The sequence below is a fragment of the Herpailurus yagouaroundi genome, unplaced genomic scaffold (genome assembly GCF_014898765.1).
Source record: "Herpailurus yagouaroundi ecotype Mexico unplaced genomic scaffold, PumYag 183, whole genome shotgun sequence".
NCBI classification, from domain to species: domain Eukaryota; kingdom Metazoa; phylum Chordata; class Mammalia; order Carnivora; family Felidae; genus Herpailurus; species Herpailurus yagouaroundi.
Window position 1 is genome coordinate 13702596 of NW_024412414.1, and position 257095 is coordinate 13959690.

Below are 257095 nucleotides of genomic sequence, written 5' to 3' on the forward strand. Positions count from 1 at the left end.
TTCTATTCTAAATGACAGATTTGCTGGATAAAGCATTCTCAGCTGCATATTTTTTCTGTTCATCACATTGAAGATCTCGTGCCATTCTTTTCTGGCCTGTCAAGTTTCAGTAGAGAGATCCGTCATGAGTCTTATTGGTTTCCCTTTATATGTTAGAGCATGTTTATCCCTAGCTGCTTTCAGAATTTTCTCTTTACCCTTGCATTTTGCGAGTTTCACTATATGTCGTACAGAAGATCGATTCAAGTTACGTCTGAAGGGAGTTCTCTGTGCCTCTTGGATCTCAATGCCTTTTTCCTTCCCCAGATCAGGGAAGTTTTCAGCTATTATTTCTTCAAGTACACTTTCAGCACCTTTCCATCTCTCTTCCTCCTCTGGAATACCAATTATGCGTAGATTATTTCTCTTTAGTGCATCACTTAGTTCTCTAATTTTCCCCTCATACTCCTGGATTTTTTTATCTCTCTTTTTCTCAGATTCCTCTTTTTCCATAATTTTATCTTCTAGTTCACCTACTCTCTCCTCTGCCTCTTCAATCCGAGCTGTGGTTGTCTCCATTTTATTTTGCAGTTCATTGATAGCATTTTTTAGCTCCTCCTGGCTGTTCCTTAGTCCTTGATCTCTGTAGCAAGAGATTCTCTGCTGTCCTTTATACTCTATTCAAGCCCCGCGAGTAATTTTATGACTATTATTCTAAATTCACTTTCTGTTATATTATTTAAATCCTTTTTGATCAGTTCGTTAGCTGTCGTTATTTTCTGGAGATACTTTTGAGGGGAATTCTTCCATTTTGTCATTTTGGATAGTCCCTGGAGTGGTGCAGAACTGCAGGGCACTTCCCTTGTGCTGTCTTGAATAACTTGCATTGGTGGCAGGGCCACAGTCAGACCTGATGTCTGTCCCCAGCCCACCACTGGGGCCACAGTCAGACTGGTATGTATCTTCTCTTCCCCTCTCCTAAGAGCAGGATTCACTGTGGGGTGGTGTGGCCCATCTGGGCCACTTGCACAGTGCCTGGCTTGTGGTGCTGGGGATCTGGCGTATTAGCTGGGGTGGATCGGCAAGGTGCACAGGGGCGGGAGGGGCAGGGTCAGCTCGCTTTTCCTTCAGAGATCCGCTTCGGGAGGGGCCCTGCGGCACTGGGAGGGAGTCAAACCCGCCAGAGAGATGGCTCCGCAGAAGCGCAGAGTTGGGTGTTTGCGCGGAGCGAGCAAGTTCCCTGGCAGGAACTGGTTCCCTTTGGGATTTTGGCTGGGGGATGGGCGAGGGAGATGGCTCTGGCAAGCGCCTTTGTTCCCCGCCAAGCTGCACTCTGTCATCCGGGGCTCAACAACTCTCCCTCCCGTTGTCCTCCAGCCTTCCCGCTCTCTGAGCAGAGCTGTTAACTTATAACCTTCCAGATGTTAAGTCCCGCTTGCTGTCCAAACACACTCCCTCTGGCCCCTCCGCTTTTGCAAACCAGTCTTGGGGCCTCTGCTTGGCCAGTGGGCTGCCCCTCCACCCTGGCTCCCTCTGGCCAGTCCGTGCAGTGTGCACCGCCTCTCCGCCCTTTCTACACTCTTCCGTGGGCCTCTCGTCTATGCTTGACTCCGGAGAATCTGTTCTGCCAGTCTTCTGGCAGTTTTCTGGGTTATTTAGGCAGGTGTGGGTGGAATCTAAGTGATCGGCAGGACGCGGTGAGCCCAGCGTCCTCCTATGCCACCATCTTCCTCCCTGTTTAAGCCAATTATTATAAACCAAGTTCTCACAATGATTGGTTCAAGAGTGAGCATGCAGCCTGATTCTGGACAATGAGGTAGATGAAAAATTCCACTGCGTGGCTCATATATATTGTCTTTCTACTAACAAAAAGAAACCAGGAAAAGAAAAAAAGCTTGTAAGCTTGTGCTTCCTTTTATAGTATTCTCCCTGTAGGTGATTATCCCTAGAAATGGTATGGTCATCTTACTATCAACCTGAAGATGAAGCGAGAACATGAAGAAGGGCAGATTCTAGAAAAATCCAAAGGGGAAAAAGGAGCATCAGGCCTAGAATCACCTTTCATATATATTTCCATAAGTCCACAGTTTTAAGTTAACACACCCGTTTATGGTTTACACATTTGAGTGGTGATTTTTCTATTATTTGCAACCAAAATATAATTGGGGAAATATTATTAGAGATTTTTGTCCGTTGTTTAATTTCATTTTGCATGTTATTTTGTCTTAACCTGGTATGTGCCTTATTTTCCAGGATGAAATATGAAGATAATTCTAGATTTATCATTGGTTCATTATAAAATATGTGAAAAAAATCTAGATTTTAGACTTTTCTTCATTTTTTTCCTTACCATTTGCTCTTTGGTCATTTCACTGTTATTGGCAGTATTTTCTGGCATAGACTTTTAGGAAGTAGTTGAAAATTGATACATACAGTTACAAAGTTTCTGTGCAATTCCAATAAATTTCTATATGTGTGTAGAGTTGTTCTGTGTGTGGATAATTAAAATTTAGCAAAAGTGTTGGCTGAAAAGATACTGAAATCTTTTGTTGTGCTATAGACATAGCCTTACCATAGCAGGCAGGGCAGGCAGGGCAGGCAGTCCACACAGGGGAGGCCTCTTGAGTGCCTAACTCTGATGGCCACAGTAGATTGTGCTTCTGTGCTGTATGTGATATGTCCTACACCAGGAATCTCCTTCGAGACTGGAGAGGTAGTTCATTTGTCTAAATACAGAAACAAACACAGAGAGGCAAGCAAAATGAAGAGAGAGGTATTTTCCAAATGCAAGAACAATATAAAACATCAGAAAAAAATCTTAATGAAATGGAGATCAACAATCTATCCTGATAAAGAGGTCAGAGTAGTAGTCATTAAGATGCTCAGTGAACTTGACAGAATAATGGATGAACACAGTGAGATAAGCAAACAGAGATGAAAAATAAAGGGTGCCTGGGTGGCTCAGTTGGTGAAGATTCTGACTCTTGATTTCTGTTCAGGTCATGATGTCATGATTAGAGAATTAAAGCCCCGCGTGGAGCTCTGCCGTGACAGTTCGGAGCCTGCTTAGGATTCTCTGTCTCCCTCTCTCCTTGATCCTCCCTCACTCACAATCTCTATCTTTCTTGCAAAAATAAATAAATAAACATTTAAAAAAAACACAGATAAAAATAAGAATATTCCAAATAAATATCACAGAGCTAATGAATATAATAGCTGAACTGGAAAACACAGAACAGAGAGTGGATATAGAGGGAACATACCCACACATAATAAAGTCCATCTATGACAAACCCACAGTTAACATTATACTCAGTGGTGACAAACTAAAAGGTTTTCTTCTAAAATCAGGATCAAGACAAGGATAATTACTCTCGACCCCTTATTCAACATAGTACAGGAAGTCCTAGCCACAATGATTAGGCAAGAAAAAGAAATAAATGACATCCAAGTCAGCTGGGAAGGAGTCAAACTGTCACTGTTTGCAGATGCCATAATACTATATATATTTGGAAAACCCAGAAGGCTCTACGAAAAAAACTGCTAGAACTAATAAATTAATTCAGAAAGTAACAGAATCTGTGATGTTTCTATACACTAATAAGAAATTAACAAAATGATAAATTAAGAAGAAAATCCCATCTATAATTGGACCAAAAAGAATAAAATACCAAGAATAAATCCAACCGAGTAGGTGAAAGACATATACATGTAAAACTATAAAACATTGATGAAATAAATTGAGAAGGCACAAATGAGTGGAAAAATATTTTGTGCTCTTAGATTATAAGTATTTATATGTTAAAAGGCCCATACCACCAAAAGCGATCTATAGATTAAATATAATTCCTATTAAAATTCCAGTGGTATTTTTCACAGAACAAGAACAAATGATTTCTAAAGTTTGTATAGAACCACAGAAGATCCTGAATAGGCCAATCAGTATTGAGAAAGAAGAATAAAGCTGGAAATTTTATGTTCCCTGATTTCAAACTATATTACAAAGCCAGAAATATACACAGAGGTCAGTGGAACAGAATTGAGGACCCACAATTAAATCCAGACTTCCATGGACAATTAATTTACAACAAAAAACCAAGAATATACAATAGAGAAAGAAGAGGCTCTTCAATAAATGATGCTGGAAAAGCTGGACAGGCACATGCAAAAGAGATAATCTAAACCACTATCTGACGCCATAAACAAAATTTATGTCAAAATGGATTACAGACTTAAATGTAAGACCTGAAACTAAAAAATTATTACAGGAAAACATAGGCAGTAACTTCCTTGACATCAGTTTTAGCAGTATTTTTGTGTAACTGATTCCAAAGGCAAGGGAAACACAAACAGCTGCTGTGGAAACAAAAATAAATAAATGGAACAACATCAGAAAAAAAAGCTACCACACAGTGTAAGAAATCATCACCAAAAATGACCACCTACTAAATGGGATAAGATTTTTGCAAATCATATATCTACAAAGAATTACTACCCAACATAATAAAGAGCTTATAGAAATAGCAGCAGCAACAACAAAATAACCTAAATAGAAAATAGGCAGAGGTTTGTGAATAGACCAATTTCCAAAGAAGACATACAGATGGCCAAGAGGCACATGAAAAAGATGTTCCACAACAGTAATTATTAAGGAAACGCAAACCCAAATGTCAAAGAAACATCTCTTCACACAAATTAAAATGGCTGTTATTACACAGACCAGAAATAACAAGTGTTGGAGAGGATTTAGAAGAAAGGGAACACTCCTACACTGTTAATGAGGTGGAGACACTGGGAAAACAGTATGGAGACCCTTTTAAAAATTAAAAATAGAACTATGACAAAATACAAGTATTTCCCTTTGGGCTATTTATCCAAAGAATAGGAAAACACTGATTGAAAATGATATATTGATCCCTATGTTGACTGCAGCATTATTTACAACAGCCAAGATGCAGAAACAACCTAAGTGTCCACCAATAAATGAACGGATAAAGAAGATGTGGTATATATACAGTGGAATATTTTTCGTCTATAAAGGAGAATGAGGGGCGCCTGGGTGGCGCAGTCAGTTAAGCGTCCGACTTCAACCAGGTCACGATCTCGCGGTCCGTGAGTTCGAGCCCCGCGTCAGGCTCTGGGCTGATGGCTCAGAGCCTGGAGCCCGTTTCCGATTCTGTGTCTCCGTCTCTCTCTGCCCCTCCCCCGTTCATGTTCTGTCTCTCTCTGTCCCAAAAAAAATAAATAAAAACGTTGAAAAAAAAAATTAAAAAAAAAAAGGAGAATGAAATGCCATTTGCAGCAATATGGATGGACCTTGAAGTTATTATGCTAAGTGAATATGATAGATGAAGAAAGGCAAATACTGTAGGATTTCACTCATAGATCTAAATGTAAACAATAAGACAAACAAGATAAAACAGAAATAAGCTCTTAGATACAAAGAACAGATTGGTGGTTACATGAGGGGAAGGGACATAAGAAGTGGGTAAAAAGGGTGAAGGGGTCACTTGCATGGTAATGGATGGTAACTAGACTTAATGGTGACTGCTTTGCAGTTCATACAGTTGCCTACAATACAGTTCATATGGATGGTTATAATATTGTACACCTGAAACTTGTATAATGTTAAACAACAAGTTTACCCCCCCCAAAAAACTAAATAGAGGGGCTTGGGTTGCTCAGTCGGTTAACCCTCTGCTCTTGATATGGGCTTAGGTTGTGATCTTGCAGTCCGGAGATCGAGCCCTATGCTGAGCTCCATGCTGAGTGTGGAGGCTGCTTGGGATTCTCTCTCTCTCTCTCTCTCTCTCTCTCTCTCTCTCTCTCTCTCTCCCTCTGCCCTTCCCTACTTGAACACACATGCTCACTTTCTCTCTTGATCTTTCTCTCTCTCAAAATAAATAAATAAGTTTTTTTAATAAATAAATAAATAGGGACACCTGGGTGGCTCAGTGCATTAAGCGTCTGACTTCAGATCGGGTCATGATCTCACAGTTGGTGGGTTTGAGCCCCAAGCTGGGCTCTGTGCTGACAGCTCAGAGCCTGGAGCCTGCTTCTGATTCTGTGTCTCCCTCTCTCTCTGCCCCTCCCCTGCTCACACTCTGTCCTCTCTCTCAAAAATGAACTTTAAAAAAAAAAGAAAAAAAAAGGAGTAAATAAATAAAAGGGGGGGGGGTGATGCAAGAGAGGGACACAAATGCTTCGCAAAGGTCAGATGTGTTTTACTCCAGTGAAGAGTTGTTAGTGGCAGGAGTCTGTCAAGACAAATTAATCCCAACACTTGTTGATGTCTCTTGAGCAGAGTGGCTCCCCCACAAGCCACTTCCTCTGGGAACTGCTGATGCATAAATCTACATCCCAATTCCAATTCCAGCACGTTCATCAATCTAACAGACCACATGCTCAGTGTTCCCCTGGCAAAGCGTTTTATTTTATGCTACTTTAATGCACAGTGCAGCTCTGCTCTTGGGTAGAAATTACTATTCCTGGATTTTCAATGAAGAACATTTCTTCAGCAAAGTTTCCATAAAAAGGAAGATACTGAATTTAAGTAGTTTATTCTCCTGGGTGATATTAATTAGCTGAAGGTAAATGAATAAAATTCACCAAATTGAGTAGCCAGTCAACATAAGGACAAAAAGATTTTTTAAAAAATCCAATGTGTAATCCTCCATTAAGCATTCATCACAGGGTGCAAGGCTGGGCAATTTTATAAAATTCCCAGTGTATGATAGGCTTAAACATTAATATCTAATCTTTGCATTCATCAGAATTATTGTCCCCTTCTATAGCAACTAAATAGTGTTGACAACATTTAATCTTTTTAAAATTTTTTTAAATGTTTCTTTATTTTTGAGAGAGACAGAGAGTGCAAGCAGGAGAGGAGCAGAGAGAGAGGGAGATACAGAATCCGAATCAGGCTCCAGGCCCTGAGCTGTCAGCACAGAGCCTGATGTGGGGCTCGAACTCACAGACCACAAGATCATGACCCGAGCCAAAGTCAGGCACTTAAATGAATGAGCCAACCAGGCACCCCAAATCATATGATTTACATAGAAAAAGGTTTTCCTAACTCCTATCAGTCACCTTATACCATCCTTTCCCAATACCCAAATAGTATCTGGGGCTGTTCTTTAATACAATTAAGACTGCAATATCGTATTCATTAAAAATTGGGAGAAAACATGACTAAGATGTGTTGTGAAATCTATTTCACCATTAATGTATATCTAAGATATTTCAATTAAATTAAAATCAGACATTTTAAATGGCCTCCAAAACACTAATACCATACATAGTAGCAGTAAAATTGTTCAAACAACGCTTTCATTATATTCTGCTTGAACTTATTTCCAGTTCTGAACATTATAAATATCAATAGGTTATTTCTATCTTAATACTTCCAGCCCACTGTACCTGTACTTATTGGAAGATGCAGATATAAATTAGGATGTGTAGTGGTATATAAAAATATCTGATTTCCAAGTTTGACTGATACAGTTGCCAAGCTAGTGAGGGTTATAATTCCTGAGACCCAGAGAAAGTTGACCTGACAGACTCATAATTTAATAGTAACATGATTTGACTAACTTCCCTAAATCTAAGTAGCTTTGCAGTGATCATTATATTTGGAAAGTGATCACTGGCTGAACTACCTTCATGTTTGCATTCTTTTGCACATTTCTGTTTAATCATAAGCTCATTTTATGAACATTGGTGGGAATATGGATATTTACATAGGGGTTGTATGACATTCCTCACAAAAATTAGTTTATACCATGATGGCAAGGCATTTGCCCTCTGACTTTTCTTCACACACTCATAAATGAAGTTCTAACTAAACTAAGCCAAAAAGAATTATCTAAAGATTTGGAAAATAATTTATTATACAGCTAGCATCTTGTGTGAGGACATGTACTTGCCTCATACCTTCTCTTTCAGTCACACTAAGAGGACATCTCCCAAGGTAACATTAAAACATTCTGATAATTTACCTTTACAATCTCTTCATCTATTTTTGGAAAAGTCATATAAGTTAGCCCTATATTTAAAGAAACACCGGAGTAGTAGATATAGATCTGTGCTGATCAATATGAGAGCCACAAGCCACATTTATATTAATTTATACTTACATTATTTATAAATGTTATTAATTTAATTTAAATGAAAATTTAAGCTCCTCAGTCATATTAGCCATATTTTTTTTAATTATTTTTTTCAATGTTTATTTATTTTTGGGACAGAGAGACAGAGCATGAACAGGGGAGGGGCAGAGAGAGAGAGGGAGACACAGAATCAGAAACAGGCTCCAGGCTCTGAGCCATCAGCCCAGAGCCTGACGCGGGGCTCGAACTCACGGACCGAGAGATGGTGACCTGGCTGAAGTCGGACGCTTAACCGACTGCACCACCCAGGCGCCCCATATTAGCCATATTTAAAATGTCCCATAGTCCCATGCAGTTAATGACTGCATATTGGACCCTGTAGCCCTACACTATATAAAGCAATCATACAAATCCATAAGAAACAAGTAACCCAACAGGAAGAAAAAAAAAAAGGCTTATAAAAACATTTCCATCCTCACAGAATGTTCTATTGAACAACCCTAAAGCAGAGAGATCACACCTTACATTTTTTAATAATTTCCAGAGAAATCTAGCCACACCTTCCTTGGTGTGTAGTGATTATTGTTTTCTTTATAAGGAGTTCATTTTATATTTCATCCCCACTACAACATAGCTCCATCTTTTCTATAAACCAGCAGACATAGGGATCATTGGCAAGGGGATATCCTAGGAACATAATGATGGAGGAAAAGTCCAGTGTATCAAATGGTGCCAAAGTTAATAGAAATAAAAAGTAAAGAGCAGCCATAGGTGGACCTTTCTGCTCCAACCTCCTGTGTTTAATGAACATTGCAGACAAGCCACCACGTGACTACCCTTGAGCACGCTGGTCCACTCCTGTTCCCCCAGTTCAGTTATGCACTTCCTAAGGGTTGGCTGCATTTGTTTCCCAAACCATCTGTTTCAGTTGACTGTTAGGCTTTAAGTTTTCTTTAAATAGCTAGATACTAAAGTAACATGTATGTTCAATGAAATAAGTCAGAAAGGGCATCTTGCTCAAAATTATTGTACAATTGGGTATATAATACTTTGAAATAATTGGGGAAGGTAATCAGAAACACAAAGGACCTGGCTCTATAAGGAAACTACGGGTGGAAGTCTTAGGTGATGCTCCATGAGACTTCTTTTATGTGTGTATCTACTGTACGATCCCCTATGTTAGATGGCATTTTTATGAGTGATAGATATAAATGCCAATTTTGTCAGATGGCGTTTCTACTATATACTTTACCAAGTAAACGCTAAGAAAAACAACTACCAAAAAAATACTTGTTGAATTATTCTTTCGTTTTATTTATTTATTTTGAGAGAAAGAGACTGCCAGCACATGAGCAGGGAAGAGGAAGAGTAAGAGAAAGAAGAAGAAAGAGAATCCCAAGCAGGCTCCATGCTGGGCTGTCAGTGCGGAGCCTGATGCGGGGCTCAATCCCATGGATTATGAGACCATGACCTGAGCTAAAATCAAAGAGTCAGGTGCTCAACTGACTAAGCTACCCAGGTGCCCCAGTACTTGTAACTTTTCACACCCAGCACGGAGCCCAATGCGGAACTTGAATTCACAACCCTGAGATCAAGACCCGAGCTGAGATTGAGAGTCGGGCACTTAACTGACTGAGCCATCCAGGCACTATTCTTTATTCAGAAAGAAAACATTCACATTGTTGCCATTGTTCCATTAAAAATGTTCAAACCCTGATTTTCGTATTTTCCTTCCATATCCCTGAACCTCAGTTTCCTCGTTTGTAAAGAAGGTGTAAATGTACCAACCTCAGAAATGTATTGAGAGGATAAAATGAGATGATGTTACAAAGCATTAACCCTGGGCTTGGGACTTAGAATATAGTTCATAAGATCTACTTCCAGAGTACGTTTCAGAACTTATCAACAAGAGTCAAAATTTACAATCCCCAGGTCACCACTTGGAACAGTTACATTTAGCCAAGAAATTGGATAGAAAAAGAACAGCTGGGCCAGTGGCCAGCCATCTGGTTACAGGGCCCAGCCAGACCTGTTTTTTTGGAGGCTGGCACAGCTCTCTGTCTGAGGTGCTCAGCTGCTATCATCACGATGCTCAGCCCTCTTGGCCCACATTCACAGGGGGCCTCAACAGGGGACATGGACAGTGTGGCTACTGTCCAACAGCCCAGCACACCTGGGCATGGGAAGCACTGTCCACCTACTGCTGGCAACCCAAGCTACAGGTTGTAGTAGAGCGAGGGGGATGACCCTGCACTGTCCCCATTAAGTCCATATACAGTACTGCAAAATGCACATCTTTGTAATTCATTTTTCTCTCCCATTTGGAATCTTGCTCTAACTCCTAAGCCAAGTCAAGAACAGATACTGACAAAATGTTGGTACATATTAACTTTGATTGTTATATGTCCTTTCTTGATCTAAAAGACTAGAACCCTATGGCGTAGTAAATTAATTATATCCACAGAGATAGATGTCTGGCAGCTGGAGATATACTCAAAATTATTTGCCCCAAAACAATGCAATTGGCAATGCTACTGTATAAATAATGGGAAAAATACATAAGTGAGAGCAAACATTCACTGAGTGCTTGTTATGTGCCAGGAAACTTTCAGGCATTATTTCATTAGCCTTCATAATAACTTTGTGAATTAAATACCATGATTTCCACTTTATTTGGGAATTTATGGGAAAACTAGCCTAAAGTCACAGAACTTGGATTCAGTTTCACATCTATCTCATTTCAAAGAATGGGCCCCCTTAACAGTTAAATGAATACCTTCTTAGAGACAGTGAGAATGGAGCAGAAGGTGGCCAGCTGAAAGATGAAAGAACATAGGTCATGTGGGTCTTTTAAAACATGGCTGCAAATGTGTTGATATTCCTCCCGTGAGAAGTGAGGCCTGTGGCCCCTCCCCTTGAACCTAGGCAGTCTGTGACTGTTTAAAACCGATATAATATAGCAGGAGTGACTCTATGTATCTTCTTTTTTTTGAACAAAATTAGCATATTTTATTTCTTTAAAAAGACTTTTGGTTATTACAATAAATGCGTGTTGTTAAAAACAGAAAGTGCTATAAAATACAATAGAAAAATATCACTTGTAATCCCATCACTGTTGTAACATTTTGGTATGGTCTTCAATGTTTCTTTTTGCTTATGAGCATCTTTTAAGACTGCCTTGTACATACATCTAGGTATCTTCCAAAGCTGACTTAAAAGGCTGTGTATCTCTGCTCTGTTCACTGGAACACACTCCCTGAGCCACCATGTTAGAATTCACACTAGCAGAGTCCATCAGGTTGGAAAGGTGCTCTGGTGGACAGACCAGACACCCCTTCAAGGCACCAGTCATGTGTACAAAGCTATCTTGGACAGTTGAGACCAAGCCATCCACCTACCAGGTACCACAAAACCACATTTGTGACAGCCATGAAAATGCACGGCTCAGATGTTCAAGATAAATGCTTCGAGGCTTATATATGACTGACAACCACCCCTCCTGATCCCCCACCACACTTGTTCCTAGGCCACCTGGACTGCTGCCACATAATGACTGAGTACTGTGAGGCAGCTAGTAGAAGTCTATTCCTGGAGGACATACAGTTCTTCTAACAGGTAATTTGCAGCCTGCCCGAACTTTTCTTAGACCAACACTACAGTGTGAGAGTCTTCCTACCCAATCCTCTCTTCTCCTCCCTCTCTTTTATAGGTGTCAAACTTGCATGGCAGTCTTGAGGATTTTCCTGCTGATTCCCACTCCCCCCTTTATCCTTCACAGACGTTTTCCCCAGTAATCCTATGTATATCTAAAGTCTATTTGACATGAGCTTTGTGGGTTTTTCTAAACTTTTTTGCATGTGCTTCTTAAAAGACTTGAACTGACACAAGTTGGAAAAGAATAACCACCCAGGTAAGCCCTATCCAATTCGTGACCCACAAAGATTATGAAACAATATGAAATTGTTATTGTTTTAAGCAACAAAGTTTTGGGCTACTTTGTAATGGAGGAATAGATAACTGGATCAGTGATGTTTTAACACAAGTAGTGTGAAAATTGAAAAGGTTGTATGTGAAAGAGTGATGTGTTTCTGAAGCAAATACTCTTCTAATGACATGACTTTACAAGAAATGACCAGCTCAGGAAATGAAGCCTGAACTAGATAGTGACCACAAAACCAGTTTTTCCCAGGACTTTCTGGTTTTAGCACTTAAAGTTCAAAGTCCCAGGAAACCCCTCACTCTAGAGTAAACAGTTGCAGTTGGTCACCCTACCTGGAGATCCTCAAATACGCAAATAAAACAGGACAAGGTTTTCCTCTGATGAGAAGTGTTTCTCTTCCTCCGGAAACCCCATTATCTTAACCAAGAGTCATACCTACCACTTAGGGTAATTGCTTAGTTAAGAACTCAAGGTCATTCCTATCAAATTAGAATGTGAAGATAAGTTACTCTTATTACTGTGTCCTCTCTCCGTGAGTTCCTCTAAATAGAAAGTCCCAAAAGCATTCAACTTAACTTTTAGGAAGCTTGGACACTATATAGCACATGCCAGTGACTGCTTTAGGGTAGGCTAACATTTCCCAGAGAGGGTTACTACACTGAATTTTTGCACCTTAGTAGGCAAGAAGAAAGAAAACAAAATGTCCCATGGTTAGTTTGGGAAACATTGCATATTGCACCCCTTTCCAGAGAATCTCAATGCACATTACATATTAAGAATTGGAGTAGACCTGCACAAGGATAATCTTTTTGGATGATCACAAGCTCTATTTCATTCATCAGCCTGGTAAAACCAAAAATGATTTGTAATACCCACTCTTGGCAAAAGAACTGAGAAACAGTTTCTAGAATAAACCGTGACTGAAAACATAAAATGGTAGAGATCTTTTGGAAAGCATTTGGCGGTTATATTTAATAAATGTACATAGTCTTCTCTCTAGCAATCCTACCTCTTGGTATCCCTTTTACAACAAACACTCATCAGGGCATGAAGATGTGTATATAAAGGTTTTTCTTTCCACAGCTTTGTAACAGCAAAAACTTTAAATCAGCCTAAATGAACATTCATATCCTTTCTTTTACAAGGACTTATTGAGCGGCTGTTAGACTATTCTAGTCACAGGAGAGAGCCCAGTGAAAAATGGAAGTAAGATACTGATTGTCCATCATGGAGTTTTTACAGATGGAATTTATGTAAACAGGGGGATAAGGAGGGCCGCCCATAAGCAAAATAATAAACTAACTAAACCTAGTAAATATATACCACTGATATTTAGGTTTGGCTTGCTATAACAGAGGCCCCAAGTAACAGTGGCTTAAACAAGGCAGTGTGTTTCTTTCTTATGTCAAAATCTACATAGGTGGTAGAGGGCGGGTTTGCTGACTATAGTTACATGAGGCTCAGGCACTTCCAGCTGTCATCTCTCCCATTCCCAGGAGTAACCATCATCCTTAGGGACCAACATGGAACTGGAGCCATCATATTCACATTCAGGAGAGCAGCAAACAGTGGGAAGAAACACGTACATTGGAATTTGTACATACAGTGTTCGCTTAATCTCACGATCCAGAACCTAATCATATGGCCATGATTAACTGCAAGGAAAGCTGAAAATTAGTGCTTTTCTTTTCTTCTGAGCATTCGCATGACCAGAACTTTTGGTGATGAGGAAGTAAGAGCGAAGAAAGACATGGTGACAACTAGCAGTTTTGCTATAAAGATAGCAATAAAATATAAAGAAACGAAATGGAGTGATTTATCACCAAGGGTTGAGCAGTAATTTTACATTGGGTTGTCTAGGACAGCATTTTTGATGATTTATAATTATGTTAATACCTACATGAGAAGAATAAACCAATTGTATTAGTTATCCATTCTGAGTAATAAATTACCCTCCAACTTAGTGGCTTAAAATAGCACATATTTATTATATCACAGTTTCTGTGGATCAAGAACTTGGGCACGACCTAAGTAGGTCCTCTCTTCTCAGTCTATGACCAAAGGGTAGAATCAAGGTGTTGGCCAGAGCTTCAGTCTCATCTCAAAGGCTCAACGAGGGAAGGATCCACTTGCAAGTTCAAGGGGTGATTAGCAGAATTCAGTTTACTACATGTTGTTGGACCAAAAGCCTGACTTCATCACTGGCAGTCAGCCACAGGATATGCTCAAGTCTAGCTCCAACATGGCAGCTGACTTCACCAAAGCATAAAGGCCAGGAAGGCCACAAAGAAAGTCTGCTATCAAAATGGAAGTCATAGGCATTTGCAGCCTAATCTCAGAGAGTCTTCCCATCACATTTCGCTGTATTCTATTTATTAGTAGCAAGTCACTAATTTCAATCTATACCCAATCTTTGCATGGCTTTTGCCTTTATAAAGACATGCAAAAAGCAGGAGGTGAAGCCTTCTTAAGTGCCACATCACCTACGAAAATATATGCAGTAAAATCATTCCAGGCAGAGGGACCAACTAATACAAAGACCCTAATTATCTTACAACCTCAGCATGCTCACAAAAAGAATGAAGGGGCGTGCCTGGGTGGCTCAGTCGGTTGAGCATCTGACTTTGGCTCAGGTCATGATCTTGTGGTCTGTGAGTTTGAGCCCCGCGTCGGGCTTCTGGGTTGACAGCTCAGAGCCTGGAGCCTGCTTTGGACTCTGTCTCTCTCTCTCTCTCTGCCCCTCCCCTGCTCATGCTCTGTCCTCTCTCTCTCTCTCTCTCTGTCAAAAATAAATAAATGTTAAAAAAAAATTTTTTTTTTAGGGGCGCCTGGGTGGCGCAGTCGGTTAAGCGTCCGACTTCAGCCGGGTCACGATCTCGCGGTCCGTGAGTTCGAGCCCCGCGTCAGGCTCTGGGCTGATGGCTCAGAGCCTGGAGCCTGTTTCCGATTCTGTGTCTCCCTCTCTCTCTGCCCCTCCCCCATTCATGCTATGTCTCTCTCTGTCCCAAAAATAAATAAACGTTGAAAAAAAAATTTTTTTAAAGAAAAAAAATTTTTTAAATAAAAAAACAAAAAGAATGAAGGTGTAGGTGTATATTGTTGGTGTGCAGGGGAGAGGAGTCACATGAAATGAAATCAGTTGTCTGGACGTTAATGTGCTATGGGATCTTAGGAATATTTTGAGCAGGAAAGTGGTATTGCCTAGTTAATGTGTTAAAAAAGTTCACTTTGGGTCAATGTACAGGAGAAGCCAAGGCCACTAAGATGGCGTGGCCAGTGGCATCCATGAAGGCAAGAAAATAATTTTCACTGTGGTGAATATTCCTGAGAAGCCAAGCAAGGGACAGAGATCTGACCACTAGATTTGGAAAGATGGATGGCATTAGTGATACTGGAAGTGATTTTGGAGCACGGGTGGGTATTGCAGGACGACTGGACTGGGGAGATGATGAAGAAACAGTAAATGCAGACAGCTATATTAAGAAGTATTACTGTGAGGGTGAATGACATTGGAAACCAGAGGACGGTGCATGGTATCAGTTAAGCTTGGTGTCATTTGTGACACTAACATAACAAACAACCCCAAGAGTCAGCAGTTTAGCACAACAAACATTTTTATTTCTCCCATACTACAAATCTAAGTAAGGTTTTCAAGGGGCTTTGCTTATCATTCTGACTCAGGGACCCAGGCCGATGGAGACTGTAGAACACCTGCTTTCATGACCACCTGGCATGAGGCAGAGAACAGAGGGGGTCCCTCACTGGCTTTAAAGCTTCCTCTGGAAGTGACTGACCAAAGCAAGTTCTGTGTCCAAGGCTAACTAACTTAGCATCACATGTGTTTGCAAGGAGAAGGAAACCCTTGAAAACATATGGAAAGGAAGCTTAGGACCATTTTTAAGAACTTTTAACATTAGATACATTTCAGAAACACCACAAGATGACTACCACAAGCCCTGAGAAAGAGAAAGTGTTGATATGGGACAACGGAGAACTGTGAAGGTGAATGATTGTCCACATTCAACTTGAGGAAATATTCTTAATTGACTACTTAGGCTATTGTAACCATTGTAACAAAAGGGAATGCAGAAAGTTGTAAAAGGTTGGTATAGTATTTGATGAGAAGAACATTAAATAATGCCAGCACTGTGAGTTGTTTATGTAAACGAGCTATCAGCACACAGGTCTGTGCATGCACACGCACGCTTTTCCTACATGGTACTGTGCTGGGACTGGATGGTACAGGGAAAAGAAATCTGATGTTTACACATTAAACTGGTAACAGACCTTGTTACTTTGGGAGAGTAGAGTGGAACTGGGATTGGAGACATAGGAGAACTTTTGTTCAACTGTTATTTCTTGTTGTTTTTATAACACAATAGTCAAGTATTATTTGTATAATTATTTAAAACACCTAGGGGTGTCTGGGTGTGTCAGTCAGTGTCCGAATCTTGATTTCAGCTCAGGTCATGATCTCACGGTTCATGAGTTCACGACCGACGTGGGGGCTCTGCACTGACAGCACAGAGCTTGTTTGGGATTCCGTCTCTCTCTCCATCCCTCTCTCTCTTTCTTTCTCTGTCTCTCAAAATACATAAATAAACTTAAAAAAATTAAAAATTAAAAATAAAACACTATAACTTTCTTTAACCTGGCATTTCATAAATGAAAATCCCCTTAAAAAAACATATAGAATTTATTACAATCCCAAGGAACAAATTGAGGAAGCACGTCTGACTTTCCTGTCAGTGCTTACCAGGGCTTCCACGGGAGGATGAGGACAAACTTAATATTTCACGTCCTTATCTCTCCCAAGGTTTACCTTATCTCTCCCCTTTCAGTAAAACTGGAAAACTGGAGAATGGTTTTGTTTTCTTCTTCTTCATTCACATCTTTATAAATAAATGTATCTTATTTCTTTTTAAAATATATATCCATGATGTTCAATTTTGTCCACAAAGTTTGTCTGGTTAAATAAAATTACTTTCCTTTCCCTAAAAAAATGTTAGAAACACATATGCAAATCAGTGATATAATCTCAGTTGGATTTTTTGTGAAAGTGTGAGCAAGGACACCCAGGTGGACCCACACAAAGGGGGTACCTAAGGAGAATTCCCAGACCCAAAGAGCCAAGCTTCTAGGTACATGAATACTTGTGACAAGACTTGCCATTGACAGGGTCACCGACTTTGCTTTGTAAAGCTCTCTTATCCAGTTACCGAAGCACGTGAATTTCTTTAAAAACTCAAAGCAGAAACAGACCCATAAATACAGAGAACAAACTGATGGTTGCCCGAGGGGAGGCCGTTGGGAGATGGGCAGAATAAGTGCAGGGGAGTGGAAGATACAGGCTGTTAGTGATAGAATGAAGAAGTCACCAAGATGAAAGGTACAGCATAGGGAGTGTCATCAATGGTATTATAATAGCATTATATGGTGACAGAGCGTGGCTACACTTGTGGTGGGTATGGCACAACATACAGAGTTGTAGAATCGGTATGTTGTACCTCTGAAACAAATGTAAAGTGTGTCAACTATAGTTCAATTTAAGAAGAATAATAAATTAAACATTAAACATACATAAAATAATACTTTATGTGTTATTTTGAAGTAAGGCTTAAAAATCACTAGTATCCTGAGTGGCTCAGTTGGGGAAGCGTCCGAGTTTGGCTCAGGTCATGATCTCCTGGTTTGTGGGTTCGAGCCCTGCGTCAGCACTGTGCTGACAGCTCAGAGCCTGGAACCTGCTTCGGATTCTGTGTCTCCCTCTTTCCCTGCCCCTCCCCCACTCACATTCTGTTTCTCTCTCAAAAATAAATAAACATAATTTTTTTTAAAAAAAATCACTGGTATCTTTATATTTAAATGCATATTTCAGAAATTCAAATCCAAATATTTATCATCAAGTAATTGAATCTGTTACTGCAGAGATCTATGCATTGACAAAACAGATATCATTCTGTAGAAGAGATGATTATGTGCATTAGGTATATTTTTGGCTAGAAAGACAAAATTATGATGAAACTTAACCTAAACAAATAGTAAGTTATTTTCTCACAAGACAGTATTTGCTGGGTTGGTTCAGCAGGTCCCAAGTGACAGTGACCAGCAAGTCTGTGAATATTTCTTACTCTCTCTCGTTTATCACAAGATGGCTGCAGCATCTCTAAGCATCACAGTCTTTATCTCATTTAAAGGCTTGAGGTGAGAGATGGTTCTGAGCAGAGCATGTCTCCTCAAGCTCCCCTCTTGAATAAGAGAAGGATTCCTCCCGCCAGATTTCATCCAATTTATATCCCCTTATGTATCATTGGATAAAACTAGGCACCATTCTCAATATTAGAAAAGGGGTTTCTTTACCCTCACCCACAACATCAGTGTCCCCTCTACACACAACACAGAAAAGAGGCCCAGTGACTTCAGGAAAAATAATGACCAGAGTCTCCATCACCGACCTTAAGAATAAGTCCTAGTAGTACTAAGCACTTACATGTGGCCAGGCATCGTGGGGAGTCTTTTAGAAATACTAACGAAATTACTCCTTAAAATAGCAATATGAGATAGGTGCTGTAATTGTTCCCACCTCACTGATGCAGATACTGAGGAATGGGTAAATATTCCACACACAGTGAGTAAGTGTTCTGAGCCAGGATTTGAACCCTGGTTAGAGTCAGAGCTCTTAACCAGTATGCTAACTACTGTCTCGCAGAATACGATGCCTAAAAAATAACGCATGTGGAAGGTTCTCCTACACTACTGAACGCTCTGCCGTATATGCCTGGGAGGGCAATCTTGCACAGACCTTCCAAACCTCACTCACAAAGGCATCACTCAATGTAAAGGAAAAACTGAAATGCAAGAAAATACAAATCTGAAGAATTAAGCAAGGTTACCTGAATTCATATAAATTTTTTAAATGATGCTCAAAATGGCAAAATAGGTAAGAAAGTGGGCAGGAACTAACTTAAAAGAAAACCAAGAAACCAGCAAGTAGGAAAGAACTGATATCATCTGGGGACACAGTGACTCTGGGTTTGTTTTCCTCCTCATAGAACCATAGACAGAAAGGCAAGCTTGAGATAGAGACTCATCAGAGTGAAGGATCGGGGAGCCAGGAGAAAATGACTCACATTCTTTCTCCTTTAGTATCTGACAAAGAAGGCATTGTGATTCTGTCCTCATGTGGAGAAATCAAACATAATATCCCAATCAAATTCCCCTGCTGAGGACCCTGACCAGAGTTAACACAAGGGCCCCTTAGACCATAAATGATGTCTTACCAGATAGCTCATCATTTTAAAGACCACCTCTAACCTTCTGGCCCAGGTCACAAATAAGAAAAGCTGAATTTTAAAAAACCAACATTAAGCCAGACCTTCTAGGCTGAGTTAAGTAAAAAAAATTTAATACATTGACTGGATAATGTAGACTGAAAACTGGTTTTTAAAATTTCATTACCATACAAAATAATTTTTCACTTCTCAGAATCACTTTAAAATCATGATTTAAATTTAAATAATTGTTTGAGGTTATGGGCTAATTTTCACTCATTTATAGGAATAGACAAAAAAAATTACTCCTTTCTCATCAACTCACAGCCAAATAGGTGAGTGCTTAAAAAGCAGCAAATTCTTCATGTACATTAAATACTACACATACAGTCTTGCTAGGCAAAAATAGCTGTTTTGGCTTTAAAAAAAAAATAACCTTCTTGCTTACTTATAATTTTCCTGGGATCATGGTTTTTAATTTCCATCAGTGTGTTGGTTGTTCTAACACTGCGATAATTTTTCTTCCACTGTAGACTAATTTTTATTTCCTCTTGGGGGTCATTCTAGCTTTTGAGAACTACAAAAAGCTGATGGTGTTTTATTGATGTTTATAATATAGAATTGAGATCAGCAAACTTTTTCTGTAAAGGGCCAGATAGTAAATGTCTGGGATTTTGTGGGCCATGTCCTCTGTCATAACGTCTCAACTTTGTGGTTGTAATGTGAAAATAATCAAAGGCAATACGGAAATGGGTATAGCTGTGTTCCAGGAAAACTTTGCAAAACAGGAGGGGACTGACTGCTCCCAGGAGCAGTATTTGCTGACCTCTGATAGGAACTTCAGGTCTTAAATGACTGAAAGATTTAAATATGCATCTATGTCAATGCTATTTCATAGCAGCTTAACTAAAGTAATATATGTATAGTAATAAGTATGATGGACTGTCAACCGATGTCCTGTAATGCATATCTTTTGTAATTTAAGTTCTTAAATGTTTAAATATTTTTGAAAGAGAGAGAGAGAGACCACGTGTGAGTGGGGGAGGGGCAGAGAGAGAGGGAAACATAGAATCCGAAGCAGGCTCCAGGCTCTGAGCTGTCAGCACTGAGCTCGAACTCATGAACTGTGAGATCATGACCTGAGCTGAAGTTGGATGCTTAGCCAACTGAGCCACCCAGGTGCCCCAATCTTTTGTAATTTTAAACTCGGTTATTAATTTGCCTTTTTTCAGCAAATTGTTGATGACTGACTAATGGGAAATATGGAAAAATTAATAATTGCATGTTTTAGCTAGGAAATTATGCTGTAACACGTTGAAACAACAGTGGAATTCAAAATCCTTACAGCACTGCAGTAAAAATTGTATGTTTTGTACTATCTCCTCTTCTCAGTCATTCCTTCATAACTGTAACCAGCTTCCTTACCTGAATTGAATTGGCCATGCAATATTATAGAATAGATCTGCCTGTCATGATTACCAATGCTTCATGTGTGAAATTACAATGACCATAAAGGTTGAATGAGTTGCCCAAGATTCACAAACCTATGTAGTAGCAAAGCTGGGACTAGAACGCAAATGTCCTGACTTTTCCAGGGCTGTTTCTGCCACATCACTCTGCTCCCTTGGTAGAAATAATTCCCCATAGGTCCTGCAGAGGGAGTCCCCAGAATTTCTAGGAAAATATCCAGATTTGGGGAAGTGAGACAGATGAGGCTCCAGAGAGTCAGCTAATGCTGACCAGTGCTGAGTGGTACAGGAATTTCAGCTGGGAGCCTCAGTCTTTAGGAGCAGCACTCCACATCTTGGTGGTTAACAGCTGGAAGTTGAGCTCCAAGCATTTGTTAGGCGTTTGCCCAGGATTTCAGCCAGTATCTGAAACTTTGTGCATTAGATTAAGGTCTACTTAATACTCAAGTCAGGGATGTTCAATATGTGTCATGAGTCATTAATTAAGACGATGTATGCACCTGGAATGCCCATCTGCACCATGGTCAACATTGCTTACTAATCATAGAAGCCTTGATGTTCACATCAATGCTGCCTATGAATCTCAAAGAGATCACCCTACTACATAGGCTTCATTTGTCAATCTGAATTTTCACACCTGAAATCTATTCGCCTTCATAACCTTATATGACCATATTATTAGCTGTAGCTCAGATCTGAGACAGACACTGGTTTTAGTCTCCCACAGGGGTATAGGGATTTTTTGATAAGCATCACTTTGGGCTCAAGAGTTAGTAGGCTGGTAATGTTTTAGGTGGGAGCAAGATCATTAGTGCGTTCAGGAACGTGACTTCATGTAACCATAGTTCTGAGTCCCAGAAAGGGGCATAAGTTTAGAAAGGTATTGATCTCTTGAGCATAAAATTGTAGGAAAATAAAGGAAAGAGGAAAATAAGCTAAGGAAATGAAGAGAAGGGAAAAAGAAGATGCAACCACCATTCATTGTTGCAAATAGAAGCTTCTAGAGAATGGTGGAAAACAGTAGGGGATTTTCTGCTGTTCCTACTGAAGCTTGTTGGACTTATTTTTGGAATTAAGGACACTTTTCAGTGTTGCATTGGTAACTCAGCTGTCTTTTATTCTCTGAATAATCACAGGTGTTCAGTGAGTTTTGTACAATTCATTCTACATCTTTCCCTTAAGCTTGTTTATGTATCTATGACATGTAATGGCTTCCTACAAACCTTTTACCAAACATAATTATAAAATTGTGTGTTCACATTTTATAGAAATGTGATTTATCTACATTTGAAGTAGTGCAGTATAAACCATTAAAAAAATGTCTTAATTTGTACACCTTTCTCTCCCCAAAAATTATGTTCAAATTTAATTTGATTTCATAGGTACCTATGTAAATTGTAAACTGTGTTCGCTTTTGTTAATTGTCACTACCTTCTTTAGCTGATAAACATAAAACCCATTTTATCAGGATCAGTATTGAATTAGGCAAATTTTGAATTATATCAGGACTTTAAGAATACCTTCTGACATAAAGTGGAGCCCCCTGATAACCCGAGTGTATTAGATGGTGTTTCAGAATGTGAGTAACTAAAGATAGGGGAAGTATCTCAGGAAGTCTGAAAAACTATTAACTCTATAAAAACTCCTGAGCCCAGAGGAACTCAGATAATTATGAACACAGGCTCCATAGCAATGAGCAATCTTGTCCCTTACCTAACTACCTGGAAAAGCTAAAATATCACGGAAGGGAAGAAACTATGCTTTGTTGTTAATTGAACCAATAACCAAGTTTGTGTCTGTGGTTCTAGAACTGTTTACTCACTTAAAATACACTTGACAGCTGACACAGGATAATTGTTGGCAATTCCTAACAACAAAGACTCAATTATTCTAACAAGACTTAATCTGTATTTTTCATTTCAGAGAAATTTATCAAATAATTTTACTGGTTATTATCTTGATAATGAGAACAAAAGAAATCAGTATAGTCGTGTCAAACTGTCCAGAATGTGAAAAGAGAGATTGTGAGTGATTATTTTATTCAGACTAAAGCTGTTTATTTCACAGTGTTTGGATATTGCTTTGGTTTTGATTTCCCTTCTCTAACCTTTGGACTCCTTTTCCATTCTTTCTTTCTTTCTTTTTTTTTTTTTAAGTTTATTTATTTACTCTTTGAGAGACTGCATGAGCAGGGGAGGGGCAGAGAGAGAGAGGGAGAGAGAAAATCCAAAGCGCTCTGTGCTTTCTTAATGCAGAGCCTGACTTAGGGATCGATTTCATGAACTTGAGATCATGATCTGAGTCAAAATCAAGAGTTGGATGCTCAACCAACGAAGCTACCCAGGCGCTCTTCCATTTTTTTCTTTCTTGAGGAGAGGCTTTCCCTTTAACCAAAAAATGTACAACACATGATTGCCTAAAAGCTCTTCGTTTTATTGTTTTTTTTGATGAGCTGCCTTTGTGTTTGGAATCGTACTTCTCAGCCTGGAGACCCATGTCACAACAGTGTCTCTAAAATCATACAGAGAAATCGAAATTTTTTATTAGAAAGCCAAAATGGGGGCACATGGGTGGCTTTGTCGGTTGAGCAGCAGTTTTTCAGCTCAGGTCATGATTTCACCGTTGGTGAGTTCAAGCCCTGCACTGGGATCACTGTGTCAGTGCACAGCCCACTTGGGATCCTCTGTCTCCCTCTCTCTGCCCCTTCCCTGCTCATGCTCTTTATCTCTCAAAAATAAATAAATAATAATAATAAAAAAAAAGAAAGCCAAAATGATTGTTAGAGAGGTTGTTCAATATTGAGCTCTCCCTACAATTTTCATCAAATGTGAATACAACTTTTTTATTTTCTAGACAGGCATATAAAGTGAAAATATTGGCAAAAGGCACAGATACATGATGTTGAGACTGTGTGTTGGGCTACTGGCTTTGAGTGGGCTAACTTTGTGGGTGCTAGGATACAAAATGAGAAGGGGTTTCATAACGCGTGCTAGGTGGTAATTTTATTCAAAGGCATTTTGTGGATGTCACGATTAAAATTTTGTATAAAAATTTGCCATAAATAATTTAGCCTTTTCAATTATTCTAAGAAAAGCTAAACTAATAGTTATTCGTCTTTGATCCTCCACAATTTGCATCGTGTTATGGACTGAATGTGCATGTCCCCTGAAAATCCCCATATTGAAACTCTAACCCGCAATATGACTGTATTTAGAGACAGGGTCTCTAAGAAGGTAATCAAGGTTACATGAGGTCATAACAGTGGGGCCCTGATTCTGTAAGATTGGTGTTTTTAAAGAGAGAGACATCAGAAAGCTTGCTGTCTCTCTTTCTCCACCATGTGTGGACAGAGTTAGAAGGCAGCCATCTATAAGCCAGGAAGAGAGTTCTCACCAGGAGCTGAATCAGCTGGGTCCTGAATATGGACTTCTCAGCCTCCAGAACCATGAGAAACACAGCTGTGTTGTTTAAGTCACTCACTCTGTTGTATTTTTGTTACAGCAGCCCAAGCCAACTAAAACATACCCATTATCAAAAACCTTACACAGGGATATTTTATAGCCAAGAGACAAAGGCCTGCCACTCTCCCTCTGGATTAGGGCAGGCCTTTGGACTTAAAGAACTCTGGGTTACAAAATTGGCTGCAGGGGTGCCTGGGTGGCTCAGTTGGTTATGAGACCTTACACTCAGGTAATGATCTCACAATTCATGGGTTCAAGCCCTGCATTGGGCTCTGGGCTGACAGCTCAGAGTTTGGAGCCTGCTTCGGATTCTGTGTCTCCCTCTCTCTGCCCCTGCCCTACTCGTACTCTGCCTGTCTCTCGACAATAAATAAAACATTAAAAATAAATAAATAAAAAACAAAACAAAACAAAATTGGCTGTGAGAACTTGGGCTTCTCCAAGTGTAATTTTCCGTCTTTGACAATAGTTCTTATAATAGTAACAGAACCTTAGTGAGGCTGTCAAGATTAAAGAAGAAAAACAGTGTTTTGCATGAAGAAATCAGTAAATGAAAACAATTATTAGTATTGTATCCATCAACACTCAGAAGGGATGAGTAAACCCCTTAATATAGGTGAGGCCCCACGTTAATACTGTTTAAATGTAGCATTAAATAAAACCAGTAACTTGATGATTTCTGAAAATTAGTCTTAGATCTTTTCTAAAACAAAATAGCTCTTGATTCTATAATACAGCTTGGCACTTAACAACATACAGGCATTTAAGGTGACAGGCTGACTTTTACCTGAGCCCTGGGTCTGGAGAGCAGCCAAGACTGAGAAATCCTCTCACCCTTTTTATGCTCTGGGGAAGGGCTTACAGCAAAGAAACTCCTTTCCCCCGTGCAACTTAAGTAGCCTCGTGGTACCCCCTGGTTTACCCAAGCCAAGGCTGGACACCGACCCTCCACATTCCTGTTTTTTACCTCATTAATGATTAGCTGAATTGCTTTCTCTCCAAGGATCGTGTAACGAAGTATTTCTTGACCACATTTGGTTAATCTTCTTTCCTTCCTGAGGCCTCTGAGTTTTGCCCCACCAGTGCTCAGGTGGCCTTCATTGGGCCCCTCTAGGGAACGGGCTATCATCAGGGCAAAACATTTTCCTCCCTCCTTACACCTCCCCCACACCAGGTGCTTCCCAGCCTGGTTCACTCCTCCTTCCCAAAGAAAAAGAAAAACCTCTTTTCCCTCAGCTCTGGAACTCTTGCTGATCGACATTCAAAAAAAATCTCTCCCTATTGCAGGGGTCTAATTCACCACTTGTAATGATCTTTTAGAATAGTCTCTTTTTACCTAAGTCCCGATTTATTTTTAATCTGACGAAGGAAATTTGAATGAACTAAAATTTGTCCAGGTCGTTTGGGAGTCTTAGATTAATTGGCTCGTCAGACTGTGATGCCTCTTTCCCACTGACTGCCAGTGTTTTGGTCTCTGCTACTGAAATTGCAAATTGATGGGTAAAATAAAGTAATATATGACGAAGCGGGGGAGTTTTAACTTCCATTTAGAAAGATCTCCATCAGAGTTTTTACTATCTAACCCAATTCCAAGTATGTCAATAAAGCTTCCTGTTATTCAGCATCGTTGCCGAGCTGAACACTGAACTATTTTACCAAACAGTATTGTGGGGACTTAATAAGCTACATGAAACGATTTAAACCACCTTTACGCTAAAGACCGATGGATGTGATTAAATAGTCCCATGGTGTTCTGATGAGAGGTTTGCATATTAAAATGGTTGGGATTCTCTTTAGAGCAGTATGTTCTACTTGGAAATAAGTTGGGCTTGCATTTGTTGTCACCTGGGGAGAAATGTGGTTTACAGTCGTGTTGGTTTGTCCCCCAATTTCAGTTGGCTATTTTTCAGCAGCTGAGTGATTTAGGGGCTTATTTGTGTCACCTGAAAATTGAAAACACATCACTTGCTTTGCGTGGTTTTTGGGAGCATTGAACGTGGACAAAGCACTTAGCACAGTGCCTGGGACAGGCTTAATAAAGAAATAATGTTATTATTAAAAAGTCACTTCATTCAGTTTTCTTCTGCCCTTGTACTCATTGGAACAAGGTTTCTCCCTGTCTTTCGATGAAAAGTTAAGCAGTTCTAGGACATTTCTAGTCAGTTTAAAGAATTTCAAAGTGCTTGGCAGTTTAAGTTACAAAACACATCTTCAGTTTGGAAACGAGAATGTCTAGATTCAGATAATATTGATTTTAAAATAAGCAATGTAAGGGCCAAGGGCAGGCCGGCAAAAAACGTGCCACTTCGGCAAATTGATTATTGTGAATGAAAAGTCACTCAAGAAAGCAGCCAGTGCAAAAAGAACACTCCGACCCCCTCCTTTGTCTCCAGAAAGCAGTAAATAAATCTCTGATGTGAAAGGTATAGTCCCTGTACCAGGAAGAGACATTCTAATTATCAAATATAAGGGATTCAGCACTGAAAAGCTGCATAAAATAACTTTGCTACTTTACTAATTTACTGCCCCAGTTCAGATTCTGGGTAGAATTCCTTACTAATTGAACCTCCCAAACATAGTTTTCTTTGTCCTGTCAACTCCTCACAGATCTATTGTTCCTTTGTCTGCAAAGTATAAAAGCCGATGCCGTGGTCATTTCTTTAGACTTCAACTTCATTATGGGGCCTCCAGGTACACTTAATTTAATTTTTTTCCTGTTCATCTGTCTCCTGTCAATTTAATTCTTATACCAGCTCGAAGAATTTTGAAGGATAGAGTAAGATTGTTCCCCCCCACACCAACATATGGGATCTGGATGGATCCCATATGTGTGTGTGGAATGTGTGTGGAATACCTCATTTCTCTATCTCTTCATCTCTAAGTCTGACAAGTGTTGCTGATTCTTCCTCTCCTGGAGGGTTTTGTTGGTTCTTTGGACACCCACTGCCTTTGATTGCTGAGCAACTCTCACCTCCAGCTCCACTGACTATAGCAAATAGATTCCACTTCTTTTGGTCATTTACTTCTGTCCTAGTTCCTTTAGAACCCAGAAGTTCACTGCCAGCTTTTATATGCTGATGTTATTTCTCCTCCAGGAGAGTCTTCTTGGGCAAGATTTGACCACTACTGACTTTCCATCCCATGCTGCCGCTTACTCCCTCATGCCTCTCATGAAGGCCACAACGAACATTTGCCTATCTTGTGGCCTCAACAGAGTGGGAGTGCAACGTGATCCCAAAATAGGTTTCTTTCAGCTTACCTGCCCTAAATTATTCAACTCTCACTCTTTAGATCTTTCACATAGAAGTTAGACTCTAGTCTCTTGTGTTTTTTCAAACTACCATGACCTTTTCAATGTCTCTTTACGATTCTGTTGAAGTTATTTCCTCTAGAACCAAATGGTGAAGCACTTCCAGCCCTTCCCCATGAGGAAGAATGTTTGAGGTGGGACTCCGGGGATGCAAAATACTCCACAATTCTTACCCTCAATGTTGGTGAACTGCTTCAGAGACGTCTAACTGGTCCTTTTTTTTTTTTTTTTTTTAATATATATTTTGGAGAGAGAGAGAAAGTGCACGAGGTAGGGTGCAGAGAAACAATGAGACATAAAATCCGAAGCAGACTCCAGGGTCTGATCTGTCAGCACAGAGCCCGATGCCAGGGCTCGAACTCATGAACCACAAGATCATGACCTGAGCTGAAGCCGGATGCTTAACCAACTGAGCTGCCCAGGCGCCCCTAACCGGTTCTTGACCACCTAAAGTTTGCAAGTTCTATCAGATAGTCTCTTTTACAATACTCTTAGATGTCTGGCATCCAATAACTGATAGATTTGAGTCTATTTTAATATCCTTTTCCATTATTATTGGTTTATTAAAGCTATTCAGGAAGCAAAAAGCCTACTTTATAGTAATACATAGGATGTTTGCACAATTAACATTAGCCCAGCATCAGGAAGGATTCTGTCAGGTCATCTAGGGAACTCTCAAAAGGCCCAGAAGAAAAGGAAATAAAGAAAGCATAAGGGTGAGTTTTAATGCTCAGCCTAAATTTCAGACCCATATCAGCCACATGGGCATAAGTGAAGTGGGTGGTACCAGCTTTACAGTGGACATTTTTTTTACTTTTAATTTTAGAGAGAGAGAGTGTGAGCAGAGTGAGAGAGAGAAAATCTTACTCAGGCTTCATGCTCAACAAGGAGTCTGACACAGGCCTCAAGCCCACGACACTGGAACCATGACCTGAGCCGAAATCAAGAGTCAGCCGCTCAACTGACTGAGCCACCCATTTTAGCTTCCTTCTCAACATATATCCTTACTGATAGAACAAAAACCATAGCAACTATTAGAATATGATTTATTAGCAAGCATTGCAGTAAACACTTTCATACTCATTATCTCATTTAATCCTGTGTCATTCAGAATGCCAAAAGAATTTAATAATCTGTCCAAGAATACATGATTAACAAACAGAGGTACTGAGTTGATGCCAGATCTATCTGGATCTATAACGTGAGCCCTTAAACACTGTGCTGGTTGATGTTATTCCAGACCCTTTCTTAGGTTTTGTAGTAAACTTGTCCAAGGTCTGGTGTCTCTTTCGTGCCATGGACGCACTCCGAGTGTGAGGAGACAAACATGTCCTGAGAGTTTATTCAATATTTCTTTCTTTAGTTTGGCTGGAGAAGTATGAAGTCATTTACCAATGTAGAGATCAAAATTCTCCTTTAAGTTTTCCATATGGTCCACCAGGGATACAATCAAAATCCAAATCAGTAATTTGGTAACACATTCAAAAGGGACATGTTGTAAATATCAACAATAGAAAATAATTTTCTACTTCTTCTCTGGGGAGAAGCAGACAACCTACTGTTATCTAGAGTATTAGAGATCATGCAGTACATGGTTTTTAAATGCCCAAACTAAATAGATCTAAATTTATGGAGGGAAAGCACGCAAGCAGTACGCTGAAGAGTTGGAGAGGAAATGACTGATTTTTACAATGTCCTGCATAATGTGAATAGAGATTCCGTGAACCAGCTCTAAGAACAAAATAAGTCTGGGGTGCCTGGGTGGCTCAGTCAGTTAAGCATCTGACTGTTGATCTCAGTTCAGGCCATGATCTCATGGTTTGTGGATTTAAGCCTGGCGTCGGGCTCTGCATTGATGGGATTCTCTCTCCCTCTCTCTCTCTGCTTCTCTCTCTCTCTCTTTCTCCTTCAAAATAAATAAATAAACTTAAATAAAAACAAGTCTGTGATACACTGGATTAAAAGGACTTCCATCCTATTACTTTCTCATTCTTTAACATACATTTTGATTCTCCAAGACGGGATATAGTTTATAGTGGATTCACACTCCTTTGATCACAGGCTTTTGTTCTCTCCATCCATCCACCCTTCAGAAGGAACACATATTACAGAGTGGGCTGCCAGGGCTCTAGGGAAGCTTCTTTGAGACATGGTAATCTGGGTGGTCATAGAAAGGAAGCCACTGTCTAGTAAATCAATGTGAAGTGTGATTATTGGGAGAGGAATAGAATCAGAATTGCACAGGTCTTTCGGTCTAAAGAAAAGTCAAAACGGTTTTCTGGTGAGAAGGAAAGTGTCCAAGTCAGATGTTTCACCAGTAGGAACACTGCATAATGAGCTTTCACAGTCACCGTAACCATCTGATGTGTGTACCCTGAGACGGATGGCAAGACTTTGGCTTCTCTGAAATTTTTAAGTGATAAATGCTTATTTTTGGCACCAAAAGTCACGGTCTTTTTTAGATACTGATTTCCCAGCTGAAACAACTCATCATAATGATATGCACAGACTGTACACTACAGATAAACTTCCTTCTGCCATCTGTAAATGGAGCGTAAACAGTGGGAGGGCACTGTGGCTACAATATGCAGCTTCTTTTAGTAAAAACCAGAGAATAGCAGATGTTAGCAAGGAGAATGTTACAGTGCTTTCTCATTTATTATTTGACATCCCAAAGTGTTAAAGGAGTGATATTAATCTTATTTTGCATTAGAGAAACAGGAGACAAGCTCTTCTGGTTGGAGGAAGCTACCCATATGACTGTGGAAAATAGTGCAGTTATGATCCCTTTCACAGAAGTGGACTTTCCTGGATTCTCAGATTGACTTTACTCTTAGACCCTCCTTCCACATGACTGACACCAACAAAATAGTCACCCATCTAAGACTCATGTTGACAACTCAGAGACCAAACAACCTTACGCCATGACCCTTATAAGCTAATTCTGAAATCACTTGGCCATTCCTGATCTTCGTGGATGACCCTACAATTTCAGCAAACACTGCAACCATCAACTTTCAAATCTGTTAATTCTCCATGGGAATAGTTGCTGCGATTTCTTGAGAGCATGAATTATTTCCCACTGAATCTAAAGATTTCAACCCAAAGAATTACCTCCTGAAGAAGTTCTGTTGTAATCAGTAATAAAATAATCTTCAACAAATGTGACAAGAGGTTAATGTTAGTAATCTCAGATATTGTATAAATGGGTGTGTAGTATTCTTTGTTCTCTCTGGTATCTTTAATGACATTAGAAGTCTTTATTTTTACATACATATGGTACTTTTTAAATATAAATTACCTTTGCTAATGGGTCACAAGTAAATCTTAAGAGAAGCTAGCGGGGGAGAGGGGGAGGGGAGGTATTTGAAACGCAGCCATGTGAATGGCCCAAGAGCAATGTCTGAAATGGCAGAGTCTGAGTTCCTCTTGAGGCCCTACGCCTCAAAGGTCACCACGCCCTTCCACTGTGCCACAACATCTCCTTCAAAGGTTACGCTTTTGGGCGTTTATTTTTAGACCTCCTTGAAAGGGGTGACTTTGAGGGGTTAAGAGGATAAGGGATTGCTATGAATTCTTCATGTCTCCACTGACTAGTTACTTTTTCCATGTGTGATGCTAACAGTACTACCTCCCTTTATTGAATATTCACCTAAATGCCAGCACCATGTTAGAGGCATTTAATAACCATAACCATAAAGATGGATAAGGAGAGAGAGAGAGGGTTTTCTCAATTACAGTTGATGAAAATGAGTGATAGAGGCTTTGAGAGACTGGAACTCCCTCAAGGTCATTTAGTTATTTAGCTAGTGAGTGGTGAGGCCAGGAATTAGACCCAGGAATCTCTGACTCTTAAGAGCTACGATTGGTAACCACAAACCAGGGAAAGGCACATACACTGTGTACCTGCTGCCACTCCCTATTCCTATGTCCACGGCAGCCTTTGCTAATTGTGGCACTCTTCGTTGGCCTACCTCAGTGTGCCTTCCCTTCCGGACTGAAATGAGCTCCATTCCTTCATTAACTGTACAGACTTCACAGTTCACATTCTATAAGCCATTAAGACATACTTTGAGGAAAAAAATAGCTAATATTTTATCATTGATTATTATTATGCTGTCACTATCGATATCATGTAATGCCATATATACATATACATAGGAAATGAATGATTCTTCATTTGGTACTGCAACCCATGTGACATGAGAGAGATGATCCCATACTTTGTTTGATATAGAATCTGCATTTTTAATTATTTAGGCAAGTGTCATCACTGTGACTAGTTCCAAAGCATAAATAACATTTTAGGTACCATGTGTCTAACCATCTGCAGTATTCCAGCATAATGTGTGTCCCAGTGAACTTGACTATACAGGAGGGAGTTGTACAAGCAATTAGTTGCATTCTATGTATCTTCTGATCTCACCAAGACTGGCAGAGAAGGAAAAATTTTTGTAATGAAAAGAATAAAGAAAAATCTATACTTTTAATGGGTAGGATCATAAATGTTGTGACGATTCGCCCACAGTGACACAGAAAGTATTAAAGGTCCTAAAATCCTTGAAGAAGTTGAGATCTCCTGTGTTTCACTAGACTCTGAAAATCATCACTTAAACTGTAAAGATGTAGACCTACCCACTCAAGGGAAGCCCAGAAGTGGGCCACTAGGAGAATTCCATCCTCTACCACTTGTTTCTGTTATAATGACTCCCAGGTAGTTATCTGAGAAAGGCTGCGGGCAATGAAGATTTTTGACATAATGATTTCAATTGGAGTACAAGAGTCCCCCGTGGTTTTGCTTTTCCAGGTTTCAGTCACTGGCAAATCCTCCTTCCGAGGTATCATCCAAAGGTCAGGAGTAGCCTCACGCTACATCACAATGCCTACCTCCATTCACCTCGCTTCACCTCATCACATAGGTGTTTGATCACCTCAGATTATTACAGGAAGAAGACAGGTATTACGGTATAATAAGGTGTTGTAAGAAAGAGATAGAGGGAGAAAGAGAGAGCACCTAACTCTCATTACAGTATATCGTCATCATTCTATTTTATTATTAGTTATTGTTGTCAATCTCTTACTGTGCCTAATTTATAAATTAAACTTTATTATAGGTGTGTATAGGAAAAAACCACAGTATATATAGGGTTTGGTACCGTTTGCAGTTTCAGGCACCCACTTGATCGTGCTGGAACATATCCCCTGTGGATCAGGAGGGGGCTGTACTGGGGAGTGGCTGGTAGAGAAGTTTTACTTCGAGCAGTGGAGTAGAAAGACGTGTGACTTCTGGTGGGGTTAAAGACAGCAGTTCGACCGAAAAAGAGTCTTCCTGTAACTTACGGAACAGATAGTGGTTAAGATGTTAAGATATTTTATAAATAGCCATAACATAAATTATGAGGGATTCATATTTTGATAACCAGTTATGGAAGGCTCCGTTTTAACAACCACAGACATTATCTTAACTTGCTTTCACACATGACAATCATCATATCTTACAAGCATTTGTATTTGTTTTACAGTGTCCATCAACCATTTGGTAAGAGACCGTTTTGTACCTTGATATTTTTAGTTCTGGTTTTCTCATTCCTTCCCACAAACCTGAAATTTAGCTATTTTTACAGATGAGAAAACTGCATTTTGAGAGGCTTGCTAGGTCAGACAACTAGGAAGTGGGGGAGCCAGCCTTTGGAATCTGAAATATTGGATGCACATGTACCTAAAAAAAGCAGAGGCTACCTTTTGGCTTTCATCACTACAGACAAGCAACCTGACCTTTGGTACATCCCTTTCACTGGGCTCATTCTATAAAATAATGATATTAAACAAGATATCCTATTTTTTTCCTATGAAGGGATTTTAATTCAAACAGCGACAGCACCAACATAAAAATGTGTTACAGAGGCTTTTAATATAGAGAGATATATAGATACATGGATATAAATACAAGATAGGGAAATTTGCTGTATCATGCACTTTACCATGCAGGATAACTAGAGCAGTGCTGTTGAGAAACTTGTTTTTAGGCATCAGTTTCTCCTTTTATTAAATGTGGGATTAACTAGATCACCCAACGATGACCTAAGAATGGTGATCACCTAAGGCTTGACTAGATCACCTAGATCAACCTAAGGATGGTGAATAAACGGGGCTTCAGAGGATTCCCCAGAGCCCCTCTTTTAAATGCCAAACTGTGCATATGAGCAGCTTTGAGAATCTGATTAAAATTATTACGGATTTTTCCCAGAAAACACACATGTGCACATAGATGCACCATTTCTATATATGCCAGAGTACCGACTCTGGATTATGAACTCTAGAGGTTTCCATTATGACATTCTGTCACTATATAATGCTATTTTTATAACAGGCTTTATTTCAAAATGACGTTTTTTAAACTTTGCATTATATTGATATTTTCCCCTTACAGTTTAATATATATTGTGGGAAAATTCAGTATTCTTAATTATATTCCTAGAGTATATTTGGGGGCTTCGTATACATTTTGGTACATATTGCCAAATTGCTTTATTTTATTTTTTTACCAGTTGGTATTTCCACCAGGAGTTATAAACATTTTATCACTTCCCTTGCCAACCCTAAACATTCTAATCATTCTTGACCTTTGTCACTTCTAGGAGGACTAATAGTGTTCTGTGTCTTTAAATTTTGATTTTACTACTTTGTGACTGCACTGGGTTTACATGTTTCAGATTTGAATCTGCCACAGCTACGACATAAGTTGTACATTTTTTCTCACATCACAGAAAACCCAGAGAATGAGGAATATTCCCCCCGTGATAAGCTACAGTTTCAGGCACAAGTACTAATATAGCTTTTCTCTCTGTAGAACACAGTTCTATATTGGTACATCATTCTGCGTGGTAATCTGCATGTTTTGTTTGTCTTCCCATACACTAGGTGTCTCCATTAACACAAAAACATCCTCCAGATTTGTGAAACAGAGAAGCTTGGAGAATCCTGGGAAGTAGGATAATTTAGAAGGGGGTTGCATTATTAATCTCTTGGAGGTATGCGCTTCAAGAGCTGCTGAGAGTTAAAGAAATAGCAGATGGAGTGGGGTAGGAACTGAGTAAGCGTCATGCAGGATTTAACAAAGTTCTGTGTTGCTTATCCCAGGGCAGAGAGACTTCCTGCTCACACTGGGAGAGAACCATGAGCAAATATGAGATTGCTCTGTCACAGAACCAAAATGGATGCTGAAGCAATTTTCCAACCATTTTATAACTTCTCAGAGTCCATCAACATGAGCTGTTTCATTCGCTTAATTAAAAAAAAAAAATCTAATACAACAGGAGTTGAACAATTTTTCCTAGACCAGCATTTCTTGGGGTAAAAAATAACACATCTGTCAGATATTACAAAACATTGAATATAGATATTATGGATTTTAGCCATAAATCATGGCTAAATGGATTTTAGCCCATAAATCATGAAGGGAATATGCTATTACTTTTCATACTAAAAGTCAATTTGCTACGTCTATGAAAAGAATATCCAGAAAGCTGATGGAACATGATTTCATTCTTTCTGAATTTTTCTCAAGTTTAACCGATTCTTTCTTTTTTTTTTTTAGGTTTATTTATTTGGGGGGAGGGAGGGGCAGAAAGAGAGGGAGAGAGAGAAAATCCCAAGCAGGCTTCAGTGCAGAGCACGTCGCGGGGCTCGATCTCAAGAACCATGAGATCACGATTTGAACCCAAGTTAATAGCCGGACACTTAAGAGAATGAGCCACTCAGGCCCCCCTAACTGTTTTCAAATCTATGCATTGTTGTAGGTCAGTGGTTCTCAAGGTGCCATCTCCAAACCAGCAAGGGAAATAGCACATCTGGGAGCTCTGGGCCCTACCCTAAATCTACAGAACCACGAACTCCAGGGATGGACTCTAGCACTCAGGTTTTAACAAGCCCTTCAGGTGATGCTGATGCTGCTGAAGCTTGGGACTATTAATCTGAAAGGTGCCAGTTATATACGGGTATTATTTAACTTTTAGGTACGGAAGTGAAAGTTCAAGTTGACTTTGATATAAATGCTTCATTTAGTTATATGTCAACTCAGATTTCACCTAGTGACCTTTCTTGACAAAATCGTTTATTTCAAATGACAACCTATTCTTTACTGCAGAATTATCAACGTGACTATAACTACACCTTCTCAGTTAACAGTTTTATAAAATTATTTAATTACTACATCATAATGTGCAATTAGCACTTTTCACAGAGCTGAGTTATTTGCATATTTGAATTCATTTTTATCTTTAAAACAGTCCCATGATATGGCTACTACTATTAATATTTAGCTACACATAAAGTCATCAGAAATTATTTTATCATTCATTGTACCTGAGTTATTCATATATTAAAGAACTGTGAAATATCAAATTTGTTTTGAAATAATATAAATCATTCAGCAATCACTTTTATCTGTTTCTACCAGAAAGAAAAATGTTAAACTAAGAAACTAATTTTTTTAATGTCCTAAGTATTATAATTTATCACACTTTAAGATTTGAAAAATGCCAATCCCTTCAAAAGTAGAAGACTTGTGTAACTCACAAGACTTGAATTAATGAAGGCCAATAATAATTATAATGAAACCACAATTTAGAAGTGAAGGATGGAGTGTAAAATCCCTAAGTAATCCACACATAATACATGCTTAAATCTTGAAAAGTGCCAAGATAAAAAAAATGCCTTGAGGAAAGGGTGCTTGCTGTATGCATTTTATATTACTTTGAAACACTTCCATCTAGTGGTTGAGTCTTTTAATTACATATTTCATTAGAGCAATAGAATTATTGTAAGATGTTTCCACTGTTTAATTCATCAAAAAAGCATGTTTTTTTAAAAAATTAATTTTAAAACACAGCTAACTTTCATACTCTAAGTAGGAATTTATGGTTCATAATATAACATTTTCTCTGTGGAATTACAAACATACATTATAAACATTTTAATTATCATAATTACTCTCTATATATTGTATTGCAGTTAACTTCTTGGTATGTAACTTGTTGATGTTTACCCAAAAGGAAATTTGTACTGATTCTTGTGACTGGAATTACTGAGTTAATTACTGAGTTACATAACTGTTTTCACAAAACATTGAAAACTTCCTTTCCTGAAAGAAGAAGAAATGAGGGCTTGGTGTCAGCTTAAAAAAATTTTTTTTTCTTCTGTGGTAAGACCTGGACTGCAGTTTTTTGTTCTTGAGTTTATGGACATAACATTCTATTAGTTTTGGGTATACAACATAATGATTTGATGTTTCTATATATTTCATAATCATCAGCCCAGTAACTCTAGTATATTCTAAATGTTTTTAAAATGTAAAACTCAGGGCACTATGTTTTGATATGCAGATTAGTTATTTTCCCTTATTATTATTATTTGTTGCATTGTTTCCCATTTGGTGCCTTAGCTCACTCATTCACCGAACAAATATTTGTTGGGATCTGTTATAGGCTGGGGCCCATTCTGGGTATCACAGCAGTGAACAAGGCTGGCGAAGTTGCTGTTCTCATGGAGCTTACATCGTAGTGGGAGTAGGAATGGAAAAAAAAAAATCACACAAGAATATAAATTAATACAGCAATGATTGATATAAAGGAAGAACATAAACATCACCTGACTACTTTACAGTTGATAATCACAGACATCTTCCCTAAAGAAGTGACATTTAAACAGAATGGAAACCAGTTTATAGGAAATTCAGGAGAACATTCCAGACAGAACAGCAACTGCAAATGTCTTTAAGGCACATAAATGGATTTTAGCGGGCTCTAAAACACAGAGATGGGCAGAACGATCAAAGCCCAACTTTGGGGGGAACGCTGTATGAGATAAAGTTGGTAAGGCAGCAGGAGCTACCTCATAGATGGTCACAGGGCTAGGAATTAGGGGTTTTGGCTACATTCATTGAGTAACCATTAGCATACTCTGGTTTATAGGTTACTAAGTTCCCCGTGATTGTTTTATACATTGGAGAGGAGAGCAAAAAAAGAGAATACAAATACATTTAAATATATATTTTGGAGTTAGAACTGATAGGAGGTGATGTAGGACAATGAGGGAAAGAATGTACCCCAAAATGATTCTAAGGGCTTTGGCTTGAGTAACTGAGTGGATAGTGGGTCATTTATTAAGATGAAGACACTGGGTAAGAATTGCTTAGGGGTACCAATGGAGACTTCTTTCTAGACTATCTAGACTAGAATCTGCTCAAATGCATTCATTATTTGGAATTATTTGTGACTCTCATTCTTTAACACATATTTAATAAATGTTCACCAGAAGCCAGACACTATGCTAGATGGCTGGTATTTCCAGTAAAATTGACCATCCATCTCCTGCCTCTACAGAACTTTTACGCTAATTGCAGAAATAAAGACAGTAATCAAATAGCCATAGCAAAAAGTGAACTTGCAACTGTGTAGCACAAAAAAATGAGAGGTATATAAAATTATGATACACTAAGATAGTGATTTGACCTACTTGTGGAAGACTTAGAAGATTTCCCTAAAGAAACATTAAGCTTGATACTAAATCAGGGATTCTGTGAAGAAGAAGTAAGAAACTTAAGAGATGCAAAACAGGAAGGAATTTGCCAAATACTTGGAGCTGATAAAAGACAGAGTCAGCCTGGATTCCTTACTAACAGAACCTGCAGCAATCAGTATACAGGCTACTAATTTATTAGGGAGTACAATCCTAGTAAGTTAGCATTAGGCACGAAGAAAAGAGTGAGGCAAAGAGGAAGAAGCAACAGAAGGTACATTATTGGAATGGACACTGTTAAAATTCAAATGATTGCTCTGATCCACAGGACCATCCAGTATGAGGGAGTGGGGAGGGGCCACAAGAGAAGGTTGGAATTTAGCCACCCTCCCGTCTTTCACTGAATAAACATTTGCTCCATGGGGTATTAATTCCTCCATGTTTCCACACTGAGCACGAATAGGCACCAGGCAGGGTGTCATAGTACCTCATGCCAAAGTGTCAAGGGACAAGCCCCCCCCCCCCCCCCCCCCCCCCAGCAAGAGGTGCATCATGGGCACTTCTGTTTGTTAATTACCTTATGCAATTAGTCTGTTGTAGTCACTCGGAGCAGCTCATGCTACAAGTGGCTGGTACTATACAGACTAGGTCTGGAGAATCTGAGGTATTTGATATAATCATTATGTCAGAAATGGAGAGAGGAAGGAGAGAATGGTGAATGATGGGAGTGGGGCTTAGTAGGGGTCTGACCATGCAGAATGCTGAAGACTTACTAAAGATTTTTGTCATTATCTTAAGAACTGGAAAGTCATTTTGGGGAGTCATCATAGGGACACAGCATGAATAGATATGCACTTCAAGTATTATGCTCTCTGTATTCTGATCAAAAGTTTGTGGAGAGGAAGGCAATGCACACAGACCAGTTAGTATAAAAGTGGCTCAGCCAAATGATCACAGTACACAGCAGTGAGTAGATCCAGGAAATAGATAAGCCATCCTATCAACAGGATTTTGTCATGGATTGAGCACGGGGAAAGGGAGAAAGCTTGGTAAGGATAGGTTTATGGCTTAAGTACTGCTGAAAATCATTGCATTGTATGCACAGTCGAGGGGTGTTGGATAGGTTTGGAAGGGGAAAGTCATTCACTCACTTTTGAAACACTGAGTTTGAAATAGCCTTCAAACATTAGGAAAAGAAATGTCAAGCAGGAAGTCATAAATAGAAAGCCTCAGATAAATGGACAATCCCAGGCTAAAAATACCTTGAGGTCATGTGTCTGCACATGACAATCAAAGCCTGATGGGTAAGATAGATTAGAGAAATAAGAGAAACCTAACATTGAGTCTTCACAGAACTCCAGAGTCCAACAAGTTTGGATGCCATGTTTTCCTCTTGGCAGAATTGTAAGGCAGCAAATTTATCAATTTATTTCAATTACTGCGTTTTAGGCTACACACATTCAGTTGCTTTATATGTATAATGTTGTTTTCCCCTGTTGTACATTTTGATCACGTATCTTAAAACCAAGAAGTTTCTAAACACGATCACCAGGGCAATATTAAACTCAAACTTACCCTTCTTAGCATTTCTAAGATAAATGGTGGAGTGAGAGATAAAAGAATACATACTGGAATAAGGATTCTGAGCCTGGGTTTACAGTCAAACAGCACTGGGTTTAATTTCCACCTCGAGCCCATCCTGGTTATACTCACCACATTATTTTAACCATGTTGTGCCTTAATTATACGAACAGAAGATGTTTTAGAGGTTAAATGTGATAATGTATGTAACATGTTTAGCACACATAAAACACTTTTCAAACATCACACTTTCCAGTAGATTGTCTGGGTGTCCCAATTACTCGTTAGCCTTATTTGAAAGTGTAGTATATTGGGCATTTTCTTGAGTATTGACATGTCTACACTGTTCTAAAAACAATCAAATGAATATATACATTCATCTTAATTTCACATTTATCATTAAGTGCAGAATTATTGGCCTATTACAGTTTGTAGATGTTGTTATTATATGGCCTATTTGTATGTATAGTCCTTCAAATCAAAATGCTTTTATTTCTATGTCATTCATACTTAATCAATTTATACTTCATTCTGGGATCACAGGCAACTGAAGCAAGATTGATATGTAAACTCTGATTCTTCTTATCTGGACAGAAAAGTATACAAACATTTTTAGAGTACATGAAGTTGAACTTTTATTTGGAAAGTTGAATTTCTTGTATAATGAAAATATTTTTAAACCATACATATTCATAAGCATAATACAAACACCACCTACTATACAAACACATTTTAATAAAGTTCTACTACGAATATTAATCTAAGCCAAAAAAAAAAAGTAATCAGGTAAACCAGTTCTACATACCTTTCATCTCTTTTGATGATGTAATCAAACAATTTAAGACACAAAACAAATTAAGCTTTGGCTCAACCCTACTTATTTCACTATGGGAACACTAGGATATATACTACCACAGATTACAAACCCAGTCCCTTTATAATCAATTTAAAATTGTTACAAGAATCATATGTTAATGGCATGTAAACATATTTAGGGTTTCAATTGGCAATTATGTTTTAAATGCTTAGAAAAACACACCAACATTTCTCATTATCGTTCTCTCTCTATCTCATCTCTTCCATGAATATAAAATAGGAAAAAATATTATTTGAGACTTCCAGCATAATTTCATTGTGCTTTACACTTTTATAAACATGGGTACATCTAAAATATCAGATGCCTTTACACCAATAGAATAATCCACCAAATTCACATTTTCTTATAAATACACATGCAAAATTAGTGAAAAACACTTTTGTATAGCAAAGACCCTGCTTACTTGTTTTCTGATTAATAATTTTTGATGGCATGTGCAAATCATACTGCTCACTGAACAGTAGATTTTACTTCCTGTAGATTTGTTTTTCTATAAAAATATATTTATGTACTCACAGGAAAAAAGTTGAGTTGGTATGTGTGGGGTGACTTTTGATACATCATTGGATTAACGGTTTGTTTATGAAGTTACAAGGCATCTTAGCTTTTATCGTTTTCAAATTTTTCTTCATAAAAAAGAACACCCTGTGACAAAGGTAAGGTAACTGAGATAATCATTAGCACTTGATAGTTGAGACAGCATGAAGCAAAGGGGTCAAGCAACGTGCCTAAGGTTTATGTACAAGATCAGCGCTGGAACCAGGAAGAGAACTTGGATTTTGCCAACTCTTGGACAGTTCTCTAGGAACTCATCCCCACCAACAATCCTTGAGATTATATACAATCTATTACATTAAAATAATATTGACAGTTAACAGAGAAAGTTAGTTATGAACCAATTCTTCTGCACTGAAGATTCGTAGTAGAAGCCAAATGGTATTAAGAAAACATATAAAAAAATAACAGCAAAAGGCAGTCATAACATAATCTCAGGCTTCGTATCTGTAAGTAAGTTTTGGTCTTTGAGAAAAATAGGAGCAGGAACATCCCTGTTACTCATACTGCTAAAGGGAAACACTGAGGTCTAGGAAGATCAAACACTTCAGTATTTGTGTTAACTTCTAATTTAAAGATTATCAAATTTAAAAGAAATCTACTTCTAATGCTTTCTGGAGAGTATTTCCAACCTGCATGATTCTCTTAAAACCGTTTGGGCTGATGACAAAGAAAAGGAACCAGAATAACAGCAGAACTAAACGCAAAAGTCCCAATCTTGGCCTTATCAATGGCTGAGTACGAGAAATTCCTCCCAGGTATGTCAAAACATGAGGATTCTTCCTCCAGAAAATGCTTTAGAAATCTGATGGGGATGAAACTCAAGGTGCACTAATGGAAGTGTGGACCCTCACACACAGGGAGGACCAAGACGCCCTCTCCTTTGGAAACTCTGACTTCTGGGAGTTTGGTCAAATTCCGAGCCCATGACACAGTGTTTCAACTAAGACATTCTTTTGCTGCCTATGCATTTTGGAGGACACACAAGGTAAAAAAAAAAAATGACCATTAGGTACTCCATGTGGATTACTGCACTGACCACTATAAACATCCCTAATTTCAGTCCACCAGAAATACAGTGGGCTGCATAAATCAAAGTCAAGATTTCACAAGGTATGGCCATAGCTACAGTTCAAAACATAAAGGAAAATCTGTGAGTCACTTTCACTTAAACATAATTAAGAATTTCATGGTAGGGTTAAAAAATATTTCCATAAAGTGAGAAGTTGAACACCAGATTTTACTGGCACGCATGCACAGTCCTTCATAATATTTTTAAGCCATTTCCATGTACAATTTTAGAAGGACTAGTGGCCCACATGCCAGAAAATAAATTCCCTGAATTTGCGCTGACTTTGACAGAGGAACAGAGATCCCACCTTAAGGATGTTTAAAATGTGAAAAGCAAACCTCTATATAGAAATATCTACTGTAAACAGTTTTTCTTTTGGGGGCTGGGGTAGGAAGATACTCAACAATAAAAACTTATTTTGAAAAATATGAAAACATTTCCCTCAATATTTATATGATATTTTATTTTGAGACTGTAGGAAAAAGCAATATAAGAACAAAGCCCAAATGCTTTATACAAAGTCTTCAGTTTTGGAACCTCATGTTGTTGGTTGTAGCTGTGGAATGATGCAAAATGTTATCTTACTATATACTTTAGCTGTACAAACATGCCTGTTAATGTTCTTTTTCTCACTTCAAAATAAAACACATCTGTATTTTTAATTGTGTAAATATTAACATAATATGTACAATGCATTCATGAAATAGATGCAAGCATACCATTATATAAACATAGAAAAAAGGTCAAAGTGGTCAATTTAGAAATGAAGATATTAAATAGATATAGCTAGGAGACGCCAGCAGCCCGGAAACCTTGGCCTGTTCTTTCATAAGATAACCTTCTGACCACCACTTCCTTTTCAGCTGAATTTAGTCCAAGAAAAGAACAAAAAACAAAGATGGTTCTAGATGTCATAAGTGATATACCCAAAAAATTCGTGTTGAAACTGAAAAAATTAGAATTCTGTTTAAACATGACCATCTCTGGGCAAACAGTTAGGCGCTCAATAAATACGACTTGATTGTTTATCTAGGACTCCTGCTACAAAAAATTTAAATAATAGATTTAGACTGTATATATTCAATGAACCATTTTAATAAGACATTCATATTCCTCTTTACATTTTAAATAACCGGTTTGCTTCCCATCTTTTTACCTGTCGTGAAGCAAAGTCACTAAGACAGTTCTCAGAGACTGAATACAAATGTGCACACAGAGGAAAAACCACAAGGTAGCAATAACAATGCAAACACAATGACCAGTAAAACCAGGCAAACATGGAGTACACTGAATGGATACTTTGGATTCAGTTGAGGTGAATCTAAGTACAGGATTTGTTTTGTGTTCTGAATTTTCAGCACCTGAAAAACAAAACAAAACAAAACAAACAATACAGGCCTGGAGTGCTTGGTAGTTTACTTTTTCAAGGCAGTGCTATTTTCTCGACATGACTGCAAGATGTTCAAATTCTGGATGAAATCTTAAGCCAATACGTTTCTATTCCTATGTGAAAGTTCTTGCTCCCTTGAACAGATAAATATGGAAAGTTGATACGAAACCACTGATTTGTACATGTGGTACATTTACGCCCGGAGTGGAAATGTCGCTGTGGAACTGCCATTGCTTTCAACAGATCCTTTCTCCTTAGATCCAGCATAAGCGCCAATGAAGGATCCGTCTTCACTGAACAGACCGTGATCTCCTTCTCCATACTGGACTAAGCTGTCAGCACTTTCTGTGGCCTGCATATCCCTGTTAAGCGATCGAAGGCTTCCTTTGAGAGGTTTTTCATCACTGTCGCTACAAAATAAAAGACAATTCAGCAAAATCTAATATAAGATATTCACATAAAGCAAAACTCGTGCATATGTGCTAATATGTCTTACAATTTTCAAAACATTCACATCAACATTGTGGACACACAAACCCTAAATGGCCCTTTCTCAAATAAATGTTTAAAAAGTCATAACCTATTTGGGTCATTCTGAGGAACTGAGAAAGCATTTTCTATTATCCACAACACTTCTTTATCCACAACACTTTAAAAATGGGAGTTTTGAGACAGTCAGACATTCAATCTGTTGACGTATATAGATGATAATGTTATTCCCTTTGATTTCCTGAACTTTTCGAACTCCCAGTCATCAAATCTTGATCTCTCGTGTTTACCTTTTATTCTGTATCCTTCCAAAATTTTCTCTTTTAATTGGGTTAATCAATCAAAGTCTGTTTCTGGTAACCAGAGAACTTTCTTTAATACAGTTGATAAATTCAAGTTGGTTGAAATTTTTTTCTTTTACATGGCTGGCACTTTTAGAACATAAACACTTATAGTATCCTAAATTTATTACTAAAATGTCTATAAATGTCTATCAAGTGATACGGTATTCTAAATTTCTGGATCAAGATCTTGTTTAAGTACTATCACACTACAATGCTGGATACTAAGTTAAATGATCTTATAAAATTTTAAAAAGGAAGAATTTGGAAAAAAACTCTATAATTAGAATATGATTAGCACTTTATAATTTTTGGCAATCAGTGTTGTTCATCAGATAGGTCCATCTCTCGGCTGTCTTAGAGCAGGGCAAGGTGGCACCTTCCTGACCTTTCTGTGTTATACATTTCCATGTGACTTGCTTTCACCCAAGAAGAGTGAGCAAAGGCAGCATGTGTCACTTCAGTGCCGGCGCTCAGTTTGTTGTGTTCTATTTCCATTGCTGTGGTGGTCCTGGATGCTCATCTACCAGGCAGTGCTCCTAAATGATCAAGATGACCAGAGCCAAATGTGTGGGACACACAACTTGAGAAAGAAAACGAGAATTACCCAGGCTCTCCTGACTCATACAGTAATTGGCTCCAGAATCAGGAGGCTTATAGTCACAAAACAAAAACAAAAATGTGGCATGAGCTTAGGGACCGGGCAGCAAGTGGTGCAGAAACTATCACCTAGAAGCTGGAAGGATGACAAGTCATGTCATGAGCAAGAACATCATCCAGTAAAACTGTCTCCTGGGATGGCTTGGAGACTAGATAATTTTCCGGATGAACATGTTTTGGGAGAAGATGATGGAAAACATTAAGAGATGAAGTAGATTTAATTAAAATATTAATAAATAATTTTGTTAATGGGATGCCAGGTTAAACAGTGAAGTGGATGGCTTTATCAGGCAGCAAAGTATGGAGGAATGAGTTTTTGAGCAAGACATTATCATAGCTTTTTTCTTCCCTATAAAACTGAACCAGTAAGATCCGTATTTCAAATATATTTTAAACAATTGCCATAGGCTCCTAATGATTCTTGCCTCATGGAATCTGAGTCACAATTTTTAAATTTGTGACGTTTCAAGTTTTCCTCTCTCTCTCCCTCCTTCCCTCCATCTCTCTCTACTTTTCTCTCTCCCCTCTTTCCTTCCTTCTTCTCCCTTTAATGATCCTTATTCTGTAGAGAAGTTGAAGTGAGTAATCAAGAAATGTAAAAATATAAAAAGAGCTTTTGATAAGTGGACAAAAGAAAAATTAGCATAGAGCCTATAAGGAGGCTCAGATGTACATGGTTAACCCAGGTCAGCTAATCACATTGCTCCATTTCACTGAAATGGATCCAGGGATGGGCCAGTTAGAGTCAATCAAGTCTCTTTTCTGATGTGAATTCTGGCCTCCTGTGTGATAAAGGCCACATGAGCCTGGGCGTTGCAACTCTCTTGGCTGCAGTACACAAAGGACCTGATGGAAAACAATGCCATCTCAAGTACAAATGGCTAAGAAATGGGGAGGGTGGTGGAAAGAGGAAGATGGTGACCAAAAACAGCAGAATGAGAAGTTTAACACAATCTCAAGAACTCCCTCCCTCATTCGGATATCCTGCAATTCCTCCCAGGTCTGGCATGCTTTTTTTTTAATTTTTTAATTTTTTTAAGAGAGAGAGAAAGAGAGCAAGAGAAGGAGAGAGGGACAGAGGGAAAGAGAATCTTAAGCAGACTCCATGTTCAGCATGGAGTCAGATGCGGGGTTCGACCCCACAACCCTGGGATCGCGACCTGAGCTGAATCAGATGCTGAACCCAACCAAGCCACACAGGAACCCCATACACGTTTTTGTCTTAAGTTGGGCCATGCTCTACCCAGTTGTTAATAGTAACACAACCCATTTCATCTATAAAACCTATCTTATCTCTTTTGGATGATCCTTTATCAGCATCCCTCCAGGGCTGACAGAGCTGCTCTTCTTTTCTCTGCCCTCTCTTATTCTCTTTACTTAATTACAGTGATTTGCATAGGTAAGTTTTTCCTCTGCAGACTGGGTTCATCTAGAGGACAGGATGTGTAACTTACTCACCTTTGTAAGTAAATAAAGGTATACAGAATACATGTTTATGGACATAAACTGAATACAACCTGGGTTCCTAATGGCCATGCTAGAGATTTCAAGACGTTCTAGAAACTCCAAATAGATAATCACTCTAAATGAAAATGGTATCCTTTGCATTGCACACAGAGCTTTAAGAAAAGTCTTCTAACACTCACATCTACCTAGATTGCAGTTACGCCCACCTGTGCACCCAGAAGTTTGGTTACTATCACTCAAGTAGATCCTATTTTTACAAACCATTGCTTTTTTTAAAGTGTTCATTTATGTCGAGAGACAGAACGTATGGGTGCAGAGAAGTCACAGAGAGAGAGAACCCCAACCAGACTCCACACTGTCAGCACAGAGCCTAACACAGGGCTTGATCTCACGAACTGTGAGATTATGATTTGAGTGGAAATCAAGAAATGGACGCTTAGCTGACTGAGCCACCCAGGTGCTCCTACAAACTATTCTTTAAAAAGGCACTACAAGATAGTAGTATAAACTTTATTTTAACAAGAAATACTTGTTTGTTTTTGTATTTTTAAGCTTATAACCTCATGAGTGAATGTTTTAATACATTTTGAGAAAGGACACTGTTTACCTGTATTCACCAAAGGTTTCATCTTTTACTGACTGAACTTCTGGATCTGGATGCAGATCTTCCTTTTCTTTCACTAAAACACAAATAGAGGGGGAAGTAATACAAATAATTTTTAAAGACATATTAATAATGTAGTTAAAGATAGATCATCAGTAAGAAGCACTGCTCCAGTTCTTAGATACTAGGAGTCAAGGGTGTTTGTTTGTTTGTTTGTTTGTTTTTTGTGGTTGTATCTACAACCCATCAGTTACCTCTTTGTTTAAGCAAAAAAGGAAAAGGAGTTCCTGGATTCTCCTGATTTATCATCAGAATTACAGCCTGTTGCAAACCATCGTGTGGCTATTCAGTATTATGTGGGCAATGAGTCTTACTGGAAGAGTAAAACTTAAGTTACGGTTTCTTAGGGAAGACCAAATTACTAGATCTACATTGTACTAACCAAAACTTTTTGAAGATGCCACGGGATCATACCAGATCTATGTCACTAAAGTGAGTCAACCTTTGACCGTCCTCTTCTCACTCATATTCATAATTGCCTCAAATAATCAGAATATTCAGGTCTATCTACGGTGACATTTTAAATTTGATTTATTCTAAGTAGTGGGACACAGGACAACTAGGAAAACTCAAACAAAAATCCTTCATGGCATCTTGTACTTCTACTTGCAGAGACCTAAAAGATTCTTTTACCCATCCTACAATGTGAACTGCTGACTTTTTTTTTTCTTTTCCATCATTCTTTAAAATTTGGATAGGGCCACACTTCACAAGAGACTATTTGTTGGGGATACTCAGAAGAGGATGTTCTATCTCTTTAAAATTTCCAATTAACTAACTCAGACATTCATTAATTATTGAAAATCTACTTCATAATAATTCAGGGTTCACAGGAAAAAAAATGAGATGGATAATTACATAAATTCCCACACATACATTTTAAAAAAAATTTTTTTTAACATTTATTCATTTTTTTTGAAAGGCAGAGAGAGACAGAGTGCGAAGGGGGGAGGGGCAGAGACAGAGGGAAACAGAGAAACAGAAGCAGGCTCCAGGCTCCGAGCTATCAGCACAGAACCCGAGGCAGGGCTCGAACTCACGGATCGTGAGATCATGACCTGAGCTGAAGTCGGCCATTTAACCGACTTAGCCACCCAGGCACCTCTCCATGCATACATTTTGTAAAAATTTAGAAATTATGCTTTTGTTTGTTTGAATGTTCAATATACATATCTGTTCCCAATAAATATTTGCTAGATGAATCATAAGCCAATAAAAGAACTTCTCACTAATCTGAACATCATCAAACTAATAGGAGGAGGTTCTAAATCTTTCCCGTTATGTAAAAGCATCTTGAATGCTAATAAGAGCAACAACACAATATGGATAGCTGAAAAAGATCAAATAAATTTGAAAGTTGAATTAAAGCCAACCATTATTTAATTATGATGGTTTTTATTTATGTTTTATGTACATTAATGCAGGAGCCAGTGTATTCAATATATGTCATGGTCATAAGAAAAGCATTCCCAGCCATGGTTAACTCTAACAAAGCTGGCTGACGGAGTCACAACTGTTAGAATATGCTAGTGCATGCATTCTCTGCACCATAAATATGTGGCAAGGCTTGCTATAAATGGGTCCCTTCCTCTTAAGACAAACTGTATGTGTGTGGCGTAGTGATTAGTGTTCTCAACATCTCTGATACTTTACAGACAGAAAGTAGAAGCTTGGAAATATGATAAGCTTCCTTAGAGACTATCTAAATACTAGAAAGTAGAAAACAAGTAACCATCTGAAAATAATATTCTGGACCATATATCCTTTGGTTAGTTAATTTAGGATATTTTTTCCTTTCAGTACACTGCATATCTAATGTGCTAACATAAATTTGACTTAAATGTGTAACTTAAAAAACAAAAAATGTGTCAGAAGAACGCCTCCTAGAAAATCCTATTTAATAACTTCATAGGATATTAAGAAACAGCTTTACCTGAATACTTTCCACCTCTGTTCCTCTTCACAAAGCAAACAGTTAACAGGATTAGTGTGAGAAGAGCAATCGCACACATCAATCCAATAAACCAGCCTTGAGTGGAGATGTCATCATATAAACCAGCATATTCTGTTGTATAAAGAGAAATCACACATTGAACACTAGAAACAGGCTTTGGGATTATGCCCCTTGTGGGAATATGAAACATATTTTTTAAACATACAAAATAGCATCCGTTTTATTTTTCCTTTCATTGACCCTTGAGGCAATGTGATTTAAAGGACATTTCAATGGAAGAATACTGATAAATCATTGCAGTCTTTATTTAGAAAGAGCCCTCTCAAGCTACATTTGACTCAGAGGATGAAAACCAAAAAGGGATAGTGGAGGCAGATCAAGTGAAATACACAGCAGCACAAGCAAGCAAAAGCACAAGCTGGCTTGGTTACATGCAGATTGCCAGGGAGTTTCTGTGGGGCTTATGTTGTTTTGTTTTTCTTTTTAGTTTTTGTTATCAACATGTGTTAATTGGCAGGAGGTATTTTTAGTCAACTAGTCTGGTAAAAATGATAAGGAATATGTTGGAACTTTGTGGAACATTCTTCATTTTGATAATTTAAAAATGGTATGCTAAAACAAATGGAAACTATTACCTTTATAGCTAATGTACTCCACATTTTTATCTTTAATACAGGAAGTAGGTAAAATTTAAAAATCTACAAAACATAGATTTATTGTCTAAAATTGCCCCAAATACAATCTCATGTCTCACCTCTCCCTCTGGTCTCAATTACATCTTCAAAAATGCTATTGTTATCAACCCAATTCTTAGTCAAGAGGCGAACTATATGTTCAGCTCCAGGCTCAAATACCTCTACCGGGTGAGTCTTTTGAGTAAGATTTACTCCTTCTGATATCTTCCCGATACTTTTACCTAAGAAATGCACAGAGTTAAATCATATAAATTGTAATTGTTGAAAAACAGGACATGAAAAGTAAAAAAAAAAAAAAAAAAAAAAAAAAAGTTAAAAAAATCCTGTTATTTGAGAGGAAAGCCATTTATAGCACTTATTTCTCAGAGAGTTTTTGAATTATCAGGAGATCAAGAACATCAACATTTCAAGCTTTTCTTCCTTAATACACTGAAATTGAGTAAATGCAATGAACTTATTTCATGTCCTTTAAAGATGATGTACTTGTTGATGAAATGGCACTATATGAATGGTTCGAAACCAAACACAGATTTCAAAAAATTATACAATGTCACTTTGTGCATTATGAACTTTCTCAGACCTAGCAGGAAACTGAGTGTGTGTGTGTGTGTGTGTATATATATATATATATATATGCTTTGTTCTTCTCCATCAGTACTGATGGAATAGCATTATAACATGGTTATATCTTATATACTTGAAATTTGTAGACACATAAGCAGTTTTATAGGTACATAAAGTACAGGTTTATAGGTACATTTAAATGAAATGCACTGGGATTTTTAAAATATTGTAAGACATTAATACTTAAAAAAAAGAAACATGAGTAGGGCAATATATTAATTGTAGAATCCTACAGAAGTTAAAAATATGAGTCAAGTGTAATTAAAGGTACATTTGATTTCTGAAGTTGCAACAAAATATGCAAAATATCTTTATATTTGATCCACAGTTTTGCTAAGAATCAACTCAACATAATAAATGTAAACCAGAAAGTGTTAATAATTTACACTGGAGATAAAATACTGTAATCCATGTTGAGAATATTAAAAGTTATGAAACCCTGTTTCAAATGGGTATATGTCACACATTAAAATTTGGCTATAACTTTTAACCACTGAATACACATTGATGATATAGTTACTGGTAACAAAAGGGCTTCATTAAAAAATGTCACCATGGGAGAAGTAAGGCTAATTATATTAGTTGAGCAAAGCCTTTAAGATTGAGCACCAGTGAAATAGAACACAATTAATCTTGACTTTGAAAAACAGAAATATTAGTATAATATTAAGTAGTGCAAGCTTTTGAACAATAGAGCAAAGCAAGTGTTTTGTTCAAACCAATAAGGACACAAATATTTCTGAATAGCTCCATCATCTTTCCCCTCTTAGACTATGGAATGTGAGCCACCTGAAAATCAGAGTGACAACCAGAAAATAATCAGAAAAAAAAATGCTTGTGTATCAAATCCCATTCTCTGAACAAATGCCAGATGACCTTAAAATGTGCTATCTAGGCAGAGCAAGAAGAAAGATACAGAGAAATAGATTCTAATTTGCACAAAAGTTATTTTTAGAGTGTTGTGATATCAAGCTTTATCTCCTCAGTGGAAATATATATGTATGTTTCCTTTTTCAGAGATCAGGCTGAAATCCAGTGGCAAAAAGAGATTATAGTTTCTTTCCTGTAAATATGGCAAGATATGCCTATAGAAGAGAAATCAGTGTCAACTGGGGAAGGGGCAGTAGCTGAAAATGCAGAATCCTGAAAAAGAACACAAACATACTAGTAAGGAACATTTTCAAATTACTGAGACATAGGGCAGTGAAGAAATATGCTGTAAGATACTCAAGCACATTAGCTACATCTTTAATTTGCAAAGAAGATGCCACATCATTTATAAAATCATACCAAGAGCATTTTCCATTAGCTAAAAACATTTTCAACCATGAAAGTGACCAAACCCAAATTCTCTAAATAATTCCATATATGCATATGGTGACTATAACTCTTCTAAGAGGATTTTGTGAATTTTTTCTTACCTGCTGCAAATTAGCAATGATGGGATTAGCATTTCTCCTGGTCTTGATTCTAACAAAATTGATTATGGTCTTGATTCTAACAAAATAGAAACCCTCTCCATGCCTCAAACTCTGTTTTGAAAAATATGGAAGTTGCACATTTAGATTACTACTATTCTGACTTCTTTTCTTTGTATGGAACACTTGATGCCAGTTTGACCTCTTGAGAAATGAGATCCTTTTTGTTACTAAAAAGTTTTCAATTACCATTAAAAAAATTTTTTTTTAATGTTTATTTATTTTTGAGACACACAGAGACAGAGCATGAGCAGGTCAGGGGCAGAGAGAGAGGGAGACAAAGAATCTGAAGCAGGCTCCAGGCTAAGCTGTCAGCACAGAGCCCAACACGGGGCTCTAACTTGTCAACTACGAGATCATGACCTGAGCCAAAGTCAGAGGCTCGACTGACTGAAACACCCAGGCGCCCCTCAATTATCATTTTTAAATCTCTCTTTTGAGTTCTTCATTCAACATGGTGTCTCGTTTGTTCATGGGAATAATTTGTGGGTTTCTTGGGAGAAACTATTTGAATACATACACTTTTCCCATAAAAGGGAGCTTTGAGTATTTAGGGTATCCGAGGAAAACATAAAGCCTTCACCGTGTAAATACAGTAGGAACAATAAGGAGAAACAGATAATAAAGATCAGAGCATAACCATTCATACACAGTTATTTTACAGTGATTCATATACACTTGGATATATTTTAAAATAATATACATACTTTATAAGTTACAATTTAGTCTTTCCCATTGCTATTGCCTTTTTCTATTGAATCTACCTTTCTTTTCTGATCTAAAATTTGGAAAAGCATCCAGAGCAATGGCTAACATACAGTAGAAAATAAACAAATGATTATATTTCCCTTCCTGCCATCTCCTTTTCCTTCTTGTCTTCCTCAAATATCCTTCTAGGTCCAATCAACTTGAATCCTATACAAAGCCCTCTTTTTTAACTTATATCTGTGCAGCAGTTCCTCTGTTTCATTTCCATTTTTTGGCCCTAACTTCTTAATTTCTCTCCTTTTAAGCTTAGCAAAAACACTGCTAAAATTATAATTGCTGAAACAATTTGGGAAGGAAAATGGGTCTGAGTTGGAAAAAACAAAACAAAACAAACCAGAAAAGTACAACTGAATTCGCAGACTTACACAAATGAAACCAGAGATTGATGGGTCATTTCCAAGTCAGTATTTGACATCAACCAGTAAACAGTTAATTAAATTGATACATGAATCAATATATATACGTGTGTGTGTGTGTGTGTGTGTGTGTGCGTGCACGCGCGTTTGTATGTATGTCTATATATATGAGTCAAGACATGGAAGTTAAATGTATTAGATCATTGTTACAAAATGTCTACCAGGACAAGAGGCAAAATTTTTTCGTTATGAAAAATTTCCGAAAGAAAAATATCCCTCTACTAACCTTATGAATAACTTCATGGACTTACATACTCCTATTTTAATTAAGTAAAATTATAGTCCCTGACCTTATATACACTGAGGCTATAGTTTCATGCTGTTGTGTAGAAATTGAGTCAATGTGAACTTTACACACAAGAGAAATAAATTTTGTATCTGTATCAGTGGAAAACAAAAGGTCAAACAGATTGAGACCACAATCATTTCTAATTCACAAGGGATAGCATGGTATGTTCCCTTCAGAGCAATTTAAAAAACAGCATGCAGGAACCTCTTGCACTTACTCCCTTCTCCTAATGTGGAGCCTTCCTCTGTGATTGGTTTTCCACAGCCCTTTGAAGTGCAAGCCCTCAAGTAGAATTTGTACTTGGTAGTCGAATTGAGGTTTGAGAGACGCCAGCTGGGCTTTGATGGGGTGGTAATGTTGATATCATTTAGTTCTCCAAGTTCATAGGTGTCATTTACTAAAGAAATAAACATGAACAGCAATGCCTTAGATTTCATACTCTTAACACTTCAACTTGTGTTGTTCCTTATTTTTGATTCTGTATACACTTGTGGTATGCAAGGCACTACCTTAATGATTAATGGCCAACAACTTACTCAATTCTATGATGTGGACATAATTATTATTACAATATCATACATGGGAAAATTGAGGTCTAGCAAGAATAAACACCTTGCCTCAATCCAGAGCTAGTAACTCGCAAACCAAGATTTGAATCCAAACCACAGCCTTTCCACTCCAGAGCCCATGTTCTTGATCACTCTGCCACACTGGAGTGAATCACTCCACTGTCATTATACCTATTAAAAATGATGGACTTTCCTCCCATATTATATATTCATTGAATCTTTCACGTAAGCGCTTTTAGTCTTTTAGCAGAATAATTTGGACAATGTTTTGTCCAAATTCATTTAATTAAAAAAAAAATTTAATGTTTATTTATTTTTGAGAGAGAGAGAAACACAGAGTATGACCGGGGCAAGGGTAGAGAAAGAGGGAGATACAGAATCTGAAGGAGGCTCTGAGCTCTGTGCTGACAGCTCAGAGACCGACATGGGGCTTGAACCCACAATCTGTGAGATCATGACCTGAGCCGAAGTCAGATGCTCAGCTGACTAAGCCACCCAGGTGCCCCAATGATTTGTTGTCTCCCATGGCTTCTGGTTTAATATGAGACACCAAATAAGTCCTCATTATATGCAGAACCAATAAACTGATTAATAAATTATATATTATAAGATACCTACTATATACTAAGAACTATGCCAAGTGCTAATCAGAAAAAGATGAATTATTAGACAGCATCTTTCAAACAATTTGGACCATCAAGACCATGGGATTTATGGTATTACCATAAATGGGATTACCATAAAAATAGTCCAAGAAACGAAACATATCCCAAAATTGTGCAGCCATTAGTAGCAAGGGAAGGGCTAGATAAATCCTTTTGATGCTAGTCCAACATATCACATAGGTTAAAAATATATACATATATATACATGCACACACACACACAAACACACACACTCGACATAAAAATGCCTTTTTTTGGTTTATATAGTGCAATTAGATCAATGAACAAGAAAAACAAAGATCCACATGTTGGAAATTAGAAAAAAAATCACTCTTTACAGATTTGAGAGCATTCCTATAAAATACCACAAAAGTCCATTGAAAAACTACAGTAATCAATCTACAAATTTAGAGAAGTATATAGAGAGCTCTCATACACACAATCAACAACTATTTAGAACATACAAAGCAACGGAAAGAGAGAAGTTATCCAAAAATATTTCAATACCTTAACAGAAAGCAAAGTAAGTGTACAATTACATCATTTGATTAAAAATCCATATATCAAGGAGTATGATAATCACTGCAGTTGTTAACATTCCAGCCTTTTCTCTAAGAACTTGTTTTTTAACAAAAATTTAAATCTTACATACAAATCAACACAAAGGTTGAAATTAATGTTGAATTTCTTTACTCTTCAGATACATAAATCATACCTTTACCAAACAAATTAACAGTTTAAAAGTCTTCAAGTATTTCTTCAGTGCTGTCTATATATTTGAAAACCTGTTCATAGAATACTGTAGGCTTAAGAGCTCAGCATGGAGAATCAGACAGATTTAGGCTGGAATCCTGCTTAATACTTACTTTACTACATGGCTCTAGTTAGGTGAACTCTGCGTGCCTCAATTCTGACATCCACAAAGTAGTTAAAATACATCCCTCATATATTTTCCATTTTAATGAAAAAATATGGGGAGAGCACTTGGTACTGATCCTGCTACTGAGCAAACACTCAAAAAATGCTAACATGCTACCTCTACTGGGATTATGCCTGTATCTATGTAACTATATGGCCCAACTCAGAACAGACCTTAGGAGCTAAAACTCATACGTGCCCTGGATTGCTACAAGCTTTGAACTACCTGAACGCAGAATAGCTCATTGAGACCATCATCAAGATGGCTTTTGCAAGCAGCACAGTCCTAGGGTTTCGGGTATGGAATTCATGTCCTCAAAATCTAAAATTTTCTATGACCTCAGTTTCCTAATTTCCACTTTGAGATGATGCTTAGATGTAAAGACTGTTACACATGGAAGGCACTATGATTAAAAATAACCTGATTTTGTATAAGCGTGTTTTCAACCAAATGTCACAGCAGCACAAGGGCAGAGCCCAGTCTGAGTAATGAGGCAAAACAACTCAAGGCTCACAATACAATGTGCTATACCAGCGGGCTATCCACAGAGGTTTCTACAAACAGAAGTATGCTTAAGGTTGAGGCCAGAAGCATGTGTTGGAGACAAAAGAAGTGCAGGGTGGAAGTTACATGCGCTCTGAATCTCTGTTACCTCATTTACTAATGCTTTTCTTTGGCACATTTCTTAATTCTCAATGCTTCTTATGCATAAATATTAAATATATACCCTCTGGTACCTACTGACTTTTCCTCTGATTCAGGGATTGGTAAACCTTTCTGAAAAGAACTATATTGTAAATATTTCAGCCTTTGTGAGCCATGTAATCTCTGCCACAGCTACTCAATTTGGCCACTGTAGTGAGAAAGCAGTTATTGACAAATGTAAATGAGTGGACATGTATGGCCTGTTTCTGAAAACAGGCAGCAGGCTGGATTTGGTCTGCAAGCCAATTTACAAACCCCTTTGTTGTTAAGGTAGTATGCCAGCTTACAAACCACCATCATTAGATTCTCAGAATAGCAAACCAAATACTCAACCAATAATGAAATATTAATAGGTGGACCCAATTCAAATTTCTGCTTACTTATCTGATACTGTAATAGATAGCCAGTTAAGTTTCCATTCAGTTTCTTAGGTAGTCCCCAGGTTAAAGTAGCAGTGTCTTTATCAACTTTGATGACCTTCAGAAAAGCTGGTTGCTCAGGTACTAGAAAACAGAAGATCAAGAAGAGACACTTATAAATTGGTAAGTTTCTTTTTTTTAATATCCATTAGATTACAGTTTTTTATAGAAATTGAGAAGCTAACTCATATGGAGTACATATTAATTAACTACTAGTAAGGAAGGAAATGTTTAATTTGCCCATGGCATAATTCCCATTGTTGGCATTATTGTCCACTGTTATTCTTACCTCCTTCTGGTGTCTGAAATATATAAGGCTCACTCTCTGGACCAGCTCCTTTGGAATTATAGGCTAAGACTGTTAAATGAAATTCACTAAAGGCATCTAGAGAAGGAACCATTCCATAGTTTCTTTGTCCTGAAAACCTCAGAATGTTTACTTCTTTGGGATGTGTTCTTCCATCCAACAGACTTTTTGTTTTCCACCAATTTATCTGCAATGGAAATAGGAATGCTTTAACATTTTGGCCATGGTGGCAGATGCTCTTGTAGCTTCTTCTGAGATCAGTTCTTATTTGCATTTAAGATATTTATTCAGCAACAAGAAGAAAATCTATAATAAAAACCTGATATCCTTTTAGATGTCCATGGACTCTGTCCTTTGGAATTGTTGACCAGGAAACTTTAACTAAGGTGCTGTTTATAACATCCACACCATGGATCACTGGAGCTGTATCAGGATCTGTTAAGCACATAAGAATCATGAGTTTTCAATAACCTTTAAATGTGACTGTATCCCCTTTTCAAAAGGTGATTTTTCATAATGCTTAATCTGAGCAAAGCACTCTTAGGAAATCAATTCCAAATGGAACCAAGAGAATTTCTCAACTCGCAGGAGTTTCAGGGCCCTAATAGGTTTCTAGGAGAAATGCAGCTCTCCAGGCAGGGGCAATGTTACTAGAAACAGTGGCCAGTGAAATACTCTGTGGGTATCTCGCCTTTAGAGGCAGGTGAACTAAACAATGTTACTAAAATTACTTGACAATTTGATCAATCTTTGGGGAACAAAAGCTAACTGAGCATATGCTAAGTGTAGGCAATGTTGGATTGGCTCACATAATCCTGAAAACAATGCAATAAAGTAGTAGTATTATCCCCATTCTACAGAGAACTAAGTATAGAAGAATAAGCCAAATGCAGAGTAGCCAAGATAAATAATATCTTAGTTCACAGTGATGTTTCTGGTGTACTCGGGTAGAAGAATTTAGGTAGCAGGCAAATAAGGAGTTAAGTCATTTCACATTCTCAACCTTCCATTCTTGGATCAAAATATTACTCTGGACACTGGAAGAATAATGAGAGTAATGCCTTAATGACATGAAATAGAGCATCTTTCCTTTTTTCAATAACCTACTTGTTATTATGGTCTAAGTATTTAATAATATGAGCATATCAGTAGTACCTCAAAACTGTGTGTGTGTAATTCTATATACAAATCTCAGTTTGCATCTCATCTGCATGAGGAAGATTCCAGACATACAGTGAGTGAGGCCAGTGCATGGCAGCAGATGGTTGTTAGGAAGTCTTTGATAAGTAAGGACAAATGTCACTGGAAACCATATGACAGTTATACTGATCAACTAATTACAGTGATGATTACTCATCTTTGATTTTAATATAGAAATGGGTTTACTGGGAAGTTGAATAAAATTAAAACTTTTAACATACTTCCTTACCACTCTATAGTGATCAGCTATCCTACAGTCAACCCTCAAGTGTTATATTTCTGTTAATCTCCCACAGCTAGTATATCCTCTTTGCATGCAGTAGTTATCCTACAGTCAACCCTCAAGTGTTATATTTCTGTTAATCTCCCACAGCTAGTATATCCTCTTTGCATGCAGTAGTTGCTCAAAAATGTTCATCAATAGAAATGCAATATACATGAAAGAGGTGCTTGGCGGTTTCAGGTGTATCACTTACAGTCTTCCCCAGAATACAGAATCACTGACTGAGGCTCAGGGCCAGAGCCAAGGTGATTGACGGCTTGGACCTGGACATCATAAGGAGCGTAGACAGTAGGCGTCATCACGCGCAAGGTGTGGTTTGTGACCGTCTCTTCTTCCCACTCCACGGGGGCTCCCTGTGGCTTCCATGTCACTCTGTACTCTAGTCCTGGTCCATTCTGCTCCATGGATTTCAAAGGCTAAGACAAAAGGTAAGACTCATCTAGTGTGATCACAGATATGCTGAGTCAGAGACGGAGGCAATCCACCCTAAATTGCCTAAGAAACATTGCAATAGAGGGATCGGGTCTTGGAAGATCGTAAACCTCCCCCTGGCTTAGAAACGCTTAGGAAAATTTTTGTCTTTCTCTAAGTTGGAAAGTTATTCCTTCACCTACCTAAGTAGTAAGGAGCCACAATTTAGATGCCTTGATTATGCCCCTGTGGTTAAGTTTCACTGTTCGTATATGAAAGGATTTACTAAGAAATTCCACAGAGGACTTTTGCTTTTGTCTAAATTTTCCTCTACTATTTCATGACCAAAGAACTAGGAGATATAAAAAGGGCATGATCATGAACTGCATGATTGTGAAAGAGATCTCCCATGAATTTTCAGTCAGAACTCTTTCCACCTGACCCCATCCATCCTTCTCCATCTGCTTTTCAAGAGAAGAGAGAGATTGAGTAAATCCTTATTTCTGGATAATATGCATGTTTACACATTAGCGCCTAGAAGATATAGCTCTTCTCTATAATAAAATAACTCTCTAGCTTCTTGACTATTTCGTTAAGACAAAGTGCCCCCCACCCATTACCAGCTTCCACTATATTTTGCTGTAAAAGAAAATTTAGTGGAGGAATTTCTCGTATAGGAAATTGGCTATTTCCACTCTCATTTTTAATCAAGCATTACTTTAATTAAAAAAAGTTAAAGTGATTTAAACCACCTATTTCATTCCAAAAATGGGAATATGCATTTAAACGAATCTGTTATATAGAATACATAAAAATGTGACTTTAGTCCTAGAGTGTAAGGTTCACTTAAATAAATAGTAATTTTGTGGGTATAGACGAGTGATTCGGTAATGTGGTATGTAGTGTTTTCTTACAGAATGTGCAAAGCTTCTTGACTCAGTCCAATTTACTAAAATACTCTTTAGATGGATTGGCTGGAATTAGGTTGAAAGGAGTGCTATATCAGCAAAACAATTTCAAGTTACACGGACTCCAAGGTGATTCCTTAAATTAGTTATGAGGGGAAAAAAAATCAAAACAAAACAAAACCCTTCTGAGATTTCAGTCACTGTCTATACTTTGCATTCAAAGTTTTGCACCGAGGTAATTATTACTACCATCAGGATATAAATTCACCAGGGGCTCTAGCAGTGCCCAGATGAATCAGGCCACAAGCTTCTAGTTTCATACCGCAATCTGGAATTACGGTTCCTTCAGCCTCTACCAACAATAAATGTGCACAAATAAAAGTATTCAATTTACACATGTTTTGCTCCAAGGAAAATTGTTACATTTGATAAAGCTCTCTGGCAAATTTTAAAATAAACTGCCACCATAGGTAACACTTTTAAGAAAAATCTTATCTAAATCACCAGGCTCCTGGGTGCCTGGACTCCGGAAGAAGCTGGAGGAATATTTTGTATTTGGCTTTCAGACAACTGGCAACAAAACCACAGCAAATTCTCAAAGAGGCCCCCAACGAAGATAGCAGACGGGAAGGGCAAAAGCAGGGGTGGGGGTCGGGCCCTCTTTTCATCACTGACTCAGCGCAGGGCATCTGGGTAAGGTCATTAAAATGAGAGTCCCAGCTTCTCTGTATGAAACATACAGCTGATAGCATCAAGCTGCGGTGGCCCTTCAGGAGTGCGGACGACTAATGAGCTGATACTGGTATGCCATGGTGTGTTTCTCTGAGGAACCGGCCTGATCATTACATGCTATTATTTTCATCCAACCACTTATAACATCTGTCTGATGGAAATTTCTATGAAACTTAAGAGAGAAAAGGACAGAGACTCTACAAGAATAAGATATTAACATAATTTCAGATTATAAATTAAGTAATTATCAAGACAATGTAGTAGCAAATATGTATGACCACAAATTCAAGGAAAGAAATAATATTCTTGGATATATTTAGATTCTGTGTATTACCATTTGTCTTCAAATTTCAAATTCGCAAACTTTAATTGCACTGAAATGTGAATAATGGGTTAGTGTTAATATAAAAATATTGACTAAAAAACATCAAACTAAGGTTCATACATCCTAAAACCCTTCGCAAAATCGTATCTGGAAAGAGGTTTAGAAATAAAATAGTATATTCTGGCATACATGCAAGAATGTTCTACATTTACATACAATTCAGTGAATTTAATGTTGGAAGTCTATTATTCAAATCACAATGTTTGGTAATCTACTTTCAAGTAGGTTAAATTACTTGTTCATGAATATGTCCAAAAAAAAGGGGGGGGGGGAAATTACCCACTAAGAAGAAATTTAGAAATGACACTCAAAAAAAAGTCATCTGAGCAGATGTGAAATTTCATGCCAAATTCAAAGACGAAAGTCTACTTCATAACCTTTAATAGAGATATATAAAGGGGCAAAAAGTACAGTTTAAAGTCCACAGATACCTATGCTGATACCCTAGGTTTGTTGATGTCTAGTGCCAATCACCCTGACCTCAGCTCCTATATCTAGACAAAGCTGTAAATGACAAGGTTGTTCTCGGAATTAGAAAACAGTATACAAAAAGCTTGATCGTGCTTAGTAAGTAGTGGGTATTATTTGGCAGCCATCCTTTAGATATTCATAATGTTTATTAGACCATGTACTAAAATTTAGTGAAAATTTTTGAGTATATTTTTTACATGAAAGGATTGAGAATACTAGTTGTAAAAATACTAAAAAATCTGACAATTTTGATAATTGATCACAATTATATCAACCTTTATAAACTTTACATAATTTACCACTGTTTAACATTCTAATAATATTCTAATCACAAAGATCTGTAAAATATACAAATTTAATACATTTATAAAATATACAAATCTTATAAATTCTTAAAAAATATTTTCCTATCCTTACACATAGCATGCAGATCTAAAGGAAAGAAAAAAAAAAAAAAGAACACAAAGTAGTGTATAACACATTAAAGAATACATACCTCCCATTTTATAATCATTTCCTTGGGTTGAGAGGCTTGAACCCTTATGTTTTGTGGATTCTTGTCTGGAGCTGAAAAATTATAAGTATTAAAATTACACTTTCCAATTTTATGGTTCATAGGTAAATCAGCCTGTCATCCCTCCTCCAGCTAAAAACAATTTAAAATAACTTTGATTGTATTTGTTTATTTCTATCTGGCCAAGTCTGTAAAAAGACTTAAGGCAATTTTTCCCCCAGCTTTATGTAATTGACATGTAACATTGTGTAAGTTTAAGGTATAGAGTGTAATGATTTCATATGTGTGTGTATGTATATATATACATATATGTATCAAATACATAGATACACATTTTATATTTATATGTATATATTGTAAAATGATTATCACTGTAAGATTAGTTAACCTATCCATGAGCTCACATAAGGCAGCTTTTAAATATATATTTTATTTGGGACGCCTGGGTGGCTCAGTCGGTTGAGCATCCAACTTCAGCTCAGGTCATGATCTCATGGCTTGTGGGTTCAAGCCCCGCATCCGGCTCTGTGCTGACAGCTCAGAGCCTGGGGTCTGCTTTGGATTCTGTGTCTCCCTCCCTCTCTCTACCCTTCTCCGCTCATGCTCTGTCTCTCTCTGTCTCAAAAATAAATAAACATTAAAAAAATTTAATATATATTTTTATTTAAAGGGGTAAAATCATACACTTGAAGTAATATAATTATTATTTAATAGAAAGTAGACGGTTCATTTTAGGTATCTTCATTTTAAACCTGCTCTTTAAATTTTTAAACTTGCTTTTTTAAAATTCTTAAACCTACTTTAAAAAAAATTATTTGAGAGAGAGAGAGAGAATCTTAATCAGATTAAGATTAAGAGAATCTTAATCTCCATGCTCAGCACAGAGCCTGATACAGGCCTCAATACCATGACCCTCAAAGCATGACCTGAGTTGAAATCAAGAGTCGGATGCTCAACTGACTGAGCCACCCAGGCATCCCCAAATGTTAAACCTACTTTTTAAATATACATTTTAATTTTAAACCTTTTCCTTTTCCTATTAGAATTACTGTTAGTAATGTGTGCTGTGAATATTTCCATCTTAACAGACAAACACCATGTCTTAATTTCAACAGCCCAGTGTTAGGGACAACAAATAGGAAAGAGCAGGTAATGTGCCCATGAAATATATTCAGATGGTTCCATTTCATAAGAAAGGGCTAAGTGTAGTTTTAGTGCCAAATGCAACTTACACTTAAATCACACACGTATGTGTGATTCAGTTACTATCTCTTCTTGCTTTTCCTCAATCCAAAAAGGAAGCTATACCCTCGCGTATTTATTTTGCCCAGGGGAAAAAATAATAATGTCACTGTTATGACCACTCAAGCAGTCCTAGATATTTTCAAGTGTTGGGGCACCTGGGTGGCTCAGGCGGTTAAGTGTCTGATTTTGGGTCAGGTCATGATTTCATGGTTCGTGGGATCTAGCCCTACATCAGGCTCTCTGCTGTCACCTCAGAGCCCACTTTGGATCCTCTGTTCCCCTTTCTCTTTGCTCCTCACCCACTTGTGCTCATGTTCTCTCCCCCCCCGCCTCTCTCTCTCAAAAATAAACATTAGAAGAAAATGCTAACAAGGTGACTACAATGAATCAACTGTTTTATTTCAGAAAATTTAAATAAAAAGGAATATAAAGGGAGAAAGCTGATTTTCTATATACTGAAATTCAGTTTATAACATACTTGATACCTGATTTTAACATGATACTTACCTATCACAGATAATTCAAAGTAATGTTTGCTCATATACCTCCTTGTAATTTCCTGCTATCAAACATGCATATACTACTTTTTAATCTGATGTACTTTGGATATTTGTGTGCTGTTAGTTCGCAGAACTTTTCAAGCTGTCTATTAGGAGATATCTAAAACCCTACACCATAGTATCAATTTGTTGTTTCATATGTTGAAAGATGGGACAAACCTAAAATATTTTGAAACTGATGATATTTTGAAATATTTTATTTTGAAATATTCAAAATATTTTCAAAATATTTCAAAACCTGATGTGAGAACTCACATACCTGCTGGAGGTGTTTCATGATGATCTGATGGCTGGCTAGGTTGGCTTCTCCCTACTTCATTCACGGCTATGACCCTGAACTGATATCTCACATATGGAGCCAAAGATAATATGACTGTTGTTTCTTTTCCTTGGACTCTAGTCAGTTCCTCCCATCTTCCAGGTTCTTCCTTGTTTCCTTCAAATTCAACAATGTATTCTGGCAGTAGAAGCATAAGAAAAAGTAAAAATTAGAATGGAGTTAGTATGTTTAAGTTATAATAACACTCACATACAATATAAAAAGTCTGAAAGGATGGGGAGCCTAGGTGGCTCAGTCTGTTGAGCATCTAACTCTTGATTCGAGCTCATATCATGATTTCACAGTTCGTGGGTTCCAGCCCTGGGTTGGACCCTACACTGACAGTGAGAACCCTGCTTGGGATTCTCTCTCTCCCTCTCTCTGCCCCTCCTCAGTTTGTGCACATGCATGCTCTCTCTCTCTCTCTCAAAATAAATAAGTAAATAAACATAAAAAAAGTTTGAAAAAATATTTTAAGAAGGATAATCTAGAACTGTGGTAAAAAAAAAAAATGGCCTTAATATTAACTGTGACTCAGGAGCTTCAGGAACATAGTTACCCCAACATAGTATTCCCTACCACTAATACGGCTATTGTGATCATTTCCAGCGTCCCATGTCAGCCGAACACTCCTGTTCTGTCTTTCAGACAAGTGTAGGTTTTCTGGTGGATCCGGAACATCTAATTAACAATAAAAAAAATTTAAGGTAAGGAGAGTGCAGATCGTGGCTTTGTCCACTCAATTTTCTCCCTGAGGCACATTGCCAGCCCCCTTTCTTTCTCTCCAGGCCCAGGTCTCCACACCCAATTGTCCACATCTCAGCAGCCCTTCCAGTTCTGCTTCAAATGCAGCTTCCTGCACATATATTCCCTACCATAAACACTCTCTCCCTTCCCTCTGATGCCAGTTCTCAAAGGGCATCCTTGACCATGATCATAAACATTCTTTCAGAAGTAGATATTAACAATGAGGATTTGTTTCTGGGCCCTGTCTCTCTGGCTTACTGACGGAGCTGGGCCCAGGAATCTTCATTTCTAAGCAGTTGCCCTGCATTCCCATTATGTGCAATTTTGAGAAACATGATCTATCTCAAGAGGATCAGTATCTTCCTGCTCATATGTTTATTTATGTACCTGATTCATTTCCTGAATATGACAGATCTTCAAGAGTTATAGGGACTGCATTTTATTAATATTTGCATCACCCTCAGTGCTTTGCATATAAATGTTTTGTGACTAAATGAGTAAGTGAAAAGTATAATATCACTTCAATCATGCATGCAATTACCACATTCGAGCAATAAAATTAGGTTCTATGACTATAGGAAAATAAGATAAAGAACATGAACTCAGGCTTTCTTTTTTGTATGCTCTGGATTTTAATTGTAATTTCTAACAATAAATTCTCAGTATATAACAGCAACTTTTATACTCTCTTGGCCTAGAGTTCTGAAAAAGAGTAGGAAGTCTGTTTTTATTGGAAGAGAAAAATCTGGCACCAATAAATATGTCACAGACTAGAAAATTGAGTAGGTGATGATTTTTTTTTAATTTAAAAATTTTTAACTTTAAAATGTATTTAAATTCCAGTTAGTTAACATACAGTGTAATATTAGTTACAGGTGTATTACTTAGTGATTCAACACTTCCATACATCACCCAGTGCTCATCACAACAAGTGCACTCCTTAGTCCCCTCACCTTTTCACCTGTCCCCCTGCCCATCCCCCTTCTGGTAACCATCAGTTTGCCCTCTATAGGTAAAAGTCTGTTTCTTGGTTTTTCCTCTCTCTCTTTTTTTCCTCTTTGCTTATTTTTTTGTTTCTTAAATTCTATATATGAGTGAAATCCTGTATTTGTCTTTCTCTGACTGATTTTGCTTAACTTAATACTCTGGCTCCACCTATGTCATCCAAATGGCAAGATTTCATTCTTTTTTATTGCTGATAATATTCCAGTGTGTGTGTGTGTATGTGTGTGTGTACATACACATACACACACACACACACACCCCACATCCTCTTTATCCATTCATCAATCAATGGACACCTGGGCTTTTTATGTAATCTATTATAGGTAATGCTGCTATAAACACTGGAGTGCATGTATCCCTTTGAATGAGTATTTTTGTATTTGGGGGGTAAATACATAGTAGTGCAATTGCTGGATTGTAGGGTAGTTCTATTTTTAGCCTTTTAAGGAATCTCCATACTATTTTCCACAATGGCTGTACCAGTTTGCATTCTCACCAATAGTGTAAGAGGGTTCCCCTTTTACCACATCCTCACCAACACCTGTTGTGTCTTGTGTATTAATTTTAGCCTGTCCAACAGGTGTGAGGGGATATCTTATTGCAGTTTTGATTTGCATTTTCTGAGGGTGAGTGATGTTGAGCATCTTTTCCTGTGTCTATTGGCCATCTGGATGTCTTCTTTGGGAAAATGTGTATTCAAGTCTTCATCCCATTTTTCATTGGATTATTCATTTTTTGGGGTGTTGAGTTTTATAAGTTCTTTATAGGTTTTGGATACTAAGAGTAGGTGTTGACTTTGAGTGTTACAGTCCATGGAAATGTTTATCAAAATAAAGGAAGAGTGAAACAAAACAAAAAACCAAACTTATCCCTAATGGTCTTTACTCATGAAATTTGATTTCAATTCTCTCTTGTACCCAGGGACATTTGTCTTTTCTCAGTGGAGACAATTAAGTAATATCTCTTAGGACCTTCCCATGGGCTCCTTATTCCCCAAGTGGGAGGCATCATCTATGCCCCTGTGAGTATTTACCAATTTCTGGAAATTTACACTGGCAAAAAAAACATTGTTTTTTATTCAAAAGAGACTATTTTATTTTAAAAATGCAGTCAGTGACTGTGCAAACTTCAGGGCCTTAAATAAGAAATTATTTCCTCAACAGGTTTCAGATCTGTGAGCTCAGAGAATTTACATTTCTCTTCAACACTTCTTAAGAGCTCACTCATTTTTCAACTTACCTAAAGCAACCAATACAGACTGTTGCATCTGACATTAAAATCTGCTCTTTCCAAGAAGCATATGGAATTAGAATTGATGGAGTGCAGTTGATACTTAAAAGATTGATATAGTTAAAGGACAGTTAGATCAAGGACAGCTACTTCTGATTGCAACAGGTCAAGCATATCTTTTCAAAAATTATTTTCTGGGGAAAAGAAGTTTCTCTAAACTACACAGGGATCTATTTGTTACCATCAGTTAGTGAGATATGCTTCTTTACACCAGGGACTGGCTTCAAATATTAGAAGGTAACCTCCAAGAAGTGGTTAAGAAAGTGCAATCTTGTCATAGAATATTTTTTAAATGAATTTATTTTTATTCTTAGAAAATTGGTTAAAAACTTCATATGTAAGTATTACATGTGATCACAGCAACTCTATTTAAAATTATCAAAATCTAATGGTTTTGGAAGATAGTAGCCTAATCACATGACTCATATATTAAATTTTATAAGGAGCTTTGGGGGGCGCCTGGGTGGCGCAGTCGGTTAAGCGTCCGACTTCAGCCAGGTCACGATCTCGCGGTCCGTGAGTTCGAGCCCCGTGTCAGGCTCGCGTCAGGCTCTGGGCTGATGGCTCAGAGCCTGGAGCCTGTTTCCGATTCTGTGTCTCCCTCTCTCGCTGCCCCTCCCCCGTTCATGCTCTGTCTCTCTCTGTCCCAAAAATAAATAAAAAACGTTGAAAAAAAAATTTTAGTAAATTTTATAAGGAGCTTTGGACAGCATGCAGCAAGTGGTATGGTGTCCCAATCCCTTAGCTGGCTCCATTGCTTAAGATACTTAGGGAAAAAGTCCAAGGATTCTGAAACTTTCTCCTACACTTGCAGTGCCTGAGACAAACTCTACTTTACCTGAAGCTCAACTATTTTATCTGATGACTCACTAGTGGATTAACTACTAGAGGGTTGGGCCTTTCTGAGTGCAAACCCCTGAAGTAGCTAAATTCCTATGACCAAACATCTCACCTAAAGGTACAATTCTACTGAACCAAGTCCATACCCTTTACCACTTGGGAACTCGTGTGTATGTGTGTGTGCGCGCGCGCGCGTGTGTGTGTGTGTGTGTGTGCGTGTGTGTGTATGTGTGTGTAGAACCCAGTCTGATGACTGGGTTCACTTAAACATGATGGTCATTTATTTCCCTTGAAATATATATTTGCTTCTCTTGAAGAGATCTAGCATGTTTAGTCATTTTTCACATCCTACCTCCAAATACACTGAATTATTTCCTCTCATCCTGGATACTCTATTAGCAATCTACCTGTGGATTCCAGCAACCAGAGAGCTAAAGATACAAATCCTGTTACTAATAATCATTAATCTACATATGTAATAAAGGAGTTAGGCAAAATCAAACACTTTAAAGGAATATCAGCAAACTGGAAGAAAGACTAAATTGTTCCCACAGGGGGAAAAATTGTAACAGAAAACTATTTTTAAAAAAGGTCTCTATCAGTCAGGGTCCCAGCAGAAATGCAATAGTTCACACAATTTGGATAGTGCCAAGAGTTTTTAGAAAAAAAACTCTTTCAAAAGATGTAGGCAGAATATATGGAGTGAGGGGTGGAGGGAGCAGTTAATAGAATTTCATCAGAGAGGATTTTGTGGAGAGAGCCTCCCTGGGAGGAATCAATGACAATGAACACAGTCAGCCTGCAGGGAGGGAATATGGAGAATAAATACACCCACCCTCGTCTATTGCCAGGGCTTCCCATTGGTTGAAACAAATGGAAGTTTGAGGGTAAGTGGTTCGCTGATGTTATCCATATAAGTCAGCTTTCCCTATCAGATAGCTTATGAGGAGTGAATCTGGCAAGGAAACTGGAAGAGAGATGGTCTAAGAGATGGTTCAAGAGCTAAAGGTGGTCTAAGAAATGCACCAGAATGTTCTAAGAGCTTTAACCATGGGTGGGTAACCGGAGGAGTACATTCTTTTCTAATTAGCATTATCATAAAAAAAAAAAAAAATCAAAGGTATTCCTCTGTAGAACTCTTGAAGTTCCTCCACACCCTTCCCAGAACCCTGAGAACTTAGCCCCTGCCTTTGGTTTAGGGCATGACCACTGTGCCACCACCATGGGACTCCCAGCCTGATCCCTCCACAAAACCCGTCTCCATTCCTCAGCTGTATTTTCTCTGCATGCTAGGAAAGGGTAGCTCAAATGCCCTGACAACTCAAGCGTGCTTCAGTTTTCTTTCTGCTGATAGCATCGCCAACCTCCCACTGCTACTGGAAACATTACCATGCAGGGAAAAGAAATTAAGCATTAATTAATTTCTTTAAAGCCAGAAGAGGAGAAAGCATTTGAAAGTGGAGTTACTATTTAAATGAAAAATTCAAACTAACAGTATATGTACAGGGGCTCAAGTAATTGTTGATTTAATGGTCTAAGAACAATGGAATTTAATTCGAAACAAGAAAGAAATGAACAGACATTTCCCATTAGTAGTGCACTTACCGAGAATGGTTACGTGAGTTACATCAGCAACACTGTCCAGGGCAGTTTGAGCTGAACAAGAGTAAATACCTTGGTCCTCTGAGGTGACATTAGATATGGTCAAATTAGGTCCATCGATAGTTATCCTACCAGTAAAAATAAATGAGTATATACTGAGGATGAGAACAACAGAAACAGCAGAAATATATATTCAAAAATATATATTCCCTATAAAAATATTCAAGGAAGAGTTAAAGAAACACACACACACACACCCCTCCACATAATGCAAATTTTATTAGAGAGTGCCACAGGTAAAATTGGGGACATGGGGTTACTGGAGCATGCACAACTGTCTACACAGCCATGAAAGGGATCCGTTTGTTTTGTTTTAATTATCAACTCCAACCATCTGTGATGCATGGAGCAGTGACACAACTGTGTTGCCTGGTGTTTCTGAAGACTGTATTATTCATTATAATAGCTAAGATACATCTGAATAATTCTTAAGGTTTGTGAAGGGAATCACCTACATAGGATCAACTGGGGGCTTCTTCCAAAGGGGCATTCCTGAATCACCCCCCAGATCTACAGAGTCAGACTGTCTGACACAGAGACTGACAATCTGTTTTTGACAAGATTGCCTTTCTCCACCCGTCCACTCCCCTAGCACAATGCACATCCAATAGATCAGATAACAATTAAACCATGAAATTTATTTGAACAGTAGAGGGCAGACTAGCACTTCTTTTTGCAAATCATTTGCACCGAGCTTTTTATCATTCGCCCTATTTTGCCAATTTGTAATCCGGTTTACTACATGGAAATTTCCTTACTATAAATTACACTTTTTACCCTATACCTATGTACTGTCAACTTAACTATTTAAGCACTTTTAGAAAAATTAAGTTCCACTAAATATCAATTATATTTAAAGACTTTTGCTATTTAGTTGAGATAAATAATGTGTTTGCAGAGAAGGAGCGAAACTCATACAACTGACGTTTCTTTTGTATTTTTGAAAGAAAGAGGGCACAAGTGAGCGAGGGGCAGAAAGAGAGAGGGAGAGAGAGAGAAGAGGGGCTCACCAGAAGCAGGGTTTGCGCTCACCCAAAGAGGGGTAACTGACGTTTCTGATGTAAAACTCATTTAACCTCTTTCTAGATAAAAGTCTCAGGCCCCTCGCCTACCAGTAAGGAGAAGGTGTCCCAGCAGAAAGTGAGAGACAGAAGCTTCCTAATGGTTCCCTTGAAATTTAACCGAGACCTGTGATCTCTGCTCCCTGCTAGATGTCCATGCGTGCTCCTGGCCCCAGCCAACCTCAACAGCAAGAGTTACTCCGAGCCTTCTCCACTCCAGTGATCTCTTCTAAGAAATTCTAGCTGAGGTTACTGTTGCTCACCCATGCCCTAGGGAATACCGGCAGAATATCTGTGTCACTGGCTTAGTTTGCTAAGACAGCCAGAGGTTCATTTGAGTGTCAGCCTCAGCATCCTGCAGAACCTATTAAACTCGGCCATACAGAGGATGGCTGGAGTTTCTGGGATCAGGGCCTAAATATGCAGGTCACATCACCCACAAGGCACGAGTCTCTGACTCCCTTCATCACTGAAGCCTGGAGGTTATATGGAAGACACCAGGTAACTAGGCAGCAGTGACAAAAGAGGGAGAATATGGGGAGATCTGAGCAGTTGACAGATTGACTAAGACCTAACCTAAGGGTGAAGATCTCTGTTGCAATATGTAGTCTTTTAGGTCAATAATTAATCTCCTCTTGTTTCAGCAACAACAGTTCCAATACATATGCTCCTTTCCACAAATTCATATATACGGGAAGGATGAGATGGAATAAATTAAGTACCTAGCTGAGACCAATGCCTCTGCATAGTGGTGGTGTAAGCACAAACACACACACACACCAATAGGGGCCAAGCATGTCAGAGAAATGAGATAAACCAAATGTCTGGAGAAATTAGTACAAATCATGATCACTAAATTGGACTGAGTATTTTCTAAGTGCTTGGAATGTTAACTCATGATAACCCTGTGGAGGTATCTTAGAATGTAAAGTTAAGGCACAGTGAAGTTAGGGAGCCTGTCTAAAGTCATAGACACAATAAGTGAACGAGATGAGATTTAAATCCAGGCTGCTGGACTCCAGAGTGCACGCTCTTACTCACCACACGGCCGCAGTCTCACCAAAGGAATGCACAAACTATCTTCAGGTTTACTTTTTCAGAATAATGAATAACAACACAAAACTGCAGGGGAGGTTTGGCTAAGGATGGTCTATTTTTAACCCCTACTAGTCACAATGCAAAAGGCAGGAGAGCTAACCTCTACATGCTTTTGAAAGATAGCACAGGCATTCAGTAAATGCTGAGTCTTTTCTCTCTTTGATGGACTCTGACATTGTCCGATGCTATTCAATATTGTCTGATGCTATCCAGCATCTATTCACACTTCCTTCTACAGTCTCTCTTCTATATATTTTACTTTCTAAATATGTAGAATGTAAAGTAGAGAACTTTACATTCTCTACACAGAGATTAGGAGGCTTAGAAGCATAGCTGTCTGTACATTCTAACTGGAAGGACTGTAGGTATTATTTAGGTTCTGCCAATGAGATAGACTCATCTGAGTTTGGGATGTAAAAGGGTGATGGGGAGTGCCTCCTCTGGGTCCCTGTGAGCAGACAGCGACTCTGGAAGACCCAAGAGCTGGCATTGGTTGATGTCACTGCCAGCACCAGTGGCGTGAGGTGGCTGTAAAGAGCAGCATTTTTCAGACCTCTGGATTACAGCTGCAGTTCTATGTGACAAAGAACCCAAAAGTTTAGTAAGCAGCTTCCGTTAGGCCCATCTCTCCCAGTCTTCCCAGTGGTTTGGTAAGCATGCACACTCATGCAGTACCTCTGTCTCACACATCTGGAACGGACTCTATTTCATGCACTAACAGCAAGGTACACATTCTGTTAAAAGTCAGTAGCAAACAGAAGAAGATAACTATGTGAAAGAAAACCCAAACAGTGCACTGTATTACCTTTCAAATGCTGCCCTGATGCCAAGACTTTGGGGCCCCCAGGTGGCTCAGCCAGCTAAGTGTCCAGCTTGGGCTCAGGTCATGATTTCACGTGTGTGAGTTCGAGAGAGCATCAGGCTCTGCAGTCAGCGCAAAGTCTGCTTCGGGTCCTCTGTCTCCCTTTATCTGCCCCTCCCTTTCTCTCTGCCCCTTCCCCACCCTCGTGAGCACATGCTCTCTCTCTCTCAAAAATAAATATTAAAAATAAATACATAAATACTGCCTTGAAGACTGAAATGAATTAATCAGTTTTTATATTTTAATTCAACGTGAATACTTTTACAACTATTTGTTTTTCAAGTGCTAGGTGTTAATCCCAAATATGATGACACAGCATAAGACTGTACCTACCTGCCATCCTCTGTGGCATTAATTTCAAAGCCTTCTCCATTTTTACTCCAGGACAACTTCAAACTATGTTTTAAATATGGGTCACATTTGCTCTCACAATGTAATTCAAGTGTATGCAATTTGGGGACACGAGGATTCTTAGGAGAAACTTGAAGTTTTGTAGCATCTGTTTTTACCGAACAAAGAGACTCGTTAGAACCGTAAATCACAGCTTACTTCGTAATCAAGTGCCTGCAATTTAATCAACCAAAATTGTCAACGTAATAGTCATATCTTCATGCAATGTTTTTTTGCACTGTAATTTCTTAACATCATATTTCACTACTATTTTCTTTCCATCAGGCCCAAACATCTGAGAAATTAGAGTGGAAGTACTAATTAATATCTTAGAAATTCCCCGTACCACTTCTTGGGCCAAAGAGTAAGAAGAGTGTGACGAAATAAATGTCTCCACACTTGATCTTAGCCAAAAGGCTGAGAAGTGATGAAATAAATGTCTCTAGATGCTGAAAAAATATGATTTCTCCTTCTAGTGCTTTTGGTCATGTGATCAAAGGACTGTAAGGGGAAAAAAGGCAATGAGTTGATTTTCTATTAATGTGTTTATTAATAATTCAGAAACCAGAGGTATGGTAAAGCCATACATGGGTGATCTATCAACATAAAGGTGGGAAATGAGAACATAAGCCCTGTGAAGAAGGGGTTGTGTCTGTTTTGTTACAGGAAGTTTCCCCATGGCTCAAAAGGGACCCTGTACACAGTAGGCATTCAACACATATTTGTTGAATTTCTTGTTGAATGAGGTATGGTGAGTGATTTAGAGTGTTAGTGGTATTAACAATATGAAGCTCAAAAATGTAGCTACAAAATTAAATATATCAAATAAATTAAATTCAAATTCAAATCAAATAAATTAAAAAGAATCATATTTGGATGTCTTAAAAACATTTGCTCATTATGACTGTTTCAAAACATATGATCCCAGGGGTGCCTGGGTGGTTTAATTGATTATATGTCTGACTCTTGATTTTGGCTCAGTTGATGATCTCACCATGGTGAGATCAAACCCCAGTTGGGCTCAGCACTGGGCATGGAGCCTGCTTAGGATTCTCCCTCTCCCTCTCCCCCCACTTGCACTATCTCTCTTTCTGTCAAAAAAAAAGAAAAAGAAAAAGAGAAAGAAAGAAAGAAAGAAAGAAAGAAAGAAAGAAAGAAAGAAAGAAAGGGAAACAAAGAAACAAAGAAAGAAAGACAATCTACTCAGTTAAAAAATATGTACATATGATCCTTACCCTTAGAGGCCATACTAAAGGTTCTTTACCCTGCTGTGGCATTTGGTGACTTTCTCAGAGGCCAAATCTCATGAGCTGACCCCCAATTCCACAATTACATTTTAACATTTGCTATCTATATGATACTCCATGAGCTGATTAGAAATTGAAAGTGATAAAACAATTTGATTATTTGGTATCCGAGGCATGAAACTTGAAGATACTATTTAATTGAATTTAATTATAAGTGAATTATTAAACATCTATTCCTATTTTTAAATTTAAAGTCAGAAATCCACTTAATAATAACAGATACTACTTAATAAGCATTTATTCTATTTACGAGGACTCTGCAATAAAGTTCACAGTCATGCAACACTTTATAATTATAATAAGTCTATAAATATAAATATTTTCACCTTACAGGGAACATAAGGATAAAATGAAATTAAGTAACACCAAAGTTTACTAACTGGTAAGGGCTTTAAGCTGCAATTTGGACCTCAATTTGGCAGAGACCAAAGCTCTTGCTTTCAATCACTATGCTAGATACCCTTTTACTCAATTTAACTCTTGACATTTTTTATATGCAAAATTGTGTTCTTATATTTCATTGACAAAATTGCTATATATTCCTTACATATAGAGTGGATATTTAGAGCAGACAAAAAGTTCATGGCCTTGTCCATCCCTTTGTCAATTAGCAGTTCTGAGGTCCACTTTGCATCAAGTGCTGTGTTGGGCAAGAAGAATGTGAAGATTCATTTGGATTCGAGGCTTCCCTCTCCTTGACTTTGAATCTGGCTGAGTTGTTAAACTCTGATATAGGCTGGTTTTATTAAGTCTAAAAATATCACCTTCACTGACTTCACAAGGGCATTTTGAGAATTGTATATGACACTTAAATATGGGGGAAGACATCATAGTTAAGCAGACATAGTAGGGGTATATTTACATGCTTTAAAAATATAATCTGCAGGGTTGGTGTGTTGGATAACTTAGGGTACAAAAAGAAACAGATACTGTAAAAGAATATAAGACAGAAGAAAAACAAGGAAGGAAGGGTATGTGTGAGAAGAGAGACAGAATTATAAACACATCAGTAAAGACAGACAACTGAACAAATATACCCTATTCTCTAAGCAGCAGCAGTGATAGGCCATGATGATGATGCACCACAAGAAACAGATCCTCCCTACAATCACTGTAGGATCTTCCTATTATGTTTTCCTGAAAAGAATTTTCTGAGCAATTTTAAAATCAAAATGTCAGTGAAACCCAGGACTTTGTTTTGAAGAGAGAATAAACACAAAGCTGTTCATGAGGTTTTGTCAAACCCTTCTGATTCTATCATGCCCTAGTCTTTATGAAGCTGAAGTTTGATGAGTTCATGAAACTTTTAGCTCAAAGTGTTGATTGCTGATGACATTATGTTGAGTTGGTTATTGAAATAAAATAGTTACAAAAATACCACCAAATAGGGCATTTTAAAATCTTGCTGGTCATCCCCCAAACACTTAGGTCCCTTTTAAAATTATAAAAAGAGGTGAACATGTCATCAATATTTCCTATAATTTTAGTGATGGTCTTTCAGATGAAACATAATCTGGGAGTTTCGAAATACAGTCTAAAAAATTTTAATACGCACTCAAATTTATATCATATTGTCTCATTTGGGAAAAGGACAAACAACCTATGTGAGAATTCATGCAAAGTAAAAACAAGATAAAAGTACTTCTAATATCCAAATTGGCTGTCACAGCAGTTTTTCCTTTAGCATTTTCCACCCAACAAGAGTATGAGCCAGCATCGTCTTCTGTGGTTTTGTTGATCTGCAATGTGCCATTTTCATGGATATGGTACCGTCTACCTTCAAGGGGTTTTGCTTCATCCACCTTCTGCCTATGAATATAGAAAGCATAAATCATTTTAGATGTGAGAGTATTATATACTCTTTTTTGAAACTGGTTGCTGATGTCATTTAAGCTTAGCCCTTCCAGGAGCTCAGAAGACCTTATGTTCCATCAGGGTTTATATTTTCCCCCAAATGGGTCCTATCCTAGGTGTATATCATACTTGTCCAAACAGCCAAATAGGCTAGAGGAAATCCTGGACCATGTTCTAGGCTTCTGCTGTATTCCTGATAGCTATGAGGACTGCTTTGCATCTGTTCTCACAGCTTAATAAATATTTTCTGGTTTATTGATGGTGAGCTCTTTAGTTAATGATTGCTTCAGGGTACTAAATGGGAAAGCTAGTAATTGAAAGAGATAATGAACCTTCTGAACCTACTGCCGTCTGGGGGAAACATTGGTCATTCAGAAATATTACAGGCCAGGAAGTAGTTCCTGTCCTGTGGACATGGATTACATTTACCCTTATCAACCCAGAGCCATTTTCTCCTCCATTCATCCATTTTCTAAGCATTTGCTGCCAAAACTTGATTTATCCAGTGCATTTCAACATAAGACGCTGCTGGAGCAAAAAAAAAAAAAAAAATCAAAGCATAAACTCTGGCTGCTGTTCACAAAGGACTTTCTAGAGCTGAGATTAGGGTAAAGCCAGTGAGGCACAGAAGCAAAATGTAAGCGTGGCCAAAAAAACTCAGCACTCAAGATGAATCACATTTTAATGAACTATTTTTAAAAATAAAAATAATGCAAAAAATCCAATTTTTAAATCTTTTTTTTAAGTTTATTAATTCATTTAGAGAGGGGAGGTGGGGAGAGGGACAGATGGTAGAGGGAAAGAGAGAGAGAATCCCAAGCAAGCTACACACTGATGCGGGGCTTGATCTCACAAACCACGAAATTGTGACCTGAGCCAAAATCGAGAATCAGACGCTTAAATGACTGAGTCACCCAGGTGCCCCAAAATACCCAATTTTTAAAGAAAGATCTGAGCCTGCACTTTAATGACCCCGCCTCCCCATCTACCCTCTAGTCTTGGCCTTGTAGAGCAATAGCAGACTTATTTAAGAACAGTTTATCCAAGCTTTTCTGGTGAAGTAACAAATATGTCAGATTCACACAGGTGTTTGGACTGTCACACCAATCAATACATTGAAATTAAATTCAAAATACACGTTGGAAAAGTTTTAAGGGTATGTGTTTGGAATCAAATTCAGGCTTAGATAATTATTTAGAAAATACCCAAAACAACCACAAAAAAGTACAGTCAATTCTGGACAACATGGGTTTGAACTGTGTGGGTCTACTTACACATGGATTTTCTTTCAGTAACTATATTGGACAAATTTTTGGAAATACACAACAGTTACAAAAAACTCACAAACTATGTAGCCTAGAAATATGGAAAACACAGTTAAGAGAAAGTTGGCTATTATTGTAAGTATACAGTATGTAATACATATAACATACAAAATGTGTGTTAATCAACTGTTTATGTTATGGGTGAGGCTTCCAGTCAACAGTAGGCTTTTAGTAGTTGAGTTTTGGGGGGAGACAAAAGTTATATACAGAGTTTCAGTCACATGGGGGATCAACCTGTAACCTCCACAATGGGCAAGGGTCAGCTGTAATATACGACTTTTGATGTACCCAAAATGAAAACCAAGTCTATCTATATAAAATTGCCTCAGTAATCACTTCAATTCTTTGCTTTCCTTTGTAAGCAGAAATGGCTCTCCCTAATCTCCCCACGTGAGAAAATCCTACACATCTGGTCAATGATTCCAGGAGAGGTAAGTAATTAAGTTTGCTATCTTATTTCTCAGAGGCATTGGCTACATGGAACACCAGCATGTCAAATGATGGATGAAGACACAATGAATGAAATCTACCACTGACATTCTCTTAAGAAAACCCTGTACCAGCTTACCAGGACACTATGGCCTCGGGTGAAGCAAAGTACTCGCAGTGTAAGAAAGCACTGTACCCAACCACCGTAGCATAGTTTTCTTCATCTTCAGTTTGTATCAGTGGACGAACATCTATTTGAAAATAACATAAATACAGTTGTGAACGTTCATTAAGAAATAATGTGCACAAATTAAAATTTTCTACATCCTAGTCACATTAATAAAAATGGGAGACAACTGAATAACACAGTATAAGGTTTTGAGTTAGAAAAATATCCAAATTCAATACATTTTTGAAGGTTTAATTTTAGTAGGATGGCTAATGCCCACACGCTAGATTAAAGGTACTTTGATGTTTCTCCCCATGTTTTATATGTTGAGAATTCAGTCCACTTGTGTGTATGACCTTGAACATCTTCCTTTAGAAAGTAAACAGTCTGCTCCCAGACTGTTACTTACCTACAACATCAATATTGGCATTGGCAAGGATAGTTCCATGGACATTTGAGGCTTCGCACTGGTACACAGCAGTATGATTCGGTTGTAGGTTGGTAAAACTGATTTCCGTGGGGGAGACAACATCACCAGCAAATGGATTTTCTGCAAGAGATTAAAGAATGTCAGTATGATAAAAAATGTGATATAAAATATTTATACACCAATTATTAAATGTGTCACACAGTATTTATATTTTAAGGCGAGTTTAGGGTGAATAATAGTTCACTGAAGCCAATTTTTAGAATTTCTTACCATCAACCATGTTTTTTTTTCCCTGACCCTTCTCCAATTTCAATCTTCCTTCAAATTAATATTTATTGCTAAAATATTTGTTGATCTCAAGCTCATTGCCTCTCCACATCCATACCCATAAATAAAATTTCAGATATTCCATTTGTCGTTCAAGTCCCACTATAACTAGACCTTACTTACTCTTGTAAATTTAGGTCCTAATACTGCCCTGCACAAATCACATGAATCAACACAGAGTGATCTCCCCAACCCACCAACATTGGCTCCTCTGTTCCCCCTTTGACACTTTTATTCCTCTATTTGACTTCTCTGCCCTTGTGCAATTTTCTGGTGTGTACTGTTCATTTCAGTTGTCTTGCTTTGCTATTCAACCACTTTGGCTACACAACTTATATATTTCCTTTTCACAGTAAGACTAAAGCCTTCTTGGGATCAGGGGCTAGATTTTCTACTTTTTGGCAATAAATGCTACCTCAATCCTGATCCAGGCATAATTCTGGAAATACCTTTGGGAGTTAGGAACATCTAACATTTCTAGTAGATTTACAAACGGCCAAAGAACTCTGTTGGAAGTGGCACATGCATTGTCTCCTTAACTCTGCTCAGAACCTGCGGGGTCAGCACTAATATGGCCACTGTGGAAGAAGGGACTGGAGTCTGGACAAGTGAATGCCACCTCCTACAGCATTTGGCCACATGCCAGATCTCATTGCTCCACTATGACACTACAAACAAGCAGTGTAAAGGAAACATATTACCTAGGAATGTCAAGTGAGGGACACAGATGTTAAAATTTTTTACTTTAAATGATATGACAAGATTACCCATAAACCTAATTTTTTTTTCTTATTGTGTCTGTATTATATAAAATAGTGACTATACTAAGTTTTGGTTTGTAGAAAATGTTGAGTATTGTTTATTGAAATAGAAGACTTTCCGTATACATTTTTTCCTGATAGTCAGAAATGAATATATTTTTACACTTGACTGTGACTCCACGTAAGCAGGACTCTAACTGTGCATTATGTACTGTGTTCTCAGTGCCTGAAAAGCAGCTATCACAGAGGAGGCACTCGGGAAATATTTCCCGAAATGACTGAAAGCCATTTATGTTGGGTGGCATTTTATTCCTAGAAGGTCCCTGTGGTAGGCAGAATTGTAGCCCCCAACAGATACCCACATTCTAATCTCTATCAGTAAAAAAATATTTAACCTTACATGGTGAAAGCGACTTTGCAGAGGTAATTAAGGTTAAGGACCTTGAGATGGAGGGATTATCCTGGATTATCCAAGTGGGGCCAATGTAATTACAAGGCTCCTTAAAATCAGAGAGCCTTCCCTGGCCATGGCCAGACAAATGGAGATGCCTATCAAAGAGTGGTCAGATATGCAACGACACTGACTTTGAAAATGGAGAGTCATGTGCCAAGGAATGTGGGCTCTCTCTAGGAGCTGGAAAAGACAAGGAAAGGGATTCTCTCCTAGTTCCTCCAGAAAGGAACACACCATGGCTGACAACTTTATTTCAGCCTAGTGAGGCTTAGTTGGACTTCTAACCTGCGGAATTGTAAACTAATACAAGTATACTATTTTAAGTCACTAAATTAGTGATAATTTGCAGAGCAACAGTAGAAAATCGATACAATCCTGCAGAGTCGTTTCCCTCTTGAGAACTGTCAGGAAGAGGAGCTCTCTGAAGTTCTTCAAGGCTGCAAAGGACTGAGTCTCTGAACCGATTCCACATTCCTATACCTGATGCCCAGCTCTACAACTGTCAGAGCTAAGCCCATCACTCTCTTTAGATTCCTTATACCATCTTCCCATGGGTAAACCCTGAATCAAACACAGCCTTACAAAAAGAAGAAATGAAACCAGAGCCTCAGGTTTGAGATGAGTAACAGCTGAGCATGGCTTTGTGCCATCCTCTGGGATAGGTACCAGAAGCTGCAGCGTGCTGCTGCATACAGGCCAAGGCTAACAGGAGCTCCCAGGATTCAAGAAAGCCAGTTCTCTATCAGTATCAAGCAAAACACACTAGGTGTGCCATAAGTTGTCTTTGGTCAGCTCAGTGAGCGATAATGCAACACACTGGGAGCAACTTCAGCTCTGAGACTTAATCATTTCTGGGTTCCACGTTTAGCTCTAATTTTACTGGGGTTGGGGCACCTGGGTGGCTCAGTCGGTTAAGTGTCCGACTTCAGCTCAGGTCATGAACTTGCTTTTGTGAGTTAGAGCCCCATGTTGGGCTCTGCACTAACTAACAGCTCAGAGCCTGGAGCCTGCTTCAGATTCTGTGCCTCCCTCTCTCTCTGCCTCTCCCCCACTCATGCTCACTCCCTCTCTCAAAAACAAATAAAAACATTAAAAATTTTTTAAAAACCTATAAATTTACTGGGGTTGTGTCCTCAAGTAATGTGACCTCCTTGAGCCTCGGTTGCCACATGTGCAAACGAGAGAATTAAAAATATATATATCTTCTGCAGGGCTTATTAGGAGGCTCACAAATATTGGATGCAAAGCATTTGAAAAAGGTTAAGCCTGTTATCAATAAAAGTAATCACTTTTTTAATGATTATTTATTTATTTTGAGAGAGACAGCAGGAGTGGGGATGGGACAGAAAGAGAGGGGAATCCAGAGAGAATCCCAAGCAGGCTCCAGGCTGCCAGCACAGAGCCTGACCCGGGGCTTTGAACTCAGGAAACTGTGATATCATGACCTGAGCCAAAACCAAGAGTCTGACACATAACCAACTGAGCCACTCAGGCACTCCAAGAGTAATCATTTTTGTGTAATTTTGAAATACTACATATAAAGGATATGGAATTGCTAGAATTATAAGCTCAGAGAGACTTCAGATCATTCAGTTATCCCACTGTTACTGAGCATCCCAACCAATGAATGGCTATAACCCATTTGCAGGGGAGCAAGGAGAGCTATGGTCGACAGCTGTGGAAGGAACACTGAGCTTGAACACCAAGGATGTGGCTTTGTTTTCTATCCCTGCCATTATTCAGCTGTGCTGTCTTGTCTAAGTTTATTTTCAGCCTTGATCTCCTCATCCGTGAACAAACCTATTGACTCTTCTTTGGGAATACATCCAGAACCTAACCATTAATACTATCAACCTAGCCCTAGGTTCCAGTGTCTTCCAGGCAGCTTCTAGCTGGAGTAGTCGTACAGCTGATTTTCAACTCAGAGACAGAAAAGCCCTTTGTTAATAGATTAGATCATTCTTCTGCTCAAAATCCTCAAAGTGCTGCCCATATTATTTACAACACTAGAATTCCAAGTCCCCAGGTGAGCTTTCCCCTTTATGTATGACGTGGCCCCTGCATCTGCTGATTGATCTTGCATCTGAACACTGTCCACTCGCTCAGCTCCAGCCACGTTGGACTCCTGGCTTCCCATCAACACTCCAAACATACCTGAGGGTCTTTGCCCTCACTGACCTCTCTACACTGGAAGCTTTCCCACATATGGATGCCCCCTAAACTCTTTCAGTTCTTCTTTTTTTTCAGATAAATTACCACGGGAGGCTTCCTAGTATTATCTTAAAATAAAAGAGCCACTCTCGGTCCTGAACTTGTATTACACCCATCCCTTAGTCAGCTATTTTTTTATTTATCACACTACAACACAGATTTATGTGCTTATGTGTCTATTAATTGACTCTCCCCGCTAGAATGTCAGGTCCACAGGAAAAGGAACTGTTCATTTTATTCACTGCTACCGTCCCAGCAATAAGGCCGGTCAGTTCTGGCACAAAGAAGGCGTTCAATAAAAATTACTGAATGAACGAATTGATCTGTTAAATATGAATAATCGTACCTCCATTAAAAATGTTCATTTGGGGATTCAAAGCAATATATGAATGTCTTTCATAAACAGCCGAGTGCCATTCAGATATATAATTTTATGATTTTATGTTTCAGAGAATCTGCATTCCTTATTTTAGCATCCTTAACATTCTTTATAAACAGCAATTGATCTCATTTCCCTCTGATCTACCTGAAGCCTTATCTTTCATTTGTTAGTCTGCTCTCTAAAGAGATGAGGGAAAAAAAATCTCAAATTTGAGGATTTCAATAAAGAGGGCTAAGGTTTCCTGAGTGTGTGGTATGTAACAACAATAAAAGTAAAGAATACTTCAGGAATGTCCCTGTCGTGAGCATTTTCTGCATGGTCTTTCCTTTAATCCACATAACAATCCATGAGTTGGTACAATTTTCGTGCTCATTTTACTGATGAGGAAGCAGATCTTAAGAGTGTCAGTCATAGGCCCAGTCACACAACTAGTAAATGGTAGAGCCTAGATGCAAACACAGGCATTCTGGCCCCAGAGTTTATAAACTATCATAATGTTGCACAGATAAACGACTATCCTAGGTGGTTGACCACAATGACCTCTTTCCATCACAACCAACTATCATTAGCTCTGTTGTGCTGTGAAAAAACAACAACAAAACTAAACCTTTGAGACATTCAGTAAACAACTCAAGATCATATACCTGGGAAGGTGCACAGCCTAGATGGGACCCCAGGTCTCTGAACCACCAGATGTCTACACTTGGTATGAACGGTCCAGGACAAAAGAAACTTATGAAAGCCATATATATATGTCTCAATAATAGAAATGCTCAAGATTAAACTAGTCAGTTGACAAATAAGATTTGTTCTGTCCTATTTTGACAAAGACATTCAAAATGATAAGAGCTCTAGGTTCAAACTGAGGATTTTTGAACTTCTCAGAGTTCTTTGCTGGAACATGGTAGAGTAGGGAGAATCAGGCTTCAGCCCTTGTGCAACCCTGCCTTTCCATGCCCAGCCCATTTGGGATGGCTGAGAGCTGACTAGACAGGGATTTTTCTGATCTTGGGTACAAATGGAGCTCAGTCAAGAACATGCAGGGAGCCAGGGGTAGGGGGCATGTTTACAGTTCTCTTTGGCCTGTGAAATTCTCAAATAATGACAGCAGGCATGACCAAAGGATGGCCAGACCAGGTCCTTGTGAAGAGCAGAACCCAAAGCCGGGGTCACTGTGGCTTGGGTCTAAGGGCAATTCTGACTCTCAACCCATGTTCTCAACCACTAGGTCGCTGCACCAATTTCTTCTCAGGGAAAAGCAAAGGAATGGGCTTTTCTCCTTTTTCTCAATCAGCTGCTTTATCTTTTTAACCTAATTTTTATATAGAGTTAATATAATGACCCAACAAGTACAAATGTTATTTATCACTTCTCCATAAATCGAAGCATAAATCAAAGTGCTGGGAAAGATTCAACTTTGAACTTCCTGGCTGGATCTGTCTAGATGGCCCAGCCACTTCCCAACTCCCATCTTACACATAACCAGGGTGTCTGCCTATCAACCATCCGAGCACCCCATTGCCTTCAGCACCGCATCACAATTGGTGTTTCACTTACTGTCAATCGGGGAGCCATTGACTCTCCACTTAAGTGTGGGCTCAGGCTCTCCTTCTGCCTCACATAACAAGATACCGCTGCTCCCAGTGCTATACACACCACTCTGAGGTTTCTTTGTCCAGCGAGGAGGCTCTGGAATAAAGTGAAGACATCATAAGTGACTTTAACCATGTCAGGAGGTCCGAAAATTTTAATGCATGTGTTTCTATAATGTGCCAGCAGATGGCAGCCACAATAAAGTGTTTCACACTAGCTCTTTCTTGTAAATGTTCCGTCAGGCAAGGTGGACACTGTTTTTAGTTATAGGGTGTGTGCATGCGTGCATGCATGGTGTGTGTGCATAATCTAATTTGGACTCTTAGCATGCATAATAAAATTAACATGTATACAATCACTTTGTTCAGCATCACAAGTATCCACCTCATTAACAGAAAGTGAAGGAGGGATAAGCAGATGGTTAAGTTTATTTAGTGCTGGCTGTGGCTTATTTTCAAGCTGCAGCAAGGCGTCTAAAAAGGCTGATATTTGATAAATGTATCTGGAGAATTTTTAAATGAAATTGAAATGTCCAGCATTTATTTTAAATATTTCTTAATGACTTTGTATCATTTGTATACCCATACCGATATCTAATTATCTATCTTAGAAGTGTGGAAACATTATTTTCCTAGAGATTATTTTTTGTAAGACAGGGAGAAGAAAGCCTAAAAGCAGCATTTAGCTTTTTGTCCTGAAAACAATGGAGGAAAAATGTATTTAAATTACTTGCATCTTGGCATGTTCTACTGCTCCAATATTATAATTCTAAGTGGTGTTTCAGTACAGAATGAGACATTTATCTTTAGTGCAAATATTACTGCCATATCTTGTCACCTTAAGTATATTACTATGTCAGGAGTGAATAAAAGATTTAGATTAAAGTGTGGATGGTTTGGATAATTTGATTCCAGAGAAAATTGCACAACACCTGCAGGTAGTAATTTCCATCAAGTGTTGCTTGGTTATTTCCCCCAAGACATTCTTGGATTTCCATTTTTAGTCAAAAAGGAAACTCTTTTAAAGATACATATATGTGAAATGAAAAAATAAGTCATGTAAACTGCTTTTTTTTGTGTAAGTAAAGGGGAAACAAAAGGATTGTGTAAAAAGAAAATGCTTATAAATTCACCAAGAAAATCAAAAATATGCAAATAACCGTGCAAGTTCAACTCTGAGAAAGGGACGTGCCCTAGAAATTATTCCATACGGTGTGGACTTAGTTACTAAATCTTAAATTAAATATGTGTATTCATCACCTATAATCTGTAAATATTTAGTCGTTTCGGTTAAAATGCAATAGTCCAAATTATAAACTGCACATGATTCTCTGAGGTGTATGTATATGTACATTTTTATGTTATTGTTATTTTTTTGTCTTTTCACATTACCACAATAAAATCAGACATTTGAGTTAGAGGGAAAAAATTCCACGAACATGAAAATTTCCATGCTTACAACAGTAAACTAATATTGCTTTCAGAGCAAAAACTAAATGTAAAAACATAAATGATAGGGATATAATATACAGCATGTTGACTGTAGTCAATAATACTGTTTGCATATTTGAAAGTTGCTAAGAGAGTCATCTTAAAAGTTCTCATGAAAAGAAAAAAAAATTTGTTACTGTGTGGCCATAAATGTTAACTAGACTTAACCTGGTGATCATTTTGCAATACATACAAATATCGAATCATTATGTTGTACACCTGAAATTAATGTTATCAATGATATCTCCATAAAAATAATGAAATAAAGAAGATTATGTAATGATGACATTTCTCTAAATACCCATGCATCATAAAATACGGATTTTATCTCTACTCTCACCCTACAAATTTCATTAACCCCTGGTAACCATATTAAGCTTAAGTTATCAGCCTATCTGATTCTACCTCCTTGCAGACCAAGGACTGAGCTTGAGAGATACCATCTAACTCGCTTAGAGTCACCAACAAAAGAAGCCCTACTCTGTGTTCTGGCCACTTCATGGATCTGTGAACCTGTAAACTGAGTAGCACTGGGACTCCAAGGAAAATGTGATGTTATTACTAGTTAATTACTATTTTACTAACTCAGACCACTGATAGGAACGAAGTCCAAATTGCTTTACTAACTTTCACTTTGTGCTCCCAAATCCAAGTTCCTTCAACATCTATCCACTGGAGGGTGATACCAAGGCGTTTCATATATTCACTAGAAATCATTGCTAAACTTTAGCTCTTTTGAATAAGCTTTTTAAGTGCTCGGGTATTTGTTTTATGTTTCTCAGATAAATACAGAGCCATGGAGGAACCTTACCCTTCCTTGTGTCTCCTCTGCTTGGCACAAGGAGAACAGATACATGTGGAATAATTACAAGTTGAAGTGAAATGATTGATCCCCAAAGACTCTAGTGAAAAAGGCATAGGGAGGAAAGAAAATGTTGGATAGGAGGGAATCACTGACTTATAGTAATTCAGTCTCATCATGCCATGTCTTGGTTGAACATATTTAGCTAGTTGCTACTTTGTTCACAAAAGAATGTAGAGTGAGCCCGAGGACATTGGCTATGAATCAGGATATTTTTGGTGAGTGAAGTGAGTGAGTCTAGGGACACACAGGGACAGAGAACAAACAGATGTTTGCCAAAGCTTCAAACACGTAACTCTATTCCTGAAGGGTAAGATGTAGTTGAAAGAAGACGAAGAAAAACTCAAGAGAAAGGAATAAAAAAACCAAAACAAAACCAAAAACAGATAAAATGGAAAATCCTGGGAGAATACATCAGTGAATCCCATTCTTTTATCCATTATCCTAAAAGATACATGATAAGTGATGAGAATAACTTATGCTGCAACTTTACTCATTTTGTCATAATTATATATAAAGAAAGATGATAATTTCCCTATGTTGCTAAAAAGTGAGATGCAAATGACTAAGCATTTAGAATATAACAAGTTAATGAGAAACATTTATCACTGAAAGGAAAATGAAATAAAATAGGAAATTTGGTACCTATAAAACAACACAGAGGCTATTTTCTTAGTAACAGATTCCTACTAAATATCTATGTTCTATTAAATCAAAATTGTGAGGTTTATCAACCTTGGATTTAATTATAGTTTTTTAGAAAAAATAGATCATTTGAAACCGAGGCTCTCTTAAGTATATCAATGTCTGAATTGCACTAGAGTTCATGATAGCTTTTTAAAATGCAAGACAGTTATGGGTATGTAATTCTATGAAAATATTTTCCTACTACAGCAAAATTCAAAAGTTTAAATGGTTCAAAAGTTTACAACATGAGAATGGTGCAAGTTGGTGGGAGTTCATTTTTAAATAATCAGTTGAAGGGCACCTGGGTGGCTCAGGGGGTTAAGCGTCTGACATCGGCTCATGTCATGATCCCACAGTTCATGAGTTTGAGCCTTGCGTTGGGCTCTGTGCTGACAGCTCAGAGCCTGGAGCCTGCTTTGGATTCTGTCTCACTCTCTCTGCTCCTCCCCAGCTTGCACTCTGTCCATCTGCCTCTTTCTCTCTCTCTCAAATAAACACTAAAATAAATAAATAAATAAATAAATAAATAAATAAATAAATAGATAGATAGATAAATAAATAATCAGTTGAAATGTGATTGTGGTCATATTCTGTTTTTTGGATTTAGAATGCTTAGATGTCATTTTAATGTTTATCTTTTTATTGAATGTGCACTATTTGTATCATAGATATCTAAAAAGGATAGCTGTGCCTCATCAAGACATCCTAGCTGTTTTTATTTACCTGGATTAGACAATTTGAAAATGCACACGGTCTTCATATTTAGGATGTTGTAACTTAAATTACAGAATTTGACTATGTTTAGTAATAAAGAAGAACTATCACATCTACAGAGACTACAAAACAATACATGCTTTTACTTAAGCACAAATGGGTGTTTTCAGAATGGACTCAATTTTCAAAATTCACGGTTACATTGCTTTGTGATCATATGGTAATTCTTGTTATTCAATTTGAGTTGCTAAACAAGAGACAAAAAAGGGGAAAAGAGATAATAGGAAGGCAGAAGACAAGTGAATGAAAGTAAGCTGATCTGCGCATATGATAAATGAAGGTTGTATTTCTTGGTTTCATACATATACACAAAAAAGAAAAAATGACTTCTTGAGCCCAGTTTGCTTTTCACTTGCATGTGTGAAGAGCAACTCCTAAAACATACAACTGAGGGCACATTTAGTAGCTTCTCATTAAGGAGAAAAGATTAAATGTTCCTAATAAAAACATAATTTACATCTCAATAGTACTAATAGCTGTTTTATGAATAGTGAGGACAATTCGTTCAGGAAACCTGTATTCCTTTGGAGTCCTATAGTCAACATTTTAAACTGCGTAATTAAGTTTACATCCTTGATTTTTTATTTTTTTTTTTTTGCAATCCTTGCAATTCTTTTCAAAGCTTCAGTCTTATAGTCAAGAAAACCGTGGCCAGATTGTTAAAATATTCAGCTACCGTAGCAATGTTCCAGCCATCTGGAAGGATTTCTAACAGTCAGCAATTTGGAGTAGGAGCAGCTAACAACTAGACATGTCTGGTTTGTAGATATACGTGTTTACACTGGGGCAGGGGTAGGGGGTTACAGAAAAATATCCCTGCTGCATGGTGTAGCCGATTTATATAGAAGCAGCAAATGAAAAAAAAAAATGAAGCATCAAATGATGAATAAAAATATATATAAACTTCTCAAATCTTCCTTTTTGAATTTCTTTGTGAATAATGCCAGGTCAGAAGAATATATCACTGATGGCAAATGTTGATATTTATGCATAATATTAAGATGTCACCTATACCAGTTTTGCTTTTGTTGAATCAAGGAAAATGATACTCTCATCTTTGGTTTTCCATTCTTCTTAACTGAACTGACCATATACATTGTGGGTGAGGTCTTAAAAACATGGTGTTATTCCAAACAGCACCTAGACCAAAACATCTATCTTAACATTTACTTGTAAATGTAATCTGTGTCTAAGTCTTCATTTTTTCCCATTCATTAAAACAGCTTTTTACTTAGATGTTCCTTGTACAGATTGAAGGTTTAAGAGGTAAACTTTATTGGAATATAAATGGAAACCCTAGAGCATCACTTCACTAACTGGGACCCTGAAAGAGACAATTCCTTTCACTAGTTAAGCCCTCACAGCACTAAATGAGTACAAATGCAGTAATCAATCCATTAATTTGATCAATTCAGTCAACCAAACCATAGATAGGAGACCTCACTGTAATTAGACCCATAGAAATTAGTGTGCATCAATCAGATTCATAAGATGCCCAGATAAACTTTACTTGCAGGGCAGGTACAGCCCCAATATCCACATTGTGTGGCTTCCCCCCTTTTTAAATGATGACATCATGGCCTATTTATTTCTATGAATACAAGCAACAATAGCTAATCCTCTATTCAACAAAAGGCGTGGGTTTACAGAGATAAGTTTACTAAAATATGTATCTTGCATCTTTTGATAGAAAATTAGTATTTACAGCACTCAGTCTACTCCATCCCCATAAGTAACATATTGAATATCATGTGAACCCAAGATATGGACCAAAAAAACAAAACAAAACAAAACAAAACAAAACAAAACAAAACAAAAAAAACAACCGTATCTAGGAAAGAACTAAGACAATTTGCCTGATACCCTCTTTTTTTTGAGGAAGAAACTAAGGAACAGAAAGTCAAAGTAAATTGATTAAAGAGACAGCAAGTTAACCACAGGACTGGGAAACAAACTCTAAGCTTTTTTCCAAGCTCCTCAAAATAATTTGTCTTTGTAATGCTTACTTCTTCTATGATTTAATATTATGCAGTATCATATATATAATAAAAATTGTGTGAAAGTCAGGTGTGTTTAATACCTAACATGAGATCTTTTCTTTCCATTTGTCCCTTTTACAAGGTTTTGCAGGTTAAATGTCAAATCTGGTTAACTGAAGTATAATATAGTTCAATACCCACTCCAAAAACAAAAGTTTAAACAGCTTACCTGTTTTAACATATATGCTTTCGAATTATAGGTTCACCTTTTTTTTCTTTAATAGAAGAAAAATAAATCAGTATGGGGAAAGTACCTTCTACTACAACATGAAAATCATGAGAGGTTGATCCTAAGAAATTGTTGGCTGTGCAGCGATAATTCCCTCTGTCCCGGTAGGAAACGTTCTCTATCTTCAAAGTCTTGCCATAATTTTCTTTTGTTTCTCTTCCTTTGGGTAGATCACCACCTATTTTGTTCCAATCGACCTGTGGAGTTGGTCTGCAAAACAATAAATACATGATAAACATTTTTTAAGCTGCAAAATTAAAATCAAAGCTACTCACAGGATACATCACTTAACATATTGCTTTTACATATGCTCTCAGAGTTCCAGTAAGTAACAATCAGCCTTCCCAGGGCATGGACCTGTACTCCACCATCGATGGTGAACGCTGGATTGGATCAGGTCTCCTTTAATGCAAGCACCTTTAATAGTCTGCTTCCATGGAAATCATGCTTCTTCCATTAAGAGGACTAACTATCTATCATAGCTGAATAGGTATATATAGATAAAGGGTGGGTAATTGGATCCACAGAAATATTAAAAGATTTTTTTTCAAGGTTTTAATATTTTACTAGAAATATTTTAAGTGTGAAACCTCCTTATAGGTGATTTGGAGTGGCTAGAAATAATAGCCCTCCTCCCCATATGAGTTTGAAAAACAAGATAAAGTAGGACCCAATAGTAAGCAGAGGGAAGTGCTATCCTCTTAATACAAATGAAGCTGATAGTGGAGAACATGGCGCAGATGTGATAACTGTATGTGATGGCTGGACCAAGAACGGCCTGTTTTAGGGTAAGGTGGGCTCTGCACAGACATGGCTACCCAAGTGGCTTTCTTCCTTTGTTGGGGAATAGAGAAAAGTAGTGGGGGGGAGCAAGGAGGAGGGGGCAGATGAACCACATCTCCCTTGCTCAGAAAGATGAGATCACCCAATCAAACCAAACAAACAAAAAAACTGAACTAAACTAAAACCAAACTGCTAACGTGTCATACATCAAGAGAATAACTGTCTCCACCTTAAGGAGGAAAACAGTAGTGGGGAATCAAGCCACCTGGGTTTAAGAAAAATCCCAGCTCAGGAAAACCAGACAAGCAGAGGGTTGGTGACCTTTATGACTCTTGTGATTTACAAGTGATGTGGAAAACACCAATGGCTGGGGCACCTGGGTGGCTCAGTCAGTTAAGCATCCAGTTTTGGCTCAGGTCATGATCTCATGGTTTGTGAGTTCGAGCCCTACAGAGGGGCTCTGTGCTGACAGCTCAGAGCCTGGAGGCTGCTTCGGATTCTTTGTCTCCATCTCTCTCCCTGCCCCTTCCCCACTCATGTTTTCTCTCTCTCTCAAAAATAAATAAACATTTAAAAGAAAAGAAAAGAAAACACTGAAGGCTGATTTTAATTAATATATTTTTTTATTTCTCTTCTCCGGTTGGGTTATATGAATGGAAAAACTTAATTTTGCTATTTTTATTGATGCTGCTTTTCCTTGCTCTATTTATTTTTATTATGAATAGCTACAGGTTATTGACATATTCTAAAGATGGGCATTATCGTCACTTTATCAATGAGGATTCTAAAGCTCCAAGAAGTTAATTAATTCACTTAATGTCACTAGGGTAATAAATGACATGTTAGAACTTAAGTGTGTCTAACACTAAACTTGCTTTTTCCATGGCTGTGTTTTATTATACCTGTGCTTTTTCTATCCCTTTTCCTTTCCTAACTGTATATTCTTGGGATATATGCTTGTAGCCGAATTAATTAGTTAGTAGTTAATCACTGAACAATTACCTCATATTGTTTCTGTCAATTATCTCAGACTGTTTGAATTGCTCAGGCAAGCATTAAAATAATTCCATTATTATGCAAAAACTATATAGAAGGTAAAGAGGTAGGTCCCTTAATTTACACACTCTCTTCCCTTCCTCCATTCCAGGCTGAAGCCTGTAACGTGCCTTACAGATCTAGAACCACCACTTTCTATTTGCCCAGTCTGAGTACAGGGCACCCTTTTGTGGGAAACAGTAATGATGCTCCAACAGGCAGCTGGGAGATGATATTAGCTCTGGCTTCCTGCACACACTACCTAACAGAATGCAGAAACTCAAGTCTCCTAACTGCTTGCTTTCCACGCCATCTGTCAAAATGGCAATTTGCCAAATTACAGGCTGCTCTGGACCTAAGTTCCTCCAAACTGGTTTTTCTATGAGTTCATGCTTTAATAGTGCAAGCATCTCACTTTCTGCAGGCTTCTGCAGGATTCTTCCCTTCCTTTCCCTTCCCTTCCCTTCCCTTCCCTTCCCTTCCCTTCCCTTCCCTTCCCTTCCTTCCCTTCCCTTCCCTTCCTTCCCTTCCTTCCCTTCCTTCCCTTCCCTTCCCTTTCATCCTTCCTGCCTGCCTTCCTTCTGTCCTTTCTTTTTTGCCAGTCCTTGAAAACCAATCTAATCCTTTATACCTATCCCTTGAGAGAACAGAATAAAATGATTATCTACAAGTATCAGGTGAACATGAGACCTAATTTATCTAGTGACATATCTCTCCTATTCCAAGAATATCCAGCTGTATTCTTGTCAATTTTTTTCTTTTTTTTTTTAAATTTAAGGAACATTCACTAACAGCAGTTGGGCAGTGAAAATTTGAGGGAAAACATAATGCTTAATCCCTTTTTTAAAGAAGTTTATTTATTTTGAGAGAAACATGGGAGGAGCAGAGAAGTGGGGGGTGGTGGGGAAAGAGAATCCCATGCAGGCTTCGCACTGCCGGGGCAGAGCTCAACATGGGGCTCGATCTCACCAACCAAGAGATCGTGACCTGAGCTGAAACCAAGCGTCAGATTCTCAACCGAATGAGCCACGCTGGCACCCCTTAATCCCTTTTTATATACAAACATGCACTATCTCATACTCTCAAATTTTGTTCAGGTACTTATCCAGCCAATTTTTGTTAGTATACTTCCTTGCTCTTCCTACATTTTTATAGTGTAGCATCTTGAAGTAGAATCACACCTACCTTAAACTCAAGAATTTACAAGTTACAGAGGCAAGAGAGTGAAGAAACAGTTTGATACCAATAATCAACAGAGGGAAGCGACAATACCCCCCTCTACTTCCAATGAAGCTCCCACAGGGTGAGAGCAAGTGTGAATTGGCACCTGAATGTGCACTTTCCACTCAGTGCCTGCCCTTCTGAATGAGATTCATTGTTGCTTTAACTATTCCAAATTCCTGCCTTATTCACAGAATTTATAGAATCTAAACCCCTCCATATCAGTTTCTTTGTGAAAGTTTTCCTGTTTTAATGAATAGTATCAACATTTTCATTGCGACTAACCATTTACTGAAGTATAGACCTACAGCCACTTCTTCAGATTCAGAAACAATGCCATTCTTTGTGTCGGCCCTCCTCCACCTCCCCCTTAATTGAACAGACCATTCATTGGGTTGAACTGAAATACATTAAATCTAGAGGTAGTTTAGGGTTCTGGAGACAGGATGGAACTCCAGCTCCACTTTATACTGAGCTTGAACAAGTTCAATCAAGCCACTGGGTGTCATTTACCTAACCTGCAAATGGGAATAATGGCCGCCTTGAGACGTGGTGAGCATGAAGTGAGCTTACGCATGCCATTTCAAACACATAAGCAACTGTATATCTTTGCCAGATGGAGAGAGACGTTTACAAAGCTAAGGGGCTGCAAAACCATTAAAATTGGCTCTTTTTCTTCATAAACCAATTTAAAATAACTCATTCAGAATATATATTGAGTTATGAATGAATACAATTTTTAAAATTTCAAATCCCAGTTCACCAACCAGATGCCCAGCTAGAAGAGTCCCTTGACTAAGTATTAAATAAGATAGTCCTGATTTACAAAGGCTTAGGGTGTTTGCTCAACAAATGTAACAATTTCAAGACATGACCAAGTGACATTTTTTGGAGGATTTGGAAACCTGCATTGATTTTTCAGACGAGAAGAAGCTGAGTTAATTATATTCTTAGGTGAAATTCTCTGAAAGTACGTGCTCTGGACCTCTTTGTATGCAAAGGGCAGCAGGGTGAAATAATAGATAAATAAGGCTCCTTGCAACCTGAAAAGCAATCTGAACCCATAGCATAGCAAGAAGGAGTGGGAGAAAATGTGATAGCAGAGACACAAAAACCTGGCACCCATAGTAAGAGACTGGCAAGTAACAACTTCAAGCTCTAAGGATGGCATCCCCCTACTGACGTAGGTAAGGAGAATGTTTTCATTGTCACCTCCATTCACACTATCACAAACTGACAGAGCAATCTAATTATAAATCAATCTCAGTCACAGCCTGAAGTCTGTAGAGTGAAGTGCAAATTACTTCCTCCAGAAAAGTGGTAACAGAATTTTTTTAAAGGAAATCATTTTAAAAATGTGTATATAGGATTAACTGCTTAACTAATGCATTATTCTGTATAGAAAGGGATTGACAAAGTCATGAACGGGGTCAAGTTACTCACAGGCCTTCAGCAAAACACTCAAGCAGCAGGGTGTCCCCTTTGAGGATGGTAACTGAGGACGCACTGCCACTTTCAGTAGGAGGCAACAGCAATCTGGGTTTTCTTTGCTTGATCGAATTTGCTATAATTCAGAAAAGAAAAGTCACATACTTTTTTCCAAATGAAGACAGTTAAAATCCTGTGGTACTAAATCTTTCTTAAAACTTAAAATGTATTTACCTATATGCTCCTATGTATATATACAAAGATGTATTTTTAATATATTGCCATTTAAATAGTCTCCATTCTTACCACGAAGCATGGATGGTCCCTCAGAATCAATAACTTAGTGTAGCACCAAGTTTTAAGAAGGTCATGACTGAAAACACACCTTCAAATTTCACAAGTTCAAGTACAGTTGAAGATAATTCGTTTTTTTTTAAGTTTATTTAAAGACAGAGAGAGAGTGAGTGTGCAAGCATAGTGAGAGAGAGGCAGAGAGAGACACACACACACACGGAATCTGAAGCAGGTTCCAGGCTCTGAGCTGACACAGAGAGCCCAATGTGAGGCTTGAACTCACAAATGGTGAGATGACTCACAAATAACCTGAGCTGAAGTCTACCTCTTAACCCAATGAGCCCTCCAGATGCCCCAAGACAATTAGTTTCTTGAGTCCTTAAAAGTTAACAGGTAGCCTATGATTTTATATTCCACACTTTAATCAGACCTTGCCATGTCTAATGGCTGTGTATGAATTTGAATTTCATTTAGTATGCCTAAGTATTTTATAAGATGCTTGCTACAATATAGCTTCCCCAGCCTTGCTCCCAGAAATTCTGATTCAGGAAGCGTATGGTGGACACCATGCATCTATGAAGTGGGCAAGTTCTTTAAGGTGACTCTATTTACAATCTCAGCCCCTCAAAGAAACATAGTGCTTCAGGGAATGATAAGCAAACATTTTCAGTAACTACATATTGTAATGTTCCCTTTGTTACATGCTCAAGAATGCTTTTCAAATACAATGAAAAACGAGGGCTTTCATTTTCAATGTAAGTTTTAACATCATTTCCAAATGTTCTCACAAATTGTTTTTTGTCCATCCAATGTCAATGTGATTTGACACGATGTGGAAGGTGCAAACAGCTGACATTCAGCGTAGAGAAATGAAAAGCCCTGATAGCAGTGTGCACATGCTATAGCTTCCTTACAAGTATGTGTTTATCAAAAAATAATTGTTGAACACACAGTATGTGCTATTATTTTTAATAAGGGGTGTACAGACTCAAGGAACATGTCTGGGTTATTGACCTCAATAATGCAGTTGGGGAAGTATATTTAATCAATCCACCTTCAAACTGAGAAGGCACCGAGAAGAGTCCTTTTCCAGCCCTTCTGATGTTGCCAGTGTATCAGAAATCTAGATGAAGCCACTGGCTCCCATGACATGAAGAACATTTGTTGCATTCACATAAATGAACTGTGGAAAACTAGTTATATAATTCAGGTTCACTCAGGCATCTTCCATACAACACTAGTTCTAGTACCTGTCCTGTGGGGGAAAATTGTAATATTTCACAGACAAATGAGTTATGAAAATGCAGTAAACTGTATTCTTAGAGTTACAGCCCAATGTTAAAGTACTCTGAGAAGTCTTACAAGAAACATAACCATTTAACTTTCTTAAACCTAGTGTTTTCTCTACTGTTTCTTTCTTCTACGTACATGTAACAACTATCAACCAAAATGTCACTCAAAAAGGACAGAAGTCTTAGGAGACCCAAATATACATGTTGGGGGCACCTGGGTGGCTCAGTCCGTTAAGTGCCCCACTTCAGCTCAGATCATGATCTCACAGTTTGTGAGTTTGAGCCCTGCATTGGGCTCTCTGCTGACAGTATGGAGACTGCTTTGGATCCTCTGTCCCCCTCTCTCTCTGCCCCTCCACTGTTCATGCCTTCTCTCTCAAAAATAAACATTTAAAAAATATATATACATACTGGGGCACCTGCGTGGCAAGTTGTGTGAGTGTTCAACTTTTGATTTTGGCTCAGGTCATGATCCCAGGTTGTGGGATTGAGCCCTGTGTTGAGATTCTCTTTCTTTCTCCCTCAGCCCCTCCCCGCCAACTCTCTCTTTCTCTCTCTCTCTCTCTCTCTCAAAAAAAATACATATATGTGTGGGAGGGTATGTGTATTTGTCTATGTGAATTATATCATATATAAATATAGATACTTTTGCATAGTGAGGAATTTATAAATATCACTCTTTTGCATATAGTTAAGGATGGGGGGGTAATAGAAACCTCTATGCGAAGGGGTTTCCTTTATAGAAATATCAGTATTTTAATATACTCATGAACATAGTAACAGAAAAATTTAAGCTTTGAGATGACAATGAGTTACAAAAGGTAAAAATAAATGCCAACCCTCTTCACGTGATCAACTTACCCTTGGAACCAATTTCTGTGGATGAACTTGAGTCATTAGCATGCCTTACTGAAATAAAAAAAAATTAAAGAAAAAACTCACAAACATAATGGTAGATGCTAGTATCAATAATGAATGGAAAGTCACAGTTTTGTCTAAGAAAAATTACAAAATGAGATATAACCATGCTTCACTAGAACATCATCTTAGGGGATATCTTTGAAAACAAAAATATATAATGAGCTTAATCTTGAACTACCACAGATGAGTCCAAGGTCGAGAGGACACAGATTACAGCTCTATTACAGAGAACTGAGGCTGCCAAAAGCGATGCTATAGTGAAGACCTGGCAAAGTGTATCTACACATAACAATGAAAAAAAAACCATGAACCAAATTAGACAATGAAATGGTAATGCCAACTTTCGACTCTTCCCAGAGCCAATTATTCAGTCAGTGAACTGTCGGGGATTATCTCTGCCCTTTGAATCTTATGGTTCTTTCTCCCACTAATGACTTTTTCCCATTTGGGAACCCAGACTGGCATCTGCAGAATCAAGCAGGGAAGAGAAGCAATTCAAATAACTTTGCCAATTTGAGAAGAACAACAAAGCTTGATGTGATAAAAAAAAAATTGTAATATTCAATCTTTTCATTTTCAACTCCTATTTTCTTCGACATTTTCAGCCTTCTAGTTACTCAAGATCATGATGCATCAAAGCCTGAGACTTGCTTCAGAAACTTAGAATGTCATCGTATATTGCACCCACTGCAAATGACCAGATCCTGCAGACGTCAAATGAAATATACTTGTACTGTGAATTGAGATTTGATTTTCTGGCTCTGAGAGACAGAGCTACTGTAGGTCTGCAGCTGCAGATGTCTCTTTCATCTGGATGAAGTCTCTAGAGTTGAACTAAACAATGGCGGAAAATATCCACCCAGCTTTAACTGGCTTCAGCCAGAATGAAATTGCAGGCGCATTTGTATTCAGCATTCACGACGGAACGATAAATTATTTGGACTTACAACTGTTAACTGTTAGTTTCATCGGCATTTTCTGCACAATAGTCCTCAATCTTGGGAATGCAGCAAAGCAACAGTAATCATTTCGACTGTCTTTTTCTTCCACATTTGCAAAGTACAGATCTCCCTTTTGACTCATGTATACTCTTTCATCTTGTTCAATGTGTTCTAACTCTGGAAGGAAACATTTTGTCATTAATAGGAGCAACCGTCCTTTATTGTGCTTCATCCCCCTTCTTTATTTTCCTTTCTTTCATATTATTTCATTTCATTTCATTGTTCATGCTTGCTCTTCCTATTCCTCACAAGTCTGGTCTTAAAATAAGAGCAGTGAGTGAGAAGTAAAAAGTAAAAACAAAAATAAAAAACAGCAACAAATCCCCTGGGAACATACTCTCCACCATTAACCAAAGAAACCCACTGGTGGACAACCATTCTGTACCTTCTACCTCTCCTTACCACCTAGGCTGCTACTTCTATACTGGTGTATCTGAAAACTGGTCCAAATGGTTCAATCAAACAGATCTCCCCAACAGTCGTGTGCAAGACATTAATCTGTCTTTCCTGGATGCAGCTTGGAAAGTTCTAGAGTGATTGGAGTCTGGAATGTTTGCCTGCAGCCAAAAATAGTTTGTCTCGCTTTCTTCCAAGTACTGTACAAATATTATCATTTTTCTCTCTGCATTACAATGTGAAAACATTTAGGGCGCATTGTGAAGGCACATGCCGGAAGAACTATACAAGAAGCTGGAGTTTCAACTTGAGAGTGAATACAATTTTTTTGGCAAATGAAACACAAAGGTTCATGCTAATTTCTCTGTGGGTCACTCTATGTAGCAGGTAGAACATTATTAAATAGAAATATAAGGCTAGCAACACAGACCTAAGCCATCCTCAACTTTGACATGGACTATATTCCAAAGGTAAGTAAGTTGTTTGGAATGCAGATAGCATTTTCTTCATAGACATACATTACCATATCAACAGCCTCTACTCTTTCAGATATGATAAAATCAAGAGATATAGTTAAGGGTTTTCTAGTGTTTTCATGTATACACTTAATATAATATTTAAAACTTGAAACACACTCTACAGATGGATATAATTTTTTAAAAAACTATTTCATTCCACAATGATAATGTGCTTTTTCTTTTTTTCCACGTTGATAATCTTACATTGTTTTTAAATCTTTGTTCCGCTATAATATCTGACACGATGCATGAAATTAAAAGGTTTCCTATGTATGGAACAGAATGTTACTTACCAATATTCATCCAGTAAATGTGTAAAGGTGGAAGGCCTTTGGGAGGGTTGCATGGGAGGACGATTGGATCTCCCTCCTCCACTTCAAGAGGGTCAATTTTTTCTTTTGGGAATTTTGGAACATCTAGTATACAAAATTATTTAAGACAGTATTTTAAAATTAACTTTTAATGTCACAAGCAATAATATATTAACACCTTCTTTTTAAAAAATAGAGCATGCTTAACAAATTCAGTGCCCCAAATCTTGGTTCTTGTATCTCCCCTGCAGAAGAAAACACTGTTAAGAATCTGGGGTGCGTCCGTATAAAACTTTAAAAATGCTTCTACATTTTGCAAGTGAAGACGACAAATATTTTTGCTCTGTGACATCAACTAGCAACAATATGTTGTGCGTATTTCTCTGCATAGAACTACAAGTTCTGAGTCACAGGATTCACTGAGTTTAGTATCTGATAGATAACTTTTTTTATTCAAACACTGTGATTTATTTTCTAGGCAGATACATATTTTCTGCCTTGGCTTTACTGTGAAGTCCTTGATTTAATGGGCGAATACTCCATTCAAAGCATAACCAAACTAAATTAAAAATTCAAAGCCCACGTGGGGCAAATAGTATGAATACAAAAAGCCAAACATGACCATTTTAAGTTGCTAAGAGAGTCTTCCACATTGGAATCACTCCCAGAAATGAAATTTTAAATGAAATGGAATTGATGTAGGAAAGGAGAGTTGGCAATATTTTAACATTTTTCCCCCATTCAGGAGGCAGTTTCCTAAGAGGGCAATACAATTACAATGGAAATCTAAGTCACAACTAAGCAGAATGTGAAACCCAGCACCACTGTGTGATTATTTTTATGAAATTATTTATAAAATCATTTTAAGAACACTCAAAATGTATTATGCCTGAACACTACATTAACACCATATGATTTTATTAGGGGGTTTTGAATGATGTAATTAATAAGGCTTTTATGGAAGAAAAGGACCTTATGAAGGTATGTATAACACTGCTGGCTTGATGGAATTTGTTAGGGGGTATCCCATCTCTATATTTCATTTTCAAATGGTGGTTCACAAAAGACAATCATTACTCTTGGAAGTCTAGAGATACACTCATGTATTGTAAAGTTTCTTCTGGAGGAGCTGTGTACATTTTCTATGTATTTATTCCCTTGTCCCTCAACTCCAACCCCAATTCCTTACTGGTTGAAGGAATTTGCTGACATTTCTCTTATCGATGCACCAGCTGGTTACACTGAATTGCTTTTTGTCTAAATTCAAGGACCCTTCAAGGCCTAGCACTGCAGGGGCAGTGCATTATATACAGTGCCTTTGCTAGTTTGGAAGGCAGGTTTCAGTCATGTGACCATCCTCAGTCAATTCCTCTTGGTCAACCCATTGTGGCAGATTTCTCGTAGTGAGGCTGGAAACATATTTGAAACAGCAACTATCGTGGCATCATGCTTTTGCTCTAGCTAGCATGAAATTTCCACCAAGAGACAGGAAAGTATGTCTAGGGCCATCACTATGGTAAGGTCTTGTAGGTAAAATCTCAATGCCACCTATTTGGTAATGCCTTACTTAGCTTTAAAGGAGAGCAAATACTATACAAGTCATTTTGTAGAAAGTATACACCTTATGCAAATAATATGTAGCAATTTACAAAACTATTAGGTGATCAAAGCTCCAAGTTCAAATCACTTATTTAGTGTAACTTGCTGTAAAAGCCCCTTGTTCATTGGTATTGAAGTTAACAGGGCCTTTAGATAGTTACTGAATCTATTTATACTCAGAGAGAAGGGGCAACAGAGGAAGGGGAACATAGATTAGAAAATGGAAAGTGCCTGTAATCCTGTTTTATAACAAGCAAACTTTACAATGCCTTACAGGAATACACAGTTCCCTCGGTGATAGCCATTGTAAAGTAGCTAATTAATAAGATATATAAAGCCCTAATTAGAGAGCTGCCCCCTCAGAGTATTCAGAAAAATCTAATGATTCAAACAGATAGTACTGCCAGTGAAGTACTATCATCCATGCATTAATTAAATCTAGATTATAAAATTCTAATTCCAAAGATGTACATATGTAATTCAACTGGCTTCCAAGGCATCAATAATAAAAATAAAATAAAATTTATAAGCCTATCAAAACCTTTATCACATACCATAAATCTTTGGAAAAGCTTTTGATCAAAGATGAAATTATTATCAGGAAAAAGTGAAGAACATTTATATATTTAATAATTTAAGGTCTGAGAATAGATATTGTAAGAGACATTAATTTGTCAGTATTTTTTTTATGGTCCTCTTCTTTGACTTTGCCACTATTTAGTAAGTCTGGTTCCATGCTAGAAAGTGAACATTTTAATGGCCACAAATAAATGTGGAATTTAATTACTGTAACTCAACAGCAGGCATGAAGCTTATCTTAATTCAAATAAAGAAACAACTCCATTTAAAAATAACTTCAACCAATGGCTTTTGCTAACTGTGTTTCTCTGGTGATAAACATTAGCATTGTTGAGTTTGGACAGATGCAACACTTTTAAAAGTGAATTGCAAATAATTATTTTTCTTTTGTGGAAGGCAACTACATTGCTTTAACTCGCCAACATATTTTAAATGAGTGCTCCATAAACAGCAAAAACACAATCACTTAATTATGTTTCAGTAACACTGGACTTGACCATGGAGTAGCCTCTCTGCAAAAGGAAGCAGAATGTACTTGTACATCGGTATGTACCTAAGCAGAAGTTCAAGAATGTTTGGAAATCCCATAATAACCTAAGTCTACATGAAGTCGATTTCCTTTATATATAATGTCCCTATCAGTCTATCTGCATTAAGAAATCAAGCATTTGACAGCACCCATCTTTTTTATTACTCTCCAATAAGCCTGCACAGTTACAATTCAGTGTCACAGTCCAATTTCTAGTAACAACTCCAATGGCATACATTCCCCAAAACCCAGTCAGAATCTAGCATGAAAACACTTTTCTAGAAACTAGTTAACTGGACAGCAAGCAGTCTTCTTACTGGAACTATCAATATAAAGCAAACCAGCAAATACAAAATTTCTAAGACCTCTACAAGTTGAGATGCTGACCACAAGTTTTGAAACTCATCATTTCAATTCTTTCAACCAAACACACTGAAAAAAATAACATCTTTGTACTTGAAATGCAGATGCCTTCTAAAAAATGTTTTGTATTTAGAGAAGAGTGCAAGCTGGGTTCTGGACCAAGTAGTGAAACTAATTGGCTTTGCCACTTCAGACCAGTATTTTTACCCTTTCGTGCCCCCATTTACTTTTCTCTGGGATCCTAGAGTCCTGTGAATTCATCTCCCTAGGTTCCTTGAAAGACTCACTAGGTTAGAAGTTTCTTAAGGGAAGGATATTGTAAAATCTAAGCTGTAGAGTCTTACCATGCCAACATGCTTAATAGTAAAGAGTAGTAATGAAACAGCATCAACATAATTTAAGTTAATACAAATCATAGTAACTAAACCACTTAAAAGAAAGCCATTAAGGTGACTTAACCACTGTCAAGTTATGTAACTCTGCAGATAATCTGTCTCTGGCACACAAGTAATCTCATCAAGTCTTCTTACACTCTTTATCTCTCTGAGTCTGATACTCTACTGCCAAGCTATTTCCAACAAAAAAGTGCAACACTTTTCAGCTCATGCAGAAGATGTGTTACCTAAATGATCAAAGCACAGACAACACTGTATAGCATTGTGGTTAAACACATGAACTCTGGAGCCAGCTGCTTGGGGCTGAATCCTGGCTTCATCACTTACTTAGTGATCAGAACCTGTTACTTAATGTGCCTCAGTTTCCTCATCCAAATTCACTGATTTGTGTCAAAGTTTAAATAAACCATTTCATATAAATCAGTTAACATGGGGCACTTAAAAATTATTCAACATATGTTGGCTAATAATCAAGTATTTTCACTTTGCCTAGTTCACCCGACCATACTGTAGAGAGAGGAGATGGGCAAAGGGACATACAGCTTTCTTCTGCTGTGCCTTCTGATGTCCTCTGTAGCCTACATTGTAATGACTTCCGTAATTCTATGCAAATATTTGGAATTAGCTTTTACAGAGGAGGTAGGGAGGAAGCCAGAGGAAAGAAATAGTAAGTTTGTCATGTAGAACCTATGATTTAATGATACTCCTCCCCATTACTGGGCAAACGTTCCTATGCCATAAAATTTTATCTATTCTTTTAATGTTTATTTACTTATTCATTTTGAGAGAGAGAGAGACAGAAAGGGTGGGAAGGGTAGAGCAGAGATGGAGGGAGAGAATCCCAAGCAGGCTCTCTGCTATCACCACCGTGAGATCATGCATGACCTGAGCTGAAATCAAGAGTCGGATGCTTAACCAACTGAGCCACCTAGGTGCCCCAATAGAACTTTATTTTGACTTCTCTCTTTGTTTACAGGACTGGATTGGTGAGCTTTTGAGTGCCTTACATTTCCATTCAGTGGGTTTAGCAAACTGCTACAGTCTGACATCATTATGATGAATGCATGACACTGAGCTCACATGCTATATCATCCCTAATTCTAGTTTCCATATGCAAAGAAATTTAATTGATTCCCATTTCCTGGAGGGTACCCCATTAATCCATTTAGGACTACAGAGAATTAACATTGCCTTTCAGTCTATGAGCTCGTAATGAATTCATGCTAAGGAAGGACACCCAATCCAGCCCATGTCATTCCAGTCATTCGCACAACATGACGGATGAGAGGAAAATCCTTGGTCTTAATTAAACCTGTAAAACTCCAAGTTGCACTCTCAACAAATTGATCTTCTTTAGTTGGTTTGCATATATCAGTAAAAGAAATTAGCATATGCTACCAGATCCTGCTTTTGCTATTCTACTCCCCCCAAATCTGAGCAATAAATAGCCACAGTATGTCTTAAGGGAATTTTCTTGAGGAATCTAAGGAAGCTATACAAATGTAGAACCTAGCAGACCAGAAATTCTAATTGGTTTCCATTAAAACAGTATATAAAGGATTGCATTCCTAAGCCTGCCATTTCGTATATTACTTTAATAGTGTATGGAAATTGCTCTAGTATTTTTATTCATTCTTTTATTCTTCGGCCTATGAATCGATAAATCAGTCACTGATAATATGCATTCAAGCAGCATCTGGAGGCATACAACAAAAGAAGAATAGCATAGCATGACATCTTTACCATTTTTAAACATCCCAATTAGTATACGCACAACTAAAAGACTCTTCCAAGCAGTACATAACTAAATGCTTTAAAAACTCCAGAGAATTTTCACGTGGATTTCCTTAAGAGAACTATCTGTAATAACCAAAAATTGGAAACAATCCGAAGGGACATCAACTGGCAAATGGATAAACAAAGAGTGGTACATCCATACAGTGTAGTATTACTCAGCCATAAGAAGGAGCAAACTACTGATAAATGCTACAATGTGAGTAAGCTGTAAAATACACTAGGTGGAAGGAGCTAGATGGGAAAATAATGTATGGAATGATTCTGTTTATATGAAATGTTCAGGAAAGAAATTTACTGAAGCAGAAAGCTGATTAGTGACTGCCTAGGGCTAGGGGTGGGAAGAGAGAGTAGTACCTACAAATGGGCATAAGGAATCTCTGGGGGATGATAAAAATGTCCTAATACTAGATTATGATGATGGTTGTACTAAAAATGTGTTTTAAAAACTCAATGATTTTGCACGTAACACCAATAAAATTTATGATATGTAAATGATGCCTCAAAAAGTTGTTTTAAAAAATCAGAAAGAAAAATTGCTATAGGCTGAGACAGAGTAGGAATGGTAAGTGGAGGAAGCTGATCTGTGCTGTGAAGGATGGGCAGTACTGAATAGCCCAAAGAGAATTGTTTGTATCGTCATATCAACCACTGGCGGTTGTCAAAATAAAGGCTAGAAAGACCCTTATCTTCTTCTCAGAACCACTCACTACATACACAGGATAGAAGTTTCTTGAGGACAGCCTCTGTTTTGTTCACTGCTATCTCTCAAATTACTAGAAAAGTGGCTGGCACGTGAGGGGAGTTTAATAAAGACATGTTGAATAATTCACGGACTAACTCTCCACGCCATATTGCGGGAAATCCATTTAGTGAAGTGATTTTTCCTATGTTTGAAAACAGTACATTGTGTTTGTTTGGTTGGTTTTTCTTTTACTCTTTCATTCCCTAGCAAACTCAACTGCAGTGTTATTAAAAGCAGAAAGCCGAACAGCCTGTAAAAGGTTTCTGTTTGTAAGAAGTAATAATGGGATTTCCAGTTATTGTCCTCGTGTAGAAACTTAGGGGGCTAAAAAGCCTTTAAGGTTAGTCTAAAGAAAACTTTAAGACATTAGAGATGACACTCTAAAATCCGAATCACAAAGTTTCTATCAATAAAAAAAGAATTGATTCTCTACATCTTAAGAAAATAATCAATTGATAACATTGTAGGAAACTTTAAATGGTCTCTGGCTTCTAAACCCCAAAGGATTGGGATAGCGGTCTTCTTCAAAACAGAAATGATTGCAGAAAGCTGTTAGACGATGAAGTAATTTCAGGAGAGACTGGAAATGATGCATAAGAAACCTAATTTATTTTGCTTTTTTCTATAGCAGCAGAAAAACATAGCAATTACCCACTACATAGCTCACATCCAAATCTCATCTCTTCACTGCAATGCTAGCCGATTCTGGCCAGAATTACCCTCACAATGTTCATGACTTCACTTGGTCTGCTTAGATAATGAGAAAAAAATATTTTTTAAAACCCTTTAATTGCAGAATCTCATATTAACATGTGCCATTTCCTTCTCTGCAATAGGTCTAGCTTTTTCCTTTGTGTCTCCATAGCAACCATCAGAGTTCAGGTTGGGGATCATGCTGATGCTTTGCCTTCTACAACAGATTTTTAATATCCCTCTCACACATATCTTATTTCACCTATTTTAGTTAATTAGATACATAGATTATATGGTTATAGTTAGACTACAATATCTGGTTTTATAATATAAACTATAACATGACTATAGTTACACACTTATAGATAATTACATCTGTCTGGTTTTATGATCACAACCACAAATTTCATGGTAATAACTTTCTGATCCAGAATTCATGAACATCTACTAGTGAATGTCATTTCAAACCTAAACTCCTGAGGCCAGTTTTCAAGTTTACATGCCTCTACTTTTGCCATCACTATGCTATAACACCTTACTTAATATCCCAGTATATCTAATGCAGACAAGTAAATATGGTACTTATAAATTTTGCATATGCAAAAAAGCCATTTGCAAAGAATAAAAAGAAACAAACAAAAACAGCCAACACTCTTATCCACCACCCCACTGTACAAAACTCACAGTGTCACCATGACCTTCCTGTCTGGTACAGAATCCATCCCTTGCCCCTTCCATTAGAGGAAACTACTATCCTTGTGTTTTCTTCTTTTTTTTTTTTAATCTTCTTGCAATTTTTCTTTTTTAATTTCATTATTTGTTTTTGAGAGAAAAAGAGTGCAGGAATGAGGGAGGGACATAGAGAGAGAGGGACAGAGAGAATCCCAAGCAGGCTCTGTACTTTCAGCATGGAGTCCAATGCAGGGCTCAAACTCCTCAACTGTGAAACCGTGACCTAAGCTGAAATCAGACATTTAACCAACTGAGCCACCCAGGGGCCCCCGAAATTGTGTTTTCATCATTGTTTGTTTTTCATTATAATTTACCACATACAAGTATCCTCCTAAACAATAATTTATCTTCCCATATTTTGCACTTCTGTTAATAAAATCATAGTGTATGTATCATTCTGAGGATTACTTTGATTATTCAACATATTCCCAAGATTCATCAATTTTCACTGCTGAGTAACTATACCACCATAGGTTTACTCATCCTATCATGGATACACTCATGTTTTTTTCCAATATATTTTTAATACAAGCAATGGAATCACAAATATGCCCAATTGACACGGATGAGTGCCGCACGCATGAGGAAGGAAATGGAAGAGCCAGGTTACAGGTGAGACCATCTTCCATTTAGGAGAGACTGACAAATATTTTCCACAGAGCAGGAAAGTCCACTTGCAATGGTAGTAGATTATGGGAGCTGCACATTCCCAACTAAAATTATGACTCTCAGACTTTGTAATATTTCCCAACTTTGTGGGAGCAAATGCTTTTATTATGTGGGTTACAGTACATCTATTTCTGACTACTAATGGTGATGAGCCCATTCTCATATTTTCATTTGAAAAAGGTATATTTTTTCTATTTATCTATATCTTTTAAAATATTTTTCAACTATAAAGGTTTCACATCTCTTTGTTGGATTTATTTTCTGCTTCTACGTTATTTTATCCCATCAATTTTTTTTTTAGTTTATTCTGTTGCCTTAAGTTAATTCATGCATTTCCATCTTAAAACTATGTTACCTAAAAAGCTTAAATCCCTGGGGGACTCAGTAGGCTAAGCATCTGACTTTGGCTCAGGTCATGATCTCATTGTTCATGGGTCAGAGCCTGGAGCCTGCTTCAGATTCTGTGTCTCCCTCTCTTTCTCGGCCCCTCCCCCACTTGTGTTTTTTCCTCTCTCTCTCTCTCTCTTTCAAAATATACAAACATTAAAAAATAAAAATAAAAAAGCTTAATCATTAATTTTCACCTCTTCTTTTCTAATGTATGTTTCTAAGATGAAATGTATCTGTCTAAATAACGCTTTGGCTGCCTCATGCGTGTTTTCCTATGTAGAATTGCTACCACTGTCACTTCAAAATATGTTCTATTTTCTTTTGCCATTTCTTATTTGACTTATGAGTTTCTTAGACATCTGTTTATTGATTTTCAAAGATATAAGGCTTCTCTAATTTTGTTGGTATTATTGACTTCTAACTCAATTGCATTTGGGTCATATTTATTTCATAGCTAATATGTCATCAAATATTGAAAAAAATGCATTCTGCAGTTTTAGGTGCAATGTTCTATACATGTTCATTAGTTGGAGCTTATAATTGGCTTCTTTAAATCTTCTATATACTTACTGGTGTTTTGTCTGCTTGAGCTACCAAAAAATGAAACATATTTTAGTATCTCTCATTATTATGATAGATTTGTCCATTTCCACTTGTACTTCTATTTTTGCTTCATATATTTTAATATTATATATGTCTATGGGATTAATCTTCAGGAAGGCTTTTAAAAATAAATTCTAGGGGCACCTGGGTGGCTCATTTGATTAAGTGTCTGCCTTCGGCTCAGGCCATGATCTCAAGCCTCACGTCGGGCTCTGGGCTGACAGCTCAGAGCCTGGAGCCTGCTTCAGGTTCTGTGTCTCCCTCTCTCTCTGCCCTTCCCCTGCCCATGCTCTGTCTCTCTCACTCTCAAAAATTAATAAACATTTTTAAAAAATAAAAATGAATTCTATTTTGACTAATATTAATTCAGACATTCCCATTTTGTTTTGAATAGCATTTATCTGGAACATCATTTCCATCTTGTAGTTTCAATAACTCTGTACCCTCATGATTTAGATGTGCTACAAGGTAAACAATCCATACCTTTCTTTAAAGAAAAAAACTTGAAGCATTTAGTGTATTTACTCTCATCTTCAATTAGTAATATATTTGGATTTATTTGTACAGTTTTTTCTTTCCTTTTCTCACATTTCTTATCTTTTTCTCCTTCAAACAACAGGGTCTGTTAACCATTCATATTTTACTCTATATTTTTAATGTAATTACTTTATAAATCTTAAGATGCATACTTTACTTGTAAGACTCTAAATTCTTATCTAGAATAATATAAGGACTTTAGAATCATTTAAATCTAGTCCCCTGTCCAATTTTTTAGGATACGTCTTTTCATAATTTGTTTTTCTGAGGTTTGTGTACATTCTCACTGGCTTCCAGCATAAAGTGTCAATATCCTGGAAAGGCAATGACTCTGAATCTCTTTAGTGTCTATAAGTCTGCAAAAAGAAATTGCCAAATAGAAGCTGACAACAGTTTTTACATAAGAATGGACTCTGCAAAGATTTTAGTTAGAATCAGGTAATGTGGGATACCTTAAGAGCAGGGAAAATAAGTGACCAAGTGTGGAAGTTGGTCATCAGAGATCCCATGCTGTAGAGGCAAAATATGGTATAAAGGAGTCACTTAATCTTCGTAGCAGTTATTGATAAAACACACCCTGTTTATCAAACTACTGTAAAGTAGTTTACAGTTTTCCATTGATTATTATTTACAGAAAACATTGTTAATATATACCAATTACTGGCTATCCTCTCCCAATGGGCACTCATATTGCTGGAGTAAAGTAGGGCTATGAGATTGGCTTTGCCCACCTGACAAACTATGAGAAGTTGCCTGTATAGTTTCTTGTTGGAAGCAATCATTGCCTGGTCTCTGCCCCAGATTCTTTGACCAAGGTGGTGTAAATTTCACATGGTACACTTGCAGAATGACGCTATTTCCAGTGGCTGGGACCTCCAAAAGGCTGCATGGAGAACACCTAGCCTAAAAAGCTGCCAGACCCACAGCCAACCACATAATCAGGGAATTAATACGTGGGCCTGGAGAATACTTGTTGCAGCAACGAAATTTAGCCACATCTAACCAATGCATTTAGCTTGATTCTCATCTTATAAGGCAACGCAGACTCTTATTTTTTCCCATGTTAGATATAAGAGTATTGAAACACAGCAAAATTATGTTGCTTTCAAAGATCATATTTAAAGTATCAAGATCTAGAAGATAACTTCCCTTATAATGAAACATAGGGCATATTTAAGCTGGTAATTAATTTATGAATGTGTTATTCTCTTCAACATTTCACTAAAATATTTGTAATATGGAATATCCATTGTAACACTTACTTGGTACTATAAATTCTATTTCTTCTGACATAGCAACCCCCAGTTTATTAGAAGCAAAGCAGCGGTATTTCCCTTGAAAATGAGATATGTGCCCCTCATTTGGGATCTTAAATGTTCCTGAGTTGTTAGACACAATTATCCGAGAGTCAGAGAGATCAAAGGTCTTGTCGTCCTTAGTCCACATAAATCTGTAAGATAAAAGAAAAGTAAATAATCCTGAAAAATGAAAGTGTATTTCTTAATTTTAAAGTAGTCATAATGAAAAGCACAACAATGACAAAACCAAGGCAATTTATGGTTTAAGAAAAAAAGATTTTTAATTGGCTATATAATAGAATACAAAAAAAAAAAAAAAAGCCTTAGAAGAGTCTGAGAAATCTCACAAGCTGCTGTAGACTGAATGTTTATGTCTCCCCCAAATTCATATATTCAAGCCCAATCCCTTATTGTAAGCGTATTTGGAGGTAGGGTATCTGGGAGGTGCTTAGATCATGAGGATAGAGTTCTCATGAATGGGATTAGCAGCCTTATAAAGGAGACTCCAGAAAGCATTTCTGCTGTCTTAAGTCATGTGAGGTAACAGCAAGAAAATAGTTGTATATGAACCAGAAAGCAGGTCCTCATCAGACACCAAATCAGCCAAGGCCTTGATCTTGGTCTGCCCGGCCTCCAGAAGTGTGTAACAAATATGTGCTTGTTGTTCAAGCTACCCAGTCTGTAGCATATTTGTTATAGCAAGGTGAACTAAGACCAAGACACAAAAGAGCTGTGACAGCTGAGAGAACAGAAATTGAAAATAGGCTTTGTTCTGTTCTTTTTGAAGCTATTTTAGCTTTTCCAACTGGAAAGGTATTTTACTAGTATTTCAAAGACTACTCCATACAAACATATAATGTGTCATCATGTGTGTATGTGAAAAGCTCACTCAAAATTAAACAAACAAGTACTATTAAATGTGGTATTTCCTAACATTACTTTTAGACATATTAGTAACATATTTGAGACCACAATGAATATATAATTTTGGAAAAATTAGGTTTTCTAATTATTACAATGCTACTAAAGACAGTTTCTATGACTACATTATCTTCTGTCATATGATTACTGTATAAGTTACTCAATGATTTGAATTTTCTCCCTTTTATAAACAAATTGTGCACACAACCTTAACATATTTATTTTTTGGTTCTTATCTAATATTTCATTAGGACAATCTCTTCAAAGACTGATAGACAAATAGCATAAGAAAATTTTTACAGTTGTTGATAAATGTTACAGAATTGTATTCCAGAAAAAAACCTACAGTTAAGTTCTCACCATAATATGTGACCACCATGTCATTTGTATGGATGAGGCTCTAAAAAGCCTTTTTTAAAACAACCTTATCAATCTAATAATGACTTCCCAACTTGATTTTAGTTAGCATTTCATATATGAATTACCCATGCAAACTGGGTAATGTTTTAGGACACCATATTATTACACTAGCCTAGCTGATTATTCTCTCAACAGGATTAACAAACCTTCATGGCACACATATTTTTGTTGGGAGTACGCCTGCCCCCCACTCCACTCCTTTTACTCCTTTTTCTCTCTCTGTTTTATGTTTTATTGGCTTTACTTACAAAGAACACAGAGACTCTATTCTTTTAAATTCCAGTACGTTGACTGGGATTACTTTACATATACAGAATTAAACACTTCCACTTGGCAATATGCTACATCTTTTCATTCTTTGAAATCTTCTTTCCCGATCCTAGGCAGAATTTTGTAGTCACCACCCCCAATTTAAATCCTGCATAGGTCTTATTACATAGTATTTGATATTGTTTTTGTTGATGTTGCTACCACTAATTGTTAAGATTGCTAGATTTTTTCCTTTTGGTAGTGTGATGAGATATTTTTTCCTTCTTGTTTCCTATTTATTTTCTAACTGCCTTGCATGGACATCTAATTAAGGTTTTTTAAAAAGTATTATTGGCCACTTATTGTATCCCCTTTGTATTTATAAAAGCTTGTTTTTTGTCCAGGGAATGAATATTCTTGGGTTTTCAGATAAAATAACAAATTACATAATAATAACAACAATAATAATAAATATTAATAATCATATTTTCTCATATGTATAGATTTTATTTTATTTTCTTACATAATTATATTGGACTTGGATCTAGGAAAATAAGAAATAATGTTACTAGCAGATTCTATTCTGATTTCTGAATTTATTATAAGTGCTAGTAGTATTTCATAATTAAACTCATTCTGATTACAGACACAGATAAATTTGATCATTAATAATATCTGACGATTGTGCATTATCTTTTGATACAATAATTCAGTTCATTAACATTAATATATATCATAATATTGATTGATCCATACTGATCAAGCCAGATGATCAACTAAATTTGTCTTCATTCCATACAATTCTGTCCACATTTACATATATTGATTGAATATATTCCATTTGGTGAAATATAGATAATAATGATAATTTAACATGTTAATGATTCATTAAGAATGATTTTTAAAATAACATATTATCAGGCAGTAATCATGAGAGCCACAATACAATTTCAAATAATTTTCATTAAATATGTACCTTCTTAATTAATATAAAGGAATTAAGCAAATCAATAAATGGGTAACTTTGCTGACAACTTGAGAATCACCTACATTAAAATCTAAAATTTTCCCTACAGCTTCTCCCACCTCATTCCCAATACACCCACATTTCTTTCTCCCTTCCAAAGTACAGGAGGTATTTTAAAAATCTTTCATCACTGATTATGATCACTTACATTAACAGTTATTTAACTAATAAACTACTAGATAAAAATATACAATGCATATAGCATTCTGCCATCCAGGATGACTAAATATTTCTATGATAACTTAAATATCAAGTAACGACCTATTCACTAAGATATGTGTCACATTTAAGACTTGCAATAATAACTATGTATACAATGTCATGTATAAATGTATTAAGCATTTGGCTTAACAAATGTTACCTTTCACTAAGTAGAATAAAGGATGCTTTGGGTTTTGACTGCGTTTTTCACTTGTAACATAAGGAATGGCAGAATATTTCCACGGTGCCAGAGCCCATGGTAAGTATTTAACATAAGGTAAATCATTCAACGGTGAAAATAAATTCGACTTGCACAAGAACATATGTAAAATAGCCAAACTTTATCTTCATAGACATAGCTATCATTCTTTTGGCATGCTTACCTTAGTCACATGTAGATTTATACTCCAAAAAGCTTATAACAGTCAGAGTACAGAGAAGTAAAAACACTGTATGCATTAAACAATGATTTGTTTGAAAGAATACTCACGTTGGTTCTGGATTTCCTTTAGCTTCACACTCAATCTGAAAATATTCATCAAAGGGAAAGGCAACTTGCACTTTTGACTGTTTTATGATGGTTGGAACCTGCTGAACTAAATATCAAAATATGTATGTAAAGAACATGGTCTGCAAAAACTGGGTGAGGTTAATTTAGCTATAACAGAAACAACTGAAACACTTTGTAGGGGAGGCTGGCTGGCTCAGTCAGTAGAGTATATGACTCTTCAGTTCAGGGTTGTGAGTTCAATCCTTATATTGGGTACAGAGATTACTTAAAAATAAAATCTTGAAAAATAAACATGCTTTCTATATTGGTAGGTAAAAGAACTATAAAAGAGTGAAAATTACAGAATAAATTTCATTTCCTCTTTGAACATGTATTTAATTCATTTTTCTGAGGTGTGTGCTCTTGGGTCATTAAAAAAAAAAATTCCAGTAGAGTTAACACATGGTGTTATATTAGTTCAGGTGTACAATACAGTGATTCAACAATTCTATGCATTACCCAGTGTTCATCGTGATGAGAGTACCCTCATCACCTATTACACCCACTCTTTCCCTCACCTCCCTTCTGGTAACCATCAGTTTGTTCTCTACAGTTAAGAGTCTGTTTTTTTTTGTTTGTCTTTTTACCTTTGTTCGTTTTCTTTCTTAAATTCTACATATTACTGAAATCATTTGGTATTTGTCCTTCTCTGACAGTCTTTATTTCTTAACGTTTATTTATTTTTGAAAGACATAAAGAGTGGGCATGTGCGTGCATGAGGTGGGGGAGGGGCAGAGAGAGTCAGGGACAGACGATTGGAAGAGGACTCAGCAAGCACCATATGGGCCTGGACCCACAAACCATGAGATCATGACCTGAGCTAAAGTTGGATGCTCAACTAACTGAGCCACCCAGATGCTGTGACTGACTTCTTTCACTTAGACTTATACCCTCTAGATCTATCCATGTTATTGCAAATGCCAAGATTTCATTCATTTTTATGGTTGAGTAATATTCCATTACATATATACATATGTGTGTGTGTGGCTGTCTGCACACACACATGTGCATACACATACCACTTCTTCATCTATACCACTTCTTCCATCTATATCGAAGGATACTAGGGGTGCTTCCATAATTTGCCTATTGTAAATAATGTTGTGATAAACACAGGGATATACATATCTCTTCAAATTCGTGTTTTTGTATTCTTTGGCTAAATATACAGTAGTGGAATATCTGCATCATGTGGGAATTCTATTTTAACTTTTTCGAGGAAGCTTCATACTGTTTTCCACAGTGGCTTCACAAGTTTGCATTCCCACCAACAGTGCATGAGGGTTCCTTTTTCTCCACATCTGTTGTTTCTTATGCTTTAGATTTTAGCCATTCTGACAGGTGTGAGGTAACATCTCACTGTGGTTTAATCTACATTTCCCTGATGATTACTGATATTGAGCAACTTTTCATGTGTCGATTGGCCATCTGTACCTCTTCTTTGGTGAAATGTCTTTGTCTTCTGCCCATTTTTAATCGGATTATGCAAAATATATTTACTTTTAAAGAATACATACATTTACTGCTACCATTTCATTTCATGTTGCCATATATATTCACTTCATTTAATCCAGAACAAAAGAACAATTTGTAAAGCAGAAGAAAGACTGCCATATCATTACAACTTTAAAGTCTCTATTTTTATTTTTTTTTAATTTTTTTATTTTTTTTAAATTTTTTAACGTTTATTTATTTTTGAGACAGAGAGAGACAGAGCATGAACGGGGAGGGTCAGAGAGAGGGAGACACAGAATGTGAAACAGGCTCCAGGCTCTGAGCTGTCAGCCCAGAGCCCGACGCGGGGCTCGAACTCACGGACTGTGAGATCATGACCTGAGCCGAAGTCGGACACTTAACCGACTGAGCCACCCAGGCGCCCCGAAGTCTCTATTTTTAAATTATTGGCATTTAGTCTATTTGATGTGTGTATATATTTTTAACTTAGTCCAATCATTTTGACAGTTGTTTTTTATTTATAGTGTTCTAAGACATTATAATTAATATACTACTTTTACTACTTTATTTATTTCCATTATTTTGTCATCACTTATTTGATAATTTTCTTATTATTTCATTTTTCTGTTTCCAGGTAACAGGTACTTCCATAGATATCTTCAAGCATATAAATTTTTCCTTTATTGAATTAGTGACTTATGATAAATTTCCAGACATGGACACAAATAATATTTATTCTGGATATATGATGACATCATTTCACAAGAGGACATTTATTACAGACAAAATTGGAGTACAACAGTTTCCATCATCCTTGCCACAAATGAACACCAGTATTTAAAAATGATAAAATATTTTGCTAATTTTACAAAGGAAATTATAACCTGCTCATTTTCTCTATTTTTATTTCTACACATTGCTTTTGTTAATAAATGTTTTTTCCCTAAGTTTGTTTATTATTTGTCATTTCCCATTTATGAATTTTCCTTTCACTATTACTGGGGGTCTGAGACTAGGTTTTTCTCCCTTTATGGAATTTAACACTAATAATCATCCAAAAAATACATAATGGTACTTTTAAATAGATTCTACATATTCAAGTACTCCTGGTCCTGTGAAAAACTTGGTGTATGTGACAAGTTAAATAACCTTCAAGACAAAGTTAAGGGGCGCCTAGGTGGGTCTGTCGGTTAAGCGTCTGACTTCGGCTCAGGTCATGATCTCACAGTTCATGGGTTCGAGCCCCAAGTCTGGCTCTGTGCTGACAGCTCGGAGCCTGGAGCCTGCTTGGATTTTGTGTCTCCCTGTCTTTCTGCCTCTCCCCTGCTTCTGTTCTGTTGCTCTCTCAAAAATAAATAAACATTTAAAAAATTGAAAACCAAAAAAGGCAAAACTTAAAAATTGGGCAGAGGACTTTGTCTCTCCTCAAGTGAAGTAGCCAGATGGCATTTCGGAGAATTGTGTTTATAAAATAAATATATTAATGCTAAAGATACAAATATGGATTATGTTTTAAAGGGGGACACAGATTTATGTAAATGTCTACTATCAGGGAGCAGTCAACAGTTTTCAAAGTGATACATTACCATTTTAGTACAGTTCTTACGTTTTCTAGAAAGGAAGGGGACAGCACAAAAATCACAAGGAAGTGTGAAAGATTCAGCTGCAGGAAACTGACTTAGGCAAATATGTTTTAAGAAAAGCAATTTGCAGAAAGGCACTGAGCCTGAGTTTTTAAGTAATATTCCACAGTGGAGTTACAAATTGGACCCTAAACCCTGTGACATTTAGCCAGGCCCTGAGTCATTCTGTTTTTTCATTTGTAAAATTAGGGATTCAGGCTAGATAAATTGCTGGTAAGAATTTCTGGTCTTGGGATCCCTTTACATTTCTTAAAAATTATACAAGACTCCACAGTGCTTTTGTTTGTGTGGGTTACATCTAACAATATTTTCCATATTAGAAATCAAAACTGAGAAATACTTAAAATGTTTATGAATCCATTTTAAATAATTGTATATGTTAAAATAAACACCTATTTTATCAACAACACTAAATATAATGAGGATGGTGGCAATGTTCTTACATTATAGCAAATGTCTTTAACATCTTCATATAAGGCAGCTGGATTCTCATGTATATTTCCACACTCAATTTGTCACACAAGTTGTTTGGCTTAAATATATGAAGAAAATCTAGCTTTACACAGATAATGTACTTGGAAAAGGGTGAGATATTTTATCATCCTTTCTGATGATTGGGGACATTCCAAAATATACACCAGAACTTCACAAGTGGTAGTTTCTTAAATATTTACTACAATATGGAACCTGAAAGCATATCAATGAGCTTTTCATACTCTGTTATATGAAAATGTTTTACCCATCGGTTCCTTTTTAAAAAGATTTTATTTTTTAAGCAATTTCTACACCTGACATGGGGTTCAACCTCACAATCTCGAGATCAAGAGTTGCATACTCCACCACTGAGCCAGCTAGGCACCCCTATTCATGGGTTCTTTGTAATCCATGTATAATTTTGTAACATCATATGATAATCATTTGGGAAAAAGATACTGGTTCACTGACCCTGAGAGGGCATTGGTCCTGTTTTAAGCTTTGATGGCCAGCCTAGAATAAATAATTCAAAGCTATTATTTCCAATTCTAAAAAATAATTTTGGCTTAATGAATCTGATAACTCCGTTTTACTAGTTTAGGGACATTAGCCCAAGTTTAGTCTTTATCCATTGGATATACATAAACATTTCAACAACATGCAAAAAATATTCATACCTTCAGTGACATTTGCCTCGTTTCTGACTGCTGCTATTTCTAAATAGAGCAGGTCTCAAGCTTATTGCAAATTCACATTATTTAAATTATATTACAGTTACAAAGGATGAGGGATGATGCACAATAGCAACAGTCCCTAAGATATCAGCTAATAACTTGTGAACAACTTGTTTATTAGAACATTACTCTTTCTTAAATTTGCTAAGGTTGTAAAGTCTCAGCAATAACTGATTACTCAGGGAATGGAACTAATAACCTTTGGGTGTTTATAAGAATATATATTCTACATTATAAATCCTTTCCTCCATAATTAGGCCAATTACAGAGATACCAGACTCGTTGACATTCAAATTGGATACCTGCCTTCATTGCATCTGCTAGTAACTGCTCTAGAGTACCGAAATAAATGGATAATGTTCAGTTGTTCTGAAAACATGTCATTAATATTTTATAACAATTGTTGTCTAAGGACATTAGAGCATGAAAATGCATAAGCAATTGAGACAACAAGAATAAAAATGTGTGCTATGGATTAATAAAAACTTTCAAATTCTTTACCACTGATGAACTAAATGAGAAAAGATGGAAATTTGAAAATGTATATTCTAAGAGAGTATGGTCAGGAATCTGAGTCTGAAATCTCAGGGCATCTTTGTTGCTACTGGGGCGGTGGTGGGGAATATAAAATTATTAACCCCTTTCTCACAAGGATCACCAAGCATGTTGCTCTTGATTTGGGACTGCACTCAAATCAAAAGAATCGACTGAAGATGAATTATTTCCAGCTCTGGAACAGAATGTTAACAGTGAGGCTGGTATATATTGTGTATAGGCTCAGAGTACATCCACAGAACAGATAAGTGGAATTTCTTAAGAAGTAAGAATATTCAAAGAGAGACTTGACCCTCTGTCAAAGACACTGGAGAAGGGATTCTCACTTAAGGCTGAATTAATAGGGTCGGGCTGCCCAAAGTGTGTGATGTGCAACTGTTGTGTGAAGTAATTTAAGGCAGCTCTCAGAAAAATGGTTTAAAACCACATTATATTATACATTCAGAGACTTACTTCCTTTTCTATTCACATTCAGACTGGGTAATTCAGAAGAAAAGTTTTAGTTCAGAGTTAGCACTTCTCTTAATGTTTATTCAGCTTGCTGAACTCGTCTAATTGTCTAGAACTTAGATGATGTGCGAAGATCATTTCCAAAGCTAAGATTCAATTAAACAAGCAACGCCTCTTGTATTATAAATCTCCAAATCACATATGGAAAAGACAGCAGGGATAATACAGGAAGCATATGGATAAAAATATCTAAATAACCTCTCAGGGGTCTTTTGTATCCCACGTCCTTATAATAACACAAGACAAATTCCCCAAATCTCTACATTATGTAGCTGATACAGTATCACGTAAACTGCGCTTGCAGATATATTATTTTTTAACCAATGTACGTTATGATATACATTTCCATAAAACTACTGACCTCTGGATATGAATTCACACTATTGAAGGCTCTACATTTTCAGAGTTGATATCATCTTTTATTTTTAGTTGTATAAAAATGGCTTTTTAATGTTTTCTGAATTGACTGCTTTCATTCTTTTCTTAATGTTTATTTACTTATTTTCAGAGAGAGAGAAAAGAGAGAGAGACAGAGAGAAAGAGAAGGAGAGAGAGAGAAAGGGGGAGAGAATGAGTGGGGGGGGGGACAGAGAGAGAGGTAGGCAAAGAATCCCAGGCAGACTGCAGTGTCAGCACAGGGCCCATCCTATGAAGCATGAGATCTTGACTTGAGCCAAAATCAAGAGAAGGAGGCTTAACCAAATGAGCTATGCAGGCGCTCCCATTGTTTTCATTTGTAAATATATGATCATTTTGAAAAAAAAGATACCAAGTGTATTCAGTTTCTTTTTATCATAATTGGTTTAATACCATTAATTTCTGAATCATAACACTCCCCAAAATAAACTAAACCTAGAAAACTAACAGCTGTTGATAATAGTGAAGAATATCTTTGACAGCAAAACACCTGATCTATAGGTCATGTTTCTTGTTAGGTGACAAGTTTGCATGAAAGGCAAAAAGCCTGAGCTGCAAAATAATTATAGCAAGCATCCAAATACAAACCATCCAAATTTTTAAAAAGACGGTGATGAATTCTGATGACAGACTGCGGGAAAATAAATAGAAATATGATAGAAAAATCACATCCTCAAGCTACAAGTATTCTACTTAAAAATGAAAATGCAAATGAAATTCCATAAAGTAGGTATTGAATGCTGTCACTTTACCTGAAAGTGGTATTTCAATGGCTGTGGAGAATTTGAACAGGAAACAAATTAGAGATATGATTAATCCTCTTCCACCTATCTCCATTGCTCTTCAGGAAGGAGGCAACTCAGGAAGAATGAAAATTGTAGTGTCTCCTTTTACTTTTGGTTTAAAGCTGAGCAGAGTGTAGTTCACCTGGAAACCCAAAAAGAAACAGAAAGACATATACTTTAAGCTCATATACTCTGAAACAACAATATAGTATAAATAAATGTTTCTGTTGCAATAATTTTCCCCTTGATGAAACTGTTTGCTAGTAACTCCACATAATATAATTAGTTTTGCTACGTGTTTTTGTGTGTGTGTGTTTTTTGTTTGTTTGTTTGTTTGTTTGTTTTTTAACACAGTTGGTATAGGCTATACTGCAAACCACAGGCCATTCCAACGAATTAGGTTTTTCAGCCAGAGGAGTTTTTTGCTTCAAAGCACTCAAGGAAACTCGAATGGGGGTGGGTATCAGGGACTATGAGGATAAATTCATTATAAGCCATTTTGTTCAAAATGTGGCTCTTTTTCAATCAATTCTTTATAGCAGGCATCTAACCCCATTTGAGTCATTTATGAAACATCACAAATTTACTCTTTAATTTTTCTGGCAAACAACTTTTCACATGCAAGGGTTTGCACAAGCAGAAAATAATGTCTTCATTTACTTTACATTTAAGCAGAATGTTAATACGCTCCATACTGTATAGAAATAAACACTAAAAGGTCAATTTTCCTTTACGTTCTCATACCATTTCAATTTTTTTTCTGAAACGCTGTGATAGTAGACATCTAAACACTGTTTATAATGCAGTTTTAAAAGTAAATTTGCTGAAAATGTGAATGTTCTCCAAATGTATCAATTTCTTTTTCCATAAAAACAAACTATTACTGTATTTATTCACTTAGAACTGGTACAAAGAAATTAATGAACATAGAGTCAGACAAACTATCAAATCTATATTTAATTCCAAGTATACAGACTTTTTTAAATGTTACCTCAACTTTTACCTGAAGAGATCATGCACTGGCATCTTTCATATATGCATAGTATAAAACACTATACATTTAAAATAGTAACTGATGCTGCTGTTCTGCTGTTTTATTCATCATTTTGAAAATCAGAAAATACAAAATCCCATTTGTATTTTAATTTGAGGAAAGTTATGTTGATTACAAAGGAAAAAGCTCCCATCCCACCCCACCCACTTGCACCACAAAATGTTGAATTAGAGTAATGGCTTTACTCTGCGTTTTCTTTCTTTTTTTTCTTTAAAAAAAATTTTTTTTAATGTTTATTTATTTTTGAGAAAGGAGGGGGGAGGGGCAGAGAGAGAGAAGAAGACACAGAATCACACGTAGGCTCCAGGCTCTGAGCTGTCAGCAGAGAGCCCATGCGGGGCTCAAACTCTCAAGAACTGCAAGATCATGACCTGAGCCAAAGTCAGATGTTCAACTGACTCAGCCACCCAGGCACCCCTACTCTGCGTTTTGTGATCTCAATTGATCCATCTATAAAAATGGGAACTGGGAAAAAGTTATTTTTGTGTAGTTCAGAAAATTTCCCCAAATGAAAAATAACTTACTTTGGCGATAGAAAATATTCTCAAATGTATCATTGCATTGGCACCTACTTTCTTGATAAAATGAATTATTCTCATCAACAAAATGTGGAAAATTACTTTATTTATGAAAATCAGAATATTGCCTAACTATAAAAATTGAGTTCTGCATATTTGTACAAAGGTGGGAGATATTGAACCACATAGCTATTACTAAGATGAAAAAACAAGAAAATACTAATACCTTGTCCTTTGAATTTTCCTTTTCCTTCTCTCTTCTTGAAATACTTTGATAAGAGTCATCTCAATTCATTATGTATGCTTATATGTCACTCTTTACCTATAATCTATCACTTAATATTCTGTCCCATTAATATTCAATGCTAATTTCACTAAGGGCATTTCATGTATTTGTTTAATGATCTTGTCCTCTGTTAGTAGGGAGAAAGGCTTTCAAAACCATGATGCTTTTAGGCGACCATATTTCCATATTCATACATCACACCATACTGAAACAGAAAATAGAAATACTAGATGGCCACGTAAGTGACTACAGGCTCAATTTCCATTAATTCCTGATTTAGGCTAGTGAGCTCAATGGTGTCTAATTGCCATAGTAAAATAACTTGCAGGCACTAATTGTTCAATAGTGATGATCTGACTTAGGGAATTTTAATGGTTTTAACTACATGGTCTTGATGAGAGAAATTCTCTCCCATAAAAGGATGCCGCATTGAACCCTCAACTTAAAATAAGGCTATAAATTAAGAGACATAACAATAATGACACCAACAGTTTCCAGAATATGGAATGGTTAATTCTGTATCTAACCTATTCCCCGGCAGGGATTAGCTTCAATTCACCAGAGACTTCGATGTTAAGCGGTTGTTAGATAAATGTCATTGGAAGTTAAAATGTGACTCCTTGCAGGCAAGACTCCATTAAGTGATGATGATAGCCCCAAAACAGCTTTCATATTAAAACAGGAATGCCAGTCATAATTTCATTGTCAGAATGCAAAAGGGCATACTATTTAGTAATTATGTTTTGCAACAGTAAGGTAGCAATAACATTATATTCCCATTTATCTTTCTTCAAAGAATGTTAACCTAATGCCTCACATCAGGCCTCAAAGATAAAGACAATTATTGGAACTTAGGGTAGAAATGACAGTAAGACTAGAAGAAAATAACACTAGAATATTTTGAGGCCAATCACATAAAGCTGATGGCTGATTGCTTATATTAATGACGTTAACTCAGATCCAAAAAAGAATCAATGAATTTTCATGGGTTTAATTTTACTTCTATCCTAGCTCATCTTTGGGAAGAAGAAAACCATCTCTGACATCTAACTCAAAAGAATCATATACGGTGTCATGTAAAATTGACCCTTCTTGACTGCCTTAGCTTTTAAAGCATGACAGGAGGATAAGGATTAAGAACACAGGGGTGCCTGGGTGGCGCAGTCCATTGAGCATCCGACTTCAGTTCAGGTCATGATCTCATGGTTCATGAGTTTGAGCCCCGCGTCGGGCTCTGTGCTGACAGCTCGGAGTCTGGAGCCTGCTTAGGATTCTGAGTCTCCCTCTCTCTGTGCCCCTCCCCCACTCACACTCTGTCTCTCTCTCTCTCTCAAAAATAAAGATTAAAAAACAATTAAAAAAAAAAAAAAAAGAACTCACTGGTTCTGGGACAGAACAGAAACATGGACAGGCATGTTCCCTGTATGGCCTAGTTCTAATTCAACAGTAAGGAAATCAAGTTCTTTGTTTCCCCCCACATAATAGCCTCTAATACACATACATCATTAATATTACAAAATGACCTCAAAGATCCCTCTTATGTTTTTAAAATAGCTCCACTGTGGTAAATCTAGGAACAACTTACTCTCCTAACTTCATTCACCTTCTGCTTTAGGGAATGGAAAACAAAGTTGGCTTCTCCTATGTCCATTCTACCTCACCTACCAAGTACATGCAAAGATCCTGGGGCCCACAGGTCAGCTAATAGGAGACAGTGATGTACAGTGAGGGCATAAAAACATGAAAAATGGAATGAGAATATTGTAGGCTCATAAGCCATCACTTACTACTGATGAGGGAACATGTGGTGGGCTGAGGACAAAGTGCAAGCTAGCACATCCATGTGTGTGTGGGATGTGTGTGATATTCTTCAGGCACCCCTGGCTGCCCAAGGACAAAGGAAAGCAAACAAAACAAATGGCCAACTGATAGAAATCACAGTCATACAAGACCTGGGTCACATCAGTTTACAAATATCTTAGTAAATTACAAGAAAAAGGAAATCTTATCAATAGCCTAATCTGCAGAAACCTATAGACTCAGTTTTCTGGAGCCCCAACATCACCCGTCCATAATGATATGGGGAACAAAGGCAAGAAGGAAACGGCAGGTAAAATTAAATATCTTCATAACCTGCAACCCATTGACAAATACTTGAGACAAATACAGAGTATAACATTTCTCCAGGAACTCTCTACCATCCTGATGTTAATGCCTTACTAGAGGGAAAGCAACCTTAGCATGACCATAGCAAGGCCTCAGTTAACTTAGGAGTCCTCTTTGGCATATCAAAGTCCCTCTGGAGGCCTCCCTTTTGAGTCGACCTCTCTTCTCCATAGCATAAAACCAGCCATTCTTCACAACCCCAGCGCAGTTCCTTCTGCCCATGGGTCCTGTCCCCATGTTTTAATAAAATCACCTTTTTTGCACCAAGGATGAACAAGCAATCCTAAAATTTGTTTGGAGCCACAAAAGACCCCGAATAGTCAAAGTAATATTGAAGAAGAAAACCAAAGCGGGAGGCATCACAACCTCAGACTTTAGCCTCTACTACAAAGCTGTAATCATCAAGACAGCATGGTATTGACACAAAAACAGACACATAGACCAATGGAATAGAAAAGAGAGTCCAGAATTGGACCCACAAATGTATGGCCAACTAATCTTTGACAAAGCAGGAAAGAATACCCAGTGGAAAAAAGACAGTCTCTTTAACAAATGGCAACATGCAGAAGAATGAAACTAGACCACTTTCTACACCATTCACAAAAATAAACTCAAAATGGATGAAGGACCTGAATGTGAGACAGGAAACCATCCAAACCCTAGAGGAGAAAGCAAGAAAAAACCTCTCTGACCTCAGCTACAGCAATTTCTTACTTGACACATCTCCAAAGGCAAGGGAATTAAAAGCAAAAATGAACTACTGGGACCTCATCAAGATAAAAAGCTTCTGCACTGCAAAGGAAACAATCAACAAAACTCAAAGGCAACTGATGGAATGGGAAAAGATATTTGCAAATGACTTATCGGATAAAGGGCTACTATCTAAAATCTATAAAGAACTCACCAAACTCCACACCTGAAAAACAAATAATCCAGTGAAGAAATGGGCAGAAAACATGAATAGACACTTCTTTAAAGAAGACATCCATATGGCCAACAGGCACATGAAAAGATGCTCAACGTCGCTCCTTATCAGGGAAATACAAATCAAAACCACACTGAGATACCACCTCACACCAGTCAGAGTGGCTAAAATGAACAAATCAGTAGACTATAGATGCTGGAGAGGATGTGGAGAAACGGGAACCCTCTTGCACTGTTGGTGGGAATGCAAACTGGTGCAGCCGCTCTAGAAAACAGTGTGGAGCTTCCTCAAAAAATTAAAAACAGATCTACCCTATGACCCAGCAATAGCACTGCTAGGAATTTACCCAAGGGATACAGGAGTGCGGATGCATAGGGGCATTTGTACCCCAGTGTTTAGAGCAGCACTTTCAACAATAGCCAAATTATGGAAAGAGCCTAAATGTCCATCGACTGATGAATAGATAAAGAAGAGGTGGTTTATATATACAATGGAATACTACTTGGCAATGAGAAAGAATGAAATCTGGCCATTTGTAGCAATGTGGATGGAACTGGAAAGTGTTATGCTAAGTGAAATAAGTCAGGCAGAAAAAGACAGATACCATATGTTTTCACTCATATGTGGATCCTGAGAAACTCAACAGAAGACCAAGAGGGGAGGGGAAGGGGGAAAAAAAGTTACAGAGAGGGAAGGAGGCAAACCATAAGAGACTCTTAAATACTGAGAATAAACTGAGGGTTGATGGAGGGGTGAGGGAGAGGGGAAAATGGGTGATGGGCATTAAGGAGGGCACCTGTTGGGATGAGCACTGGGTGTTGTCTGGAAATGAATTTGACAATTAATTACATATAAATAAATAAATAAATAAATAAATAAATAAATAAATAAAACATTTTTAAAAAAAGAATAAAAGAAGTACTCTTAAAAAAAAAAGAATTCTTTCTTGGTCCTCGGTTCTGGACACTCCCTCAACCGTCACCCCGAAACATTATCACTACCATGTGATCTTGGGCAGTTTATCCAACAACGTCTCTTGCTCATCTCTACAAATGAAGAGTTTTAGTCCTTAGGAGGGTTAAGTGAGGTAACGTATGTTTAGCACAGAATAACAAATGACATTTACTACTAGTACTGACAGTTGATAATTTTGCTGTTACTGATAATTAGGGTACAACATCCAGGAATAATATTCTGATCCAAAGAGTATGGTTAATTTGTATGACTTCTACGATAGCTATAACATCTAACTACTGAAAAAAATAAGACTATTCACTAAAGTACTTAGTGGTGAAATGATATAGATTTAAAATACTCTAAAATTTTTTTAAAGGGTGGCGATGTGGTTGATTGACAACAAAAAGCTTCATTTCTCCTCCCCTCCATGTCTCCACGTGCTTTTCAGGTTCTCCCACCAAGAAGCTCTTTCCTAACGTCTTGAATCTGGCTTAACCAAGAGAACGAGCTCTGAGCTTAGGCCTCCAGAAGAATGGTACATTCTTTCTCTCTGCCTCTATCTCTAGCTGCTCAGCTAGACTGCTGGACGATGAGAGACATTACTCCGTCACCCTCTGTAATTCCTGGCCAATAGGCAAGCAGCCACTAAGTGTGAAAGGGCAGCCCTCTTAGATGAGCCAGCCCCAGATGACTTGCCGGCTGCACGTAACTGCAAAAGTTGGCCCAGCCGGTATCGATCCAGACTGGTTAAAATCAGCAGTATCACCCGACAAGTCTCAGGATATGCCACCCCCAGATACAGCACCCTTCGAACACCTTCTTTAAGCTGAAGGAATTTTAGAAAGGGCAGTGCGAGAAGGATTCTGAGCTTCCTCTGACGTAGGTCTAAAACCCACCTGTGAGAGGTGCTCTCCCTATACCTGGAGGGAAACAGAGCATTCTTACCTCTGAAGACAGAGGGGCAAGGAGATGAATCTGAATGAGCAGACCTTGCTAAAGGTTTCCACAGCACTGGACACTCAACCCAGACTCCTTCTCGTCTATTACACTTTCCACAACTTTCTGCTGTTCATAAAATCTAGCATTAACATGTTTCTTCAGCTCCTCATTTCCTTCTGAAAATTTGTGTGTCACATAAAGCTTACTTTAATAAATTTGTATGCTTTTCTCTTCTTGGTCTGTCTTTTGTTATAGAGACCCGCCAAGAACCTAAAAGGAAAGAAGGAAAAAAGATATTTTTCCTCCTCTACACACCCAAGCACACAGTAGACTTAAGAACAACAGTAAATGGGGGCGTCCAGGTGTCTCAGTCAGTTAGGCATCAGACTCTTAGTTTCAGGTCGGGTCATGATCTAACTGTTCTTGAGTTTGTGTCCCGCATTGGGCTCTGCACCGGCAGCATGGAGCCTGCTTGGGATTCTCTCTCTCTCTCTCAGTAAATAAACTTTAAAAAAGAACAACAATAAATAAACTTTAGAAAAAAATAGCAAACACTTAATACAAATGTTTCTTGTATTAAATTAATCTGCTTTCACATGGCATGCAATGCACAAGTAGCTAACTGATGTAGGGAAAAAAGAATAAAAGAATTCCTACCATAGGGAGAATTGCAGAAACTGTGTAATATATGCATATAAGGATTCTTTATACTACTCTATTTTGGGTATGTTTTAACATTTCTATATAAAGACATTTATAATGTGGCCATTCAGTCTGTTGAAATCAGAAGTAAGCCTAAAATATTCCAGTACAGTAAGGAGATTTCTTTAGCAAAAGGTAGACTACATCTACTGGCATACTTTTAGCATGGAAACAGAAAATAGCCAGAAGGTGTCCCTTAAGGCTACCATGCTATCAGACCTCTTCTGTTGCAACTACATTCAGAAAAATCTGAGGTCCTGGGGCACTTGGGTGGCTAATCGGTTAAGCGTCGGACTCTTGATTTCGGTTCAGGTCATGATCTCTGGGTTTCTGGGATCAATCCCCATGTCAGGCTCTGTGCTGGCAGCACGGAGCCTGCTTGGGATTCTCTCCCTCTCCCTCTGCCCCTCCCCCGCCTTCTCTCTCTCTCTCTCTCTCTCTTTTTTAAAATAAATAAGCATTTAAAAAGTATTTTGAGGGGCACCTGGGTGGCTCAGTCAGTTAAGCGTCTGACCTGACTTTGGCTCAGGTCATGATCTCACGGGTTGTGAGTCTCAGCCCCACAATGAGTTCTGTGCAGACAGCTCAGAGCCTGGAGTCTGCTTCAGATTCTGTGTCTCCCTCTCCCTCTGCTCCTCCCCTACTCATGGTCTGTCTCTGTCTCAAAAATAAATAAACATTAATTTTTTTTAATTAAAATAAAAATTAAATAAATAAAAAGAATTTCGAGGTCCCTTTGAATGTAAGTGTATGTGTGTATACGTGTATTTGTATGGCCATATCCATTCATATCCAGCACAAGTTCATCATAAATACAATATTTGATCCTTATTGCTTTATGTGTTTGTAATGTCATGGTCCAACTAAAGGAAATAGCCAAATTTACAGTAACTATTTATATCTGGGTAGCTATTAGTACAACCTCTGGATGTCTTTTGGTATTTTTTTATGCTTTGATTCTTAATTCACTGATTTTATATGTTTCCATTAGAGTCTGTTAAATTCCATTAATAAAGTACAGAAAGGCAAAGAGAAATAAAATGTGGTAAGAGTACATAGTCACTTTGGACTATTGTTTACATTTATGCATATATGCCGACACTCTAAACTGAACAGAAACACAAATGATTTTAAAAGTAAGCATCAAAAGGTCTTCAGCTATTGTTACTATGTTCTGAATAATAATAATTCCTAATAACCACTCGTTTTTTATACCTGACAGTAATGGTGTCATGTTTACTCAAAACCTTTGACACTCTGGTTTTCTAATGGTCCCATTGTATCATAAATCATTTTTTTCCTTTAAGCAAATGAGATACTACAAATTTATATTCCCGAATTCCAAAATAAAGAGATTCCTACTTTCCTGTAAAATGAATAAAATCTGATAGTGTAGTGAATGGACCAAAAGCAGCTTAAAAAGGCAGCTGGTTGGGAATAGTAAATTTTATCTTGGTGACATTTTTCACATCTTGGCACTTTCTGTCACTAATTATTCAAAAACATGTTCAGGTGAATTTTCTCAGGGGCAAAGACAACAAAGCAGGTCTAAAGAGAAAAAAAAAGCAACTCTTAGGGTCACTATGTTTAAAAACTCTCATTTCTACAGCAGCAGCTTACACAAAGCAGCCATGTCAGCGACAGCCCGTCTGCCATTTCTAAAGAAGGCATGGAATGTAAACAGCCCCCCAAAAGTGCTGTGTCGACATTCCTGTTCACTAAGAAACAGCATTAAGTTGTTTCAGACACTATGAATTTCAGAGATCAGAATTAACTTCATGCATGCCAAATCATTAAACAACATTTTTCTCCTCAGGAAGCTTGAAATAGACCAGCAACTTTTATTATAGTCAGCAGGAAGGGATATATTATGATACTGACATCCAAATTGTAGTTTTAAAAATAACTCAATGGATTTGTGTAATAGGCTGGGACAGTGCTATGACTTGGAATTGTTTAAATTTTTATTTTCTCCTCACACTAAAAGGGCTTAGGAATCACTGAGCTGTTACCAGCGAGTGTCTCATATAAGGCCATTTGACATTTTCATGATGGGATAGATGTCACCTTCGCTTCCCTCTGACCTCAAGTGTCCCTTTACAAAACTCGTTCTAGAGTGACTGTCAGGCCAGGGTACACTATTCCCTGGATTCAGGAATTAGGTTTTACCGGGAGGAAGACCAGCACATTTCCATAAGCCTAAATCGTGATCAGAATCACTCTAACACCTGCAAACTGGGAAGGGATGACACAAAGAAATTCAAAGGCTTCTGTTCAATCACCCCACTAGGCTAATACCACCAATCAATTTACAAGTGTCATAAACACAGTAATACAGAAATAACTGTTAATCGCTTTTCGCTCTGAAAACAAAGGAAATATACGTTATGGCCATATCCATTCAAACTCTTTTTCATATCACCAAAATGACAAAAGAATTGCTTAGAGGAATTGCTTAATTCATATTCCCTGCTGAAGATCAAAGAAATGTAGATTTTTATTATAAGTAAATTGATTTTATTGGAAAATGTCAACTTTAATTAATAATTATGTTGGATAAATTAATATTTTTTAATTTTAAGTGTTTATTTATTTGTGTGTGAGAGAGAGAGAGAGAGAGAGAGAGAGAGAGAGAGAGAGGGAGGGAGGGGCAGAGAGAGAGAGGGAGACACAGAATCCAAAGCAGGTTCCAGGCTCTGCTCTGTCAGCACAGAGACCCATGCGGGGCTTGAACCCACAAGCGGTGAGATCACAAGCAGAGCCGAAGTTTCACATTAAACCAACTGAGCCACCCAAGGGCCCCAATTAATAGTTTCAATAATACCATTTATTTAACTAAATAGCACAATACTGTGGTTGAGCTCTGACAGGAATACACCTGAATAAAATCAACATTTTTGTTTGCTTATTTTGCCCTTTATTTACCTGACTATCTTAAATTCTTAACAAGTAGCATACTGCAATGACATCTAATTCAAATTCTTTCATAATGGAGAGAAAGGAAAAAAAAATACCAAAATTCAAGATCACTTAACTTCAGGGATGGAAAAAATGATCTTACATCCCAACACAGAAGTCAAGTTCTGAATCATTTCTCACAACACACATTATATACCAGTGATGGTCATCTAGGGCTTTTTTTTTTTTAATTGAGAAATAACACAGATGTACTAAAACACACACTTACATGTACATCTCAGTGAATTTTTACATATATAAAAATCTGTTTAACCACTTCTCAAACCTTTTAGGGAGTTTTAGTCACCAAAAGCATTTCACCAGCCTCATTCCTAGAGGACTCCAGAAATGGCCAGTTCATAAGAAATCAAAACCTGTTTGGGTTCCCCTAAACTACGGGATCCCAACCAGCATTACTGGGGGGTATTTCTCCCTACGGCTGATGCTTGGAATACATGGAGATAGTTTGGTTTTGTCTTAATGTCTGGGGAGTGTTACGGGCTTTTCGTATTCAAGAATGCAGGAGTCATAGACCCTAAATGAACTGGACTTTTTTCCTACCTGAAAAGTCTTCTCCATTGTGAGCTATCCTGGTGTTTATACTGAAAGGTTATGTGGTCAATAAACCAGAGATAATCTATACACACTACTATACACAGCTCTGAAAATTTTTCAATGCACACAAGCATATAAAGACAGAAATTTATTTTGCCTATTCAGGGTTTTATAAACTTATTTGACTATGAAAATCTGTGTGTGTGTGTGTGTGTGTGTGTGTGTGTGTGTGTGTGTGTGTCTGTGCGTGTACACGTAATTTTTACCAAAATTCACACATGGAAGAAACTGCTTTATGAGTTATCATCAACAAATAATAACTGAAATATCAATAACAATAGCTATCAGGCTTTAACCTTTATTGAACAATTTTTATGTGCCACAATTGCTTTTCCATATGAATTTGTTTAATTCTCACATCTTCTTGATGTAGATATAATAATATCATAACAGTAGCATCCATTTAAATACAGGGAAACTGAAACACAGAATGCCCAAAGTCTTATAAATAAAATGTTGAGTTCAACTTAAATGGAATGGAACTCAGTCTAGAAACAATGGAATCTGTTTCTGGAACCACTGTTCTTTTTTTAAATTTTTTTTTCAATGTTTTTTTATTTATTTTTGGGACAGAGAGAGACAGAGCATGAACGGGCGAGGGGCAGAGAGAGAGGGAGACACAGAATCGGAAACAGGCTCCAGGCTCTGAGCCATCAGCCCAGAGCCCGACGCGGGGCTCGAACTCACGGACCGCGAGATCGTGACCTGGCTGAAGTCAGACGCTTAACCGACTGCGCCACCCAGGCGCCCCAGGAACCACTGTTCTTAACTATTGTAACTACAACCATTTGGAAAAAAATAATCTTCAAGATTGAAAAATATTTATTGACCATCAGAATAAAACTGTAATAAAACACATCAAATTAATCATAATTTGCTTCATGTAGGAAGCAAATATGGAAAATTTCCCACTGATTAATTCCATCAGATCTTAACTAATATTTCCTAGGAGCATCATCTTCAGGGAAACAGAGCATCATCTTCAGGGAAAAAAAATATCTGCAGCTAGATGATATAAAACTTCACCATTCAAAATTGTCTCAACCACAAAAGTTCCTTCACTTCTAATTTGAATGAAAGCACTCATGGATTATATTCTCACCTAAAATTATCAAATAACAAAGTTTCTACAATTTAAGAACTGCAATATATGGGAGACAGAGATTCTAAGACATTTCTGAGCTATAAACAAAGATCAACTTCAGGAAATGAGTTCTTAAATTACAGAAAGCATCCTCTTAGATCCTTTTTCTTTTTCCAGCTCCCAGGCCTACTTCACAATACTTATAATTACAGAAGACTGTTAACGGCTTTTAACAAATAAGCTATTGATACCCAGCTGGCAATCAGATCAAAGTTCAATCTGTAGACCTTTTTCTCAGTCTCTACTTTTCTCCTATCATTAAATACTATTCCTTCTGTTTACTTCCTCTTTATTTCTTCCTTATATATGTCAACTGTGCTCAGTGCCAAGAAAAAATGTTTTCGAAAGCTTCCAGATAAATTAAAAGCTCTTTTGTTTATTCCTTATTAATAGACCAATGACACAAATACATGTGAAAATAGGTTTCAACGAGCCTAGAAATCAATGGTAAAAATCAACCACAAGCAAGAAATTTGGAGGTTTTTTTAAAAAAGCATAATAAATGATAAATAATGTTTGATTACAACTAAAAATTACATATTTTAAAAATAGAAAATTGATTTTTAAAATATACATGTTTTGGATGATTTTAATGGAGTTATCCACTTTATTAATCAAATGTTTTAAGTGAGTACACACTAATTATAAAACCAAAACAAGGGCTCAAGAGTTGATTTTGCACCTGCCTTGTCCACATACTTGAACACTTCCTGAGGCAGGATCCAGATTGTATTTACCCTTATGGTGCCTGCCTAAAATATAGGAGACATTTGATAAATCTTTCTGAATAAATGAATGAATTTCACACAGATGTCCACAAGAGAATGTACTCTGCATAAACGCAGAATGCCAATGAAACTTTAAATACCATTTTTTTTCCTCATTCACCCAAAGACAACTCAGAAATTAAATTTTCTGAATTACATTTTAAAGTAAATGTGTGTCTGAATATGTAATACCTTGATCTAAATATTGCTACACTTGTTGCAATCACAAAGGTAACAGAAATAGGACTTTCAACAAATCTCATTAATTTTATTAGTGTCTACTTGAAACCAACTATATTCCTAAGTTTTAGTGGTTCTGACAAGTGCCTACAGAAGCAAAGTATTATATTTTCTAAAATTTACTTTAGAATACTTACAGCATAAACTTTGTGAGTTATATAGATGTTAAAACTGAATTTTACTGCATCCTACAGTGTGGTTAGATAACATTTGAAAGGTTTTAACCAAAACTTTGCTAAACTTCTAATTAAATGTAGCTGAACTGGCTATGTCAAGTACTTCGGATATCTTTAGTTTTTAAAATATCAGGTGGCGTGTAAATGTTTGAAGAATGCTTCATAGTCAAACCAAGGGTATTCAGGATATAGGTGGATTCATTAAAGATGTATGTCCAGACACAAATACCCTTTCATGAAGAGAGTATAAAAATCAAGCAAGCCCTACAGCTTACAAACATTCTGCATCCTAGGCTTACGATTCCACTTACTTGTGCAATGAGAGTTCTTTCCCAACTCCAATTGGAAGGATAGCTGAATCCTAGAGCTAGAACATCCTATCTGCTGCTAGGGAAGCTTTCTTGCAGAGTTGTGTCACAATTATCTGGGACTCCATTGAGCTCAAAGAATAGAGGGGAAAACTATGTGTGTACTATTTGCATGTGTGTGCACCCACATGTATATGAGCACATGTGTACATCTGATGGCAACTAAACTTTTGTTCATCTAGGGAACTTCAGCCTAAGACTGCCCTACTCACAAGGCACCTGGTAGCCAGGCTGTGAGAGAACTAAAATATTCATCTCCCTCTGAGTCTTGGAAACTATCAGTATCTACAAAAAGAAATAATGATGGAAAAATGAACAAATTAGATTAGGTCAGCATGCAAACACCAAGAGATCATTATATCCTATAAACCTTCTGTATGGAGGCATTATCTCTAAAGATACTTTTATAAATCGGAAAAAGTTACACACCATTAACCTTAACATAAGGTTATTTTGCAGGCTTTAAAGAATGAGTCAAAAATTGGTACTTGAGTTTGGTTTTATTTTTCTTTAATCATCTAAGGCACTTAAGAATATTATTGTGACTAGGAGGGCCACCATCATTAACAGCTTCTAGTGAATATTAAGCACACAAACCAGAGACACTAATATGTTCTTTCAGAGAGGTCAAGGCTGTATTATGAATATAACCAGTTCATAGTTTGGAATATCTCATTTTCTATTTTCTGTCCTTATATTATTTTACAACATATTTACAATTTTTTCAACTCTTCTATTTTGTCCTCATATTTCCTTTTGTTTTCTCTAAGGTACAACCTAAAGCAATTTATCGGTTAAAAATGCTAACAGCCATATACTAAACTTTAGACTTCCCAACCCCTCCTGAAATCTGGAGTTCATAAAAACATCCCTCTTGTCAATTCATAACTTTCAGGAGGAACATAATAAAGAAAATCAACCGTAATCATTGAGATCTGAGGCATATTAAAGAAATAACACTGATGCATAATCATTGTCGAGATGAAGTGGTATGTTATTTACTCAAATTCATAAAAAAGGTATAAGTAGTTTTGTTGCAAATAGTCTAACAGATGCATGAATACCTAGGTATTTCAGGAATTTTAAGCTTGCCACTATACAGTTCCTAAAAAGCAATCCTATTCTTTTAAAAACATAAAATACAAAGTAATATTTCTAGGTACTTAAGAGAAATTTATAAATAGCTTATAATTTCCTTTACCTCATCATCACGCTGATGATGGCATTAGAGCCGACAAAGTTGTTTGATCATCCTTTGTACTCTCATGAGATGAATTAATGCAGAATCCTGGGCCCATGACCTAGATCCCTACCACTCATATTTTGTACTTGTTTTCCATGAATAAGAAATAAGAACAAGAAAGCAGTTTCAGCCTTATATGTCATTTTGAACTGACTGACTTCTTTTATTTGTATGATAACCAGTTAGATATACTTTTCTGGGGGTAAAGTTATACAGTTTACCTAAATTTATATGTTAAGAATGTAAAATAATCTTATGACTCTTGAATCTAATATTAACATTTTTAAATGTACTAAATTTTTAGTGCATACATTTCTAAATTAGTTTTTATTCATTTTATAATAATAATGCATCCCTATAAAAGTCCAAAAAATAACTAAACGTATTAAAAGATAGAACATTAAATATAATAATTAGCTTGTTAATTAATAACAATAATTAGATTAAAGATTACACACATTTCATCATGTTCTCCGCTGCTGGCTAACACTTAAAGTATGAATACTTCCAGGGATGCCTGGGTGGCTCAGTCAGTTAAGCGTCTGATGCCGACCCAGGTCTTGATCTCAAAGTTGTTGACTTTGAGTCCCACATCGGGCTCTGTGCTGACAGCTCAGAGCCTGGAGCCTGCTTTGAATTCTGTGTCTCCCTCTCTCTCTGTCCCTCCCCTACTTGTGCTCTATCTCTCTGTCTCTCTCTCTCAAAAATAAAATAAACATTAAAAAAGTATGAACACTTCCAGAAACTTTTCTGTAGAAATATATATGATATATAATATAGTACATAAGGTATCCATTGTTACATAAATGCTATCATATATCTATGACATTCTGTTAGGTAAAAAAGGCAAGTTATAGAGTGATATTCATAGAATTAACAGGTAAAAGTCATGGAACTCTTCCTGGGAAAGTCACAAGTTATTAGTTATTCTAATTTCAGTTTAGGAAAATCATAATTGAAAACTGAAAGATTTCAAACTTATTGGGCTATAAATTTATAATTGGGAGGGGGTCAGTTGGTTAAGTGTCCAACTCTTGATTTTGGCTCAGATCATGATCTCACAGTGGTGACAATGAGTCCCAGGGTGCCACACTGGGCATGGAGCCTTCTTAAGATTCTCTCTCTCCCTCTCCCTCTGTCCCTCCCCTGCATGTGCTCTTGATAGATGGATAGATAGGTAGATAGATAGATAGATATATAGATAGATAGATAGATAGATAGATAGATAGACAGATAGATAAAATAATAATTAGGATAGAGGTCACTGCAGGTGTTATGAATGTTCTTAAGTTCATCACCTTTTCACCATTAGTTTATTTACTGTGTACTTTTTTTTTTTAAGGACCAAATGGAGTCACTTGTACTAGGCCTCACATCACCAAAACAAGGCTTAATACATAAAGAAACTGCAGTTTCCATCTCACCCTGGAGTATAACCTTAAAGCAGGCAACTAGGAATTTCCTGGTCAGCAGTAGTGACGAAATCCGCTTGATAGACCACACAGGTGAGGTAATCCACTCTTTCCTTGTTCCTGTCCCCTTGTGCCTATAAGTCTCTCCCATTTTGTACAGCATTTCAGAGTTCCATTCTATTTGCTAGATGGGATGCTGCCCAATTCATGAATCATTAAATAATGCCAAAATGATCTTTAAAGTCACTCAACTGAATTTTGTTTTTGTTAACAATTAGATGTCCCTGAATACAAAGAACATTCTCAACTCTAGAAAAACTTTCTTTTATGCTGTATTTTGCAATTCTAAGACACTACTATATTCATTGAAATATCCAGAGTCACTAGCAAGCGACAGTGACAAAGAAGGTGTTAGGTAAATGTTTGGATCAAACGTTATGCGAACTAAAAGTGACTTTTAGCCACTTGATACTTCTTTGTTATAGAGCTCTTCCCCTGGAATGAGAGAACTCAAACTATCCTTCTTTGTTACTAACATACCATTAATAAACGATATAGCTGCAGAGATACTCTGTTTTCATAAACATTGTGGTCTGTCATACAGTCTGAATTTGACATAGCTAAGAGTCAAAAAGGAAGTAAAATTTATTCACGATCAGGTAGACTACAGTGTAATTTATTACAGAATAATTGATAAATAAAAGCTGCCACCCAGTCACCCAAAGAAGTGACTTCTTTTTGGATGAAGAGCCCCAGGCAGGAAGGCAATTTCCATAAAGTAAAAGCACCACAGTGCCAACTATTATATGGCAATGAAGCATCTCTTTAGAAGAAGTGATTTTCACAGCAAGAATTCTGTGTTTTGCTCCTTACACTTTTGACTACACAATGCTGAGTCTCAGCAAAGAGCTATATAATTGCAGAAGAATCCCTTCTCTGAGCAACCAAAAATCACCTCCATTAAGTGTTGAATCATTCAGTGAAGGATAATGGTAACCCAGATATAACTGCTGGCTGTAACAAGTCACTTTTGCTTGTTTTATTGGGTTAGAATTGCCAGTAGGAGTTTGGCTATGAATTCTCTTAAGCAGGAAAAATAGTATTGTTTCGCATTCTTGTCAATTTTTACAGCAGGCTTCTAATAATTTTCTCTAAACCTATATTTTATAAACTTCCATTTTCCTTCAAGTTTTTGACCAATGTATCTTTCTGAAACTCAGTAATCATCTTTTCTTTTCCCTATCGAAACCTTCAAGGTGGAGTTGGTCAAACACTTTGTGTTAAAGAGAGGCCAGGGGTGCCTGGGTGACCCAGTTGGTTGGGCATCCGACTCCAGCTAGGGTCATGATCTAATGGTCTGTGAGTTCGGGTCCCATCTCGGGCTCTGTGCTGACAGCTCAGAGCCTGGAGTCTGCTTCTGATTCGGTGTCTCCCTCTCTCTCTGAGCACCCCCCCTCCCCCACTCACACTCTGTCTCTGTCTCTGTCACAAAGAAATAAACATTAAAAAATTAAAAAAAAAAAAAAAAAGAGAGAGAGGCCAGGAGTTGCAACCTTGGCATAAAGGACAAGGGAGCGGTAGTGAACTTGTTTTGATATCATATTTCCAAGCAAGCTCACTATTGCAGACCCATACAGATATAGTCTCTGGTTGGGGACTAATTGTTGCTTATGTGGTTTCCTTACTTCCCTATTAGGTTAAGGCAGTGTGCAAACTCCAAGCCTATGGGAGCTAGAATCATGGAGACATCAAAGAGATAGAATGAGTTTTCAGTAATTCAGTTCTGGATGCAAATCCCAACATCATATCCAATTAGCCGTTGGACTAGATTATCATTTTTAAAATCCAGATATTAATTCTGTCTTCCAAAAATGCTATAATCACCCAAGATACAACATTTGTAAATAATATTGTACCTGGAACATCTTTCTCAAAACTCAGTAGCAATGTTTGTCATTTTTATTATAATTCATTCTTGCTGGCACCATTTATCATCTGACTCCAATCTACTTTTCCAGTGTTTTCTCTCATCATCATCCAAGGAAAACCTATTTAAGTATTCACAGCTCCCCATGCCATTATGCTTTGCCCATATTATTCCTTCTCCCTGAAATGCCTTTCTCTTCTTGCTTTACTCAATAAGTGATTGCTCATCCCTAAAGATTTAACTTGTACATTGATTCTGCATTTCTGGAAGCCAAATTTGCTGCTCTGCTAAAGCTAATCAATAGATTTTTTAAAGCACCCCTATCATAATGTATGCTTTTGACACCTCCATCATCCCACATAATTACATTTGTGTGTGTGTGTGTGTGTGTGTGTGTGTGTGTGTGTGTGTGGCATTAACATTTAAGTTCTACTCTGTTAACGACTTGCAAGTATAACACAGTGTTCTGAACTACAGTTCTTATACTGTAACTTAGATCCCCAGAACTTATTTTCCTTATAACTGTTAGTTTGCATACTTTGACCAACATCTCCCCAGTGCCCCCATCCCCAAACCCTGGTAACTACCATTCTACTCTATCTCTGTGTTCAAGCTTTTTTAGGTTCCACATATAAGTGAGAATATATACACATAAATTGGAACAGTATTTGTCTTCCTCTGTCAGACCTATTTCACATAACATAATGTCATAGTGTATTATTTGTTTAGCTGGCTATGCCTCCTCTAAGGCTGAAAGTTCACAGGAACTGAGACTGCTGTCTTATTTATCCTCATATAGTATCTGGCACATGAAAAATTGGTAAATGTCAGTAGAAAACATAAACTTGAAACTGGACCAATTGTATTATCCACTGAGACTTCACCTTTCTCATAATATTAAACCATGTTATAGCTTCACTATTGCCTTGTTAATACTATTTTTTTAAATACTGCCATCTATTGAGAGATCTATTATATGCCATGTACCATGTTTAGGGTTTCAGATTTATTATCTGTGGTATTGGTTTTGCGTTCCTCTCTGTAGACTGTAAAAATATTTGAGGGCAAGGATCGTTTTACTCATCTCTATATCCACATTGCCTAGAAGGTATGTAGAAAAAACATGGCTATGCAGCAGGTCTGGCATTCATTCTTTCCCTTGACCAAGGGATCACCCCTTCTGGAAAGTAAGGTAATGGCACTGACTGACAGGAGAGCACTTTTCTATGAAATGTTGACTGTGAGGCTTGGCCTCTGGTAAATAAACCTGGGAGCTATGGTTTATGGGGCATGGTGTTTGGAAAAAGCCCTGCAATTATGTGAATATAAAATAGAGATTTTTATAACCTATCCTCTATTTGTGCAAGTAATGAAAATGTCACACGTCACTTACAGATCCCCTCTGTAAAACTGGGTCCAGTAGGTGCTCTGATGCAGCAAGAAAGAACCTGGAAGTTTCACTCACTGGAGTTCAAGGACTTCTCCCTTAGGTAATCATAAGGCACAGGAAAAAAAGGAAGGAAGTTCTCAACCTCCAGTGAATGAAGTTCCCAGATCCTCTCTTTGTGCATCAGACCATGCACTGGAACCAGTTTTAAACAGTGCTTCCTGTGCCTAAAATAATTTGTAATTTGTAATAATCTGTAATAATTTGACCCACTGTATTATCTCAGTCTCCAATATATATTTCCTAAAAGAACATAGTTTTATGTCTATTTAACATAATGCACTGAAATTCTGAGTGAAAGCTCTTTGGATATATCCAAAGAACATTCATAATTCCAGGATTAAATATTGATAATGATATTATTGATATAATGTACCTTTCCAGAATTATAAGCACTGAAAACCATGAAGAAGACAGGCTGTATACTGAGGTGGAACAAGTCCACTCAGGAGGTTTATTAACATAATCGCAGATGACTGTCAAGAGGGCCACCTAATACCCTCTACCTCTGGACCTAACAGCTGTACCAGATCTACAGAGTCCATTTGTATTTTGAACTCTAATCCCCCCCTATAATCACTAAACCACAGAGATGGCCAGATAACATTTCCTGCATCAGAGTAAAGAATTCACAAAATTAAAATCAATTTGGTTCCTGTTGTTAACCAAGGGTGTGTTTCTTCAGTCCCACAGAGATGAGCCAAGCACAGAGCTCTCTTTGAAGCTAACAAAAGCTTAAGGTCAGATCATCTCCATGGGATACAAAGCAAACTAGGGAGAAGGGACAGCCAAATGGTATTTCAAGTGTTCTCTCAGAAAAGTACTTCTATAATACAGAGCATTCATGCATGATTGGAGACAGCTTTGTTCTCTCTCTACAATGTGTTAAGTATTGTATGGTTTTAAAATAATAATGTTCTACCTTCCACTGACTAAAAATAGCCTATTCCTTGAGAATTTTATTTTATTTGTTCATACCACATGGAAAGGTGCTTATAAATCTAAAATTAATTTTACTCACAATTCTCAAATTACAATACGCTTCCTTATAAAGCCAAAATCTTCTAGTCTGGAAAAAAGAGCAAACCAAAGATAATATTAATATTATTATTAATAATGAGGGGCGCCTGGGTGGCTCAGTCGGTTGAGCATCCGACTTCGGCCCAGGTCATGATCTCATGGTTCATGAGTTCAAGCCCAGCGTCGGGCTCTGTGGTGAGAGCTTGGAGCCTGGAGGCTGCTTCGGATTCTGTTTCCCTCGCTCTCCACCCCTCCCCCACTCATGCTCTCTCTGTCTCTCAAAAATTAATAAACATTTCTAAAAAAAATTTTAAAAATAATGATAATAATATCAGTTTAATTTTCTCACCACAAATTACACTTTCTGATTCCTTTTCTTTCCCTATTCTTGTACCCATATCACTCTTTGATCTTTTCCTCTCCTTATCACCTCATATTTATCTAACCAGGTCTCTGTTGTAGTCCTTTCACTTGATACCTCTCCAATCCATGCCCTCTTCACCTATTAATTTTCAGATCACCAAAATTTCTTTCAATTCTTCTGTAATGCACAATCTCTCCTCTCTACATCTCCTATTACTTCACTCTATCCCCCTGAATTCACTACCAACCTTACTGCTAAATTATATGCATATATATTCTAAGTAACCAAAAGAAAAATCTTATGTGCATTTAGTTTAACTGCTCTGCTCTAACTTAACTCTATTTTCCTCCCATATTTCCCCCCATATAGTATTTTGTTCATGATAGGATGAACAACTATTATATGTCTACCTCCCACATGCCCTTTTTTTAAAGAGAGATTACAATCAAGGTATTGTGGGGGGGAGGGGGAGAGAGAGAGAGAGAGAGAGAGAGAGAGAGAGAGAGAGAGAGAGAATGAATCTCAAGCAGGCTCCACATCCAATGCAGAGCTTGATGGAAGGCTCCATTTCATGACCATGGGATCATGACCTAAGCTGAAATCAAGAGTTGGACACTCAACTGACTGAGCCACCCGGGTGCCTCTCCTCTCATTATTAAAATAACCTCCCACAAATTTTGTTTCAGGTGTGGGCTCATGGTCTAAGATGGACCACTCACAACCTCTAACCTCTCTAGGTCACTGTGATAGGTCCAAGAGATGGACCTGTGACCCAAGCATGGGCAATGAAAATGATTCCCTAAGAATTTCTAAACCCTGTTTTCCTTTGAGGTCATAAATCTATGAAAGCATGAGTCAGAAATAGCCAATGACCATGGTTCTAAACTCATGGAGAAGTAAATGAGAAAAGAAAAAAAAAGAAAGGAAAAAAAATGTTCACAAATGAACAAGGACTTCAACTACCTCAATTTCAACCTCAGTCTGGACATCTGAACTTCATCTTTTCCCTTTATCATCTAACTAGGACAAAAGACCCAGCAGGCAAAGCATCCCATGATGGGAACTCAAACTACCTCCTCAAGCAATAATGACCCTGCATGATGGACCCCAAGACAATGATCAACAGGACCTTTACCACCCAACTACAATACCCACCAACTTTTCTCTGACATTTTCCTTATATAAACCTAGAAGTCCTTTCAGCACTTTGGAGGCAGTCTTTGAGACATTAGTTCACAGTCTTCCTGGTGTTGGCCTCATTAAAATAATCCCTTTATTGTTACACTGCCATTCATCTCTCTACTTTGGATTTTGTCAGTGACAAGTGGCCAAACCTGGTCTGGTGGGAAACCCCCTTGAGCCAGGTGCTCTTGTCCCCTTGGGCCCTGGCCAAAGGAAGAAAGCAGAGATGGGTATGAGAGAGGTAAAAGCATTTGAGTCCTAGTACCAGGACTCTAAGGCCAGGTCCACCCATATTTTCACATAGTTTTCAAATATGAAGTAATGAGTTCTATATTTAGTATTAAGTAGCTTAAGTTTTTGTCACTTGTAACATCTATAAAAGATTTAAAAAATCTATATATTTGAGTAGGGATCTTAACTCAGTAATAGGCAAGTAATAATTTTCAATTTGGACAAAAACCAAGTAAGTGTTTACTAATTAAGTAATTAAGTGCGTAACAGGATGTTAAAATAGAAAATTCATCTGAGGCACCAAGAAACTCAAGAAATACATTCCAAACAATATGCTACATAAATTTCAGCACTCTCCAAAAAGGGACCTAAACTCCTAGCACATCAAAGATTAAACAAAAAAGATGAAAAGTTGAATGGAAATGAGAGGAGTATTTCCTTGGGGAGGGTTATGCTGTGATTCTGATTCCCACCCTCCCCCAGGAAGGAGATGTGCTATGGCTCTATCTTCTAAACTCAAACCAAATGATGATTTTATACATCCACTTACAATCAGTTCTTAAAACATAAGCCTGCCATCAGTAGAACAGAGCATACTTCTTCACTAGATAAGTGGCCCGAAATTTGCTAAGTAGCAAATAGTTAATAGTAAAGGAAGTAAAGAAGAAAAGCCAAAGTCATTGCTGTGCTTTATCAGTCTTTTTCATTTGCTTAGCAAATTAAGGTTCATTGACCTAATAATATTTTCAATTCAAACTGCATACCCAAAGGCAGATAATTTATTTTTCATTGTTTCAGAATAGGGCTAACATTTCCCTTCACATTTTTATTTGGGGACCCTGCTAGAAGTCTGAATCTGGGATGACTCAGAACAGGAAAAAAGAGTTACTTTTGAAGAGGAGTAGAATATGCCAGCTAAAATATGCCTCTGTGGCATGAGGATTATTTTAGGCTTATTATCTTTCAGAAACAGCTGGCACAGGAGAAACTCAGAGTTACCCTTTTGTAAGAGGCATTTACATTTACGAGAGAATTCACCATTTGTCAGAGTGTCTTCCTGGCTGTACCACAAACAGGAGGGATCACTAAATCTCTAGAAGCTCATATCTGTAAGGCAACAACCTGAATTTACATAACATCCTGATCTTTGTTTACTATGCTTTTCCCAGTAACCTTCTATGACAGGCCTTCCCTTTCCTCCGACATCTTTGGTTTAGCTGAAGAAGGTATTTAAGGTGATGGCTTGGACCATTTTGGAAAATTACTCCGTTTTCCTGAGTATCTCCCATGTATATCAGAGGTATACCTGTTATTAAACTTATCTTTGTTTTTTCTCTTGTTATTAGCACCACGCTCTAACCAATTGAACTAACCGGCCAGCTGACTGTTTTTTCTCCTGTTAATCTGTCTTTTATTAGAAGGACTCTCAGTCAAGAAACTAGAAGAGTAGAAGAACAATTATTTTTCCACCCCCACACTTTCAAACAATAAAACAATGGATAATTCTGCATCGTGGTCTCTTTCTTATTATAACTTCAAACTACTTTGGAAAAGTTTTTTTTTGTTTTTGTTTTTTCCCATAGTGGTGGTGTAGTAGTACTTTTGTTTAAGTCTTATACATGTAAGTCCCATTCAGTGCTTTTGCCCATTAGTCAAAGGGCAAGTAATGTTTAAGCAGCTGCTCCTTCTGTGCTTTTGGAGCACTGGAAACTCTCACAAATTAAATGCTGTTTACTCCTTGACTTCTTCCCTAACCTTTTTGGCATGGTAATTGCTTATGTAAGGGGAGCAATTCTGCATGAACCATTAGCTCCTTATTATTCTAATAGACACTCCCCCAAATACATAAAGTCCAGCTTTGTCTCTACGCTCTGTTAGATGTGGGATAGTGATTGGAAGGCAAATTGTGTTTATAAAGAGAAATGAATTGGTGGAATCTTATTTATGGCAAACATAAAAGAAGGAAGGAAGGAAGGAAGGAAGGAAGGAAGGAAGGAAGGAAGGAAAGAAAGAAAGAAAGAAAGAAAGAAAGAAAGAAAGAAAGAAAAAAGGAGGAAAAGAAAGAAAGGAAGGGAGGGAGGAAGGAAGGAAGGAGAAAAAAGCCCAAGTTCCATCTGTCAATAAATTATCATTGTAGTAAGTATCATTACAATAATAAGTAATCTAAAATATCTTACAATAACATTACAGTGTCTGGCACAGAGCAAGCATTCTATATATGTTTATTAAATCAATAAAATGGAATAAATTAATGACTTGTAACTTTATGCCAATCAGGCAGTCTGAATGCTGAATTTCAGTTAACTTCATTTCTGAAGGTCAAAATACATTCCATCTTGGGATGTGGTGAATCCAACTTATTAATTACGTGGACTATATTAGTGTTCGCTGTGGTGTACTTTTGCTAATACAATAATTTCATGATCAGAAGAAGAAGTATATATGCACCCCATGTTCACTGCAGCATTATTTACAATAGCCAAGACACAGAAATAACCCAAGTGTATACCAATGGATGAATGGATAAAGAAATTATGATACACACACACACAGAGGAATACTATTCAGCCATAAAACAAATGAAAATGTGCCATTTTCAACAACAAATTGTCTTTTGTATGTGATCATTGTTTTTTAAATATCACTTAAATGTAACCCTAGTTTGTTTTTTCCAAGCACATGCAACCAAATAATATGACATGAGTAATATGAGTTCTGATTATTTTTCTAGTTGTCAGTAGACTCAAAATCAGCCCTCATGATTCTAACCTTTATTGTTGAAAATCTTTGATAGACTTTCCCCATAATAGCATCAGGAAGCACAACGTAAGACACACAAATGTGTTCACGACATCTTCAAGTCACAGTGGCTCAGATTCATTCTTTGGAACCTTTGATGGGAGCACAGAGGTGAAAGATGCAGGAGATTCAACAGTATCTCAACAAATATTGGAACATATCCTGCTTGACCTTTGATTTCTGAATAAATATTCCATATTTATTGTTTTGTGGATTTTTTCTTTTTTGGTTTGTTTCACATTTGCTTATTTTTTTCAGAATGGGGAAAGATCGAGCTGGTTGAGAATCCAATATATTTCTTTCCCACCTAAGCACGTTTCTTTTAAAGTTTCTACTTCAGCATTTCTCAGCTTTAATAACTACATAGTAGTTCATTACTTAAATGAAATACAATGTTTATTTTACAAAGTAACATAAAGCACTGTGCTGTATCTATATATTTATATGCAAACATAATTAATAAACATTATTTGGTCTTACCATAAGCCTATCAATCAGGTTGATAATAATCATTAAAAAACATTGGTACTTCATTTAGGTAAGAACATCAAGGTCTCCCCTTAACAAGATTTACCTCCTGGGGCATGGTGAATCAAACTTACTAATTATGTTGGCTCTATTAATTTCCACTGTGGTGCTACAGACAGTGTTTCTAATATAAAAATTTTATATTTAGAAAATAATTATTTTAAAAGGATGTTCTAAATGACTATAAAAGCTGACTCTTGACTTCCATACATAAAATAGCAAATTAAATAAATACATGATAGAGGCAAACAAAAGTCTGTGATTAAATATGTGCACTTATCACAGATAGCCCCATCAGGGCCTAAAGATTAGGTTCCCATTCAAGCAATAGCTGCCCTCTTGGCGGTAACAATACACCCTTTTATGGTCCTGACTTAAAGCATTTTTTTTAATGTTTATTTTTGACAGAGAGAGAGAAAGTACAAGGGAGGGTGGGGCAGAGAGAGAGGGAGACAGAATACCCAAAGCAGACTAGGTGCTGAGAGCAGAGAGTACCCCACAGGGCTCAAGCTCATGAACTGTGAGACCAGGACCTGAACCGAAGTCAGATACTGAACCAACTGAGCTACCCTGACTTAAAGCATTTTTAATGAAAATGATGTCTGCCACTTAGATATGTTTACAGTACTTAAAATACAGAGCCAGCATTTCTGGAATGTTAATTTGTAAGAAACACCTTTATCATTTGCAGAGCTTATACACAGCAGTAAATCCAATAAAGAATGAGATACTGATAACAGATAGTTTTAACATAATGAGAAGTGCAAGGTGAATCACTGTCAGCTCTTCTGTCTCCTGTTTAACACTGATATCAAAATACGCACTTGGAATCAAGGCATAAGTATAAATCCTGCCTCAGAAGGAGTATTTCCAAACATGCAAAGGTTATATTCATAAGCTGAGCTGCAAAAGACAATTTTCCTGCTGTGAGGCTCGACAGGACCAGCACAGTCAGCAGGATGTTAAAAATCCTTCTGCAGACATATGTTAGCAAAGCTACTGGATGGGTCCAAGGCTCATTATGTTTGCTGACAATCATTTTGAAAAAGCACAGACCAAACACTTCTAAGGCAGCCAGTGCAAATATGGATCTTTTTCATATTTCAAAAATTTTCATATTTCGTATTTCATATTTCAAAAAGGAAGAAAAAGATGTCCTTTAAAAATCTCTTATTTGAAGAGTAATTATATACTATTAACTGAAGATGCCAATGTTCAGAATTTGTTTACTACTTGATCACTTCTATGAACCAAATTATTTATACAGTAAATTTATACCAATGGGCCTAAAACAGCTGTTACCAGAAAACCAAGTATATAGCCAGGCTGGTAGGGCTGCCTCCGCACTCCTAGACACTTTAATTCCCTCTAAAGAACAAAGGAGAAATAAAACCAAAATCAACATGAGGAAAACTGTAGAGTTCATTTATTCAATTTGCTCTGCAAGTGAAAATAAAAATGAGATGCAGGTAAAAAATATCTATAAAAATAAGGAAATAGATAGGCTGATGTGTCTGATGCTATTATAAGATTACATTTTATATTTCCAGGAAATAAAAAGATTCAAAAGTCATTCTTCTTTAGCAACTGAAAAATCAACAGTTTCCTTTGTTAACAAATCTATCTTCCTGCCCTTGCCTTAAGGGACCTACTAAATAAATGACTTATACTTTAAATGTGTATTGGGGCACCTGGGTGGTTCAGTAGGTTAAGCGTCCAAGTTTGGTTCAGGTCATGATCTCATGGTCCGTGAGTTTGAGCCCCGAATCAGGTTCTGTGCTGACAGCTCAGAGCCTGGAGCCTGCTTCAGATTCTGTGTCTCCCTTTATGCCCCTCCCCTGCTCTCTCTCTCCCTCTCTCTCTCTTTCTCTCTCAAAAATAAAGATTCAAAAAAAAAAATGAATGTGTATTAAACAGGTAATCTTCCTTTCACAAAAGGTCTTATATTAATGTATTAATCTATATAATATCATTTATAAATTAATACAAATAAGAGTTACTCTTATTAAAAATAATTTACAATGATCATCATAGCTAACATTTTTGCATGTGGTTACAGGTGTACTCACCTTAATGACATTTAATGTTTACAGCGATTCCACAAAATTCCTCTTACAAATGAAGGAAGGGGTTCATACAACCTTGAAAAGATTTAACTGAATGCCTACTGTATTCCAGGTATAGGGCCAGGGGTTGAAAGTGGTAAGCGAGCAAGGCATGGCTTCTTCCCAAATTATGTTAGTCAGGAATGACTGGTTAGAGTTTGACACTCAAATAATCAAATAAGAAATCAAGAGAAGAAAGCAAACATGCTCTTTAATTGGCTCATTAAGTGACTGAGAACAACTAGTTCTCTTTTCTAACCTAAAATGCTTATACAGCTGGTCTTCATTATTTGCAGACACCATATTTATAAATTTACCTAGTAGCTAAATTTAACCTATCGCCCTCAAATCAGTACTCACAGCACTTTTAAGGTCAGATACAAACTATGCACAGGGCACAGAAAAATTTAAGTTGCCTAACACACCTGTTTCAGCCGAAGTTGAACAAGGCGATTCTCTACCTTCTTTTTTTAATTCCCATACTGCACATGAGAGTCCTATTCATGATCTATTTAGTTTTTCTCATTTTTAGGCTTTTTATTGGTGATTTTGCTATTTAAAATGGCTTGCTGTTTAAAAGCATTGTGAAAGCACTGCCTGGTGTTCCTAAGTGCAAGAAGGCTATGATATGATATGTCTTGGGGGGAAAACATTTGTATTACATTTCATTCAGGAATGAGTTACAGTGCTGTTGGCCCTGAGTCCAATATTAATGAATAAACAATATACATTAAATAAATGATTACATAAAAACATACTTAAAACAGAGTTATGCATTGATCAGTTGACTGAAATGCTGTGACCAGAAGCTAATAGAAACCTAAGCCTGTATTTCCCCAGGATCCGGGGTTCAGCATTTACTTAGTATTTGTGATAACTTTATAGAACACAACTACCATGAATAATGAGAATCAGCTATAAATGTTTTTGTTTTTTTAGTTAGGTTTTATTACATTTCTCCTATTTGAGTTAGTTTCAGAATAAAGCCTCTTAATCCATAAAAGAAGATGAAGCAAAGAAAAAAAATTCAAAGATTAAATAACAGTATCCATAGTACATTTACAGAATTAAATAGCACACCAAGTTCTCAAGTCTTCAGGGAAAAAAAGAAAGAAACTTCACAGCAAGTGCGTTTTTAATCTCCAAAGTATTATATCTATATTTGTTCCATAACTCCATTTTAAATGAAGAATAGTGTTTTCTTAAAGACCAAGAAATTAAAGCAAAATAAATGATGCCTCCCTATTCCATCTATCTTTTTTTTTCTTTTTGCCTGAATCCTAGGATTCTAATTCACACATTTCCCCCTAAATCACACTTCACCATGTCATTTCATGTTATGGAAGAGGTATTGATTAAAGGTTTTCAAAAGGATGGAATATAGCAAACAACTATTAAATACTCCTCAGTTTCACAATCAAGCTCATCTCAAGCTTTGTTGAATAATAAGCTTCTTTCTCTATATAAAGATGATGTTCTAGATCCTGTTGATTTAAAAAAACTTTTAATGTTCATCCCTGTGGACAAAGCCTGACATAAAGAGAATACAAAGATAAAACACACCACACATGCCATTTGTCAGGGAAATGCTGACAGCCTTGACCAGTAGAAGCGCAGGGTCAGCAGGGAACCACTCACATCCTCCTAAACGACCTCCTCCAGTGACAATCAGCAATTTTGAAACAGCAGCCCAGGGGTCAGAGTAAAATCTGTAGAAATGGAACTGGGCCAAAATATATACTCAGAGGAACAGTAAGTCTGTACCCTTGACCTCATTAGCAGCAAATTGTAACCAATTGCTAATTACCTTATGGCTATATCACAAACTATATATATGTGTATGTAAATTTTTTATGTAAATTCTACACGTGTTTGAACCTAAAATTTGCAAGAATGTAACACGATGATTGGACTTAGAGGAGATACTAGATAAACTGTCACCCTCTAATGGAAAAATAAGGTTAAATCTTGAAGTAGTAACCAAGTTTCTGATGGAAATATACTACTAATACATAATACTATGTATTAAATGTACTGACTTGGGCACCTTAATTTAGTTTGTTTTCTCCTGTATACTGAGGAGGAGATAATTCGGTCAGAGTCCAAGTTAAAAAAAGTGAGCTAATGGACTCCAATAAAGAATGTTATTAACTCCCGTTAGTTCCATGTGTTACAAACATAATCTAAATGGTTGATTATAGCAAATCAAAGACAGGCACTTATAATCTCCGTAGATGAAGTTTTAGGACTGATTCTACGATCACAAATAGATGGCTCGCTCATCTTCTCCAAAGCACATTTCCATTACTTCAACACATGTGTTTAGTACCTTGCACAAGTACATACAAGAGAAAATGAAAGACAATTCAAGATGTAAATGTGCCAGTTGGGAATTATGGTTTGAAGGAAAAGATAATATCATCAACATCTACTACTACACAGTGAGTGTCCATATGTGCCTGGCATAGAGCTAGCGTCCAGGGAGAGGGGTGAACAAGACAGACTTTGGCACTGACATAAGAGAATTTACATTTCAATGATAGGCAAGAAAAAAGACCAACAAACAAACAAACAAACAAACAAACAAACAAAAAAGAAGTCTTTGTGGTAAGTACCAAGTAGGAGACAAACTGTGTGCTGTAATCCAGCATCGGGGATGCGTGGCTATCTCAGGGGACTTGGGAAAGTCCTTAGAGTCCTTTCCTTAGACGGAAATATCCTAAAACCGGACTTATAAAACAGGGGGTGATGAACTCTATGAATGATCTTCAGTGTGAATTTTGTTGTTTATTCTAATTATGCTCCGTTATGAAAGTAAGAGAAAAAAACTGCCAGAAAGAAACATAACAGGGAAAACTGTAAGGTGGCAACACAGGACCTGAAATGCTGCTCCTGCTCACTGCAAACGTTCTCCTTTCCTACCTCAAGCACCAGTGCAATGTTGCAATTTGTTCATAATTAGTGACTACAGGAGCAAGGCAAAATGGGGAGTTTTCAAGCCACTTCTGGAGGAAATAAACATTGCTAATAATAAGGCTATATTTATCAAGCAATGGCTATATTACATGTGGGTTACATAGAATATTGCAGTTCATGGTCACAACAACCATAGAAGACCCGGGTTACCATCCACATTTTACAGCTGAGTAAACAAAAGTAGAGTCAAAATAACTTGTCCAAAATTACTGTGGGGGCGTCAGGCTTGCACTCCAGAGCACACCTGGACCTTTGAGACTGATTTTCAACTACTACGTGTCAAAGGACAATTAAGGAAAGAATTGAAATGATCATCTTCTCTGGCTCCCTGTAATTATCTGACTGTACTGAATTTTGTACTTAATTATTTAAGTGCAGCATAGAAATATACTTTGGCTTCTCTGGTAACACTACTTTTTAAAGGCCAGTGATATTTGCAGAGAAAATGGTGGGGTGGGGGGGGACACCTGAGTGGCTCAGTCTGCTAAGTGTCCAACATCGGCTCAGGTCATCATTTCACAGTTTGTGAGTCTGAGCCCCACATCAGGGCATCAGGCTCTCTCCGGGCAGCAAAGAGCCTGCTTCGGATCCTCTGTCTCCTTCTCTCTCTATCCCTACCCAGCTCATGCTCAAAAATAAACAAACATTAAAAAAAAATAAACAAAATAAACAATAATAAACAAACATTAAACAAACAAACAAAAATAAACAAACATTAAAAAAAAAAATAGTGGGACCTCTTCAAAGTTCACTGAAATGCCCAAGTCACTTAACGGCAATAATTTGTTTATCAAATGACAACTGCCTTTTTCGTAATTCATCTCTTACCTTTTTATAGAATTCTGCCTTTCTTCAAAATGTGTGACTTGCAGGTGCCATTTTGACTTGCTCCGGCATCTAGCATAAAAGGTGAAGACCTCATAATGGAACCTTTATTCGAATTAATATTTCAGTGATGCTTGCAAAACAGCCTGTTACTTCCAGTAGGCAAATTTGCCTTCAATTTTTCTAAATGTTTATTTATTTTGAGGGACAGAGGGGGAGAAAGAGACACAGTGGGGCAGAGAGAGAGAGATTGAGAGAGAGAGAGAGAGAGAGAGAGAGAGAGAGAGAGAGAGAGAGAGAGAATGAATCCCAAGCAGGCTCTGTGCTATGAGCACGGAGCACGACTCAGGACTTGATCTCAGGAACCGTGAGATCATGACCTAAGCCGAAATCAAGAGTTGGAGGCTCAACTGACTGAGCCACCCAGGCACCCCAGTCAATGTGCCTTTAAAATGCAAGTATATGCCAAATGGTTTACTTAGGATTTCTGTTTAAACTGAAAACATTCATGAGCATAAATTAAACTGTGATTGATAAAAGAATCACAGTCTATCTTCTGCAATATTTTACATTTAATTTCATTATCCACACCCAATGAAATTATAAATCAATCTACATACTCAGAAGTTTATAGGGTTTTTTTTCCCCTGTTACCACAACTGCATATAACTATCCATAATACAAATGAGCTTATCTACTGTTATGCCCACCTTAAAATGGGTATCTTAATCCAGTTCAAATTTATAGACAAATCAGAAAGGTCTGAGTAATGTCTTTGGGCCTACCAAAGTTAGAGAGACAAGCCATCCTTAAGACAAACATTATTTCTCTTCCTTTTTTAAAACACATCAGGTGAGTATTTTCCTTTGAGCAGCTTTCTCTGGTTATTGCCATCTCTTCGGTGATACGCAACATTAGGAAGGTAGAAATAAATATGTTGGGTTCCTGTAATAATTCTTAGTTCTTGACACATGGGATATTTAAATGACTGCAAATCTCACGTTTGGTTTTGTAATGGTCCACTTTTTATGCTGTCATCATAGCAGTAAATTGGATTACATTGGTAGGACTACATACTCGTTATAAAATCAGTCAGACTTTGCAATTCGTTTGGCAGAGTCCTAATGATTTCCACACAAACACTTCAGTGTGGTTCACATCTACAGGTAGATAAGTATATCAATATGTCAGAAAATGCTCATCTATTCACACCAACAAATTTTGTGTGCCTTAAGAAATAAGTCAACACTAATTCATTCATATCTTTGTTTTGACGTCCTCTTACTACTCAGAGCTCACATTAAAATTTTTTTAACGTTTATTTACTTTTGAGACAGAGAGAGACAGAGCTTGAATGTGGGGGGTGGTGGTCAGAGAGAGAGAGAGGGAGACACGGAATCTGAAACAAGCTCCAGGCTCTGAGCTGTCAGCACAGAAGAGCCTGACGTGGGGCTTGAACCCACGGACCGGGAGATCATGACCTGGGCCGATGTCAGACGCTTAACCAACTGAGCCACCCAGGCGCCCCTCAGAGCTCACATTAAATGCCACCTCAGAGTGCTCGCTTTGGCAGCACATATACTAAATGCCACATCAGAGCCCTTGTTAGTTCACTAATCCGATGTAATCCCCATCATTCCCTCACAACTTCATGCCTGATGAACAAAATGCTTGTCAGTGATATCTTTTGTTTACTATTTGTTCTTTTCTTCCCCCTCTGGCTCTTCCAAAGTTGGTAAGCCCCATAAGGACAGGGACTGATATTTCCCTAATGTATCCCCACTACCTAGCAAAGTACCAGGAACATAATATGTATCCAATACACTTGATCTTAACCCAAAGCTTAAGATAATAGGTACACAATAAGTGTTTAAATCCCACTTAACTAAACGCTGCTGATTAGCTCTCATTTAAGTGTCCTATGAAATAAATATAATAATATTTCCTTTAAATGAAAGGAGTGTATCTCCTTCCCATAAATGAAAACCACCAGGTCAAGTGAGAGATGTATTGATTATGTGAAAGGAATGGTACTGTAGTACGTGAGGAAGTAGAAAACTAAAATCCAAAGAAAGAGTTTGAGTAGAGGTTGTTACAAAACAATCAGATGCCCAGATAGTGGGACTTACACTTAGATCACTGGACAGAAAATAACAATTTTTTGTTTCCTTGGGAGGTGCTGCATTCTACATATCATATTCCATGAAATAGGTGAGAAGTAGCAAAGGGAGGATTTATATTAAGAGAAGGACAAGGGTGCCTGGGTGGCTCAGTTGGCTGAGGATCCACCTCTCAATTTTGGCCCAGGCCATGATCCCAGGTCGTGGGACAGAGCTTCACAGTGAGCGTGGAGACTGTTTAAGATCCTCAGTGTCTCTCTCTTTCTCTTCCCCACTTCCCCTCTCTCCCACTCACGTGCGCTCTTTAAAATGCAATAATATAAAACTTAATTTAAGTTAATGTAAAAAATTTTAAAAAGTAGAGAAGGACAGAGGTGGCTTCCTTCGTGTTTTCCTCATTTCTCCTGTAGTATGGAGGGCTCCAAAGTCCTTGCTTTACCAGCACACAGCCTAACAACTGGAATCATACAGAGAAGATTACCATGGCCCTTGTATGAGGACGACATAGAAATTCATACAGTCTTCCATATTTTTCAGTAGGATGACTTACCCAAAGTGCTAATGGTCAGCCAAGAATTCTATATCCAGGAAAACTACCTTTTAAAAATTAAGGAGAAATTCATACATTTCCAGCTAAGCAAAATCTAAGAGAATGTGTTGCCTAGCGTATCTGCCCTATAAGAAACATCAAAGTAAATCCTTCAAGCTGAAATGAGAGGATGCTAGATATGAACCCGAAATCTACATACACACAAAATAGAGAACACTAGTAAACAAAATATAAAAAAAAAACATTATATGTGTTTTTTGTAACTCTCTTGTATATGATTAAAAGACAATGGCAAGGGACACCTGACTGGCTCATTCGGTAGAAAATGCAACTCTCAATCTCGGGGTCATAAATTCAAGCCCCACATTTGGCACGGAGCTGACTTAAAAATTGTAGAAAAAATTTAAAAAAAGATAAACATTATATAAAGATATAATTTGTATAACAATAAAAGCACAAACGACAGAGAAGATAACAGGGATATATTGGAACAAAGCTTCTATATACCATTTAAGTAACTTAGGATTTCTATGAACTAGATTGGTTTAGGTAAGATGCCAACTGTAATCCTAGCAGAACCTCTAAGAAAATACTTTTTTAAATACAGAAAAAGAAACAAGGAATATAAAATGATACACTAGAAAAATATTTATTTAAAATGAAAGAAAAAAGTAAAAGAGGAATAGAAAAACAAAAATATAAGCATATACGAAAAATAGCAAAATAATAGATGACAATTGTACTACATCAGTAATTATATTAAATATAAAAGGATTTACGGGGCGCCTGGGTAGCTCGGTCGGTTAAGCATTTTAACTTAACTAGCTTTGCTAAACTAGCTAGCGTTTAAATTAACTAGCTTTGCTATATTGTAATAGCTCAAATAAAGGTATTATATTTTTTAAAAATGAATGTATAGTGGTGCCTGGGTGGCTCAGTTAAGCATCCAACTTCGGTTCAGGTCATGATCTCACGGTCTGTGGGTTCAAGCCCTGCATCGGGCTCTGTGCTGACAGCACAGAGCCTGGAGCCTGTTTCAGATTCTGTGTCTCCCTCTCTCTCTGACCCTCCCCCGTTCATGCTCTGCCTCTCTCTGTCTCAAAAATAAATAAACATTACAAAAAATTAAAAAATACATATATAAAAGATTTAATATTCTAATTAAAAAGAGAGATTGCCAGAATAGTTTAAATGAAATGACCCAACTCTGTGTTGTCTATAAGTGAAAAACTTCAGATTCAAAGATGTTTATAGGATGAAAGTAAAAGGATGGAAAAAAACATACAAATACTTGGAAAAAGTAACCAAATCTAATCTACCATTAGATAGAGGTACCATTTTGTACCCTCAAAATACACAAGACAAAAACTGACAAAATTGAAGGGAGAGATAGGCAATTCAATAGTAATGGTTAACGACCAATACCTCATTTTCAGTAATGGATAGAACAACTAAGCAGAAGATCAACAAGGAAATGGAAGACTTGGAGAGATACAAAAGTTTCTATGGACTTCTATGGGAGAGTACAGGAATTGCTGAATATAAAAGCCACAGGGCCACTGTACCAAGATGAAATAGACCTTTATTAGTAAGAATTCTCCACAGAAACACCAGGGTGTGTGTGTATCTGTATCTACCTGTATATAAATACAAACACACATGCACTTAACGTCCAGTGATATAAAAGTTAATCTTATCTAAAAACTACCTTCACAGAAACATGTACAATAATGTTTGACAAATATCTGTGCACAACGGCCCAGATAAGCTGACACATAATATTAACCATCACAGGACTCTACTGATGAGTTGGATAGATGATGTGGTCAAAACGCAGAGAGGCATAAGCAGCATGATCAAGGCCTGAGATAGACAACAAGAAAGGGAAGATTTCAGGGCCTTGGTAGTCCAAGAGAACAAGCTTGATCACAATTTTACCAGCAACCTAATTTATAAGAGGTGGTGGCCCTAACTGGGTGACTTTGACATTAAATGCTAATGGCAAAGCACCGTACTGAAGTTAAGCAAGGAACTTTACAAGCTAGCACAGGACTGAACACTTATACAGAAGTCCCCTTTCTATGCACTCTTGATTCATCCCAAGCTCCTAGAAAATTTCCTAGGGTGCAGAGGTAGAGACAAAGAATAATTCTGAAATACTGAAAAAATTACTATGGAGACTAAGCTACTTAAACTGGTTGCAGGGTTTCTCAACATGAACATTATTCAAACTTTAGAATGAATAAATTTTTATTGTGAGATACACCCTGTGCCTTAAAGGATTTTTAGAAGAATCATTGACCTCTATCCAGGAAAGGCCAGAGGCACCCGTTCTTCCAAATCATGACAATCAAAAATATCTCTGTACATTGTCAGGTGTTGTCTGGGAGAGACGGGCACAAAAGCAATCCAGCTGAGAACATCTGGGTTAGATTGTGACAGTGTTAATTGGAAAATTCTCTAGCCAGTAATTTTAGTGTTTGTGTGTGTGTGTGTGTGTGTGTGTGTGTGTGTATTAACAGGAGCACTTTGCTAATATTGCTCATAAAACTCATAAAACCAGGGAGGAAAGATTTCCAATCTAGTAGTCAGAAGAGCAGAGGAGAGTATTTATTAAACTAAACATCAACCACAAACATAAGTTCCAGGTCATCTCTTTACCCTTCAGTGACTCTTCATATAAAAAAGTGATTTTCTTTATTGTAGTCAAAGTGATAGTTTACAGTGGTAGCACCTCCTCACTCTTGGCCTTTCTGCACATTCTTAAATGCTGCCCTTTAGACAGATTCGGGTGTCTTTCTAAGATCTTTCTCACATGTAGTGAAAATATCAGAAGTAATTATGAGTCAGCTTTGCCTATTATAAAAATGTTTCAGCATTTTAATGCTATCTAAATTATTGTATAGGTCCTCAGGTTGTTCTTTAAAAAAAAAAATTAACGTTTACTTATTTTTGAGAGAAAAAGAAAGAGCGTGAGGGAGAGAGGGACAGAGAGAGGGAGACACAGAATCTGAAGCAGGCTCCAGGTTCTGAGCTGTCAGCATAGAGCCCAACATGGAGCTCGAACTCAATGAACTGTGAGATCACGACCTGAGCTGAAGTCGGATGCTCAACCGACTAAGCCACCCAGGCACCCCTGTCAGTTTGCTCTTAATAATAAAATGATTTGCCACAAATTGTTGTTTTTATCTTTTTAAAGGAATGATTTTCAATTTTCTTGACATACTTTTTGGAAAATACTTTAGATACCAGCCATGTCAAAAGTGAAAAGGTATTTATTTCAGTTACATGCAAAATCTCTCATTCTTTAGGTACAAAGTGCCATCACTGTTGTTAGCTTTAAAATAAATACCTTTAGTTTACCAGCAACATTTTTAAACATGTGTTTTATTTTTACATTTTACCTTTATCCTGACTTAGCAAAGATAGGCCTTAAGACCAATGCAGTATCAGTAAAGGCCTCTTTTTTTGTTTGTTTTCTTTTTGTCTAGTAGAAACCTGATTTTATTCCAACATAACCATAATCAGCACTTAAAAAAACACTAGATAATGTGGAAAAAAATCTGTATTTTCATATAATGGTGTTATACTTAGTATGAAAAAAAATGCTTGCCAAGTAAAGGCATTAACACATTTTCAAGGGACTTTTCAAGTGCATTTTATCCCCTTGGCTCAGCATTTCATTTTTACAGCATCTATTAATCACATCTAAGCAGGCTTTAAATCCCCAATCCCTACTTCAGATTATTTCACAATTGCTGTCCTCGTCTCTCTTTGTCTCTAGTACCATCTTCCCCAGATTCCATTGTTTTAGTTCAGCTCTTTGCTCTGTACTTTCAATCATCCCAAGTCCACCATCCTTTGAGAACAGCAGCCATCAATTTCTAAGGCCATACAACAAGGACTAATGTTTATACTTTCAAAGGGAATTCACTGAATAATAAAGACCATTTAAGAAACGCCAGGAAAAATTGATTACTCCAGAATACAGAGCAACCAGTACGGATTGGAGAAGAACAATGCCATTTAGTCCTGAGAATTGGTAGAGAGAAAAAAAGAAAAGAAATGACTAAATTCATCTTTGTTCTTACTGTATTTGGATATTAAGAATCTAAAAAGCATTTAACGTAATCAAGAAGAGGGAAAGACAACAGCTATACATTTTAAGAAGTTAAAAATTGGTAGGAAGATAAAGTATATTATGGTAACACACGGAACCAGATACTTTCTCCATAGAAAAATAATTCGATCAAAATAATTATACTGTTTCAGTGAGGTAGAAAGGCACAGATAAGCGGTTACCTATTTTCTTCTCTGTCCTTATCCTTAAAAGTAACTGATAAATTGCTAAGGACCTAAAGGCTAAATACCATTAATTTATTTTTCTCAGATATCTGTCATAACTCTAAATGTTATTCTAGAGGTCCATTTTATGCACGTCTCCATAATAATATCAAGATCCGGGCATGAGAAATATACAAAGATATCAGAGGAATCTCAAGTTGCTTGAAACCACGTGAAAGCTAAGGGCAAACTCATATCTGAAATCCAAGCTCCCTGGATTTCTCTTCCATGACAAGATTCAAAATAATGTCATTTCTTGCTTTGTTCCAATCCCTGATGGAGTTCGAATACTGAAACACTACTCCTGTCTGAGATTTTCAGACTACCATTCAGAACTTCTCAAAAATATCACCTTTATTGAATAACTGTGTGTGTATCTCTACAAGGAAATGGTTCTATTCATTAGGTCCAGAATCCCAAATCTACCATTATGCTTCTTGAAAGTGACAGTAAATGCTTTTCAAATACAATTTCTTCTTGTCCTTCTTATGGATATTATTTAAAAAGCAGCAAATAAAAGAGGAAAACAGGTTAATTTTATGTCAATCACAAAACCTGGTGACAGGTGTCGCCATGTGTTGCGACAAGATCTCTTGGCCATGGGTCATTGCTTTGAAAGGAACTAACGAATGGCTTGCAGAACTGTGACACACTGAAAGGCCCCCTGGGATCTCATGCAAAGATCTCATGACAGGTATGAAATTAACTCGTGGCATCATGGTATTTTCCAAACATGACAGCTACCAGAATCGTCGCCACTTAGCGCAGTAGGGATTGAGGGAGGAACTGCAATATCTAGTAAATGATTTCAGTGGAATCTCCTAAGGGCTGTATGAAAAACCGTCCCATGAGAAAATGTCTAGAAGGTGGGGCTCAATTACGTAGCAGTTGAAACACAAAAATAATTCTGTTTTGGATAGCCTTACAATTTTAATTTGCTTCCTGGGCTGATTTCCACAGAGAAGATGAATAAAGTACCCATTATTATAATTTCGAATAGCTCTTTATTTATTCCTTGAATTAGAACAAGGGTTTCAGTCATGAGCTGAGGAAGCAGTGGAGTAACCATGCTTTTTGCAACACACATGTGCACTCATGCACACACACACACACACACACACACACACACACACACACACGATGGCTGTGCCATGCAAAACAAAACACTAATGCCGGGCACCTGGCTGGCTCTGTTGGTTAAGAGTCCAACTTCGGCTCAGGCCATGATCTCACAGTTTGTGAGTTCGAGCCCTACGTCAGGCTCTGTGCTGACAGCTCAGAGCCTGGAGCCTGCCTCAGATTCTGTGTCTCCTTCTCTCTCTGCTCCTCCCCCACTCATGCGCTCGCTCTCTCTCTCTCTCTCTCTCTCAAAAATAAACATTAAAAAAATTAAAACACTAATGCTCACACTGTAACTAAATCTTATAATTATGTTACATGCAAAAATGTAAAATCCGGAAACAGAACCTATGAAACTCCTTGTTATAGAGAAGATAGATCTTGAAAGAGCAGAGCAAAATACTTGCATCACATAATAAAAAAATATGTCAGAAGCTTACTTTATTGACTTCTGAGTTACTTGTCTTTTCTGTATCAATTTCAAATGTCATGTTAAAGATAATATAGAGGGGCGCCTGGGTGGCGCAGTCAGTTGGGCGTCCGACTTCAGCCAGGTCACGATCTCACGGTCCGTGAGTTCGAGCCCCGCGTCGGGCTCTGGGCTGATGGCTCAGAGACTGGAGCCTGTTTCCGATTCTGTGTCTCCCTCTCTCCCTGCCCCTCCCCCGTTCATGCTCTGTCTCTCTCTGCCCCAAAAATAAATAAACGTTGAAAAAAAAATTAAAAAAGAAGATAATATAGAAAATGAGCAAATAGGGAAAAGGAATAATAGGCAAATTTGGCATCAAGAAATAAAGTCACATAAGCAAGGTATTTATTTTCTTTGAATTCCTAGTATAAAAACATGTAAGTTATGAGTGTCACTTATTTGCATAATTTTCACAGTATAAGGTAAGAGAAAGTACAGTGATTATAGTTTAAAAACAAGCAATTGTTTGTCCTAAAAAGGACAAAAGTAACACGTAACCAGAAACGTGGTAGAGAACCAGAAATTACATGGGATTCAGTGCTATATTGTTTTGCCAAAAGGCAAATTAAGTGTATTAATGCTATGTATGTATACAGATATAAACCATTAACTCTGATTTCACAATCTGGGCACTAGCTGCTAACTCCTGGTTCTTTATTTTGTTTTTCAAAATAAATTTTCCCCAGAATTCCTTTATGTTCCTAGCATGTGGACATTATCATTTAATTCCAGGACTGTGAATACCTTAATTACCAAATAATACCTTTCAATTTCCAAGCAGATGTTTAATGCATTCTTCAAGATCAATAAGTATTTAGCATATATAGTAAGTGATATCCCAAAATGAACATGCATGTAATACACACTAGGTAACAAATACTATGTGCCAAGCACTGTTCTAAGAACTTGACAAGTAATTCATTTAATCTTAATAATAACAATCTTATAAGGTAGCTACTATTATGATCTCCAACTTTCAGATGAGATAATATGGGTACAGAGAAGATCAGTCATTTTAACAAGTCTACAGCTAATAAGTGGGATATTCTGGAATTGGACAAGAGTCCATTATCTTTAACCTTCCTGTCGTGATGCTGGGGAAGTCCTTTCCAGATCAGTGTATAACAACCCTTCCAGTCATGAATTTCCCCCTGGGACTTCTGTGATTCTTGCTAATACCTCTTTTTTAAGCTTCATGGTCAAAGAAAATGGAGTCAGTGGATTCCATTACTTATAACTATACCACCAAATTTACAAAACTCAACTTTCTTCCAAGCAAGCTAAACTTTGCCCTTCCCGAACCCCAGCCCCCCAAAAAGTTTCTGAAAGAAGGCTGTAACACTTTTAATGTTTTGATGATTCCAGGATTCAGAACTCAAGATGTTTCTCACTCAACACATTTTCTTGAATATCTATTAAATATACACATCATATATATTATATATGTTAAAAAGAGTGGTGAGTTAAACATACATAATCTTTACCTCCTCAACACTTTACATTAGTGGGAGAAATGTATTATAAAAGTAATCATGTCAAATAATATGTAATTTTAAATAATTTTTTTAAAAAATGGTATAAATTGGTGATATAGACTTGGGATTCCAGAGGAGTCTTCAGTCCCAACTCTGATTACTAGTTTTTAAAACATGATTTTTTTTAAAACTTTTAAGCTCTCAGTTACTTTTTTTTAAGTTTATTTATTTTGACAGAGACAGAGATAGCATGAGTGGGGCAGGGGAAGAGAGAGAGAGACAGATAATCCCAAGCAGGCTTGGTGCTGTCAGTACAGAGTCCGACGCGGGGCTCGAACCCACAAAACTGTGAGATCATGCCTAAGCTGAAACCAAGAGTCAGACACTTAATGGACTAAGCTACCCAGGCACCCCTAGATTCTAATTTTAAAAAAGAAATCTATTAGAAGGAAATAATAGTGTTTTAAGGATTAAAAGAGATAAAATAGCAAATGCTTAGAAAATTTCCTGGCATACAATATATATATTCAATTAATAGTATCTTTATAATTGCTCATAGTGTTTACATTTTACAAGAGCTTCCTTTTATGTAAGTTTATCTTTACATTAGTGTTCTTTTCAGACTAAGAACTATCCTTTTGAGTAATAGTTATGGCCTTTTTTTTCAATTACAGCAAATAAAGATTCTTTGTTATAGAATAGTAAGTTGATTAAATTTCCGTTCAATATTCTTATGAATACAAAAAAAGTTAGACTATTGGGAAAAGGCAAAACACTTGGTCCCTAAGTGTCAACAGTTCCATTTGTGATATCATACAAACTATCTGGTAACTCTCTGCAGCAAAGTACTAAATATTTCACTATAGTGGGCAACATTTTGTCATTCTACACAGCAACTGAGACAATTCTTATGTTTTTTTCATAGAGATAAGGCAAACTTGGACCCACTGCTGTCATCAATACACATCAATAGAAATAATACAGAAGTTAAAAGTACTCATACATAACTGGAAAACAAATATGATATTTGCTTCTGTTCTGAAAATCATGGATTTATTTTTTCAACCTAAAAATGGAAATCTGACCAATGAATAGAAAGTTTAAATAACAAATCATTTTGATATAGCAAAATATATCCACAGGATATTAGTATGATACCAGATAATGAATCATGCAATGATTAAGAGCATGGCTCAGCCCTACCATTCAATGGCCATGTAAACCTGGGAAATCACTGATTCCCACACCATCTCCAATCTAAGGGACATTAGTAAGCAAATAATTCCAACCCACAGGTTGTTGCAAGAATTAAACACCTAATATATGCACTGAGCATATATTAGCCTAGACGAGAGTCCATGCTAACAGAATTTACTATCTAAATTACTTAGATAAAAAAGAATGATAAATGAAGACACTGCAAAGATCACAGTGGTTTATGTATGGAAAGCATAAGGGGCGTGTGGGTGGCTCAGTTGGTTAAGCATCTGACTTCCGCTCAGGTCATGATGTCACAGTTTGTGGCTTCAAGCCCCACACGGGGCTCGGTGTTGACAGCTCAGAGCCTGGACACTGCTTCAGATTCTGTGTCTCCCCCTCTCTCTGGCCCTCCCCTGCTCGTGTTCTGTCTCTCCTTCAAAAATAAATAAATATTTACGAAAATTTATATACGGAAATCATAAGAATTCAGGGCACCTGGGTGGTTCATGGGTTAAACATCTGACTATTGATTTGGGCTCAGATCATGATCTCACATTTTGTGGGACTGAGCCCTATGTCAGGCTCTGCACTGACGGTGTGGAGCTTGCTTAGGATTCTCTCTTTCTCTCTCTCTCTCTCTCTCTCTCTCTCTCTCTCTGTCCCTCCCCCACTTATGCTTGTGCGCATGCTCTCTCTCTCTCAGAATAAATAAATAAACTTAAAAGAAGAGAATTCAATGTGACATTCATAATATTTCTTGTACTAATGGGTAAATCCTCATATAAATAAAAAATAAAGAGAAAATTATGCATTGATTAAGGCAGAATATATCCTGTACTTCACAATTTTCCAATTGCAGATACCTTAGATGCTCCTGAAAACTCAGAAGGATTTCAGAAGGAATCTGGGGGTACAGTTTGTAGTAGATAACAGTACACAGGAGTGACATCCATACTTGTTACCATCTCTCCACCTACCACCTCTAGTTTAAATTCAGGCAGGCAGGGGTACCTGGGTGGCTCAGTTGGTTAGGCGTCAGACTCTTGTTTTCAGCTCAGGACATGATCTCACAGTTTCATGAGTGCAAGCCCTGCATCAAGCTCTGCACTGGCAGCACAGAGCCTGCTTGGGATTCTCTCTCTTTCTCCCTCCCTCTTGTCCCTCTCCCATTCATACTATCTCTGTCTCCCTCAAAATAAATAAATAAACTTAAAATATTTATATACAGGAAGGCAGATTACAATTTAACAACAAAAACATCCATATTAATATGGATAAAATTTTTTAAAGAAGTTATTATGATAGAAACCAAATGACCTCAAACTCATGTATATGATAATTTCATAACATATGTAATTCTTTTTTTTCTATCCACAGAAGAAATGGGAGAGGGAATAGGCAGGGAAGAGTGTGAATATGCTGAATTTAGCTCCCAACCACTATTGATGACACTTAATGGCAAAACAATAAAGGTCTGGAGAACCCAGCTCCTTAATAGCATTAAAGGAGATAACAGAGGCTAAGGGGAAAATAATTAAGTATGGCGATGATAATTATCTCTAAGGAATTAAAGAGCTTAAATACTTGTGGAAAAAAGACAGCTCAACTGAAATACATTGATTCAGGTTCTTGGACAAGAAACTCTCCCTTGGCCAGGGTGGTGCAAAGTACTTTCAGAGGGCGCAATTATGTGGTCACAGGAGGGCAAACCTCTTTTTTGGCCATGGAAAATCCACTGATCAAATTCTAGCTATTTTACACCTAGCAAAAGAACAAAAACGAAAACAGAAAAAAAAAAAATAACAAAAAGCTATGAAGTCCTCACTGGCCCTAGAATATTTGTCAAGCTAATGTTTTCCTAGAATTTTTGCACCTGCTGGTCCCTTCACTTGGGTGGCTCCTCCCCAGATATTCACAGAGCTACCCTTCATTCACATCTCTGGTCCAATGTCACCACTTCAGACAGGCTTTCCTTGGCTATCCCGTGTAATAGTGGCCCATTACCTCACTTATGCTTCATAGGAAGTTATCACCTCCTGATGCTTTTTTACTTCTTTATGGGCTTGGCTGTTTGTTATCTCCCCAGATTAGACTCTAACTCCTTTAAAGGCAGAACTCTCTTTTATTCATCTCTAAATCCCCAGAACCAAATGCCTGGCAATTATGAGAGTTCAATAAGTAATGGGTGGAAGAATGAATGAATGAAAATGAATGAATGAAAATGAATGAATGACAGGATAGATCAAGTGGAGGGTAGCAGTCCAGCAGTCGGTCACCTTTGGGATGGTCTTTGGAACTTATACCACAGAATGTGCTGATTGCTGCTTTGAACGATTTCAATACAAACTCTTACCTGATCTTGTAATTTGTTTCCGGAATGTAAACAACTCCACAGTCTTTCTAGTGGAAAGACCTAAATTCTCTCCTGCCTTGGGCTACTTGCCACTGAAAGTGTTATGGCTAATGTGCTAACTTACTGCATAAGCTACATGAGGGAAGAATCTATGTCCAATTGACCTTCCATGTTTCCACATAACCAAGAAATAGTACCTTGTAACCAAAGGAGCCTGTGTTCTTGAAATGCCTCTGACAGGGAAAAGGAAAAGGGAAATGAAAGAAGGGTGGAAATTTATTAGAAATACACATATTACTAAACCTAAGACTTGGAAGATGACCTGCAAGTCCATTCAGAAGTGACAAAGAACAGTGTGTTGGTCAGAATAAAAAGAAACAAAATCATGACTTGGAAATAGGTCTGCCATTACCCCTAAGACTGAGAAGAGTCTGGGTAAATTTCACAAAGAACAAGGAACTAAGAAACTTACAACAACAGTAAAACAGAAATGTAGACACACGTGGAGCCTTTCAAAAGGGTAAATAATGAATTCTCCCAATATTTTTGGCATTGCTTACATGGGCTTACAGAAAAGAAATAGGTTTTAAATAATGGTAGCCATATTATGGCAAAGCATAAAAACAATAAACATTTTGAGGTAATTAACAGCTGCAAGAATTCCCTGTATTCATAGCAATTGGTAAAATTATTTATATGCATGTTATTTAGGAATATAAAGATTTCAGTTGCCCAGTTCTGTTGGAATCCTGCGACATTGGAGAAAATGTCTACCGTATGACTTCAGTAAGCACATATCAAAACAGTGTTTTATCACAATGCTATTTTTAATAGCTAGAGAGATGACTACCAAATAGAAATGTCACAAAAACATGATCTCCACTTAACATGAAAGATGACTTTTCATAAGAGGGCTTCAAACACAGCATGCGTATTAAAAGGGAGAACCAGTATGCATGCTCAACACACAATACTCCTCTCCACATTCATCAATGTTCACTTTGATTTCCCTTTCCTTTCTCCGCTGCTCCCCTGAATCTATTTGTCAGATAACCATATCGCGTGCTTCCTGATTTCCACAGCTTAACAGGAATATATCAGCCTTTGCAGCACTGCATCTCTGGCTTTCTATTTATGCCAATGTCCATTCGAAATTAAAAAAAAAATTTTTGACAGTTTTTCTCCACCCTCACAAATTCCCTTCATTTCATCTCATGAGAATTTCCCATGTGGTAAATGTATCAAGCAGGTTTCTGTAATCTCCCTGACAACCACTCTGCCTAGGAATGCCTAGAAATAATGAGTGGGCACAAGGGTCATCATTCGGGGAAAATAAAATAGGAAGCCTCATGGAGTTCTCTAATTCAGCTGAAACTGGTTGATCAAGGATCCTCACCTTGGTAGAACATTAGCCTTAAATGATTTCATTTTTTTCCTCAAACATTGCTTGCAACGCTCTTTTGCCAAATTCTCCTTTCCCGTCACCATATGCTATTTTGTCATTACCTAAGCATCATGTCACTTTTTATCACTAAAACTCAGGCTGATTTTCAAAATGCTCCCTCCTTCCCCATTTCTGGCCAGATCTTAGACTTTTGAAAGGATCTTAAAGGAGGAGAGGAATGCAGTCTCCGGTTTTATTCTTCTTCTTTCTGTAGCATCTTGGGATTATAACTATCTTTCTAGCCTGATCCTCTGTTGAGTCAGCCCCTGTACCAGTCCCTGGCATTTCCATCTCCCTCCCCCGCTTCCACCTCTCACTGCTGATCCCAGGGGGTCCTGTCCTGCAGCTGGTGTCAAGGTACTCCTGGCAACCCCCTTAGGTGAAGTACCAAGGAGACAGCTCCAACCCAGCCACTTACCATTTAATCTACAGGACACTCATGCACCCTTGCTGGACCCAGAGGTGAAAGCATGAGCCACTCAACTGGCCCATCCTACCACCTCTCGGCAAACATCTCCTGCTCTGTCCACGTGGACACAGGCATATACCAGGAAGTTCGCCATTGATTCAGATAACCAATCAGGGAACACACTGCCAGGCTCCATCTTTCAGGCACATCAGTCTGCTCCATGATTAAGTCAGACCCTTTCACTCGGCTTTCCATAAGGAAAAGTGCTATAGAGGGAGGCCCTCTTAGCACAAACAATGCATAATTTGCACAAACAATTTCAAGGAGCCACTATCCTCAGCTGCCTCCAAATCTTTCTGTGCATAATCTGGGCAGTGGGGGTAATGGCTGAAGAACTTTGGCTTCCTTCGGCTCTTAGGAAGCCTCTGGGAAAGAGTCCAGCCCTAAGATTTTATTTTTCTCTTTAGTAAGGTTTTATTTCCCTTTTACTAAAGACTAACTGGGCTCATCTCTGTTTTCAGCTGTGAACTCTAATTACCGATTAGAGATCAACAACAACAACAAAAAAAACAAAGTCCCACTCAATATCCTGTCAACACTCATGATTATTAAAGAAGTGTAAACTAAGCTAATATTTTGGCCACCACCTGAATCAGTTTCATGTCTTTATACCACTATTTTCTAGAACATGAGAAAAGAAGTTGCATGAACTGTTTCTTAAAACTAATTGCTAATGGGGCGCCTGGGTGGTGCAGTCGGTTGAGCGTCCGACTTCAGCCAGGTCACGATCTCGCGGTCCGTGAGTTCGAGCCCCGCGTCAGACTCTGGGCTGATGGCTCAGAGCCTGGAGCCTGTTTCCGATTCTGAGTCTCCCTCTCTCTCTGCCCCTCTCCCGTTCATGCTCTGTCTCTCTCTGTCACAAAAATAAATAAACGTTGAAAAAAAAAAAAAAACTAATTGCTAGTAACTGACACAGGATTTAAATTCAAATCTAATTCCAAAGATTGTTTTTTTAATTGTTTTCTGTGTGCTAAATAAAACTGTAAGACTTATAGCTGCCTCTGATTATATAATTATCAAATTTTGCAACACATATTTATGGTATGTTTATTAATCTTAAGGTTAAAGAAGAATCTGTATGAGCAATTGAATTAATTATGGAACTGAATCCAAGTACTGACAGTACAAGCTAGGGATCATTTCTTAATAGATTTTCCATGTCACTGCTAGATCTTCTAGAAGATCTTATACTTTGTTATTCTAAATTATTTTCCACACTGTTTATGAATATAATTTAGAGTCTTGAGAAACCTACCACTTTTTTATGCAAAAGATTGTATCTACTGAACATGTCTTGGGCCAAAACACATGTAAAGCAGGAGTAAACATATAATGTGAGGGGTGCCTGGGTGGCTCAGTCAGTTAAACGTCCGACTTCCGCTCAGGTCATGATCACACAGTTTGTGGGTTCGAGCCCCACATCGGGCTCTGTGCTGACAGCTCAGAGCCTGGAGCTTGCTTCTGATTCTGTGTCTCCCTCACTCTCTACTCCTCCCCCACTCGTGTTCTCTCTCTCTAAAAAATAAATAAACATTAAAAAAAACATATAATGTGTTAAGACCATAAAAAAGAATTGAATAAACCACAAGCTGTGACATAAAAGCAAAGCAAGGTTTTTCATAGGAAAGACACATTATTTCAGAATTGACCATCAATAGCAGAGCTAATCAAACTCATGGCTAAAAATTACAATATCAAGACAAATGCATTTCTGTGATAACTGTGACATTTTCTCCTTCAAAAAAATCACTCAATTTCCTTTTAATTGTTAGTGGGAAATAGTTTATATTTTCTTAACAAAATACCTCTTAAATTATAGGGAGGATATTTGTTGCCAAAAAGCAAAGGTTTTGAGTTTTATGTAACAATTTAACAAAGAAAATCAACATGAATCTAGCCTTGCCTCTGAGATACACATCAGGGATTAATTAGGTGTTAGTGTTAAATTGGTAAAATCATGAGATATAATATACAAAATGATTTTAGATCCTCAAAAGAGGAAATTTTACAGATCATGCTTTTAGTATGAATTCTCTTCTTGCAAAATAATAAAAAAAATTATCATAATTTTAAGGTAACATCAGCCACTAGAAACTTCTCAAAACTAAAAAATTCTTAAGAAGCGCATGCAATATTAAGGAGAAGTAAACAGGAATTACAACGTGAACATAAAACAGAGGAAAATGAATAATCCCAAACTACCCTAAGGCCTAACTCACCTCACAGTGGTTAATTTAGATCTTATGCAAAGGAAGTTGCTACCAGGGCAAGGAAACAAATTCTCATTATATTTGGTGCCCACAGGACACCAGGGAAATAATGGCAAGATGGTCCTTCTCAGCATAATTTCAAAAAGAGATCTTGCTGCCAAGTACACTTGCCTTAACGAAAATGATATCACTTACTTGTTCAATTATTCAGTAGACATTTATTTGAATCCCGCCATATACAGTGAAGGAAAGCACAAGTAAATAGAGTACAGGGTCCTTACCATTGTGAAACATGAAATATATACTGGAAGTAACCGACAAACGAATGCAAGGAACCAGATCTGCTGATATGAAAAGTAATGAGGACAATTTATGTAGGTAAATGCTGCAAGGGGCTGGCACATAATTTGTGATCAGCCAGACACAGTTCCTACCGTTTCTGGCAGGGGGAGGGGGAGATCCTCTCCTGGATGTCTTATTCCATGCAGGCCGCTATAAGAAGGTACCACAGACTGGGCAGCTTATAAGCAACAGAAATTCACTTCTCTCAGTTTTGGAGGCGGGGCAGCCCAAGATCAAGGTCAAGAGCAGATGAAGTGTCTGGTGGGAACTGGCTTCCTGATTCATAGATAGCTGTCTTTTGTGCTGTGTCCTCACAGGGCCCAAGGGGTGAGGGAGTTCTCTGGAGTCTGTCTTTCTTGTAAGGACACAAATCTCATTGATGGGGGCTCACCCTTAGGACTTAATCACCTCCCAAAGACCCAGCCTCCAAACCCTATCACACTGGAGGTTAAACTTCAACATATGGACTTGGGGGGAGGGCACAAATATTCATTCTATACCACTAGACCCTAAGATAATCAGAACAACTTTCATTAATAACTATTGTTATGAGTAAATAACTGTGTCTCAGCATGTCCTCAACTTAAGCTCTGGAGGTGTTGCCTCGCTGATTTGGAGAACCTCCATGCCCGCCTCTGATAGGATAAAGAATCTACATTGGGCTCAGAAATGTTCAAAGACTATATGCCATTTATTCTTAACCTTATTTATTCTAAACGAAAATAAAATTTTATCTCATTGTAACTTCTTGATGCAGGAAAACCACACAATCTCTATCAGATAGGTTGCCCCTTAACCGACAGGGCCACCCAGGCACCCCTCAAGAACCTTGAATACTGAGGAGAAACCTTTGCCATTCCAGAAGACTCCTAAACCGTTTACCCAAACTTACCACATCTCATTCCATTCAACCCTTACCTTATAACAAGCAACTATCAAGTTTTAAAAACCTTACAACCCACTACATTAAAGCCTCTGCTTCACTGTGAGTACTTAAAATATTCTGGCGTTACATTTCCCACACCTCCCTGACACAGGTTTTGAATGAATATGAGGGTAATATATTACTGTATGGAATTCTAGAAACATCCAGATGCAGCCTAAGCTCTTCTCGCCACCTATCATCTTTCTCCTGGGCTTTTAGATCAGATCAATCAGAATTTTCATTTTAAGTCAGAAACCAAGTAACTTTTGACTAAAGAAGTTATGTAAAGTCTAATTCCATATCTAGAAAATGAGGGCAATAACAAAGGACAATTCTTTGGTGACCATTAAGTGACATAAAAATATCATAGCAAAAAGTACATGAGTGATATTAGGAAAATGGTATAGCAGACTTTCATTGAATGCTTACTACGTGTTGCAAACACTAAATGGGTATCATGTGATTTCATCGCATACCAGTCTATCAGGTAAATATCGCCACTGTCTCAATTTTACAGATGAGGTTAGGGAGACACAAAAATGTTAAGCAGTGTGGTCATGTTCATACAAATAGCAAGTATGGGAGCTGGAACATAAACTTCAGCAGGCCACTTTCTGAGCTACTTTGCCAAACCACCAGTCAATTAAATAAGGTGTATTATGCAAATAAGAGATAAAAAGAGTTCCAGGCACAGGTAAATGAACCTAGTAAATGACTGACACAGATTAGACAGGTGATGCTTCCATTACAGGGTATAATGTCATTAGTAGCAAATTTACTAAGTAACAACTATTGAAGGCTGTATCTCACTTGGAGTTCTTTCCTAAATCCCAAACTAAAGGCCTTTCAAAGTGGTCAGAACTTCAGACCAGGAAGCAATGGTTGGAAAGGAATGTTTACACAAAGGTGTAGATGCATTAATCACTTAACACGCTGATCTTTTATGCAAATAGTCCTTTATGAAAAGAGACAGAAGGTCTTTGTTTTCCATAACGACACATTTTCCTTACAACCCCAAGACTCTTTTATTAATCAGAATGTCCTCTGTTTAAAGACCAAGGATCATTCGTTCTGAGTCAGATAACCACAAGCTTCCCAAATAGCCCGTATCAGTAGCCCAAAGACAGGAAGTGAGAATTTACCTTGACAATCTTAATGCATGGCATGTAGTAGGTCCACAACATGTATCTATACCACGCAGAAATGACACGGGTCAGGAACATTTTGTTAGTTGGATAGTCCTGCGTTATTAAAGATGTATATTGCCAGCAAGTACTCTCACTGCTGTTCAAACATTGTTTTCAAAACAACTTCTCCCTAAGTTATTTGTTTGAAAAACTATACATTCTTATTACTACTGAGTTCTTATTTCTACTGCAATACAAATAGGAGGTCTACAAGTTCATTTTCAGAATGATTTCCAAGGTAGAGTGAAGAGCAATAAAGGCAGGGGTTATGAACGGTATCATTTACTGTGTGGGCTTGTTTTAAAAGTGCATAAAGAAATAATTCACTTGTCCTATTCACGTGGCGATGAATTTAGTATCATTTGAATAGAGTGCATAAAAAGACTCATTCAATTCATTTAACTACTAATTGATTATCCTTATAGTGAGGTCTGAATGACAGAGCCAGAGCAAAGTACCCAAGGGAGGAAAAAAAAAAAAAAAAAAAAGAAACTAGAATAAAAAATCGTTGGGCAGTTCTGCAAATCTATCCTAAGATAGTGATAGTGTAGCCTATTGATACGATCCAATAGATCGTAGATAAGCTGGTGGCTGGAAAGGAACACATAAGAAAAGCTCATTCTTTTCAGGTCAATATTAGCACGCTGTGTTATCACCATTGGGCATTGCACGTGGATCTATTTAAAAAGTGTACCTTACACAATTGTATGGAGCTAAGAGCAAAGTAAAAAATATGTAGCATCATTAAAATCACTTTCAACACCCACTAAGCAAACACAAATGTAGTGAATGTTCTGTACATTTCAAGAACTGTAAATAATTTAAAGAAACAGAAGAGCAAATACATGCATAAATGAAAAATGTAATACAAATTCCCATCTTTGAGAAAATGGACTCGATGAACCAATTATATGAATAAATCTTAGATAGACAGAAACACAAATACATAGATACCTGAGTGATTTTGAACAGTGACAAATGCAAGTTGGAAACAAGGGACCTCTTATGATGTCCCGGGTAACACATCTGATTATTGGAAGTTGCCAGTTACAAATGAGTATTTCCTTTCTCTAACATTCTTTCTTAAAAGAAAACAAAATAACAAGGAAGATGCCACAATGCTACAAAGAAGTAGCTGACAAAATTCAAAACCACCATGGTATAAATGAGAAATTTTCAGTTAACTGTTCAGCAAGTCCATTACAGTTTTTTTTTTATTAACTACTCCAAGAGCCATAACCTCTTAATGCATCAATACCACCCTGGGGATTAGTCTGAATTAGCTCTTTCAGAAGGCTAGGAGTTTATTTGATGAATCACCATTAGTCTCAGGGCACCAGAGTGGACAGAAGCAGGTTAATGGAGCAGCTCATCTCAGTTCTGAGGACCTGAGGTGCCAGTGCTTCTGGATTCTGCTTGGGTGCAACTCATTTAGCAGAGAAATCTACAAAAAAAAAAAAAAAAAAAAAAAATCTACTCTTTAAAATTTCTTCCCTTTGCATGGTATTTATATGGTCTTCATGTTTCAGAGAGCCATTCTGAATTCTACAGGGAAGGCCAATCTTTAAACATCGAAAGGAGATTATTAAAATGCTGTCATTACAGTATGACAACTGCTGGTAGTTGACCAGGTAAGAGAATGAGAAGAAAGCACCTTCAGAGACTCTAGAACCAAGGGGACAAACTGCTCACGGGCATGTTTTGCGCACCTGAGACGGTGACTTTTGTGGAGGCCTTCATTACCTTCCGTTTCTTACACGTTAGGAATGTTAACAACGAAATTCAGGTTTCTGTCCTTTAAAAAAAAAAAAAAATGTAGAGTGTCTGACAAGACGAGTCCTGCTTTGGCACATGGCAAGGATCTTCCAGAGCTGACCAGAACTTTCCAGTTTCAGAAGAGGCTGTTTTCTCCAGCACTCCAGTCCCCACCACTCCCAATCATGATTCCTCTCCTGATGCCTCACCCCTTTGCATTTAAATGTGTGACACTAGCCCTAGAACCACTGGAGATCTTGGCTATGAATATACTCCAGCTATTAAAACTCTCAAACTAAAACTCTCAAACTCTTTACTGACTTAAAGAATTTATCAAGAATATATATTATTGAATTTCTTGTTATTAAAATCTAAAGATGGAATTATAGTCCAGCAATAATTGTTGGATTAGTGATTCACAATTATTACCACTTTATCCACAATTTATTTCTCCTTATAAATACTGATATAGCTCCTCTAGAGCCAACCTTTAACTTTGTGGCTTATATGTTTAAATATTCTATTCATTGTGTTTCAAATTTGACAGATATATAAAATCAAAGAGCCATAAAGTTTGTAAGGCCTGAATGTTTCCTCGGTATCATTTAGCTCCAAATCATATATTTTGCAAGTAAGAAATCAATAAATGTGTGACCTTTTGAGGGACGCACAAGTAGTGAATGTGAAATTTCAAGAATGGAATATGATTTTTTTTAACCTCAGTTCAAGGTTTAATTTTAGTAGTAGCTTATATTATACAATATTGGACTTGCTTTTTTGTACATCAAAGGTGAAAACATGGAGGGTGCCCTTGTCCGGCTAGCTAGGAGGCAGAAATAAGTGACCAAACCATTGTGGGATGTAACAGCTTAGCTCATCATTCAGATGATTCCCATTTACTTCTGAAAAACAAATTAAGTATAATTAATTTAATAAGTAGAAACTGGGGCAGACAGAATGGCTTCTCAAACAGTCTCAAGCTCAAAAATCAGGATGACTTCCAATAAAATGGTGGTTGCAGAGTTGCTGATGTCTCATAGAAAAGTCTGAGAAGAATAATTTAATTTAAAAACCATTTTGGCTTTCCTAATCTTATTTGTTTCTTATTGCTCTTCTCCCTTATTTTATTAGTAGTGAAGTTTATAGGAAAATAAGACTATCTCCTTCCATGGAAAGACTTTAAAAAATGTTTTAACATTTATTTATTTTTGAGAGAGAGAGACAGAGTGCAAACAGGGGAGGGGCAGAGAGAGAGGGAGACACAGAAACCGAAGGAGGATCCAGGCTCTGTCAGCGCAGAGCCTGATGTGGGGCTTGAACTCACAAACCCTGAGATCATGACCTGAGCTGAAGTTGGAGTCTTAACCGACTGAGCCACCCAGGGGCCCCATGGAAAGACTTTAAGTAGCTCTTGTCTTTCCACCACCCCTAGAGATCATTTTGAACAAGGTTCACAAACTATACCCCAGCTCTGTCAGTGAGGTAACTTTTTAAAATAATCTACCCGCGGTGTACCTGGGTGGCTCAGTTGGTTAAGCATCCAACTTCAGCTCAGGTCATGATCTCATGGCTCATGGGTTCGAGCCCCGCAATGGGCTCTGTGCTTCTGTTGAAGCCTGGAGCCTGCTTGGGATTCTATGTCTCCCTCTTCTGCTCCTCCCTTTCTCGCTCTCTCTCTCTCTCTCTCTGTCTCGTGTACACACGCTGTCAAAAATAAATAAACATTAAAAACTGACTCTTGAGGGGCGCCTGGGTGGCTCAGTCAGTTGGGCGACTGACTTCGGCTCAGGTCATGATCTCACGGTTCGTGGGTTCGAGCCCCCCATCGGGCTCTGTGCTGACAACTCAGAGCCTGGAGCCTGGTTCCAATTCCGCGTCTCCCTCTCTCTGCACCTCCCCTGCTCGTGCTCAGTCTCTCTCAAAAAATAAATAAATGTTAATAAAAAAATTTTTTTTTTAAACTGACTCTTGATATAGACTCAGGTCATGATCTCACTATTTGTGGGATCAAGCCCCAGACTGAGCTTTGGGCTGACAGTGCAGGGCCTGCTTAGGGTTTTGCTCTCCCTCTCTCTCTGCCCCTCCCACACACATGGGTACTGGAGTGCGTGCATTCTCATTCTCTCTCTCTCTCTCAAAATAAAGAAAGAAACATTAAAAAAATGACCTACCCAGTTCTTGGTTGGTAACCTACGGTAGTCTGCTAGTACCCGTGTATGTACAGAGCCTTGCTGTCATGCTGGCAATGGAATGGCATTTAGTAAGTGGGACTAAGTGCTCAACCTACAGTGGCATCATGGCCAGAAAACGATTTTACCAAGTTCCTTCTCTCTTTTGAAATAACAGACCTACATTATAGCATATGTTATGGTTTGGGAGGTAGCAATTCCCACCTGGTCAGTAATGTGCAAATACCTTAAAATTTGAGATACAAATGAGTGTATACTAATGCTTTGATAGACATGTCCTCTTTTAAAAATAAAGGTAGAAGGCCATTTTTAAACATGTCAAAAATGTGTTCTTCATACTTTGTTTTTGGTGTACTGAATGTTGTGTGCACTTATGCAAAAACGGTCATGCTATTATTTTAGATTACAGATGAATCCATACAGTCCTGGGCCCCACTGCCAGAAATTCTAATTCAACAGGTACAGAGTGGAGCCCAGCACCTGCATATGTAAATGACATCCCGAATCATTCTTTCACTCATTAATTGTTCATTTAACAATCTCTTCTTGTGACAAATATTATATGGTGTGCTACGTAGTATGGATATGATGGTAAAGAAAAAAGTCCCTGCTTTTATAAGTTGTTTTAATCCATAAATAAAAATATATAAAACGGAGGTAGAGGTAAAAGCTATGAAGAGAAATCAAATAGGGTAAAGCAGCAGCAAGCAAAGGTGGGTGAGAGAACACGAGGGGATATTCGGGCAAGGCCTCCCTGATAACATGCTGCTGATGAAAGTGACTCAAAGACCAAACCTGGAGAAATATTCCCTTTAAACAGGAAAAGGAAAAGGAAAAGGAAAAGGAAAAGGAAAAGGAAAAGGAAAATCTATGCCTTGTTTTGCAGCCCAAGATATTTCATATAAGATGAAATATGAGGTGCCAGATATTTCCTATGTTTTCAAATTTCCTATTTCTCTTGGTACTTAACCACAGTTTGCTCATATTTCTTTGCAATTCCTATCCCTGCCCTGCTACCTCCCGAACCACACGCACAACACAAATCACACACATTTTTTTTTTTAGGAAGCTGTTGCCAAAAGTTTAAAATATAGACGATTTGGCATGACTGTCAGGTGAAAAATAAGTACTTAATTAATAAACAACATGATGAATTGTCACAAAGTTGGTAATCCTAGCTAAAAGAAGTATGGTACCTAGCATAAAGGATGTGACTGTCACCTTGTATTTTATTCCACTCAAGAAACTGCTGATAAATTGTATCCAGATCTAAGGGCTTTGATTTAAGACTGATCCAGACCAAGCAAGCTCATTCAGGGTTAACCTCCCAAGATGGCAGGAGGGACAGTACTCATGGCAAGAGAAGTTCAAAGAGCTGGTAATGTTTCTGTCTTCCTGGAAAGCAAATGACACATAAAACCTCTCGTCAAACATCTGAAGGTCGTAGGAAAAGGGTTAGATTTTGTTGTCTATGGTCCCACAAGGAAGACATGGGAGAAACAAACACAAACTATACAAGTGGCAATTATACAAATATGTACTCAAAAGCCACAGGAGGAAGACCCCTTATTAGAGACAAGGAAGTAGAGGTTGGTGACCACAGACTGAGGTGGCAATGCAAATGCCGTCAAGACCCAAATGAAGGACTGAATGAAATGACCACTGAGATCTGCGAAGAGAACCAGTGACGCACAATTCATATTCCATGACTCATAACAGCATGACTGATCTCCCCCATGAAACAATATCCCCTGTCACTTTCACAGTCCTCTCAAATCAGAAGTGATGTTGGTGCTGCCCAGACAGTCAGTCATGGGGGAGGAAGGGATAGTCAGCCACGTGGGAGGAAGAGAAAGCTGTGACTGGAGGCAGCTGGCCTTTACCAGGGCCCTACATGTCCTTTCCCAGCTTGCTCCCTCCTTTGAAGTTGTCCCCTTCTAGCATCCATCATCATCTCCCAAGTGACCCCCACAGATCTGTCAACACATCCTTGGAGCAGCCTGCTGGTGTCCTTTCAGGCTGGTGTTCCCAGGCAGGTGTTCCCCGGAGTCTATCTTTTTCAAGATGAGATATCATAATTAATGAAATAAACAATTTCAATGTTTCTCAATCCATTCAAATGACCTGTTCATGATTGTTTTCACAAGCATGCGTAACTTGCATTTAAAAAAAAAATTTTTTTTAACGTTTATTCATCTTTGAGAGACAAAGAAAGACAGAGCATGAGCGGGGAAGGGGTAAAGGGAGGGAGACACAGAATCTGAAGCAGGCTCCAGGCTCTGAGCTGTCAGCACAGAACCCGACGCAGGGCTCGAACTTATGAACTGTGAGATCATGACTTGAGCCAAAGTTGGACGCTCAACCGACTGAGCCACCCAGGTGCCCCTACTTGTGTTTATTTTTAACTGATTTTTCTATTTCAATTAAAATATCTTAACATGTTCTCTCAGTATTATAAATAGAAAATCAGCATCATTCTACCTAAAATAAACACACTGAAACATAACCAATTAAGTTCTAAAGAGACACTGTGACCAGCAGACTCCTGGATTTCAAAGTCTGGACTTGATGAAAAAGAGATGATGGAAAGTATTAAAAATTGTATAAAATCATGCTAGCACAAAACTAGCCTTTGAGTTAAGCTGAAGTACCAAAAATTTTATTTGTTTATTTATTTATTTATTTATCATGTTTATTTTCATGTTTGTTTATTTTGAGAGAGAGAAAGCATGCACACAGGAGACGAGCAGAGAGAGAGTGGGAGAGAGAGATTCCCAAGCAGGCTCCATGCTGACTGTGGAGCCCAATACAAGGCTTGGTCTCACAATGGTGAAATCATGACCTGAGCTGAAATCGAGAGTCCATTAGTTAACCTACTGAAACACCCAGATGTCCCTAAAGTACCAAAAGAAACTTTGGAAAAAAAATGTGTGCTCTATATTAAGTCTATTATTTAATTATACTTAATCTTGGATTACCCATGTGCACCTCATAGCACATCAGTGGTATCTATCCCATAATGTGAGATACACTAAACTGACCAAAGCTAAAGTCCCCACCTTAGAAGTGACAGGAAACCACAAGCCACTGAAGTTACCCAGGTGGACAAAACTTTAAGGAAAAATAAATTAGAGAATGGGAGACACCCTAGAATATCCACGGAGACATCTTTAATCACCTACATATTAGGCCCCCCACCCCTTGAACTGGAATTTCTAGGCAAGGACAACCACAGTAATAGGCAGGACTCACTTCTTGCCCCCTAATGCAGTTCCCATTCACCCACGCTTCAGGGCAGCAATACAAGGCTGTCCAGTACAAACAGTTCACTCATTCAGTCGTCCAAAAAAACAACTGAGCTACTGCTGTGTACCAAGTGCTGTTCTAGGCACCGGGAATGAATGCAACACTGAAAAAACAGTTAAGGTTCCTGCCCTGTCCTCCAAATTTACACAGGATTATATGGGGGCAAGATAGCTAGTTAAAAGAAGCCAGGGTTTCTCAACCTCAGTATGTTGGATATTTTGGGAAGGATAATTCCTTTTTTGCAGGAGGGTGTCCTGTGCACCGAAACCTGGACTCTAATTGCTAGATATCAGGAGCAACAGTCCCACTTTCCCCCCACTCCCACGCCAGCTGTGACAACCAAAAATGCTCTCTAGACATTACTAATCATCCCCTGAAGGACAAAATCACCGTTGGTTGAAAACCACTGCTCTGAGGCCTTCTTCCCTACATCCAAAATAAGAATGCCACATTACACAACTCTAGGGGGCACCACTCATCTGTACTCTACAAGAAGGTATCCCTCTGAGTTGTGCAACAACTGCACCTGACTCAAAAGGAGTAGCTCTGCTTTACTATGCTATGGGTGAGATAGATGTTCTGTGATATACATAGAGCCCGAAGCAGGGCTTGAACTCATGAACCATGAGATCATGACCTGAGCTGAAATCAAGAGTCGGACGCTTAACCAACTGAGCCACCCAGGCACCCCAGTTCTACTATATTTTTAAACTGCATTCATGAATACTGCTTCTTTTGTGTTTTCTTCTCTCCATCATACACACACAGACACAAATGGCTGGAACCCTCTTACTTTGTTTAAGGTATCTTTGGTTCTAAGCAGAAGCCTAAAGAAAGCAAAGGCACAAAAGCATTACTGATGAATGCTGTTGTACAGTTCTAGATAATTCACCATTCTTTTGGAAACGAGAATGTGAATCCCAAGAATTTTGCAAGCCGTGAGTGTGTCAGTAGACAAGGAAGAAATATCCTTGATCCATAGACCCCTTCTGCTTTTTGACAGTCTAACAGACTCAGGCTTCTCAACACTGGTTGTCCAAAAGAATCACAGGTATAAGTTGAAAAGAGCAACCGCCACCACCACCAAAATAGCTATCTGGGTTCTATGTACGGTTTTGGATTACCATCCCAGAAAACCTGAGATCTAGAGAATTCCACAGGTAATTTCTATGGGCAGTCAAAGGTGAGAACTATACCTCTAAGTTGTTGAGAAACACTGGGGAAAAACAAGGCAAGAAAATAAGGCCTATAGTATATGTAGGATCCATTTATCTCTGCATCTCCCAAATCTCAGATACTGAGTTCCTTCTGCCAAGCATTGATACTTGCCCCAAATAAATGAAAACCCTATACATTTAAACTTATTCCAGACAGTATACCAACACAGTTTAGTGTGTATGTGTGTGTGCACATACACAAACACACACACCACCGATCACCAAACACAAAGATGGTATGGTGCTCATCTGTGCTTCTCTGTGACCTAGAAGTTACTGAATTCCCAGAGTCATTTGAATGACCCCACACTGGAAATCAATGTGATTTGAACCATGATCACTTAAAATGTCTGGAAAAAAGTTTTTATAATCACATGAGACTCTAGGAAATCTTCCCTGTTGCCTTTGAATCATAACAACTGGAACTCTAGCCTTTTCAGGGGATAAAGAAAGAAATGTTTAAACTACACACAAGTAACTAAGTCAAAACGGATAGCTCAAAATAGCCTTTCTTTCCCCCAAGAAAACAACTGCTTTTTGAGACTATAATTATAGTAGGAAGCCAGTGAGGAGGTTAAGAATGAGAGGGTCTAGGAATAACATTCTGAAAGAAAAATTAAATCCTACTAAAATTTCACTGGGCAGAAATGGGCTCCAAAGGAAGACCCAGTGTAGCTGGAGATAGCTGTGGGCAAATCTTGGTGCATGAGCAGAAAGAAGGGCAGAAACAAGTGAAAATACAAGTCGAACTTCTCTGCGTGGTTTACACATCCCTGCATGGTCTGGTGCCCGCCACCTTCTCACGAATCTCCTTCCAGCTACCTGTGTTCCAGCTACAACTGTCATCTTTAAGATCCTAGACAATGTCTGGCTCTTCCTCCACTCAAACTTCAGCTAAACTTCTCCCAGCTCTGACAGCTCTCAGCCCACTTGTCCTTCTCAGAGAGGCCTCCTCATTAGTTGGGGCAGGGATCTTCACAAGTCATCATAGAAGGTTGGTTTCCCTGAGAAGCAGACTCTGGTCTGTTCATGGGGCAATGGAGATCAAAGCATGGGGAATGGCTAGGAAGGAAGATGAATTAGACAAAGGGAGAAGTGGAGCTGTAATTCAGTATAATTCAGTATAAGGAGCTGTAATTCAGTATAAGGAGCTGTAATTCAGTATAACTCCTTATAAGGAGTTCTGGAATGGGCATGATTCTTAGAGCTGTCCTGAGTTGGGCCTTTTCCCTCCACATCAGGCGTTAGATGTGGGCTGCCCTAGAAAGAAAACATGACCTTGAGCAAGGGAGTACTCTTTTTAGCTGAGGCAACCCTAATGGGTTGGGAGGGGACACACGAGGGCTGATTGCTGGCAGCACTCCAAGCAGGATGGAGACCAACTGGATCTCAAAGATTGAGTGGGGAAGGGCATTACAAAATCCACCACTGTGACTTTACCTCACCGTCCCTCCATCTTTTCATGTGTAAAATGGGGATGATACTAACAATCTCAAAAGGTATACAATATCTAATATGATAACTGCCTCAATGTAAAGTTCTCAAAAAATGTTAAGTTTGCATCTTTACCTGGTCTATTCAGGAAAGGATATGGATGCAATTTTGATCAGGGAGCAAACTACTCCCTACTAGGGAAAAAACACTGGGAAACCTACTAGGTGTTAGGGATTTTCTAATATCTGAGAAGTGTCGCCAAGTTCTTGTCCAAATAGAGCTTACATTTTAGTCATGGGAAGAGAGAAAATAGTATGTAAATAAATAAGTAATAGGACACTGTTGGGAGTAATAAAAGTTAACCAAAGGATGAAGAAATGTGTTTCTTAAAATACTATATTATCAGATTCCATTAGTGGTTCACAAAAATCCAAAACAAACTAACTTAATTAGGTGGAATTTATTGGGCCAGAAACAAAAACTATAGAAAAGACAGAAAGAGAACTAACCCAGGGACCTCACCAGATTCAGGAATCCAAACACCATCAAGGCTATCTTGCTTTACCATTATTTCTGTCTTACTTGTTTGCAACATCATTTGTTGAGACCAGCCTGTCATTCCAGCTTGAGTTCAATAAATCCCTAGTGAAAAACTTTTCATGACCAAACTTGCCTTACCTGTTCCACCTCTAAAACTATGGTGCTATGGGAACACTGACTGCTTCATGATTTGATATGTATATACCTGTAAGGCCAGGGCAATAAAAGTAATGTTAGTAATAACTGTAGAGCTTTTACCATGCGTAACATACAATACAGTTGAATAATTTTATCTATTGAAAAACTAAGTACTATCTCCTCTTTACTGATGAGAAAACTAAGGTTCAAGGAGATTAACTTGCAAGAGCACACATTAATAATAAGTACTGAAGGTCAAATTCAAGCCCACTTAAATCAGATCTCCAAACCACACACTCATAACTACTAGATAATTAGGCCATACTAATGGTGGTTATTATTATATAGTTATATCATAATAAGTATAATTATTTCATTACCTTAATTAATCCATGCTAATCGGTCTTCCATCCAATATGAAGGCATGATAATTGGACACTCACAAATGAAAAGCATAGCCATACAGAGGCTGACTAAATGGGAAATATTGTAAGAAAAAATAGCAAGGGAAATCAACGTGAAATACTATTTAACGCTACAATCATTGAGGCCAATCAGATAATGAATAACCAATTTTACCAGATCTAATTCATGTTGGGGTTTGCATGCTTCCATTCATTTGAGTGGGGTCTATAGTACATTTGAAAATTAGTGAGGCACTGTGAAATGTGTACTAATCCAAAAATTGGGAAATAGATTTAAGATGTAATTCTTATTTGGGGCATCTGGGTGGCTCAATTGGTTAGGTGTCCAACTTCGACTCAGGTCATGATCTCATGGTTCGTGGGTTTGAGCCTCTCATCGAAATCTGTGCTGACAGCTCGGAGCCTGGAGCCTGCTTCTGATTCTGTCTCTGTCTCTCTCTGCCACTCCCCCGCTCATGCTCTGTCTCTCTCTCAAAAATAAGTAAACATAAAAAAAATTTTTTTAATAAAAAAAAGATGTAATTCTCATTCAATAAATATGCAGTTAACCTTGAGTGAGCCAACACCTCAATTTTCTAACCTGTAATATAGGGACAGTAACACTGGGAGCTACCTATGTGATGGATTTAACACGCATCCCCCAAAAGTAAAGATACAAATAAACATGAAAGCATTTAGACTTTCTATCATGCAAAACATGGCAGTGAGGTTTTAAAATATCAAATAGAAAAAATATGTATCTGTAATCTTTCTTATATTTGTGATACTATAAAAAAGAGTAAATGTCTAGCAAACCACAATCAAAAGTAAATTTTGTAAAGTTGCAACAAAACTTAAGTGAAGCATAAAGCAGATGCCCCAACCAAACAAAATATTTACACATTTGAATGATTAACAAAGTATAAAAGAAATGACTTTCCCTTTTCTAGATTTAGAAATGTTATAAAATTATATTTTGACCAAAATAATCTTAAAAGTATTCCTATGTATTTAATAAAAAAAAAAAAAGAAAGGAAGAAAATATTTTCTAATGGTCTTCTAGGTGTGGTGGCTGAAAACTTTGGCTTGAAGCCTCATTTTTTATCATTTGATTTTACAGTCCTTGGATTTCAATTTCCAACTCAGCTTGATATTTTTAGTTGGAAAACTAAATTCATTTTAAATAGGACTGTAAAAATGTGACAATTACAAAGGGAATGATTTGAGAAACCAGCCATAATGGGAAATTAAATGTCCCACCGAAACACTTTAAAGGCCTTTTAGCAGAAGAAACGTGCGCTATAACGTTTAATCTAAGATAACAGAAACTTCTAAAATGTGTATTACAGAAATGTAAGTAAAGTTGCTAAAAGGTAGAAATGTGTTTCTCTTCAAAATCTACTTTCCCTAACCAGCCAGGGTATAGGCTTCCCATAACTGGACTGAAATTTCCAGCTTTAGATTAGTATAGGAAATCATTGGTAGTTAGACCAGGAAGCAATCTTGAAACCATTTAATCTAACACCCCCCATTTAATGGAAGTGTGAAGTTAAAACTCAAAGTAACGAAATGATATCCCTAAAATCCTAGTGCAAATCTGCGCTAGTCCCTGGGTAAGGATGTTAATGATGATGGTGATGAGGGTTGATGATAATAGTGGTAATGATGGTGATGATGATGATGATGGTGATGGTGGCTAACATTTATTAAAATAATTTTGAGATAAGGATTACGATCAGCAGCTGAGGTTCAGAAAGGTTGACTAATTTGTCCAAAATACTCAACTGAGAAGTTTCCAAATAAGGCCTGGAGCTCAGATTCTTTTGGCATTAAAATCCATTCTTTTCAGCAGTAACATTTAAGCACTGCTCTTGACCCTGTCGCTGGACTGATTCGCCACCACCACTGCCCTCCCCCACCCTAACATAAGTGAAAGCATGTTAATAAACTTCTCTAATGAAATGGATCCTCCTTACTTTCCGTCTTGTCCAGTTTACTTCCCATCTATGATCAGGTACCAATTCTTTCAGAGAAGCCTTCTCTGATCATAGATCAAATCTACCTTTGACTCTCCTTTCTAGCATTTATCAGAGCAGCAATTTTACATGTGTTTGCATGATAATGTGATTAACATGTGTCCACCCAAATGAACTGTAAGCGTCATGAGGGTAAAACTGTGTTTTACTTTGCTGCTGTATCCTCAGCTCAGTGGCTCTCAACAGTTAAACAAAAGTAATTGTTGGGGTGCCTGGGGGGCTCAGTTAGGTAAGATTCCGACTTGGGCTCAGGTCATGATCTCCTGGTTTGTAAATTTGAGCTCCACATCTGGCTCTCTACTGTCAGCACAGAGCCCTCTTTGGATCCTCTGTTCCCTTCTCTCTCTCTCTCTGCCCCTCCCTGGTTCTCTCCCTTTCTCAAATGAATAACTTAAAAAAAAGCAATCATTGAATGAATGAATGTTTAATTCCTATAAATGCATGAAGCATCCTATATTAGACAACTGGGAAGTCATTTTTTAAATTAACTTATTTATTCTTGACGGGGGGGGGGGGGGAGGGGCAGAGAGAGAGAGGAAGAGATACAGTCCCAAGCTGCCTCTGCACTCTTCATCATGAAGCCTGATGCAAGGCTCCACACACGGAGTTCCATCTCACCAACTGTGAGATCACAGCCTGAGCTGAAACCAAGACTTGGACGTTTAGCTGACTGAGCCACCCACACACCCCGACAACTGGGAAATTACTGATAAGATTTATTTCACTTTCACTGGCAGTTTACAGATGGCACAAGTTTATAATGGTACAAAATACCATAAAGTACAGATCACAAGAGAATAAAATGTATAGGGATATTGTACACAGTTAAGGAACTAGTTACACTCACAATATGTACTGAGATCAAAAATCATGGAAGAATCCATTAACTGCTTAAAGAGATGTTAACTCGCATGTTAACATGGACTAAAGTCTGTGACCCAAGTTAAATTCAACAGACAATAGTTTCTAAAATATAAAATTATTTACCTGCTGTTTGCAGTTGTGAAGAGAATGTTAATACAGACACGAAAGGGCTACAAAAAAAAAAAAAAAAAAAAAAAACTACAGCGAAAAAGTACTGCCTGGTGTCATTTTGCAGATAAGTTATTTTAGCCAACAGTGCCATCCACTCACCACTTCAAAAGTAGAACATAAATATACTATTGAAAAAAACAACCCCGCAAGAGTCATTTTCATTTTTCAAATCATGCAAGCTATACTCAAGAAAGGGAGATTATTTTGCATAGTAGGCTTTGATGTATTTCTTCATTTCCTTTCCTTCTCTTGCTTTCTCTTGCTTTTTTGCAAAGAGTGTTGTGGTATATGTAAAGGCACTAATATCTGATCTTTGTGCATGAGGCTTCCTTCCACTGTAAGATCATTTGACAGGCTAAATTAGCCTTTGATCAGAGGCTTTGATTTACTTCTTAATTCCCTTCTTCATCACTAGTCTCTGAAATGTGTCTGCCCCTCTGCCCTCCCCAGTTCAGTTGGTGATGGCAGTGATGTATTTCATTGGTTTGTTTCTTCTCTGGGGCCTCAAATATTTGCAAACGTGTGCAGTTCAATAAAAAAATCCTCTTTAGGGGAGATGCCTACGATTTGTGTCAATGTTATAGAGGATATTTTTCCCCAACATGAATTGCCTTGGGGCAAAAACAGCATTTTGTGGAGAAAACACAATTTTCGCTCCTCAGCAGATTTCACTGTAGGTCATTTGTTTGGCTGTGCTACGTAATTTCATGGACATCTTATTTGTGCACTATGTCATGTTGCTACTTGAAAAATCCTTTCAAATAACAATGTAAGGTCCAAGGTGTCCATTTGTTAAAAAGATCACATAAGTTTTCTTGGGTTTTGGCGTCTCTTTGTCTTGAATATTTTAATGGTCATTTTACGTCAGCCTTCCCTCTGCAATGACATAGGAACTGTTTTCCTACTGACAAAGGACTCTGCCTTCTGAAATTGCCAAAACAGAAAAAATAAATTAAAGAAATTAGAAAATGACTGTAAGACTGAACCCAACCCTATTAAAATCTTAAAAATCAACAGACTGGCAGTTACAACAAAAATCTTCAAAGCAATCACAGACCTGGGCTTAAAAATAGAATTTTTCACACAATGCTCATTCTACAATCATTTAAATGATTTTGAGATGCCATTTCCCTAGTGACTTAAAATCTCCCCATAGCACTTTAACAGCATATCAATATATCCTAGCTTCCCTTTGGAGCCCTCACTGAGTTTTCATGCCTTGGAGATCATATTTATTTGTGTACATGATTTGAGTGAAAACAAATCCAATAAGACTCCAGTTGAAACAAACGTATTTTTGGCACCTCAATACTGATATTATGTATGCAAATTGGAGGTGGTCCAAAGAACAGCCAAGAGAATGATGAAGGGAATGGAGTGTTTGGCTAAGAAAGAAATGCAAGGCTTCTGAGTGTCCCAGAGTGGGTAAACAACAATAAAGGAACATAACAGCCTATAAATATTTAAAAGGTGTAAACATCAAATATGGATAGGAATGATTAATTCTGGGACAAGGGCATGGAGGTAGTCTTGACGTGCTTATAACCTAGAAAAGAAAGAGGATACTGTTCAGTATCATCACTCTGAAATATGAAACATTAATTATTCACACAAAATATTTAGCAGCCAAAGGAATCTTACCACTTTTGATTATCTCATTTCAAAAGACGCTAAAAATTAACAGTTATTCTCAAGAAGAGAATTTTTTCTGAGTAGGTTGATTTTACTTAGCTTCCACTTAGGCTTTCTTGAGAGAAATTTCCATTTTGCAAGACACTCAACAATACCTCATGCTTTTACTTCCTAAAGGTCCTGAAATGAGTTAGCCATATACCAATGATAAAACCAGGTCTCAACCAGCTAACAAGGGATATCAGAGAGAGGAGAGTTTAGGGAACATTAAAATTCATCAGAAACCAAGTCTGAGACTAGAAACTCCTAACAAGACTGCCTAGATTACAGAACCTAGAAAAGCAATCCTGGAATTTACCACAGAAGGTGTTCAGGTATCATTTCTCAAGATAACGTTTTCCTCCCTTCATTCTTCCTTTCTTTCTCTCTCCGTCTTTATAGAGCATCCGGTATGTTCTAGGTTCTATGCTCAGTATTAATAACACGAATATATATTTGAACAGCACATTGTCCTCAAAGATGTATTCATAAGACAAATGTGTGAGCAATTAATTGCAGTTGAGTTGAGGGCACGTAAACACAGTTTGAACAAGACACAGGGAGGATCAGCCAAGTAACTTGCATTTCTGCAAGGTAATAGGGTTCTCCAGAGAGACACAACCAACAGCATATACAGAAAGAAAGATATAAAGAGATTTGTTATAGGAGTTGGTTCGCATGATATTATGGAAGCTGAGAAATCTCATGATCTGCTGTCTACACACAGGAGAACGAGCAAAGCCAGCGGTGCAATTCAGTGTGATTCCAAAGGCCCAAGAACCAAGAGCCCTGATGACCACAGGCAGAAGATGGGGATTCCAGCTCAAACAGAGAACAAATTCACACTTGCTCTGCATTTTTGTTCCATTCATTCAATGGTCCTCAATGAATTGGATGATGCCCACTCAAACTGGTGAGGTAGATCTTCTTCAGTCAGTCTACCATTTCAAATGCTAATGTCTTCAGGAAACAGACTCACAGGCACACCCAGAAATCATGTTTAACTAGCTATCTGGGCATCCCATAGCCCCTGTCAGGTTCTGTCAGGACACAGAAAATGCACCATCACATGCAGTGTATACAGCACACTGCACTGAGATCATTTCTAAAAGGAAAGATTGTTATATCTTATTCTCTCCAGAATATAGGAGCCAAGCCCTGACATAACTAAACATAGGAGTGGTCTCTGCCAGTGGATCTGGAGGTCATTGGAAAATAATACCTTTATGAAAATGTCACAGGCCAGCAAGGGGAGGCAGCTAGAATCTTCTCTCACATAATAGCACTTTGCTAAGACCTAAATGAAAACAGTACTCTCTCTTATATCCTAGAATATGCAGCCTAGTCTTTGATAGAATAGAACCCACCCAGGCCCATAAATCAGTAGAAGGAAGAGAGCAAAGAGTTCGTAGAGATAAGCACCATCAACCAGCCTCAGCAGGTGACCCAAAGTGACACACCATATTTAACAAAGCACATATTTTTTCGTGAACTTCTGCTACAAAAACATAGTCTCTGTCATTCAACTATTTAAGCCTTCTGTTAGGATATATGGATAATATCATCTTTTGATTAGTTATACATAGATAATGAGTGAAATGTATAAGTGAACGCATTAATCTGTTATGCCCATACTCAAATTCATAAAATTTCTAACACTTAAATTGTAGCTTGTGCTGTGAACAAAAGGTTAGATAAATTAGGGTATTAAAAAACAGCAAAATTAGTATTCACGTATTATAATCTAACCAGACTACTGGGGATTATTTCACTCCATTTTTTTTTTTTTTCAAGAGGCTCTTTTGGCTTTTGGGCAAGGGTGCTCCAAATGAACAATTTTCAAAAGAAATTTAATGCTTAGGGGCACCTGGGTGGTGCAGTTAATTAAGCCTCCGGCTTCAGCTCAGCTCATGATCTCACGGTTCATAAATTCAAGCCCTGGAACGGGCTCTCTGCTGTCAGCAAGGAGCCTGCTTTGGATCCTCTGTCTCCCTCTCTCTCTGCCCCTCCATTACCTCCCCCCCACCATTCTCTTTCTCTTCCCTCAGAAATAAATAAACATTAAAATTTTTTTAAAAAAGAAATTTAACGCTTAAATGTGGAGGGGTGAGTGGAGGATGTCCAAGGACTTTAATTCCATAAACACTTCCTGGAAGATACATAGATGAATTTTTAAAGCACCACGATGTAAACTGATGGCAAGGGAAGTAGTTGTAAAATTGAATAATTTGGTAGGTCATCAAGAAAAACACAAGAAAATGAACGTAACTTAAAAGAAATAAAGGGAAGAGTGCAAAGCTAGGAGTGAAGAGTTGTTTTGCAGGTTGCCATCCATTTCCACCATGTCAAAAGACACAGTTGTTAACACATCATCATGAGACCACTACAATTAAGGTTTCTCACAGTAGTGTGATAACAACTTTTTCCAACTGTAATACCTTGGACATTGTATTTCATCCTTTAATTTCAGAAAAGATTTACCGAAGTTTCTTATAAACTAGAAATTCACTTAGGATGAGACCATACAGTGTTTTGACACAATAAGTGTACCTCATTGCCAACCATCATCAAAGGATTTGACTAATTAGACTTCAGGAAGAGTTTTCTCTAAGAATATGAGTGTATATAGCAAATGCTTTTTAATCTTGTAGGAGGCCTGGAGATTATATGGAACTAGAAACTCTATGCAGTGTAACCCTCTTGGATTAAGCTACAAAGGAAGGATCTAAACATAGTGGAGGAACAGAACCACTCAAGTGAATGAGACAAAGAGGCCAAATTTATTCAGAGAACACACACACACACACACACACACACACGCACACATACACGCACATGCACACACGCACATGCACACACACGCAATTCCCTCCTAGACTTATTCTTGGAGTAGTCCCTTATTCATTTAGAAAGCCTCTCCTGGTTACCAAGCAGTAAGTATGTTAACAATGACTCAAAGTCACGGTGTTTCATCTGTTACCACACGGTCTTCATTATTTTACAGTTACTAAGATTCCAGTTTACAACCAGCATATAGAAAGACTGCATGTCCCAGATAATATCTTAATCCTTCAGGAGCACATATTACATTGGTAATGAAATGTGCTCTTGAGAAAGTAAGAATAATATTATTCTTTCATTTGTACCATCATGGGAAAAAATACCATTTTTTTCCCTTAAATCACTTTGTCTTTAAAAACTCATAATGATAGTAATTGTTGACATTTACTGAACAGTATTATGGGCTAACCACAGAGCTAATAAGTGTTATCAAAATAATCCAATTTAACCTGTACCTACAGGCAATCACAGCTATTACTCAAATTCTACGAATCAGGAATTAGAGGTTTAAAAGAGGAAACTAACTTTCCCATAACCACATCGTTGTGTGCCTGGCCCTTGAAAGGGGATTTTTCTCACTCTTCCAAACTTTTTGAAATTAACTACAATTCAGTCTGGTACTGCACAAAGAATGTGAAAAAACTCCAAAGGAGGATTCAGGTCAGATTTCACATTGATCCAAATCCAAGGGACAGTTACTGAAGTTGAAAGCCCTCCAGACCATGAAGGGGTAAGCTCTGTTTGACTGACAAAAATACAGGTTTTCTCACTAAAACTTCAAGCCCCTTAAACAGCTGATCTTCTCAGATCCCAAAGGTGCAATTCATTTTCTATAAAAAGATGACGTTTAGGTAAATACCAGGATGCAACTTTCAAATATGCCAAGAGGTCAGCTAAGGGAAAAGTAACTTTTAGTTAAGGGCTTCGCCCTTTCAAAAATAAGCCAGCATTTTAATAAAATTTAAAACAACCACCACCACCACCCTCACAGGTAACATACCTGGTCCATGTCCTCCGGCTATACTCTTCTACTATGCATTGCATTAATTAAATGCACTCAAAAATGCATAAAGCAACTAATTAAGTAAAATAGTCTTACCAGTAAGCTCAGTTCCCCTTAGTTCCACTACAATATGTCTGCAGTATTAAGACAGGGTCATTGTTTGCAGTTTACGGCACCTAGAGATAGATTTGAAAGTTATAATTATGGAGATCATTTTCAGCTAAAAATCATTTACATTTATGTTTACCTTTTCCCTGTTACAAAATACTGGTTTAATTTTTCTTTCTCTCCACCCCTCAGAAAAATTCCCAAATGCCTAAACAATAACAATGCTTTGTTGCTATAAAAAGACATCTTGCAGATTCCTGTCTATGAATAAATGAAGCAGAGAGGGCAGACACACAGAAAACAGTCACGTAATTACACTTCTCATTGAAAAAATTATTGACATGTCTTCTCTCACAAATTCAAGTATTTTGCAACAGACCACAATTTGTAGGAATTTCTACTTGGCAGTCCTCCATGAACTGTTTTTCACAATAGCCCCTTGCTTTTGTCTGAGGCTGTGACCAGTATGTCAACATAAAACAGTACAGACTAAAGCGAGGAGAGCTCTCCGAGGAAACGCTCTCCAGGATTGGAACTCTATGAATTACACAGTTAACATAAGCTTTTAATTCAAGAGACCAGCTTTCACCCAGGTGTGATAACTTCAAGGCTCCCATCTTTTTAAAAATCAACGTAAATAAAAAAAAGTATTTCAACCAATATACACAATCACTTCACTGTTAATTGCTGGATGATTTGACAATTGGTCCCCAATCCCTAAAAGATTGCTTGTAAGCCTTTTTATCATGTCCCATGAGTACACCTTGAAAAGCTAAGATTTTCTGTTGAGCTAAGGACAGTCAAAAAAGTCAAAGAACTGGTTTTGCATGCCAGTTGTCAGAGCTTAATGAGCATCATTCAGAAGAGCTAAATTCCATGTAGTAATTCTAACTCATTCTGATAGAAATTACTAAAGATAGTTCTAAAACTACAGTATTTTGGGTCCTAGGAAAAAGAAGAATGGTTAAAATATCTAAGCAATTCACTTGCTTTCTTTGCATTATTTGACAGTATCTTTGGCCTTCTTCCAAAAGCTGTTGCCAAAAAGTTATAAACAGATTGCAAAGCCTCTACAGAGAACTTCACACCAATACAATGAAAAACAACTTCCACCCTGGCAAGTGTAAAAATAGTCCCTAATGCTGTCCAATTGACCAAGTGACACACTGCACAGACTGTGCCCTGTATACTCTTGTTTAGTGACCTCATTTCGATCCCTTTAGGCCTACTCCTGGCATCATTATTATCTGCATTATTATAACACACAGAATTGTTTATGGAAAACTAACAGCGCATAAACAACATTTAATATGGCTCCTAACCAGTGGGTCCTTGGTATGTAACGTTAGAGTATTACTGTGTTTACTAAGTTCTACCAGGCTACTGGAAGTTTGACCTAAGTAGAGAAGCAGAGGGAGCCATCCTCATTTTCCTGTGTCCAGAATCTTCTATGCGTCACGACAGTCATTCAATAGGGAAAAGAAGAAATGAAATGTTTGCACACATTGATACCAAATGGGATCTGCTGATTGTCTTGCCCCACTTACTGAGGCTGAACTTAAATGATGGGACATAGGATGTCCTCTATATTTATCCCAGTGATAAAAAAAAAAAAAATCACAAATTGAGTATATTCTACGGCCAGAGAGCTGTAGTTCCAATATTACGTCTCTCTGAGACATCACTCCAAAACCCATCCATATCACGCAGGTACTATAGGTGGCTCTTCCCAATGGCTCTTACCTTCTTAACACTGTCAGTGACACCCATGACAACAGGGATCAGTGCCTGCACTGAATTATCCACACTCTCGCTTAGTATTTTCAAGACTATTGTTAGGCATTAGGCATGAGGCTGTAGCTACTGATCAAACTTATTTGTATGCTCACAGCGACAGCACATGCCTGCTGAGCTCTCATCTGCTTCGTTCAACTCTGCTTGAGAAAGCATTCCCATTAATCATGGATGTAAGTTCTCTGCAAGTAATCCAGTCAACGTGTGTGTGTGTATGTGTGTGTGTGTGTGTGTGTGTGTGTGCGTGCGGCATTGGTGTATATAAGGAATTATCTCTTATTATTAGGTCTCCTTTCATTATTTCATATTGTAGGTATAAGAGCTCTAAAATAGGGTACAAGGACAATCCTTTAGGATGCAACAATTATATATATATATATATATATATATATATATATATACACATATATATATACACACATATATATACATATATAACAAATAAAAATACATATTATATAACATATATTTGAAATAAAAATACATATTAAAACATTTATGTTGATATTACAATATCTATATATGCATACATAAGTATACATGTTATTTTAAAATCATCTTATTTCTTGTTTTTTATTGTTTATTTATTTATTTAGAGAAAAAGAGACAGAGAGTGTGTGGACAGGGGTCAGGCAGAGAGAGAGAGAATCCCAAGGAGGCTCTGCACTAACAGTGGGGCACAGACCATGAGATCTGAGCCAAAATTGAGAGTCAGATGTTTAACACACTGAGCAACCCAGGTGCCCCTATCTCATTCTTTTTAATTCCTGTTTTCTTAGAGTAACATTTGGCACACTATGTATCTGTATAATTGGGATATACATATATTGGAGGTATAGGCTCAAACATTTTTAAGGATAAGGGTATACACACAGACACAATACAACAGTCTAAGAAAGTGTCTTTCTCATTCTACTTTGATCATATTTACAAGATATATTATCCTTTGACTTTATTTAACCTACAAGCCTTTACCCTTCCTTCCACCATCATTGATACAGATACCAATATCTTATTTTTTTTATTCTTAGAGGATAGTTGTTTGTTTCTTTTTCCAATGTCCCTACGCTTCCTCTACTTAAGATATTTGAATAAATATACCTACCAAATGCAAAGGGAGGATTGATAGAAATAGTGACAGAAAAATCTAAAGAATTTTGAAGTATATTAAAACAAAATGGGCCTTTGACCCTTATGTTTCCTTTCTACTGGGGGAAGAAAGAAGCATGAATGAAAAAAAAAACATATGTAGTTTAGGTACATCAAATTAAACTGTACTCACGTGAGGAAACAAAACACAGAAAGGGAGAGAAAGCACCCTAGAGGAGAAACAGAACTTGCTCAAAAGCAAGAGGCGTTAAGGCTGGATGAGGCTGGTCCACTCAGTGAAAAGGATACTTATGGCAGCAGCTGTGAATCAGGTAAACTTTGGTCCACAGGCCTTCCTAATATGAACATCTTGCTGCTCTGACGTTATTTAGTATTAGAAAATAGTACTTTTCATACAACGTGGCCCCTAAAAACCAACCAATAACTTCATCAGGTGCTCAGCAAAAGAAATGGCGATCTCTTCCAGTCGTGGAGTAAAAGTTGGCTGCAGAAGAATTACTCACAGATAATAGGTCACTTTTCTACACGGCACCTTCCTAGCATTAAAAAAAAAATTCTTTTTGGAGCGCCTGGGTGGCTCAGTTGGTTAAGTGTCCAACTTTGCCTCAGGTCATGACCTCATGGTTTCTGAGTTTGAGCCCCGTGTCAGGCTCTGGGCTGAGAGCTCAGAGCCTGGAGCCTCCTTCGGATTCCATGTCTCCCTCTCCCTCTGCCCCTCCCCCACTCATGCTGTCTCTCTCTCTCTCGTAAATAAATAAACTTAAAAACAATTACTTTAGAAGGGTGCCTGGGTGGCTCAGTCAGTTGAACATCTGACTCTTGATTTAGGCTCAGGTCATGATCTCACTGTTCTTGACTTCGAGCCCCAAGTCTGGCTCTGTACTGACAATGTGGAGCCTGCTTGGGATTCTCTTTCTCTCCCTCTCTCTCTGCCTCTCCCAAGTTCTTTCTCTCTCTCAAAATAAATAAGATTAAAAGGAGCTTGAGCAGGGGAGAAGGGTAGAAGGAGAAAGAGAGAATCTTAAGTGTGGAGATCGACATGGGTTCGATCCTAGTGGGATCATGACCTGAGCCAAAATCGAGAGTCAGATGCTCAACCGACTGAGCCACCCAGGCTCCCCAGCCTCCTAGCGTATGTTTAAGGTGAATTCTCTTTACTCATTGAATTTATAACACATCATATGTAAACTGCAAATGCATTGTAGATAAAATTAACTCAAGGCCAAATGGCTACTCCTGCTAGGTTTCACTGTGTATTTAACACAATGAATCTTGAGTTCAATAAGGGCACATTTTGACTGTTACTGTAATTCTAGCATCACTGCCTGGCACCATAACAAAGGTTAATAAATACATTTTGGATGGATTAATGAACGAATGTATGAAAGCTACACGTATAAGAAGTAGTAGTACTTCACAGTTACTCAAATTGACAGTCACAGGGGTGAATGTCACAAACCATTAGAGGAAGTGGCCCCATCGTACTGCCACTGTGCCTATCAAAAGGGACACTGTAACACGGAGGAAAAAGAGACAGAGAAGCTGAAAATAAAGTGAGTGTGTACTTATTCACTGTGTGACCTCAGGCTAATGACATAACCTTTTGGAACACCAACGGTCTCATAGGCAATAGGGATAATGGTATCTTTCTTGCAGGATAGGTGTGAGGGTAAGGACTGATGTGTATAAACTGCTTAGCTCAGGGCTGGGACCTACAAGGTATCCAGTAACCGGAGGGGCAGCACAGAAGCCCATAACCACCCAGAGGCAGTCAATGAGGCCAGGAGGAGCACGTGATCACAGAGACACCCTTCAAACTCAGCCAACATGAGAAAATCACGTTCCCCCAAATGGTGACATAGGAACGTTGACAACTGCTGTAGAAGCTGCAAGTGTGAGCAGTTACAGGTCCTACTCTCACAAGACAGAGAAGAATTTCTCTAATAACGTTTTTTGCAAGCTTGTGAGCTCCTGAAGGCGAGAAAAACAACAAGAACAACTCTCTTTCCTCCCTGGTACCCAAGCACAGTGGCTGCCAAATTGTCAAATACTGGTTGCTTAATAAATGTACAATGAATGAAAATGCCTATTCTATATATTTGGGGGGGGGTGGGCAGTATATAGATGTATTTGGAATCAAGAGTGACTATTTTTTCATTTTTTCTTTCTTTTAAGTACCTAATCTCAATTAATCTTCAAACACTGGGGTTTTTTACTGAGTTAAAAAGTAGACTGAGAGCACATCAGCTTTCTGTCAATATTTGGGTCAATATTCTTAAAAAGTTGGGATTGAAAACACCTTCCTTTCTGTCATCAACCAGCATCTGCCTGACAGAAATGAGTTCTTGATTCAAATCAGTAAAGTCCATGTGCTCAAAATGTGCACCAAGATGCTCAATTTAATTTTTTAGAACGAATATAGTATCTTTTAAAAAGAAAATGATATATGATGCACCTAATATTCCCTGGAAAATAAGCTGGTAGTATAGTAAAAATGAGCACACAACAGAAATTCTTCAATATGCTTAACATAAAATGATGTACAATAAAATAGGAATCAGGAAAGCTATGATCAACAGCAAAATTTGTTTTTGGATATTATTTATAAGCAAAACTTGAAGCAAGCAGTATGAAAATGTTGAATTTGCTCCTATCAATACCTCTGAATGAACACTCTGAAAGAAACTAGTCTCTGTTTCAGATTACTAGTTTCAGCATGTGTTGACTCAAAAACAATTACTGACCCCCTAAGAAGGGTCATATGTGATTTTCTTCTAACGTTAATTGAAGACATACTTTGTGCTGCATGGTGTGCTAAGCAATTTATCTGTTATCCACAAGTGACCTCTAAGTTAGGTACTACCGACGCTAATTTTATAAAAGACGCAATGAACTTTTTTTTTTTTTTAATTTTTTTTTTCAACGTTTATTTATTTTTGGGACAGAGAGAGACAGAGCATGAACGGGGGAGGGGCAGAGAGAGAGGGAGACACAGAATCGGAAACAGGCTTCAGGCTCTGAGCCATCAGCCCAGAGCCTGACGCGGGGCTCGAACTCCCAGACCGCGAGATCGTGACCTGGCTGAAGACGGACGCTTAACCGACTGCGCCACCCAGGTGCTCCCGCAATGAACTTAAATAGATTGGAGATCACAAGATCTCATTCTGTACAAGATCACAATGAGAATGAGTGGCACAGCCATGATGTGAACATGTCGATGTAACTCGGAGCCCATGTCCTTATCTACTCTAGCCAGACTTCCTTATTGCATCATTCGTGTAATGTACCTTGAGTTTGAGAAAAGGACTACATAGGAATTACTTCTCTATTTACTTTTTTTTTAAGTTTATTTCTTTATTTTGAGAGAGAGAGAGAGGCAGAGTGAGAGTGAGAGGGGGAGAGAGAGAGAGAGAGAGAGAGAGAGAGAGAGAGAGAGAGAGAATCCCAAGCAGGCTCCACACTGTCAGCACAAAGCCCAATGCAAGGCTTGAACTCACAAACCATGATCATCTCTGGAGCAAAAGTCACTGAGCCACCCAAGCACCCCTGTCTCCTACTATTTTAAAGACATATATCCAAATGTGTTAAGGAGCATCATGTAGAGAAATTAGCAAAGGATATTCCAGGGTAAGTCAGAAGACCCAGTGAATTTTATTACTAGCTCTATCACTAACACTGCTTATTAATGGTTCAGAAACACTGCTTTCTTAACCAGTTTAGGTCTCGGTATCCTTACTTACAACATGAGAATGCTAACAATTTTTTTACAGTTTCTTTTGGCCTTCAAAGTTTATGATTACTGGGGCACCTGGGTGGCTCAGTTGGTTAAGCGTCTGACTTCGGTTTAAGTCATGATCTCGTGGTTGTTGAGTTTTAGCCCCACATCAGGCTTTCTGCTGTAGGCATGCAGCCCACTTTAGATCCTCTGTCTCCCTTTCTCTCTCTCTGCCTCTCCCCTGCCGGTGTTCTGTGTCTCTCTGTTTCTCTCAAAAATAAACAAACATTTAAAAAAAGTCTATGATTACAGGAAAAATTAGTCTCATAATGAAGCTGAAAGAAAGGGAAGGGCAACTAAAAAAATATTCAAGAGGCTGGAGTCATGAACTCTAATACAAGGGAAGATTAAATGATTAGAAATCTTTAATGTTGAAAGATGAATATACAGGACAGACCAAAATGAATAAGAATCTTGAAGGATACAGGAGAAGTGAATATAATTATATGTTCTATAATCTTGGACTGCTGAATCTTGAAAGAGGAGCGATCCCTCGGAAATAAATTGAGTACAAATCATATATGATAGAACTTTCTTACTACGATAGGTTATAAATGTTAAAGAAATATCTAGCTTCCAGAAAGTTGATACCTATTTTTTGGCAAGTGTACTCATAGTTTAACAAAAAGTAGGGTTTATACCCTACTTTCAGAGTATTTGCAACTACCATTTGAGAACATTGTGAAGAACAAATACACCTCTCAAGAATCTTTCCCTTCTCAGGGCACCTGGGTGGCTCAGGCAGTTAAGGGTCCAACTTCGGCTCAGGTCATGGTCTCGCTGTCTGTGAGTTCAAGCCCTGCACCAGGCTCTGGACTGACAGCTTGGAGTCTGGAGCCTATTTCAGATTCTGTGTCTCCCTCTCTCTGCCCCTCCCCAACTCATGCTCTCTGTCTCTGTCTCTGTCTCCTCTGTCTCTCTCTTCCTCCGACAAAAATAAATAAACATTAAAAAACATTTTTAAAAAAGCAAGAACTTTTCCTTCTTTATGGATGGCTGACCCTGAAAGACCTGGATCTGACCAATGGTATCAATTACACTCAGGAACTCAGGAGTTTTGAGCCTATCCCAGAACGTAGCACAGAGCAGGTGATCAATAAATATCTGCATGAATGAATGAGCTCTGCTACTTCCTAGCTTTATCACCAGGGGAAAATTATCAACTCATTTTTTTGCAATCAAATGTGGACATGATTTACTCCAATGCTATTTGAGAGGTGACAATTGTCGTTGTAGCAGAATAGCCTCAGGGTGATAGAGAAGGACCTGAGGGACATGTATAGGGCACTGGCCCCACATGGCACCATCTGGGGTCTTCGAACCATGAATACTGAGGGAGTAGAACAACACTGGAGGCCAAGTTTCAACCACATTACCTGGTCAAATCACAAAGTGTGGACTAGAACCCTGTAACACAAAGGGGGAAGCTCTTGTTTTCCAAATCATACAACTTAAAAGTCCCACCTGCCAGAGGCCAGAGGCCCTCCTACGGACCTGCTCATCCCGTTTGTCACCTTGGTGTCTGATGGGCAGGGGCATTCTTTGTTTTCTTAATTCTGTTGAGAGTACTATTAGTATCAAATGAAATCATGTTTGAAATGGTTTTGAAAGTAATCAGCAAAATGCCAAAGCTTTATGTTAAGAATAAACTGAATAGATAATCTTTTAGATCTCAATGAGCATCTAGCTCTGATTTTATATTACTTTCCAATGTAATTGTAGATTGTCTCCCCAGGAAGTACAAAGGTCCATAACAAATCTGCAATTCTGAACACAATCAACTGAGGAGTATTCTGCTCAAATGTACATCAAAATGTATATGATGATAATCTCAGATACCAGAAAAGCAAAGGTCCTCTGACTAAATCCTGATCAAATCAGTTGGCTGTGGACAAGTTAATACCAAGGTCTGGCTCATTCAGTAATGACAATAGCACACATTTACATGGGGTTTGCTGTATGCCAGGCACTCTTCTGTTTTATGCTGTTTTTTAATGTTTGTTTATTTTTGAGAGACAGAGTATGAGAGACAGAATCCGAAGCAGGCTACAGGCTCCAAGCTGTCAACACAGAGCCTGAGGCGGGGGTCGAACCCAGGAACCATGAGATCATGACCTGAGGCGAAGTCAAATTCTTAACCGACTGAAACACCCAGGTGCCCCTTTTATGAATTCAATTTATCCTTACAACTCTATGAGGTAGACAAAAACGTTCTGTCTTTAAGTTCCTCATTTTAAAGGTAGAACAACTGAAGCACAAAGAAGTTACATATTGTCTAGGATTGCAAAACCATTTCCCCAGGATACAGCTTTTTAATTGTGATAGTCTTAAATACTGCCAAAGGCATTGTAATAGCATCAGAACACTTTTAAACCGGACTCTTGCTCTTTAGGCTGCAAGCGTAGTCAGACATGTATTTTCAGTCATGATTAAAGAATGGAATTCTAAGTCATTAAAAGTCAAACTCAAGTACATATATCTTGCAGGCACATTTAGGTATGAAAACCAGGTAATATAGCTAATACTTTATTTTTAATTTTTTAATGTTTATTCATTTTTGAAAGACAGAGAGAGACAGAGCACAAGCAGGGGGAGGGCGGAGGGAGAGGGGGGCACAGAATCCGAAGCAGGCTCCAGGCTCTGAGCTGTCAGCAGACAGCCCAACACGGGCCTTGAACTCACTAACTGCGAGATCACGACCTGAGCTGAAGTCGGACACTCAATCGACTAAGCCACTCAGGAGCCCAGTAATACTGGTAATACTTTCTATCTGAAAGCATGTACAAGGTCATCTTTATTCATTCATTCAACTATTTATGACTTGACTATTCTGCATCCGGCACGATGGTCAAGGCACGCCCATGAATGGAGAGCCCTACGTCCTAGAAACAGGAATTGTCTAAACAAATCCAATCCCAGGTTATTATTCCCAATTTCCTGCTTGAGCCACTCCACCTGCTGCTTTAGTCAGAGTATTTGCTCAAACAGCTTTCAAGCCCTGAGCAGTCTCTACAGTTCTTGCACCACTGGCTTATGAGCCTCAGAATCTCTGCTTCCCCCTCATCTTCCCCAAAGCATGCCTAGGGCTACACTCAGTAACTCTCCCACAGAACAAGACTAAGTTTCAGTCCTCTGTCCACCTTCCCAGTATTTTTCAGTACTGTCTGTATTTTAGTCTTGATAGCTACTTACGATCGCACACCACAGTGAACCCTAGGAGACAAATAATTTACAAGTGGTTTTAGTATTCCACCAATGAGAAACTCATTTTTTACTTATGAATTCATGTTAGAAAGACTTTGAAGGAGATGGCAATTGGTTAAGATGGATAACTGTGTGGGTTAGGGTTTCTTTTTTTTTTTTTTTTTTGATTTATCATAAGAGTAATAAATGTCTACTGTAGAGATCTGGTAAAATATAAATAGCTATGTATACACACACATACACACCTATGCATGTATTTATAAAAAATAAATATATATTTATTACATATATGCATATATATTTAATAAAACAAAAATCATCTGTCAAAGTTAAAAATTACTAAGTGCATTTCCTCCCCCAGTTAATATATCAATATTCAACTAGTGCTATAACTACACATATACACACATGTATGGATATATATACAAATACGTAAAAATCATATACTGCATATCTGTACAAAACGTTATAAATGTTTTACCTTACTGAATGATCTAACATACCATTTTATGTTATTCTGTTTAAACCAGTCTTCACACAAATAGAAAACCTGCTTGAGTTTAAACATATTGAGATATGTTCAAACGTTAATGTAAAATCATATTTAGTCAGTGTAACTTATAAAACTAAATTTTGGTAACACCCTAAATGCTCAGTAGTAGAGAAATAATTAAGTTCCTAGAATATGACTATGTATTAGACAATTTTGTAGGTTGAAAAATTGTGTTTTCAAAGAATACTGAATGCTGAACTTTCATATAATATTAGATGAAATAAAATACCACAAAATTTTATAAGGAGTATGAGCTCAATTTTGCCAACAATAATCGTATATATCTATAATGTCTAACATAATTATTTTATATACACTAACTTGCAAATGGAAAGTTTGTTGTGTAAAAAATACCTAAGTGCAAAACCTACCTTGTAAAACTGAAAATAAAGAGCTAATCAGCAGAGCATGAATAAATTACTCAATAATTTAAAAAAATCTAAAACTGCAAAAAAGAGATGTCAAAAGATGTCTAAAAATTGAGGCAGACTAGTTATTTATTGATAGACTCTAAATGTTAATCATTGATAGACTCTAAATGTTAATTAGTTATTGATAGACTCTAAATGTTAATGTTAATAAGTTAAATATACTTATTTATTATAATAAAATAATTCCTATTAATTTTAACGCAGAAAAGATTGTGCAATTCAATGACAACTGTCATAATATCTTTATGTAGACCAAATCAAAATAACTAAGTATGAAGACTCCAGGAAACTGTGTGCAAGCAGAATGATATACAAACACAATGGTGTTACTCAAAAGACCGAATTAATAATTTGTAACAAGCTGCCGATATGTGGGTCGAGCCCACGATTCCCCTGTGCTTCCTCACGATGAGCTCAGTACATGGGAGATACCAAAGTACTCCCCAGTTAGAGAGATGAATATGTGAATTCTAAGCATAACTTTCTGGTCAACCAGCAGGGGTTGCCATGTCTTTCATTCCTGCCAAAAACTGATCAGCAAATCTACCAGAAATAGAAGGGATATCCACAAATTTTAGACACGAAGAGTTGAATATCATTAGTGATGCTGTGAAAAATATTTATTTAAACAAAATTTGCATTGGGCTCAGGAGGTTGAAAGTACAGTTGAAGATAACACTGACACATTTATGGTGAGATACATTTGTGGTGATGGACAATAAGAAATAAAATCTAAAGATACACTGTCAGTTGAAAATGTCAATTAACATAATTTTTTTAGTTATTAAAAAACAACATGTAGAAAAATACTATATTTAATGCAGTCCTATTGCACAAAATTTCAAAGTTCACCTACAGGCTACGTCTGTTTCAGTTTTCCATAAGATTGTAATTGATCTGCAATTAGCTACGTATTTAAAACAAAAGAGGACTAGATGATGGTGGTGACGGTGGTGTGGTGGTGTGGAAAGAAATAAAGAAAAATCTGCCTTAATTATGGGAAATAATCATTTAAAAAATTAACAGTGGGAAAAGTTATGCAGATCGCCAATCTGCATTGATCTTCTCCCTCAGTAGAATTTGTTAGACAAAAACCCTTGGTAAATATAAACCAATATGCTAAATTCACTCTTCAAGTATCCAACACTTCCATAATACAAGTATCCAATACTTCCATAATGTGAAATGGAAATTGGTGATGACTCATCTAGTTAAGTGGTTCCTAACCCCATTAGAATCACAAACACATTGGAGAATCTGGAGAAAGCTAATGGCTCTTCCTCCAGAGGCATACACCCATTTTCATGCATACGATATACTGAAGACAATTACAATGGTTTCAAAATTTAACTCTCATTTGGGTTATTCAAACTACCCAAGACCAAGTGCAATGTAAAAAGCAAATATTCAGCCTCCAAACAGAGAACTAAAATATGTTGTAATTGCTTAATCAAATTGTATTGCAAACTACCTATAAGAGTATAACACCTTATATTTTATAACACTCTACCAAAGATTTTTTTTCATGTAATCCTTGAAACAAGTTTGTGTTAATTTGTTAGATTTATTTAAAAATTAGGAAAAAATAAAATGCAGAGGGTTAAGTTACTTCTTCAGTGTCACACACAGCAAGTGACAAAGGTCAAGGGTAGAAGCCAGTATTGTGATTCCAATTCCAGTCCTTTCTCAACAATGTCATGACCCACTTTCTATGTCAGAAAAACAGTGGTGTATACTTTGTGAAGTTGTGGTTTAAAATGACACAAAACAAACTCAGTCCTTTCCTATGAAAGAAAATCTTTTTTTTTTCTTTTTTTCCTCAAATTATCAGTTGGTTGTTTGCTATGAACCAATGAACAAGCTGGGAACCAGTGCTTCCCTGCTTGGGATTTTGTCAGTTTTAAGCTTTTGCTTTCATCTATTTCTGTTTAACGTGACACAAAAGCGTGAGAGAACCACCACTTCCTTAGTCTCTTCACATAATCCGGGCATCATACAGGAGCTTAAAAGATATTTTATTCCGTTCATTTTATACTGAATGCTTCAAATTTATTATACAAGAGATCCTTTGATTCTTCAGAAGCAAGCCCCTTTTTGAAGTTCTGGTAACAAAGTGTTTAAGAGGGTTCTTCCAAGAGGGTCCAGTTGGTCACTCAGCACACATTTTAAGTACTCACTTTGTACAGTTCCTTATTGGGTCTTTATAATGCAGCAGAAACTCACAGTGGGGGAGAAGGGAGAGGGAGGTTCCACCCAAAGCAAAGCAAAACAAAACAAAGGCAGCAAAAGCTAAGAGGTGTTCAACTCTTTTGCTGGAGGAACCACAATGATATGAAGGGAGGAAATTTTTATCTAATGGAGTCTCGAATTGGGGGAGGAAAGGGGCACAAGCAGGTACTTGATTTGCAAGTCCAAGACCAGAAAAGTGTAAAGATTAAGGCCTAAATTGCACACAATCAACATTATTTTCTGTTTTCTCAAAACCACACAGAAGACAACAAAATATATTCTCAACCCAGTTACAACAATCCCACTGAAATCCCAACAGACGTTTTATATTCACAAAAAGTGGACAAACTCTAGTAACTGAGAGCTGAACTAATTATCTGGAAAATTCAAGCAAAAAAAAAAAAAAAAAAAAACCTCTTTCTTTATTCCTTCCATATCAACAAATTCTTCAAGAAATACGAGGCTCTAAAGATCTACATATTCGAGAAAATGGACTGTTCTGAACAGTCTGCTCTCCTTTGAACATTCACATTCTTTGGTTTTGAGAAATGTAATATTTTCAGGTTACTTCTTACGTTAATCATTCACTTAGTATATGAATTAGATGCAACTGAATTGTTTCTGTATTTTAAGGAATATTTGGGCAACTTATCGATGAAAGCATGGGGAAAATGGCCTGTTAGAGAATGCTTTGTGAGAGGCATTTTCTTCTGTCATTTTTTTTTACACATCAGTGCTCAAGATTAATAAAGTTTCTGAAGGACATAACAATTAGAAAATAACATTAGGAAAAACTTTTAATAAATTATACCAGGCATGAAACGTGTTGGTAGAAATTATAATTAACAAAAAGTGAAATGTTACACCACCTTAAAAATAGAAAGCAGAATTTCCTTAGAAAAAACACACAGGGCTAATGCAAAAATCAATGTTCACTGTGTTGGCTGCTTGCAGAATTACACAATTAATCCTGTGTAAACTAACCTATCAGCCATGTGCACTGCAGGATTCCTGATAACTATTAGGCTGCACAATCTATTTAAGAAAGAGAACTTTAATGAGATCCCATGAGAATCTAAAAATTTAAATCACTTTTTTTTCTCCCTAAAAGAACATTTTTACTCTATTTAATGGACATTACTTTCCATATCTGATACACATATGGTCAGATCCACCATTAAAACAATCATCAGGAACCAGAAAGATAGCCCCTCTTGAGTTTAAAATATGCTACTGAGCTGATTTCAAAGTAATAGAGGATTTAGAGCTCTACATGACAAAAATGCTACCTTATCTTCTTCTTGGCTTTGATAGCAATCTATTGCTATCCTATGTCACTGGGCCTCACAAGGCCTAATCAGCTACTCTAAAATTGTATTACCATATAATATACTCCGTGAAGATATGGAGTCCCATGTGCATTCAGTTTATGTAAATTATAATCTGCCTAATTCCACTACAAAAATAAATAAAGTAACCACTTAGGCACGATCATTTTTAAAATACTGCCTCAGTGACCCACGTACATATATGTATACAACTGAGTATATGTAAAAATGTCTTATTCATGGGTAGGTATCCCACTGAATGTTTAACACCTAAATAGACAATTTTGCCTAGTTTAAACAGTAACACAGTTTATATTTTTCTTTCTGGTGATTGGGGTAAGCCTTTAAAGGACTTGTTTCACTCTTAGACTGCATGTAACTCCATCTATAAGCATGCCACCTGGACAGAGACTCAATGATTCTTCAAACACTCCCCTGTGCTTTCATTACATACTTAATTGAATCTAAATTCCCTTGAAGAAAACATATCATTATTAAAACTACCCATTCCAATACCATCATTAAAGTTGGTCTCAACTCTTCTTCTGAGTTCTGATTCTTTAACCTTGACAAGCAGTGATAGGGTAAGTCCATTCAGGCATCATTTGCCTGGATCCCAAAGCTGTGTGCCAAAATAAATGTATGCGTGGATGGATCAATCTATCAATTCACTGATAGACAGATACATCAGGGCATTAGCTATAAGAACTCTAAGAGTGGAAACGAGAAATCCTGTCCATCATCTTCCCTGAGCCAGTGTGGATGGCTAAAAGAAACCCAGCCTGTGCCCACAACCTCCCTTGATGAGCAGTGGCTGGTTTCTTGTGCTTTGGTTCACTGCTGGAAGCAAACAGCAGAATGCAGATACTGTAGTGAAATCACTAATGGGAGGCCCGAAGTAATGAGTGCAGGTATTTCCAGGAGTAGACAGATGGGAAAAAGTGAAGTAAGACAAGACAGGGACAATCCCAGAGGAGAAAATAATGTAGATGGTGCAAAGGAGAACAATTTGCCTACCAGGCTGGAAGGTCCCTAAGCACTAAAAAAAAGCCGACATTTCTGCTGTGACTCGTCAGCACTAAAACTGCAGTCAGTGTCCACACATGCTACTGTCTCCAGAATTCGCTCTATTTCTGACTGCATTTGATTTCTATTCCATGCCTTTTGTTTCCTCTCTCCACACATCTATCACCTACTGTATATCAAAGTGGTACAAACCTTTTAGACCTTATTTCCACATCATAGTGATTAAGAATGGGAGAGAAAAGACGGGGTTTTTTTTTGTTTTTCTCATTTACCTCAGAAGCACAACAGGCTCCCATTCAGTCCTAGGCACTAGCTCTGGCATTTATGCAGCATGGCTCGAATGCTACACACATACACAGGGCTATTCTAGACCCCAACTTCAGGTCTAATAATAGATCATTTCCTCTCTTCCTATGTTTCTTCTCATATAACTTTTCTATAAAAAGTTAGATAGTTGGGGCGCCTGGGTGGCTTGGTCGGTTAAGCATGAGACTTCAGCTCAGGTGATGATCTTGCAGTCCGCGGGTTCGAGCCCCGCGCTGGGCTCTGCACTGACAGCTCAGAGCCTGGAGCCTGCTTCAGATTCTGTGTCCTCCTCTCTCTCTGCCCCTCCCCAACTCTGTCTCTTTCTCTCTCTCTCAAAAATGAATAAGCATTACAAAAAAAAATTTTTTTAAGTTAGGTAGAAAAATATTTTTTAAAATGATTCACCAGACAACTTCCTGCTTAGTTTTAATAGATAGGCATTATTAGGTGGTAGTTATTAAAGAAAAAATAAGATTGATACGGTGGGAAGAGGTGGACAACATTTACACATTTTCAACTCTGGTAATAACTGCTACTTTACTGTATGACATAAACATTGATTTTACCCGTGAAAACTCCTGGTGACATTATTTACCTGAAATAATGTGCATGAATTAAACTGATATGCATTTCAGTTTTCACCAAAAATTTTCTCTATTTTCAACAAGAAAATATTTTGACAAGGACTAAGATACACTCCTTGTGATGTTTTCAAAACTCCTATGTGAAGCCTATCAGAAACTATCTACTTGGATTGTCTACTAAACATTGGGGAGAGGAGGAAGCTCCTTGAAAAACTACAAGCACTATAACGTACATTTTTTTTTCTCTAAGAAGTCATAGAAATATTTCCATTTTGGGGCACCTGGGTGGCTAAGTCAGATGAGCAGTTGGCTCTTGAATTCGGCTCAAGTCATGATCTCAAGAGTTGAGGAAATCGAGCCCTGCATCCAGCTCCGTGATGAAAATGCTGAGCCTGCTTGGGATCCTCTCTCTCTTTCTCTCTCTCAGTCTTTCTCTTTCTCTCTCAAAATAAATAAATGGGTATTAAAAAAAATAAGAAATCGCAATCACTCTCTTGATTTTAGATATCTAGAGAAGCACAATCACTGTTTAGTTCCTAGAAAATGGTGGTGGTGTTATTATGTTTGTCTGATTGTGGGACTGTCAGTGTGTGCATGTGTTTAAGATACTGAATTGTTTCATGTTTGACCCAGCTTTCACTTTGATTTTATGAACAGTCTTATAAAGAAAAAAAAAAAAAAAAAGATAGGCTTTAAGAATTAGGATCCATCCTACTGGATAAATCTCTATATTCATTTTCAGACTTCAGAGATATTAAATTTGGCATAACTCTAAGGATCAAATAAAAGACAGTCTGATATCCTGTACAACTTCCATCCTGACCCATATTCCTCTACTTATTGTCTTCCTATTGAGTTGGACTGGAGGCTCTCTAAGGTAAGTGTCACTCCAATTCCTTACCATTTTTCCTGAACTGAACAGACTTGGTATCCTAAGTGCTCGATACTGCTTGTTGAATGAATAAAAGGTTTACGAACTTAATATTCTAGTCAATTAGTGCCTGATATAGTCCTTTTGAGTTCTTTAAATCAATTTTTTTGCATTTTTATCCCACTAAATTCTGCTGTTTAATGTAGCCAATATGGTTTTTGATAATTCAGTGAATCTATTAATATTAACAAAAGCAACAAGCATGTATTTAGCAAAAGCTCCAGGCCAGTCACTGCTGTGACAGTTTAAAACATAGTTCATTTAGTAATTGCAACAATCTTCTGAAATATGCACTATTTTTCATCGATGATACAATGCAGTTACAGTACAAAAATACCACATTCTGAATAGATTACTACTTTTAAAAAGTGGTATAGTGTCCACACAAAAGTTATTCAACTCCATGGGTCAATACATAGACAAGGTTTACCTTCTAATATTAATTTTGTAATGGGGATTTGTATTCCCATAACACTTCACTTAAGTATCACTATTTTACATCATATAGTGATAGTGATGAACCAAAAGGTTTTCACCAAAAGCTTACTTAATTTCATGGATATTTCAACCAGAAAAGAGTTTGAAGGGTGGTGCGGTTGGTAGAATAATGACTTCCCAAGATATCTACATACTAATCCCTAGAAACTGTGAGAATGTTGCCTTACATGGTAAATGAGACTTCGCAAATGTGATTATATTAAGGACCTTGAGACAGAGAGATTATTCTGTATTATGTGAATGGGTCCAATAGAATCACAGGTTCTTTGCAGGAAGAAGGCAGGAGGGTGAGTCAGAAAAGGTGACATAAGGGCAGAGCAGAGAAAGAGAAGTTGGAAGACGTTATGCTATTGGCTTTGAAGATGACAAGGAATATAAGTAGATTCTAGAAGCTAGAAAAAACAAAAAAACAGATTCTCACCTAGAGGCTCCAAGGGTACATAGTTCTGAAGACACCTTGATTTTAGGCCTTCTAACCCTTAGAACCACAAGAGAACATATTTATGTTGTTTTAAGCCACCAACTTGGTGCTGTTGACAGTAACAACAGGAAATGAAACAGGTCAAGTAACACAGTCATGTGTAGATAAGAACTTATATTTTGATTTGGGGAGTCAATGTCTGGTACTTATTTAGGTTCACACAAAATATATGCTGCCTTCTAACTATTTTGCCAGGAGATGAAATAATATTATATCCATAAGCTTAAATTCAAATGATGCTGCTCCTTACAGAAACCTAAATTTTTATATAAATTTGTCACATATGTAGTCATATCATTATTGAGCAGATAAAATGTTTTCATAAATTAACTCAATAAATATTAAGATACAATAGACTAATATCTTATGTAAGTTTGGTATCTTAGTCTCATTAACTTAATATTAAACACATAATTTAATCTCACTCTTGGGGTACCTGGGTGACTCAGTTGGTTAAGCATTTGACTTAGGCTCAGGTTATGGTTTTACAGTCTGTGGGTTCAAGCCCTGCATCAGGCTCTGGGCTGACAGCTAGAAGCCTGGGGCCTGCTTTGGATTCTGTGTCTCCCTCTCTCTCTGCCCCTTCCCTGTTTGTGCGCTCTTTGTCTTTCAAAAATAAACAAGCATTAAAAAATTTTTTTAAATGAATTAGCTCTTCAATGGTGTGCTCGTCTATATTCCAATGGTAAGAATGCTTAAGAACTGACATAAACATTAGGAACATTACCTGATGCACTAAGTACTACTCATTATAAATAAGTCTTTGTATGGATGTTAAATACTGGAGTGTGACTACGTGGTTTACCTCTATTTTTGGGATGAGGAGATTGAGTTGACTTTTGGTCTAGTCTTTCCCAACCACCATGAAATTAAAAATGGAAAGGCATGAGATTTCTCTCAGATCTAAGCAAGTTAATCTTTTGAATGAGTTTAGTTAGGGTCTTTTAGCTCCTATAAATACTCTAATAGATCTACATTGTGATTAAGAGCTGAAACAAAGTTTCAGTGATAATGGTTCCACTTGAGGATCAAAAAACACAAATTCTATGTTTGTAATTTTGCAATGTAGCTTCAGTGTTTTTATTTTATGAAGAAGTTTAGATCCAGAAAATATAATTTAAAAATTCTAAGGGCGCCTGGGTAGCTCAGTCAGTTGAGTGTCCAGCTTTGGTTCAGGTCATGATCTCATGGATTGTGGGTTCGAGCCCTGTGTTGGGCTCTGTGCTGACAACTCAGAGCCTGGAGCCTGCTTTGGATTCTGTCTCTCTCTCTGCCCTTCCCCCACTCACGTTTGGTTTCTCTCCCTCTCAAAAATAACAAACATTAAAAATGAGTAAATAAATATTCCTATATAATTGCCATCTAGAATTTTTAAATATTAACATCATCAGGGCCCCTGGGTGGCTCAGTCGGTTAAGTGTCCAACTTCGGCTCAGGTCATGATCTCGTGGTTTGTGGGTTCTAGTCCCACGTCAGGCTCTGTGCTGACAGCTCAGAGCCTGGAGCCTGCTTCAGATTCCGTGTCTCCCTCTCTCTCTGCCCTTCCCCTGCTCATGCTCTGTCTCTGACAAAAATAAATAAACGTTAAAAAAATTTTTTAAAGTTAACATCATCATACTTGCCTCAGAACTCACATTTTATTTTTATTTTTATTGATGTATTTTTTAAGTAGGCACTATATCCAATATGGGGCTCATCCTCACAACCCTGAGATTAAGAGTTACATGCTACCCTGGACAAACAAAAACTAAAGGAGTTCATGACCACTAAACCAGTCTTCAAGAAATTTTAAGGGGGACACTGTGAGGGGAAAAAAGATGAAAAACAACAACAAAGACTAAGAGCATGAAAAACAACAACAAAGACTAAGAGCAATAAAGACTAGAAAGGACCAGAGAACGCCACTTAGGAACTCCAACTCTACAGGCAACAAAATGGCAATAAATTCATATCTCTCAGTATTCACTCTAAATGTCAGTGGACTAAACACTCCAATCAAAAGACATAGGATAACAGAATGGATAAGAAAACAAGATCCATCTATATGCTGTTTACAAGAGACCCACTTTAGACCTAAAGACACCTTCAGGTTGAAATTAAGAGGATGGACAACCATCTATCATGTTAATGGTCACCAAAAGAAAGCCAGAGTAGCCATACTTATATCAGACAATCTAGATTTTAAAATAAAGACTGTAACAAGAAATGAAGAAGGGTATTATATCATAATTAAGGGGTCTATCCACCAAGAAGATCTAACAATTGTAGACATTTATGCTTCAAACGTGGACGCACCCAAAAATATACATCAATTAATCACAAACATACAAAAACTCATTGATAATAATACCATAACAGTAAGGGACTTCAACACCCCACTTACAGCAATGGACAGACCATCTGAACAGAAAATCAATAAGGAAACAATGGCTTTGAATGACACACTGGACTGGATGGACTTAACAGATACATTCAGAACATTTCATCCTAAAGTATCAGAATACACATTCTTCTTGAGTGCACATGGAACATTCTCCAGAACATATCCCATACATGGATACAAATCGGCCCTTAACAAGTACAAAAAGATCGAGATCATATTGTGCATATTTTCAGACCACAATGCTATGAAACTCGAAATCAACCACAAGAAAAAATTTGGAAAGACAACAAATACTTGGAAACTAAAGAACATCCTACTAAAGAGTGAATTGGCTAACCAAGAAGTTAAAGAAGAAATTAAAAAGTACATGGAAGCCAATAAAAATAACAACACCACAGCCCAGATCCTCTGGGACTCAGCAAAGGTGGTCATAAGAGGGAAGTGTATGGCAATCCAGGCCTTCCTAAAGAAGAAAGAAAGGTCTCACATATACAAACTAACCTTACACCTTAAAGAGCTGGAAAAAGAATAGCAAATAAAATCTCAAACCAGCAGAAGATCGGACATAATAAATATCAGAGCAGAAATCAATGCTATCAAAACCAAAAACAAAACAAAACAACAAAAACAGTAGAACAGTTCAATGAAACCAGCAGCTGGTTCTTTGAAAGAAGTAACAAAATTGATAAACCCCTAGCCATTTTGATCAAAAAGAAAACGGAAAGGACACAAATAAAGAAAATCAAGAATGAAAGAAGAGAGATCACAACTAACACTGAAGAAATACAAACAATAATAACAGAATATTGTATTTATTCACCAGTAAATTGGGCAATGTGGAAGAAATGGAAAAATTCCTAGATACATATAAACTATTAAAACTGAAATAAGAAGAAAGAAAAAATTTGAACAGACCTATAACCACTAAAGAAATCAAATTAGTAATCAAAAATCCCCCCAAAAAACAAGAGTCCAGGGCCAGATGGCTTTCCAGGGGAATTCCACCAAACATTTAAAGAAGATTAACACCTATTCTTTTGAAGCTGTTCCAAAAAATAGAAATGGAAGGAAAACTTCCAAACTCATTCTATGAAGCCAGCATTACTTTGATTCCAAAACCAGACAAAGATCCCACTAAAAAGGAGAACTGTAGACCAATTTCCCTGATGAACATGGATGCAAAAACCCTCAACAAGATACTAGTCAACCGAATCCAACGATACATCAAAAGAATTATTCACCATGACCAAGTGGGATTCATACCTGGGATGCAGGTCTGGTTCACTATCTGCAAAACAATCTATGTGATACATCACATCAATAAAAGAAAAGACAATAACCACATGATCCTCTCAATAGATGCAGAGAAATCATTTGACACAATACAGCATCCTTTCTTGATAAAAACCCGGAAGAAAGTAGAAATAGAAGGATCATACCTTGAGATCATAAGAACTATGTATGAACGACCCACTGCTAATATCATCCTCAATGGGGAAAAACTGAGAGCTTTCCCCTTAAGGTCAGGAACACAACAGGGGTGTCCACTGTTGCCACTATTATTCAACATAGAATGGAAATCCTAACCTCAGCAAACAGACAACACAAAGTAATAAAAGTCATCCAAATCGGCAAGGAGGAAGTCACACTAACAGGCACATGAAAAACTACTCAACATCACTCATCATCAGGGAAATGCAAATCAAAACCACAATGAGATACCACACCACACCTGTCAGAATGGCTAACATTAACAACTCAGGCAACAACAGGTGTTGGCGAGGATGCGGAGAGAGAAGATCTCTTTTGCATTGCTGGGTGGGAATGCAAGCTGGTGCAGCCACTCTGGTAAACAGTATGGAGGTTCCTCAAAAAATAAAAAACAGAACTACCCTATGACCCAGCAATTGCACTACTAGGTATTTATCCAAGGAATACAGGTGTGCTTATTCAAATGGGGCACATGCACCCCAGTGTTTATAGCAGCACTATCGACAATAGCCGAAGTACGGAAAGAGCCCAAATGTCCATCAATGGATGAATGGATAAAGAAGATGTGGTATATATACATACAATGGAGTATTACTCAGCAATCAAAAGGGATGAAATCTTGCCATTTGCAACTATGTGGATGGAACTAGAGGGTATTATGCTAAGCGAAATTAGAGAAAGACAAACATCATGACTTCACTCATGTGGAATTTAAGATACAATACAGATGAACGTAAGGGAAGGGAAGCAAAAATAATATAAAAACAAGGAGGGGGACAAAACATAAGAGACTCTTAAATATAGAGAACAAACTGAGGGTTGCTGGAGGGGTTGTGGGTGGGAAGATGGGCTAAATGGGGAAAGGGGCATTAAGTAAGATACTTTTAGGAATGAGCAATGGGTGTTATACATAGGGGATGGATCACTGGAATCTACTCCTGAAATCATTATTGCACTATATGCTAATTAACTTGGATGTAAATTAAAAAATAAATTAAGAAAATAAAAATAAATAACCTAGTATCAGAAATAAATAAACAATGGAACACCAAAAAAAAAAAAAAAGAAAGAAAAAAGAAAAAGAAAGAAAATTAAAAAAAAAAGGTAACATATTGTAGGACTCCATTTACATACAAAGTGCATAATAGGAAAATCAATAAAGACAGAAAGTGGATTAGTAGTTGCTTAGTGCTGGAAGAATTGGGGGCTAGGAGGTGAAATCTAAATGGCATGGGGGTATTTTTCTGGTGATAAAACTATACCAAAATGGATTATGGTAACAGTTGTGCATATCTGTGAATATACTAAAAATTATGGAACTGCACATTTTAAATGGATGAATCCTATGGTATGTGAATAAAATCTCAATAAACCTGTTTAAAACAAAACAAAAAAAGCAGCACATGCTTTACCGAGTCAGCCAAGCATCCCCAGAAATCACTTTTTAAATAAATAAAATACAAGAAATTAAGTTGAAAGCCCCTAAATTTCCCTTCTAAATTTCATTTCCCTTTAGTCCTAAAAAGAGCCAACATATTTAATTTAATGTGTTAGCAACACATTTTTATCTTCTACAAAGAAAATATAGTGTTGCATGAGTGTTTTTAATTCACATAATTGCTACTGTTAACAAGAAAACAGGCCCCAAATGGAGTTGCTTATGCTAAGCCTAACCACACCAAACCAAGACTTAACTTACAGTTTCAGCCTGTCCTAGAAATGGAATCCTACACTCATCAATCAAGAATCGCCTGATCAGCAATAGCAAGGTAATCTACCCGATAGATCTCTGCTACCTCCTAAAGGAAAGTGACCTCGTTTGAAGCAATTCACTTTTTGCTACTATTCCTTGTATGTGCTCCCTTCTGCCCCTAAAAGTCTTTCACTTTGTACACCTTCTCAGAGCTCCTTTCTATATGCTAGACAGGATACTGCCTGATTCATGAATCACTGAATAAGGCCCATTAGATTTAAAAAATGTACTCATTTGAATTTTGCTTTTTAATAGTATCATACACAAGGTATCATTCTGACACTTGTTTTTTTCCACATAAATTGTTTTCAAAATAGGGGCGCCTGGGTGGCTCAGTCGGTTAAGCGTCAGACTTTAGCTCAGGTCATGATTTCACAGTCTGTGAGTTTGAGCCCCACGTCGGGCTCTGTGCTGACAGCTCGGAGCCTGGAGCCTGCTTCAGATTCTGTCTCCCTCTCTCTCTGCCCCTCCCCTTCTCATGCTCTGTCTCTCTCTGTCTCAAAAAGAAAAAAAAACATTAAAAAAAATTCTAATTGTTTTCAAAATCTACATTTATATTTGAATGTAATATATTCACTCATTTGAACTGTTCTATAGAAGTCAACACGCATATACTAAATATTTTATATATTTCAATCTACTCATCCCCTTTTGATAGACGTTTAGGTTTTTTACACTTTATGTACTTATAAATGACTGCAACGCGGGGGGCACTTGGCTGGCTCAGTCAATACAGCATGCAACTCTTGATTTTGGGGTTGTAAGTTCAAGCCTTACTTTGGGCATAGAGCATACTAAAAAACAAAACAAAACAACACAAAATTAAACAAAACAAATGGTTCACAGTACATGTTTGTATTGTAGGGCATAAAAGCAGGCTGCCTCAAAATGGGCCCCTTTCGTATGAAGATGATTTTGTGTTAAAAGCAATCAAAACCCAGAAGATTCAAGAAAAGCTCTTTACCACCCTCTTCAACTACCTGAAAAGAATTTAGATAGAGGAACTGCTCCAAGAAGAAAACTATCACCAGAGATAAAACTATGTTATATTATGAATTGGTATAATAGACAGGGGGAACTTAGCAAGGCCTGTTTGATCAAAGCCCTCTATGCCCCATTGTTTCTGAGTGGCCCACACACATTTCTTTCCTATACCTTTAACTCTTTTTCATCTTCCTAAGGGTTACATTCATTTCCTGTGAAGTCCCAGACGCCTACCTACTTCTCCTTATTTCAAAAAGACATATATACCTCACTTTGACTGTCTTTGGAATTTCCTTGTCTGTGTGGATTTCTCATGTGTATGAAATTAAATATGATTTCCTCCCATTAATCTGTCTCATGTCAATTTGATTCTTAGTCCAGCTAGAAGGACCTTGAATAGCAGAAGAAATTCTTCCTTCCTGACTGTATAGTCCCCCTTGAGCACATGCATGAGCACTTCTCTTGGGTAATCATGCAGCTGCAGAATGGCTGGAGCATCCCATGGGATAAACATTTTCACCCTCACTAGCTGCTGTGAATTCCTCCTCCCACAGGGGGTTCTGTCACCTTTCACTCACACAAGCAGAGCATGAATGCTCCCATTTCCTGATATCTTCACAACATCTAGTTCTAGATATTTTCCCTGTTGCAGTCCAGTAAATGTTAAACACACCCTCATTGTTTTTTTTTTTTTTTAATCAGCTTTACTAAGGCATAATTTACATGGAGTAAAATTAACAAGTTTTAAATGTATAATTCAGCAAATATTGACAAAACTATACATTTGTTTAAACATGACTGTAATCAGGGGCGCCTGGGTGGCGCAGTCAGTTAAGCGTCCGACTTCAGCCAGGTCACGATCTCGCGGTCCGTGAGTTCGAGCCCCGCGTCGGGCTCTGGGCTGATGATGGCTCAGAGCCTGGAGCCTGTTTCCGATTCTGTGTCTCCCTCTCTCTCTGCCCCTCCCCCGTTCATGCTCTGTCTCTCTCTGTCTCAAAAATAAATAAATGTTAAAAAAAAAATAAAAAAAAAACATGACTGTAATCAATATACAAAATATTCTCATCACCTCAACTCCTAAACCTCACCCACTATCCCTGAAATCACTGATCTTATTTCTGTCCCTCCAGTTTTACCTTTTCCAGAATATTCTATAAATGAAATCATACAAAATTTATCCTTTTAGGTCTGCCTTCTTTCACTCAGCATGATGCTTTGAGAGTCATTCATGTTATTGCATATGGTCTATTCTTTGTGATTGCTGAATAATATTCCATGGCTACAGATGAGTTATAATTTGTTTTCACTGTGATTTTAATTCACACTGTCCTGATTAAAGTCGAGTGTCTTTACATGTGTTTTTGGCCATTTGAGTTTCTGTTTTCTAAAATGTGTTCTCTTTGCCCATTTTTCCATTGTGTTATCTTTTTATTTTCTCACCAATTTAAAAATTATTATTTGTTCTTTATGTCATTATCTGTATAACAGATTATAACCATATATACATATACATATATACATATATATATATATATATATATATATATATATGAAAATAAACATCTAAAGCCTAAACTTTAATTGTCCTAGGAGAGAACAGTTAGAAGCTTTTCACATCACTAATGTATACAGCAAAATAAATAGGGTAGGCATTTGGGTTAAAATCAACATAATTTACTTGCTATTCAGTAACCCTTTTCATTATAAAATGCTTCTTTCCTTGGGAAGGGGGAGGTGGGTACCGTGTTCTCTACTCACATGGAAAAACTTAAACAGGGTAAATTAAAATATAGCAAGGGGGGAAAAAGATAACCCAATTCTATTTGATACAATTATCTTTCCATTTTAATCAAACCACATCATGCTTATGATCAATAATTGAATGGAAAATGTCTTTCATCTTCCATACCCAACACAAAACTGCTGTAAGAATTAATGAGCAGGTTCCCCCGGTGGAGCACACGCACATTATTTCAGCTGTGCATGCCCTCTTTCAGACCAGAAGCTCACTAAATGTCACTCACCCCAGCCCTGAGCCCTCCTGAGGCTCATCCGAATCCCTCCACTACCAGGCAGCATGGAAACACGTATCTTAAACCTCTTCTTCTCACAACCCCATATTCTTTGGTTGTTTCCTATGTAGGTTTCCTGCCTGCAGGGGCTGTGTGCTATTTCTCACAACAATCCCCAAACCACCCATATCATCTTATTAAAAGTACAATAAACAGTCTCACAAATCCCCTTTATCACACCCTAGTTCAAGTCCAAGTTGTTCTCATTCCCCAAGTGGAATACCAACTGGTCCTGCTCTCTGTTGCAATCCACTCCTCATGCAACAGCTAAAGTGATTTTTTTACAAACATAAATCAGATCAACTTGCTTGAACTGCTTGGATTCCTTTGAAGTTCCTACAGTGTGCTTTAAATTCATATTCTTATCCATGACCTGTAAAGCCTCACAGGATCTGCCCTAACCTTACCTTTGCCAATCTCTCCCAAGCTCCCTGCACTCCAGCTTCTAGCCTTCTGTCAGCTCTACACCATGCCAAATTCCTGCCTTCCACAGCGCCTTTCCGCTCCCTGCCCCTCTGCCTGGAACCCTGGTCTCCTGGCTTTTTTCCTGTTTGCCTTCTTCCCCTTCTGGCTCGGATTGAAAGTCACCTTCTCAGAAAAGCCTTTCTAAAAGTAAGTTCCTCCTTTCATTTTTCTCTATCATAATCCTTTGTTTCTTTCCTCTAATGATTTTATTTGTTTACTTATTTATTGGCTGACATTCTCAGTAATGGTAGACTCTGGAAGGCAGGGAATTTATCTTCATTTTAATGCTTACCACGGTGCCTGGGATTTATAAACAGCTCAATAAATATTTGATGAATGAATGAATGACTCCTTGGAGTCAGAACTACACACACACACACACACACACTTCACTTCGAGTCACTGGTTCTTGCCCTCTCTTATATCTGGGAGCATAGCTTCAGACCCATATGTAGGTAAATTTTTTCTGATACTGTTCTTTTCTAGCATGAATCTGGTCAACAAAATTATTTAGGAGTTGCACAGAAGGTAATTCCTTCCCCAGTGCACACAGGGCTGGGGCGGGGGGGGGGGGAGAGGGGGGGGGGGGGAAGCTACTGAAAATTCCCTTCCTCTGCAGACTTTTTAAACTGCTAATCAGCACAAACGGGTTGGAGCAGATTGCGCACAAAAGGTTGCTGAAATGGCACATAACTAATTCTAGGTGATTTAATATCTGACATTGCCCTAGTGAAAATATTGACAAAAAAGAATATGATTTGGAGTCTTTCTGCACTGCTGAATTTGGTGTTAGCTTTTAAGCCTCTATCAAAACATTTCCATAAATCAACATTGCTAAAAAAAAAAAAAAAAAAAAAAGAGAGAGAGAGATCTGGGTGTGGCATCTGGAAACCACTGCCAAATTAGGAAAATGCTAGCAAATGGCAAAATGCTAGTTTTCTGGGTATGAATCGCCGTATTTAGCAATCCTTTCCCAAATGTTCCACTTTGTCAATGTCAAAGGTTGCCTCCAGCAGTGTTCCTTGAGTGTCCAATAGCATCTTATGCCTATTGGAGAAATAAGCCTCCCAAATATATTGTCGATACCTATGGTCAGTTAAGAGTCATAGAGAAATATGAAGTTCCAAAGCTTGTGGTAAATCCACATCTTACTATTCCAGGCATCTATCAGCACAAACTATTTTATGTTTATTTATGGAAAGATCTGTTATATGTTGACTATCTTAGGGTACAGAGGCTATTCTGGTACATTATTTCACAATTCACGCTCAACTGCTTTACCAGAGTATTCATTTTCATCCTTCTCATGGACACTTTAAAAAGAATACACAAAAAGTAAGAAGATTCTTTTCAACTGTCATATAGAAAAGTCAACTGTAGATTCAAAACAGATCAATAAAAACAAACTGCAGTTTTTACAATTATTCTGCCATACACCCTCAAAGAGCCAAAGCTTCAAGCTCCAGTAATACTATTTTCCCCACAATACCTCAATTCAAAACAGTACCATTAGTCATGGATTTTTCTTTATGTATTTTAAAAATTTTATTTTTAAGTAATCTCTATACTCAACATAGGGCTTGAACTCACAACCCTGAGATCATGAGTCACATACTCCAGTGAATGAACCAGCCAAGCACTCCTGAGTCTTAAAATACTATCTGATTAGTATTATTCCTCTAAATACAGGGGTATTTTTTAAACATAATTTTTTGTTTATATTTTCTGCCATATTTTGGCAGGTAGGACTCAGATCTCACATTCTTGGGGGTTAAAATATCTCTAAAGACATTTATGCCCATTTAGAACATTCATTATACCAATTTCCAAAGCTTTAGGCTGGAAGTTGACAAATATGATGAAGGTGACTATTTCATGGAGCCAAATAAATAAAAAATGAGTAGAAATGCGGAAAGTAAAAAAAAACAAACAAAAAAAAAACAAAACAAAACTTCTAATTCATAAAATGGCGAATGCAAGTAAACTTCACTATCACATCATTTCAATAGATGGCAATGGCATCCTTGTCAAAAGTCAAGTTGTAAAGCTTTTGAGAGTTACGCTTCAATGCACAGCAAGGTTTTATAATTAGTCACTTAGTATGAGGCCGAGAAATAAATGTCACTTTTCGCACTTAACAAACATACAGTGGTATAAGCTAATCCATGACAATTTTACAAGGTTTTCATTTTGCTGAAACATGCTTGCTGAGAAAGCAGAGCCTAAGACAGTGAATTCAGCATAAGTGAGGTTATGTAGATTTACAAAAGAGCAGTTATGTACGTGTATGTTATGTATACAAACACATGCTACGTGTTCAAATTCTCAACTTTATAGTCTCTGTCTATATGCCTTGTCACTGTTACTGACTAGGTGCACATGATTAACATTTGTAAGGAGTAAGTTCAGAAAATAAAGCCAGGATATTTCATATCACTGCAACTATTGCTTTTTCAACTCTACTAACACACTATGCTTTCTCCTACTGAACTTTAAGAAGTTATATTTTCTGTATTTCTAGGTATTAATGAAATACCCACAGTAATGAAAGAGAAGAATGCATTATACAAGATGCTATCGGAAGCAAGAACATTCATCACTGAGTAATACTGTGGATATTCATTTCCCTACCTTTTTTAAAAAGTGAAATTACTGATGTAATTAAAATGCAATATATAAAAGATTCAAGAAGTCGATTATGTAAGTGTTAGTATGGCTAATAAGAAAACAAAAAGGAGGGGTGCCTGGCTGCCTCAGTCTGAAGAACATGCAACTCTTGATCTTGGGGGGGGTCATGAGTTCAAAGCCCATGTTGGGTTTAGAGATTACTGAAATTAATAAAACTTTAAAAATTGTTAAATGAAAAAAATTTTAGAAGTGATATTTGTAATGTACCACATGGGCTCAAGTCTCTAAGAAAAGCACAAAATATTTTCACTTGAAAAATGGATGACTATTACACAAACAATTTAAAAAATCCTGGTATTTCATCATCAGCTCTTAATATTTGATGACCATATCATTACTTTCCTTTATTTTTTCCCTTTTCTTCATTTCACAAGCATATTAAGTCTAGAGAACCAACCACACGACAGCCTTCTCTGCATTATCTGACCTTCTAGGACTGAGAACTAGGTCCTAGAAGGGACCACAGAGCACAGAGTCGGCAGCACGCTGAGACATAAAGGAGAAATTAATGCACCTGAATAGCCAGGGAAGTGCTGTGCTTTTCTGCTGGGAACCTCTGATTTCCTGGTCACCTCAGAATTGAAAAGCACATCCCAAGGTCATAGGACTCAAACATCCCTATGATGGCTCTGGATGTCCATATCCCCTGACTTCCCAATCAAGCAGGTATTAGGTTGGCTCCCTAAAATAGAAATATGGTGAAGGTACCCATCTTCCACCTAGGTGTGGCTTTCTCTAAGCCTATGCCAAATTAGGGAGGGCTCCTGTTTTATATAATACATGGATAAATAAGCCTTTCAGAACTTGAGAAAGGTAATCAAATCACATTTTATCACACAAGAAGGTTTTCTCTAACAGCACAAGATTACAGTGTAATAAATCCTGATAAAAATTAATTGCTCATTAATTAGGGCTTGCACATTTATTTTGCTACAGAGAAATGGTAATTTCAATGGAATTTCTTCCTTGTCTTTCAAATCCTACCTCTTCCCTGGCACTTTTAATAGTGCATAAACTGGAAGTAATCTTTCCTGTTCTGATCATATACTGTCTATACATTCCTTGTGGCATGTTTGGTCCTCTATTTTACATTCCACTTGAGTACATGTCCTTAATTATACTGGAGGTTTGTAACATTTCAGAGTGTCAGACTGCAAAAACCGCATAGATGTTAACACTAATACTATTTTGTGGACATATATTCAGTGGTAACTGCAAGCATCTTCAGGCCAGCTACTGTATCTGATTCATCTTGGAATTCATCCATCCAGCAGAGAGATTTTCACACTGCAAGAACTTCACAAATTTTCATCTAATGGTTAAATGCAGGAACCTCATAGGATAAAGGCATAGAAGTGTGTTGAGTTTTTCTAAGGGATGTCTTCACCCTCCTTGAATTGGGCTGCATGTCCCAGACACTGTTCTCAGTCCTGCGGTGATCTTAAGAAGTCCTTTGGGATGATCTAAGTGAACATCCCCTTTGCAGTCTCTTGTAATCCTTTTGACTGTACAAAAAAGTAGGAGTCTCCAGGAGGTCCTAATATAACACTAACAACACTAACTTTACTAATCTTGCTATTTTATGGAGGCAACCCAGAACCATCGGCAGGCAACACTATCTAGCTAGCATTTAATGACCTTGGACTGTTTTCATAGTTTTAACATTTGTAGTTACCTGTCTTGTTTCCCACTGACACTGGGGTTTCATTTACAGTAATGAAATAAAACCTCCAGCTTAAGGCAACATATTTTTTTTTAATGTGCCGTTAAAAAATGTAAGTAAATTATGACAAAAATACTGAAGATGGTGTATTTCAGGGAGTCTCAGAGAATGGGAGATGAATGAGTGACCGGTTATTACAAGAAGAAGGAACAGCAGGAAATCTATCTGGGAAGACAGGAGTGCTAAGAAGGCAGGAACAGCAAGCTATTGGGTAAAAGGACAGGTCTCTAAGGATACAGGAAAGTAGAAGGGAATAATGAAGGCTGAGTCCGGCTGAATGTGGAAACCAAGTGTGACAGTTACTTGGCCTGCAAAGTAGTGGGGAGCGAGGGGAAATTTTCGGGAAGTAAGTGACATCATGGTCAAAGTGACAAGCGAGAAAGGGGATTTTAACAGTGACATTTAGACCTTAGTGGACAAGAATAGTTACAAAAGGCAGAAATCCAGGGAGAGGGAGGCTGTAGTGGTCTAATGATTCAAAAGCTGAACAAGGAACTATCCGGAATAGTTCATGAGAAATAAGTCTCAGTGTGTCAAGGAGAAAGGTGAAGCAGGCTTTGTGGTCAGTTAAAAGTAGAGAAAGGATGCACAGGACAGATGGAAAACTGCTAAAGCAAGACTGGCCAAGAGGTGCTCTTTGCTATAGTAAAAATGTATTTTGCTAGACCAAAAGAAACCACAGAAAACTTCTGAGGATTGCCTGTGTTTCAACAGTCCCAACAGTTTTTAATACGACTTTACAGGTTGTATCATCTAAAAACTTACATTCTCTGAACAAGGAAACATTTTATCAATGGCTAAACAATTTGTCATTGCAATACCTTAAGACAAAATCAGACAACATGAGTTCCTTTAACCTCTCTGAACAGGATTAATACCCACCTTGCTTAACCACCTTGTTTTTATAAACGTCACATTAAATCATATTTATGTGTGCCTCTTATTTAAAGGCAATTGCCAACATTAGCAATATAGAATTAAATTCACCATACCATAGCACTTTAGAGTTACATATATTGCATTTTGCCTGCTGAAAGAGTTTTTGAAATATGACAAATATAGTGCAATACTCTGTAAGTGCTTTTGGCAAGACTGCAGGAGAAAAACATCCACTCATGTTTATCAGAAGGGTGGGATAATGTAACAGAGGTGGAAGAATAATAGTATGCATGGCTCCCAAGCACTGAGAGAAAAATGGCATGCCATAGCAGGAAGAATATGATGGGAGGGTGTGAGGAAAGACAGAAGTAGAGGCATTGAGAACACAAATTGAACCCGTATCAGGCACCGCAGTAGTTGTTCTCCATCCATTATCCGTGAGCATTTGAAGAGAAAGAAACAGCCCAAGACAGCTCCCTTGCTGTATATTCTTAACCTGCTTCTTGCTCTGCGCTCGCAAAGCACTGCAGGAAGATAGGAGAATAATGTTAGTATTTGTCACCTGTTAGTCCCCTTTCCATTACAATCCTGCTTCTGGAAGTTACAGGTAAAGAAAGGCTGAAGCCAAATGCACAATCATCATTTTGGTGCATGAAGCCTGCTTCCTTTTTTGTTAGAGGCTATGACAGATAAATAGAAGGAAACGGAGAGGCTTTTTTCCATCCCTCCTCAAGCCTAGTGCCTTGTGCAATCTAAGTAGTCAACTCCCTGTTTCCTAGCATTTGAGTTTCACCATGGCCCTTCTGACTCTGCTGGGGTACCCTTAGTTTTCCTGAGGTCAACCCACTTCCAAGATGAATGGAAAAGAGTTAGGATAAATGCAAACAGATGACAGATACAGAGCATCAGAAAAGCCCATCCCACTAAGGAATCTGAGCCTGAAGTGTCCTCACCTAACTCGCCGCACAGCCTCTCACTTCTATTCTCTCTCCCTCCAGGCATGGGGGCCTCTGGCTAGCCAAAGTTCACTCTCCTGTCACATTCCCTTCTCTCAAAGTCGTGTGTTCTCCTGTGGTTAACAGATCTAGGAAGTAGGAAGAGAAAGGAGTGTCCCTTTGGGGCACAGCGTTGTTCCACCTGTTCCATGTTTTCTTCCACTTTGGTATCAGTCATGTGGTGAGTAAATGGTATCACAGTGGGTTTAATAATTCTCTTATTAAAGAGAATTCTCTTATTACAGAGACTGGTGTTTGATTGTTTGGACTACAGTGGAAGGGAGGCTGAACCTGCTTCAGGCCTAGTCTTTACAAGAACCAACAATCTTCTAACTTGGACTTGTGGAGCTCTGAGCCATCATGTGCGAAGTCTAATGACCTACTTGAGAGACCAGAGGAATGACCATGTGCTACATGAAAAGAAACAGAGGTCAAAGAGGGGCCCAACTGAACTCAGTTCTGCTTGAATGTGCATAACACCAGACATGCAAGTGAGGCCATCTTGGGGCCACTAGGGAAGCCCGGCCAAGCCACCATCTGAACACCATGTCACCCCGGTTGTCACCAGGTAGGTCACCACCTTAGCCCTCCCTGAGTTCCTAATCCACAAAAGCATGACCCACAAAAGCAATTTATAAAATTGATGTTTAAGTTACGAGTTAATAATGTGCCAAAAGATAACCCGACAGTGTCCCTTTACATTTTACATAAATTGCTACATAGTCACAATTCAAACTAATTTTTCATCATTTTCCCTCTTAGCTACACATAAGTCTCCAGGTACTTTTCTTCCAAACGATAAGCAACTTGTGTATTTCCCCCAAGAATCTCATATGCAAAGCACATTCCTACTGAGGTCTTAAACAGTTTAAAGCCATATGGTGAATTCCCCATGCACAATTCAACAAAAATAAATGATGAAAATAGCATGAGCTCAATTTCAGAAGTCAATGGAATGGTGATAGTATTTACAAAGCATGGCCTCCCTAAGTGATAGTAACAAAAAAAAAAATACATTATGACACGCTTGCAGTGCAAAATCTTATCTCCAAACGATAGTACCTGGGCAGTTATTAGTGCCTTGCTTCTAGAAGAACATCTTGTAAGAGGTTTGGGGAATTTAATAATCCTGTTTTGTATTTATATGTAACATTCTTAAACAGGTCAGTATGAAAGATGATTTCACATGTTTTCAAATTAATGATTTATATACCTATAGGTGATATACCAAAATATTTTTTAGTTTAAACTACTTTGTAGTAACTTCTTAATGACTCAGGATCACACAGAGAGCCATCATGATTTGAGTTGCCTTTTTCCAGCCTCTCCATTCTCCTCCCTTGCTGAGGACATGCTAGCTCTAACTTCTTTTGCCTGTGAACGAATCTGCAAAATTTCCATCATCTGTTCTAACTTGCAGTGTATATGTGTCATCCACTAAAATAAAACAGAGCGTTATGCTTATTAGAATGGTTCTAAATTAAGAGTAAGTAGTCACTGAGACAGGTCTTTCCATACGAAAATGCTTGTGGTGAATTCAGGGAATTTAGGTTGCTATGAGGCCTCTTCATTCAACTTTTAGATATTAGTTTAGGATTTAGACACTGGAGGTAGCTATTGAGTACACTTCAAATTGTCATTCTAATCACTAATTTATTTTAAATCTCTTACTCTTATCTGCAGTAGTACAACAGCATAGGGGAAAATGAGCATTGTTTTGGCAATAGGTGAGAAATGCCATTCAGTATTTTAGGACATCTACATAGATCAAAATAAATTAGTATTGAAGAAATTTAATACAACACGCTAATTACAAATTAATGAACTGCTCTGCATAATTCAAGACCTCCATTTTTATTTTTCAGTATTTGTGGACTGGAAGTAGCTGCATCATTACTTCAGTTTTTAGGATCAGTCATAAACAGCACACACCCTGGCCTGCTCTCCACCATGTGTGCACACACACGGACGACTACTCAAATAAACGTACTTTATTCATGGAACCAGTTTGAAACAACCCTAAGGACACTGGAATACAATCTTCAAAGGCAGTAAACGTGATGTGAATCCAGTTGAATAAAAACCCAGAAGCAGGCACTCCATTCCCTTCATAGGGCACAGAACCAAATGCACAGCCAAATTAGCCTCCCATTAAGGACATAGTCTGGTTTTCAGCAGAAACCATCAACCTACTCTCCACTATAAGCATCCAGTTTGTTAAACCCATTATTTAAATGAACTTGGGAAATAACAACATACACCTTTCTGTCCGTCCTCATCAGCTCTGAATTTTGAGGGGCCAAGGAAGTGGAATGCATGCTTAATTGAGGCAGTAAATACAGGGCTGTAGCAGATTGTTTTACTGTTAAATACAGTAATGAGTTTTTAATGGCTGCTGTCCAAAATTACAGTGGAGAAAAATGGTTTATTAGTAATAATAATAGCTGGCACTTTTATCTTCAAAGCACTTTACAAATATTAGCTCATTAATCCTCCAACACAGGGAGGCAGTGGTAAATGTTTCTGTCCTCAGTTTACAGCTGGTGAAACAGGAAAATAGAGGGAGTAAGCAAGTTTTCAAAAAGAGGTTTTAGGTATAGAGGTCAATTTCCAATTCAAAAGACTCATATCATTTTTGTAATAGTGTCATGATATTACTAATACAAGTACAACATGCACAGAAGCTGTTTATTCATTTTCTTTGCTGTGCAGCCTGGCATTGGGACTGGCGACCCTGATGGCCAACTGGGCTGCTCTTTCCACAATGGCTCTGCGGTTCTTGGAGGAGACACTGTGAACAGTCTCTGCACAGGAAGATTTGCTGCACATCAGCAGCACTTCAAGCTCCTTAACATGGTGGACTAGGAACTTCCAGAAGCCACTGGGCAGCATGTGCTTTGTTCTCCTGTTGCTCCCTTATGTTGGGTATTAAGATCTGGCCCTCAACTCTTCCCCACACCCTGTTATCAACATCTCTGGGGTTCCACCAGTTGCGCTTGAGTCTGACATATTGGTCTGACTGGTGCTGGATGAACTACTTGGTCCTCTTTTCATGTATTTAATTAAGTAAAATATTTTATTTTTAATTAAGCTCTATCCCCAACATGGGGCTCGAATTCACAACCCCAAGATCAAGAGTCGCAAGCTCTACCAAGTGAGCCAGCCAGGCGTCCCTCTTGGTCCTCTTTTTAATGATCTTGGGCTTCACCAGAGGTCTGAGGGCAGCCATGGTGCCAAGCAGGAGATGGCTGCTAGCTCCCCAGGCAGCTCAGAGGAAGAGAGGACTCATATCAATTTTTATACATAATTGGATGGCATTCACTGTGATGACTGCCAGCCCCTTTTTCAGGGGTTAGTGGTTAAGGTCAAATCCAGTTTATTTGAACCTGACTCACAAAAGCACACGAGTTGAATCCGAAGTGCTCACTGGTGGTCCTTTAGTATTATTTCAAGCAAGTCAACTATCTTAAAAAATGCAGCCCAAATCAATTACATGCAGATGCTTCTATGCATGGAAAGTTGGTCTGTTGATACCCTTTGAAATCTAGCACCACTGAGAATTAATTGCTAGACGTTACAAAGCAAAATTGAATCAAGGTCAAAGTTAAACACCTTTATTTGGGCTTTCTATTTTTATCCATTCACTCAGATCTCCTTTATAGAAAAATAGTATCCATCTCAAATTAGTCAATAATAAAAAATAATCCAAACAGCCTATTATTCATTCTGGTGCAGTGTATAGATGTTAAAATTGTTATTATTTTTCTTTGTTTGCTTACAATTGTGGGCCATGTTACAATTTATTGCCATTGTATAATGCCTTAGATGTTTTAATCCAATGAATTCTCCACTGTGTCATCAGATACATTTTACAGAACAAGTTTAGTAAGTCTTTGGATTTATAACACAAAAATGAATATATTTCTTGAGAAGCCAAGTACTGTACTCTAGAGAAGCAGACATGGGTCCAACAAAAGCCCTACAACAAATCCATTTCCCATGTCCAAGGAAATGAGAAAAACTGTCTAGGCAAAGCAAAAAGCAAACATTTTTGCCTCTATTACACAAAAAGAAATGGGAATTCCTTAGTATCTGAAAATACAAACACTGTTTATATTTTGCACATTAAAAAAAAATAATAACATCTGTTTCTAAATACCCCAAACCAAGAAATCAAATACCTCTCAAAATCCCAAATATATTGACCATGCCTAGGATAGGGTTAATTTTTTTTTTTTTTAATTCTAAAGCCTTAATTGACAGCTGTGAATAAAGATAGTGCCATCATGAAGATTGGTGTCATTTTAAGAAGAGTCAGGCTGCTTTATGACATGTGCCATAGTCAACTATTCCTATCTTAATCTGGGGTGGCAGATACTCACACCTTTGTCGAAATGCCAACCGTGTAATGTAATTGGTTACATGTAACAGCCAGATGCGAGGGAAGTCCATGCATATCAGTATGACAGAGCATCAGAAACATTTCTGCCAAGACAGAAGAATGGTAATGAGGGCAAGCAAAAGCTATGGGGAGGGTAAAGGTTGAATTTTACATATACTGGTGCCCAGGGACAGGAAGAGTCAGGCACCAAATGCTTTTACGACAAGACTTTGGAGAGAATACAAACACCCTCCTCTCCCAGTGTATCGTTTACATGGAAGCCCCTCACAATTAATCTGTTGCATTAAGGCTTTTGGATAGTCTTTTTAAATGCTGCCATTCCTGGGATTAAGCATGCATTTTCATGTCATACCTTAAGAAGAATCCTTTAGATCTCCTTTTCCACATGTTTAACTGAGATAATGAAGACACGGTACAGGTAAACTTGGATAAACAACAGGGACACGTGCTAGCTCTTGATGAAGATTATAGTTATAGAGGATATAATATTCTCCATAGACTATAGAGAATCCTGCTAACCAAGGGGGCACTGACACCGCACACTTGGGAAATGAAGTCCTAGAGAGAAAAGAAAGGGTAGGCAAAGGACTGAATGGTTGTGGCTCCCCCCAAAATACCTATGTTGAGATCCAAATCCCAGACTGGTACTATTTGGAGGTATGGCCTTTGGTAGGTAATTAGGTAGTGAGGTGGAGCCCTCATGAATGGGATTCGTTCCCTGATGAGAGAGACTCCAGAGAGCTCTCTTGTCCTCCTTCAGCCATTCTTGTTGTGAAGACACAATGAAAAGTCAACCAGGAGGAAGGCCCTCACAAGAGGAAGCAGACTATGCTGGCACCCTGACCTCAGACTTCCAGTTTCCAGAAATATAGGAAAAAATTTCTCTTGTTTATAAGCCTCTCTACCTAGAGTACTTTGTTACAGCACCCTGAATTAACACAGGGTGCTGATGCTGTATGAAAGAATCAAAGGGGGTTCAAGGTAGCAGTTAGGGACTTGGGGCTGGGAATCAGACACTTCTGAGTTTCAGTCCAGATGAGTTCTGGCTCTGCCAGTTCTAAGCCATATGGGGTGACTTTGGACAAAACCCCCACAATGTCTGTGCCATCCAGCTCAAAATGGGCATTATAATAATAGTACTTCACGGGGCGTCTGGGTGCCTCAGTTGGTTAAGCATCCAACTTCGGCTCAGGTCATGATCTCACAGTTCATGGGTTCAAGCCTGCATCCGGCTCTGTGCTGACAGCTCAGAGCATGGAACCTGCTTCAGATTCTGTGTCTCCCTCTGTTGCTGCCCCTCACCCACTCATGCTCTATCTCCCCTAGTTCCTCAAAATAAATAAACGTTAAAAAATATTTTAAGTGAAAAAAAAAAAACAAATAATAGTACTTCACGTAAATGACTTACGCAGAGAACGCAAAATATATCATAAACATTTAACAGGTGGTAGCTATTTAAGCATCAGCCTGGCACACAGCCTTAGTCTGTCTGTAGGATAAAGCAATTATTTAATAAAAGCTTTTTAAAATGACTGGTCAATATCTCATAGGACCTATAATCAATTAACCAATCAGTCAATATATCATTGAATTAAAGAAGCTATGGAAAATCAAACCTCCTTATGTTTGGCCATGGCTACATTCAACCCTGGAATATAACTGGTTAAGATTTCATTATTTCCCTTAAACTCATTACATCCTTCAGTTTACATATTAACTTTTTAAAAAAACTCATTTATACCGTATTTTTCTTGTGTCTCAAATAAAATCTAAAAGTACTAGTGTGGGTATTGAACTGGGGTACAAATCAGGATATCTGAACCTTAATTCTGGTTTCACCACTGCCTAACCAGCTATTAGACCGTATTTGTTTGTTTACAGTTGTTTTTGTTTGTTTTTAAAACAGACTAACGATTTATTCCTTTTTGTTGAGCACATCACTGTAAAAATCAAATAAGATGATATGGTAAAAAGAAAATCTCTAAAATACTGAAAGCACCCAAATAATGTAAGACATTAATAACTTTTCTTTTTAATAGAAATCTTCCAAAGTAATCTTCTGAACAGATGGAAATATAGTGTTGAGTATGTTAGAAAAGGTCAGTATTTACTTCTCCTTGCAATTTTGCATGTATGAGATGTGTTGTGTCCTTTGAACACATCAGCACACAAAACATCCCATAATAAGCTGATATTCTGTCCCTTTACGTTCTTTAGCAAAGGTCTTCAATGTGATGACAAACTGAACTCACAATCAATTCTAACTACATGGAATGACCAAAACAAACAAACAAACAAACAAACAAACAAACAAAGCCACATTTTCCTTCCTTCCTTACCTACGATTACACTGTGGATTTCGCCCCTTAGCCCCAGGAAACACAAATGCTTCCTATCAATAGGCTACCAATGCCCCCCCCACCCCACCCCACCCCCGATCTATTTCCTCACCCTCTTCACTCTACTGCCACTATGCCAAAGAAGAGGGGTACCGCTCCAGAGATTCAAATGTCCAGGTAACAGTGACTTTAAGCTGCTGGACTGTTATCTGAGGGTGTGTCTCCTTCGCAGGCATAGTATCTGCAATCTCTAGTCTTACATTTACCACTTACAGCAAAAGCTTTTGTGAAGGAAGAACTTCTGCTAAAAATGCAAACCTGTTACCATAGAGGCTATAATAAGCCTTTTGCATTAGTGTCTGTGCTGTATCAGCTCTCATCTTGGAAAGGGGAGATTATATGCAGGGGAACGGACAAAATTGTTTGGAAGTCTGGAGGCTGCAGCTGAAACCTACCTCTGAATGGGAGCATGTCCACCTAGGGAAATGAAAGAAGGGCAAAGAAAGCAACGACCAAGGAAAGTGGGAGAAGATGGTACTGAATGCACATTTAATGGTTCTCCATTTTGTTCCACTTTTGGCAATTCAAACCTTCTCCTTCCTCATTACCCCTTGTTCCATACATTTTAAGGCTTCAAGGTGTGCTGAATGTTCTTCATTAACCTGCCAGATTCCAATCCATTCTCCACCCTCCTCCATCCTCCTCTGTGCAGAGGAAACTAGTCTCTGCAGACCAATCAGGCTCCCCTGCCGTCTGACTTCTGGTTGGTTCGGCTACTCTGAGAAAGGAGAAGATCTGCATCTCCCACTTGACTGTGGCTGGTTCTCTCCGAAAAGCCACAGGTCCTGTCTGGTGGCCTTTCCCTAGGCTACTGCTCTCACCTCCTTAGTAACTTCCCTCATCTACTGTCTCTCTCACTGGATGAGGGGCAGCTCTTCAGCAGCCCTTTTTGAGTTCTCTCAAGCCTGTCTAAAAAGATGTGGGGGCGCCTGGGTGGCGCAGTCGGTTAAGCGTCCGACTTCAGCCAGGTCACGATCTCGCGGTCCGTGAGTTCGAGCCCCGCGTCGGGCTCTGGGCTGATGGCTCAGAGCCTGGAGCCTGTTTCCGATTCTGTGTCTCCCTCTCTCTCTGCCCCTCCCCCGTTCATGCTCTGTCTCTCTCTGTCCCAAAAATAAATAAACGTTACAAAAAAAAAAAAAAGCCTTTAAAAAGATGTGGTTGCTTCTTGAAACTCCCTTCAATTAACCCCTTTGAGTATGATTTATACATAAGAAAAAAATAAAAGTAAGAACAAGAAGAGACCACGTTTTACCCAGAGAAGACACAAAACTCTGGGTCCTTTAAGACTGCCAACAGTACTCTCTGGACACTCAGGTTCAAGACTGTGAGAACGTCAAGGTTTTTAAGATAAATCAGAAATACAAATTTTTACGTAAAATCCCTGGTTTTTACATATTGGCTGAAATATTTCTTAAACACTCCTAACAAAACACATGTGTAGGCTAGGTTCAGGGTTTGGATCCTAAATAGAGTCTTCTTTAGAAAAAAAAATGTGCTTTTCATTGCAGTGTGTAATTACAACAAGGTAGAAATTCACATCTCTAGCATCCCTTTATTACACAATTATTTAGTCCTAAAAATATAATTCTCTCTCCCTTATTTGAAAACTTGAGGTAAAACACAGAAGCATCCAGACTCGAAAGTAACAGGAATCTGGATATCTGGGTCTGTTCGAAATGTATCAATCTAATCAAATCATCTAATTTCAGTAGGGCTCACTCCATTCATCTGCAAAATCAGGATAATGACTTCTTTCCTACCATCTTCACAGAGACATTTGACTGAGAAATGAAATAATACACAGTAAATGAAAATTGCATTTGAGCTCTTCAGAGAATAAAGTGCTGTTTAAACCAAAGGGATTAGTAAGAAAAACCTCAGAGGTTTGCCAAAGCTTTTTTTTTTTTTTTTTTTTCTTTTCCAAACACATTTCACAACACCAAGGCCAACATGCCTCAGGCCAACATGATGTTAAAGAATGTCTACCCCAATCTATGTTGGTGGTACTCAACCCCAAGTTACATTACCATCACCAAAAGCTTTCAAAAATCCACAAGTCTTAGTCATCATCCCCAGGGATGCTGATGGGATTCATCTGGGCTGGTAGTTTTACAAAGATCTCCAGGTGATTCTCATTTCAGTCAAGCCTGAGAACCAGAACTCTTAGAATCTTTGAAGTACGTGGAACAACCACTATTAGTCTATGTGTGCATAACTGATGTAAGTATCAACAGTTTTCCATTTGATTGTGCCATGATGATGGTTCACACTGATTCATATACATAGGTACACACGCACATCTCTGTATCTTTATCCATTCATAAACTGAATATGGAATAGATGGATAATAATAATTATAATTAAAAGCCAGAATTCATTGAGTGCTTAATAAGTTCTACTAAACTGTCTATATAGATTGCCCCACATAATGTTCATAATAACACACACAAGCTGGGCATGTATATTAACCTCCATCTCATAGAAGAAATCAGTGTTAGATTAAAATGACTTAGCCAAGGCCACATACCAAGGAGTTAGCAGACTGTGATTTTGAACCCAGGCAGCCTGATTACTATAGCCAGTGCATTTAACCACCACACCAGTTTGCTTCCTTCCCACTGTGCCACACAATATAAGGTTTATGAGATGCATAAAATGGAACGTATTCCCTCAAGAAAGTTAAGATCTGAGAAGGGAATTTTGATGCACACTAAAATTCACAATAGCAAAGTGTTCTATCCCAAACCCTGGAGTCGGGGAGAGTTAGATTAGAAGATGGGCAGATGATGGATTTGCTGAGCTCCTACTTTGCAACTATGGTGAAAATGAGATGCAACAGAAGGGAGAATGATTATGATCACCAGGAAAAGAAACTCTGGTCAAAGAACAGAGCACATGTCTATAACTGTCAAACTCAGTACATTTATTATTATCATCATCTGCTAGTATCACTCAGATTGGATATTTATACCTTCTTCAATTTACCTATATTGCCAGTTCAAGCAACAAACCACAATTTTGGAAGAATTCATCTCAGTTCAAATTCTATCTCTGATTCTTCTTGAAAAATTGTGTATAAATACACATAAACACACACACACACACACACACACTCCTAATAATCTGACTTCTGAAGAGATAAACAAGTTGTAATCTTTTGGTAGGAACAAACTATTATGAAAATTAAAATAACATTTTTTACACAAGATTTTACAAACTGAAAACAATATGCATTCTCTTTGTATTTTCATTATCTAAACACAATAGGAAGGTAAGCAGGATCATTTTTTATCCACAATACATAAAATCTCAATTAGTTATGGTCTATTTGTGCAGTGACTAAAAACATTCGTTAACAAAACAGAATTTTCTAGTTTACTGGATAAATATACCAGAGGAAATTGCAGAATAATGTTAGGTTGCCAAGCAACCACAGCTCTACTCCCTCTTGTTTGTGATCAATCCAACTCATTCATCAAGCTTCCTATCCCAGTGCTAGAGAATTCCAACCAATTTGTTTCTTGGGGAAATTATAGTGACTTTCGGTAACACAATAACACTTTTATTCTCAGAAGATAAACTTAGATGTTCTTTCGATCAAAGGGATGTGTTAATTCATTATTCTCTACATGGTGCTAATGAGAAAGCTATAATTAACTAACTACACTATTGCGACACACATAAAATAAACTGCAGTAATTAGTAACGTTTAAGGTGTTAACCAGCCTCCAAAATTAGAAAATACAGAATCTTTCCTCCAATAAAGATGTAGAGAAAGGAGAAAGCACCATATCTAATTAAATTGGGAATTGTTTCCATTCTCCCTTCCACCCCAAAGAGGGGGAGAGGCATAGTCACCAAAATGTGAGAGATTTCACTTCAATAGCAGAGAAAATGGCTCAATGCCAATCCTACTTGTAGGTAGACATAAAATGCTGGCGAATAATGTAATCTTTTCTTTGAAAGAATGCTTAGCACAATATTTTTCCAGGAATGAATAGAAAGAATATTATGCTTTCACTCATTAGCTGTGTTAACTTAGCATATTGTATGTAAATCACCATAATAATTGCATTCTCTTCAGACTAAATTAGTTAGTTACAATGAAGCTGTAATCAAAATGTTCATAATTGAAAATATAGTATTCTAGGTCTCGGTTTGAAAAAGTAACAAGCAACACTGATTGAATCAGATAATACAGCACATCATCGAAAACACCCTTAGTATGGAGACAACTCCCTCCTCTAGCTTATACCTTTGCATGTCAATTAGCTTCCCAAATTCAGGACTCAGTACCTCCACATGTGTCATGATTTTCCACGTTACCCTTTGTCTTTGGCCAAACTTAAGCTATCCATATGCATCACTGCTTAGATTTTTAGGGGAAAATACAAAAGAGTGAAAAGCCAAATGTTGGTTTCTACAATGTATTAGGTTCCATGGCACTGCTGGCTGTCATAAATCAAAGGGCAAAATAATTTCCAACAAATGAAACATTTAATGCCAAGGCTCCAGGGAAACAATATGTAAATGATCACATGAATTTCAGGCAAGCTGTCACACTAATTCCTCAAGGTACCTTTTAAAGATGACATATTCACGGTGAAGAAGAGGGTGTTGTCATGCAAAAGTCAAACTTAAAGCAATACTCTACTATCTGAACTGATACTCACAAGGCTTCCTGACACTCATTCCTTCAAATCTGATGACATTCAGCCCCCTCTATTACTTAATTTTCTTTTATGAGATTAAAAAAAAAAAAACAAAAAACTAGTAGAATTGTAAATCAATCTTGATCACTACTCTTACTTAATTCTCCCTAAAAAAAGCAATCAGCCTAATTATTTCAACAAAGCAATTTTAGGTCAAAGAATCCATCTTCAAAATATTCAAAAGTAAACTATAGTTTATCCAGCAAATATTTTCCAAGGTGAGGTCTATTTTATAAAATCATAAGGAACTTGGGGATGGGGACATCTGTCCGGTTTTACTTCCTTCAGATCCACCAAGACATGCCTACATTTTAACAAGTAAGTGATATTTTTAAAATGTATTTAGAGCTAATTCAGTAAATGGGATTAATTAACTCAAAGGTAATAAACATATTATGCACAATATCAAATCCTGTCAGTCTCACAATTAGGTTCATGGAATGTTTTGCTCATCACTAGGTTAGTTAGACCACCTAATAAAACCATGAGGTAGCAATAAACACCTGCAGCTTTTTCTTTTTTAAGGAACACATCTGTAAGTATAGATGCAACAGAGCAGAAACTGAAAAAAAAAAAAAAAAACATGTATTAATCATGATAGTCCTACTCTTCTACAGTGATGTGGGTAAACACTTGCCCAGAAAGAGATTTTTAATGAACTGCCATAGCCAGTACTCACACTTGCCAAGAAATAACTATTTGTCTCTATTTATTTACTGACAATATTCAGGTGCTTGTGAGGAATGATCACACACTGTGCTCTGCCATTACTGGAAGTAAATCCACTGCAGCACTTGAGGCCATAAAAAAGGAAGCTGGGTTATACACTAGACTCTAGAACCAAGTTAAATTATGAAAGCCAGAGGCTGGTCCATCACAAGAGACTGGAGTTAAGACAAACCCAACTAGAACATCAGCCTATGAAAGAGGCAATGGAATCTTACACACAAGCTCTAGAATAAACTCTTTCTTTTCCTTGTCACTAAAAGTTTCCCCAAATAGCTTTCTAAGCTTTTCTTTCCAACAACGTCTGACAAGCCATCTTGACCAGCAGTTGGTCACTTTGTATATTCCAATCTGCTGCACTCCAGAGCTATGCAGGTAGTTGCACGGGGCAGAAATATTTAATATCTGTCGGTATCCTCCAAAATTAGAAAACACAGTACTTTGTCTTAAATAAAGATGCGGAGAAATAAGAATGCACCCTATCTAAATAAATTGAAGATTAATTAATAATAACAGTAATCCCATCATAACTAAGCCAAGGTGCTTATTAAGCATTAAACACTAGGCTAAACTATCTTCTTGGATTATCTCATTCCAGTCCTGCAAAAACCCAAAAAGTAACGTATTGATATTTTCGTTACTATTTAAAAGGGGAAACCGAGGCCCGGAGGAGTTAAATGGCTCGTCCAAAATCACACATCACAGACGTTGGAGCTGGAATTGGAACCCACCTGGGCGCCGCCAGAGACTCTGCCTTCCGTGAGCCCAGGTGGATCACCAGTTGCCCACCTCCGCGCGCACGCGCACATGCCACCCATCCACCCCCCCCACACCCCCCTCTCACCACGGGCGTTCCAGAGAGCGCGCCGTCACGCACGCGCGTGCCCAGGCGGCCACTTGCCAGCCCTTGGGGGGGGGGGGGGTGCCCTCAAAAGGTTCTCCAGGGCGGGGCTGAACCCCAGCGCCCCTCGCTTAGCCCCGCTGTGCCACTAGACACCTGCCCTCCGCCGCTCGCCTTCCACCCCATCCCCTGCCCGCCTTCTCGCTGACAGCCGGACCCCCACCCCGCGTTCGCCCCAGGGCGCGGCTCGGAGCGTGGGTACCTGGGCCCGCGCGGCAGCGGCTTCTTTGGCCCTCAGGTTTTCGCTGGAATTCCAAAGTGCGGCTCCCACAGCGAGCAAGAGGAATGGGAATGAAGGGGCCGGCGTCCCCCAGCCTCTCAGCTTCCCGGCTCCAATCCCTGCTCTCCAAATTAATCACTTTCTCCCTCCCTACGCATACTCTCAAAAGAAAAAAAAAAAAAAAAGAAAGAAAGAAAGAAAGAAAGAAAAAGAAAAAAATGAGAGAGAGAGAGGCACAAAGAGGAAGAAGGGACCATCCGTGACTGGCATCTCTAGCTCCACCGGCTCAGCTACCAGGGAGCCATGGCAACCACGCCCCCGGCCTGGCTTCTAGCCCCCACGGTGGTCTGGGGAGGTGGAAGTCCTGAACCTCCCGGCTTTCTTGCCCCCCTTAACCCTGCTGTCCACAGAGCTCCCTTTCCAAGCTGGCGGCGTATACAGAACCCCAACCAGTACCTGGGATTCTCCCCTGAGAATGGGATCAAGATAGGGGCGGAATGGGGTGCGGAAGAGAGCAAACGCTCTACGACCCTAGAGATGGTCCGGGTCAGGGGGGAGTGAGACCAGGATTGATCCTAAACCCAGCTAGACCGCCGACCCCCTACTGGAAAGAGAGGGCTGCAATCTCTGGGAGGGTCTGGAATCCTCTCCAGAGGGTAGGGAGCACTGAAGGGAGGAGGGTTGGAAGACAGACCGAGGGTCAACCTACCCGTAACCAGGCGGAGAAAGTGGGAGCCGGAGGATTCGCGGACCCCGTTCACTCTATCCGAATAACCCAGAGCTGTGTTTGAATACAGCCTCAGCCACCAGGGGGCGGGGCTGGGAAAGGGGGTGTCTCTTCCCCGGTTAGGGCTGAGGGACCTCGGGCCACCCCACTTTTAGGCAAGGATGAAGCCCAGATTGCGCACCATTTCCTACCCACAGTGAGTTGACCCCTCCCAGGCGCAAACCCTTAATCCGCCTTCCATCACGCCCAGAGAGTTGACTACCCGGCGAACTGGGAGAACCGCAGGGCTAGCAAAACAGATGCAAATTAACCCCCACCTAGGCACACCTGAGCGTTCGGCCTTAGCTCGGTTCCGTACCTTCCCTCGGGGAAACTTCTCCCCCAAGCTGCCTTGCTGCGGGAAAGAGACGTGCAGGGTCCAACAGCTCCTAGCGGATCCAAGGGAGTTTCTTGCCGGCTGCTCGCTGCTGATCCACACGCGAGTCTGCCCGCGGAGATCCTGCCGGGCCCCGCCCGCTGCTGGCAGTGGCCGCGAGAACGCAGGACCTGTTCTGGCTTGCGCTGGGATCCACGCCCTCCGGGCAGAGGCTGGCTAGCGCCTCTCCTCTCTCCCTCGGTTCTGCTTCGCCACCCCTCACCCACGCCGCCTATTTTCCCTCCCTTAGCACACTCCCTTGGGACAGGGAGAGCTACAGGCTTAAGACTTTGTATTCCATGCTGAAAAGCAAGGGACGAAGCCAAAACTTCGCTCGTCGTTTTCAACATTTATGGTCAAAAGAGGTAGAATCGCTGTCCCTTTTATCTGCAAAAAAGAATTAAAAAAAAAAAAAAAAAGCCCTCCCCCTCCCGATGGTTTCACTCAGTACATATTCTAGACACGGGTCGCCAGTCTGGTTTTCCCTCATCGCTGCATGTTGGAAGGGTGTGGTGCCATGTACCTATTAAAAATATTCTTTTTGCTTTCCTGCCCCATTTATAGGTGTGATGGGGCTTGCTATTTAATTTGCAAAAGATGCTACTACAGTAAGCTGCCAAATCATTACATACATAAATTTGGGCACCTTTCACTGTTAACCACTTTTAAAATTTTTGTCTTAATACCTATGGTCTGTATTTTTACCACATTATTCCGTAAAGTTTTTTTCGTACCTATTCTGTATTAATTCACTACTATAGGGTAGAAGAAAGCCCGGTGTGCTCATTTCCAATGTAAAAGGCCATTTCTGATCCCTTATCAATTCCACCAAAGCATGTAAATTTTACTGTAAGATTCCAAAATTGATTTGGAAAAGTTACAGGCTTTTGCAGGGTAAGTTATTTATACATCTTTTTTGTTGTTTTTTTTTTTTTCCACGCAATACCACTTAAAAATTCTGTTGAATTTAAGTTCTCTTTGATGGTAAGAGAATCATTGACTTCTAATTTTTACTCCACTAAGGCAGTAAGATTGACTTTACAGTCGGGTTTTGTTCTCCTCTTGTGCTTGAACAATGAGGACATTTAGAGCTGTGAGCTCCCCTCAGAGTTGGATACCACTATAGTAGCAGCAAGAGGGAAGGCAATTCAGAATTCTGCTTCAGAAGCAACTGAATAAAATATTTTGAAAATGAATTAATGGACTTTTAAACTTTAATAATTGCTAACCTTGGAGCCCTGTTTCTGTCAGTTCATGTGTGGGCCCAATTCTTACTGACTGCATTGCAAATTGCAAATGCAAGTGAGGGCAGGATTTGTCCTGAGCTTAAATTGTACTGCTAGAGTAGTAATTTCTTTGCCCGGGGCATCATTATTCACATGGCATGTTTTGTAAAGTAGAAACAAAGATAGAATATTGAATAAAATTCCTACAGGGAAAATATAGGGAAACACTTCCAAAGTCAAGGAGACACAAAAGCTGAGTTGATCTCAGAAGGTGAGCACCGTCTAGGTAAACATTTTCTGAACAAAAGATTCAGAACTCATTCCTGGCCAGACCAACAGAATACTCTTCAACATAGAGCTCTCCTTTTCTCTATGATTTGTTTGCTTGACATTAAGATCATTATTAAAAGATATATAGGGAAAGAAAGAATGAGATCCTAGTATTGATCAGTTAGTGTTCAAGGTGCTAGGGTACAGTGGAAAACTCAACAAGGCTACCTGCTTCTTTTTAAGTCAAATATCCAAAAATGTGTTGTTAAGGATTCCAAGGCATAATACTTGAAACAAAAAGATGAAGTGTCTATTCTTAAATATGAGTTTTTTTCAAAAGGAAACAACAGACTTCTGAGTCTCTGACACTGCATATAACTGAGGAAATAATAGCCCAATAGTAAGTCCAAAGCTTACAAGGGACAGCCATGAAGTCTGTATATACACAACACATTTTACCCCAGTCAGATAAATCTGAAGTGAGGGAAATAGGGAAAAATACACAGGGAAAAAAGGAGGCAGGAAAGAGGAAGGGAAGAAGGAATGGAGGAAGGAAGACAAATGGTTAACCAACAAAGGAAAACAATATTTAAAACAGAGAATTTCAGGCAACTAAGTAAGCCTTTTTAAAGAAATGAAAAAGAGAAGCAGATGATTTAAATTTCCACGTCCAAGAAACACCTCATAGATGTTATCTCCAAGGATAACATAGGATAATGTATAAATGTACACACACACACACACACACACACATTTCCAAAGGCAGGTAACAAATGTAGGCTTTCTGACTCAAGGAACTTAAACAGCTCACAGCATCAGATTCCTGAAAGGCTGGAGCCCAAGACCAGAAGGCAGCCTTCAACCAGAGTGGATATTTGGTGAAGCTACCTTCTGCTGCTGCTTTGAAACCCTCTCTTGGCTCCCATCCTCCTGTCTGACACTTTGTTCAGACTCAGTTCCCATTCAACAATCCTAATCTATCAGGCATCACACAGTTGCACGTGAGTGCTAAAGAAAGACTAGATTCTTACCAGTCACATGGAAATAGGGCTGCATTAGCTTTGAAAGGTGTGAATTTATCACTCACAATTGAACGAGGCCATGTAAAATAAAAATACGACCATCAAACCACAAATGAAGGGGAGAAAGGAAGTCTTTCATGAATAGAAGCAGAAGGTGGGAGAGATAGGCCAGTCATCTGGAAAAAAGAGAAAGGGTATTAAAAGCTGGAGTATTTTTCAGCTTTTACTGCTGATTTACTGCCTATCCCCAGCTTGAACCATCATTTGGTATCATTCCCAGAGCTGGGACCATTGGAGGAGTATTGCCTTTTGGCAAAGCCGAGTAGCTAGTGATATGGCAGTGTTCCTAGAAAAATTGTTTAGCAGAAGAGCTGTAGTTTTTGAAATGGCATTTCAGTCTAGCAGTTCTGAATAGTCACACATCCACAGGGGTTTTCTGGCCAACTACTGTAATAAAGGAAAGCACGATGTTCCACTGAGGGATAGGTCCTCAAAGGCAACCTTGGAAGTGCAAAGCAGCTACCCTCAGCTTGGATATTAAGAAAGCTAAAGAAGACCATATTAATTCTGCAGAGTTAAACCGACAGTGTCGATACTCCTTTAACTTGCCCTTTAATACAAGAACAAAAAGACATGTATTAAAAATCAAAGGGCAATCATTCTGAAACAAATAAAAAGGTGAAATCTTGTCTTTCGCGCCCTGGATCATTAATACGTGTGATTCAGCCTTAGGAGGTCACTGAACCAGATATTTTCACTAGACGGATTTTTTAAAGGGCTAGGTAATTTATGGCCATTAATAACATTATACTTACGTACCTATGATCATGCTAAGTGTTATCAAACCTCATGCTTTAAGGCATTTGTTGATTACTTGTAAAAGATCAGAAAGATTTCTGGTCCTCCGATCAGAAATGCTCGAATGCCCATTATGACTAGCTTACTCTCCTATTGGTGATTCTTATCTCAAAGGCCTGAGAACAGGTTTATAGTATGAATTCATATTTGTTGGAAAAGATTCTCATATTTTTGGAGGATGAGAATTTCATTTAAACCTCTCTATATCCAACATAATATAAAATCTTTTCAATCTGGAAGTTACCTCAGAAAGCATATTCTTCCTTTTATACTTGAGGAGGGCAAGGTTCAGAAACTTTCTTGAGATTGTACAACAGGCTAGTGGCCTAGAATTTATATATGTGTGTATACACACACACACACACACACACACACACACATTCTTAATCTCGTTAATAATTAGTACAATATATTCTTAATCATGTATGATTTTAGAAATGACAGGCCACTGCCATCTTGAAGGACAATTGTATTTATTCCAATTCTGCTACAGCCAACAAGATAAATGCTGAATAGTGAGATGGTGAATGATACCAGAAGAATAACGGCTAATCTTTAGAGAGACAAATAGCTGAAATGAGGGTCTTAGTTGATCCTTTTCTTCCATCTATTTTGTCCAATTGATTTTGGAAATTGGTGTTGTCCCACTCTCAGGATAAAGGAAACGTGCTAGAGAAAAAGGAGAGGCCCACTAATTCTCCTTCATTTAAGAGCTTGTGGCAGGCTTTTGGTTGCTTGTCTCTTTGCCCTGACCCCCTCACCCTGCAATCTGTTCTCTTTTACTTCCTGGGCACATAGCCACCTACCCTTGTGACCAAGTTTAGCTCCACCGCTAGGTTCTCAAGAAAGGGACATGAGGAGAAATCCTATTGACAACTACAAGGTCATCTTAAAGATAATCTAGATTCACTCCTCTTTTTCCTTGTAGCTAGCCTCAAAGAATGAAATATGCATGTTGATGATGACAAAAGAACCCCCATTATCCCGAGTCCCTGGTGACTGTAGGAATCAGAGCCCACATATTGCCATAAAGAAGTGAACTTCCCTATTCTTTAAGCCAGTGTCTATATTATAACTGTTTAGTCGTTGACCTAATTAAAGCCATTGTAATCTCTATTATCAGAACAATTTCAGAACAGTCAAGAAAAATAAGAATGGATGGTACAATAGGTTTCCATTGTTTTCTGCTTGCCCACCATTTCTAGACATTTGTACAAGTCAACGAATCCTAGGAAATAACATCTATGTTTATGTGGGCTGACAGAGGCTGATGCCAATACTCCCTATCTACCGCTAGTCCAGGTAAGTGACACAGGTACAAACCACATATTTCCCATCCCTCTGTCTATGGTGATTAGAGCAATGAAAAGCATCAAACTCAGAAGTAGCTACTGAAAGACCTACAAGGGATGTATGCTTGAACTATCAGGAAAAAGCACAAGATTGCTCAGGAGGCGTGATATAGAGACGGTGGCTGCTTACCACCACTTAGAAGAAGCATGCCTAAGAATAAAACCACTCCAGGGAAAAGAAAAGACGGATACTTGACACTTTATTTGAAGACTTAGTTCTTCAAATAGCTGAAATCTTATTGTTTATTAAAAGCTTAAACTGAAATGCATCTTGACTAGGTAGCTAAGTGAATGAAAAAATACAGTAACCAACTAGTTTGAGTTAGTTTCCTGATTCCTGACATCAAAATCATTTTTATTCACCATAGATTCCTAAGTAAAATCATTCCCTTTGGATAGGTTCTTTAGACAAAAAGTCTTCCTTTCATGAGATAACTCTTCTGACTGGTAGTGACTTCTTGAAATACTATGTCCAAAGGGTTCCAACCGGGTATCTAAGTTTGGCTGGAAAAAACACAAAGTGATTATTAATGATGCCTGTCATTGATATTACACAAGAAATGATTCTCACATGCTAAATATTTGCCATCCTTCTGTTCTTAGTTTAAAGTTTGGCATAAATCTAAACATGCATGGGGGCTTTTTTTTTTTTTAACTTTATTTATTTTGAGAGAAGGAGAAAGAGAGAGAGAGTGGGAAACGGGCACAGAGACGGAGGGAGAGAGAATCCCAAGCAGGCTGTGCACTATTAGCATGGAGCCTGATGCAGTGCTTGAACGCATGAACCATGAGATCATGACCTGAGATGAAACCAAGAGTCAGATGCTTAACTGAATGAGCCACCCAGGTGTTTTTTTTTTTTTAATTACTATATACTGGTACGTTTGGCGGGGGGGGGGGGGGGGGCATATTTTTAGCAGTTTTAAAAAGAGCCATGGAACAACTAGTCCTTTCCATGCCATCGTGTTTAGGGGCCATAATTCACACTTTCAACGGACTTTGTTTCCTACAAAATAAATTGATTAGCAGACATGCATTTAAATCACAAATTGCTAATATGTGATATACTGTGTTAACACAGACCCAAATGTAACTGAGACCCCAGGGGGCAAGAGCACCTGGCTCTGGGGGTCCCAAACAGAACATGTTCAGCCAGCTACTGACAAAATCCAAAGGTTGAGAGATTAGTGGCAGTGAAACAAAAAAGGGATTATTTTAGTGAGGCCAACACTTGGAAGATTGTGGACTAACATCTCAAAGACGGTCTCCAAAGTGCTGAAAGTACTTCTAGGTTTATATAAGGACAATGCGGGACAAAGGTCAGTGGATACTTGCAGGTGAGCAGTAAAGGTCACATTAGTCATCCTGGAGTCAATCACACGGGGTCTTGCTGATGTCAGGGCTGTTGTTATTGCTTGAGGTTTGGGTTCCCATCATGGGATACTTTGCACACCAGGTCTTTTGCCTGAGTTGAAAGATTAGCTGGAAAGAACTCAATCTGTTAGAAAGTACAGACTGAGGTCAAAATGGAGGTAAAATCTTCTTTCACAAACTCAGTTATTCACAGGCATTGCATGGAATTTATTGTCTTTCAGGGGTTAAATGAGACTTGTCAATCTATTTCTTTATATTTTAAATTTAAAACCTTTTTATTATTTTTTTATCAATCTATTTTTTTCATATTGTTTTTCAGAATATGGTACACAGGGGGACCTGGGTACCTCAGTCGGTCAAGCGTCTGACTCTTGATTTCAGCTCTGCTCATGATCTCACGGTCTGTGCGTTTAAGCCCCACATCCAGCTCCGTGCTGACCATGCGGCGCCTGATTGAGATGGTCTCTCTCTTCCTCTCTCTGCACTCCTCCCACCTCTGCCTCTCTCGCTCTCAAAAATAAGCATTAAAGAAATAAATAAAAATAAAAATAAACCTTAAAAAAAAAAAGAATATGGTAAACAGACAAACCCAATAAGGCATTTAAACTCCATGCCACAGTACAATACACTACAGCAAGGGTTCTGAATTTCCTGTTTATGTTGACAAGAAATATTTCCCTCATCTTATGGGCATTGGTTCTCAAGCTTCTGCAACTTTCTCAGTCAGGTAGTTTTTTGGTGTGTCCCCTCTATCCCCCGTGGACCAATCTAAGTTATTGATTTAAGCCATCTCTGGCCATAAGCAAAGGGATGGAAGATCAGTATCCTGGTCATCATTTGATACAAGCAAGCAAGGTTAGCTTAAGGTCCCGTAAACTTGTCTGTGTGCAGAGTCATGGTCCAAACCAGTGCCGTGGTTCCCACTGGGTAGTGGTCCAGGTTCACTTTGTTCAGCTTTCTAGCCGATAGGAAGTAGATTCATGTGAGAGTTATGGAATAGAGTAGGACTACCATCTCCCCAGGGAAAGGGGTTGGACCTGATGCCGAGATGGGGGTTGGCAACCAACTTGGGTTTCTTCTACTCTCCATGATGTGACTTCAGGAAGATGTTCAGCCTGCTCACTCCCAGTCCAGGGAGCACTACAAAGTAGTTGAGGGCCTTCCACATACCAGCAGATCCCTCCTCACCATGGAGGTCGTTTGACATGGACTGCCCCCGCTGTGCCGTAAACCAATGTAGCAGCCCAGAAACCCAGGATAACCCAGGGGCTGCCACCTTTTTTGATGTGGACCTCACTTAGGTAGATTTTTGGCAGCTCGTCATAAAATATTTAAGGGCTCATAAGCAGGCATGAGTTTTACATAACACTTATTATTGCCCATATATAGTGTTTCTCCCACACAGGCAAAATTTATCACCTCCTATCCTGTTTCCTATAGCTCCGTACATCCACACTAATATAAATATAAAACACACTTGCAGGATTTCCTATCTTGCACATAGAAGCCATCTTCAAAGTTTCTTAAAATTAAGCAGATTTTAATTTCTCAAATATGAATAAGGAAGGAAATTTAATGATGAAAATCTGAACTCTTCCAGGGTCCCTAAAATATTCTGATACAGTTTTCTGAAGAAGACATACAGAAGTTACCAAGCATAAAAATTAGTAATTCTTTCCAATGTGAACTTGTAGACCTCTAGTAATGTCTTTTTTTTTTTTTCCCAGAACTAACCTTCCTGCAGGTAAAAAAACTACAAAGTACAGAAAAAATATAAAACATAATACCTGAAAGCACTGTGACCCCAAACAAACAGTACTGGAGAGGGGAGACAGTTGGAGGAAGGAGACAACATTGAATGAGTTTCCTGGTTTACAGGTTTGAGCTGGAGGGCAGGACCTAATCTATCCATGCTAAATGGGTAAAATAGGCAAAGAAAACTTGAAGAAACAGAGAACAGAGATTGTACAACCAGACCAACTAAAAAAGAAGAGGGGGAATCCCATAAAGGAGAGAGCCAGGGAGAATGAACCCCAGATTCTGTGTATTAACACTGCCCCGTCTTTGGCTATCCTCTGAAATACACATTAGTAGGAAAGTCTTGAAACAGCTCTGCTGAGACTCCAAAAGAAATGAACTGAGATGTCAACCATCCGCTACAAAGGAGACTATAGTTTGATCTTATCTACATTTATTATGGTAATAAAATTGATAAGAAAAATAAAATTAAAATCTATATTATTTGGAGAACATAACAGAATCCAGACTATCTACAATGCCCAAGAAACAATCCAAAATGGCTCAACATATGATAAAGTATATGTGATCTGCACCCAAAGAGAAGCCAATAGAGATCAACCGTGAGATGATCCATGCATTGAAGATAGTGGATAAGGAATTTAAAGCACAAATATAATTATGATCATAGAAATAAGATATTCTCACAATGAATATAAAATTAGGACAACCAAAGCAGAGACATAAAATCTCTTAAAAAAAAAAAAAAACTGAATGGAAATTCTAGATATGAAAAAATATAAGATAAAAATATAAAATTTTCAGTTTGCTTAATAGCAGTTTAGAGATGACTGAGAAAAGAGTCAGTGAATCTGAAGCTAGATCAATATAAATTTTCCAGCATGAAAGAGAGATTAGAGGCAGAAAAATGAATACAGCATTAACATATTTAATATGTATGTAAGTGGAGTCTCAAAAGAAGAGAGACATGGAACATAAAAGTAAATTTGAAGAAATCATGGCAGAAATTTTTACCAAACGTGGTGAAAGCCAGGAACTTATAGATTCGAGGACCTCTGTAAACTTTGAGCAGGATAAATGCAAAGAGAGCCCCACTTAAGGGCATAATAATCAAGTTTTCAAAAAAGCAAAGATAAAAATAAAACGTGGGAAGAAGACAGAGAGAAAAGCAGCACATTACATACAGGTAAAGAGCAAGTTTAAAGTGCTGAAGCAAAAAAAGAAATCAACCTAGAATTCTGGATTCAGTGGCAATATTCTTCAAGTATGAAGGCAAAATAAACATAGTTCCAAATAAAGGAAACTAAAGAGGGTTATAGCCATCAGAGCTGCAGTCCAAAAAATGCTAAAAGCAGTTCTTAAAGCTGAGGGGAAATGATACCAGATGAAACTCAGATCTTTAGAAAGAAATAAAGAACACTGGAAATGGTACATAGCTAGGTAAACAAAAAAGATTATTTTTCTTTCTATTTACTCAAAGTGTATAAGACCATTTAAACCAAAAACGCCTACTTCTTACATCTAGTAAAACTGACAATTCCCCTAATTCAATAAAAAATGAACATTATCACATGCACAAAAATGTCATTTCTTATATGAAGATACGTTTTAATTATCCATATTCCTGAGTAAAATATAGCATCTTTCATTATGTCAGCTTCACCCAGTGTTTTATTATTAGCACAACTATAGAGGCCTGCAGAGATTTTGCAGAAAGATCAGCCCAATTAGATAAAAATGAGAATTCTCTTTTCAGATCTAAATTTTGCATCATTACCACTCTAGGAACAGATCATTAAATTATGATTTAGTCACCGGGTTCTTTACTGATTAGAATGCAGAACACTTAACCATTTGCATCTGAAAAAGCAAAGTGGAATAAATATAGCTAGTCCACTTAAAAATAAAAGAACTTAAAATTTATCTAAATTTGAATGAATTGTTTAAGAGGAAGTACAAAACAACTCTCTGCCCCGAATAATGTGTTTTTCTATTATGCATGCCCAGAAGAAAACTGTTTTTGGTGGAAAAATCTAAGACTGATTAATTGATAAATACCTTACACACAAGGTAATTAACAATAACTCTTGTACATCAAACATGTTTGCTTTATCCAGTGAAAAATACATTTGAGGGCAGTTCAGTTTTGATTCTCAAAATTAGACTGATGATTATAAGAGTACCAGTTATTATGAACCAAGAAAAGGTTTCTCTTTTGATATTTCATCCAATATCATATATCTGTTCTTTTATGCAACAGTTGAATATCAGGAATGGAAGAAAGATGCTATTTGTGTCTTAGAGAAAGAAAGATGCTATTTTTAAGTCTTCATGAAGACCTAATAACCAGAAGTCGTAAAAGCAGAATGCACAATGCATTTTTGTGTTTTCAAGGCATTGACAAGCGCCAACAATCCAGTTAAAAGGGAGGACAAGATGGAATAAATAAAAGTAAGTTTGTTTTGTAGTTCTAAACTTTTTTCTCTATGAAGTAAACACATGGAGGATAGTATGCTTTTTTTCTACACATAAAAGCACCACAAATCTAATGAACATACAGAAAACATTTTTCCCTTAAATGCTACTCAAATAAAACGCAAATAAAATTTTTACAAACTAATATTATCTGGCAGCCTGCTTATGTCTTTAATTCACAATCTACTCTGAAATGTAGATACAGTGAAAACCTAAAATGCTTACCAAGATATTTAATGAAGCATAATACTAAGTTTTAAAAAACTTAAAATACTATTGAAATAAATTTCATTTTGATAATAAATTAATGTATTTACTAGGAAGAAATTGCAAAGCTTTAAATACTGACTAATTCTTACTCAACTGATTTAAATATCAAAATCTGGTGCCAGATTTTGAAGGTGATGGCTGGCAATTAACTTCTCTAAAAGTTTGTGAATAAAGCAAGGCATATGTTCCACACTTGACGAATTACACACATCCATTATAAGATCTAGGAAAGAAAGGCATTCCCATGCCAACCTTCAAACCCTCAAGAAGAATTTATTCAAGCTATAACTCTACACCCATGACAGAGCAAACCAACATAAAATGGGGACTTTACCAAAGGGACTGTTTCTAGAAGGGTCAGAAGAGATTTTCCCGTAAAATGCTGTAGAAGCCCAAGTGTTTTGTTCTATTTTATACTTACCGTAATAAACTCCTATCCTTTAAGCTATAGAGTTTTCTCACCATCATGTGATCTAAGATGTAAGGTGAAACACCCCTTTGTCAGAATTATCTCAGAGAAGGAAAATACAATACGTTCTCTGAAATGGTTGTTATGTTCATATCCTTGGCCTCCTTGGAAATTGGTAGTTAAATGGAATTCTACTTGTGGAGAGCGAGCATCACCAATTTTGTACTTACTACTATCATTAGGAGTAATCTTGTATATTTGTTGAAGATGGATGACTTTGTTTTTGCTCTTGATTCCCAAGAGATTGAACTTCAGTAAAAGGATACAGAAAGTGTTGTTAAATGGGGCAACTGTGGTGCATATTAAAGTAAGAAAAGTGCATAATAAAGTCATAAAAATAACAAGCCTAAAATATGAGCAAGCATTACTTCTCTAAATAAACAGATGTAATGGAAAGAGAGAAAAGGTTGGGGGTGGGGGAGGAATCTCATTATGCATGCTAAAGAATGCTCCATCCAGAAAACAAATTTTTATACCTTTATTTCACATTCCTTGGGAAATAAATAGCCCTATCAATAAAAACATGCGCTTTTCTGGGATCAAAATGCTAAAGTAAACTTTAAAAAGGTCATTAAGAGTTTAAATGGGAATTGGAAAATACACACACACATGCAGTTGCCAACCAGGTGAATTTTGTGAACCTCACACTTTGCAAGCATTTCTTGAAACCTGCAAGTGAAGAATCAGGTGAAATTGTATTAATGATACCATTGTTCACATAAATTATCTTAGGAGAAAGGGACAGCCTGTGATGCCACCTGAGTCATCATCTAATACATACAGACATATGGACATGCAAATATACACATGTACAGAATCTGCATACGATAAACATGAAGCATGGCATCTCTCCTCGAACCAGTATAATTAATTTTCCAATATTTAGAATAAATGGAACTTGACTTTGTTTTAAAACGCCCTCAGTGGTGAAAGCAGTAAGGAAGAGAATAGACAAGACCACCTTGAATACAATACAGAAGCAAGAGTTCCCTTCTGTATCTAAAGTTGGAAAGATTCAATGCCTTCATAACAGCCTAATCCAAGCAGAGTGGTGTCCTGTGGAGATTTTCAGTACGGTCCATAATAGGGATCCCTTTCATCTCAACTGTAGCTCTGATAACAGTGCTGCTTGCAGGATGCTCAGAAAATGAATAGAAGGGGTACATCCTGCTCTGAGGAAAGAATAAACAGGCAGCAGGATCCTTACTATTCTGCCAGGCCAATGCCAAGCCTCCAAAGACAAAGGGGTCTTTCCTATCACTGACACATCCAAATCATACCAGTAAATTGTAACCTGTAAAGCAGATTTGTTGTCCCTCATGCATCAGTGCAGTTACAGTCCAATTCTTGCAAACGGCCATTTCATTAGGGCCCAGTGTAAATATGGATGTGGCTTAGTAGCTACCCAAGTTATGAATCAAATATTCATTCTGAGAGGTAAACAAGTTTAAATGGCTCCTTGGCCTTTATAATCATAGTATATGATCAAAACAACAAAACCATCAAAGGAGAGCCAAATAAGATGTTTCCACGTAAAGTAAATGATGTATTCTCACAATGGAAATCACAGTAGTGATGTTCATATATAAGCAGAATCCAGGAGAATAATCGAGTTCTTAATCATCATGAAAACTGTATCTCAGAATCGTAATCAGTTGATTTTGTACTTAACTCTAAGGTAGTGGAGATGAGTTAGCTGTTACCTGTAGCCTTGTTGTCTCATAACACAGCACCACATGCATTCTAAACAATTAATTAGCCTTGATTTAATGGTGCAGAATGTAAGGATGGAATAAAGTGGCAAAATGAATACATCTTCATAAAATGAAGTGATCCAAACATTCCTAAATCATTTGCTTTGATAACAAAAGCTATATTTCAAAAAATGATCAAGTATTTTCTGAATACTTATTATACATCAAAAAAAAAAAAAAAAAGAACCCTGAAATAAGACATAGTTCATTCTTATTCCACTTGGGACCGTGTAATATATAAATGGGGAAAATTATATAATTGGCCTTAACAGATGTCAGGTTTGACATGGATACACGAATAAGATCATCATAAGACTTAAAGGTGTTTTAAAACACTGAGTCTAGCATATTACTTATTTCCTTATTCAAAAAGCTACAATGTCTCCACATTGTGAACAGGAGAAAGACACATCTCTTGGCTTACTATTAGAGGGCCATCACCTATCATCATCAGTTTTACCAGCAAAACTCACAAACACCAGGCCTGTGTTTGCATTGGGATGGATATTCAGTAGGCTGGCTCTAGAAAAGCCCAGTTTCCCTCAATCACTATAACTCTAGATGACTCATCTTGGCTCTTAACATGTGAAGCCTTGTTACAGCAACTTTCCCTTCAGTTTTTATTAATAAAAATAGTGACAATAATAAACGCTAACATTTATTGAGGGTTTATTAAAGGTTTTGCACAATGTTAAGGCTTACATGTACCACCACCTAATTAATATTCACAAAGCATCTATCAAGTATGTACTATTATCATCCACATTTTACAGATGAGAAAGTGAGTCACAGAGAGATTAAGTAAATTGTCTAAAGTTACAGGAAGGGATGGATCCAAGATTCTGACGTAAGGCAGTTTGATTCCGTAGTATATGAACATGACTATTGTCTTAGTGTCCCCTAAGAGAATGTACATTCTAAAAAGCTAGGAGTGGACTGATGTTTTGTGTAGGTCTCAGAGCAAAGATCAGAGACTACTTGGTGCCATAGTAGGGTCTTAATAGTAGTTGAATAAATGCCTGGATAGATAGATGGAAGAAGAAATGGAGAGACACTGAGGGCACAAATTAATTCAAGGATAAGATCTGAGATTTTTCCAAAGGAGATGGGGAAGAAAGGATACTTTGAGGGAAGAGCAGTATTGGAGAAATGAATAAATATGAAAGAAGAAGAAGCAGGAGAGTAGAAAATGACTTAGAATTTGAAGCCTGGGAGACTGACACGATGATGGCAAGTAAGGAACATGAGTCAAGTTCCAGACCATGTGATCGGTTTGGATGTACTGTGATATGGCTGAAGTGTACTCATAGAAAGAGCAGATATTCATAACATTGCAAAGGTGGGCTTTTAGAGCATTGAAATTAAGGACTTTGTTTTATGTGTTTCTGGGGTTTGTTGAGAGTTGCTGCTATGATAGGATCCACAAGGGTGGGGAGCATGGGGAGAAGAAGCCATGTCTACCCTCATATTTTAAGAGTCAGAGAAAGAAGGGACACCTGAGTGGCTCAGTCAATTAAGTGTCTAACTCTTGGTTTCGGCTCAGGTCATGATCTCACAGTTTGTGGGTTCCAGCCCCCCATCAGGCCCCGCCCTAACAGCACAGAGCCTGCCTGGGATTCTCTCTCTCCCTGTCTTTCTGCCTCTCCTCTGCTCTGTCTCTCAAAATAAATAAACATAAAAAAAAATTTTTTTTAAGTCAGAGAAAGAAAACTATCAAATTATATGAATAGTAAAGTATCGAAAAGTAAGAGATAAGCAGAAAAGTACAATGCCACGAACATTATAGCAGAAAAGTATGTGAAAAAATTATGTTTAACAGTATCAAATGAGGGGCATCTAGGTGGCTCAGTTAGTTAAGAGTCCAACTTTGGCTCAGGTCATGATCTCATGGTTCATGAGTTTGAGCCCCACATCTGGCTCTCTGCTGTCAGTGTAGAGCCTGCTTCTGATCTTCTGATGGATTGTCTCCCTTTCTCTCTGCCCCTCCCCCACTACTGCATACACGCTCTTTCTCTCTCTCTCTCAAAAATAAATAAACATTAAAACAAAAAAGAATAAAAGGCTTTAGGACCACCCCACCACCACCAAAAAAGCAATTGTTGACTTTGGTGAAACGTTGGCAGAATTATGGTTTTAGAAATCATATTGTTTTATAGATGGGATTCTTAAAGAAAATTAAAATATTAATCAACTATTTTCAAACTCTTATCAGGTACCAAAAAGTGTATTTGATAATCTATGTAGATTAGCTCATTTAATCTACACAAAAACAAAAAGTCCCTGAGTTTGACACTGTGATTATTCCAACTTTAAGGATGAAGAAACCGGGCCTCTGGGAGGCAAAGTGAAATGCTAAGACATATGGCTAGAGAGTGAAAGATTAGAGACTGGAACTTGGATCTGCTTTGCACATGCTTCAGTATACAATTTGGCAGATCTGAAGACTGTACTGGAAGAGACAGCAATACCCCCAGATGGCATTTACAATATGAAGGAGATAGGCCAGTAGAGATGGACCAAGTAGAGAGGATAGCTAAAAACAAGAATGAATATAAGATTCTTGGAGATTGAAGAAATACTGAAATCAAGAAAGAACAACCCTTCCTCTAAGATAAATCAACGTAAGAGTAATTAAATATCACATCTTCTAGCTATATTCCGTCACTGTCTTAGGCCTGTCTCTTTCACTTTACTTTTATAACCAGTTCAAGTAGTCACCTTTGAGATAGAGGCCACTTTTCACAAAGTAACTTTGTTCTTATTACTGTACAGATGATAATCCATGAACTTTGCCCAAGTAAATGAGAGCACGGCAAAACTTATTTTGACGTTACTGCTGGGCAATTACCTAGGCTCACTGCTTCTGCACAGTTAGCTGCTGAGCATAAGACTAAAATTCTTGCAAAATGACAGATTACCTAATATACTGTATGAAAGACTCATAAACCTTGATGGCCTCAGGCCAAATCTGGTCTGCTACTTGTTTTGTAAATAAAGGTTTATTGGAACACAGTCATGCACATTCATTTAGAGTGTTAGCATATTTTCTATGCATGCTTTAATGCTACAGTGACAGATTTGAGTCGTTTCAACAGAAACCATACAGCACTCAATGCCTGAAATATTTGCAATCTGGCTTCATACAGAAAAAGTTTCTCAACTCCTGTCCTAGAGTTTTGAAGTTGCCAGAAAATGTTTATATTGTTAAGAGTAAATCCCCAAGTCCAGGTGGTCTTCTGAATTATCCTGATAGAAACGTAGCCTATATCAGATTAGTTACTTTTTTCCTCTCCCCACTGTACGTAACTGTGAAAACTAAAAATCTGGTAGGCCATAAGGCAGAGACTACCAATGTTAGCATTCCATTCTCCTCTTGTTCCTGGGCACACAGGTTGACCAGATTTCCTAGGATCCCTTGCATCTGGGTGGAATCATGTAACTGAGTTCTGGCCAGTGGAATATTGGAGGAAGAAATATGTACCACCACTTCCACGGATGGCCATAAAACAAGCTTTCAAGTTCTCTCTCCTCCTACCCATGTGACTGGAAGGAAGGAGAAAATGGCAAAGCTTTAAGAGTGAAGGGGCTGCACTCTCTGGATTAACTCTTAGAGAAGAGAAATCCAACGTGCAACATTTATAGTCATTTTATATGAACAGGAGATTTTTATTCTGTGAAGCTATTAGGGACAGAAATTTATGTTGTATTAGCTAGCATTAATTTATAGTAATTACATAATTACTATAAAAATATAGGAGTGCCTGGGTGGCGCAGTCGGTTAAGCGTCCGACTTCAGCCAGGTCACGATCTTGCAGTCCGTGAGTTCGAGCCCCGCGTCAGGCTCTGGGCTGATGGCTCAGAGCCTGGAGCCTGTTTCCGATTCTGTGTCTCCCTCTCTCTCTGCCCCTCCCCCGTTCATGCTCTGTCTCTCTCTGTCCCAAAAATAAAATGTTGAAAAAAAAAATTAAAAAAAAAATATATAAAATATATA

The 257095-nt window shown here is 37.8% G+C and overlaps 1 protein-coding gene, 1 long non-coding RNA gene, 1 other non-coding gene and 1 pseudogene across 13 annotated transcripts; 2 read left to right on the top strand and 2 right to left on the bottom strand.

Moving 5' to 3' along the window:
- Nucleotides 1-40259: 40259 nt before the first annotated feature.
- On the bottom strand, nucleotides 40260-240447 carry CHL1 (cell adhesion molecule L1 like). 11 transcript variants are annotated; one of them, XM_040492146.1, is made up of 29 exons: nucleotides 240220-240447; nucleotides 192080-192159; nucleotides 141199-141246; nucleotides 120301-120475; nucleotides 113701-113806; nucleotides 110357-110544; nucleotides 99449-99571; nucleotides 98188-98358; nucleotides 97181-97228; nucleotides 94749-94869; nucleotides 90292-90476; nucleotides 84150-84281; nucleotides 78437-78577; nucleotides 77998-78109; nucleotides 75893-76059; nucleotides 72887-73052; nucleotides 69476-69600; nucleotides 64568-64669; nucleotides 63929-64126; nucleotides 61847-61917; nucleotides 58637-58859; nucleotides 57280-57395; nucleotides 56943-57147; nucleotides 56615-56737; nucleotides 53594-53773; nucleotides 49861-50022; nucleotides 49086-49217; nucleotides 47096-47168; nucleotides 40260-43941 (listed from the first exon to the last, which is right to left on the bottom strand). In XM_040492146.1, the coding sequence occupies exons 4-29, from the start codon at nucleotides 120383-120385 to the stop codon at nucleotides 43725-43727; spliced, it is 3672 nt and encodes a 1223-aa protein (XP_040348080.1). In that variant the 5' UTR covers nucleotides 120386-120475; nucleotides 141199-141246; nucleotides 192080-192159; nucleotides 240220-240447; the 3' UTR covers nucleotides 40260-43724. The 11 variants fall into 11 exon arrangements, with proteins under 11 accessions (XP_040348080.1, XP_040348081.1, XP_040348073.1 ...); XM_040492147.1 differs by lacking the exon at nucleotides 240220-240447 and adding an exon at nucleotides 239844-239967; XM_040492139.1 differs by lacking the exon at nucleotides 141199-141246.
- Nucleotides 154758-154861, top strand: LOC121041404 (U6 spliceosomal RNA). Its single transcript, XR_005795725.1, has one exon. It is a non-coding gene; the product is annotated as a U6 spliceosomal RNA (small nuclear RNA).
- On the top strand, nucleotides 218548-222180 carry LOC121041347 (uncharacterized). Its single transcript, XR_005795696.1, has 2 exons — nucleotides 218548-219636; nucleotides 222011-222180. It is a non-coding gene; the product is annotated as an uncharacterized LOC121041347 (long non-coding RNA).
- LOC121041346 (60S ribosomal protein L32-like) lies at nucleotides 228444-230997 on the bottom strand (annotated as a pseudogene).
- Nucleotides 240448-257095: the final 16648 nt, after the last annotated feature.

Excerpts from the sequence above, each read along its gene's own strand:
- CHL1 (XM_040492148.1), bottom strand. The coding sequence starts at position 120,385 with ATGGAGATAGGTGGAAGAGGATTAATCATATCTCTAATTTGTTTCCTG. Across the intron at positions 110,545-113,700 it reads AAAGGAAATCCAGAACCAAC|ATTTATGTGGACTAAGGACG; the intron begins GTGAGTATTCTT and ends TTTATCTTACAG. Across the intron at positions 78,578-84,149 it reads CAATGGCTCCCCGATTGACA|AAAATCCATTTGCTGGTGAT; the intron begins GTAAGTGAAACA and ends AATCTCTTGCAG.